Genomic DNA, 276697 nt, shown 5'->3' on the forward strand with positions numbered 1-276697 from the left:
TGTTTTTTATTGTCATTCGCTGATGTACAGTGTCCAATGCATTACTTTCCCATTTCTAATTCTGGGTCCATTGTCCTGATTGCTCTCTAGAGTAAGTGAGCAAAAGACGTGCCCCTCATTAGGAATTCAAAAGGTAAGTTGTAAATGACATGAAGAATACCTGAAGTCTACTAATGTTTGTTCTTTCTTGTTACCGGTCCTAACGTGTGGCAAACGAAGCCTTGCAAACGTGGAAGAAGGTATCTGCCGATGCAAGACGTCACTTGAATTCTGGTTACAGGAGGGGACCTGGTTCCAAGGATGAGCAGTACGACAGGCGTTGCCAGTCCAAACTCTGGAGGACAAGAAGGCCAAGCAGGGCTCTTCTCTGTATCGCCCCTCCTGTGCAGGAGAGAAGTTATGCAGACAACATACCAAAGGTTCAACTTCTTAGGTGTTGTCCGACTCGAAGCCCATCCTGAAGCTTGTCCCGGTGAGCCTGAGTATCACGGGCTGTTGTCAGTTTTGTATTGTGTATTTTCATTAACTGTTACAGACAATAAAGTGATGGGTTTTAGACTACTCTTCTTCTTAAGGATTTGGACTAGCATTACACTCTTTCTGGTGTTAATAATCGAGACAATCAATTTGCGGGTGCGTATCCACGGGAAACATCCTTTACAAAGTAACTGGTACAACGCGGTACCGTTACGACGCAGCTCGCTGGAGGGCGCTCTAGGATAGGGGATAGTTTAATTTACTATCCAACACCTTCCCTACTATCCACGGGGACTGGTGTTGGAATAGTAAACTAAACTATTCACTATCAGCGCCCCCCCCAAACGCAAGTCGTTGTAACGACTTGCATTGTTAAAACTGCGTTGTAAAGGGACGCGTTGTAATGGTACGCGTTGTACCGTCATACATCCCGTATCCACACATTGTGTCTTCAGTCTCAGCGAAATTTTGCCTGGCCAGGAAAGATGTTGGCCTCATCAGGGAATATTAAGCCATATGAGGAAAATGTGTTTCTCTAAATACTCCATCGTTGCTCCTTGAAGACCTCTTTTTTATTTAGTTCTGATTTGACATAGGAAATGTTTGCCATTCATCAATGTGACTCATTGTTTGTGAGATGCTGGAAGGGCCAAGTATCAATGGAGCTTCTAATAATTCTGGCATGATGAAAATATAAGATAGACCACGGTCAATTGCCATCTTGTTTTTTTAAATGGCACTTTATGGCTGTACTAAAAGTAAGGGCATATATACTGAAGATATTTTCTACAATTATTTTTATATACCTTAGAACTGTATCAATCAAGCTCCTTTACCTACATTGGTGCTGAGTAGATCACACAATCTCTTCTTTGAAAGTCACCCATAAATGAGCTGCTGCTCGGAAAAGAGGAAACTATCTTTGCCATGCAGGGACTTTACCAATGCGTCTTTACTACGAAGGTAAATGTATAAATATATTTTTAAATAACACATTTTTAATGTTATTTGTTACAATTAATAAAGGGTCAAGTTGCGGTAGAAGTAATGTAAGATAGTTTTGGGGTTTAAGGTTGGCTAGAGGTAAAGGGTGGGAAGAGTATTTTTAGGGTTAAGTGGTCGGTAGAGGTAAATGGAGTTGAGGGTAATGTTGTGGCTTAGGGGTGGATAGATGAAAAGAGAGGTAAGAGTATTTTGAGGGTTAGAGGGAGGCTGGAGTTATACAGACAAGGGTAGAAAAACTGGGCCTCCACCAAAAATAAAAATATATATTAAGGGGTAAACGGGGTTTATATCGATAAAATATATGCCTATGTGTGCATGTATACAAATACACAAACACAAACACAAATATCTATATAGGTAATACCGGGGAAATGTGTGGCGCACAATGTTGTGCAATGCGCAGTAAAGGTCAACATGTTTTATTAAATGCGTAGTAAAGGCATGTATGTGAAAGGCATGTGTAATAACATAACACAACTGCTTTGCTGTGATAGCCAATCTAAAGGTGGAGAGAGAGAAATTAATCCAGGAGGGGACACAGGCTGTACTCCACCCCCTCCTACAAACTTCACTAAAAAATATACTATTACGTGTCATTCTTCAGCCTCTACAGCGATGACTTGTGGCATTCCTCCGTTCCATCACAGCACAACTTTTATTCTGAGCCACGAAGCAGGTACACTGTCGGAGTTCATGAGTCTCCATATCCCAATATAGGGACAACAACCACATCTGCTTCAAAACCTTCTCCCTGATGATAGTCTAATTTATGCACATGTTTCTCCAAACTCCTGACCTTCAGAACTCGAGTGCTGAGGGATCCTTCTTCCTGTGGCTTATCCAACTTGTGAATATCCCAGGTGTCAGACTGTTTCCACAAAGTTCCAAAGCAGTAGCTTCCCAGTACTGCCAGGTGGCGCTGTGCTTAGCTAGACTCTATTAAAGTGATGGAGGCATTCATCATAATATAGGGCTTCCCTGCAATGCTTTGGTTCCTAACCTGCTTAGCACAGTTCTGTGCTTGTACTCTGTCTTTCAAGGAGTCGCCTCTACTTGTCCTATTTTTATTATTCCCATGCAATATATACTTGGAAGACGGGCTTCCGCAGTCACCATGGAAAGCTCCATTTAAGCTTGAAGCCTACCAGAAAGCACATCTTTCTCGTCACAACAGTCTTCTTGGGGACAATTTTAAAATCTTCTTCGGAATGCATTCCGCCCATTGGTCACCATTGGCTGTGTGATTTGTAACTCATATTGGCGTGCTTTCTGTTTGCTGGATTTATTTGTTTTAGGCCGTCCAGCATGTCTATCTCTCCGGTGGAACAGAGCCCTTTTACCACCTCTGAATTGTTCCTTGTATTCTTCCATGAATGCTCACTTTCTGAGTACTTTTTTTCTTTCCGGTGTTTTGAGCCCCAATGCACTTGGGACGCATTACACCTGGGGCGCGCCAGAAAGGTGCAGGCATTTTCCGTTTCCTCCCTTGGATGCTTGTTCAGGAAACAGTAAATGTGCCGTATTTCTTTAGAACTGTTTACTGCCTCCTATCTTTAAGCTGAGCCTACTTCTCTCTGCCAGTACACCCGTTTTGCATGCCTGTCAGAAACAATGTTCTGTCTACAAGCCTATTTATTTTCCTCAGTGCTCATCACTAGTAGCATAACAAACAATCCTCTTGCTCAATTTTGCGCCCATGCCATAGGCACTAGAAGTAGAGGAGTGGGAGAGACCTGGGGGAGTGGGGGTGCAGAAACACCCCCATAACAACCAAGCTGGAGTACAGAATTGAAAAAACAATAAACAGGCTTTTACATTTAGGTTTTATCTTGTCATGTATGCTGTGCATTTAAAGTCATGCTCTGTCTTCCGACACCCTACTCCACGATGATATACTCCACTCCATTGCACTCTATGCCCCTCCACTCTATGCCACTCTACACCACTCCACAAACCTACTCCACCCCATCACTCAGACCCACTACTCCTCTGTACTGCACCGCACTCCACTGTATGCCACTCCACTCAACACTATACTTCATGCCACTTCACTCTACAACTGTCTACACCACTGTGTGCCACTCCCAGACACTCTACTCCACAACATTCTACTCTACATCACTCTACTTCTCTACAATCTACTCTAGGACACTACTCCACTCCACACTACTCAATGCCACTGTATGCCTCTTCACTCTGACACTCTACACTTCTCTACGCCACTTCACTCTACTCCACTGTGCATTACTCCACTCTGACTCTACTCCGCTCTACGATGCTCCTCTCTATGCCACTTTACTCCACCCTATGCTACTCTACTACACTTAATGCTACCCCACTCCACGACTTAACTTAACTGAAAGCCCCTCCACACCACTCCACAACACTGTACTCTGATGCTGCACTCTACTTCATTCCACGCTACTCCAATCCATGACACTCTAATCCTCTCTATAATTCTTTACTCCACAACACTCCACTTTACAACACACCAATCCCCAACACTCTATGCTGCTCTATGCCCCTCCTCACTGACACTCTACACTACTCCAGTATACTCCACTCTGACATTACTCCAGGCTGTGCCCATTTCACTCTATGCCACTCCCTGTCTCTCCACTCTACACTACTCCACTCTACGCTACTCCACTCTACACCACTCCATTCTGCGACACTGTACACCAATCTATGGCACTCTACGCCACTCTACCCAATGCCACTCTACTACACAACACACTAAACCACTCTAAAAGAAAATCTACACCACTCTACGAAATTCCACTCTTCGCCTCTCTACTCTATACCCCTCCACAACACGCTACACCACTCTATGCCACATCAATTAACAGGATTCTGCTCTACTCCACTTTACACCACTCTACTGTATACCACTTCACTGTACACCTCTCCACTATACCAAATCCCACTCTTTCTACTCCACATCACTTCACGACAATCTATTCCACTGTACGCCACTCCACCCTACAACACTCTATGACATTCTATACTACTGCCCTCTATGACTGTCTACTCCACTCTGTCACGCTACTCCACTTGACAACAATCCACGCCACTCTACAACACTCTACTTTACACTGCTCTATGTTCCTCCACTCAGACATTACACCAACCCACTCTATTACACTTCACACCACACCACTCCACGGCATTACTCCACTCTATGCCACTCAGCTCTGTAACACCACTCTGCATTACTCCTCTCTAAGTCACTCCACTGCATTGAACACCACTCCGCTTTACACCACTCGATTCTGTGACACTGTACACTATGCCAATCTACGGCACTTAATCTACGGCACTCTCCTCCACTCTACACCACTACATGCTACAACACTCTACTCTACGGTACGCATCTCTATTCTACGGTACAACACTTCATTTGACTACACTCCTCCACTCTACAAACTTCTACTCCCCTCTACCATATTCGACTCCATTCTGCTCTATTCCCCTCCACCACACTCGACACCATTCTATGCCATGTCATTCTACAAGATTCCACAATAAACCACTCTACTCTGCCACTTCACTGTACACCTCTCTACTCCCCACGACTCTACCCCGTGTCACTCCACAACCATCTACTTCAATGTATGCCAAAACAGTCTATTCCTCTCTACGCTACTTCACTTACAACGCTCTACTCCACACTATGCCACTCCACTTTTTGACACTGTATTCCAGTCTATAGCTCTGCCCTCCACGACTGTCTACTCCACTGTACACCACTCCATGACACTCTCTTCTATACATTACAACACTCCACACCACAGCACTCTACTTTACACTGCCCTATGCCCCTCCACTCTGACACTACACCACTCCACTCTATCACACTTTACACCATTCCAGTCTACGACATTACTCCACTCTATGCCACTCCACTCTGCATTACTTCACTCTGTCACTCCACTTCATTGAACACCACTCCACTCCATTCTTCGACACTGTACACAACTCCAATCTACGGCATCCAATCTATGGCACTCTACTCTATGCCAATCCACGCTACAACAGTTTACTCCACTCTATGGCTTCTTCTCCACTCTACTACATTCTATAACACTCCATCCTACTACACTCTACACTACTTTACAAAATTCAACTCCACTCTATGACATTCTACTCCACCCTACGGTGTCCCTCCACAACACTCTGCACCACTCAACATCGCGTCGATCTACATCATTCCACTCTACTTCGTTACCCCACTTCACTGTACACCGCTCCACTCTACTACACTTTATGTCACTCCACACTACTCCAGTCTACTGTTGGACACTCTGTTGTACTCCACTCTAAAACACTCTATTCCAGCCTATGACACTCTACTGTACTCAGCGGCATTCCACTTTACAATATTTTATGCCATGAGTACTCACACAAATTTGCACTGGAGCCACAAAGTATGGTCTGTAGTGTGACTGAGAGCCACACTGATGCCAGCAGGATGGCGCTAGGGGGTCTGGGTAGGGTCAGGAATTGTGTAAGGAGGTCTGGAAACATTAAATACACGGGCAAACATTTATTTGCAGGTGAATAAATGCTTGCCCGGTAATTAAACATGTTTTACTAAATATTAGTGCTCTGCAACTAAACAGCAGCTCGTCCTGCTGTTCCCCGGAAGGCCCCATGTTAAGGTCAAGTGGACCGCACTTTGAGTATCACTGCTCTGTGCCAATCCACTCTCTGCCACTCCACGCTGCTCCACTTTATGCTACTCCACGATACACAATTTGACTCCACGCCACTCTCCTCTGCACCATTAACTTTTAGCCATGCTGAACAGCAGCCAAAGTGGAGTACAACATTTTCAAAAAACATTTTGGCAAAGCCATTAGCCTATTGCCACTAGGCTTTAGCAATGCTAGTTCTTTCCTTACTTCTGAAACTGGACCTCTGCCCAAAGTAGGGGGTATTGGGACCCATGAATTTTTATTCAAAGTTGTGCACAATAAAGTGTTTCTGTTTACCTGCACGGTTTGCTTGGTAAGATCAAAAATCACATTTTGGGAGGGGACAGCACTGTTAAAATCTTGACAAACCCCTGGATATTTACAAACATTTTATGGTTCTGTGGAAACCAACTGAGGGGCGAACCTCCGAAAAGACTATCAAGGCACCCAGCAAAGGGTGTCACTGGACTGACCTGAGTAAATGTCCTGGAGCCTGCCAAGCTAGTGGCAAGGTGTCTGCGAACAGGACTGCACTGCAATGAGTCTGTTGGTAGTGCATACCGTGTGTGCTGGCTTCCGCTGGTAGAACAGGCAGGCGGACATGTGTCCGCTCACATGTATGAACGTGGTTATTTCGAACTGTATATCCAAAGCATCATATGAAGAATGTAAGTAAACAGTGAAAGAAAGGCAGGACCTAAGGGTGCAGATCGTGGATAACACACATGCCAAGTCTGGTGCCTGGGAACACGAAATAATGCGCGGGAGCCTGAGATAGACATCTGTTAATTTATTATTTCTGAAAGTAATAAGGTGTCCCATTTAAGGACGTGTTGTAACTGCACATTAAAATACTGAACACAAAGCACAATATCATTGAAAAAAAAAAAAAATTCAAACCAGTTCTGAACTCGAGGCCAAAGGGAAACACGAGTTCTAAAGAAGACCCCTGAACTGCTGAGGGCGTGGGACGCTCCCGGGGTCCCACTGATGGCTTTTAGGCTTTCAGCTCTCGCCCAGGACTGCAGACCTCTGGGAAGGCAGGCGTAGGCAGCCCTGAGAAACCAAGGGACTGCCGCTGACTGCGTGACCCGCAGGGGAACATGAGCAAGGCAGCGCAATAGTGCCATTAGTCGCAGCACTAGCCAATGCAAGGGGGGGGGTGGGGGGGGGCAGAGAAAGGACGAAGCGGGCTTCCGGCCCTTCCCCGCGCCCATCGTACACCGGCCAAGGGGTTGGGCTCACCTGTTGGGAGGGGCGTACCCCTCCCCTATTTAACCACAGCTCGCCCTCGCCCCGGCCTCTTTGCAAGCTGTCAGCCCGCGGCCCAAGCGCTGTTCCCTCCCTGACCCTGACCCAGCAGCTCCTGCCGCAGGCGGTGGATAGAATGTTGTAATTTTCTTTTTTGTGTTGCAGGCGGAATACAGGGTGCTCTGGAGGCAGACGGGTACAGTAAGGGTACCTCTGCGGCAGAATGGTACTGTAAGGGTACCTCTGCATGGCACAGTAAGGGTGTCAGAGCCAAGGACCAGGAGCCGCAGGAGGTTCCGGGAAACCGCGACGGCGCCCCGTTAGTCCTTCGGGCGGTCGGAGGGCCTGAACCGACCGGGGGTGTGCCACACCGCTCCGCCCTGACAGGGGGGACGGGAGTTTAACAAAGATGGCAATGTGCTGCACCGTCAGAGCATCGACTCACCGTGCAAGACGGCTCTTTAGGCATGCGGGTCAGCGAGGGGCTGCCTGCTTTGGATCGCCTGTAAGATGACCCACCTAAACATCATACGTTGTTGTATGAAAATAAACCTGCAACAGTTCTTTCCATAACCATGTGTCCAGAGTATCATTTGGGTAGGGATTGTGTGGTGTGTGAACAGGCGGGAGCAGATGACGGTGTGGGCGCTATCATTTCTTCCAGTTGTAACAAGTACCAGGCGGGAACCGGTCTTAGGGAGCACCACGGGGAGCACAGGAATGGCTGCTCGGTGCACGAGCTCAAAATGGAACACGACTTTCAGAGCATGTTTTTTTTTTAGCGAGGGTCGGTTTCCTGCATAACGAAGGCAGGGGCAGGCGTAATGGCACAAAATGGAAGAAAAACCAAAAAAATGAAAGGAAAACTAAACAAATGGAAGGAAAACCACTCCAGGGCTGGTTATGTTAACGTGCAGTAAAAAACCATGGGCATAAGTTATGGATAGCCATATACAGCTTCTGTACTGGTTGCTAGAAAACAATTGTTTAAGGCCAGGATAAATGTTAATCAGCAGATGCTAATATGGTAAAATGCAGAGCAAGTCTGAGTAGGAAATGGGCAGATAATCAGTGGGTGCACGTGGGGGTGGACGCATTCTGCATGAGCGCATAATGGGTTGGAAGAATGCTGCGCGGGTGCGAGCTGGACAAGTACTTTACAGGTCCATGTTAGGATGGACCTTTACTCCCAGGGCTATTTGTGGGGGTTGCAGATGCTCAGCTGGCCTTTCACGAAGTCAAAACATCTCAGGATGGGCAGCTTCTAGGAAATTCTGAATAATACTGCTGCGTAGAGAAGAAAATAAAGGACAGTAGTTGATCGAGAACAGAGTCGCTTAACAAAAAAGGAGGAAATTACACTTAGTTTTAAGAGTAAGCACTTACAGTAACGAGTAATAACTAGGATTGTCTGTGGTATATATTTACAGAAATTTGGAATTTACCAAAAACAAGACTAACAATGAACCTTTTGCTAAAATAACTCCAGCAGGAAAGGTCTGTTCATAGCACAAAGATGTTGCAGTAATGTTCACTAAATTAGAATTAGGTGGTCCTAGAATAGAGAAGAGTGTGTGCTTGTACACAAGGGCAAATACAGGATTCCCTCTCAATTCTCGCAGATATTCGCCTTGATGGTAATCTCCTTCCTTGGTCGCTCCCCGGCACCTTGAGTGCAGCGATGGCATTTGCTGTTAGCGAGGAGGCAGTGGCTGCATCTGGAGGGCATCGTAGGTGTCCTTAGTGGCTGCGCTGAGTCCCTGTGGAGACAGAGATATTACTGAAGCGATTGGATCTGCACCGGAGAGACATATGGAAATTCAAACACCCTGAGCTTACTTCTCTTTGAATCTGTTCTATTGAAGTAGGACTCTTCAGAGGTAAGTAAAGCTTTTCTTAGTTACAATCTTTGATTACATGAAGGCCACTAAGTACAAATTCTTGTATTTCCCCCCAATGATCCGTTCCACTTGGCCGAGTTCCCAGTGGATCTTTATGGCTGGTGCAGGGGGTCTTACGCAAATCTTTACAACTAGTATCTTACCAGGTCAATACAATTTCTGCTTAGAACTAAACCCATTGCAAATATTTGCAAAACTTTATTTTTCCATACAGAGACCTGTACTTCATATGGCTAACATAGAACATGGTACCAATGCTTATGTCAAAAAATTGACTATCATACGACCACGTCCAATGCGAAATTGGTCAGACCCACCTTCAAGTCAAGAATAGTCCAAATCAACTTAACTCAGTCAACATACACCCAGCTGATTGGACTCACTGGATGCTGTGCTGGAAGAAAGTACCCATGATCTGTGACTCCCCAAAGGAACCCATATCTATCAATAGCTAATATCAGAACCATACAAAAATAGGGAATCAGTCTGAGTAAGCCCAATTCTACAAACACAACTTTAACCATTGATACTTCTCAATAGGGGGCGAAAGAAAGCACAGCGGCTGAAGATTTCCTGGGAACTTAGGTACTTAATGGAGTGGTAAAAGGTAGCAGCTACTACTGTCCCTTTTCATTGTTCCCATCACTTCAAGCTTTTTTAAAGAAAGGACTTTGCATTTAGATTATACTGGATGTATTTATAAATCCATGAACTTCCCCATAATGTCTTTGTTTGAATCTCTCCTTTTTTAATATATATATATAATTGTTATATATGAATGCAAAATTCATAATCTGGCCACATGCAAATACAATTAAAATAGACTATCTCTGGGGCCAATGATAAATTAGAACAAACCAGGGACCATGTTCAAGCAAAATCAATCTAGGATCAGTTTCAATCAAGGTAGATATGGTGACAAGGTTATAGAGGAGATTTACAGAAGTCTTTTTAAATGAGGGTAAATATGAAGATCGTGTTAATTTAGATCAACCCTCCTTTATAGATTTGTGAGCTTGTCTCAGCGTGTCAGAATGCTGGCAATAAACACTCTTGTTTACATGGATTCTAGGTAATTGAGATCAACGCCGCCACCTAGGAAACCCTCGCGCTGACCCGTCCAGCATGGCACAGCCTCATTCCCAAAGGCTGCCAAACCTCGGAGGCGAGGCGAGGCGAGGCGAGGCTCAAGGAAAGCCTGAGCTGCATGAGTCCAGAGATTTTTTTTATTTAGGAAGCCAATGGTGTGACCAGGCATTTTTTTTATACCTGTGTCACTGGAATCAGAGACCTGCTGCTCCACCTGTGCAAAGTTATGCTATTATATACATTAGCCAACACCTTTGTGCTGACATCCTGTGTGTGCCAGGTATGAATACATGAGTAGTGTATGAGACACATTCTAGGGTATACATTGTGTGTATGAGTGAGCCTGAGTATTGAAGGCCAGTGGATGGATTGTGGATGCTCCGGCCCTGGCACAGCTCAAGATGGAGGGTGAGTCTGTAGGACTTTGTTCTCAGACAGTGTCAGTGTATTGCTTGCATTCTTGAAGCTAAAGGGAGGAGATTCAGACACTGAAGTGAGGAAGATGGAGACATAGCTACCTTTGGAAATTGCACTAGGCCTTTTGTTATCAAGGAGCTGCTGGTTTGGCTCTCTGATCACTTGTTTGCTGTGGGACGGGTGGGATTGCAGAGTTTGTTATGGGAGGTGAAGACGTTTCCTAGATTAGACCTCCATGTTTGTCTGTTCCTGGTGGTTGGGCTGATGGCAGCCAGGTGCATACCTCTTTTGAGGGGGCTCCAGCTTGGAGGCAGTCCCACTGCTATCTGCGGTGAGAAATATTACTCTGCACAAAGGCTGAAGACACTTGAAAGAAGAACCGCTTTGAGACAGTGGATCCACATCCTCTGACTAGAGGTTGTGTATAAAAGTGTGACCCAAACCTCCCCACTTCATTTCACTTTCACATCCTTTTTGGCCACTCTGATGTCCGCAGAGTACTCAGACGACTGCTGTGAAACCAGGGCTGGTGTCGCTCTCTTATCCAGTCTCCTAGCAATGAAGGCATTTAATCTGAAGTCTGTACTTTCTACTGGAGTTACAGAGGTTCTGCCCTGAAGCCTCCCTGTCTACTGAGCGAAGGAAGGAGTCTGCCTAGCCTGACAGAAGGACAGACTGTCCTGCAGAAGAGCAGCCTAAGTGGCAAGTGAGAGGTGACTACGGAAGGGCAAACTTGGGGACCCTGCGTGTTTTGTCGGCCCCTGGTGTCTCATGCTATTCCTGGTGAGAACAACAACAGTGTGATCATTGTCAGCCCAGTCAAGGATTCAACTACTTGATTGCCATAGACTTAGACAAGGTGTCATATGGATACTTCGTTACATATATTGCGTTAAGTTAGCATGAGTCTATTACATGTTTAAACAGCCATTTTTCCTTCGGCTTCAGTTTTGCACACGACACCTACTTGTTGTTGTCGCTTTCAACCTAGAAGCGGTGATGTGATTTATTTGAGAATAATATGTTATTACTATGCTATCAGCTTTGCCTGGTACACTTGGTACAACTGTCTGCACACTGAGAGCTGCACACTCTAGGAATAACCTAACACAAGGTTGCTGGGAGGCCTGATCCTCGCACCACATTAGACATAACACAAATAATGTTGATGCCAACATTTTGGGCTCTACGCGGGTTTAAGATAGAGTTACAGGGAATGAACGTAGACACTTGGTGCTGCGCATGAAGAGAGCTGGTAGCTGTTGATGTGATCTACTCCTACTGACATTTAGAGGTATGGGTCCGCCCTGCTAAAGCCCGAATGAGACCTTCTTAGATATAAAATAATATGCTAAATAGGGTGCGCGAAATATAGGTGATATAGATTTCTATAGATTTTGCATTGTAACATGCTATCACCGTTTGCTTACTATGGATTAGTGACTATGCTGCTAACTCTGATTTTTATAATCTGCATTTTGGTATTATACAAGATACTGCGATTGAGAACCTTGCATTGAATAATAAATATTTCAAACTTGCACGTGTGTTCTTTGACTCTCAGTTTTGGTTTGAAATGATTATATAACGAAAGAGTGTTCATGTGTTCCACGATTCCTGAGGTATTCTAAAGTTCATGTTCTGGTTTGTCTAAGACATGGATCATTCCCTAATGAGCCATGAGACACTGTAGCTAGCTAGGTAAGGGGATTTCTGACACTGAGATGAGTTTTGGATCATCCTAACTCACTGACGTTCTAGATCTCTATGCACAGTTCTGTGGGAGAACGGAAACCCTGCTACATGGCGCCCGTACGTTGTTGGCCTTATATCATGACACTCGAGTAGTATATCATTCAAACCTTGACACCTTCATTCCCATTTCCGGTAAACGGTGGTGTCGGAAAAACCTACCTGTTTTTTAAAATAGGTCTTTTCAAGCTTGACTTCTTCTAAAAACGGTTTCTTTGAATTACTACCCAGTTGTGCTACAAAGTGTTCTTTGTCTTTTTTCTCTTCCTGTGCTACCATGGCCGTGGACATACCGCAGCATAGCCGCGTCGCGGTTCGCGACCACTTGCGGGCATATAATGTCCCTGTGGAAGGCTTGGCTGTGGTTCTAGTGGTGAGTGCGGAACATACGTACCCGTACGAATTGTTTTATTCCTGGGTGACATTTCCGGAGGTGGACGCTAATTCGGGTGTCTTCCATTCATACACTGCCTCGGCTGTACCGGCGGCTTATGCTCCGTACAGGGCACTGGAAGTACCTATCGATGCTTGGCAGCACGGAGTTTGGTTTGGTGGCGCCCTACCCCATTCTTTGACGGCTCCGAGGTTAGGTCCATTGTCCATTCCGGGCACAAATTGGCCCGCTTTGGGTGGATTTACTCCTCACCCTAATCGCGCTACTTGTAGTGTAGCTGACCTGCGGCGTCTTCATGAAGTCGCGGTTGGAGTGATTAGGGCGCTTGTTCATTACATTGGTCGTAATGTTCATGGCGCAGCATCCGCAGGTGCGCAGCTTCGAGCAGAACAGGCTGGTTTGAAAATCAGTCCTGTCTTGGTGAATTCCGTTATGGGCAAGAAGCCCCAGGATAAGGATGATTTTCCTTACTGGCTTGCCGAGAAATTCGACCAGCTGGAGGCTGTGTTTCCTAATACGACTCCGGATTCTTACGCTCAGTTTACCGAAAGATTTAGCCCCTGAACTTGCTGACTGTGAAACATGGGGTAAGACTTTTGCAGCGGTTTACTCGAGGTGCTATGGCACCCCGTCTGTGTCAAACCTTTCTGCGGTCCTTAAACGTGTTCAGGATGATCACGGACCGGAGTCGGCGGTTGAATTAGGTATGCGCCTGAGTGGCTCGTTTGAGACAGTTTGCGGTCTTATCCTTGCGAATGTCAAGGGGGATGCAGTGAACTTTCAGGTGGCCAATGCTCTGGCGTTAATTCCCGATGCCGAGAAACCCCGTCAGCTAGCAAGAATTATTGTGGCGGCTTATAAAATGGTTGGCCGCACTTCTAAGGGTGTAAAGGCTTTTTCAGAAAAGGAGAAGAAGCAGCCCCAGGGACAGTCTTCGGAGACGGGTGGACAACCCAAGTCCAAGAAACAAAATTGGCCAAAAAAGCAGAATCAGGGTAAGCAACAACAACAGCAGACACAGGTTTCTAGTCCGGCGCCTTCACAACCTGCGCAGTCAGATCGAGTTTATGATTTGCGCGATCGCACGACGATTAAATCGCCTGAAAGATTTCAGGCTTCTGACCAACGCTCTCCTCGTTCCTTTCAGGACTCATCGGCTCCGTCAACCGGTGGTGGAGGGGGCGGCAGGGGCCGGGGTGGCCAGCAAGGACGTGGTCAGCCCCGCACGCGAAGTGAAGGGGATCAGCGGGACGACTCTACGCCCAAGAGACCGCAGTTTGCCAAGAAGAAGGTCGCAGCCTTAACGGCGCATCGATATGCCCCAGATAGTGAGAACGCGGCTTCGGAATCTGACGTGGGCTCTGACCTTGCTGGACAGCACGGCGGAGATTACCATAGTGAGAGAGGCCCTCCGTCCACTGTTGAAGGTGACAGCGACTGACACTTATGTTGTGATTGAAACGGCTGATACACATGTTGCTCCCCCTGAACGACTTTTTGAAATTGTCCTGTTAATTGAAGGTGACATGCAGCGAACTGTAAAAGGGGTATTTTGGGAAAATCTTTCGTCTACGTATGACATTTTGCTTTCGGTGGCTGACTGGCCCCCACCTTTTGTTCTCGCAGCTCCGCGAGGGGAGGAGGTGATCCTCCCCAGTTTCGCGCACACTGTATCGAGAGTGGAAGCGCTGCATTTTGCAGAAGAGTGGGCTCTGGCGCTTGCGCCGGCTGTGTACCGAAATCAGTGTGGCTGGGATAAATTGTCCCCTAGCCATGAGATTCCTTTACGGTCACAGCCGCAGCCACAACCTCAGTATCCCATACGGCGTGAAGCTAAAGCTTCTGTCGCGGCTATCCTTGAACAATTGGAATATCAAGGTGTAATTGAAACGTGTGTGTCACCAATGAATAATCCCCTTTTTACTGTGAACAAGCCGGACGGCTCATATCGTCTGGTTTTGGATTACCGGCATTTGAACTCGCATTGCCGTAACTGTGCAGTACAGAATACTCACGGCTCTGCCCTAGTGAATAGTCTTGAGCGTAAACGGTTCAAAACCACGCTTGACATTTCCAATGGTTTTTATGCACACAGATTAGATGGTCAAAGTTCCCAATGGACCAGTTTTACGTGCGGCGGCGTACAAAAAATGTTTAAACGACTCCCAATGGGATATAAGAATAGTCCTGGAGTGTTTTCCGCCCGCATAGTCTCTCTTTTGGAGAGCTTCGATCCAGTTGCTTGTTCTTATGTGGATGACATTTATCTCACAGACGACGAACTTTGGGAGCATCTGTGTCGAGTAAACAGCATAATTTGTAACTTTGCAGACATGGGTTACAAGTTTAACTTTGCAAAATCACACATTGCGGAGTACACAGTGTTGTTTCTGGGGTATGAACTTAACCACGAAGGAAAGGGGTTGGCTCCTCACTTCCTGGAGAAGTGCGCGCAGTTGCGCTCTCCGACAACGCTGAAAAAATTACAGTCTTTACTGGGTTTTTTAAATTTCGGGAGAACATACATTCCGGAATATGCCCAGCGTATCAAGCCTTTGTATGCCTTGATACAACCATCTTTTTCCAAATCATGCTGGCTGCCTGAGCATTCAGCCATTCTGCAGTCTTTGCAGGCTGATTTGCTCGCTTCTGACTACTTACAGACTCGTGATAACCAGACCAACCTGGTGATAAGAATTATCCCTGGGACGGTGGGTTTCACGTACCTGACTTTTAATGAAGGGGATACTGTACCTATTGCTTACAAGTCACACTTGTACACTTCGGCTGAACTGCGTTTTTCCACTGTGGAGAAAGTTTTAACGGCTGTGCAGATGGCAATTCTTAAGGAACGTGCCCTGTCGCAGGGAAAGCGCATGTTGGTTGTTACCCCGTGTCCTGCCTTGGAGGCGGTCACGAAAGCCAGTGTACCGAATTCTAAAGCTTTGCACCCTCGGTGGATTCAGTGGGCTACATCCTTGACATCCCAGGATGTCACGTTTATTTTTGACGCCGCTTTGCGGTCGCAGGAGTATTTACAGTATGAGTTTGTTCATCCTGCTCCTTTAGCGATGCGGCCGTTGGAGGATTTCCATTGTATCATTTACACTGATGGTTCGGCGCAGGTTGCGCATGGCTCTAAACATGCCTACGTTTCCGCTAGCGCCATTGTGGTCGGTGCCATGGTGAACGATGAGTTCAAGTCCAGTGTCGTGCACACGCAAACACTAGGGGACTGCACCGCACAATTGGCAGAGCTTCGTGCTCTTATGCTCGCATTGGAGTACGCTGATCCTTGTGTGACGACTTTAATCGTAAGTGATTCTTACTACTGTGTCCAGTCTTACAATGAGAACTTGTTCTTTTGGATTCAGAATGATTTTCGTGATTCCAAAGGTAGCACAATAAAACATAAAATGATCTGGGTCCGAGTGGCGGAACTTAAAGAAAAGCTGCCGCTTGTGTTTGTGATTCATACTCTCGGCCATCAGCGCGTGGGGGTCCACGCTGTTGGTAATTCGCTTGCTGATGAGGCAGCGAAGTCTGCGGTATCGAAATACTTAGTTGCAGCAGTCACGAGGTCCAAAAGCAAAATAGATGATGACATCTTGGCGGCTGTTGCTGCCACGGAGAAGGGAGGTAAATATCCTGCGGGGTTCCCTTCGAAGTACACATACCACTTAAGTCCCGATAAGGTTCCTTATGTGAAAATTCCGGAAGTTGGCGAACGGCTCGTTCCCAACTCGGATCGCAGAGCTTCTCTGATTACAGCGGCTCATGAAGGTGTGGCGTCTGCGCATGCGGGCGTCTCTGCCACTGTAACTCAGCTACAACAAAGGTTCTGGTGGCGGGGACTGTACAAACAGACGCGCGATTATGTCCTTATGTGTGACATTTGTCAGCAGATTAAGCCTTCTACTGCTGCGCGTCCGCCTCAGACACAGTTGTACATCTCTAATAAACCGCTTGGTTGCGTTTATTTGGATCACTGCGGTCCTTTTTCCTCTGATACTGCGTATAAATACATCTTAGTAGCAGTTGACTCATGCACACGCTTTGTGTGGGTATGGCCGCATCGAAGCGCTGATTCGCGGACTGTCATTAAGGATTTGCGTGTCTTTGTGGGAATCTTTGCCTGTGGTACTTTCCATTCGGACCAGGGTCCGGCTTTCGCCTCTAAGGCGTATAAGGATGCTATGGTTTCGTTGGGAGTCCAAGTGAAGTTTTCAAGTCCCTACAGGCCTGAGGGCAATAGTGTAGTAGAACGAATGAACCGCGACTTAAAGCAATCTTTGACAGCCCGAGTTATAGGCACTGGTAGAAACTGGCTGACCCACCTCTATGGCGTGCAGCGTGCGCTTAATAATCTCCCTAGAAGGTCCCTGGGTGGGCGGACCCCATACGAAATGCTCTTTGGTATCAAGATGTACGTCCCTGACCTCGATGGTGCAGACTGCCAGGCCCAGGCCGCGGCCTTTGACGTAGATGAACATTGCAATGTTTTACAGGATCTACAAAAGACCAGAGACAGTCTTGCTAAGGAACACTTGCCCTCCACGTCGGATGATGCGTTGCAGATCCCGGTAGTTGGCTGGCTACCCCAAGTTGGAGAACTGGTTCGAGAGAAGATCGATAGCAAGAAAGAGTTTGGTCCCTCATATCGAGCGCCGGTTCGAGTTCTTGGAGTGAAGGGCACAAGAACAGTCATTTTACCACCACTTCCAGGTCGTAAAGAAAACAGATTTATTTCTATTGACAATGTCAAGACACACAGGGTGGCCGATTCTTCATAGCATGACACCAGCTGTATCCTGTCCTTCCATGGTGAGGCACTCTGTGCTGGCTATTACATCTGGTGCAGAACAGGAGGTGTCCCTCGAGATGCCTGCCATATCCAGTCCTTTATTAAATACTATTCCTGTTACTAACATTGATGAATTGACCTATGCAGATCCTGCTGATTTATCTATGTCCGATTTACAAGCTCGTTTGGCTAACCAGTCCAGATTCTCTTTTGACTCTGATTCGGAACTTTCAAAGAAACCATCGACTATTGCAAAATATGCCACGTTGTTTAAAAAACATTTTCTAATTCCACCTTGGACATACGTTTGGCTGAAACTATTTTCATTTTATCTTTTTATGTCAGTTGGTTTTGTGTTTTATTTTTTCCGCCTGATCGATGGCCATTATGTGAAAGAAAGAACAGGAATTCGGTACCTTAATGGAACATTGGCCCCTCTTTCCTCCTCACATTCAGCACACAGACTAAAAAGAGACTTAAATACAGTAGAGATTACTGCTTGGCCTGTCCTTGATGGGATTGTGTGGGATGCGGTTAGGTTTCAGATACATGGCCCCACCGAAGTTATTAATGTTCCTAATGTGCTTAGAGTAAACATGGGAGATGTGATTAAGCAAGATATTCGTTCTGATGATTGGGATCTTCAGGCCGTAGAAGAATTGTTCTCTGATTTGAAATATTATGCGGCCTTTGATGCTGAGGATTTGTACTTAGATTCTGTCAATTATGGTGATTTGTTTTGTTATCAACATTATGGGAATCATTTCTTACACAAAACAAGTTCCAGGAGGGTTCCTGTGAACTACACACAGTGGGAACATTGTCCTGCTCCTTTACAGGGGAGCTCAAGTACATTTCTGGGGAAATTCTCTTATTTTACAGATTTTAATCAATCAAATCCTGAGTCGTTTTATTTTAAAGTGAAACAGAAATTCATGTCCAAAGTTAGACTTACCGATACAAAATTGCTGTATTCGAAGTCCTTTCTAGACAGGTTAGCTATAGATGGCTATGAGTTATGGAAGGAGGCTATTGACCTTAAATCGGTTTGGGGTACCAAAGATTGGCAGGTACAAGGCACTGAGGCTTTGCATCGTGCATGTCTCATCCCGAATCACATGTTGTTTTTAAATTCTACTGTTTCCCAAACAACATGCTTTGGATTGGCTACATCTAAAAAATTAAATACACCTACTATCCCTGATTTGGAAGAATATTCAGGTTGGAGTAATTTCACTACATTGTCCATCAGTGGGGTACAAGCACGTTTGCACAATTCCTCCTTTAATATTTCCAGTTTTGATCCAGAGGGGTGGCTTTTGTGGCAAAGAAGCTCTGATTCTTGCCAACGTCGTTTTTTGGGTTTGTCTGAAGGTTTTACACACATCAGGCCAGATCCCAGGTTTGAAACAGATCGCACCGTTACTACTTATTCAGTAGGCAAATTGTGTCAGAACTGGTTACAGCATTCCACTTTGGCTGCAGTTAAACTGCATCTGTCCCAGTTGAATGAGAACATAGAGCTAAATGATTTTATAAAAGGCCCGGCTAGAGGTAGATCTAAACGCTGGCTTTATGCTGTGTACAATGAAATTTGGAAATTTTCACAGATTGAGGCAGCTAAACGCCTGAGAGCTATTGATCAAGCAAATTTGGAAAAAGTGCTTGCAGTGGTCGATAACAGTATTAACATGCTTTCTTCCAGGATTTACACGTTGGATAATATTGTTTCTTCTGTTGTTGATATTGTACATGATGAAGTGTCCACGTTATACCATGGTCAGAATCAATTACGTTCTGTAATGCAGTTTGCATGGACCCTACAGACACTTAAAGCTGGTCGAGTTCCCTGGAACTCATTGAACGTTTCGTCCCTTTTCGCCCTTTAATCTGACTGAAAAGCAACGCATGCTTTCAATGCGTGATGCGTCATTTTCTATGTTACATATTGAAAAACTAGAATCCTTACCCTTCTCTGTTGCTGAAACCACTACTGCCACGTGGCTTATTCATGGATTAATTACATTACCATTTCCCTTATACAAATGTACTAATTGTATGCGGTATATTGCTATAGGACGATATGAACCACTAGGCAATGCATTCCTCCATGAGGCATGGTCATTACCATACACATACAGATGTCTGAAGGATGGGAAAGAAGTGAATCTTAATGGTGAGGAATGCACACAGTCACCTGACCATTCATTAATATGCAGACACATTCAGTTACACGGTTCTTGTAATCAGGACCGGCCAAATTTAGCATGTGTTTTAAAAGGCACGCCAGTTCCAGCAGTAGTTCCCACATTTACATTATTGACTAATGGTAGTTATTTGCTTTTAAACAACGAAGTATGTTGTGGGTTATTAATTGGTGTGGCTTATGTGGTAACTGTATCAGAGCGTGTGGTGTGTTGCAAGAATGTTCTATACCCACCCACGCATGGGTCTTCAGATGTCTCCATCTGGCCACGGATTCCAACCTTGGAAGCGAAGTTCAATGGTTTAAGCAGAATAAGGGCCCTTTTGTCTCAAAAACAAGTGACCCTGAGTTCGGCCCGGGAAAATTATGTCCTTCACATAGCTAACACACGCACAGAGGTGCAGGCGCTTTTAAATACTGATTTGCCGTTTCATTTCTGTGAGCTGGTGCACCAGATCTTTAATGCATCTTCCACGACTGGGCTTGCACATTTTTTTAAATTGGTTAGCAGTGGCCTCGTGACTACATTTGAAAAAGTTTTTGGTATCATTCCCACGTTTTTCCACTCTATTTTTTCGAGTTTGTTTGGTGGACTACCTGTTTTACTGGCTGTAGCCGCGGGCATTTTGTTGGTGTTTTTCTTCATAAAACATGGATGCCCATCCTGCTCAAGAAGCCGTTCAACGCCTCCTGACACTGTGCCGTAATCGGATGCTCAATTACTATGGAACATTGCCGCTTGCAGCATTAAGCACGGCTTATAGATTGTCATTTCGGTTCACCGACTTTACGTGTGTCCAACCTGTGTTTCACTGCCTGAGCTGCGAGTTCGATTGGGCCATTGATTTGTGCCTATGCTTGAGGACTGCTCCTGACGTCGATTTTGATCAGCTAATGCGTCCCGTGGTGGCTCACGAGCTGATTTGTTCTGGCGAAAGAGTTATGGCCTTGGCAGCGATAAATGGAGTACTGGGCCAATGGGAGATCTCTGCAGCGGCGCATGCCTTTCTAACACACAGCGTTCTGGTGAACCCACCGAGTTGTCCTCTGACGTTACAGGAGGATCCGATGCTGGAGGAGCACGTATGTTCTTTCCCATTGCTGAATTGGATTGCTGAACTATTTTCGGATGATGGCAGTGATTTCATACTGGAGGCTGTTGCAACTTACTTTGCATATACTGTCCAATCGTGACATGCCTGGGAGGATTGCTTTGTTATGGAATATGACTTTCCCATTGCTGGATTGGAGGGATGAACTGTGCTCAAATGATGGAGAGTTCAATCATGTGATGTCGCTGAAAATAACGTCACTGTGGCACATGACTTTGGATATCGGATAAGTGCCTTGTTTTTCTCTTACAGACATTTAAACTAATGCGACCTGGTCCTACATTTCATATTTTTGGGACCTGACGAATAACTTTTGGTTCGAAAGTTTTGTTTTTATTTTTAGATTTGAGGCCACTGTAGGCATTCATACATATTCATTCATACATATTTTTTAGCTTATTTTAGCTCAAGATTATTGAACTTTGCTTTCATTTTTATGTGTCTGATTGAGTATTGCCTTTTCCCTTATGTTTGACGGTGCTCGGATCAATGGGGGGGTGTCATATGGATACTTCGTTACATATATTGCGTTAAGTTAGCATGAGTGTATTACATGTTTAAACAGCCATTTTTCCTTCGGCTTCAGTTTTGCACACGACACCTACTTGTTGTTGCCGCTTTCAACCTAGAAGCGGTGATGTGATTTATTTGAGAATAATATGTTATTACTATGCTATCAGCTTTGCCTGGTACACTTGGTACAACTGTCTGCACACTGAGAGCTGCACACTCTAGGAATAACCTAACACAAGGTTGCTGGGAGGCCTGATCCTCGCACCACATTAGACATAACACAAATAATGTTGATGCCAACATTTTGGGCTCTACGCGGGTTTAAGATAGAGTTACAGGGAATGAACGTAGACACTTGGTGCTGCGCATGAAGAGAGCTGGTAGCTGTTGATGTGATCTACTCCTACTGACATTTAGAGGTATGGGTCCGCCCTGCTAAAGCCCGAATGAGACCTTCTTAGATATAAAATAATATGCTAAATAGGGTGCGCGAAATATAGGTGATATAGATTTCTATAGATTTTGCATTGTAACATGCTATCACCGTTTGCTTACTATGGATTAGTGACTATGCTGCTAACTCTGATTTTTATAATCTGCATTTTGGTATTATACAAGATACTGCGTTTGAGAACTTTGCATTGAATAATAAATATTTCAAACTTGCACTTGTGTTCTTTGACTCTCAGTTTTGGTTTGAAATGATTATATAACGAAAGAGTGTTCATGTGTTCCACGATTCCTGAGGTATTCTAAAGTTCATGTTCTGGTTTGTCTAAGACATGGATCATTCCATAATGAGCCATGAGACACTGTAGCTAGCTAGGTAAGGGGATTTCTGACACTGAGATGAGTTTTGGATCATCCTAACTCACTGAGGTTCTAGATCTCTATGCACAGTTCTGTGGGAGAACGGAAACCCTGCAACTGAACGCCACCAGCCAAAATGGTGCTGCCTCTGGCCTGGGCCTAGGCGTGTCTGCGTCACTACAACATCTGAAGATTGTCCCTCACCTACACCTGCACTGCTTGCAGCAAGGCTGAGCAGCTGCAATGAAGGATGCGGCCTACACAGAGTCCCTAATGCACCCCAGCGGGCCTTTTAACGTGCCTCAGCCCCTGCAGGATACATGGGAGCCCCGCCGCCAATAACATGCCATGCCAGTCTGATGAGATTGAAAAGAGTGAGCCCATATTTGACTGCGGCATAATACTGCACCTGAGCTTAATTCACAGTAACTCCTGACTTTTATAAGGGTGGCCCAGTGCTGAGGTGGGACTGCCTGAGACTGGGAAGCAGAGGGAAGAGGGTGGGTTTAGCACCCGGAGAGAATTGAATTTAAAGTCACTGACTTGCATGATCATTGGACTTGTGTAGTATTCAGTGCAACTGTGTGATTAATGCACAACCTTTCTTGAGAAGATAAGCACTGGGAGCTGGACATTGATATGTTGTCTGTTGGTGGATTGTCGACCTTGAACACCCCTCCCCCACACTACCTGTCTGAGAAGCCTGGGACTGCTCTCCCGCGGTACCCTGAGTGTGAAATGTGGAAGGGGTTGTAGCTTTCCCAGTTTGGAGAGCCATAATAGGTCGGGCCCTGGAACATCAGTGGCAAATGACGTCAGTCCCTATGGTTGAGGCTCAGTAGCCCCTGTCTGCCCCGTGGGTCTGGCAAACAACGAGAAGTTATCGCCTATTACAAATTTTGCCTGCAAAATGGGGCATAACATGCAGATTTTGGGTCTGTCTATACCAAAATTCGCATGTTTCCAGAATTTCTCTCTCAGTAAATATCAGAATGTTTGACTTGCCTAAATGCATCTGGGAGATGCAGGTTTGATCAAATACACACAAAACATAATGAATGACCTGTGGCCAGTAATAGGAGTTAACACACACATCTGAATTATACAGGCTACTTGTAAGGACAGCCTATGGTCCTGAAGATCAGGCCTGCTTATAAACTGACACACTTTTAAACTGAGCAAGAGTAAGGTGGCAGGGCGGTCACCCCCCCAGAAGAACAAAGGTAACTGAGCCTTACCTGGTAAATGCCGTCATTTCCTTTTCCTCTCCTCCTCTGTTGCTGAAAAAGAAGGAGGAAAAAGTTGGTCATTTAGGGCTCGGTACAAGGACAGCAAGTAGCTGATTGGTCAGTTTAAGCACATTCGGTCTCAGCAAGGATTGCAGCCAGCCTGGCCTGCCACAGGGGCTAATTCAAGAACCAGCCCTGAGGCAGAGGCTGTGCTAAGTACAGGAGTCTGTGCTCTTTTGGAATACCCTCATATTGCTTCCAAAACGCATGCAATTATGGTTAAAACTGAAGTATCGATTTACTATTTTGGCCCTGATTGCTGAAAGTGAGTTAGGGTCAAACATGGTATGCCTCTCTTAGAACCTAAAGTACCTACCTTTATTTCTAATGATTTTTTTTTCTTAACATATTTAGGTGGCTGACAAAAAAACTGAATCAGAGTCCAACTTTCTATAAACTCACAAATATATTTTCTCAGTCATCTCAGAGAAAACTGAAATGCTGAGATAAACATGTACTTCCAATAGGAGCGGCAGTGTGTCCGTTGATTCACCGGTGTTCTAGCTTTACCACCGTGGTGTAATAAACAGCTAGAATGCTACCATTCTAAATTCAGAGTGACCCCGACCTGAACACCATGTTGCTGGTACAGGAGCTGTTGAATTAGAAGCATTTTCTCTGACGCTGGATATGAGCATACTAGCAGATTTAGGTGTATTGTTAAATGTTTATACATATTTGAAACAGTTTTTCTTAAGTGAAGGGAAGTATGGGCTTTTTGTTATTTATTGCCTAACATTGTTGTAAAGGACTAAAACAAAGCTTGAGGGAAACCTCCAGCTAGCTAAATCCTTGATTTTCAACATTTTGTTTCATATTCTCCCTCTTTTCTGTCACTTAACACCTCTTTAATGTTAAAATCTAAAAATAGAAACCTTTTGGTACACACAGTTTAATCCCTGGAACCCGAGCTGAAAACCTTCTACATTAGATCAATCCTAAAAAAAAAACCCTTGACCTAGCCAACTACAGGCTTATGTTAAATGGACCATTCTAATGAAAAATGTTTGAAATCGCTGTGTTTACTCAACTTTCAAAATTTACACAAGAAAATGACTTAGGGCCCCATGTAGGTCGCCAATTACCGGTCGGTAACGGCCGAATTCGGCCGTTACCGACCGGTATTTGGGAATTGACATGCAGGTGGCATTTAATTTACACAATCGGTATATTTACCGATTCGGTAAATTTACCGATTCTGTAAAATACCGAATCGGTAAATTTACCGAATCGGTAAATACAGATGTAGGTGGCACTGGAAACAGTGCCACAGGCCATTACCGGTTCGTTATTTACCATGTAATACTATTACATGGTAAATAACGAATTCCAGTGTACATGCACATCTGTGCATGTACACCTGTGCCATGTGGCACACAGACATGCCCTAAGGGCATGTACGTGTGTCACATGGCACACAAGCCAGTAACAGGGGTGCAACAGGGTGTCAAAGTGACACCCTGTCCCCCTTGTAAAATCTGTAACTTTACCGATTCGGTAATTACCGAATCGGTATTTGCTATTCAATCCTATGGGCTTCAAGGCCCATAGGAATCAATGGCAAATACCGATTCGGTAATTACCGAATGGCTAATTACCGAATCTTACCGATTCGGTACCTACATAGCAATTACCGAATAGTAAATACCGAATCGGTAAAATTCGGTATTTACCATTCGGTAATTTGCTATTACCTACATCTAGCCCTTAATGTCAAACCAATAGTCCAGCTTCAGACAAGGCTGAGCCACAAAGTCAACCATCATATCCATTTGGGCTGACCGCATAATCGTAATGGACAAGAACGGAGCGCCTTCACAATTGCTTCTGGATTTATCCAATGCATTTGACGCTATCCACCAACTCACTCCACTACAGAGGCTTCATTATCTCGTAATATATAAACATGCTCTAAAATGGCTTGCTGCGTACCTCAGAAACCAAGTTCAGTTTACCTACCACATTAGTCATCATGCACAACACTAGGGTGCCCCTCAGGGATCCATCATATCCCCTCTATTATTCAACAACTCCACAACACCCGAATTAAAGCTGAATAAATTGGTCAACCTCATGTTACAACTTTGCAGATGACCCATAAATCAGTCTGAAAATGAATGGCCCAGAAAACCTCTAGAGCTCAAACCTTGATGACTGCCTTCTTTCTAGAAAACATGGCTGATGAGTAACCACCTAAAGCGCAACCCTGCAAAGACAGAAATTATGTCCTGAGGGCAGTGTCAAAAATATAAACCTAACCCCATAATGGCCAAGGAACTAGAGGTCCCTCCAACAACAAGAGAAGTCATAATCCTAAGGGTAAGCATGGATCAGACCTATCCTTGATACCACATAAACAGCATCACAAAGAACGCGTCAACACAATAGAAATACTGTGTACCATCTTCCCAAACCTTTGTTACCAACAAAACCTATTCTTACTTTTGTAATCTCCGACCTTGACGATGCCAACAGCCGATACCTCTGCACATCCAGGTTCATCGCATGCAGAATACACCTCACCCTAAATGCTGGTACAAAACTCCTCCATCTTCACCCAAAGGAACACATTACTCAAGTCCTCCAATCACGCAATTGGATACCTATAGCACTACAGACTTGCACCACAGTTTATTATACCACCTTACCAAAAAGAAGTGTGTTGGCGATGCTGCTTTCTCAGAACAAGCCGCCAAGCTCTGGAACTTGCTACCAGACAATATTTAAAGTATCCCATAACATGTACACTAAGAAGACTATTGGAAACATGGTTATTTCCAGGATAACTACATCATCCCACAGTCCTGGGCTTTAAACCAGAAAGATAATCACACATTTAAGTTCAGTCTATAGGTAATAACCCACAGATATGGAATAACCCACCCACCGCATTACTGTAAAAATACAAAATTATATATATATATATATATATATATATATATATATATATATATATATATATATATATATATATATATGCTACGATGGGCTGACCTATGGTTAATCTAGGTAGTATATACAAATGTCAATTCATATATAACCCGTCTGCTCCACACTAATTCTAATACCATAGCACCCAGCAGTTTTTTTTAGTTTTATATAGTGCAAACTCGATCCAAAGGTATCTGATTGCTTTACATGAGCACCAGTTGTGTTACCGACTGACGCATGTTTTTTTTGTCAGGCACAGGGAGATTAAGTGGTTTGCCTAGAATCACAGGATGTTGTGTTCCTGCCAAAACTCGAACCCGGTTCCCCAGATTCGAGGTTGACCATTCTAGCCGTTAGGTCACATCCTTTCCCCTCTCCTTGGCAGCCACCTAAAGTGTAATCATTGCACACACTCATCTGCTACGGGTCTTGCCCATCACCCAGTACTGTAATATCCATCGCCAACTGGACAGGCATGGAATAACTAAAAAGGTTTGTCATATACTGCTGACCAACCGGAGGACTCTAAGGTGCTCCACCTCTGCAGGGCCGAGCTGCACACTAGGACCGGCTCTTTTCATCTCACGGTGAGATTGAAACATGGCATGAGAGTTACAAAGCTAATCCCAGCAGGTCTTACAGTGTCTCTCTCCAACCATGCCTGTTCAGGGCCAAAAGTCTGAATATAGGGTGGACAACCGTGTGCAGTAACCAGCTACGTAGACTATGATCATAAGAAATGCTGTAATTGTACCTGTAGAGCTGCTCTACATTGCCAGCTTCCTGCAAACCACATACTGTCTCTCTCTCTCTTACAGCTCTTCACCAAGTGGTCCGGGATTTCTTGTGTTCCGGTCCAGGGAGGACCTGGCCTGGCAGTTCAGGCTGGACTGTTCCCATTGGAGCAGGACCAATAATGATTTGCATAGAGCTGGGTCCAAACTGAGGTGGTATGGTGTGCATAATAAAAGTAATGGCTGAGATTAATTTAAGCATTACATTCCGTCACTTTTTTTTAATACTTTCACAAGATTGATGAGCGATGAAAGATATGAAACAACCCTTTATTATGGGAGCAAGTTGCATGCTTTTTCTGTGTGTTTTTTTTCTACTGAAGTACTATACAAGCATACATGTTCATGTTGTCAAATGCTAGGTGTCCAGTGCACCTAACTCCTGTTTGCAGACATAGATAAGAAATACCAGCCAACATGCAACTATACCACTATGAGAAGACAAGACATGCCATACTGATATGCCATAAACATGTGTACACAAGACTTTCGAGCCGTAAACGAGATGAAAGCTCTCTACTGCAGCCACAATTATGAAAGGAATGCATTGCATGTGTTTACTGTTTGTTTGTGTTCAACTGAAGTACCATCCATGCAGCTCTTTTTATGTTGTCAAACGCCAAGTGTCCAGGGTCCTGGACTTCCTTTTTGCAGATGCAATTAAGGAAACCAACCATAGCATGGGATTATACCTCTATGAGACAAACAGGGCTACATGAAGGGGTGCACAATGAGATCAAAAATACTGATCTAATAAGAATTGATGCACATTCATTACAAATGTTTCCAGTGTGTGACTACAGGGAGGTTCCCTCCTGCTGTTCGCGAAGCTGCTAGAACCATGAGTAGGCCACTACAAATTCATGATATCACTTGTTTTAAAATACTAGCTTCCTTCAGCCAGACACCTACTGATTCTACACCATGGACCTCTACACTGCTTTGTGTGAAATGTTCACCGATTAGGTGGTGCACTGATAATGATACTTCTTTGTATGCTATGAAAACATATGGAAGTAACTAACATGCATACTTCAAAACCATTTATTCCCAACCCAGGAATTCCTGCTGCATCATCCTGGTATGAAAGTGGTTGCTTCATCATAAAGACATGCCTCGTGTGCCCAACAGGAATGGCCCATTTATGCAGCATGCGGCTGTCCGCAGAAAAATGGGAAGAGCTGGAGCAAATGCTGGGATAATCACGAGCTAGACTAGGAGGAATAATTGTGATGCTGTGTGATACATGGACACGAAAGGGTTGAGATGGCTGCAGTTTATGTTTCTAAAAAAAAATGCAAATTTTAAACACAAAACATTCAAACATATTCAGGCATACCCCTAGACATACATTAGATAGCTAGGGATCTCAAATTAGCATTTACCCTGAAGAAGGCCAATGACCTTCTCAGGTACTGAAATAGGGCGAAACATATTGGTGCATGGATGTTTGAATCATTGTATTCAAGAGATATCTTATGAGATTTTATTTTCATCCCACCCACAGGTATGTGATAATAAAGAGAAAAAGTACTCTGGGTATACCTGTAAGATTTTTTTTAGCAACTGGATTCTGGCTCTTATCCACACAAAATATGATCTTGAACTCCGACCATTGGTTGAGTCACTCAAGGTGGTGTCAACCCACCTGTAGGGGAAGGGACACCTATGATGACACATGCCACAATAAAGTGGGTGAGGTGTCCCCATTACCTAAGGATACCTGGTTATACTAATACGACAGAAAAGGAAGGATTTTACTATCTAGGACATGCCTAGATTCTGTGTATTTGCTTATGGGATTTTCTCAATCACTCCCGTTATGTTCACTCTGTGTGTTAGACATGTGCGCCCTCTTTTTCTGCACATCTTGTCATTCTATATACCTTACATCTCATCTCTTTCCTCTTCAGCACCCTCGTTTCACTTTCTTCTGAATGCACTTACTCGTATCTTTCACTTCACCACCCCATAAACACACAACACACCCACTCACCTGTAAGCACTGTATTTTCTTTTAGATTTGCCTTGTCAATCTTTTGACAACTGATACCTCCTTCACACATATTTGTTCAGAATCACAACTGAGACTAAAATAGTAATTGTTCATGTAGGCACTCTGCAGAGGGGTCGGATGACTTGTTTTGTGGCAGGGGATGGTGGTAGTCGACAGACACGACTCGCACCGCCCCGAAAAACAGCGATTGTGCTTCCTTTGTACACAATACATAGACTCATTAAACTGCCCATCCCTGACAAACTGATCGATATTTGAGTATGACATACACTGTTAGATACACATTCAAAGCATGAAAATAAAATGAACATTTTTGCAAAGGGCCCAAATTGCATCACATTAAAAATCACCATATGTCTTGACAAATTCAAGCAATCTGTCCCCCTGAAAACGTGAGCAGTACGTGACGGCACTTCTCAAAATCATATATTCCTTTGAGACTTGTCTCTGTCTTTAGAGCAAAACTCCCCAGCAATATACTGGATGATGCTTTGCTTGACGTGCTGAGTTTCGATCTCTCATGTAGGGTGGCGGTTCGAGCGAGGGCTTCATCAGGACATTCATCCATACATACATACATTTTTTGTCCCAGTTTCTCAAAAGATGTCACAGCATTTAGAGCTTTTAATGGTGGTTCTCAACAGGTGAGACATTCCTGAAGCTCACTTCCGCACATGTATAGATACTGCTCGTCGTGTGCTTTCACATCCGGTACTAGGATAAAATTCATCGCTTTCCCGTATGACATCCACTTTGTATTTCCCCTACCACCTGGCGGGACAGCGGCTCAACTAGTGCCCTAAATGAACGAGAGAACAGTGGTTTCATTTGTGGTGCGTCTGTGGGCAGGCAATAGCCTCATGATGGTTTATAGCTCCTCCTCCAACTGGGAGGGTTTTTTTCCCCATGCATTTTAATGATACAATGGCTCTCTGAAGACTACAAAAACACCTTGTGATCAGCAAGACTGAAAGGTCCAAGGATTCCAAGGTTTAACACCTTCCGTGCGGCCACAATTTCCTCAGTGTGCTGGACATTTCATAACTGGGTGTGGTTGTGACGGAACCATTCCGTCATCAGCACAGCTCAACCGTGACTGATGACGGAATGTTTCCGTCACAAGCATCGAAGGGGTTAAACAACGCTTTGATAAGCTACTTTTGTAGGTATTGGAGACACACTCGAAGCTCTGGACCTCTTGAGCTTCATAAAGGAAGACAAGTTTAAAAGATGGAGAGTGTGTACTCCATGAGAGATCAATAGATACTTGTTTGGATTAATATCCGTTCTTAAAAGCCGTCATACAAAGGCCAGAACTACTTCAGATTGCAGTGAGACATCTTTATTATTTTATAGTGAAACATGGACAGCCGACACGTGTTTCGCCCCCTATTGGCGAGTTGCGCCGGGGCTTCCTCAAGGGTTTGAGCTGATAAATGCAGTACGGTCCCTGCTCGTAGCTATCAGGCTGCGGGTTAGTATGTGGGTTAAATCCCGGAATTCGGCAGGCATTATCATTTTGTAGAAAGAGAGTGTTGTTAATGGTATTACTAAAGCGAAGTTGCGCGATATGTTGGTTAAACAGGACTGATGATTGCACAGGATCTGGGGTACGAGTCTATCTCTTAGATTCCCAATACTAAGTCCTGTATTCCGTAAATGAATAAATATATTTAAATGCCATTATACCCACACCAAGGCAAACTCCTGAACCCAGGATGTTCTGCTGTGATGAAGACAGGAGGCTAATTGGTGCTTGGGGCACAACCAATATGGTCACTTATATTCTTATTGTCTTCCTAATAGTATTTGTATCAAGAAAGGGGAATAAAAGATGGACGATTTTGGGGGGGTCCAATGCACTCGTCCTAGAAAGTAGTAAACAAAAAATGTGCAAAGTTCCCAGAGGGGGCCAAAGAAGTGGCTCAGAATGACATTTCTCTCACTAGTTAAGAACACGCAAGTGCATGGTGTGAACCCTTGTCGGAAAGTTTAGGATACCTCACACAAGTAACCGGTTGGACAACAACTGTCATCCCATCCGGTGACCGTCCAGCGTCATCATTGGCATCCTGCTCCTACGGCAGGCTGGCGGTGCAATGCCCGTCGGGTAACCCAGGAGGGCTACACTTTAGTGGAGATCTTTTTTTCCTGCCAACAGGTGTGTGAATGTAAGGGGCCTAAATAAAGTGCAATTGTGAGCGTGAGTGTGAATTCTAAAAAAAGTCAGTCGAGTCCATTAAGCAATTTTAATAGTGTGGCTCACTGCTTTGTTAAAAGGGAATAAGGGGTATTAAGGAGTGATGGGTAATCTGATCAATCCTTATTCAACCCTTAGTGTGAAGTTGGTCAACATGTTTCTTGCCTAGACGGCAATTCATCAGGACCTATAAAGCTCATAAATTGCTAACGGTCCCTCTAATTTCAGAGAGATCGGAGATACGACCTGTACGTTGTCGCAGAATTAATGTATTCCTTGGGGACCTATCAGGAACTGGGAAGGAAACAAAACAAGTGGTTACTCACTTTGTTCACTCTAAGGCCTGTTGATAACACGTGGTCCCGAGAGTGAGGTGTCCTTGAGTGGTCTAAGGGTGTGGAAGATAGACAACCCCATTGATATATGGTGTGTCCGTAAGTGAGAGAAAGTAAAGTTAAAAGACAGAACGTCGGTTGCTGCGTCCTGTGAGTGGCATGCTTGCTAAATAGGTGGCATGCTTCATGGTGTCAACATATGCCATGTCCGATCTACAAATCAGGCTTAGATGTGTCAGTAACACTGTTAGAAGATCAGTGTTTATTTATTTCTTTCCCCAGCATTGCAGTGAAGTGGAGGGAATGTAGTCAAAGATGACAATTTAAGTAATTAGCTCGAGCACAGAAAACACCGTGACAGTTTGACACTCTGTGGATAACGTCAATGCTGACTAGCGACGTGGTGTGTTTACATGATTAGTGCCGACTGGTCATGCTTGCCGAGTGGAAGCTGGCACAAACAATACACTTACCCGCTAATCCCTTGGAATAGGCCACCTCGGCTGACCTGGTGGGGCCAGCAACCAGCGAGGAGAGCCTGTAAATAAATCAGAGGGAGCGCGGGAGACAAGTCAATTACAAAGCAGCGCTGCTAACTGCGGGCAGGAGCGCCGTGTCGGAGACCGGGCGCCGAGAGCACAGATCAGCGCTCGTCGTGGTCTAGGAACAGGGCGGGGAGGGAGGGAGGGAAGGGGGAACAGAAGGGAGAGAGCGTCGGAAGAGTATTTCTCCCCGTCTTACCTCGTTAGTTGCTAGAGGAAAGCCTCTAGGCACCTACCCCTCCCACGTCGCTGCCGATTGCAGGACAGCCGGTAACAGCATGGGTGTCCCGGCGAGGCAGATAAGCGTGGGTTGCGCGCGCGCCCAGAGGGGCGTTTCTTTCAAGTTGCTATGGCAACTTCAAACATGGGTCAAAAAAGTAGAAAGTGAAGAAGCCAGCGCTGTGCTCATGTGTCGAAAATGGGCGCCATCTTAGATAGGGACCTCTGGAGGTTGGAGGTACAATGATGAATGCTGGGTGAGTAGATTCCCAGTACCAATGTTAAAAAGCGAGGAGGTCTGTGTTAGGTCGGATTGATAAACATGGGCGCCATCTTGGAGAAGGGATCATGAACATTTAAAGATATAATGAACATAGCTGGAGGAAGGACAATGCAGTCCAAATCAAATACTATCTGGCTAAGCTCGTCCATGGCACCGCATCGTTAAGGCCCAGGTCATCTGTATGTAGACGGTGTATCCATCTTTGTTCGAGTCTGAAGAGAGTTTGTTGGTTGACTGATGGTAGGCTTTCAATGACAGTCCATCGGATACTCTCTATGGAATGGTTTTGCTCTTTACAATGTTCATAGAGTTTGGTGTGGGTTTTCAGGCAACGTATATTACTGTTATGCTCCATTATGCGCTGTTTAACAGGGCGCATTGTCATCCCAATATAAAGTTTCTCACATGGGCATATGAGAGCATAGATACATTTGGAACTGTTGCAGTTGGTGTGCTTGTTATATGTCCAAGTGAAATCTCTTTGTAGTATGATCGTTTTTCCTTGGATGGTCTGGGGGCACACCACACAGGAGCCACACCTGTAGTGCCCGGTTACCGGAGGAAGGTCCCAAAGGATATTTCCTGGTTGGGTACTGGTCTTCTTGGGGCGGGTATGGATCAAAGTATCCTTTAAGTTAGCTGTCCTTTTGAATGCAAAGCGTGGGCGTGGGAGCTCAAGCCCTGCAGAGTTGAGAATGCCCCAGTGAGAATTGATAGTCTTTTTTATAAATGTGGAGTGCCCTATTGGCGAGTTGCGCCGGGGCTTCCTCAAGGGTTTGAGCTGATAAATGCAGTAGCTATCAGGCTATCAGGCTGCGGGTTAGTATGTGGGTTAAATCCCGGAATTCCGCAGGCATTATCATTTTATAGAAAAAGAGTGGGAAACACCATTGTTAATGGTATTACTATAGCGAAGTCTCGCAATATGTTGGTTAAACAGGACTGATGATTGCACAGGATCTGGGGTACGAGTCTATCTCTTAGATTCCCAATACCAAGTCCTGTATTCCGTAACTGATTAAATATATTTAAATGCCCTTATACCCACACCAAAGCAAACTCCTGAACCCAGGATGTTCTGCTGTGATGAAGACAGGAGGCTAATTGGGGCTTGGGGCACATCCAATATGGTCAATTATATTCTTATTGTCTTCCTAATAGTAGCCAAGGTGTTTCGTCATTCAGCCCATGTGTGTCTGTTCTAAGTCTATATACCCATGGTTGTTCATATTTCAAAGGGCTGGTACCACATTTGTTTAAAGGTTTCTAATCTTTGTATATTGTACCATTCTAAGTTATCTTTAGATTGTTGTTTTTCAACATAATGCCTTGCTAGCTTGTGTTATCTTTTTTGCATCTTATTGTGCTCCTGTGTTCATTGATTCGTATTCTTATTTTTCTAGTTGTCATACTTGCGTATAATAGTCTGCATGGGCATTTTAGCACATATATGACATTCAAAGAATTTCAATTAGCGAGGTTCTTCGGTTCCCACGGTGTCTGGAGTCACAAATCCAATGATTTACATTTCTTGGTAAACTGGCACACCCTGCAATTGCCCCACAGTTGATGGCCCTATGGAGCTGGTAGGTTTCTGCAGAATAAAACTGCACCGTTGTCTGTTTCTTTGGGCGTCTATGGGTCAGGTTGTCTTGTAAATTCTGAGCCCTTTGAAAAGAGAACATCAGTCTTTCTATTTTAAGTGTACCTAAAGTCAGAATATGCCAATGTTTCCTGATCAGTTTCTTCAGTTTATTTGGACTGGGGCAGTATGTTCTTACACAAATAGGTCTTGTCATAGGTGGCTTTTCATTTGTCGTCAACAGCGCCTCCCTATTGTTATTACTAGCCTTCTTCTTTGCTGTCCTTATGATCTTTTCTGGGTAATATTTTTCTCTCCGTTCATCGCTCAATATTCCAGCATGTCTTTGAAATGTGTGTGTCAGTACAGTTACGTCTCAGTCTCAAACATTGCACAAAAGGAAGGCCCCCCCACAAGGAGCGAGGGTGGAAACTCTTCTAGCTGTTTCTATCTGTTGGTTTGTAAAAACAACTCTGTTTTTGGGGTCCCTCCTTCTGGGTAGATCTTCAGGTCCAAAAAGGATATCTCTGATTGACTTACGCTCATTGTGAATTTCAGAAATGGTTCAAGTTATTGACCCATAAGTTACAAAATGTTGCCTCCTCCCATCAACCTCTCTAGATTACTAAAATGTCATCTATGTATGTAAGCCTTGAGCGTAGCCCAGTATGGAGTCCAACCTTGTGCAGTGCCCATGCTGGTCCAACCATAGGCAGCACAATGCAAAAACCATTGTATGATGGATTTCAGTCTAAGACCACTGCCTAACTGCTAGCCCGGCCACCTTTCCGTGCCATCTCAGCTAAACCTAGGTTATATCCGAGTCCAAGCCTAGAGGAGAGACACAGACGAGCAGTGCCCGGAGCCCAGACCTGTCGAGCTCAATGCGAGGCCCAAGACCAGCCGAGACTCCAGCATATTTGAGTTGATAACTGGCACTCCACGCCGAGCAACCACTACTCACCCAGCCAGTCTCTTAAATCTGAGCCAGACCTAGACCGCACTGGTTGGTCCTTGGCAAAAAAACAACTTTAGGGTACTTTGTCTCACTTTCCATATTTATCAAAACTGGGGGTACCTGAAAACCAGCTACATGATGGTATAAGGTGCTCCATCAATACCTAGACTCTCCCAGTGTTCTAAACGGCGTCATTTTCATTGCTGCAAGTGCTAAGTAACAGGTCAATTCTTTAATGGTATATCATCCCATGCTGATCAGGAAATAGGGGCCCGAGGTAGGTAAATCTAATTTACCACTTCTAAAATACCGAATCATACCGATTCGGTATTTAAGAAGTGGTAAATTAGAGGGGGGAAAATGTAGGGAATTCTGATTCGGTAAATACCGAATCTGTAAGATTCGGTATTTACCGATTCTGTAAATACCGAATCGGTATCCCCCATTGATTCCTATGGGCCTTGAAGCCCAAAGGAATCAATGTGGAATACCGAATCGGTATTTACCGATTCAGTAATTACCTATTCTTGCAAGGGTGCAGGGGATGTCACTTTGACACCCTCTAGCACCCCAATTACAGGCTTGTGTGCCATGTGGCACACATACATGCCCTAAGGGCATGTCTGTGTGTCGCATGGTAAGAGAAAGGGTTCCCTTAAGGCACAAATCAATACAGGTTTAAAATAACGAACCTTATAACGTGACAAGTACATACAAAAAAAACATAGGGAAAGTTAAAAATTCATTTATTTTGAATACATTAAAAAAGACAAATAATAGGGATAACTGAACTAGATCCCTAAACTAAAACAAAAGTAAAATTGAAACAGTACATATAATTGCGACCCGCACAATTACAAGCAGACAGAACAGTTACAACATACAATTGTTGGATACAAATTTGTATATTCTTGCTCCGATCTAATAACACCAGAGTTGTATTGCTACCACCTCAGCGTATCTATTATGGTGTTGAATCCAGGTGTGCATGCACAGATGTGCATGCACACCTGGATTCGGTATTTTACCACCCAATTGGATTGGGTGGTAGAAATACCGACTCCTGAAGGCCTGTGGCACTCTTCAGAGTGCCACCTACATCTCTATTTACCGATTCTGTACATTTACCGATTCGGTATTTTACTGAATCGGTAAATGTACAGAATCAGTAAAATTACCGATTCTGTTCTTATGTAGCCCCCTACATAAGAAAACTGTAATACCGGTCGGAAATGGCCGAATTCAGCCGTTTCCGACCGGTATTAGGGCTCCTACATCGGGCCCTAGACATCTTGCCCCAACATTGGTGGTTGTGACATTAGGTGTGCACATTTGAAATGGATGTGCCGTACTTTACTGCCCGAAGTATTGTTTTTCCACCAACATTAGTTGGGGATTATTTCATATTTTTCCAATTTTTTTTTATTTGTATGGACAAAGATTAACCATTTGCTTCCCTCCATCACAGCCGCCTTAGAACAGGGCTATGGAGCATCTGTTCCTCCTTGAGAAGTTCACATGTTGTACAGGGGAGTTACGCAGGGCTCTGCCCCCCCTGCAGCACGGCGGGGGCAGCACCCGTTCAGGGTGGGGGCAAGCCTGGCTCCAGGGTCCCTTATTCAGCCCAAGGCCAATGAGTATCACACCCCAAACATCAATTTTTTACTCTGATCTCCAAAATAAAATGTTCTAGACTCTTCCTTCCTGTATCCCTCCTTTGACTCATCCCAAGCCTCATCCTTCTACTATTATCCCCCAAATAACACTTTCCTGTCTCTTCCCTCCTCTATCCCGTTCAATCCAACTAACAGACTCACATGTCCACCGCTCAGATTAATAATTTATGTTTCCCTCTATTAATCCACCACTAATCCTTTATGGGTTCCGGAGTTGCGTGCTAGTCGCCGAAAAGCGCTTCAACGCCTCGTCAGGGGTAGTAAGCGTTACAGAAATATAATTATAGTATCTGTGAGCTATAGGAGACGCAGGGGCCCCTCATCACACTCTGCGGGGGGCGGGGCATCATTTTGCCTTGCCCCACTGATGTCATGTACAACTTTAGAGGGTGCGAAGCACTAGATGTGTACAATGTGTAGGATATGTTTGCTTATAACTGCAGTAGTTGATGCCTGGGTTTTGTGGTCTGTCACTAATAGTGCTACAAGTATTATTGGTGCCACTGACCAATATGGCTCGCTGGAGTTTCAAGATAGTCCTTCGCTGGCCATGAATACAGTTCCATTTGCACAGAAGCAGCAGGTCTGCGCTATCTCCATCCGCGACATCCGTTCCTGCTCCTTGCAAGTGCAAATCAATGATGCATGTGCCCACAGGTTGGTCAGGCCCCTCTTCTGGCTTCCTGGACTGTTATGTTATGTTAATTTCGATTTATATATCGCCAAATCACCGACAGGTCTCTTAGCGCTTGCTTTGGGAACCCGTCCTGGCGTTCCCTGCGAGATAACCCCTACTGGACATCCCCAAGGTGAAGACCAGGCATCCCATCGCGGTGGGGCCGTAGTGGAGATTAAGTGAGCTATTGCCCACAGTTGCAGAGTGTGAACCCATGATTCGAGTAGGCACCGAGGTGAGAATTATCGAGTCCGTGGACATTTTTGAGCTCCAGTCCCTGCCGCGTCGGGAATTTAACCCTCGTCCCGGGTCTGACCTCTGCATCAGGGTCTGCCTCCTCTAACCAGTGAGCCACACTTCTCCACTGTGCAGTTAGAGTCCTGGGATGGGGAGCCTTTCACCTGGCAAGGTCTGGGCTCTCGACCTCAGATAACTGGTTGTGACTAACCAAGGGGAGGTGGTTAAGGACACAGTTGAGGGGACGGGCAGAACTCATGTGGCAGAAGACGCGCGATTGTACTGCAGATGCTAGTGAATATTCAGATACAGATTTGAATATATTTAACTAAATTCGAAATTCATTGCCATTCTAATGAATATTCATTGAATGGTATTTACATATGATTTGCTTAGCATTTGCATGCTTTTCTAGTTCCTAACCATGCTCTGCATTAATTGTTTATTAAGTTCATTCTTTTATTCATGATTGCATATTTATTTAAAATGTCTCGATGGTTATTATCTTTTCTGGGGAGTGGGCTGTGTTTTGCAGCTGGAAGCGATCAGTGCAAGGTGCAGTCAGAGGTTACGGGGATGTATCCGCTTTTTACCGGATTAGGTGCTGGATTTCTCACATCTGGAGACTTGAGCTCCTAAGGCCCAGGGCACCAAGATATTATGGAAGAGGGCTCAGGGAGAGATCCAGCGGCCTCTGAGTGTGAGGTGGAGTTTTTAATTTTCTAAGGGTTCCCACTTTGGATGTAGTCGCGAGATGCGCGCTGGTACCTTTATAAGGGTCAACATCTGTCTCATGGCCCAGGAGATAAAGGGGAATTCGCCACCGCTCTTGATGAATCTGGAAGCTAAGGGCAATGGTGGACGAAAGGACGCTGCGTGTGGGAGTGTTGGTGGTTCCCAAACCACAAAGGGCGCGCGGTGGAGTAGATGGACAGCGAGAAACGACAGCGAAGGTGATGACATTGCACTTCCTGGACCAAGAAAAGTCAAGGCTCGCGGGATGTCTGTCCCAGTCTCAGGGGCTTGTCCTCATAGGCCCAGGCATCAATCAGACATAGAGACTTGGTGGATTAAAACTGGAGGTCATCTATGGGGACTCCTGGAGACCCTGGGTAGGGGCCCCTCTCTCTAGGACTCCTAGGGGCTGCTGATACTGCAGGGTATAGGAGGGGGCAGGGCCTGTGTTCAGAGAAAGATACCCGTCTGCATTTCACCCTTCAGGGGGATGGATGTCTTAAAGTCAGCCAGAGTGATGCCTCCTTTATGGATCCCAGTGCAGTTTGTCATTATTATGGCTGCTAAAATGCGGAATAATGAAACCGGTGTGAAGAAACCCACGATGATGAACATAAGTTGGAAATCAACAATTTATATATCAGTAGTAATGAAGGAAGCCCTTGAAACCTTGGAAACGCGCATGAGTTTCCTATTAATGATGTTAGCCTTGTAGGGTAGGGGTAGAGCTTGGGGACAGTCGTGGGCTAAGGTTATGTTTCAGTTTAGGGTGAAACATAGGACTGTGCTTGGAATTATTTTAAAGTTAGAGTTATTTTTAGCATAAGGGCTTTGGTTGTTGTTATCATTAGAACTGTGTTTAGAGTTAGAGGTTGGGATGTGGTGACCGGTGGGGTTAGACTATCCCAGAACTACAGAAATGGAATTCGGGATTGCCCAGGGAGGAGTGGCTGAGGATTGTGCCTCCCTCTTTTGAAGTATGTCTGTCTGTCTTTGGCGGTTTCATCTCTGAATCTCTTCGATTGCCCCAGAGGGTCCCTTCAGAGAGCAGTGAACAGCCTTGCTTGGCTGTACCTTTAATTATTTAATACTGAGGCTTCAACTGGCAGCTTAATCTCATCTGACACAAAACATCAACTCAGCTAAAGCACAACAGAACTTGCAGAATGTGACAACGGTGTCACTGCTCTGTCCCCTCCAGGGACACTGGCAGTGGAGGTTAACATCTTGTACTATGAGCATTATTAATTGGAAAGCACATTCATTCCTTGAAACCTATCACCAATTAACAATTATATGACAATTACAGCAAGTGATGGATCTCATTTCACCTTTCTCGACAACGAGCACTGTCTGTCGTCTAAGTGAGATCACAAATGTAATAACCTCAACATTTCCAACAAGTGCAGCACTGAGGCTGGGAAAGCACACACCCTGGCGCACGCACATTCAAAACCCTTTCCAGGAGGTTGGCCCCTGTGTGCCTGTCTAGAGCACAGATGTTTAGACCGAGGCCACTGGGTGCCTGTCTACAGCACCCCTGTGTACCTGTCTACAGCACAGATACTTAGACTGAGGCCTGTGTGCCTGTCTACAGCACCTCTGTGTACCTGTCTACAGCACATATACTTAGACTGAGGCCTGTGTGCCTGTCTAGCGCATATATGCTTAGACTGAAGCACCTTTGTGCTTGTATAGAGCATAGATGCTTAGACCAAGGCCCCTTTGCGCCTGTCTAGAGCACTCACACACTTAGACCGAGGCCCATGTGTGCCTGTCTACAGCACCCAAGTGTGCCTGTCCAGTGAATAGATACTTAGACTGAGGCACCTGCCTGTCTGTCAAGAGCACAGACATTTAGACCAAGCCCCCTGTGTGCCGGTCTACAGCACAGACGCTTAGACTGAGGCCCCTGTGTGCCTGTGTATAGCACAGATGTGTAGACCGAGGCCCCTGTGCGCCCTTCTAGAGCACAGATGCGTAGACCGAAGCCCCTGTGTGCCTATCTAGAGAGGCCCCTGTGTGCCGGTCTACAGCACCCCTGTGTGCCTGTCTACAGCACAGATACTTAGACTGAGTACCCTGTGTGCCTGTCCAGATCATTGATACTTAGACTGAGCCCCCAGTGTGCCGGTCTACAGCACAGACGCTTAGACTGAGGCCCCTGTTTTACTGCAATTTCCAATGCGTAGACAAAAAAGAATCAGTGAAAACAGGGCTCAAACTGACATCAGCAGGTGCTGACATGGAAAATCACCTATGTGAGAATGGTGTCACCTGTACATGTTGAGCGTTCTGTAAGCGCCTGAAGCCTGTACAGCTCTGCCATGCTGGATCTGTGCTGAGGTAATGGAGGTTTGCATTGTTTGCCTTCTGGGAAGGACGGAAGCTTGCTTTGCTGGCCAGCTGGTCAGATTCTGCGAGGACCTAAAGCTTGCACTGCTGTTGCCTGATTTGTTCCTGCTTGTGCTGATGCTGCCCTAGCTGTACCTCCCCTCTGAAGGAGAGAAGCTTGCACTGTTTCTACCCAAGGCAGACTTTCAGGCCTCAGCACCAATTAGTCTACAACCTTTGCGTACTCTGCAGACCAATCCATGCAGGAGGGGCCTGGGGATGTTGACAGCCTGGGGTATCACCTGGAAACAAAGCACAGTTTAATGCCTGTAGGTGAAGGTATATCACAAAACTGAGCCTCTCATGGCTGGTAATTTGGGTGCACATCTAAGGAGTCTGAGGAACATTATGGACTTTTTGGAGTCTTTGAGACTATTTGTAATGGGCAGGGTGGTACTGATTAAGATGGTTTCACTCTTGACATTTCTTCATTGCTTTGCCAACCTCCTCATATGGGTTCAAGCAAGCTGGATTAGAGGCCCGAAAACGTTACTCTGGGACTCCATATGTGCTCATGAGATGGGCCTTGAGCGCATCACGTTCTACACTCCAACACGCAAACTCCGCTCCGCTCCACCAGCCTCGCCCTCCCCACTGTCCCACGGATCCGCAGAACCACCACCGGAGGAAGATCATTCTCCTACCTGGCGGCCAAAACGTGGAAAACTCCCTCCCGCCCACCTACGACTGACCCAGGACCACCTCACATTCAGGAAACACCTCAAGACCTGGCTCTTCGAGCAGTAGTGGCACTCCCCCCCACCCCCCAGCGCCTTGAGACCCCCACGGGTGAGTAGCGTGCTCTCCAAGTGTATTGATTGATTGATTTGGAGCTGCCGCCCACCAAGCGTGGTGTTGGTTTTACTCATTTTGTAATTGCATTGCTTGATGGCACAGATTCAGTGGCTGACCAGGTGGTTAGATGGTGGACTAACCCATGAACTGAGCCAAATGAGGTGGCAGTATCTACAGGGTGAAGTGTTTGCATGTAGTCTAGACCCTAAGGGAAAGTTGAGAACACTCAATGCCATGATCCCATGGCCATCAGGTGTTGAGAGATGTAGAACTTTGTCTGAACAGTTGTTTGTGCCTACTGATTTATTGGTAGGTTACCCAGAAGGCATATGTCATTACACGGCTGCCACACTGATGCACTGGAGAGAGAATAAATTATTGACAATTGATGCCCTATGTCACGATGGGCACCTAACCCCCCTTGGCAGACTGACAGAGGAGTTTGACCTTGTCCCTTCTCAGTTCCTGAACTATAGAACTTTTACATACAACAGTAACAGTGGATGGGGATCCATTGCTAAGGAACCAGACCCAACAAAGTTTTGCAATCAACGTTCATTGTAGGCAACAGTCACAAACGAATTACTTGGTTCTATAGATTCTTACTCGAAATGACTGAGTCTGGACTTTTAAAGACTAAAGCAAAATGGGAGATCAATCGGGGAGAGGAGTTGGCCTAACGGCTAGGGCGGTCAACCTCAAACCTGGGGAACCGGGTTCAAGTCTCGGCCATGACGCGCCACATCCTGTGATTCTGGGCAAATCACTTAATATCCCTGTGCCTAACAAAATGAATCTGTCCTCATGTAATGCAACAGGTGCTCGGATAAAGAGCTCTTATACCTGATACCTTCGAATCAAGTTTGCGCTATATAAAACTCAGTAAAAAAAATCAGGAGAGTCAGGGGATGGAGGACATTGGTTGCCCTAGATATTCTCACTGTAACACAGGTTTTTACCACATGATCTGGGACTGCCATGAAGTGCAGGTAGAGGAGTAACTGAGACTATCTGGTGTATGGAAGGACTATATGTACCAGAGTCATTGCCTCCAGAGCGTACATTTGAGGCTAAAACTAAAAAAGCGGCAAAAAGACTTCCGGGTCTGGCACAGGTTTTGACCAAATGGTGCACAGAAATGCACTGCAGTTGTGTCCCCTCCCCCAATTGGTATATGGCGCCACGATGTCAGGAAGTGGGTGGAATCTGAAAGGCTAGAGTTGCATGCAGAAGAGAAAAGAAATATCCATACCTAACCACTAGCCCATTTATGAGACCAAATCCTTCCAAACTTTAATTCCGCTGCTCATACAGAATAAGATGGGCCCCAACTGTGAACTGTGTGCACACAACGATTTTGTCTCACCCATCCCTCCTTTGGTAAGACACATTGGAGCGGAGCCCAGATACTGTGATCGAATGTATAAATGCTAACGAATCATAAGAAGTTGTATCCCAATGTTAGTTCGTTTATTGTTACATAATTGCACAAATAATCGATGACTATTTGCACACCGTCTCTCCTAACTGAGAATAGGCATACCATTTGTGGCGAATGCTATTGGATTCAACTAACTGTTTACCTATGTGATGGACTTTGTCAAACACCGACTGTTGAACTATGTAGACATTGTAATACTGGTGGGTATATTGACTCACTAGGAAAGAAAATGTAAAAAAACAAGTTTGCAATGATTGCAGATCATTGGCCAGAGGACTGGGCTTCAATACTTCAAAATACGGCACTTGAAGTTCCTAAAAGATGACACTTCGCAGTTGTCCAAACTCCATTTCCAGGGCCAAAGAACTGCACTTTAAAGTCCTGAAAACAATGCTTCAGGATGTGGAAGGACAGCAAATCAATATACAAATGGACAACATTTCAAGGCCTCAATAGTTGCACCTCAAGGACCTGAAGATCCCAAACAACTCCTTTCCAAGACCTAATGGACTGCATGTCAGGATTCTAAGTACTGCACTTCTATAGTTCAAGCTCCTGAGGATTGCACGTCAGTGCTTGAAAGACTATATTTCAGCATCTAAAGGACTGAACTCCTGTGTCCTGAAAACTGTACTTTATGTTCCTGAGGTCTGGCCTTTAAAGTCTTTAAAGAAGCATTGAAAGTGTGGATAACCGCACTTCAGGACTTAACATCAAGGACCTGGGGAGACTATTGCAGCTAAAAAGTGTTTTTAAGTTGAATCTTAAAAATCTAGAACACTGCTCTCCAAGGTCCCATGAACTAACTCTAAAATCTAAGAAAACTTTCATTCAGTGAATACCTCGAGGACATATTTTTTAGTACCTACTGACCAATATTCCACTTTTGAAGGCACACAAATACATTTATTTAGATCACTTTTCAGATTAAGGCAAATTTTAAGCAAGGGCTCATGTTGGAAATTGATTTTCTTTTAAATCAAAAGTGGAGCAGGCACAAGGATATGCATCTTTATGTGGATATTCTGTGGGCGAATATCTGTCTCTATTATGCCAATTTCAATATTTTACAATAAGACATAGTACTGAATTTAACGTTCAAACGTATTATGTTATGGATAAATGAGTTACCTCCCCTTTGATTCCGATTTCACTGTAAGCTGCGCCCATCTTGTCCTTCTGCAGAGCCTAGCATGGAAAACACAGAGAAGTTAGTTACACTACTGATTATCACTAGTAGCCCATGGCATCTAGGCAGAGGTACGTTCAATGACGCCAGTTTTGAGATTCACGCCTACTATAAATTCGACTGTAATCTGAAAAGTAAGTAACCCATCTAACATGAAAGCACTTGAAGTATGGAGTTATTCTAGCCCAAATATAAGGGTCCTAAAGGGACAAATGGTGAATGATATCTCAATATGTCTCAGAACCCCAAACTGACAACAAAGAAACCTTTTAGGACGCCTGTTATTGGTGACTGTTAGCAAGGCAAAACTGGGCAGAAAAAACTGTCCCTTTTGTTTGACATTGGATTTCTCCCATTGAGGGGCCGATTCCGATTCGGTAAAATCCCTTACAAATAGCCGTACGGAGCATATTTCCTGTACGAATCGAACCCTTAAACGTCCTCGTACGTATGATGAAGTACGATTCGGACCCAAAGCAGATCTCCGTACGAATCGTACAAAAGACCATAGGACTTAAAAATCCGTACGAATCGCATTCGGAACACGCAGTACGCGACGTCTGTACGAATCAAAGCAGCATTTTCCGACCCAGCAAGTAGGATTCGTCTCGTCAACACTCCGTACGACTCTTTTTCTACGGGAGGTCAAAACGTCCGGAAAAGCAGATTTCGACTCGAACCGCGTACGAAACGCCCCCCCCCAGCTACCGGGCATACACCCCATGATTGCAGGGGTACTACGGTGCGTAGGGGTACGGTGCGTACACCCCATGATTGCAGGGGTATGGTGCGTACACCCCATGATTACAGGGGTACGGTGCGTACACCCCATGATTGCAGGGGTACGGTGCATAGGGGTACGGTGCGTACACCTCATGATTGCAGGGGTACGGTGCGTATGTGATTGTGTGGCTCTCTGTGCGAATCGCTCATACGCGACGTTTTCCGTACGAATCACGCTCTCATTCCCCGGTCCGGATCATACTTGTCGGGTCGTACAGCATGTTTACGATTCGTACAGTTCACTGTGAGGGTCCGTGTCGTACAGATTTACCCTTGCTTTTCGTACGGTACGCAGCGATTCGGTCATATATTTTTCAAACGAATCGTACTACACGATTCAGACGGAATTGTATGATTCGTACGGAAAGGGCTACGGATTCGATGCCATCGTACGATTGGTTTACCGAATCAGAATTGGCCCCCAAGTGCCTTCTTTAAACTGGTTCTGCTAATATATAATTATTTGTTGTGATTCTTTATTCCAGAGATGACCCTCAGCCATGCAGAGTGTTCTTCCTCCCAGACTTGTAATGAATTTAATTTAAATGCTAAAATTCAGTGCACACATTTATTGAATTAATAGACACACATGGTACGAATAGATCAAAAAATTATACTGTATTCATAACAATATATTGCATATAATGTACAAACCAATGTCTTAATAATTACGCCAATGGGTTTTTATGTGTATTCATGAAATAATGTACTATATCAATAAATTAGTAGGGATTTCGGCTACGTTATATGAAAATGTGCTTTATCATATAGTTGAAATATAACCTATTTCTTTATAATGTATAAAGTATTTACAATCTATGTATTCAATTTAATTTGTATGTATTTATAATGCTTTACTATTATTGGTTAACAGTAAACATAGCATATGCATTATATAATGTATTATATTTAATTCAAATCAAGTTACATTTAAATATTATTAAGGATATGGAGATATTTAATGTACTTCGAGAAATGTAATACGTGTAATCTCCACAAGCCGAGGGTTAGGCTTAAACTGAGAACGTCCTTTCCTCCTCACGTCACATTTAATATTGTTCAAAATAAGCCATGATATGTCATCATCAAAAGAGACAGGGACAGTATATAGTGTAACTTCATGCAGCAAAAAATGGGATTCAAAAGGCCACCCGAGAAGATACATGGACAAAAAGGTTGCTGATCAGACTCTTTGGAATGCTTCGAATAGCAAAGACTATTGTAGTTTCAAAAGTTGTCTTGCACTTTCACTGAACCCATCCAAGGGTAATCATTACCTTACCCTATCTATCTGGTCATCATTGTTGCCTATATCACACAACTAATATGACAGGAATAATATTCCTGTACTCTGCGTTACAGGACAGTGGGCACAACAAAGCATAAAGATAATCGTTGGAAAGACCTTACCCACTCATTTGTGGCACGCTTCATCCTTGGCCAGTCCGACCCACAGTTTTAAGATGATACTAACATGGTGGTCTCAACCTCATTGGGGAGGAAGGCGGGTCTAGGGTCTTTGTCAGAGCAGTCCAGATCAGTCACTCATGCAACTGTCAAGGTTATGCTCATAAGCGTAAGTTTTATTTATCAGTCTTGGTACCCGCTGGTGCTCTTCATTGCTAGTGGCGGCTGCTGTAAGTCTTCAGTAGGGACCTGTACTCGGACGAATGTGTGACTACAGGATATCTACAGGTTCATCTAATTGGGTGACACCCAAATAATATAGGGTGAAGACTATGAGCTGACAGGTGAGACTTACTCTTAGCAGTCTGAACTTGAGAGGTGAATGAGTGACTGATGATAGGGGTAGCCAGACTTCCCTGGCAAAAGCTCCAGACACTCCTATGAATGATCCGACTGAGGCCGAAACATGTTGGCAATAACGTATTGATGTGTGCTTGTACATAAGCTCCCGTTAGCATCCTTAAGTTTTAATTGAAGGAGTTGGAGGTGACGAATCCCGGCCCTCCGTGATTGACATTCCAGACACAGACCTCTCCCGTAGCCCAATGCTGTTAAGGGATCCAGCTTGGGCCGTTCTCTGCCTGCCGGGCCTTGCTCCGTGGTCGGAGACGGCGCAAGGTCCCTGATCTGTTCCTAACTTCCCGATGATCTTTGTCATTAAGCATCCACTCACGAGGACGGGTCCTCCACGCTTCCCTATTCCCAGGCGTTTTAGTTTGGTTGTTAGCCCGGTGTACTGGGTGTTGTTGTTTATTGAGGGGACAACAGATGCTTCTGTTCCTGAAGTGTAGGGCGGGGGTGAGGGGTGGGTTTGGGACGGTTTTGTCCACTATGTTGTTCTATTATGCATTGTTTTTTGTTTCAGCCATCACGGAATGCCACAACTCACCGCTGGGAAGGGTGGGTATGTTCCCGTAGTATGTAATCACATGCTCCACCTTATGCGCACAGGTGTGGCTGTACACTCCAGGCCACGCACTCCGCCTAGACCAAGAGCAATCTACCATGACAGATAACACCTCCCCTATGGGATCCCTCCACGTCTTGTGGTGGAATGTCAACGGTCTGCTGGACCGCCACAAACGTACAGCGGTATTAACATACGCGCAGCGTCTCCACATAGACATCCTCATGTTCCAAGAAATGCACCTTTTGGGTAACTGCTGCCCCTTCCTGGCTCGCTATGGCTATGACAGGGTATGGCACTCTGACCTTTCCCGGGGCTCACGCCGGGTGGCAATCCTCCTAAGGCGTACACTGCCCTTTGTTCTTTCCCAAGTGGTGCATGACCCCCATGGCTTGTTTGTGGTGGTTTATGGGTCGTTGTTTGGTACACCCCTCACTCTCATGTCGATATATGCCCATCCCTCCTTGCTTGCGCCCACTTTGGCACACACAGTTTCTTTGCTACACGACATGCCTGCAGGCATCATGGTCATTGCGGGTGACTTCAATGCAGTCTTAGCCCCCGCCCTTGATACATCGGGTTCCCCTTCGGCTGCCCAGGAAGCGAACGTGAAACACTTGCAGAAATGGTCTGAGTCCCTGGTTCTTTGTGATGCGTGGCACACTTGGCACCCGCGCACCATCCAATTCACTCACACATTCGCGGCCCACCACACCCAAGCCTGCATAGACGTGATCTTTGTCCCAGCGCTTGACTGTGCACTGATTGTCGATGTCCGTATCCTCCATAGAGGCATTTACGACCATTCCCTGATACTTCTTAGTTTGGGGCCACCCCCCTGTGGCCCGCCAAACATGGAGGATGAGTGCCTGGTTTCTTCAAAATAAAGATTTTAAGAAAGAGATTGGGAAGGAGCTTACACGATACTTTGACACCATTGAGGGGTCGGTGGCATCCCCGGGTATCATTTATCCGTATCGGAGGATGCCTCCCAGACTCGACCACTGGTCCTTATTTGGGATGACATCAAGCAATTATCCCTGGAAGCTCCTCTGGCCGTCTTCAGTGGCAAGAGTATACGGCTGGGGAGACAAGAACAGGACGATACTACACAGGCTGACCATGTACCCCAGGGCTAATCGTATCATTCCGGAAGTGGTCGACAAAGCTGGAGTGGTGCACCGTACTCCCATGGCAATGGCAAATACCTTTGCCGCATACTATCGGAAGCTATACACGGCACAGGCCCCCGGGCTGACCGTCACTGCTCTCCTTGACCGGGGTGGGGTGCTCCTTCCTACGTTGGAACAGGCGGACCTAGATCGCCCCATCTCCTTGAAAGAAATTGAGGAAGCGAACACCCTGGTCTCCCCGGGTAAGACCCCAGGACCGGATGGCCTGCCGCAAGAATATTATGCAGGCTACGAGGCACTCTGGTCCCCCACCTAACAAACTTGTTTAAAGAAGCCGTGGACCAAGGATCGTTTCTCCCGATTGTGTGCAGAGTACCGCTCTCTATCCCTCCTTAACACCGAAATTAAACTCTATGCCACCATTCTGGCCCAGCTGTTGATACCCTATTTGGCCTCATTGGTGCACCTGTATCAATGCGGGTTCATGCCTCAGCGAGGGACCCGCCATTGCCTCCGAAGATTGCAGTTGGGTCTGGCACACCGGCACCTGATTACCCCTTACTTGGCACTCCTGTCCATAGACTTTGAAAAAGCTTTCGATTCAGTGGACTGGGAGTATCTACAGGGTTTCGATTCAGTGGTCCGAGTCCTCTATGCCCACCCGAGAGCGCAAGTCCTGGTTAATGGGGTACTGTCGGAGGCCTTTCCCATCGCCAGGGGCACTAGGCAGGGATGTCCCCTTTCTCCTTGGCTATTCGCCCTAGCGATGGAACCCTTGGCATCTCTGGTGCGGGCTGAGGACCGCCTCAGTGGATGGAAATGGCCGAATACGGGCACAGACAAGATTGCGTTGTACGTAGATGATGTGCTAGTCTTCCTGTCCGACCCCGCCTCTTCCGGACCACAGTGCCGCCGAATCTTGCATGATTTGGAGCGGGCCTCAGGGTTGCGGCTTAACCCCGGGACGTTTGTGTTGGTCCCCCTGCATCTCTCTAGAGAGTGCGTCGAATGGCAGTCCACCATACCACTCCGAAGGTAATCCTTTAATTATCTGGGGATCTGGATCACCCTTCTTCCCGAACTGGGCTGGTCCCACAATGTGGCCCCCTTGGTTAAGAAGGCTAAGGAGGCCCTCCTTAAATGGAGGGCGCTGCCTCTGAACCCCCTGGGGAGGGTAGCTCTGTTTAAAATGATGATCCTCTCCAGGTTCCTTTATGTCCTCCAGTACACCCCCTTCTGGTTTTCCAGGGTCTGGTTTAAGGAGCCGGACAGTCTAATCACTAAGTTTCTCTGGAGTGGTGGAGGGGCCCGGGTGGCTCTGTCTGTCTTTCAGATTCCCTCTTATGACGGCGGCATGGGAATGACACACCTATAGCTGTATTTTCTGGCAGTACGCCTATTAGTGGTACATGATTGGTTTAGTGGGGGATGGTCGGACCCTGCCTATAGGCTTGAATTGAGCGAACTGGGGATAATGAGCGTCCAAGCCATGCTATAGGGGGAGCCCGTTCCGGACCGTCTTCCTGAGGTGACGCGCTCAGTGCTGCTGGCATGGCGGGCCTCGCTCCGACACACGGGGTGATCGGGTAAACTGACCCAGTGTACTCCACTTTGGCAGGGGGCCTGGCTTCGGGAAGTCAGCGGGTTGGGGGATTTCAACCGTGGGACCTTATTGGTATCTCCCAATTAGGGGACGTGTGGGCAAGAGGTTAGATATTGTCCTTCCAGGAGCTCCAAACTCGTTACTCCCTACAATCCTCTCAACACTATAAATATCTGCATTGAGACATGCCCTCTTCACACATATCACAGGTGACACGAGGCTCCCTGAATACAGCCCCATTGAGGCTCAGACACTGATGGGCGACTTGGGTAGGAGGGGTCTCCCGAATTTACCGTACTCTAGTCAATAACACCCCCACATCGCTAGACAAGTTGAGGGACCAATGGGTGGGCCCCCTTGATGATGTGGATTGGCCCTTATGGCCCCCAGAATAGTTACTGTCTCTGCCAAACTCAAGCTGATTCAGTTATATTACTTACACGCTGCGTATCTCACCCCCTTGCGCCTGCAGCGAGCGGGTTGGCGCCCAGAAGCATTGTGCGCAAGATGCTAGCATGCCCCGGCTGACTTCCTCCACATGGTTTGTTCATGCCCCCGCTTGGGGCAGTTCTGGGGTTCCATTGAGGGAGAGTTAACGGAGGTACTAGGCTGGGATGTTCCTCACGATCCACGTCACTCCTCGCTGAGGATCACTGATGGGCTGGATGGGTCCAGGACTGATAAGTTGTTTTACAACACAGCTATGATGGTGGCCAAGCCGGACATTGCGGGGGCCTGGATCAGCCCTGATCCTCCTACCCTGGAGAAGTGGCGAAGAGGGGTGGACTGGTGTGCAACCCAAGAGAAAGCCATGTATGCAGCGAAGGGGCGTGCCAAGAAATATCGTAGAGTGTGGGGGAAGTGGCTGGGGGCTATGGAGGGTCCTGATTGACCAGATTCCGGATTTTGCCAGGTTTTTAAGTGGATCGAGATTGGGGGGTATAGTGACGATGTGAATGAACTTATATCTGTGATTTCCGTGCTTTGGCTTATCTGTTGTTCTATGTTTTTAAAATCAATAAAAATTAATTGAAGCAAGTATGCTCTAACATAGAGAAAACCCTAAGATTTACACTTAGGTTGCTTTAGGATTAACTGGACCCCACATATGACCTGAACTACCTCCCCAATGAGGTGGATACCACCACGTTGGTATCATCTTAACATGGTGAGTCGGACTGGCCAATGATGAAGCATGCCTCAAAGGAGTGTTTTGTGTTAAATGTAGAGGATGTATGGCTGGTAGACCTATAACTCCTCAGTGTGACTCCCATCATTATTACCGCACTTTACTTGTGCATGAATGTTAATTTTCTTATCTGTACAACATTCTTACTTTCGGTACCTGCTCATAAGCATTGCTTTCTATACCCAGGCATAAAGTATTTATGTATGTCAGTGGTACTTTTTGTGTCTGTGCATCAATGCTACCTTCTGCACACATTTGTCAAAGCCCCCTCCTTCAAAGCTACCTTGGGAACCAGAATGTGACAATGCTACTTCTATGCCACTGGGTATATCCTTCTCTGTACCTACTTATGAGTCAGTATCATCCGCTGCACATTATATCTCACGTCTATACCTATTGGTAAAGACAACTTATTTATGAATGTGCAATATGACCTTCTGCACTTATAAATGAATAGATGTACTACTGTCTTGCTGGTGCTGGTGCCCAATTACTGCCAATTTTAAGCAGGATTTTATCCTCATGGCTCTGAGTTAGTAATATGATTCGTCTCCACTTACCGAATACACCGCGTCCTGTGGGTTCTTTCGTCTCTGCTGCTGAGAACAAGAAGAGAAAACAATGTGAATATTCTCTTCCGTGGTCGCCCTCAACCTGTGGCCACCTACTTTGAGGTAGTAGTCACAGTGATATTTTCACTCCCACCATCATAGCTTCCTAGTACTTGAACCCTCCAGCTAGCAGCAACGCCTACAAATCTCTGTCACTTAGCTACTTCTGGACCATGCCCCATCACACCCACTCCCAGACTACTTTACAGCATTGAAGCACTGCCTCTCTACACCAACCCCTTCCTATAGAACCCTGACCACTATCCTCAAGCACAGGTCTACCGCTCACCTCCTTGTCCCTCGTTATCTCCCATTTGCAAGTTCAACCCTCAAGCGCAGGTCTGCCGCTCACCTCCTGGTCCCTCCTAAATTCCCATCTGCAAGTTCAACTCTCAAGCGCGGGTCTACCCCTCACCTCCTGGTCCCTCCTAAATTCCCATTTGCAAGTTCAACCCTCAAGCGCAGGTCTGCCGCTCACCAGCTCCTCATCCCTCCTCAATTCTCATTTGCAAGTTCGACCCTCAAGCACAGGTCTGCCGCTTACCTCCTGGTCCCTTTTAAATTCCCATTTGCTCCAGGGAATGTTAAAGCTTTAGTCCACAGGAGCCAGGTCATTTTTAATCTCACTCTTTCACTTACCTTAGACCCTTCCTCTCACAAACTACTACATCACACATAGTACTGAAGATCCGTGCTCCCGCATAGTCATAGGTCGTAGCACGCCCCGTCACGCAGCCGGACGGGAAGACCCCCATGATGAAGCATGACACCAAGGGCCCTTTTGGTGTGTGAGGGGTATTTAAGCAAACAGATTTCCATAAGTGCTGTTTACAGTAGGCTGTGGTTGCCATGTCATGTTGAACGCAAAGTGGGCGTTCCTGACATACACTACATGTCAAAACATCAATAGCGCGGCTTCGCGCTATCAGCAAGGATGCCCTAGCATTTAAGCAGACGTTAGTCTTTGGAGAAAACTGCTGTTTTCTCCAAAAACTAACATCTGCTAAATTCTTGACGTAGCCACCCCTAACATTGTGCTGTGGGTCGTATCAGCAAGGTTATCGCCCTTTTTCAGGAAACATCTTTAAAAAACCAGAGATGTTCCCTGCACAAGGGAGATAACCTCGCTATCTCTGGAATTGTTATCGCCCTGGAGTAGCGTGTTGTTAATTACGCGTTACCAGGGTGATAAAAAGCAGAGATAGCCTGCAATAATCTAATTATCGCTAAGCACGGCCAGCGATAATTATTGCTGGCGGTTGCTAATATGCCCCATAGTAGGGCAACGGCAAGTGAGGTACCCAATCCTGGAGTAAAATAAGCATCTGCAAAGCAATAGGCCTCGCCTATGCAAGGACGAGGGGAAGTTTATAGGGACACGGGCAAGCAATGACGACACGATACGGAGAGGTGCAGTTCTGGGTCAGATTGGGATAGCAGTTATGCCCGGCAATCTTAAAATAAGTGGCCCACATTTGCGATTTGTGGCCTTTCATGCAACATAATTTGGTTAGTCTCATTGGACTAATTTTTACAGAAATGTTTGATAACAAAAGCATTTTAAAGCCTATACAATCAGTAAAGATTGGTGAAAACGAGAAGCACTTTATTTTGGCCAGGTAGGGGAGGTGAAATAAAATGTCCCAAGGGCCACAATACTTGATCTGGCTAGCGTTGCCACCTGGCCATTTTTTTTACCAGCATGACCTGTATTTTAATATACTGGCTGGTGCGAAAATGAAGAAAATCACAGAAAGTCTGTAGTTTTTCCTATGGCTTCAGCATGTATTTTAAACATTCAACGTAAGGTGAAAGTACTTTAAAATGTGTTCTAAAACTGCTTTTCTCATCCACGACTAATAGCTAAAGTAAACAAAGACAGAATAGCCATGTTAATAAATAATATGGAAATTTGTATATTAAAAAGTGTACTTAATTATCATGCTCTGGCCCTTGCAGAATCTGAATTGTTTTTTTTATAGTTTTACATAGGGTGAACTCGGCGCTAGGGCATTGGAGCGATTTACATGAGCACCAGTTACCCTACACAAGATCAAATTCATTTTTACTTCAGGCGTTGGAGATTAAGTGATTTGCCCAGAATCCCAGGATCTTGAGCCAACACCGGGACTGGAACCTGGTTTCCCACTAACAAAATCAGCAGGTTTGGCTGTAAAGCCACCTCCACACTAGTTTAATAAAAGCTTAATAAAGGTTGCCTCAGCGAGGGCTATGCAAATGCACACACACCCTCCAGGAAGGCTTCTCTTACTTCACTCCCTCCCAGCCTCCAATAGCCTAAGGGTGATGGACTTGCAGCGAAGGAGTCAAGAAAAAGGACACAGCTGCTGATGCCCCAGTGGGGGCTGAGGTGTAGATGGCCCATAGCAAGAAAATCCCACCCGCTCCTTGCGAAGTCCCTGCATACTCCCACCATCCCGCACCCAATCAAGCTATCAATCAGAGACTTTTGAAGCACGCTATTCACCCGTAAGGGTCTCAAGGCGCTGAATGTGATGGCCTTGCAGGGGAGGGGTCAGGGGCAGGACCCTGCTTCTGGGCCAAGCCGGCCACACAGAGGGTGAGGTAAGAATGTCCCAACAAATGGAGCAACTCCTGGCCCAAAAGTAAGGCTGATGTCAGACTTACCAGTTACCACCCTCCCCCGCCCGCCACAGCTTGAAGTGCGAATGCCGGGCAGGGCAGGAATGAATCACAGGCCATTTAAAAACCTGCCCACATGTCACCCTTAGGAACTGGCCCAATGCCCGACTGCCCACCTTCCAATCCGAACCTGGTGCAGTGGATGGCGGCAGCAACACAGAGAAGGGGTGGGCGGGCGGAGATGCAACAACATTGACTGAACTACACTCCAATAACACAATGGAGAGACCAGAAAACGACACATCCACAAAAAACAGCTACACCTAAACATTTAGGGGCAGATTTACAAGGCCACTTTTGCGTCACTTTTCCCATGTTAAAAGTGACTCAAAATTGCTGCAAGGGGTTTGTAAATCTGCCTCCTAAGGTCGTATTTACAAGCCCCTTGCGCCACCGGAATGTCACTTTTTCCCATAATAAAAGGGATGCACCAGGGCAGCAAGCGGCTTGCTTTTAAGCCCACCAAAAAGGCCCTGAAAAAGGTGTACATTTCTCGCTGACACCAAGCAAGAGATGCAGCACTAGTTTGAGAGATCCCTCTATTGGAGTCAGATAAGTAAATAAAAGACGGACATGCAGATGCCGCGCGCTGAGCCTCGTGACCTCCAGAATGGCGGCCATGTCAAAAAGGCACTCTTTCTTTTCGGGTTGAAGCAAGGACAATAAATGATAGAAAAAGTAAAGGGTGATAAAAATTCAGTGAAAAAAATAACAGACTGCTCTGCCAAATAATAGAATACATTGTCAAGTAAACATTGATTAACTTTACATACCCCAAAGGGAAAAAAGCATGCCTTTTCTAACTCAGTGAATGTATAGATGTTTTAAAAAACGAATCCTAGTTTGGATGGTTTATGCAATTGAAAATGTTTCTGTTTGCCCTTGTACCGTTGTTTGCAGCATTACTTCAAAGATGGCTGCCACGTGGCGGCACATCATTCGGGTGGGCTGAAGGCAGTGCTTAATTTGTAAATAAATAAGTGCCGGGCCCTTGTCACCGCAGCTTGCACCACTCATTTCCCCTGCCAGCACTGCCAATGACAGTATCAACACTATACTAACCATCACACTCCTAGAAGTGTAACAATGTCAGACTGTTCCAGGCCCCAGAGCTATAAGAATTGATTGGGCGACATGTGTTAGACATTTTTAATGTATATTGATTTAATAAACAACTGTTGTGGTGCTGATCTCTAAATTATCTGAGCAGCACTAGCATGTGGCAGACAGTCATAAGAGCCGGTGTTAACAATTAAGTGCTGGTGTCAAGCACCGGAAAACACTGGCTCAAATTAAGCACTGGGGAGGGTAGCAATTAATCTCTTTTTGCTCTGCAAGCATCCGGATGGTCATCAACAAGTACAGCTCCTTGTCCTTTACAAACTGGTAGGGCCGGTTAATCACAACCTGGAACCTGCTAGTAGTATGGTATTGTAGTTGTGTTCATAGTGCTCTTCACACCATTGTCGAGGTATTGAAGTGGAGCATTACTGGCCACCGAAAATCATGAGTCACAAACTTTTTTTTATTTTACAAAGTTTATATAGCTCAAACTTGACCTGAAGGTATCAGGTATTAGAGCGCTTTACATAGCACCAGTTGCACACTCGTCTCCTAAACAGTGCGTAGCTTAGTCAAGAACATTTGGGGTTATGGGGGGCGGGGGTGAACCACAAAATCCCCAACTAAAAAAGCAGTAGGGTGATATGACCAAGGTTTATGATGGACTGTTTCCATATGGACCAAGGACAGTACTGATTTGCATTAAGTGGGCCTCGGTCAATTGTGGCATTGTGGGCAAAAAACAAACACTACTGATTGATTGCCTCTGGTTAGACTATTTGCAAGCATTCATCCCATCACCTCTGGGTGTTTGATTGCCAGTACTGTGCCTGGCAGTAAATTTGCACCCATTCAAAGAGCGCTTCTATGGGTGTAGATGTACTATTCTGTTTAGTATACCAGTCACTATACATATTTAAGTTTTTGCTCCACAAAATGGACAAGTTTGAAACTCTTAATGAAAGGAGAATGATGAAAAATCTGAATCACACTGACCCGACCCCGGGCCCACAGACCCAACTACCAAGCGAAAAATGCATTTGGGAGGTGTCACAACTAAAACACCTAAAGCTACAACCCTGCCCGCCCCTCTTCGGCCTGGCAATTCTCCCTGGGAACTTATGCCCACGGTCACGTACAACGCAACGGCCTGGAGTCCCTTCCCTAGAATGGCTTATTTTAAATGTAATTTCATTGTAGGCACTAGTCTTTGTCTTTGATACAGGAAGCCTTGATGGTTGTGATGTCGAATTGGTGCTTGTACGCAGGGCGCCATGTTTCCATTCCTGCCTTTTACAAATCATTTGATTAAGTGACTGACTGGCCCATGTACTAAGCCCGAGATGCAACCAGAGGTGGGGCAAGAATCTTGCTTGGCTCCAAGAATCCATGCACGACCCGAGCCGTGAAGACGTTTGGCGAGACCTGCATGGCGTAAACGTGCAATTATTCCATGGACCCAAACTGAGGATGGGCAGGAGCTCTACATTACATTTACAGGTAGGTGTTTTGTTGCTGATGCAGCTTGTTCCCGTTTAGTACTCTCTCTTTCTTTGTCTACTTCCTTTGCTCCCATCCCCTCTCCCCTGAATCTCTCCCCTTGCCTGCTACACCACCTGCCCCCCCTGCCCTTTTGTGCCCTTTGACTAAGCACTCCTTCTCCCCTTGTTGGGGAAAGATCCAATATTTATACTGTGGAGTCTCAGCGAACCCGCTGAGAGATTCCACTGCGCCAAGGGAGCCACTCACAGCTCAGGTATGGTACGGCGACCCGCGTAGCTAGGGGGGGTGAGGGGGGCGGTCCGCCCCAGGCGGCACTATTGTGCGGGCGGCGGCCGCGCGGCACTGGTGGCCCGTGGCGGCGGTCTTTATCATTTATTTGGAGACTCAGTCCTCAGGAGTAGTGTCCGTGTCCCCAAATAAATGATAACGGCCGCCGCCACAGGCCACCAGTGCCGCTCTGCCCCCGTGTTAACAGCAAGCCCTCGCACTGCTTGTTAAGCAGCGCTGCATCGACCTACCCAGTTTGTTGTTCAAGTCCCAGGGCCGTCAATCATGTAGCGTGCAAAAGCGCTACCAATGACAGCCCTGGGTTTGGCCAGCCCTCGCGCTGAAACGTAGCGCAGCACCACGGCAGGAGTGAAGCATCATACGTGACGCTCGCCTCTCCTGATCGGCCGCCAGCATGACCATCAGTAAGTAGGTGGTGTTATTTTAATGCATAAGGCATAACCTGTTCATTTTAATTGAATTCTCGTCGACGTCTCGATCACATTAAATTCTGCCTTTTTTATGACGTACAATTTCTGTGTATTCTTGACACTGAACTGCCAGTGGCTTTTCAGTATGTATGAAACTGAAGTTGCGCTGCCGTTTCCTCTGATGGGGCTCTTCTGGTTACGAATGTAGATATGACTGTGCCGCTGGCTATTCAGCTTTACTGTGTTGGAGTGAAGTTTACTCCGCTATTGCCTCTTTTGTGAATGAAGCTTGTGTTGCCTGTTCTGCGTGTGTTTTGTATGACATGCATATGTTGTGTGCACTGCCATCACAGAAGGCCTCTGTGCTCTTCGGGCAGGTCAGTCCACCTGTGCACAATGGCAGGCAAAGATCAGCACTGGAGCAGTCTCAGGGTGGGTGAGAATAGCTGCAGTTGCCGGGGCACAGTGAGGGAGGTACCACAGTGGCTTTATTTGCACAACTATAGGTCCTGAGGCTGTCACTCAGTGACACGTCAATAGTGCAGTATAAATGAGAGTATGGGTAACACGCCCATATTCTCATTTATACTACACTATTGATGTGTCACTGTGAAGCATTAACCATCACTGAAGCAAAGTTTAGGTTAAACCATGTTAATTAACCCTTTGTATGCTGATGAGGGAACTGCTCCGTCATCAGCTGCGGTGGCGCTGTGCTGATGACGGAGCGGTTCCATCATGGCCCAGCCGCCGTGCCTGCGCGGCGCTGATTTCGCGCCTGCGCGCCGCGTTCTATTGAGCGGGCGGGGCCATGACGGAACCGCTCCGTCATGAGCACAGCCCAACCACGGCTGACCAGCATGCGGCCACCGCGCGGCCGCCCCGCCCCCTTAGAACTGCGGCAGAATAGCCGCCGCAGTGAAGGGGTTAAGTAATCTATTAGTGACTGCAAGCGTTCTCGTCCGTCATGCCCTCAGTAGACCACTGTTCTCTACACGGATCTCTCACTGCAAAACATTAAACAAGCTGCACTGTAAACCATTCTTTTCGAATATGTACATCTTACAGGCCTGTGTGTGCTTATGTGAGACAGGTTTTTCCACAGATGCACCTTACGGGAAAGAGCCCAGCCAGCCTCTCACTCAAACCAACTGAGCTACTTCAGTTGCTGCGGCTGCCAAGTGGCTGTGTCACTTTTCATACTTTTAGCCAGTAGTATCAATAGTCCCAAAATGCAACATCATGTAGGTTAATGAGTAAGACCTATAATAAGGTGTTACACCGGATTAAGAGCAAGTAAACATTAAATAAGAGTCTTTCAGGCTAAAAGAGTCAGTACCACTAGATATGAACAGGAGTCATCAAGGAGAGTGGAGGAGAGAGATAGACAAGGGCAAAAGTGGTGCAACAGGAGGAAGTACTGTTAAAAAGGGTTCCAAAGACAACCGGTAACCAAAGACCCTTTTATGTTGCCCGGCGGTATCGCCTCTATGACCCACCAATATTAATCAATGAAGAAGCAGGCGCTGGAGACTGGAAGGCAGGAAACGAGGATTTTATTCTCTCCGGAGGAGAACACATCAATTCAGACAGCAAGTATCGTCACGAGGTGCTCTAACCACATCTCTGAGGCCTGGCCTCTTATACTAGGGTTTATGACCTTTATTGCACATAACACATTCTTGCAACACTTTAGTATTAGAAAGAACATCCTCGGAATCTCCCCTGCAGGCCCGTTCCCACACACATTTACAGTTGGATTCCCCACCCCGGTCACAACAGGTGATGGTTGTCGCACAGCAGGGCATTCCGCCGATTCACGGAATGCATGGGGTTTGATCGGATCTCATGGGGTGGGGGCTTTGATCGGTTCGGGGGTCTTTTGATGGAGAGGGGAAGCTTCCTACTGTACGGGGTAATAAACAGTATCCGCAGGGCCAGGTGGCGGCCTGGGAACAAGGAAGACAAACGGGGACACAGGAAAAGGGGGTTTGCATCAAAAGGGTTTGAGGCCATGAAAGGAATGAGGGGAGGTGTCGCGCTGGGAACAGGATGGGATTCCGTGGTGAAGCTGCGCTGAAGAGGGGTTTATGACCCAAGGCATGAGAGAGCGGGGGTTGTCAGCGTGCGGGGGAATGCTTGCGAGGTTAAGAGAGAGATAGAGAGACGCGCTGGCTATCAGCGAGGGGCAGGGAGGCCATGGTGCTCAAAATGGCTGCCGCTTACGCGCACGAATGGGCTTGGAAAGGGGCAAGATGGCGCCGATAATGTTCACCAAGTTTGTAGTTATTTTCCACAGTACGGACAAAAGGAAGAGGGTGAAATGCGGAGAGAGATAGGAGTAATACAAGGGACAAAGGGTGACGGGAGAGAGGTGGGTGGAGTGACGGTTTCCCTCGTCTTCATTGCTTGATTTTTGTCGTGATAAAATGTCACTCACAGTCGTTGAAATGTCACTCATAATTCCACTGAAATCATGGAAATGTCACACATAGCAATCTGAAACCTTGGCAGCTATGCAGCACTGACTGACTGGAGGCCGAAGCTCATTGCGGCCGCTGCGGGCTCTAGCACAGACAATTTCTTATTTCTAGGGATTGCATTTGCATTGCAATTTGCATGGCATACCAATAAAGTTATAAATAGTGTAACTGAAATCGGTTCGGCGTTCATTCGAAAATCAGTGTCAACTCGTCACCAATCTGTCTGTGTGACGACCGTTGTTGGGCCCCCCTCCCAACCTCGCTCACACTAGTCCACCACAGCCGTTAATCCAGTGGTAGCGCGCGCGAGCGCAACCAATGACGGCCCTGTAAGGACATTTTTGGCCAGCCCTCGCCGCACCGTAGCAGTGTGACGTGTTACGCGCTCACAGCCCCCTACGCTCGCCCCTCGTCGTGTCGAGCCGAACTGGAGTCGGAGTGCGTTGAGACCACCACCATTCTTCTTGCCCAGCCAGCCTGCTGCTTTCTTTTGTCTGTGTGGTGAGCGGCACGCACGCAACTTTAAAATAATTCAAGTGAAGGTGAGCTGTGACTGTGAATTGTGCATGGTGCAGCTTGTGCTCCACCATGCTAGAGCTACATTTCTAATGCTTGTGACAATTGTATCGCTCAACTTAGGCCCAAGCAGGCAAATGGAGCGGCTGGCGATGATTCCAGTGAACAATTCCATTCATCTTGGGATCCAAGCCGGCTGGCCGCTGCCTGTCGTTGGCAAGTACTTATGGGATACATTTTGAAACTCACCTCCTGTCTGGGAGTTTCATTTAAAACACTTAGTTGTACAGATAATAGTATTTAGGGAATATTCTCCATTTCCAGCTAATCTAGTCTCACTTGGACCCACTCTTCGTTCTGTAAACTCTGTTCCCCATTGCCAACTGATTGGAAATGGATGGAAATAGTAGATGATAGAAAACATTCCCTTTAGTAAATTACGCTGCTGCTGTTTTTCCGTGATGCAGTTGAATTGCTGAGCTGCATTCTCCTGGTATTTTCACTCCTGGAATTCAATAGAAACCCCACCACTTTTATATATTAGCAGCTTGCCAGTGGTTGCAATTAACATCCTGTGATTCTGGGCAAATGATTTGATTTCACAGTGCCTATAAAAAACAAAACAACCATTGGCGTACCCAATAGGTCACGTATTTCGCCAGAGCTATTGGCTTTGCCAATGACCGTGTCATGTATGCGCATGTAACTTGCATGATCGAGGTAACTGTTAGCAGCAATCCTATGTGTCTCTCGGAGACTCGGACATCTTTCAAGTGCTCACCGTCCTTTTTCCCCAGCAAAGGAGGGGGCGGCAATCTGAGGGGTAGCCTCGGGCGCCACAAGCTCTAGCTAAGCCCCTGGGTATGGCTCCCCTTGCCAAAGCACTCCCTCTCTCCTTTTTGAGGAAGGATCCAGTATGTAGGCCTTGGAGTCCCAGAGCCCCCTCTGAGAGAGTCCACTGTGTATAGGGAGCCTCCCGCAACTGAGATGGGGAAATGATGTCACTTCCCCTGGGGTCACCGTTTACTGGACTTTGGATGCAGCTTTAACTCGTCTTCCGGTTTGTGTCCCGTCACCCTTCCCTCCCCTGTCCCTCCTCTTCCCATGCTGTGTCTCTCACCCTCCCCTTCCCCTCCTCCATTCTCTGTCTACTTCCCCTGCTCCTACGCTCCTCCCCTTAATGCCTCCCCTTGCCTGCTTTTTCCCTTACGTATATGTCCTTCTTGTTTGTCTCGACCTTACAAGTAACTATGTTGCTATGCTCTAATAACTATGTAACCTTTGTAATGATGTAACCTGCAACTATGGTCTGATACTCGTGTAAAGCGCTCTGATACCTCCAGGTCTAGCCAGCGCTATGTAAAACCTTTAAAATAAAATAAATAAAATATTGATGGAACTCTACATCCAAAATAGCAGCAAGGTTAGGATAGCCGGAGGGTAGCCAAGATCATAGCGTCTGTGTTTTGAAGTTAAGTTTGAGTCATTAACAGCACATCCAGGGAGCAACAGCTGACACAGAGTGAGGAAAATGTGAGCTACGCTACCGGACAGTTTTTAATAGCGCAAACCCAAACCGAATGTATAGGAGCGCTTTACATGAGCACCAGTCATATTACATATTCCATTTTGTTTTTTAGATACGGGGAGGTTAAGAGATTTGTCTAGCATCACAGGTTGGTGGGCCTACGCTGAGACATGAACCTGGATTCCCAGTATCATATGCAGCAGCTCTGGATGTTATGCCACATCATCTCCTCTAACGTTAACAAATGAAAAACGATTGATTGCCTCAGAAGATAAAAAGTATGTATTTCTTTTATATTCCCAATCTGTCTGTCTTCTCAATCTCATTTAATTTAATTTATTTAATTCTTTCACACTGTTCACTCATTCGTTTCGTATCCTAAGATACCGTTTACTCAATCACGCTCATGACTACTACTCACCCGCTCCCTTAGTGCTTCGACTTATCAGTCTTGACTTTACCCTCCCTTTCCGCGACACTGCATGATCCTGCATTTATTCTGGGCTATGATATTTTTGTTTTATTGGTTTATTTTCTCGGAAAATGGTAGAGCGTACCCTCCCTTTTCTGGATACTTCCCAATATTATTGTTGCTCTGCTCTTTGTAAAATTGTACAGCGCTCCGATACCCACAAGGGTCATTTCCGCACTATAAAAAATTATCAAAATAAATACATGCTTTGTATTTCTTCTTTCTCTTTCCACCTCCCTATGTCTCTCTTTCCTGTGTTCTCTCCTCCACTCAATCTCTTCATTGTCTACTTTTATCTTTCCAATTTTCATCCTTTCACTTTTTTTCTGTCTCTGCGCTAAAGTGCGTCTTTGGCTCTCCAATCAAAGCAGCAGGGTTCGCCACTGGGCCTGGTGGGCAGGAAGGAGACATTTAGGGGCCCATTAGGATGGCGGTCGGATTGCATTATGGAATAGGCATGCAGTCTTCACTCTGGGGGCCCCCTGCTGGCCCCCAGAGTGAAGGAGAGGTGGGGGGTGCACACTGGGGGTACCTGTGGTACCCCCCAGCATTTGCAGGATGGAGCGGCAGGCACTGTGTGGTGCTTGCCGCTTGGTGTATGTAAATGTATACATGCATTTTTAGCATTGTGGCGGGCGGTGCTGAGAGCACCGCCCGCCACAATGTTAGAAATGAGGGATGCGCCCACCACTGTGGCGGACGCATCCTGATCCTCACCACAGGACCCCCGCCCTTATGGCGGGCGGTCCCAATCCCCGTGAGGATGGCGGGCGGGCGGGCAAAGTCCGCCCGCCATCCTAATGACCTCCTTAGTGTCATGACACCACCATCAGCCCTCCATACCTGCTTCCGTCCTCCTTTCTCTGCATCACCAGCACTCTTGTTCAAGACGTCATACTCCTCTCTTTGTCCAACTGCTAGTTTCTGAAAGAAGAAGACAGGTATGTGGATGTTTAAGCTCATGAGGTTTGCAGTGGTACACAGAATAACCAAGGTGTCAAAGAGCTACAAAGGCGAAATCATCACAACCAACACACTTAACACCAACCACACAGAAGAATAGGATAATGTGAGGAGAGCAGGCTTCATAAGGAAATGATAAGTGCATTGCCTGACAACAGCCATTATAAAATGTAATCATATTTCAGGAATAGGCACTTTCTAGTGACTGTATGTTTACAAGTATCCAGTGTGCGTTTGAACACTCCCAAATTATGCGGCATTTTCAGTGCTGCAACATATTAGAAGCAGCCCACTCTAGGCATGGGTGCTCGGTTACAGTTGGAAAGAATCTTCTAAGTTAAATTTGATACATTTGAGGAATTCTAATTTGTGCCACCAAAGGCACCTGAATTTTCAGGACCCAATGGAATAAGACGGATACTTACCTGTAAAGCACTATTCCGGATATTGCCCATCCATAGGTGCAAAAACCTCCATTACACCTGGGGTCAAGTAAACCGTGGCGGCTGGCATCTATGGGGATGAGGGAGGCAGGCGAGTGAGCGTGCAAGCACAAATACAAATTAATAAATTAAGTGAGACACCGAGACTCACTCAACGTCTTTCTCTTCTTTCTTCATCTACAGCCCGGCCACCAGGAAACTCCCTTGACCAATCCTGGCACAGTTCTTATACCATAAGAGCAGCATCCTGATTGGAGGGAGCAGCCTCACTTGGCACTCCACACCGCTCTGGAGGCCTCCACTTGCTCTAACCCAGCTATCTTAAGACAGCTGGGTTACAGATGTTTAAAGTGTGCATGTGTGGTTGGCCGTCGCAAGAAGGCAGGCCAATAAAAAATGTGCATAGGTAGCCCATCCTCCTTCCTGCCACTGTCACTCGGCAGTCGCCCTGCCCCCGTCCTGACGCTTTGTTTGGGACGGTGGATGAAAAATAGAATGGCGATGAATTACCATTTTATTTTTCATCTCTGGGGATTTGGGAGTAATTTAAGAGGGTCGACGCTCTTCCGCTCCAACAGAGGAGCCGCCCCTACAGGTAAATGCAAATGACCGCCTCCTATGTCTCCACCCCCAGAGATAATTATGATGCAGGTAATATGGTTGTCCAATGGTCTCACCTGCTTCTCTATAATTTGTCATTTTTATGCCCTTTTTATGCATTCTCGCCTTCGTGTTACCCCGTTTGGCTTGCGTCCTCTTTTTTCCCCATGCTCTAGGTATAGTGGGGCCTATTTATGAACTGTTTTGCGTGGCACCTGCATCACGCAAGTGATGCAAGAGCAACGCAAACCTTCCATGTGATCTATGAAGCCACGCACAGGCTACTTTGAGTGACCCCGAGAAGCACCATAGTTCTGGAGTAAGGCGACGCAACACAAATCACTATGCTGACTCACTATGTTCTAGGAAGGCATTCCACGGGCGTCCCATGGTTTTTGATTCATTCCCAGGTTTACAAAAACTGGTAGAGTTGGGAATGTGCCAAAAACGTGTGCCTTATTTTCTGTTCACATAATTTCCAACTTGTATTGATTTTAACTAAACAGACCCCATTGCTAAAAATTGCCGCTTCATCACGCTGTACTCCGCGCAGCAGAATACGTGCTGACGTGGGGAGAACAGGCTGAGCAGGCGCCATAGTGGAGGTAGGAAGGGTGGCGGTCCAGTAGCTGGACGCCTCCCGCCCTCCCTGACTCCATAAGCAACGCGATAACGCATGCGCGCTGACTAATAGCTAGTCTCATCACCCCTGAGGCGGAAGCCGGGGGCTCTGTATTGTGCTTTTAAAACGTGTGCCTTATTTTCTGTTCACATAATTTCCAACTTGTATTGATTTTAACTAAACAGACCCCATTGCTAAAAATTGCCGCTTCATCATGCTGTACTCCGCGCAGCAGAATACGTGCTGACGTGGGGAGAACAGGCTGAGCAGGCGCCATAGTGGAGGTAGGAAGGGTGGCGGTCCAGTAGCTGGACGCCTCCCACCCTCCTCAAAACTGGATAAAAACAGACGTCTACCCCGTCCCCGCAGCGGGCGGGCGCAGCGGGCGCGCCGGCGGCGCGCCGGAGGCGCGCCAGAGGCAAGCCCGTCTGCGCCCGTCCACGCCAGACCCGCGCTTAGCGCCATACCCCCTGTGCCATTTAATACCGAAAGGATTACCTACACCCCCGACGAAATACGTAAGTGGAATCCAGGACACCTGATGACTTGTACCCAGCACAACCCAGAGGATCTCTTTGATCAAATTGAAATTGGTTGTTGGGACTGCAAATCTCCCGTACCTCTAATTAATAATAAAGTCAACCATCTGACTGATGGCACTGCCAAACATACAATTATAACTATCTCCCTCATTAATGCTCGCTCCTTGGCTCGGCATAGGCAGGATATCGCCGATCTAATTGTTGGATGGATGATACATCCGAGCCCGACTTACAGGTAGCAGTACCATACGGCTTCAAGGTGTACAGGCTGGACAGGCAGGGGGGAAAAAGAGGAGGGGGCTTGGCAATTATTACCCGGGATATTTTCCCGGTCAGAATTTCCCCCGTACCATCGCCAGCATGTGAGGCGTACACTTCGCCATCAATCTGAACCCTTCACACAACCTTAAAGGAGTGCTCATCTATAGACCACCAGGTCCTCGTGTAGAGTTTCTTTCCTCTTTTACTTCCTGGATGGAACCTCTAGCCATTGAGGACTCCTTTATGGCATTGGGAGACTTAAATTTCCATTTAGACAAGACGGAGGAGGCAGAAACTCAATCTCTAATAGCAGAATGTCACACACTGGGTTTAAACCAGCACATAAAGGCACCAACTCATGATGCTGGACATACCTTGGATGCCATCTTTTCCAACATCAATGAGTTGGAGGTATCTAACATACTGCCGCTTACATGGACAGATCACCATGCCATTCTGTGTCATCTTCCGATTAAACGGACCAACCCCTCTAAACAGACCCCTTCTCAGGAAAAATTTAGAGTATGGAAGGACATCGATTACGATACCTTCAGGATGTCCTTGTCTAATACTCGCCCGGATATTCAGCTAGACCCTAATGTAGCAGTAGGTCAGTTTCTCAAGTGGGTAGGCAATGCGGTGGAAACGCATGCTCCACTAAAATCCATCTCGAAAAATAGGAAAGTGCCTTCAGCACCTTGGTACTCAGAGATCCTCAGAAAGCAAAAACAGATCTGTAGGAACCAGGAAAGAATCTGGCGCAAGACTTACGATAACATAAGTAAGGCCAAGTATAAAGACGAACTAACCATTTACAAAAAAATGATTCAGGAGGAAAAAAAGAATTATTTTGAGCAGCAAATTGAAAAATCAAAAAATTCAAGTCGACAATTGTTTGAGGTAGTCAAGACACTGGCAGGGAAAGCGGTAGACTTGAGCCCTCCCCATTCACAGGAATTCTGCAATAATCTAGCAGGTTTCTTCTTCTCAAAAGTAAACGACATATACTCCGAATTTTCTGTAACTTTATCTAATACTAACATGCAACCTAAACAACTAAGAAATAACCCGGACTGCTCATTTTCTAAATTCAGGGAGGTAACGAATGAGGAGATAATAGATCTCATGAGACAGGTAAAAACAGGCTCATCCTTAGATCCTTGCCCCCCTAAAATTCTCACTCCAGTAACCGACGTGGTTAGTGAAGTCATTACCCTAATTTGCAACGCCATGTTCCAATCCGGGATTTTCCCGGACAAGTTAACAAACACACTATTGAAACCCCTCCTGAAAAAGATCGGTCTAGATAAAACAATCCTCAAAAACTATAGACCTATCGCCAGCCTGCCTTTCCTAGCCAAAATAGTGGAGAAAGCTATGAACAGGCAACTAGCTGAATACATCGAACAGAACAACCTCCTGGACGAGTCTCAGTTCGGGTTTCGGAAATTACATGGAACAGAGACTGCTCTTATAAAGGCTGCTGATGACATCAGAACCATCAGGGACCAAGGAGGAACAGCGATACTGGTCCTGCTGGATCTCTCGGCGGCCTTCGACACGGTCAATCATTCCATCCTGATTGACCGTGTCGAAGAAATGGGCATACACTCAAGGGCCAAGGAGCTTCTGGCTTCGTTTCTGTCTAACAGAACACAAGCAGTGACCCTGGGCGCATTTCAATCTACTGAGCTCGCCCTCCCATGTGGCGTTCCGCAAGGCTCATCCCTAAGTCTGACACTTTTTAACATCTATGTGTCGGACTTAGCTAGGGTAATCAAGAACTACCGGATGAGCCTTACCTCATACGCCGACGACACCCAGCTGGTGATCGCAATTAAGAACGATGGCGAGGAAGTAGCCGCCAGGTTCGAGGAAGGCATGGTGGCCATTAAGGAATGGATGGCTGAGAACTGCTTACGTCTCAACTCAGATAAAACTGAGGTAATGATTTTTGGAAAATTATCGCCACAGTGGTCCACCACTTGGTGGCCGACTCCACTTGGAGCCCTCCCAGAACCTGTGCATAAGGTCAGGAATCTAGGAATTATTTTCGATGACAAACTCAATTTCTCTAGCCATGCTAATCAGGTAGCTTCGTCTGCCTTTTACAAGCTTAAGATCATCAGAAAAATCCTGCCCTATCTTCCTGAGAGTACAAGGAAAACAGTGGTGAGCTCCTTAGTACTCTCATCGCTTGATTATTGCAACGGATTATTTGTAAATGCACAGGCACGGGTGGTGGCCAAACTGCAGCTCATTCAAAATGCTGCCGCAAGGCTACTATCCGGCATTCCCAAATTTCAGTCCACCAAGCTAGCAATCAGGAACTACCACTGGTTAACGGTGAGAAATCGCATCAGATTCAAGACCTTGTGCCTCACCTTTAAAGCTCTCAATGGTCAGGGCCCAGCGTTTCTCAAACAGAAACTTTTCCACTATCTACCGAAAAGATCTCTACGATCTGAACAGAGGCATCTACTGGTGGTGCCGCGTACCAGGACGGTGACATGGGGCGACAGATGCTTCACCAACTCTGCAGCCAGACTTTGGAACACTCTTCCAAAGGAAATAAAATCTGCACCCTCGCTACTCCAATTTAGGAAATTGGTAAAAACCTGGTTATTTGACCAATAACTGCTCAGGACAACACTTCCTAAGGTAGACATATGCTCAATCAGAGATCGTTAGCTGAGTCATAGCGCCAAGACACCCACGGGTATATGCTGCGCTTTATAAATTTTTAAAATAAATAAATAAAAAGATACGCCTTCTCAGGTGAGAAGAAATACTTTTATTTCTCCTTCTTACTTCCTCTTTCCATGTGTGTTGCATTTTGTAGCACACATAGAAAGAGGAATATGTCTCAGGGGATTGTTTTTGCACAGGAAGGTGTCCCTTCCTGCCCACAAATAATCCTGCATGCAATGTAGGCACCCTTGCACCATGGTGTTCTCTAGTATCACCCTGAAGAATGCCCAGGACCTATACAGGCCAATAGAGCAGGGCAGAAACATGTTGGCGCTTTTAGATTAGGGTCATAGAGCCACAACATCCTGTTTGCCCCTTCCCATAGTTTCAGTCATTCACATTCACCCCACTAATAAAAGGATACCTTGGGGTGAACAAGGGATTTTTATTATATTTGAACCCCCCCCCAAAAATAAAGACTTCTCTAAAGAGCTCCCTGGAACAGGGTTGAGTCTACCCTGGCCTTTAGGAGTCAGGGTGAACCTGATGATAAAGCATGCCACTACTAGAGTAGGTGAGGGTTATACATAAAAAGAGGCTTTCTCCTCTTCCCACCTCAAAGTGTGGTCTAGTATAGATTTTTCTCTTTCCTCAATCATTGCTATTTTTAAAGGAGGATACTAAGTTAAGATTTTTTCAGCAGGAGTACGCATCCCCTTTCCTTTCAGTTTTGCAAGGATCTCTCTACCCTTTTGGGGTTCTGGAGTCCCCAGTGTGATTGTTAGGGAGAGGGGGCCAAAACACCACCTCCCCAAGCTGATTTTGGCCCTTGGGACCACATTCTCTGGAACCATTTATTTAAATAAAGGGTAGAGGGACTGTCTGTCCCCCTCTCCCAACCCATCCCCACGGCCACTCTTTTAAATAAAGGGACACATGTGCCCCCCCTCCCAGGGCCCAGCATGATTTTTAGGAGGAAGGGGCACACTCCCCGTGGACCCCATTTTTAGGGGAAGGGGTGCCCAGGCCGATTTTGGCCCTGGGGACCCCATCTCTCATAACCCATCACTGTAAAAGCTGGGTGCCCTGGTGCCCACCCAGGGCACCCACCACAGTCTTGTTAGGGTCTTGGGGGGAGCCCTAAGGCTCCATCCGGCTCCCAACATACAGCGTGAGCCAGCATTGCTCCCACCCCAGGAAGCAGCTCCTAATGCTGCTCCCTCCCGGTGGGAGCAATATTTAGGACCTTTTTCCCTGCCCACTTCATTGCAGGCAGGGAAACAGATCAAATGTCTGCTCTCAGTGGGTGGGAGCATTTTCAGCGCACTTTGCGTTTGCTCCTGCTTGCCAGAAAATTCAAAAATGCTCCTGCCAACCGGGAACAAACACAGGCTTCCCTGCCTGGGAAATAGCTATGTCCCAGGGGTGGGCTCCCCGGGACACAGCTTGCGAGCCAACCCCTGGGGTGGGCTTCCTTGGGCCTTATGAGGCTCAGGGAGAGGGGCTTTGTGGACCCCCTCCCCATTTTGTAAAATTTCGGTTCCAGGTGTGTGCTCCCTGGGGCTTTTTGTGGCTTGGGGAGGGAGCCAGGTGGCCCCCCTACCCATATAAAGTAATTTCAGCCCCGGGAAAGGTGGCTGGGCGGCCCTCCTCCCCATATAATCTAAAGTACACACACACACACACGTCTAAAACAAAGCTAGAAATTCTGGATAGTTTCTAGTTTTAGGTGGAGACCTGCTCCTAATTCTGGAACAAATCTCCATCTTCAGTGACACTCTTAATCTGCCCACCTCAAAAGTCTCTTTTTATAGCAGAGTTTTTAACCTAGGACCAGCGCAGTGCTATCCACGCTGTGCTAGAAAAGCAGCAAAGCCTTTTATCATATTTGCCACAAACTCTTTAAGCACAGGATTGGCTAGTGCTAAACATGCTGAGTTGAAAACAGACATAAGTCTTGAATCATTCGAGGCACAGTAGTACAGTTTGTGGGGTGTATTATTCGTTCATGCACAAAAAAATCATCTTGCCAGTAATGCAGGCACCTTTGCACCATGGAGCAAGGGTTCCTTCATTGGCGCTAGGCAGCATAAAGTGCACCAGCGCAGCGAGAGAGCTCAGGCGAGCCATATCTTAGCGGATATTGCACTTTTTCTCTCTCTCTCTCTCTCTCTCTCTCTCTCTCCCTCTCTCTCTCATTCATGCAGCGCAACAACTTGCCTTGCTGAACTGCGTTGTGTGAATTCCTAATAAATCTGCCTCCTGGTGTCTCACCTGGTGTTTCTGCTCACAAAATACAGTCAGAACTGGGCATAAATATAAAGGTAAGGGCCTGGTATCTCTGGGTCCTGCATGTTATTCCCCATTTATGTCACCCCAACTCTGATTTGCATGGTCTGGGGGTAATTCTAGCCCCAGGAGTCCTGTGAGCCTGTAGTGGCCGCTCAGAATCAGTACTTACAAACTCCAAAGAGGGTGTAATACGAGCGAATAAACAAGTTTTTCTCAACGTGGAGGAAAGGACAATTTGGACAATTTGGACAAACACTAACTCTAACTCGGAAAACCTCACTCAAAAGTCCATTGGCGGCTTTGGCGGCTTTGGCGGCTTTGGCGGTTTTGGCGGTTTTGGCGGCATATTCTGCAATAAAGGTCACTGCGGCAGAGAGAATAAAACTCAGGTAAAAAAGTCAGTAAACATTTGCTGGATGAGTAAAGAAATAAACAAAAGCCTCTGTCCCCTTGCTGCGGAAAAAAAAAGGAGGTTACATTTCCGCTGGTGCAGCTGAACATGCAGAATTAAAACCAGATAGTCAAGAAAACACGGATTTACCAATTAAAACCGTTGGAAATACCGCTGGAAATACCCATAAATATCACGCTGTCTTAACACGAGGAGAAAGTGAAAGCAAAAAAAGCAAAAAGGAGGAAACTCCTTCTAATACTAACTACTTCACAAGATCCAGAGCAAGAAAGGGAGCAGGAAAGCTCTCAGGAACCATCCCTCCTGTGCAAGAAGGTCTAGAAGAGGGAGTAAGGAAATCAGCATACTGTCTTAGGAATCAAAACTTAAGTAACCAGAGCCTACAATATACAATAAAGAGAAAGTGCATGACCCCCAAGAGCACTAAAAAATCTGTGAAAATCCCCTCACGATTAGAGGAACTAACGGAGACCATAAAAAGTAGAGGATCAAAGAAATCCAAAGATAAGATAATAAAGATTACTCCTTCATTGAGGTCATATTTTAAAATACAACAAGTGGTGCAAGTGAGAGGTGGAAACCACGCTCGGGACAGTAGTACGACCAACTCAATGAATATAACGAGTGCAAAAAATATAACTGACATATCTCCTGTACAGTTTTCAAGCACAACAATAGGCACTCAGAGCACTAATCACTCTCCTTTAAAAGAAATAGAAGAATCTGCAGAAGGAAATTTGCAGTTAGCAGCTCCTCCAGATCCTTTTACAAAGATGACCTCTTCAACGGAAGACACACTGTTACTAACTCAGTCTTCACAGCCAGTTTCATTAGGTCAACCAAGTACGAGCACTTTACCACATACTGAAATCGTACATGACATAGAACTCCAAGATTTTCAAGAGACCTATGAAGAGGAGCAAGAAACCGTAGACAAAGGCGAGACAGGAAATTTTTTAGAGCTATGTCTGGATAAAATGATGGAAAAAATAATGGGGGAAATGAGAGAAAAATTTGCAATTTCCGAGACAAATCAGAACAAAATACAAGAGGCGGTAGAAAGTCTAGATCAAAAAATAAATGACTTAGGGGTCAGAGTTGCAGCAGTTGAGAGTGAGTTGGGCTCCCTAAGCAAAAGAGTGGACAGCGCTCAAAGAGAGATAAGACTTTTAAAGGACAACGATAAAATAGTCAAGGAGAAACTTGAATCTTTGGAAAACCAGGGAAGAAGAAATAATATTTGCATTTTGAACGTCCCTGAAAGCTCAGAAGGAACGGATATCAAGGCTTATGTAATATCTCTACTAGAAGACTTTCTTCCATGGACAAAAGATTGTGATTTAGCGGAAGACATCCAAAGAGTCCATAGAGACCCTTTTAGGAAGAGCAAAGAGAAGAAAACTCCAAGGAAAATCCTGGTAAATTTCAGAACATATACCCTAAAAGAGAAAATATTGAGTGAAGGTCTGAAAACTGGGAGTTTCAAAAAAATGAACTGGTCATTCCGCATCAGATCATATATTTGTAAGATTACGCAGGACCGGCAATGGGAATTGGGGCAATATATGCAGGAGCTAAAATCACTTGGAGCAAACGTACAGCTAAAATTCCCCGCCTCCCTCAGAATAATGTGGCGAAACAAAATGCACAACCTAAGGGACCCGAAGGAGGTAGAAAATCTCATTCAGTTAATAAAAGACCAAATCGAAATTGACAAACTGAATAAGGAATAAACTTTCAAAAACAAGAATTATATGGAAAAACTTGTCACACTTGATATAGTATAAATAAGAATGAACTAAAAATAGAAAACAGACAATGGAACACATTTGGGGAAATGCAAATCTTTCTCAAACTCAAAAGAAGAAACTACCTGGAGAAAACGGAGCACGAAAACCGGGTGAAATACACCTGAAAAAAGAAAAAAGGAGGCTTCCCCTGGGAGGGAAACCAAAGGAATTCACAAAAATGCAACACTGTAAATACACATGGGTGGGGAGCAAAGTAGGGAAAAAACAAAAAAAAAATCCTCAAAATTGGAATATAAAAAGATTGGCAAGGGGGTTAAATGCTGCCTCAAAGGTAAAAACATCTTAAAATGGCAAAAGAGAAATCAATAAAAATCATAACATGGAATGTTAATGGGCTTAGAACTCCGTCACGAAGAAGAAGAATTATGGAATATCTCAAAGAAATAGGAAGTGAAATTATTATCGTACAAGAATCTCATTTAACAAATGCAGAATGGTCTCATTTAGCAAAAAACCTAAACTGGATTGGAGCAAGTATACACACAACGCAAGAGTGTAACACAAAGGGAGTAGCAATTATCATAAAGAAATCCCTCAACGCCAAAATAGAACTGGATAAAGCGGATAGCAAAGGTAGATGGATAATCGCCAAAGTCAGAATTGAAGAATGTATTCTTACTATTGTGGGATACTATGGCCCCAATAGGGACGACGCTGAGCCACTTAAAAAGCTTTATTCTGAACTCCTCACATACCCAGCTCCAATCATAATGGGAGGGGATTTCAATCTCATTGGAGACCCTAAAAATGATAGATCCCCACCAACAAAACAATGGAACCTACCGAAGATGAGGGAGTGGTTAGGAATCTATAAAAAAGATTTAATGCTAGAAGATATGTGGAAACTAAAAGGAGTAAAAAACTACCCATTTACCTTACACAACAAAAAATTAGGACACAAATCAAGAATAGATTTCTTTTTAATAAATAAAAATTTGCGGGATAAAGTTAAAAGCATCGAACACTTACCCGCACATCTATCGGACCATTCTGCCGTCCAGTTAAACATAACACTTCCACAACTACAAACGCCTAGTAGGTGGACCGTTGATCGTACAGTTCTCAGGGATGAGCGATGCGTGGAGGAACTCATAACAACCACCCGACAATATTTTGAGGATAATGCAACAGGTACAACAAAAAGTATGACATGGGACGCTTATAAAGCGGTAATAAGAGGAAAACTGCTTAACCTGGGTGCCTATAAACACAAAACAAAAAAACAGGACATCATGAAAATGGAAACAGAAATCAAAGAAGCTGAATTACACTTAGAATGTGATGTCCCGGATGAACAAAAGGGAAAATTGGAAGAAAAACTTCGTAACTCCAAAGAAGACCTGACAATTTATCTAGAGAACATAATCAAAGAGAAATGGGAGAGCAGTAAATTAGCAAACCATGAATATGGTGAAGGATGTGGAAAATTCCTAGCTTGGAAAACGAAAACAGATCAATCCAGAAACAATATTTTAAACATATATAATCAGGATCAATCAACCGTCTCTTCAGATGATGTCGCAATAAGAAAGGAATTCTTCAATTTCTTCACTTCAATATATAAGGAGGACACAAATCCAACAGAAGAAGAAATTGAAAATTACCTTGAAAAGATCCAACTCCCGCATTTGACGGAGGAAGAAGCGGAGTTTATGAATTCTGAAATAACAGTAGAAGAAGTAAGGAGCGCCATAAGTCAACTAAAGAAAGGAAAAGCGGCAGGTCCAGACGCATTGCCCAACTAATTTTATACCGCGCTGAAAGAAACACTAATCGAACCTCTAACTGAAACGATGAACAAGACATATTTGGAACATGAAATGATCCCAGACACATGGAACGATGCCACGATAAGCATACTGCTTAAACCAGGAAAAAATCCAAAGAACTGCGCATCATATAGACCAATATCGCTCCTAAATAGCGATTATAAGATCTTCATGAACATAATAGCGAAAAGAGTATCTAAGGTTATGCCTAAATTAATCGATAAGGACCAAAAGGGTTTTATAAAAGGCAGACAGATACAAGAAATTACGCATGAACTAATAGCAACAATCGACATAGCGGTACTGGAAAATCTTCCTCTTACACTTATTACATATGATGCCGCCAAAGCTTTCGATCGTGTTAATTGGGCTTTTCTAATCAAAAGCATAGAGAAAAGCAAGTTTGGTTTCAACTTCATCCACATGGTTAGCGAAATTTATTCGAACCCAAGAGCAAAGGTAGCTGTCAACGGCAACCTTACTGATAATATTGAGATCGAAAGAGGCACACGTCAGGGATGTCCTTTATCTCCATTACTTTTTAATTTATATATTGAACCCTTGGCATGCTCTATTAGAAATAACACCAATATCACACCTTTCAGATACCTACAATGGACAAGGAAAGTAGCGCTCTACGCAGATGACCTAATGGTGTTCACGGATAATTACAATTTCTCTAAAATGGCAATTGATGAAGAAATGAATAAATTCGGTAAAGTTTCAGGATATCTGATAAATACTGATAAAACGGAGATAATGAGCTGGAACTCACAATTAACTTCACCGCTTTTGAAGGATAAAATAAAATATTTAGGAATTACCATAACACAAGATCTTGGAAAATTAACGGAAATAAACCTCAACCTAATTATGAATGAAACGAGAAGGCTCTTCAAAATCTGGTCAGGTCCACCATTAACCTTTTATGGTAAATCAAATATAATTAAAATGTCAATTATTCCAAAATTCACCTATCTTTTCAATAACATTCCATTAGAATTCGAGAAGGAAGCCCTAAAAAAAATACAAGGAGAAATATCTAGCTTTATTTGGTCATTAAAGAGTGCAAGAATTTCATGGAATAAACTCAGGAGAAAGAAGGAACAAGGGGGCATAGCAAGTCCAGATTTATATGAATATTACAGATCCTTCTAATTCAAAAACGCTAGAGTCTTACTGAAAGCACATCAAGCATATCCAATATACTTGCAATACCTGACAAATGGCGAAGATTATTTCCTCTTCAAGTTTGGCCACCCGAAATTTTTCAAAAAAGTCAAACTAAAAGTTCTGAAGAATGCCGTCAAGATCTGGAATCAAATAAGATCCGTCACACAGATTCCATATTATAGTAATATGGCTCCAATATGGGACTCCCCAGGCACCCCTGACTGTTTAAAAGACTCTCTATCAAAACCACTTAGGCAGCATGGCATTGAAAAATGGGGACAACTTTTATCTGGAAACTCCCTGATATCATGGGATCATTTGCAAATAATTACAGACCGCAAAATTTCAAAATTTAAATATTATCAACTGAGCAGTTGGGTAAGCACCATTCCAAAGGGAGCCTCAGATCCGGAAAACCTAGAACCAGAAATGGTGGGTGAAACGGTATTAAAGAAGGAAGTATCAAAATGATATTGGGCATTAATTGAAACAGAAAAAGAAGAATTAACAACTGCTGAAAAAATATGGAAGAAAGACTTACAAAATGAAGTTTCAGACCTTTGTCAATTCTGGAAAAAATCAGTAGAAAAATGTTGGTTATGTGTAAAGGCCGCCCCACTAAAGAGGAATCACCTTTTCTCTATACACAGAGCGTACTGGACCCCGAAAAAGTTATCAAAGTTCAAAGGAACTTCAGTAAAATCATGCAGCAAATGCGGAGAGGAAAAAGCGGATGATATACATATGTTCTGTGGGTGCCCCTCGCTCACACAATATTGGCAAGAAATTGGTAAGACTCTAACCGCAATACTGGCAACTCCAATAACTGTGAGTATTATTTTAATTATTTTTGGGATATATTGCACTACTCAACTGAACCAGATAAAGTTAGACAATCACCAAGAAAACTTATTATTTGTCATGATCTTGTTAGCTCGCAGAGAGATTTGTATTAATTGGACAAAACCGGTTCCCCCAACACATGAAAGCTGGTTAAACACGGTAATAAGAATTAGTAGTCTAGATAGAAAAGGGAAACAAACCAAAAAAATGAAATACTGGGAGATCCTGGAAAATTATATTGAATCTAGACAATAATCAATAATCTCTCCTTGCCAGAGGCCCCTTTGCCGGTTTCCCTTTTTCTTTTCTTTTCTCTTTTTTCTTTTTTTTTTTTTTCTGATTCCAATGATTAAGCGGACAATAATTCCTGGCATGACTTGAAGTCTGTCAAACATCCAAAGGGTCACATAACTCCTGAAACGGTGGAATTATTGAGTAAGATGGAGGTGTGCAGAGGAGAAATGATCAGATCAAGAACGAGGCCTACCCCTTGTACCTCCCGATAGACGATCAGGGGCAGTTTTGTGAAACACCTTGTTCAGATGTGTATGTTCCCCCAAACGCCTTTCTTTTCTTTTTACTTAACCCGCAAAATGAGGATACGGAAAATTAAATAAAAAAAAAAATCATCTTGCCAGTAATGCAGGCACCTTTGCACCATGGAGCAAGGGTTCCTTCATTGGCGCTAGGCAGCATAAAGTGCACCAGCGCAGCAAGAGAGCTCAGGATATTGCACTTTTTCTCTCTCTCTCTCTCTCTCTCTCTCTCTCTCTCTCTCTCTCATTCATGCAGCGCAACAACTTGCCTTGCTGAACTGCGTTGTGTGAATTCCTAATAAATCTGCCTCCTGGTGTCTCACCTGGTGTTTCTGCTCACAAAATACAGTCAGAACTGGGCATAATTATAAAGGTAAGGGCCTGGTATCTCTGGGTCCTGCATGTTATTCCCCATTTATGTCACCCCAACTCTGATTTGCATGGTCTGGGGGTAATTCTAGCCCCAGGAGTCCTGTGAGCCTGTAGTGGCCGCTCAGAATCAGTACTTAGGTTTCCCTGTTCCCCTGCTTACCTCCGCACCTTAGACGGTACTTTGCCTACAGGTCTTTCTTTGCACTCATACTATGAGAACACTTGATATATAGATATTTCGACGTGGCGGCCCCCACAAAATTCCAATGGGGGGCAAGAGTAGGGGGGACGTGACAAGGGAAATAATTATCATGTTTTAAAAACATACCTGCTCCGGCGCTGCCAGCTACCTTGATGTTCCTCTTCTCTCCACCACACGCTCCCCACCCAATCCCGGCGCTTCTCTCAATAGCATGAGAGCAGCACCAGGATTGGTTTTAGCGGCTTGGTTTGCCGCTCAGACAGTGCCTGGGAACCTGTGCTGTTTCTCCAACCCAGCTGGGTTGGGGAAACCTAAGTGCGCATGACAGCCTGGCCGGGCCAAGACAGCTGATAAAATCGCCATGCGCACTTACAGCGTGCACTACTCCCCTGCGGGCTGTGACGAAAGCCCCGTGCCCGCCCAGATGTGCCAGGCTCCAGAGGGAAACGGGAAAAATAAAATGATAATAAAACCAATTTATTATCATTTTATTTTTCCCGTTATTCTCAGCTGGCTCTCAGCGACGTGCCTCGGCTGTATTTAGACACATGTCTAGAAGGGTACTGATACCACCACAGGCTCTGATTGAGAGCGCGCCGGAGTGGTATCGCCTTTTCCAGAGCGGTACCCCAGTGGATATATCACTCTGGCTCTTCTAAGTCGCCCAGTGTCTCCTGTTTTGGAATTACTGGTTCTGCAAACTCCAGACCTGTAAATAAATGTAAATCCGTATTTTAAAAGCGCAAACTACTCACCCTTACGGGTCTCAAGGCGCTGGGGGCAGTTGTGGAAATTAAGTGAGCTATTGCCCAGAGTCACATTGTGCTGAGCTGCTGCCGGGGATCGAAGCGTGAACCCTGTGCTCCGAAGGCAGCCGCCCTGGCCGCCGCACCACACCGCTCCTGATACTTCTGGCTCCCACTTTAGAGCGGAACTGCAGGTAGCTGCTGCACCTGGCCCCGCCCCCAGTCGACCCCAGCATTGGGCAGCAGCGAATGCTCACTCTTCACCTACAGTAGCATACCTCACCCCACACAACCTGCAGAAACAGCCTCCTGAAAGCCCCCCATGTTACAGATTATTGATAAAGTGACCCCAACCAATTTTCGCACACGTGCATTCCTCATCTTGCCACACTCACTACATCTTGCAACAATTAAACATCAACACACCAGTGCTTTACACTACAGCATAAAAAGCCCAACTTAATGGCTTTGTTAGTAAGAGAAGAGGCTGTCATAATACAGCGCCCCCTGTCGACAGAACATATTCTCCATCCTAATCTCTCTGCCCTGTACCAATGCACCCCTCTTGAATGGCATACTCTCTCAGCAGCACTCAGACCTGGGGGTTCATTTCTATAGATCTCCACAGAGGAAGCGATAAAATCATTTTACAGAAGAGTTACTTACGTTATAGATATCGTCAGTTTCCGGAGCACCTGGATCATCCTTAGCTTTCGTAAACTGAAAAGAAACAAGATGGAATCATTCCACTGATCAGATGATTCCCTCGTTTTCACCACCAAAGCGGTCCTCAGAGGGACGTCATTTCACCACCATCATAGTGGAAAAGACATAAGAAACTTTTAAAAGTAGGCGTACATCACGGGCAGTGGCAACAAACAGTCATTGATGGCCATTGAAACACGTAACTTACACAGAGTTGGTAGGAAATAAGGGGCATATTATCTAGGGTTGGCAATAATTATCGCCAAACGCGGTTAGCGTGCTTTACTTTATCGCCGGCTATCGCTGGAATATCTCGCCAAGCTAGTGCTGTACTACCAACGCTCAGTGCTATGGTGATAAATATTCCAGCGATAGCGGGCAAATGGCCAAACATCGCCTAAAAATCAGCGATGATCTTGGTGATAAGACCCTGTGGCCTTAACCCCATAATTCACCTCCGATGTTAGGTAAACCTACCACTGGAATTTAGCAGACGTTAAATTTCTGCATTAGGCCAGAGGTAGCGCAATTATTATCATCGCTACCCCTCCTTGCTAATATCACGAAACTGCCTTCCCGATATTTTCCCATGTTGTTTGTCAGCCACGCCTATTTTGCATCTCATTATCGATGCGTAGCGAGTGGTGACAGAAACGGGAGATAAATCAAGGATATACACGCTAGCGTGTCCTTGTTTAGAATGCAATAGAAAACGGCCGCTAAAGTGGCAATAATTCTCTTGATAATATGCCCCCACTTGCTTTATTCTCAATATATGCACCCACAACACTATATACGAAAGCTACGTCAGCAACTGACAAACAGGTCACTGTCGGAACCTTGAGAGCATCAGAACATTCCACTGTGCGAATATTCTACCTTACCTTCCACAGTCATGGATTTTTTTTTAAATACACACGGCCAAATTTATAAAAGAGTTGCGTTATTTTTGCGCTACACAACAGGACGCAAGAACGGCACAACTCTTAAGCTAGATTTATCAAGCCAAGCATGGAACTGAGTGATTTGATAAATCTAGAGTAGCGCAACGCAGCTCAAATTGCTGCGTTATGTTACTCTGCTGAGGGAGGCGTTCCACGGGTTGAGGATGGGTGTTCCCACGAACCCTTTTATGGATTTTGACGCGTTCTCAGATTTACCATAAGTTATAGACCTGGGAATGCGTCCAATAGAGAAAAAGGAAAATGCCCCAGGGGATTGTTTTTGTGCAGGAAGGAAACTTACTGCACAGAAACAATCCCCTGAGGCATGTTCCTCTTTCTTATTTTAACACATTCCCTGGTCTATCACTAATGGGAACGCGTCAAAATGTCCCTTCCTGCACAAAAACTATCCTGCTCACAATGCAGGCACCCGTGCACCATGGTGAGAGCGTGCCTGCTTTGGTGCCAGGCAGCACAATGGGCACCCGAACAGGGAAAAGACAGGAACGAGCCATATCATGTTAAATGCGGCCGATTCCTGCCTGTTCCCTATCACGCAGAGCAGCACAGTGAGGTGACTTGCTGCGCTGTACTGGGTGATTTGTCGATAAATATGCCCCACAATCTTGCGTGCTTGAGATTGCAGCAGCCCATAAAAGTGGCAAAAAACCAGAAAACAGCCTTCATTGAAAAGATCAGAAGTGTCATTGGTTAATTTATGAGTGACGTAAAGTATCCATGGGGTTGAAAGTTGTACTATCGGGGTAGTAATTGCTGCACTGTTGTTACTCCTAATTGATACTCCTGTGTCTCCCCCAAAGCCGTTTCTCTGCCATCCTGATTCGTGGTGCTTGTTCCTCTGCTCCACCCATCCTCAATTTTCTAGCCTCTAGCTAGCCCCTAGTCACCCTCCTAGCTGGCTCTCCCTCCTCAATTTTATGGGGCCCGATTCACAGAATGAACTTAAGACTCAATATTAAACGTACTACTATTTTGGTATTCACAGAATGAACTTACTACTTTTGGAATTCACAGAAGTTAGGATTTGTCTTAAGTTTGTGTTAAGCAAACTTAAGACAGATTTAAGACAGACTTAAGTTAGGATTTTGTCTTAAGTCTGTCTTAAGTCTGTCATAAGTTTGTCTTAAGTTTGTCTTAAGACAAACTCAAGACAAAATCCTAACTTATGTGAATCCCAAAAATAGTAAGTGCATTCTGTGAATACCAAAATAGTAGTAAGTTTAGGATTGAGTCTTAAGTTCATTCTGTGAATCAGTCCCATTGACTCTAGCTAGCCCCTAGTCACCCCGCTGGCTGTCTCTCCCGCCTCAGTTTTCTAGTCTTTAGCTAGCCCCTAGTCACCATGCTGGTTGTCTCTCTTTCCTCAGTTTTCTAGTCTCTGGTTAGCCTCCAGCACCATGCTGGTTGTCTCTCTCTCCTCAGTTTTCTAGTCTCTGGTTAGCCCCTAGTCACCATGCTGGTTGGCTCTCTCTCCTCAGTTTTCTAGTCTCTGGTTAGCCTCCAGCACCCTGCTGGCTGGCTCTCCCTCCTCAGTTTTCTAGTCTTTAGCTAGCCCCTTAGTAACCCTGCTGGCTGGCTCTCCCTCCTCATTTTTCTAGTCTCTGGTTAGCCTCCAGCACCCTGCTGGCTGGCTCTCCCTCCTCAGTTTTCTAGTCTCTGGTTAGCCTCCAGCACCCTGCTGGCTGGCTCTCCCTCCTCAGTTTTCTAGTCTCTGGTTAGCCTCCAGCACCATGCTGGTTGTCTCTCTTTCCTCAGTTTTCTAGTCTCTGGTTAGCCTCCAGCACCATGCTGGTTGTCTCTCTTTCCTCAGTTTTCTAGTCTCTGGTTAGCCTCCAGCACCATGCTGGCTGGCTCTCCCTCCTCAGTTTTCTAGTCCCTGGTTAGCCCCTAGTCACCATGCTGGTTGGCTCTCTCTCCTCAGTTTTCTAGTCTCTGGTTAGCCTCCAGCACCCTGCTGGCTGGCTCTCCCTCCTCAGTTTTCTAGTCTTTAGCTAGCCCCTTAGTAACCCTGCTGGCTGGCTCTCCCTCCTCAGTTTTCTAGTCTCTGGTTAGCCCCTAGTCACCCTGCTGGCTGGCTCTCCCTCCTCAGTTTTTTAGTCTCAAGTTAGACTCCCGCACCTTTCTAGCCGGCTCTCCCTCTTCAGTTTTCTAGTCTCTGGTCAAATCCCTGCATTGCCTCACTCTGCGCTAGGGAGGCGTTCCATGTACATTGCATGGGTGTTGGAACGCACGTACCATGGTTTTTAACACATTCCCAGACTTACCAGAACTGGTAAACTTGGAAGTACGCCAAACAAAATACGCCTTCTCAGCGGGGCGTCTGTGGTATTCTGTATCTAACCTGTGCTGCTGTTTGTTGGTATCCAGGTGATGATGCTGGGAACTTACAATGTGGGCGGCTGTCACGGGAGGTCGATTCTAGGAGTTGGTGCCAGTTGGACTGGACATTGGATGTGGATGGGGTCTCTGATATTCCATGACTACAATAAAGCCTCATCTAAACAAATAAGGAGCCCTGTCTCCTCACTAACAAAGAAACTTTGTGACAGCGCCCTCCATCAATGTGCGCTGCATTCTGCTGCACACATAGAAAGAAGAATTAGCCTCTCAAGATTGTCTTTGTACAGAAAGGTGACTCCTCCTGCACAAAAGAAATCCTGCCTGCAACACAGGCAGCTGTGCACAATGGCGCAAGAGTGCCTGCGTTGGCGCTAGGCAGCCATAGCGGCACCAGCTCAGAGGAAAAGGCAGGAATGTGCCCTTTTGCCATAAATATGGCACATTGCTGCCCATTCCCTGTCACGCCGTGCAGTGCAGCAAGGTGACGCTGCACTGCACTGCATGACCTTTCCATGAATCTGCCCCCGAGTGCCTGGGCCCGGCCTCAGTGGGAAGGCGTTAACTTTGCCATTGCGTCTGTCGGTTTGGGTTCAAAGACACAGCTGCAAAATATCAATGCACTTTGGGGCTTATTCACAAGCCCTTTGTGACGCTGGTATATCACGGAGGATGACGCACCGGCAGCGCAACCTGCTGCCCGATATTTACAAGGACACGTAAAGCCCCCCTGCGTGGCTGTAAGTGTGCTTGTAAATATTGCCCCTTCTCACGCAACACTTTGAGAGTAAGAGGCGTGACATAGGTGTTGCTGTGGGTCTTCCCATGCAACACCCATGTATTCTGATGCATTTCCAGATTTACAAGATATTGTAAGCCTGGAAGTGTGTCAGAATCCTTCGCCACCCCAAGGGTGGCATAGCAAGGCGCAACAAGGATATCATTTCTGCTCATTCTTTTCCTCTTTCAATGTGTGCTGCATTCTACAGCACGCATGGAAAGAGGAAATCATCTCAATTGATTGTTTTTGTGCAGGATGATGTCCCTTCCTGCACAAAAACAGTGTCCCCACGACGCATGCATCCTTGCACCATGGTGCCTGGGCGCCTGCACAGGCGCATGGCAGCTGATTGTGTGCCAGCGCAGTGGAGAGCACAGGAATGCGACACAGCATTGTAAATATGTCACAACCCTGTGCTTTGAAGTGACTGTGCCAAAAAAAAGGCTTGCGGCATGCGCTGAGTCACTTTCATTATATATATGGCCCATTCTTTTTCTATTTTTGTGGGGCAAAGTGCATCAGTAATTAGACTTAGGACTTTCAGTGTTCTGAGGCTTTGCATCTGACCTCAGGCTTCATTAGGTGCAAATAGCACAGCGTTCGGACTTACCTTTTCTCTGATGAAGAGTGCGGTGATGATGATGGCGTACAGGAAGAGGATGCCATCCAGCATGTAGCAAAGCTTCGGGTCTGTCAGACCAAGGACCTGCGCATCTGTGGAATAAACATCAGAAGGGTGAATTGTTACAGTGCGCCCCTGGTGGTGGGTGCAAGTAGTGACAGCATCACTCATTATGGCCTTCATCCTGCACCACTAGGACCTCGCCCCTTGCCAGGCTCACATTAGAATCCTGTAATTACTGGAGGAAGCCCAAAGTTGTGTGGGTGGTGATGAAAATCTACAGTATTGACCCCTTGCATGCTGATGACGGCCCCCAGCCGTCATGCACTACGGTGCTCGTGTGTTGATGACGGCTGGGGGCCGTCATAAACCCGCCCACTCGCGATTCTGCCACACAGGCGCAGAATTGCGGCCGCATGGAAGGGGTTAAATGATGTATGTATTTGCATTTGCATTGCATGTATGCATTGTGCAAACCTAATCCATGGACATCAATAATGGGTCTCCGGGGGTCACAACTGCCCCCAGGCTTAACCCTTGTGACCCCTGGCTTCAGAGCTGCAAAATCAAGGACAAATGCACATGGCCAGCTGGCTATTTAGAGCATCAGGGCTCCACTGTCTTTCCTTTACACACATTTTAATATTACACTCATAGTGAATAATACTCTACTATTCACTACGAGTGTAATAAAAAATGGAGCACCAGAGCTGGGCAGCTAAGGTAAGCAAACATGGTTTCAAATGTATTTTGTGTGCTTGAGTGTGGGTAAAAGTGTCTGTGTGAGTGTGTGTATGTGTAAGCATGTCTATTAGTGAAAGTGAGTGAGTGAGTGACACAAGTGGTCAGTGAGACTGAGTGAGTGAGCATTGTGCAGCCATGGAACATGCTGGCACCCTTCTACTGGGGGACATTCTTGGCATGGGGCACACAGGAAATGTGTCACACTGGCACATGGGGCATCATTATTGGCATAAGGGGCATCAACGTAGCATACATGAGGGGGCAACCATGACAACATGCTGACCCTGACACACTAGAAGTACGTTCTGGAATTAGGATCGCCCATGGCATATGGACGGCCTCAGGGGCACAAATCTGATACTGGTGCATTGTATGTGATTGTAATTTTGAGCATGAGGGAGCACCCGCGGCATGGGGGGTGGGGGGGGGGCGGCACCTTTTATGAAATGCTGGATCTGACTCAAAGGAGGTAATGGTGACATATGGGCTCTCTCATAAAACATTTTGGTAAAAAATAGAGCCTGTCCCTTAAAATACCAGATTTCATTATCTTTGCCCTTAAATATGGGTGCCCTTTCAGAATCTAGGACTTTGTTCACAAATTTATGTGAAAATTGTGCTTTCAAATGCACTATTAGACCCATTTTCTCAAAAATGTCTGCATGAAGAGCCAAGTGAATTCACCTGAAAGAGTAAGTATTACCACCCAGTTTCAGGGCTCACCAGCCACCACTGTAACAAGCATTGGAAATGCAATAGGTCTCGCACCATTAGAGTTAGTGCTTTTAGAATTGTTTATGGGTTTTTTTGTAAATGTTTAGCATTTTTGTTTCCTGTAGCCAATGGTAAAGTATTACAAATAAAAAAAGCCATAAACATTTCTAAAAGCTCAAACTGAAATGGTCTGAGAACTATTGCACTGTGTGAGGGAGGGTGAGGGTGAGTGAGGGAGGGTGAGGGTGAGTGAGTGAGGGTGAGTGAGGGTGAGTGAGGGTGAGTGAGGGTGAGTGAGGGTGAGTGAGGGTGAGTGAGGGTGAGTGAGGGTGAGTGAGGGTGAGTGAGGGTGATGGAGTGAGGGTGATGGAGTGAGGGTGATGGAGTGAGGGTGATGGAGTGAGGGTGATGGAGTGAGGGTGATGGAGTGAGGGTGAGTGAGGGTGATGGAGTGAGGGTGAGTGGGGGTGAGTGGGGGTGAGTGAGGGTGAGTGAGGGTGAGTGAGGGTGAGTGAGGGTGAGCGAGGGTGAGTGAGGGTGAGTGAGGGTGAGTGAGGGTGAGTGAGGGTGAGTGAGGGTGAGTGAGGGTGAGTGAGGGTGAGGGGTTGAGGGTGAGTGAGGGTGAGTGAGGGTGAGTGAGGTGTTGAGGGTGAGTGAGGGTGAGTGTGAGTGAGTGAGGGTGAGGGTGAGTGAGGGTGAGGGGTTTTGGGTGAGTGAGGGTGAGTAGTTGAGGCTGAGTGAGGGTGAGTGAGGGTGAGTGAGGGGTTGAGGGTGAGGGGTTGAGGGTGAGTGAGTGAGGGTGAGGGATTGAGGGTGAGTGAGGGTGAGGGTGAGGGGTTGAGGGTGAGTGAGGGGTTGAGGGTGAGGGGTTGAGGGTGAGTGAGGGGTTGAGGGTGAGGGAGGGTGAGTGAGGGTTAGGGTGAGGGGTTGAGGGGGAGGGGTCGAGGGGGAGGGGTTGAGGGTGAGTGAGGGTGAGTGAGTGAGGGTGAGGGGTTGAGGGTGAGTGAGGGTGAGGGGTTGAGGGTGGGTGAGTGAGGGTGAGGGTTTGAGGGTGAGTGAGTGAGGGTGAGGGGTTGAGGGTGGTTGAGTGAGGATGAGTGAGAGTGAGGGTGAGTGAGGGGTTGAGGGTGAGTGAGGGGTTGAGGGTGAGTGAGTGAGGGTGAGGGGTTGAGGGTGAGTGAGGGTGAGGGGTTGAGGGTGAGTGAGGATGTGTGAGAGTGAGGGGTTGAGGGTGAGTGATGGTCAGGGTGAGGGTGAGTGAGGGGTTGAGGGTGAGTGAGGGGTTGAGGGTGAGTGATGGTCAGGGTGAGTGTGGGTGAGGGGTTGAGGGTGAGTGAGGGTGAGTTTGAGGGGTTGAGGGTGAGGGTGGGTGAGGGTGAGGGGTTGAGGGTGAGTGAGTGAGGGTGAGGGGTTGAGGGTGAGTGAGGGTGAGGGGTTGAGGGTGAGTGAGGTTGAGGGTGGTTGAGTGAGGATGAGTGAGAGTGAGGGTGAGTGAGGGGTTGAGGGTGAGTGAGGGGTTGAGGGTGAGTGAGTGAGGGTGAGGGGTTGAGAGTGAGGGTGAGTGAGGGTGAGTGAGGGTGAGGGGTTGAGGGTGAGTGAGGATGAGTGAGAGTGAGGGTGAGTGAGGGGTTGAGGGTGAGGGGTTGAGGGTGAGTGAGGGTGAGGGGTTGAGGGTGAGTAAGGGTGAGGGTGAGTGAGGGTGAGGGTGAGTGAGGGTGAGTGAGGGGTTGAGGGTGAGGGGTTGAGGGTGAGTGAGGGTGAGTGAGGGTGAGGGGTTGAGGGTGAGTGAGGGTGAGTGAGGGTGAGTGAGGGTGAGGGGTTGAGGGTGAGTGAGGATGAGTGAGAGTGAGGGGTTGAGGGTGAGTGATGGTCAGGGTGAGGGTGAGTGAGGGGTTGAGGGTGAGTGAGGGGTTGAGGGTGAGTGATGGTCAGGGTGAGTGTGGGTGAGGGGTTGAGGGTGAGTGAGGGTGAGTGAGGGTGAGTTTGAGGGGTTGAGGGTGAGGGTGGGTGAGGGGTTGAGGGTGAGTGAGTGAGGGTGAGGGGTTGAGGGTGAGTGAGGGTGAGGGGTTGAGGGTGAGGGGTTGAGGGTGAGGGGTTGAGGGTGAGTGAGGGTGAGTGAGGGTGAGGGGTTGAGGGTGGGTGAGGGGTTGAGGGTGAGTGAGGATGAGTGAGAGTGAGGGTGAGTGAGGGGTTGAGGGTGAGTGATGGTCAGGGTGAGTGAGGGTGAGTGAGGGTGAGTGAGGGTGAGTTTGAGGGGTTGAGGGTGAGGGTGAGGGGTTCCTCTCGGAAAAGCTAGCAAATGCCCCCTGGCCGCATGAGAACGACACAACGCTGTGGCCTCCACAGAGGGTGTTCCATACACACAACCACTTGCTGTAGTGCTTTGTCCACTTGTAACGGAATCTGGAGAAGGCCGGGGGTGAAATGTCAACAGAGGAAAGAAAGCAAACTCAACCTGGGGGCCGGAGCTGGAAGCCATTTTATTATCATAACACCCCTCTTAGCGCTGTATAGACAGATAAGACAGAAACGGGGCTCCAGTTACGAGACGCATGTCTTCAAAATTGCACCCATGACATTTTGTTCTAGTGTTCCTGGTGTTCGGTTCGTCTTACTCGGTGCTGTGATTGGACCATGGAGGCGGATATCCGGTGGCTGCAGGCGGAAGTGTGTTTCTTGCGGAGCCGGTGCAGAGAGGGATAGTATTTGCCGCACAATAGAGTGATCGACTGCCTGCAGGAACCGCAGCAGCATGTCCTTCCCAGCACCGGTCAGCAAGCCTTCATGTCCAGACAACCCTCGGCTATTTTTCGACGTAGAGGTCGGCGGGGAGCCTGGTGAGGCAATGTTTAGCCACGGAGAGTGGGAGGTGGATGAAAGGAGTTTACAGCGCCCGCCAGTTGCACGCGGTCTATGTCTCGCTGACCCTTTTCTTCGGTATTCCATTTAAACTCATTAATTTTTTATATCAAGACTTTGTATTTGTTTGCCCATTCAGGTGATCGCTCTTTTATGGCAGACGTATGGCTCTGTGTTAGTTTATTCATTCAGGTGCTCATACTATAACTACAAAGGTTATGCAACCTCTACTTTGTCTATATTTATCTAATTTAATCGTTCGTTTTATTTCAATTAAACAAACCGCCGGTATTTAGAATTAATGCCCTTCTTAACGTTCATCTCTCAATCCGGCTTGGTTTATTAACTGTGTTGTATCGGCTTATGGCCCAACTTATGGCATGCATTCATCGCCTTTTTTATACTTTTGCCGTTCTAATGCCCAAGTTGCTCCGTCTGATTGTCGAATGGGTAGCGTTAAGTAAATTTTTGGTTTTTTCACGTACCTGTGTTATTGGTTTCTTAAACCTCAACCGAGTCCCAGTGGGTCAGGGAGACCATCTGTAATAACGATACAAAGTTTTTAAATGTGTAAAGGAACAAATAACATTATGGTTTCGTCGTGAACCTCCGAGAGCAGGTCTGTGCAGGGGAAGCTGCCTCGGGCTGGGGGTGCTAGGGGGAGGGGGCGCGGGGCAGATGGCTTTCATCTGTAGTCTGCACACGTGTTCCTTCAGAACCGAAAGCAGCGTCAGGAGGAAGAGCCCGCGTGGTTTCACTTTCAGGCTCCGCCGACCGGAGGGTGCAACGCCCGGGAGATGCCCCGGGTTCGGTGAGGCGCAACCAGGAAGCCGGGAAAAGGGAGCCAGGAAGTAGGAAACCGAGGATCCGGCGAGGGCAGAGACAAGAGGAAATCAGGGGACGATCGGGGGTGCAAGGGAAATCGGAACCCCGGCAGGAGAAGATCAGGAGCTAGGAAAAGATCGGGAGGCGGAGAGTTGAGGCAGGCAGGCATGGGAGGAGAGGAGGAGGGGGGAGGAGAGTAGGGGAGGCACGGCCTAGCGGCCGTGCAATCAAGTAGTGAGGGGGCGGAGTTGTGGGAAGGCTGAGAGAGAGAGTAGGCGGCTGGGTGCATGTGCACGCGCATTTAAGCTCAATGCGCATGCGCATTGAGCTTAAATTTATCGTGCACTGCAAGGAATCGCCACGATTCCTTGCAGTGTGGATAAAGAGCGGATAAGTGCCAATACTCTCGCCTTGCTCGATGCGCATGCGCATCGACAGGCGAGACCTAAAAACAGAAGGCAAGCAGTCTCCTGAGCACTCTTTACATTTTGCATATTCTGCTGAGACCAGAGCACCCTTCTTTAAGTTTTGAAAAAAAAAATACTTTCAGCAAAGCAATGTACACTTTTCTGATTAAATAAAAACATTAACTAAAAAAGAGACACATTTTAAACAAGTTATTCTCTTTTTTTATTATTGTGAACACATGAAAATGATGTATATACAACACCTTCGTGCCTAGAACTGTTTCTTACAAATGGTTATAAATCAAAATGTATTATCATTGAGAAATCATTTAAGTCCATTACATAGTTCATATTCAATATATGTTCTACATAACTTAGTACATGTGGGCATTAATTCTATTGTTTTTTCAGATCTCTTTTTTTTGCCTCGTGCAATCATTTAGCAATACATTTCTCATTGGAGTTCACGCCGGGGGAATCATTCAAATCATGATACTTTGTGGTATAAATAATTTAGGTTTCCATTGCCGTGTTTTGTCGCACTATATGAACTTCAGACAAACACATTGTTTTTTTATGCAATAGAAACACAAATGAGAAATGTTCTCCCTAAATACCCATTGGTATGAGTTGCAAGGTTATACAAACCATTTAGTTATGAGGGAACTGCAGCAGTGTCCATGACAGTGATGCCATCAGGGCTAAGGTTGTGTGATATCAATCCATGGCAAGAGTCATGTTCAAAGGTCACATGATGTCACCGCCTGTGACATCATTACAGACAAAATGTGGAAAGTGCGTGATGCTATTCCCTCTAATCCTGACATTTAGGAGAATCAACGTCCATGACCTTTCAAATGGCGCTGGAGGGATGGGACACTATTCAAAAGTGATACTTGTTTTCCAGATACACCATTTGTACAGGTAAGATGTTTTGTACCTCTAGTTATCTCAGGTCACCATCCCAGACTTGTCAGAGATTAGTTCAAGAAATTAGGGGTATATTTACTAAGATTTCGCACCATTTTTGCATCACAAAAGTGACCCAAATCGATGCAAAATATTTTCTTCCGGTTTACTTTGATAACTCACTTGCGAATAGCGCAAATCAGCACCTAACGCTGCTTTCCATTACTTAGTGCCAAGGGGGCGTTCCGGGGAAGTGCATGGGTGTTCCCATTCAAATCAACCATGGGTTTTGATTCAAAACCCTATCTACTAAAAGAAAATAGACAGTGAATGGCATAAAAAGTCCAAGGTTTGTAGCCAATCTTCATGTTTCATCCATGTATGTAAGGACCATTCTTTCACTGTTATCAGTAACCAGCGGCCCTCATGTGCCAGTAGGATATCTCCAGGGCCTTTATTGTAGGATGATGATGCTGTCTCCTGTGGTATCAAGACCTTATTCAGGTACTTTGGGCCCGATTCACAGAATGAACTTAAGACTCAATTCTAAACTTACTACTATTTTGGTATTTACAGAATGCACTTACTACTTTTGGCATTCACAGATGAACTTACTACTTTTGGTATTCACAGAAGTTAGGATTTTGTCTTAAGTTTGTCTTAAGACAAACTTAAGACAGACTTAAGACAGACTTAAGTTAGGATTTTGCCTTAAGTCTGTCTTAAGTTTGTCTTAAGTTTGTCTTAAGACAAAATCCTAACTTCTGTGAATACCAAAAGTAGTAAATTCATTCTGTGAATGCCAAAAGTAGTAAGTGCATTCTGTGAATACCAAAATAGTAGTAAGTTCAGGATTGAGTCTTCAGTTCATTCTGTGAATTGGGCCCTTTGACATGTTCTCAGGTAGGGCCTTGGCCTACCTGGTGCCTCATCCATAGTAAGTAAGAACTGAAATGAATGACCCAAAGCTGTGTCAACACATCCCCTGCCATACATGCTATTATACCAGATTTCTCAATCGTGTTATTCCTTTTCTTCATTAAAGACCTGGCTGGATGAACATTACGTCATTTGTATCATTCTTACCTGTACACCTCATCCACGTGCATAATCATAGAAATAATGACCACATCACCACCTTTATCTCAAGGTTTGATTAAAATAGAATCCTCTTTACTAAGATCATTATAAGCCTTATACACAGGAAAACATGGCGGCCGCCGGCTAGGGCAGGTCGCGTCTCTTCCGTGGAGCTCCAGCCAGCCCTTTGACTTTGCGGCTAAACGGCATGTAATCAATTAACACGATTCCCCCGTGAGAGAGCATGCAGTAAATCCTTTGTTACCTGAAGCTAACGCGGTTCTTCCAGTGCTTAGCGTGCCATCCTTGCTGCTTGCTGCTGCGTATTGGCGTTTGGTGTCCGACTGATTTCCCGAAGCACCGGAAGCACCTCCGGAGCCCGGAGCCAGGAGCCTACAGGGGCCGGGATCCGCTCAGAGCAGAGCGGAGCGTAGCAGAGCAGCGGAGTAGCGGAGCGCCGTGAGAGGCGCCCTGCTCTACCCTCCCACATCAGATCGTAATCGGGCTTCTGAGGCTTACCTGCAGGCTCATAGAAGCACCGTTGCCCACACGTTTGCTCACTCGTCTGCTGCCAGCGGTAGACGCTCGACACTCCGAGGCACTTCTGTAACAGAAGTCAGGCAGGCACGCTTCGAACGAGGCGGGCTTAGGTGCATAAGTGGCTTCTTCCCCCAAGTGTTGGCTTTCTGTTCCTACGGGGTTTTTTACGGAAGGAAATGTAAGAACATACAAAAATATATATAAAAAATATATATATATAAACGGAACTGAAATAGAATAGGAAAGCAACAGTTCTGGCCCTGGCATTACTTTAAACCCAAAATAAAAAACGTCTAGCTTGCTGGTGTATGGATGTGTGGTGCCAGGATCCCGCCCTTAGCTACACTTTCCCGGTGGGCAGAGGCAGCCGTGGAGCTGCGAAGGAGCCGCAGAGCGGCTGCTAGAGGTGACCTTAGCAGCCTTTACACACCATTAAAGTGCCCTAATACAAGCAAAGGAACCCAATCAGACACCCTCAACGTGGGCAAAACTCAGAAGACTCGTCGCCTTAAAGCAAAAACAAAGACAAAGACAAGGACCAGGACAGAACCAGAGGAGGAGGAAGCAGAAAAATCACTCGCCTGTGCACTACCAACAAGTAAGGTGTTTGGGAAGGGATGTGTGGCCTTTAAAGGTGGTAAGATTGTTGAAGGGGAACAGTCTTCAGACATAGGAATTGTTAAAGCTTACAGTCTTGTTGATACTTTTACCAAATTGGGTCTCAGTCCTGGTAGCGACAAGGAGGGAAATAGTGAGGGACCAAAAGGTGTTGTAGAAGAATCGGATCCCGGCTCTAAAGATACTATCTGGGGTCCTTCTATATTTGTGTTTTCCGGCGGTCACGTCGTAAAACCCGTCAACACAGCAACTACGGTTACGCCCCCCCCGGGGGTCTGGGCAAAAAGGTCCAAAAGACTCAAAATCTGGCTCCAAATTAAGACCCAAAACTACTAAAGGTAGTGCAGCGAGGCTTACCCCCTCACTTAGATCCTATTTTAGGGTTTTGCCTCAAGTTCTAGAAATTCCAAGCGGACCATTGGAGGACAATAATAATAAGATGGGCGATACAAATGAGATCCAAGGTTCCGTCCCAGTGGAAGTAGACTCAGGTGGTCCCAATACTTCGGAAGAAACTGGGCATCTGACCACTCATGACAAGGCTGGTGGGACCTCCGAGTCGAAGGAGAAGATCTCACTGGAGGATCTACTTCAGGAAATTAAATCTGGGTTCGCTGAATCAAAACGTAACCAGCAGGAGATAAAAGCGTCATTTGATGCCCTGGATAAGAGAGTTGATCTTCTCTCGGAGAGGACAGATAACCTTGAGAGTACAGTAAATGAATTAAAAGCTAAATTAGACTCTGCTAACGAAAAGATCTACTACTTAAGGCGTGAAGGGAACGCAACAAAAGAGAGAGTGGAATCTTTGGAGAACTTCTCAAGGAGAAATAACATTAGAATTCTGAAAGTTCCAGAGGGAAAAGAGGGTACTGAAATGAAAAAAATTGTAGCGTCCCTGCTTAAAGAGTCCTTAAATCTGGAGGAATCCGTGGAAGAGCTAGAAAGAGACATCCAGCGAGCTCACAGAGATCCTTTCCGTTTAAAACAGGGAAGGTCTAAACCTAGGAAAATTCTAGTTAATTTTCTGACTTACTCTGTAAAAGAGAAGATTTTAAATTTAGTCCTTAAGGCCACTGCCCTAAAAGCTCTAGACTTCTCTTATGTTATCAGATCTGATTTATCTAAATCTACTCTGGATAGACAATGGGAGTTAGGCCAGAAAATGGAGAAGTTCAGGGCTCTGGGAGCCACTGTCCAAATGAGGTTCCCTGCCTTTCTCAGGGTCATGTATAATAACAAAATGCACAACATCCATTCCCCATTGGAGGCAGACGAACTTCTGACGTCTATTAATGATCATCAACAGGGTAATGTTTAGGTTAAAAACGGACATGGTACACTGTGCCTTTGTGCCATTGAGATAAAATATAATGTAAAGAAAAGAGGTGGAGGGAATGGGGGATATTAGGAGGAAATGTAGGGGAAAGGTTTTTTCACAGAGGGTGTATATACAAATTATAAAGAGGGAAAAAAGGGAAAAAAAAAGATGAAAGGGGAGGAAGGAAAGGAATAAAATAATAAAATAAAGGAAAAAAAAAACTAATATGCAAAAAAATGTAATAAAAATAGGGAAGATAAAAAGTTTAAATATATATGTCTTTATGTATATATGTATGTTCGACATTGAAACATACATATAATATATAAATTGGGATTATGTATTAGTTTAATCATCCCATTATGTAGAAAGGTGTGTGACAAACACCTAAATTTATTTTTAATTAGCAAAATTACTTTATATAAACATGATTGTTTTCCCCTAGAAAGAATTAAGGCATGCCGGGTTACATCTTAATCATGTAACTGACCAGGGCATATGGAACTCCATGGAGAGGCAAATCTGGCAACAATAGCCAGAGTAATTAAGGGGGGGGTTTCCAGGGTGGGGTGGGAGGGGGGATGGGGTAAAATCACAAAATATCCTCACTGCACAGGCACCGTTTCAAATACACAAAGTTCATCAAGTATACTTTTATCTATATTTCAATCGATTCAAACTGGGAGATGCTACTCCTCATTGAGCTGGATTAGGGGGGAGGGGTTGGACACTGGCTGATGGGACTAACATTCTTGTCCTGGAATGTCAATGGCTTGCGTGTTAAGAGTAGGAGATATAGAATACTGCAATACCTGAAGGATTCTCCGGCGCAGGTCATAGTCATCCAGGAAACACACCTGCTCCAACACGAAGTGAAGGAAATGTTAAGTAAAATCAGATGGGTAGACTGTTTTATTTGCACTAACCACAATGCAAATATTCGAGGTATATTAATTATCTTTAAAAGGCAAATAAAAGCCCAGATTCTTGCATATGAGGAGGATTTTAATGGGAGATGGCTATACGCTAGAGTCAATCTAGATAATAGCCTATACAACTTGGTTGGTTATTATGGTCCCAATCAGGATGACCCCTCATTTCTGATCAAAATTCAGAATCAGTTATTATCAACACAAGGTCCGATAATTTGGATGGGAGATTTTAACTTGGTACTTAATCCAAAATTAGATAAATCCCCCAATTCAAGGGCACTAACCTTTAAAAAATCTAGGCAGGTATTGGGGGATGTTATGTCGACACTCGGATTGGCGGATCCATGGAGGGAGAGAGCAGGTAGGGTACTTGGCGTTTCATACCATAACCATAAATATAACCACAAATCAAGAATTGACTACGCCCTTTTTAGTTATTCTTTAAGAGACCACCTAAAGGACTTAACGTACTTGCCCTTACACTTATCGGACCATTCCGCTATAATTTTTTGTTTGCAAGTGGTCCAACAATCCTCTCAGGCTCTGTGGTCTTTTGACCGCACTATTCTCTTAGAGGCAGAGGAAACAGACCTCCTAATCCATGAAACAAAACTTTTCATGGACACAAACATTAACTCCACCCAGTTAAATATGGTATGGGAGGCCTACAAAGCTTATTTGAGAGGCTATATAACTAATAGGGCCTCTTATAGAGGGAAAATTTACAGAGCCAAGATCAATAATATCGAAAGGGACATCGCATTATTGGATCAACGTATTGGCTCTGGAACTGGGACCAATATGGAAAAAGAACAGCGTAAAGAACTAAAAGAGAAGTTAGAAAATATTCTTCAGGAAAGGGTCGCCCTAAAATGGGAAGTAAGTAAACTCTCCAATTTTGAATATGGTGAGTCCGCAGGTAAGGTCCTTGCCTGGAAAATTAAATCAGACCAGGCAAAAAAGCATATAAAATATATTTCGGTAGAGGGCGAGGCAATTGAAAGATCATCCGTTAAAGATATTGGGGAAGCATTTTTGGAGTTTTTCCAGAAAATATATAAGGATGAAATCTTGGAGGACCCCATCTCAAATCTTAGATGGTTGGAGAAGATTTCTCTTCCCACTCTTAGCCCTGAGCAAAGAGATCGTCTTGATAGGCCTATTTCAGAGGAAGAAGTGAGGGAGTGTATCAAAAAAGTGAAGAAGGGCAAAGCAACTGGCCCGGATGGCGTTCCTGGCGAATTACTACGGGTCGTAGCACCCGAAATAGTCTCGGTGCTGACAAGACTTTTTAATGATATCTTAATAAATGGTGTGGCCCCACCCAAATCCTGGGGCGAGGCGATCATTGTCCTGATTCCGAAACCCGGGAAAGACCCAGCTAAATGTGGCTCATATAGGCCAATTTCACTTCTAAATAGCGACTACAAGGTTTTTGCGGCAGTACTGGCAAACAGACTTGGACGTGAAGTTGGCTCGATTATACACTCTGATCAAAAGGGTTTCATAAAGGGTAGACAACTCTCAGACCTTACATATGATTTGATTGGGGCAGTGGATATTGCCTCTACTTTCTCCCTTCCTTTGGCCATTATGACCCTTGACGCTACTAAAGCGTTTGATCGAGTAAATTGGGCGTACTTAGCTGAAACCATGAAAAAATTTGCCTTCGGTCCAAACTTTTGAAGATCAATTGGACTCCTTTACCAAAACCCCAGTGCAAGCATCATGGTGAATGGTGTATGTACTCACCCATTTTTGATTACTAGGGGGACAAGACAGGGGTGTCCCTTGTCTCCCTTACTATTTAATATTTACATCGAGCCACTTGCACAATCTTTTAGGGATGACCCAAGAATTTCTCCATTTAAATTTGGTGGGTGGGAAAGGAAAGTCGGGCTATACGCCGATGACATTGTAATATACACTAGTGATCCAGCAAATGCTTTCCCCATAGTGGTCGATAAAGCTAAAGAATTTGGAGGTATCTCAGGCTATGATATTAACGCCGATAAGACCGAGTTGATGACATGGAATATTGCCAATCCGGGTGTGGGGATGACGCCCTCAATCCATTCAATACGTTATCTTGGAGTCAAAATTACACAAGATATTGATGCTTTAGTAAAAACGAACCTAGACTTGGTGGCCAAAGAGTGTAGGGCCCTTTTAAGATCCTGGGCAGGGCTTAGACTATCAATTTATGGGAGGGTCAACATCGTAAAGATGTCCATTCTTCCGAAATTGACTTTTATCTTCAACACAATCCCCATTGCATTTGACCCTAAACAACTTCTTAGGTGCCAACAAGAAATAAACTCTTTCATATGGGGATACAAGGCCACGAGGTTGGCTTGGAAAAAATTGAGGAGGAGGAGAGAGAAAGGTGGACTGGCCCTTCCAGATCTACAGTATTATTCCTGGGCGTTTCAGCTTTCCCATTCAAGAATGCTTTTGAGGTCACCAGACCTTACCCCAAATGGGAAGCTATTTAAAGCTATGTTGGTCGGGGCAAACCTTCCATTGGATGGGTTTCTTTTCAAGTTTGGAGAACAAAAGTTTTTCAAGAAAGTGAGGTTGAAGACTCTATTAACGCAACTGAAGACATGGGTACAAATTAAGCGTAAAGTGGGATTGGCGTATTACTCTATTCATGCACCAATCTGGGACTCTCCCGGGCTTCCACCATGCTTGCAGGACTCTTTGGCAACCCCCCTAAGAACAGCTGGGCTTTCTAGATGGGGCGACCTACTCTGCGGAGGTATCTTGACACCGTGGGAAGTCCTTAGGGATAAAGTGGGCCCGACTCTGTCAAGATTTAAATACATACAAATTAGTAGTTGGGTCAGAGAATTATTCAGGAAAGTCCCTAATTCTGGAAGTATTAACCCTCTAGAACAACAGCTAGTTGAAAAACAAATTGGAGGTAAAGAGGTGGCTTGTTGGTACTGGTCTATACTTGAGGAGGTCGATGGGGATTTTCTCCTCCCAAAACAGCTATGGGGTAGGGAAATTGAGGTTATGGATGAGGATAGTTGGTCAGAATCCTTCACCCTTTTGTATAAATTGGTAAAACCCGTTTGGCTCAGACGAAACCATCTATTTACTTTACACCGGGCATATCTCACTCCTTTGCTCTATCCAAATTTCAAGAGGGGAAATGCTGTAACAAATGCCAACTGCCTTCAGCATCTGACACTCATATGTTCTGGGATTGCCCCCATTTAGCTACCTACTGGACAGAGATCAAAGCTACTTTGGACTCAATTACCAAAATTGACATCTCAATATCTTTATCATTTGTCATTCTCGGTTTAGACCAGAACATAACTGGGGCAGCACGATCCTTTCTGTTTTATGCCATTTTGCTGGCAAGACGGCAGATTTGCATGCACTGGGTGGACAAAACCCCTCCCACTCACTCAGCATGGCTAAACTCATTATATGAAACCTCAAAGGTAGATTTGAGAAGATCATGCAGAGCCCAAAATCTCACTTTTTGGAAGCTTTTGACAGAATGGAAGTGAGTTCTCCTGGGGTTTTTTTTTTTTCCCAAGATCCAATGATTAAGCCCACCCACTCAACAGTTCAGTATTGTGGTCTGCCCAGAATTCGACATCTATATACTGAATATTTTGGCACGAAGTTGCCTTGAGACATCGTCACAAGATGTATGGTTGTTCCTATCACCTCACAAAATTCTCTGCTGAGTTGTGAAGCGGCTCAATTCTCAGGGCCTTGCTCCAAAAAAAAAAAGCAGTGAGATGGTTGGTTGGTTTCTTCCGCATCTAAGGGACGTGTGTCGGGCAGATGAGGATTTAAAAAAAAAAAGGAAAAAAAAGCCTTATACACACAAGTTTGCCTTGCTTGTTCCCCCTCTTCCTTTTCAGGTGGATGTTGAGACTCGATTTAATATTTTCTATTTTATGCATTGTTTCATGATTAAAGCTATTGTTATTTTCTATATGCGCAAATAAATGATTGGATTTATTTATCTCTGTCTTGTTCTTCTGTTTTTTTATATTTTTTATTATTTAACAATTTGGTGTAAGGTTTTATTGAAATTCCACAGAGTAAATACATGCAAGCACACATACATTCATACCCACACACAGACAGTCATAGATAAATGCAAATATACATACACACTCTGGCACGCATATATAAACACTTACCCAGATCACACAATCCGCATATGCTCACAATCACGTTCTGCCAACGCGATATGTACTATATCTCGAATGAATATATAAGGAAGTGTAAAATTAACATGTGCGAATCCAACAAGATCATACAGCCTCATGCCTCACTGTCCGAATTCTGAGATCATGTGGCACTAGTGCCTTTTGTGTATAAAACCTTCCTGCACAAAAAAAATCAATAAAAGAGAATTTAAAAGAATGGGCCCAATGTGTGGATTCCATCTTCACAAAGGAGCAAGTCGTGGAAATTGGACTGAATGAAACAGATCAATGAGTGAGTCGCGTGCACTACATGCAACTAAGTGATGGTTAAAATGCCTTAGGTGAAGGCAAAGGGCCAAAGGAGCTGATGGGTGGTTGGGGGGGTGAAGGAAGAGGGAGGTCGCTGTACTAACAACTTCAGGACTCTGCACCACACCTGGCAGCATTGCTTCCGTGTGTTATTATTGTAGCATCAAAGGGTCTCTGCCTGGCATCACCTGTGGTATGGCTCATAGTGGTGTGCAGAGCAGGGCACCTTGTGGTGATGCCTCTGCTGGTGGAACTCCTGGTGATGGGATTTTTGGGATGTCACAGGACAATCTGATGTCTCCGTGGAGATTGGAGGGAAGGTATGTTGTAGTATTCTCATAGACTGCGTGATGTAACTCTGACGTCAGATAGATATGAGCCTGACATGGATCCGCTCTTCTCATGTGCTTGAGGCGTATCCTTGAGTCGGCCACCGCCCTGCGTCTGACACATCCGGGGTGCGATGGGCTTCTGGAGAGGAAGGTGCTTTTGCAAGACTGCGAGGGGGTCGCGAGATACGACGGACTGCAATGGTGCCATCTTTATTCCGCTCGCATGCTCCATCTTGACCTCTTCCTGGTTCGGCGTGAGGGCTGTGCTGCAGCATTGTTGGGTTATCTACTGACCATAAGAAGCATTTACAGGTTTGTTCCCCTGGCATCGTGCCTCAATCAATCAATCAGGGATTTATAAAGTGTGGCAAATCACTTGTGAGGGTCTCAAGGAGGTGGGTGTAGGGTCTCAGGCAGGAATGAGATCTTCCTCCTGAGCGTTGCCATATTCTTCTGCATAGCTTGGTCCATGTGCACTCTGTTCCTCTGAGATTCAGTCCTTGAATTTCAGACAATTCTCCATCTTCCCAAACAAGGAGGCCATGCACTTCATCCGAGAGGCCATGGTCTAGATTCCTGCATGGACCACATGTGCCCCCCGCACACCCAGCATCAGAAGAGGCAACACCATGAGGTGACACGGACACATGCCGGTCACAGAACTGGACTCTGAATTTGGGGGTTTGGGAAGGTATTAGCTGCAGGTGTGGATGAGCCAGGTGTCCTGCAGGTGGGTAGAACAGCCAAAGCAGGCGGTGTGGATGAGGCTGCACCACAGCGCAACGCCCCATGTGCAGGACAGAGACATCTCTGAGTGACTCCTCCGTAGAGCTACCGAGGCCTGTTCATGGCCGGGTTTGCATCATGTTTGCACCACAGCAATGTGTTACTTCAGCCAGGCAAACCATACGTGAGATTTACAACGCCACCCATGGCCACCGTGCAACCCTGAGTGACTCCATAGATCTGGAGTAAAGCAACGCAGCTCAGATCACGGCGTTGCCTTACTCTGCCCCAGGACGGCACTCCATGGGCGTTGCGTGGGTGTTCCCGTGCTAGTCCCATGGTTTTTGACGCATTCCCAGATTTACCAGAACTGGTAAACCTAGGAATGCGCCAAACAGATAACAAGGAGAAATATCTTCATTTCTCCCAGTTACTTTCTTTTTCTATGTGTGCCGCAGCACATACAGAAAGAGGAATATGCGTCTAAGCTTGTTTTTGTGCAGGAAGGTGCCCCTTCCTACACAAAAACAACCCTGCATGCAACACAGGCCCCCTTGTGCATGGGAAACAGCGTTTACAATGCAACTTTTACCACGCAGTACCTTTACCAGGCAACTTTTACAACGCAAGTCGTTACAACGACTTGCACTGGGGGGCGCTGTAGGATAGGGAATAGTTTAATTTACTATCCAAAACCTTTCCTTCTATCCATGGGGACTGGAGTTGGAATATTAAATTAAAGTATTCACTATCCAGCGCCCCCCAACGCAAGTCGTTGTAACGACTTGCGTTGTAAAACCTGCGTGGTAAAGGCATGCGTTGTAAAAGCATGCGTAGTAACGACATACATCTTTGTGCATGGGTACCTGCGTTGGGGCTAGGCTGCTAAAAGAGTGCCAGCAGAGGGGAAAGGATGAAATGCGCTGCATTGACTTAAATACAGCGCTACCCCGCCCTTGCCCTGTCACACAGTGCAATGCAGCAAGGTGACTTGCTGTGCTGAGCTGCACTGCGTGACAAGTTCATAAATCCACCCCACAGTGTTTACAGGACTGGTTGTACTGATGGCTGATGGGACAGCACACAACATGAACACAGGCACAGGAAGTGAGGGCAGACAGAGCGACCAAGGGAGGACTGTGGGTTGTGGCTCAACACAAATGTTTCAAAGAGACCATATGCTGTGTGCAACCGTGAGGAGGTGACGACTCCTGCATGATCAACATATGGAGGCAGAGAACCGAGTAACTTGCGAGTGGGCGGATTTGGCGGAGTCTCTGCATGCCATAGAGCAGGAAATCACCAGAACATGCAAGGCGGAGAAGGAAATGACTCCAGTTGGAGAGGAAAGATGCGAGTGATGTGTGCAATACGCATGTCTAAGGAATTGCATCATGCAACAGTAGCTTGATGCGCCAAGGCCAAGTGTGTCCAGTACATTTGTCTTGATCATCACCCTCTGGACAGGCACAAGTACTGTACCAGTAGTGGGCAGTCTGGTGCTAGGGTGCCTGCGTTGCATGCAGGATTGTCAGTGGACCATGCAGAGGTGGTTGGTGGTCGTTTGGGGTTGGTTTCAGGACCTGCAGGCAAAACTTACTTAGACTCCTGGGCCCTTATTTATGAGCCCTTGCGTCAGTTTTGCGCCGCCGGTGCGTCGCTTTTTGTGACGCACCAGCGGCGTAAAATATGCGCCTTGTTGCGCCATATTTAAAAAGTGATGCATCTAGGTAGATGCGTCACTTTTTAAACCCCTGCGCCACATTATACCTGCGTCAGGTATAATGTATGCAGAGGGGGCGTTCCCCCGCAAAAAGCCTCGTAATAGTGACGCAGTGAAATCTGAGATTTAACTGCGTCACTTTTAGGATGCTGTTGCGTCAAAATCTTGCGCCTGCCTCACAGCAGGCGTAAGACTGACGCAAGCCCTTTCACATGGGGCTTTCCCCATGTGAAAGGACGCATTGCTGGAGTTGCGTCACTTTTGTGACACACTCCAGCAATGCGTCACTTTTGCGCTTACAAATACGTCAGAAATACTGACGTATCTGTAAGTCCTTGCGACATGATGTGTCATACAGTAAATATGACGCATCATTGGTGTCGCAAGGAGTGCGCAGTGAAAAGTGACGCATCGCTGTTTTCACGCAGCGATGCGTCACTTTTCATAAAGGAGGCCCCTGACATTTTGCTACTCCTGCTGCTTAATTTGCAAAAGAAATCAATAAAAAATAGTACTGTTGCCCAATTTGTTCTTGAGAGGTCACCTCACAGTTCTGGCACTCACCCTGCCTTGAAGCACTGACACCCCTCAAAGCTGTGTTGCGAGCAAGGCTACATTCCCCACAAGGGTGCAGCTTGGTCCTTGAGATTGGGGGCGAGCTTCAGATTTTCCAACAATCATGCTAGCATTTAATAATAAGGTGCATGAAGGGGCCTAAAGGGGAAATGGAAAGGCAGAGGGATACTGATTGGTTGGGTTAGTATGTAAGAAAAAACACAAGGTTTTGCAGAACAAATCCACAATTGTTTAAGAATTTCAAAACAGGGAGGGTGTGCGTGTGCATTTTTGCAAGTGTAAATGTAAAAATCTCTGGTGGGATCTGAGAGACACCTCATCATACCCGACTGAAAGCACTTGTACGCAACTATTTATCAGAAAGTATATTTATTAGGGGGGTGTAACACCGCAAACAGCCCCCCCTGATGCTACGCCCCTGCTCCCTCAAGTGGACTTAAGGGGTTCTATTTTGAAAAAGTGGGGTAAAATAGGAAAATGGACTACGTTGGGTATCAGAAGACCGGCACAATTAGAGAGAAGGAAGTGGGCCAATCATATCCCATGACAGCTTCACCACTGCACCTGTTGCGCTACTGATATCCAGGCCCCTTGCTCTGTGTGCTTGGGAACCTGACACTGCATTTTCCAGTGCCACAGCTGTTCACAGGCAGTGCTTGAGGAAAGCCTGCATTATCCTTAAAAAAGACACTTTGGCAAAGCCAAAAGGTTTGGCTTTTATGTGCCAAAGGTTGTATGCATGCGCCTTTACAATTGCTTTCATATGCATTGCATGCACACATGCTGTTTATCGCCTTACAGTCTGCCCTGTTGAGTTTGCTAATGCCGGGAAAAAACTAACAAAAAGGATTGCTTTCCTTAAAGAAGGCATATAGGAGATAAAGAAGTGATGCAACAAACAGTGTGATGGTTGAGTGCACTTTACAGATGAAAATAGTTCCTCATGTCTTCAATAGAAGCACTTTCTGTAAGGTCAAATGATGCACCACACAGCCAATAGCTTGAGGGGACAGAGTAATGCTCCTGTTGGTGAAACCAAATCCGATTTAACCTATTTTTTAAAGAATTGCTAACAAAACGTCTAACAGACAATTGTGCCACGAAGCCAATCCTAAGAAATAAAAATAAATGTAATGAATTCCTTGGCATTATTCAAAGATAGACTTGTCTGACTTCTTTTGTGGAGAAGCGTGGCTCAATGTGGAGATGCGTGGCTCAATGGTTAGAGCGGCAGACCCTGATACAGAGGTCTGGCCCGGAACCAGGGTTCAATTCCCGCCTCGGCGGCTCTTGGACTCAATCTCCCCGGACCTGATCATTCTCGCCTTGGTGCCTAGTCTAATCATGGGTCCCACTCTGTGACTCTGGGCAATAGCTTGCTTACAGCCAGATTCATCAACCATAATTGCGATCGCAATAGCTGTGAATTAGCTATTGCGATCGCAATCAAAAGAAAAGCAATTCATGATTAGAAAAAGTCCACAATTGCTAATTCGCAAAAAACTTTATGCGAAATCGCAAAATAATTAGCAGAATCTAGGCGGAACCCTTATAGCGAATCGGATTTAGCAAGAATTCATGGATTCTGCTAAATATTTTGCGAACTCGCTAAATAATCGCTAACGCAATTCATGAAAACTCGCAAATTGTGAAAAATCAGAAAATCGCTATTTGCGACGCGCAATTTAAGGAGAACCCAAACCAGGTGGTAACCATGAAGAAAATGTTTTTTTTTAAATAAACTAGCCACATGTGCAGGCCTGACCAAACACACTTAAGGAGAACACAGCAGGAGCATGAGGACTCTCACAATGCCAGGACTCTACATGGTGGTCAGGCGGCGAAGGCTGCAGGCTGCAGCAAGGAACAGACGCAGGATCCAGGAGCGAATATTCCGCCAGCGGATCACCCTTCTGGGCCAAACTGCGGAGCAAATCTACTCCAAGTACCGCCTGAATGAGGCAATGATCACTAAGCTGATCCGGGACCTAAACCCCCTGATGCAGCACCCAACAAGGAGGACCAATGCCGTGCCCACCCATGTCCAGGTCTTGTGCAGCCTGCACCTCCTGGCCTCCGGAAGCTTCCAGGGGGTAGTTGTCGTTGCAGGGGGGATCTCCCAGAGCACCATGTCCCACTGCCTAAGGAGTTTCCTGGAGGCAATGCTGACCCGGCTACACCACTACATCACATTCCCGACCACCCAACAGGACTTGAATCAAACCAAGCTTCATTTTTACAACATTGCGCAATTCCCACATGTAATAGGATGCATTGACTGTACCCACATCCACATCTGCCCACCTGCACAAACAGAATACATGTACCGGAACCGCAAGTCCTACCACTCCCTGAATATCCAGATGGTGTGCAACGCTAAGACAATCATCACAGACATAGTGGCACAATACCCGGGGAGCAAACATGACTCCTTCATATTCCGGCACAGCGCATGCACACACGACTGGCCAGGGGAGACTTTGGCGAAGGACACCTACTAGGTAAGTACACATGCCACCAAATAGTACATTGTGGCCATGTATCTGCGCATAACAGGCACTCAGCCTCTGCTCCTTTTCATTCAGGTGACAGCGCCTATGGTCTCCGTGAGTACCTCCTCACCCCATACCTCAACCCTGCAACACCACAGCAACGGCGTTACAATGCTGCACACATACGCACAAGAAATTGCATTGAGAGGACATTTGGCCTTTTGAAGAGCCGATTCCGCATACTGCATAAGACTGGTGGGGCCCTCAAATACGAACCTGAGGTCTGCTGCCGCATCGTGGCCGTGTGTGCAATTCTCCACAACATTCCTTCCAAGCGCAGGATACCTGTAGAGATCTCTGGCAGTGAGTCGGAAGGGGACAACCGCCAACCTGCACATGTGCGTCATGCACGCGGGGAGAATCCTGCTGAAGGACACAGGCACCGCAACCAAATCACAATTAACTGTTTCTAGTGCACCCACTCCCCTCAGCCAACACTTCACTCATGCATGACAATAGGAATAATGACATGAGTCAGATTAACTGGTACTGAATATATATTATTGTTTTTTTCACAATAATGTGGCATTTTTTCTTACAGTTACATGAGAGCTGTATTGAGTCATACGTCCCCATGTATGTGAGGAGTGCATAGTTTTTTCTCATCAGCATGGTCCTGCATGGTACGAAATAAATTGTCAATGGCGCCTCCGGGCGGACGCTCCCAGTAGCCTTTCCACCTCTTCCTCAGCATTTGCCCGTGAGGCAGTAGTGGGCCTGGTGCTGCGGTAGGGTACTGTCACCAGTGGCAACGATTGGCTGCTGTGGCTTGAATTGCCCTTACTTGCGTCATCCCCCCCACCTGCCTGGGCATGGCCAGTCGCCTGCAGACCCTGCACTGCAGTGGTACTTGCTCCAGTGCCCTAGCGACATCCTGGCAGCATTGCAGCATTTGAATTTGCATGGCCAACGAGCGTCGTGAGAGTTGGGAGGTGGCATTCCCTATAATGTGGTTCGAGCGTGTGTACGCAGAGAGGCGGGTCAGCAGCTGGCGTTGGCGGTGCCGATTGACGTCCCGCTGGGTCAACATGGCCTGGGTGTTTTCCTCCACTGCAGCGGTCATCCTCTCCATTCTGTCAGTGAGCTGTCCCACATTCCTTGCAGTCTTGTACAGCTGCAGGTGAATGGCTGCAAGATGAGGTGCCTGCTTCTGGTGTATGCAGAGCATACGGCGCTCAATTGACAGGTCAGGTACCCGCACATTCACCCCCCTGCCTGCGCGTGGTGTTGTGTTGCGCGGCTCCCTTACCAGTCCGCTGGACTGTGTTCTCACAGTGGCTGTGCGCCGTGTTTGTTTCCGTGCTGCAGCTGTTGTTGCCAGTGCCACTGGCATGGGTGTCACACAGTGCGGTTGTGGCGCGCCTGTTGTTGCTGAGGTGGCCCTGTCCACAGGGGCAGGTGGTGGTACTACTGCTGGTGCTGCTCCTTGCCCTGATGGTCCTGGTTGAGGGGAAGGATGGACGTCTCCCTCGGTGTTCTCAGGATTGTCGTCTATTTGCAGGGCCTCACTATCAGTGCTAGGTTCTTCAGCGCCACCTGTGATGTAAAGTGTACGTTGATTAATGACATGTATCTTGCACCTGTAAGGTTGCTACATGCATGCAGGCTAGCATTCCCTGACTGGCTGTGGCATTGACTCTCACTGGACAGGTCTGTCTGTATGGGGCTAAATGGAAATTGTGGTCAGACTATATGTCCCACAATGCAATAGGGCTTTCCTGATGTGCATGGGCTGCATGACTGGGGTTTCTAATGGGTAGCTCTGGGGTCATGGCCATTGTTAGGGGACAGGGTCGCAGTCGCATGGCACTTACCTTCGGATTCTTGGGTGAGTCGGGAGGAGTCCAGCCGGGTTACCCCCACGCATGCCTGGGGATTCAGGGTATCCTCCACAAGGTCCTCCAGTGGGGTGTAGGTTGGTACAGTGGGCTCTCCTCCTCCTGTTGCAGCACGCTCCCCCAGCCTCTCTGCAATCCTCTCCGTGGCACGCCCTCTGAGGTCGTACCACCTCTTCTTTAATTCATCTATGGAGCGCTGGGTCACTCCCACGGAATTTACTTTGGCGCGGATGCGCATCCAAATGCGGCCATTGTCCGCCTCAGGCACCCTCCTTGAGTCCTTCCCAAAGAGCCGGTCATGGTCTTTGCTCACTTCCTCAATTAGGTATTCCAATTCTTGCTCTGAGAATTAGATTTTTCTTTTCCTTCCTGAGGCACTGCTCCCTGCTGCTTCCTGGGACATTTTCTGCTGTGGGGTGTCTCCTGATTTTGAGCTGGAGGTGGTCTGGAGTGGAGCTCTGGACAGTGCTGCTTCCACTTCAGGCTCAGTATGCAGAATGAGGGAGGGAACTGCCTGCTTCCTGGTTGTGATGTCATCAATGTGCTCGAAATGCGACATCCCGTTTTTGCGATCTTGCAATTAGTGAGATCGCAATTTGCGATTTCGGTAATTGCGAGATCGCAATTTCAACATGGAAAACGGCCGAATCTGCGATTTTTATGCGATTTTGGCTAAATCGCAATCTGCAATTGCGGCCAATTGCGATTTGCTTTTTTTAATCACATTTGTTCATGAATCCCATTCTGCAAATTCTAAATTGCGAATCGGTATTTCTCGCAATTTAGAATTCGCAGAATTTGGGTTTGATGAATCTGGGGGTTAATCTCCACAACGGCCCCAGCAGCGCTTGGATGCCTGGTTTCACCTTGGGGGTGCCCAGGAGTGGACATCTCACAGGAAAGCCAGGAAGGGTTCCACAGCTGTATGAATACAGCGCTACGAGACCTCTGGGTTGAAGGCGCTATATAAATACAAACACATTTACATTTACATTTGCCAAAGCAACGTTTTTTTAAGCGCTATGATTCAGCATATAAAACATCCTTAATATAACAGATATTTTTCCCAATAGACAGCTCTTTATTTTCCCTCAGATTGACTACACATGTTTCACATGTATACTGCTTTATTAAGGCTCATAATGCAATTTCAGAACACAGAAAATATGTAGTTCTTGAGCTCTTTTTAAATTTTATTTTTCAATCGCCATCGGAAGTTCTCCATAAAGTTGCTGCTAACCTGGATGCCCGACATATCATGGGGATTTAAAAAAGAGAATTTAAACAGAAATGTCAACATCATGTTTTCAAATCTTGAAATTTGCATTTTGAGCCTTGATTAAATGGAATACCCTAAAAACCTATTGGATGACCAATTAGGAAAACAAAGGGCATTCTTTTGGGAGGCTAAAGGAGATGACGTGTTATTTGAGGAGTTTGCTTTTTGGGTATGACAATAAAAGTTGGAAACATATTCTACATGTATCACTTCCTGCCTCAAGGATAACATTTGAGCACAGCATAGGAGGGCACAGCTGTGGAGTAACTGGTGTTATAAGACTCTTGTGCCAGGCTGGTACTCCAAGACACAAAATACTGCAATACGATGCCACAGCATATTCATGACGAGGGGTTGATAACCGACACAGGCACCAGAGATGAGGCATTTGACTGATATACAAGTTCTGCAGGTAAGAAAAGATTGCACCAAATTTTGTACAGAAAAAGTGTAAAATTGTGCACTACTTTTAATCCTGATTCAGATGCAAATTAGGATTACTGAGGCTGTCATAACAAGGTCATATAGATTGAGTTTACACACAGCAGAGAAGCGAGGTTTAAATACAGCACCCAAACGAAAACCAGGTCTGCTAACCGAAATGATCCTGGTAAACATGTGATCGCCCATCCAGTCACTCCTTATCATGGTATTCCATGGGGTTGAAAACTTCCATTCAATAGGGAAGAGTGGCAGACAGTTACCATAGAAATGGGCAAGGCAGCAAATTAGTATGGAAAACCGAGTCTGTGTAGGTGAATCATGCAACAAGCGCCAAATGAATATAGGATAAAGACTCTTCAAAATAAAAAATAAAAATCATTTAACAGACTTCTCATATCACTTGAGTGGCATTTATTAGCACTGACAATGGCTATTTACAAGCTCCTATCGCCACCACAATGTCACATTGTAGTGGCGATAGGAGTTTTGCCATATTCACAAGGCAGCGTTAACGCTGCCTTTAAAGTAAGGCCCTCTTTCACACTATACTTAGCGTGAAAGGGACGGGCAATGGGTGTTGTGGTGGGCGTTCCACTACAACACCCACTGATTTTGATGCTGCCCGGTATTTACAAGGGCAGCGTAAATAGGAGGCAACACCAAAATTAAGACCAGGGAAAACCTGGTCTTAACCTGGCGAAACGAGGAGACATTTTTAATGTCTCCTTGTTTTTGTTGTTTCCATGTGTGCTGTGTTGTGAAGCACAAATGGAAACAGCAAAAGACCGGTGATTGTTTATATGCCGAAAGGTGACCCTTCCTGTACATAAACAATCCGTTTTTCTTTAATTGACGTTTTGAACCTTCTATGCGTGCTGTATGAAGCAGCACACATGGAAGTTACAAGACACCATTTAAAGATTGTTCATGTGCAGGAAGAGCCACCTTCCTGCACATAAACATTCTTCCCCTCAAACCATACACCCTTGTACAATGGTTCAAGAGGGCCTGTGTAGGCGCTAGGTAGCTAAATTTAGCGCCAGGGCGGGGGGAAACGCAGGGCTGCACCATATTGTTGTAAATGTGGTGCAGCCCTGTGTTTTAGAAGTGGTGGAGTGCGGCGTTAAGCCAGGAAGCCTAACGCTGCACTCCGTCACTTCTTAGTAAATATGCCCCATCATTTTTCAACTGAATTTACAAACATTCATGCCCTCGACTGCTCTACAAAGGATGCCCGTGATAAACCAAGAAGCAAGCCAGTTGCTATGTGCACCTATATGGGCCTAGGTTCTTGTTACAGCTAGAGCAACATTATAGTCTAATAAACCAGATGCAAAAGAGGTTTTTGTAGCGTGCGCCTCCTGAACTGATGTGGTCCACAGTGCTCTCAAATATGACGATGAAGCTAGAAGAGGGGCAGTGGAATAAAGGAATTGCCTGGGATCATGCAACTTGCTGATGTGGGAAGCCACAATGCATTCCTTGTTTCATGTTGTGCAATTCAGCCACTAGATGGGTACCTCCTTGTCCCTTCAAGGGTTCACACTATTGTTTAAATGTAGAAGGCACATTATAGCCCGGCTCGCTTCTGGCTCAAGGGCCCAAGAGAGTCTTGGCTTGACACCTCAGTGGCTCACCCACCTGTGAGTTACCAAATATATTGTCAACAATCACATGTCTACCCTTTGCCCCAACTGCTCAGCACTCTTCGGTGCTTGTTCAGGGAACTCAGGGGGTTTGAGCACCTAGTGATCTCAGAAGTTGAAAACATCTCATACACCAAGTTATCCAACTCCACCACACCCAAATGAAGAGTGAGTCTACTGCAAAATGAAAGACTGAAGAGAGAGCAATTAGGCATCAACGTTTTTAAGCGATGAGGCAATGAATGAGTGGTAGTAGTAGTTTCGACTTTATTTCATTTTCATATATTTTATATACAAGCAAACGACATTTCATCACAAGAAAAAAAAGAAACAAAATAGGATAAAAAGAACAAAACAATAAAAGATTTCCATTTAGGCCAGCATTGCTACAGACAGAAAGCCGTCAATTGAAAGATCTCTGGGTAAAGTACAATACAGAAGTCAGGGCCTCATACTAAAAACCCCAGACAAGAACCAAGAGACATTAAAGCAGATTGTGGGTGTGGCTAGGACCTGTAAATATAAAAAAGCAAGTCTGAAATGTCTTATAACCGTGTTAAAAAAAAGTGGTCTTAAAAACGTTCAGGCGAATGAGTGGTCAGAATTGCAAGGTGAGTATAAAGTATTCTCAGCAAGAGAGACAAGAAACCCCTAAAAGAGGCCCTCTTTGAAAAGGAGTATCAACAATCCCAGCAGTGAGTAGGTGTAACTGAGAATGAGGTGCAAAGAGTGAGTTGAATGGACATTGGTACTGATATTCATCCATCTGTGGGTCTGTGAGGGTAAACCATGTCGAAAGTGAAGCTGGGTCTCCCGCAGACAACTCGCGAGCTTCTATCTCACAAACGGCTCGCTGTGGTTACAACGCAGTTCCTAACTCTGTCGTTGAGCGTTCAACAGCTGTGTCTCATAGAGCCTGAGGTTTCCTGTTTAGTTTTTACCTACAGAGGGGCTTATCTCCCCTTGATCTACTCTGACACACAAACTAGAAGTGCCCACCGCTGACGCGAAGAAAGATCGCGAGCAGAGCATTGGAAGGACCTTCTGAAAGCCGTCTAACCACGAAGAGCTCCTTCGATGTCTGTGTCTTGCGGTGTTAGTGCTATGTTTCTCAAACTGGCCCTGTTCAAGCCAATCAACCAGCCCTGCTGGTGAGACTTTCCTCTGTTGCATTATACTTGTGATGCTGTAGACCTCAAATTTATAACACTTGTCAGTTGCATCACTACTAGACCCATCATGTCTCATTCTTATGACCATTGCGAGGTGTAAGTGAGCTCCATGTCTCCAACAGGTACTATAAACAACAAGAGGGACAGGTAGGGCTTTGTTAACGGGGTCCAGTGCACGTGCCTTTGCAGCACAGTGTAAAAACAAAAAGAAGGAGTGTGCAGTTCCCCGGGATAAAAAACCTATTCAGACAGTTGAAATTGGAAGTGAGTGAAGGCACACAGGAGGGGGATCCTCCTCTTCGGAACTAGAGACCTCACACACCCAGCAAGCTAGGTGTCATGCTTCATCATATGGGCTCGCCCCTCGTCGGGTCGGCGGTGCAATACCCGACGGGCACTCATAATTGGGCTTTTTGGCGGGGATCTTTTGTTCCTGCCATATGGTGCTGTGGGTGTGAGGGCCCTAGGGACTGATAGTGAAGGGTGTAGATGTGTGTAGGTGATTTTAAAAGAGGTTGGGTAGTCCACAGAGAATTTTTAATAAAGTGGTAACCCACCTCGCTAAAAACAAGGAGGGCGGTTGCTTATCAGGCTTGAAGGTCCGTGAAAGCAAAAACATACTCTAAATAATGATGGTTGACATGTTTCATGCTATTGTGTTCAATAGCATGTTACCTGAGGTAATTACATGGATGTTGGACATGGATGTCCTTGCATGAATTTAGTGCGACGCCTACAAGTTCATGTTAGACCTTTAAGGATTCTTAGTCCTAATGCAATCTTGAAAGATGTTTTTTTTCAGTCGATGGAGGGTATGCTTGCACCCGTGGTCACGGATCGGCAATTCAATAGGGTCGGTGACAGGATTACATTTTTAACTGATATCTTTTCAAGGGTCTTCCTCATGTTAAGGTTTGGGCATTCCTTGGTGAACTCTTGTGCCAAACTGCCTTTGCATTTAGTTGGGGGGCAGAGAGAGGGGCGTGAGCAGCTAGTCAGGTGTGAGCACTTTGCTCTTTTCCATGTCTGAACACTAGAACGTGTCCAGCAGGACACGTCCCCAAAGTTTATTATGGGGAGAGGAGTTATCCTAACGACTGGGGCGGTCGACCTCGAATCCGGGGAACTGGGTTTGAGTCTCGGCAATGACGCTGAACATCCTGTGATTCTGGGCAAATCACTTAATATCCCTGTGCCTGACCCAAAAAAAATGTGACCTCATGTAATGCAACTGGTGCTATGTTTATATAGTGTTCGTACTATATAAAACTCTGTAAAATAAAATAGATTGAAGCTTTAATGTTTGTGGAGGACAGATTCACGTGCAATCACTAACTCTACGTGCTTGGAGAAGGGCTTAGGACCTGATATTGGACCGGCTCCTCACACCGGGACCAGTTGTCTTGCTGGTCGGCCTTGGTGCTTAATCATCAGGACGGTGGAGTTGACATGGACAGGGTCAGACAAGAAGAGAGGCTCAGGCAGGTAATCTTACATGAAAGGGGTTTTGGCTTCTGAGAAGATGAGAAGGAGGCTGTTCTGCTACTGTGCTCCGATCTATAGGTCAACCAGGAGAAGGGATGCGTTGGGCAAAATCCAAAAACTCAAGACACTCCAATATGCTTTTAAATCCAATGTTTTTTAAATATAATCACTGTGTGCTACACCGTGGTGTCTGTCACACTAAAACTATCATGAAATTCAAACGTCAAGTAGCTACTTGAACCCAGTGTGAATAGTCACCAAATTATATATATATATATGTATAAAGTTGTTACTGTTTTTCTCAACATAGTACAAGCTATTATATGTCTCTTATATTCGTTTATTTCTTAACATTTAACAAACACTGCCTCTGTTGATATTCAAAAAACAAGTTTTAAGCAAATTGTTAACAGTTTACAGGATTAGTTGCAGTACTTTGCAAAAGTATAGAACAAAATTAAAAAAACAACATTGTTGAATCTGGCACTGTCGGCCGTTGGGGTTACGTCACATTCTACTAAGAGATATGTTTTACACGATCCTAAGGTCACTGTCGTGCACGGACTCCGTGCAGTAGGCGGTAGAATGATTCAAGAGGTTTACCGGGGAGATCAACATTCTAAGTAGAGCCGGACTGGCATGTGATTCATAATCAGCCCCTGAGGAAGGGACTTAGGGCCATATGTATGAACACATTTTCCCATAGACACAGAATGGGTAAAACCCTTTGCCACATCTGGCCCGAGGGCCTGAAATGCATTGGGCGAGAAGAACAAAACAGTGTTGCTTTTTAATTTTGTGGAGGGCGGAAATAAAATGTAAATGAGACTTAAACAGACCAATGGATGAAAAGAGCGGACCAAAAGCCCCTCGGTGTACATCATATGTACTTATACACTAAAGCTGTCCCTACAGCACAACCTAAACGTGGGTACCTGAAAGACCGAATATATTGTTTTTCCAGTCTACTTAAACCTGATTGGCGTTAATTTCCCCCGTACAGTCCAAGCGCCCCGAGTGTGCCATTGGCTGCATGCAGCACTAGATGAAAGGATAATGCTCTCCATGTAAATAAGTGTGGCTGGAGGCAACTTTTATATCCACATTTTTCCAGTCCTAACAGTGGTGTCTCCTCCACTAAGGCAGAGGAGTGTTGCCCGCAGCATTTTGAGTGATGGAGAAAAAAAAAAAAAAATAATACTACATTATTATCATTTTATTTTTCGGGTTTACGGGGCGGGGCTTGGCTGTGTCACAGCCAGCACGGGGAGTAGGGGTGGGCGCCTTAGTGCGCATGACTGTTTGGCCGGCCGTCTTGGGCAGCCAAACAGTCATGTGCACTTTGCATGTTCTCCACCAGCTGTAATACCCAGCCTGGTGAGGAACATGCACAAGCTCCCACGGGCCTGTCTGAGCACCGAACTGCGGCGCTCAGACCAATCACAACGCTGCATTGCAGAGTTGCGATTGGCTAGGGAAGGCAGTTTGTGCTTCTTGCTTCAAGCAGTAACAGAAGAGTACGATGTAAGGCCGTGGGTCAGCGGTTCGACAGCAAGGTAAGTCTTTTTTTAAATTTATTTTTCTATCTCTATCCCTACCCCACCCCACCTGTGCTTCTCGGTGGCAGCTGCCACCGAGTCCTAAATCAAGCCAGGGGATTTGCCTCTCTTCGGAGTGTTGCTTCCCAGGAACCACACCCACCCTTTCTATTTGCACCGGATGCTGACGGAGCCGGGCCTGTTGTTGGGATAGGACAGGGAGGTCCAGGACGCAATACAGGTAGAATCAAAGGGCATGGCGTGCCAGGTGATGAGAAGGTAGGAGACCCCCGGCCAGATAAACATGCCTCATGTTCTTTCTGACTGCAGCTGAGATTGTCTAGAGCAGTTCTTCCCAAACTTTTTAGAATCACAACCCAATTTTCACAGCAACAAACTTCGTGGCTCACCTAGCTTTGAAGACCATGAGACGGGTGATATTTAATGTAACTAAAGTATTGTGTAGTGGCGCACTGTTTTATAGACAGCACATTTTCTATTGGAGAGGCCAATACATTTGCAGAGACATGCAGGTTTACTGATAAAACTATGCAGCTCTCAAATAATATTGTGTGGAAATTGGCTTTCAGCGAATATTTATCATTTGTACATCACCAAGTGTTTTGATCCTAATACAATTTTTGTTTCCTTCACACTTCAGAATTACAAAATATTGTGCTTCGTTTTAGCTTTCCTAACTGCTGAAGGAATAAAGTTTATTTACAGGTAATTAAGTTTTGCTGTGTGTTACAAAAAATGACACACTACACCTTTCCCTTTCGCATAATTCACATTACTTTTCTTTCTCTGACTGCCAAGTGAGAGGAGTTTGTAAACACCAATCCCCATGTTAAAAATAAGCAGCACTTTATCAGAAGAGATAGCCTGACATTTGACCTTTGTCTTTGAAGAGAAGCATATGTGATAAGATAAGTACAGAATTTAAAGGCATCTAATATTTATTGCTTGGACCCTCAACGCACCAAATATTGGCGGGCGAACCAGCAGTGGGTCACGACCCACAGTTTGGGAAACAGAGAGAGGCTTCAAGTACAGCTATTACCACAAGGAACAATGTATATAGTATTTAATTATAAAATCTATTTTGTACAGCAACTTTCACCAACGCCTCACGGCTTGATGGTTTTTATGAACCAAACCCACTCTTACACGCACGCGCCCTCTACGTGAACATAAGCTACGATTGTACAATTTGGCTTATTGACCAGTTTGTTGTGGGAGAGTTCGAAGTAAAGGTCCGGGCACTGCAACTTGTATGCGGGGTACCACTGCCAGCCTCTTACCATGAGCCGTACACTTGGTAAGCTTTCAGCATCTTGTTCAGTTGCTACTAACCTCCCCTCACTCCAGGTTTCTAAATGTCACGGTCTTCCTTATAGTTTCGTCGTTATCATTGAATCCCATGTCCTCATTTACCCGCTGTTCGTGTCGAATCCCTTGGTAAGACCATAGCCTTATTCAATCACCAGTACCTATTTCGGCGATCACTGCTTTCACGTTTGTTTAGCATGCATGCACGCACTTCCATTACTTTACGAGGGTACCTATTCTCTTCTAAGGTGGTTTTGAGCATGATATTAACAGTTTCTTTTCAGCTTTTTTAACTTTTCTTTCACTCCACGATTATCTGTTAAAAATGCACTTTGCTTCTGACAAACCTACTCAGATGGCTGCATTCAGTTTAATATAGGCCAATGCACTTTATGTTATCATGTCTATTGCCTCTGCCAACAAGTTTATGATATGTGTATACTATTTCTTGTAGATTCCCCTGACGAAGTGCAAACTTTATTTGCCCGAAATGCATTGGGATGTATAATTGGAAACCCTTCACGAACTTATGTGGACTTTACTTTTGAATTTGAACTTTGAACTTTATGAATGAATATAAAGATACCTCACGCAAAGCGTCAAGGACCATACGTTGCTTCACTGCCTGATATGTTTCTTTCAGAAATTTGAAAATATGTTTGAAATGTTTTGAAATGCCATTGAAATCATTGTATAATGTAGTACACTCTGTTGAGTGACCTGTAGCAGTGCACCGGGGCTACCAGATCACCATCTGGTATTCTCTCGTTTTGAATTCTCATAGGCCCGCAGAGCCTATTTTCCAGCTGCACGCATTGTTTATTCTTGTATAAGTTTAGTTTAATTGATTATTCTTAAAAGTTTTGAATACTGAGTGCAAGACAGTTGCCACACCTCCCCTTTAGCCTCTTACCATGAGGCATCATAGACTTTCCATACATCTACCAGGTATAAGGTGCTTTGCATTAAAGTGGGAACTTTCAGTTAGGTCCCTTATCTGGCAACTTATGCAGTTCCTTCTCAACTAGTTTCAAGTGTTAAGAGTGCTTAATTTGTATATAAAAAATAGTACAGTTGCCACAAATGTGTTCTGGAACGATTGCCAGCGCTGCTGAATGCTGGGGTTGCCAGGGTTGCTTGTTCTACCTCATGCCTATTTCTTCTACCACCTCACACTTCCTATCTCCTTATCTCACTTTTCCTTATTCTTTTTCATCCTTATGGTCCCTCTTTGGCACTATTTTTCTTTTACTTCCTCCTCCTTTCTCCTTAGACCTATTCCCAAAGATGAGTATAGGTGTCCCCCACCAAAGACATCTATTCACCAAAATGCCAGAGGTAGTGGACATGACATCATGCACCCTTTGACTTTAACGGTAATAAACATCATACAAATTCTGACCCTGAATTTTGCCAGAAAGTGATGTTACATGATCTTAACCGTGATAACATCACAACAATTGACATCCCTGAAGTTCCATAGTAACTGCATGATTAATATAACATATAGTGGGACCATGTATAAATTATCACTATAATATGTTACGGCATTAATATTGGATGGCTCTTAGGATGCAAGGAGGGGTGAGGCTGTTGAAGGGTTTGATTCATGTTGATGTCCTGCGATTTTTTGTGGTCAAATCTGTTTATTGGCATTTTAAAGAAAGATAGCACATTGCATGAGACGGTTCAACAATGAGTACATAGTGAGCGGGCATGCATGTTGATGGCCTGTGATTATGCATAGTGTATGATGAACATATGAAACCAATAAAATATGTTTTCAAAAAAATGATTAATATAACAACACAACACAGACATTTCATAGAACCTACATGCATAATGTAACAGCACAACACAGACAAGTGTCTGCTTTACATACCACCTTCATTATGGTGGTAACATGAAATGCATGAGGAATATTACATTTCATTTGCAGTAGATGAAAGATTCTGTGTTCATCTGAAGAAGAGATAGTGCCACAAAACACAAACAGGACTGGGAACCTAATTTATACTGTCATGAATTATATTTCAACTTGTGTTAGTTGCAATGAGAAGTGTAGGAAGAGAAAACAAGCAATTGAAAGGACAATAGTAGTTAATTCCACATGTATTAATTGATGGAGAACATATATTGAATATGACCTATGTTATGTTATCTATTTCATTGGCTTAAATTATTCCTTATTGTTAACATATTTTGGTTTATGATCATTTGAACAGAGGTGTAGGCTTTATTCAAACACATGTTTCAGGTATTCACAATAACCAAACGTATAAAAAATCAATTATTTTTTATTTAATCAGAAGGGTGTGCATAGTCCTGCTGAATGCAGTTTATTTTACAAAACCTAGGTCTATGTGGAAGCTGCAGAAAGTACACAGTACTCATTAAGGTACAAATTACCTTTGGGTCTTGCAGTGGCGGCTGGCGATCTTTGAAAGTGGAGAGGAGTAATACCTGCCCTGAATTGTAGTGAGTGAGAGAAGCGAATAATCATGACCTCTTAAAGGAAGAACATTTTGGAAAATGTTGAAACCAAATAGTCCCTTCTAAAGCATCATTTCACATAAATTTGATGTAAATCCGTAGCCTCTGAATGAACACTCATTCAATATTCAAGTCCTTTCATGGTGTGCTGTGGGCTCCTACATATGTCAAGATTACCTCCAACACCAGCCTTTTTCCACTAGTACCCATTGTCAAGAATGACCTCCAGTATGCCAGTGCCAGCATTTTGGCATGGGTGCCTCTATAATCCAGTAATGATCTTTGGTACGCTACGGCTAAAAGCAGCCTCGCAAGCATAACATCACATTCTCAGTCACGCTCCCTTACATTCACTCACTCACATTCTCATTCTTTCCCAGTCATTCTTTCTCGCTCACGCCCTCGCACTCACTCTTACTATCACTGTCTCATTTTCACTCATTCACTCTCAATCACTCTGACTTGCTCATAGTTTCTCGCTCACTTAACTTGCACTGATCCTTACTCTTACCCACTTATTCTTACTAAGTCTCACACATTCTCATTCACTTTGACTCACTTATTCTCACTCATTCATTCACACTAACACTCTCTCGTTCACTCTACTCTCACTAACTCATACTTTCTCCCTCACACTCACCTGCCTTTACTCTTACTCTCACAAATTCTCATTTATGCTCACTCACTCTGACTCATTCTCACTCAGTTACACTAACACTCATGTTCACTCACACTCTCCTACACTCCCTCACACTCATTCTTTTTCATTTTTACTCACTCACTTGCTGTCACTTTCACTCATTCATTTTGACTTAATGGAGCCCTGACACCGACGAGAGTCAATGTTCCCGAGGGGCTTGTCACTGATTTTGCTATCTCTGAGGCTACGGGTCCCAGAGACAGGGTTGGGGCTCTCGTATATGCCCCCTGATGATCGCTAAATGACATCAATGCCTGCCACCAGGTCCGCAACGACCATTGGGCTTCAGTCCCCCCCTGTTGTGCGTGTCAGACCAGGCTGAGACAGCTTCCCGGGCGCACACAAAGACAGTTTTTGAGCTCATCGCAGCCGCACCTGAGTACTTCTCAGGTCTTTAAAAGAGCATTTACCTGTTAACAAGGCTTTGTTGTTTTTTCACCCCTTCATCTCCACTCTGCGTATTCCTGGAAGAATTATCCCCCCCAGAAGTTTGTAGTACTCCCCCCCCCCCCCCCCCCCCCCCCCGAAATTTGGCTCTAATTGCGCCTCTGCCTGCCACCAATAACCACCAGCTCAAATTAAGCACTGTGTGTCAATATTGTTCTCTTCTGTTTAACAGCCTTGCTGCAGTAGGCTGAAACAAGCTTGTCAGCTCTGGTGGGGCTCAAGTCCAAAACGTGCTTAGAAACCCTTTTTTGCCTGTATGTAGTAAAGGTCCGGGCACTGCAACTTGTATGCGGGGTACCACTGCCAGCCTCTTACCATGAGCCGTACACTTGGTAAGCTTTCAGCATCTTGTTCAGTTGCTACTAACCTCCCCTCACTCCAGGTTTCTAAATGTCACGGTCTTCCTTATAGTTTCGTCGTTATCATTGAATCCCATGTCCTCATTTACCCGCTGTTCGTGTCGAATCCCTTGGTAAGACCATAGCCTTATTCAATCACCAGTACCTATTTCGGCGATCACTGCTTTCACGTTTGTTTAGCATGCATGCACGCACTTCCATTACTTTACGAGGGTACCTATTCTCTTCTAAGGTGGTTTTGAGCATGATATTAACAGTTTCTTTTCAGCTTTTTTAACTTTTCTTTCACTCCACGATTATCTGTTAAAAATGCACTTTGCTTCTGACAAACCTACTCAGATGGCTGCATTCAGTTTAATATAGGCCAATGCACTTTATGTTATCATGTCTATTGCCTCTGCCAACAAGTTTATGATATGTGTATACTATTTCTTGTAGATTCCCCTGACGAAGTGCAAACTTTATTTGCCCGAAATGCATTGGGATGTATAATTGGAAACCCTTCACGAACTTATGTGGACTTTACTTTTGAATTTGAACTTTGAACTTTATGAATGAATATAAAGATACCTCACGCAAAGCGTCAAGGACCATACGTTGCTTCACTGCCTGATATGTTTCTTTCAGAAATTTGAAAATATGTTTGAAATGTTTTGAAATGCCATTGAAATCATTGTATAATGTAGTACACTCTGTTGAGTGACCTGTAGCAGTGCACCGGGGCTACCAGATCACCATCTGGTATTCTCTCGTTTTGAATTCTCATAGGCCCGCAGAGCCTATTTTCCAGCTGCACGCATTGTTTATTCTTGTATAAGTTTAGTTTAATTGATTATTCTTAAAAGTTTTGAATACTGAGTGCAAGACAGTTGCCACACCTCCCCTTTAGCCTCTTACCATGAGGCATCATAGACTTTCCATACATCTACCAGGTATAAGGTGCTTTGCATTAAAGTGGGAACTTTCAGTTAGGTCCCTTATCTGGCAACTTATGCAGTTCCTTCTCAACTAGTTTCAAGTGTTAAGAGTGCTTAATTTGTATATAAAAAATAGTACAGTTGCCACAAATGTGTTCTGGAACGATTGCCAGCGCTGCTGAATGCTGGGGTTGCCAGGGTTGCTTGTTCTACCTCATGCCTATTTCTTCTACCACCTCACACTTCCTATCTCCTTATCTCACTTTTCCTTATTCTTTTTCATCCTTATGGTCCCTCTTTGGCACTATTTTTCTTTTACTTCCTCCTCCTTTCTCCTTAGACCTATTCCCAAAGATGAGTATAGGTGTCCCCCACCAAAGACATCTATTCACCAAAATGCCAGAGGTAGTGGACATGACATCATGCACCCTTTGACTTTAACGGTAATAAACATCATACAAATTCTGACCCTGAATTTTGCCAGAAAGTGATGTTACATGATCTTAACCGTGATAACATCACAACAATTGACATCCCTGAAGTTCCATAGTAACTGCATGATTAATATAACATATAGTGGGACCATGTATAAATTATCACTATAATATGTTACGGCATTAATATTGGATGGCTCTTAGGATGCAAGGAGGGGTGAGGCTGTTGAAGGGTTTGATTCATGTTGATGTCCTGCGATTTTTTGTGGTCAAATCTGTTTATTGGCATTTTAAAGAAAGATAGCACATTGCATGAGACGGTTCAACAATGAGTACATAGTGAGCGGGCATGCATGTTGATGGCCTGTGATTATGCATAGTGTATGATGAACATATGAAACCAATAAAATATGTTTTCAAAAAAATGATTAATATAACAACACAACACAGACATTTCATAGAACCTACATGCATAATGTAACAGCACAACACAGACAAGTGTCTGCTTTACATACCACCTTCATTATGGTGGTAACATGAAATGCATGAGGAATATTACATTTCATTTGCAGTAGATGAAAGATTCTGTGTTCATCTGAAGAAGAGATAGTGCCACAAAACACAAACAGGACTGGGAACCTAATTTATACTGTCATGAATTATATTTCAACTTGTGTTAGTTGCAATGAGAAGTGTAGGAAGAGAAAACAAGCAATTGAAAGGACAATAGTAGTTAATTCCACATGTATTAATTGATGGAGAACATATATTGAATATGACCTATGTTATGTTATCTATTTCATTGGCTTAAATTATTCCTTATTGTTAACATATTTTGGTTTATGATCATTTGAACAGAGGTGTAGGCTTTATTCAAACACATGTTTCAGGTATTCACAATAACCAAACGTATAAAAAATCAATTATTTTTTATTTAATCAGAAGGGTGTGCATAGTCCTGCTGAATGCAGTTTATTTTACAAAACCTAGGTCTATGTGGAAGCTGCAGAAAGTACACAGTACTCATTAAGGTACAAATTACCTTTGGGTCTTGCAGTGGCGGCTGGCGATCTTTGAAAGTGGAGAGGAGTAATACCTGCCCTGAATTGTAGTGAGTGAGAGAAGCGAATAATCATGACCTCTTAAAGGAAGAACATTTTGGAAAATGTTGAAACCAAATAGTCCCTTCTAAAGCATCATTTCACATAAATTTGATGTAAATCCGTAGCCTCTGAATGAACACTCATTCAATATTCAAGTCCTTTCATGGTGTGCTGTGGGCTCCTACATATGTCAAGATTACCTCCAACACCAGCCTTTTTCCACTAGTACCCATTGTCAAGAATGACCTCCAGTATGCCAGTGCCAGCATTTTGGCATGGGTGCCTCTATAATCCAGTAATGATCTTTGGTACGCTACGGCTAAAAGCAGCCTCGCAAGCATAACATCACATTCTCAGTCACGCTCCCTTACATTCACTCACTCACATTCTCATTCTTTCCCAGTCATTCTTTCTCGCTCACGCCCTCGCACTCACTCTTACTATCACTGTCTCATTTTCACTCATTCACTCTCAATCACTCTGACTTGCTCATAGTTTCTCGCTCACTTAACTTGCACTGATCCTTACTCTTACCCACTTATTCTTACTAAGTCTCACACATTCTCATTCACTTTGACTCACTTATTCTCACTCATTCATTCACACTAACACTCTCTCGTTCACTCTACTCTCACTAACTCATACTTTCTCCCTCACACTCACCTGCCTTTACTCTTACTCTCACAAATTCTCATTTATGCTCACTCACTCTGACTCATTCTCACTCAGTTACACTAACACTCATGTTCACTCACACTCTCCTACACTCCCTCACACTCATTCTTTTTCATTTTTACTCACTCACTTGCTGTCACTTTCACTCATTCATTTTGACTTAATGGAGCCCTGACACCGACGAGAGTCAATGTTCCCGAGGGGCTTGTCACTGATTTTGCTATCTCTGAGGCTACGGGTCCCAGAGACAGGGTTGGGGCTCTCGTATATGCCCCCTGATGATCGCTAAATGACATCAATGCCTGCCACCAGGTCCGCAACGACCATTGGGCTTCAGTCCCCCCCTGTTGTGCGTGTCAGACCAGGCTGAGACAGCTTCCCGGGCGCACACAAAGACAGTTTTTGAGCTCATCGCAGCCGCACCTGAGTACTTCTCAGGTCTTTAAAAGAGCATTTACCTGTTAACAAGGCTTTGTTGTTTTTTCACCCCTTCATCTCCACTCTGCGTATTCCTGGAAGAATTATCCCCCCCAGAAGTTTGTAGTACTCCCCCCCCCCCCCCCCCCCCCCCGAAATTTGGCTCTAATTGCGCCTCTGCCTGCCACCAATAACCACCAGCTCAAATTAAGCACTGTGTGTCAATATTGTTCTCTTCTGTTTAACAGCCTTGCTGCAGTAGGCTGAAACAAGCTTGTCAGCTCTGGTGGGGCTCAAGTCCAAAACGTGCTTAGAAACCCTTTTTTGCCTGTATGGCGACACCTATAGGTGGCTAATGGTACCTGAATATATTGCAAGACCAGTCCAAGCCTGCTTCTGTGATATATAAAAAATAAAATAGTGGCCCTGCGGCCCACGAAAAGAGTGTGGCCTTGGGTAAGTAGCCTTGACTGCCCTCCACCCCGTCTGACAACCAGCATTAAGGCATCTGTGCCTGGCCAAAGAAGGTTTCGCCACCATTCTCATGGTTTACAGCAGATATGTTTAAAGACAGTCACATTGTAATAGGTGATCTCAATTAATATAAATGAGTTTTATTAATAGTTATAGTGGCTCTCCTGAATCAAGCCCTCCTGGAGCATAACAGTAGCACCTCTTTTCTGGTCTGAGACCTAAGGCGCTGCAGAGATGGGTGTGGCACAGTGACCAGAGCAGCTGACTCCGGAGCGCGCTGCTTACGGTTCGATCGCAGGTGGCAGCTCACCTCAGCATCATGTGACCCTGGGCAATAGCTCACTTAATTTCCTCGACGGCCCCAAGCGCCTTGAAGAGATGATATGTTTGCGCTTTACAAATATGGATTATTGTTATTACTATTTGCTAGCAACGGGTACCTCTTTTCTCAGTTTCAGTTTATAACTTTATTCGAATGTTTGAAAAAAACATCATAAAAGTATACAATTTAAAACATTACATATACATAATACAAAAAAAATGCAGAAACAAAGATAACATTGTCGCATGCTGCGGGGATTACTGCACATAAAATTACGGGAAAACCATGCTAAGTCTAGCTCTGATAGATTTCAGTATAAAAGTGGCAGTATAAAAACATATATCTGGGCTTGAAAGTGAGAAAAGAAGCCTCAGAGCGCTATCAGTGGTATACATAGAATATTTTAGGAACATAGGCTTGAGGAAACAAGTGCGTTGCGCTTTATACAGGGGACAGAGTAATAAAAAGTGCATTGTGCTTTGTTTGGAAGAACCGTCACATGGACATGGGGTAACTGGGTGAGATTTCATAATCGGAAAGGCAACCAAGTTATGTACTATACCTAATCTTAGCCTTGAAAGAACAAACTGATGGGATTGTCTGTAGATAACATTAAGGTACATGGGAATACCCCGGCTATCATCTTTCAAGGACAGGTGGAAAATATGGGTAGAATATTCTCTAGTAACATAACTTCGCACATCCGATTTCGCCCTAAAATAGACATTTTTTAGTTCCTGTTTGTCTAAAGTGTTCAGACAGGTAGGGTCATTTCCTAGGTCCATGTCAAACAGGTCTTTAACAGTCGAAGCTACATATTTTAACCATGGAATACTCGAAGCTTTGTCCAAGAGTAAGCAGTCTTTGATAATGTCTTTGGTAAATGCTGTTTCCGTCTTGGTAAAAATGGATTTCCATACCAACAGTGGTCTCAATCCGGTGAGGTCAGACAGGTAATCCAGGTCTAGTTCCGAATGGGTTAAAACGGTAGATGCAGAGGAGGGGAGACAAAGTAGCCGTTTAATAAACTTGTTTTCTTCGATTTGTAGGGCCTTGGCATTGCAATGTCCCCATACCCCTGAACCGTACAATGCTATCGAGGTACATCTGTGCTTGTATATGGTCAGCATATCCACAATACGGCGGCTTCCTACTTTGGAGGCAAAGCGGAAGACGCCTAAGGATGCTTTCCCCATTCTTGCTTTGACATTTGTTTCCTCAGGGGCCCATGATCCTCTGTCGTTAAATGTAACTCCCAAATAGCAGAAATTAGTGACAATTGTAATATGGTTTTCCTTAAAAGAAAAATGTTTAAAAAGTTTCAGCTTTTTCCCACACACCATGACAAATGTTTTAGTATTATTAATTTTGAGTTTCCTTTTCAATATAAATTCATAAAACCCATCCATCAATTTTTGTAGGCCTATAGGGGTCCTGGAAAGAAGAACTGTATCATCGGCATAAAGCAATACCGGTATAGGGGTGCCACCTACTTGGGGGGCATCGGCATGGATTTGCTTTAGTTCTTGTTCCACCGAGTTGATGAAGAGTGAGAAAAGCAACGGGGCTAAAACACAGCCCTGTCGGATGCCAGATCTTACTCTAATCTTCCGTGTACACTCACCCTCAGGACCATAACGAATTTGGGCGGATAAGTTAGAATAGAGTGTGGCTAAGAAATAGATGATATCAGGGGGGGCTCCCATACCCAGCAGAGTTGTCCATAACAGGGCATGGTCGACCAAATCAAATGCGCTTGAAAGATCTGCAAAGCACAAAAATAATGATCCCGGCTTGGCCTTGGTATACTTCCCTATTAAGAGGTTCAAGTTAATACATTGTTCAATCGTACCAAGGCCCTTTCTAAAGCCATATTGGGATGGGGCAAGAATGTTATTATCAAAAGCCCAATCTTCCAAGCGTGCTAACAGGACCCTACTCAAAATTTTCAGTGATGAATCCAGCAGGGAGATAGGGCGGTAGTTCTTAGCCTCTCCTCTATCCCCCTTTTTGTAGATTGGAATAATGATGGATTCGCCCCAGGTGGAAGGGGTCCTGTTGTCCATAGCAGCATTAAAGGCTATGGTCAGTAAAGGGCTCCAGAGTGCTGGATCATATTTGTATAGGTCGATTGGTACCCCGTCTGGGCCTGGGGCTTTCCCCCCTTTGCTATTCCTTATTGCCAAATCCACCTCGTGGATCGTAATTCTCGGGAATTCAACTGGGGTATTGCTAGTGGTGTTAAAATTTACAGAGGACACTCCAGTTGGATCGAAGATCCCTGAGAAGTGGGCCACCCATCCCTCTTCACTAACTTGGGCAGTGAGAACAGGGAATTCCTCTTTTTGCAGGAATGGGCTATTGATGGTACTCCAAAAAAGTTTACTATCCCGGAGGGCTGCAGCTTTGCTCAGGTCTTCCCAGGCTATTTCTCTAAGTTCTTGTTTCCTGGTTTTAAGCTCTTTTTTGTAATTAGCCCTCAGTAGTTTAACTGCTTCCCTGTCTCTCGGGGTGGTTGAGAGGGCAAGTTTAAGGGATTTTAGTGCCTTTGTACATGCTTGGCTAAACCAACCCTGTGTAGCCTGTCTGGTTTTAGCCTTCTTTGAGGTAAGAATTTGCTTAATTGTGACGCCCAACTTCTCAAAGTTATTTACAGATTGTTCTGGGGGGACTTCCGTATCAAGGCAGCTAAGTATCATATTTAGGCCAGCTTTCACCACCCTGCGATGTAAATTCTCTGCTTTTTCCCCACTCCACTTTATGCGGGTCCCATTTGGTCTACATGGGGTAATATCGTCGACAGCCCTACCGGAGAATACGTCCCTATGGAGCTCACAATATAGGACCATAGTAAGTGCGTTGTGGTCACTCAGGTCGTGATCTAGGATCTGGGGGACCGAACAATGAGGAGCTACCCGATTAGAAATAATCAGGAAATCTATTATAGAGGTGGTGTTTCTCCCCTTAAAGGTAGGTGCCAGATTACCCTCGTTATCAGGGGCATGTTGGTGGATTAATATATCAATTTTTATCATCAGATTGTTAAGGGAAGTGCCATATGGAGAGTGTAAAAAGTGGAGTAAATTTTCCCCATTTTCCCCATCATGACCACAGGTAGTTGAGTATGAGAGAGGGCAAGTTCTGATGTTAAAATCTCCTCCCCAAACAATATCGTAAGATACAGTTGTATTACAGAGAATAGAATCCAGGGCCGATTCAAGTTCATCTACTACAGTGGTGCTAGAGGGGTCAAAAGTGTTATTGTAATGGTTAATCAGTAATAAATTTCTATCCCTGCCTACCGATATTTCCAAAATTTGCGAATGGGACCCCACGATATGGCTTTTCCTAACACGTAAAGGAAGGTGTACAGAAAGTAAAATCAACAATCCCCCTTTGGCCCTCCCCATTGCAGATTCCACCGCATTACAGTTATAAGAAACAAAACCATCAAAAGCAATATCTTCCACTGACCACGTTTCCTGCAGACATAAAATATCAAAATCCACAATGTGTTCCCTCCAACCCAGTGCTGAAACCTTTTGCCGCCACCCAGCAATGTTCCAGCTCATCAATGAATAGCCCTTAGCCCTTTGATCCCTTGCTGTGTTAATGTGATTAATTGGGACAGAGGATATAGTGCGGGTCGTATCTAGGTAAACCAGATCCGGTACAGTAAGGGTAGCTGTGTCAGGGGGAATGGGAGTAATTTCGGGACATTGTATGGCGGGTATCGTGACGGGTGAGATCTGAACCGTATTAATGGGGATAACTACGGTAGGAGTAGGTAAGTGAACCATGTATGGGACATCAGGTTTGGCCGGAATGATGGTCGGCTTCAGAGGGCGAGAGACGGGGTGTAGTCAGTCCACTCCCTCTAGGCCGTCTAAGCAAGCAAAGCGGTTATGGTCCATAAAGGGGTGGAATTGAGGAGCGTGTAGAGGTAGTCTAGGTGGTCTGGCATCATATGCTCGATGTCTGCCCCTCCGTTCCACAACGGACCAATCCCCTCTTCTTTGTTGGTGGCGAATATTGGGTGGTGGGAAGAAATAGGAGACAGGAAGGGTTTGGATCGTAGAGTCAAAAGATCTATTGAAACCTGCGCATATATGGGATACTGTGCGGGGGTCTCTAAAGCTAACGGTTAGGCAGTCCCCATTGATGTTTTTAGGGGTCTTGCCTATCCAGGGGACCCTCCTTACCATAATAATTTCGTTGTGCAGGTGGCTCGGGAGCGGTCTATTCCAGTTGAGCCATTTTATAACTTTGTTCTTCAACGAACTAAAGGTTTCTGATTCCCCTGTTTCTAGAGGTGGTACCCCGGCTAAGATGACAGTAAACCGATTTGCCTCCGGGGGTAGATCGGGCCGTCTAGGTCTAGGGGTATTAAGTGCCTCACTTGGTGCTCCCTGGGCCGTATGATCTGTTGGGTTAATTTGGCTTGGTTGTTGGCTCGCCACATTGTTAGTTGTTGGATTATTGGACTGAGATTGGATAAGGGGTGGTATGCAAGTATTAGGTGGGGGGATATTCGGTTGGTTCAAAACCGGATTGGTAGGAGCAGGGATCGCAGGGGTTATGGTAGTCGTGGGGATGTGTTGGTTCTGAAGGTTACCAAGGGTGGCTAAAATGGAGGCAGATGTTTTCTCTACATTAGATATTCTGGAGCAGAGCCTATCCAGTTTAGCCTCTAATGGGGATATGATTGATTTAAGTAGAGCCACGGCCCATTCCATGGATATTTCTGTATTCGGAGGTTGAGCATCACAGGGGGTAAAGGTGGTCTGGGGTGGTGGTGCCTCCCGTACCTTAGCTGACTTTGCAGCCCTTCCCAATTTGACTTCTTTTTTGTTGTACACTCTTTTCCGTTTCCTCACCGCACCCTCTCTTTCCCCGCGGCTCTTGGACTCAGTAATACTCACATCAGGGTGGGATAAAGTGGAGACATTATTGCTTACAGGTACATAGTTAAGGTCAGCAGCAATGTTAGTTGATATAACCGGGGTAGCTAGGTGGCTAGGGTCTTCTGTGGGTGGGGATATTATATCCGCAATAGCAGACTGATCGCTGTCTCTAATGGGCGTTTTAGCATTGGCAAGGGGTCCTATAGAAGATCGTTTAAGAGAAATAAGTTCTGTGGACAAACGCTTTTCCAGTATAACAATCTCCTTGTCTATAATGTTATTAGCCCTTATGAGGAATTTCTCCATACCTCCAGCGGTTGACAGGCTGCCAGTTAGGGAAGATTTGATCCTATTGTCTCTGCCGGCCATAGTCCCTCGGGATGGGGGCGCACACAGGTTAGAGGGGTGGCCCGGTCCGGTCACTCCGGGTCACTAACGGTCACAAACGGTCCCGCCCTTGTCCCGGGCTTCTCCCGGTCGCTCCCGCTCGCTCCCGCGAAGCGGAGATACTGCACTCCAAGTGATACTACAGCTGTGATTTCATTCACTGATAGGCGGGGGGGCGTGGCCAGCGGGGAGGGCAGCCCAGGTGTTGCTGGTTGGGCGCGCAGGGGCTCCTGGTCACTGGAGTCCCCTGCCTTGCTCGCAGCCCCGCTGCTGGAACACTTGCCTGACCCCGCGCTCCTCCTTAGATCCTTGGTGCAGCCCTCTGATGGTCGACGCGCTGCGGGACCCGCGAAGCGGGTCCGGCGAGTCGTGGGTGGAGAAGAGGAGGGAAAGGTCCGCAGAGCGGCTGGTCCACCGTGCTCCACAAGGTAGGTAGCAAACAAACCTCTTTTCTCTTGAATGTGCAGTGCTTAGCTAAAATTCAGACTTTTCAGTGGCTTCTCTTCTGTTTTAAAATGTCTGTTTCCATGGCTTTGAAAATGTAGTAATCACCATTGTAATGCATCAGATGAAGTGATGTTTCGAAATGCTTCACTCCTTGGGGAAATAAGCATAGAATAATTGTGTGGCACCTCGGCTCAGCTAAAAACAAAAGCATCTCCTACTGTGATGAAAAAGAAATTTAAACAAGTTGGTTTTAATTAGCCAGAATGAAAAAAAAAGTTGAAGCCTGCCTCCAGAGCTCTGATAGGGGACCCGCTGAGCGGCACTTCACAGAAATCTAAGACACACAATGCAAGCAACCCTCAGAGGGGGTCTGCAATTTAAAAAAGACCAAACAGAAAAACAACACCAGAGAAATCCTATCGGGCTTTTAATGAATTTAATAAAGATGACTGAAATGGAAATGTTTCTTTCACAGAGGAAATGACAGAGAAACAGCGTTAGACTGACAAATAAATATAAATTACCAGTGAATTAAACGGAAATATTTCAAAAGTATAAATGAAGGTTTAGATTGCATTGAAGGCAATGTAAACACTATTTAATCATCCACATTTTATAAATCTAATTTCAAGCTACCATATTGTTGTTTTTTTATTTAATAAAATGTGATCTAATTAAATGCCGTTGTCTTTTTTTGCCTCAGTTTAAAAATGCATTATGGATGCAAACACTTTAAGAAAGTATTATTCTTGTAAGAGGCTATTTCTAAATGAATAATTTAGAAGTTCCAAATTCTCGGTGCTGCCCCAGAGAACGCTCGGTCATAAGTTCTTTTCTTCCAAAAACGAGCTGGTTTCAGTAGAAGATCAGCTTTGCTCCTGGAGAATCGGTGTCCCCCTGATACAGTACCCATCCCTTATCTCGCAATGACCAAGGGACCCTGATGTACAACGCAGCACAGCTCCCAAAGTTTCTGCGCTGCGTGTTATGCTATGTGAGTTTGTAGAGCGCTGCCGATCACTCGTGAAGGTGTCCAGGGGCTGCATAGGGCAGGCCTGGGAGGGGAGGGGTTTCGTCTGGAAGAGCCAAGCCTTGAGTTTCCTTTTGGAAGTCCATGAGGGCAGGGGGGGTTCTGCGGTGCTTCGGGATGTTGTTCCAGGGAGCGAGGAGATAACCACCATTTCTGCAGGGACTTGCCATTCTCCTCCCCTCTCCCCAGCGCGGGCACACAATCAGGCTGCCGAGCACCAAGCACACACCTCTACGTCATAGTGCAAAGGTGTCTGCGTGAATGTAGTATAGTTTAGCATGGGAAGGGTGCCCTTCCAGTACAAAATACTATGCCAAGACAAACTGTAAGGCTTTCTCTACTTTGTACGTGTGCTGCTGTGCCGAAGGAGAATTAAAAGCATTGTCCCTTTTAATGCTTGCTTCAAACTGGAGTTATTTTTGGGTGCAAAACCCTGTCTACTATTGTTAATAGATAGTGTTTTGTGTCAAAAAGCATAAGTGGTGGCATGGAAATGCCCATGTTACACACTTCTGACGCACAGTAACTCGAAGCAGCCCATTGTGTTGCTTTGCATTGCTTTAAGGCAACTTTCCAGCGCAAAACAAGTTTTGGGCTGGAAAGTAAAACCAACAATAAACATTTAGCACGTTTGCATCACTTTTACGATGCAAACCCAGGTCAAAAGGTTTGTAAATCTCTCTTTTCGAGGGGCGCCTATTGCCACAGCCCATTCACTCTAAAGTAGGATCGAGCCCCATGTTATGCTAAATATGTAACATTTGCGAAGATTACAGACACTGCCAACTTTGAGATAAATCTCACCGTGTGAGAGGAGGTGGGGGCTTAAAGGGGCGTTGTCTGGGTCGGGCAGGGCCTTGAGCCCATAACTTTTATGTTGATCGTTACCACCACTCAACAAAAATGCTTCTGAGGCTGCGGCTAATGTCCAGGGGAATCTGCAGCCAGGCCCAGACTGGCCGTTGCAGGCACCGGGCAATCCCCCGGTGTGCCGCAAGGGTGGGGGCCGATTTTGGGCCTGGGGGCTTTTTTGTTACAGGGACGTTTTTGCAGCTGCAAAATCGGCCCTGTAACAAAATCGGCCGAAAACCGGCCCCGGCAAAGAGCTCGGTCGCACCCCCAGGGCGCCGGCCGAGCACTTTGCCAAGGCCGGTTTTTGGTTCTCAGTCCGCACCTGTCTGCGGCACTCCCCCAATGGAAATCTGCTGTGCACAGGTCCCAAAAACTAGCGGGAAGCTCACACTGCACAGGGGTTTCCAGCTCATGTTATCTCCCACCGTGTGAGATCGGCTCCTCAGCGGGAGACGCAAAGCTGATATCGGGTAACACACGATGGCACCGTGTGTGTTGGCAGGCCTGGTGAAATCAGCTAAAATCCAATCAAAGAACAGGGAGTACTGCTGAAGTGAGAATGGCTGCTTAAAGATTGCCCCACATTTGGGGGGGGGGAGTTTTATGTAGCATGAACTCGACCTGAAGGTACTGGAGCGCTTTACATGAGCATCAGTTACATTTCACAAGGACACATCCATTTTTTGGTAGGCACGAGGAGATTAAGTGATTTGTCCAGAATCACAGGTTGTTGAGTCGACGCAAAGACTTGATCCTGGTACCCCCTACTCCAAAGTCGTTACCACAACTTTCGAGTTGGTGTAAGACGCTATGACAAAATGTCAGCTTTGCAAGGTCACTCGCTCCAATTAGAGAGTCAAATATTACTGCATATGGTCAAGTATTTTTACATCTATTTTTATTTTGTGAGGGAAACTCTCAGAAAAAGATTCTAACTGATTAAAGGGGCCATCCTAAATTAATTCTAATTCTTTTTATTTAAAAAAAAGTGTATTATATGTATTATATCTCAGACAGTGAAACCAACTTCGAATACACAAAATATTCAAATTCCTACTTTTGAAATACTTAGTAAAAATGTTTTTAGTCTTCCTTCACTTTCAGAGATGCCTACTTTAACGTGACAGCCTTAAATTCTCATCAGAAATAACTTATATTTGTGATAACTAAGTATACATTTTGACTGGTGGTGTACAAAAATTATAACTTTGCCCGCAGATATGTGTAAAGGCAATAAATTGCAATTTAATGAAAAACGTTTTTCTAAAGGTCGTTCCTTAAAAAATTATTTCTGTAAGAGAATTATTTCAAATAAAAGCGTTTTAATTCTGCAAAATACACTTTTGGCAGTAATTTTGACCTGCTTTTAGTACAGTGTGCAATTTAGCAACTTGGCAAAGTTTCAAAAAACTTCTCATAATCGGTTGAAGCAAGCCTTACAAATTCTGAAACTCCCCAATATTTCTTTTAAACTCTACATTGGCATCTCAAAGCAAGATTTCTTCCTGGACAAATTGGTTCTAAATGTTTGTACGAACCAAGGCAAATCCTCGCCCTTGTAAACCAGTGTTATGTAGGTGTCATCTCTCATTTTAGTGTCAGCCGCTTCATTCATTGGGGAAACAAGAAAGTCCTATCAACAGGGCCTCTCATGGCCATCCCTCCCCTGTCACATTGTGGCCCTGAAGCAGAAGAAATAACCCACATTCACGATAGTCAGTGTATGTTTTGATTAGTGGTGTGCAAAATTATCATTTTGCCTGCAACAATATGTAAAGTTGAGAACATTCGATTTCATGAAAAACATTTCTGGGTAGAGGATATTATGGGGAAAAAAGTAAGAGATCTTCCACCAAATAGTACGGGGCATTTTACGAGCCCCTTTGCGTCGCTCTTGCAGAACGCGGTGCAAGAACCACGCAAATGAAAAATTTGATTTGTGAAGCCACTACAAGGTCACCTTGCGTGGCTTCATACATCTAGAGTGATGTAACGCAGCGCAAATCGCTGGGTTGCATTACTCAGCGCCAGGAAGCTGTTTCCATTGATGTTGCAGATTCCGACGCCTCTACAGATTTAAGATAACTTGAAACCTGAGGATGCACCAAAAACCTATGCCTCCCCCAATGAGGCATAACGAGGAGAAATATGGGGCATATTCACAAGAATTGTGGCGCAGGGCAGTGCAGCGAGCTACCTAGCTGCGCTGCCCTGCATTACAGGGAAAGGGAAGGAATGCGCCTTATTTATCCAATACAGCGCACTCCTGTCCTTCCCTCTTGTGCTGACACTATTTTGGCAGCTGAGCGCCAACACAGGCGCCCTAGCACCACGGTGCAAGAGTGCCGGGGTTGCATTCAGGATTGTTTTTGTGCAGGAAGGGCCACCTTCCTGCACAAAAACAATCCATAGCGGCTTTTCCCCTTTCTATGTGTGCTACAGAATGCAACACACATGGAAAGAGGAAAAAGATATTTCTCTTCGTAATGTCTCCCACGGGGAGGAATATCTTTTTGGCACATTTCCTGGTGTACCAGGCTTGGTAAATCTTGAAATGCATCAAAAACCATGGGGTTTGTGCTGGAACACCCACCCCGATGCCCATGGAACATTTCCCTTATGCAGAGCATTGCAATGCAGCGATTTGCGCTACGGCGCATTAATCCATATTTTTAAAGCCATTAAAAGCCGTGCAAAGTGGCTTGGGGCCTTGTGTCTTGCATTTACCACATTGCATAGTGCAAAAATTATGCAAAGCTCCCGTAAATATGCCCCAATACTTATTTCTCCACATGTTTTCCTCTTTCTATGTGTGCTGCAGAAAAATCCCCCCAGGACTGTTTTTGTGCAGGAATGTACCTGTTACTCCTGCCTACAACACAGGCCCCCTTGCACCGCACCGTGGGGCCAGGGGGCCCGCGTTGGCAGCAATCTGACAAAACAGCAGCAGTGCAATGGGAGGGAACAGAAATACACCATATTGGATAAATAGGCGCGTTTCTGAAGTGGCGGCTGCTGCATACCTAAAGTAGTGAGGCGGCCGCTGGTGAAGAGGGCAGCGGGTTGGGGAGGAAAATATAAGACTAATAAGGAAAAACGGACCTACTGCTCCACTCTACTCCCCCTGAAGCCGGCATAGCCGCTCCTCTCAGTGGCCGACGGCTGGAAGGCGATGGGCCCGTAAGGCACTGGCTCCCCACCCAATCCAGGCGCGGCTCTCACACGAGAACAGCGCCAGGAGTGGTCTGAGCGGCTTTGTTTGCCGCTCAACGGTGCATTGGAGTCTGTGCTGTTTCTCCAGCCCGGCTGTGGAACACGGCCAGGTTGTAGAGACATAAGTGCACATGTGTGTTTGGTCGGCCTCGGATGGTCGGCCGGCCGGCCAAACACACATGCGCACTTTTGAGTGCACTTTACTCCCCCCTGACATGCTCAGCCCCGCCTCGCCCTATATTTTTGTATGGGTCAGACAGCATACATGAAATGATAATAACATTGTGCTTTAGCATTTTATTCATTGTCTGCTGGCATTGCCGCCATTATGGACAAGCCGCCCCTTTACTGCCCTTTCCCTGTGGTCAGCGCGGTGCAGCGCGGTGCAGCACGGTGCGCGCTGCATTCGTTTGTCGTACATATCCCCTTAGAGGTAGAAGCTTTATTCCTGCAAAATCTACTTTTTGCAGGAATGTTTTCTTGCTCATCTATACATTGTGCAGCGTGTAAGCCTCCGGGGCTCAGCAGGTCCACCCCGTGGAGGGAGGATACCGAGATAAGGGGGCGCAGGGTACCACAGGGTGGCACCTGTGACAGCTCTTGTGAAACTGGAGCCCTGGAGGAAGAGGTTCTCAGAAGGCCTCGTGCTTTCACGGGTGTGAGGTTTCCGTTTTGAATCAGGCAAGTTCGCGGCCCTCTGAGAGAAGCTGCGACAAGGGGTGACTCACTGGCCGGCCAGCGGCCGAGCGCGGCTCACAGAGATCCGCAGATAGCTCGGTGGGCTAACGCATGAGCTGCAGAGAGCTTTCTGCAGCCTGGAACTTCTCGTCTCGGGTGTGTTGGGCAGTTCAGCAGCGCAGGGGCCCTTCTTGGCAGTGAACTCTGCCCTTTACAAGTGCCCATAACAGGGGCGTGAATCCTGAAGCGCAAGGCTCGGCTCCCCCCTCCCTCCCACCATCTCATCTACATCGTGCGGTTCATGGCTATGAGTATGGAACAGGGTGCTAGCAACCATAGCGCTTGAGACGTTGGTTCTTAAGAACTATACATCATTCTAATACCCGTAGCAGGACGCCTGAGTCTGGCGTCATCTGAGGAAAGGGAGGAGGACGCGCGATGCGCGTATCCTGAGGTGGAGGACGGACAGCAGAGCGACCAGCATAGGGAGGGAGAAAAACACATTAAAATGCAACAAAACAACTGAAATGTAACTTTAAACGTCAAAAGAAACAGCAGCAAATACACTGTGTTCCATATCAATTAATATATGGAAAATCCATGCCTCTCATGAAAGTATTTTATGAAAGATGTGAATAATAGGATCCGAATTCTTAAAAAAAAGAGAAAAAGGAGGCGGCAATCAATCAATCCTATCATTTGTAAAGCGCACTACTTACCCGTGAGGGTCTCAAGGCGCTGAGGGGAGGGGGTGCTGCTACTGCTCGAAGAGCCAGGTCTTGAGGAGTCTTCTGAAGGCCAGTAGGTCTGGGGTCTGTCGTAGGTTGGTGGGGAGGGTGTTCCAGGTCTTGGCGGCGAGGTGAAAGAATGATCTGCCGCCGGCGGTCACTCTTCGGATGCGGGGGACGGTGGTGCGGGCGAGGTCTGCAGAGCGGAGCTGGCGGGTGGGAGTGTAGAAGCTGAGTCGTCTGTTGAGGTACGTTGGTCCGGTGTTGTGGAGTGCCTTGTGTGCGTGGGTGAGGAGCTTGAAGGTTGTTCTCTTGTTCACCGGGAGCCAGTGCAGGTCTTTCAGGTGGGGTGTGATGTGGCTGCGGCGAGGGATGTCGAGGATCAGGCATGCAGAGGCGTTCTGCACCTTTAGTTTTGCAAAAAAACAGGGCTTCTGTGCTTATCGGCTTCTTGAGACATTTATTATTGGCAGACAATACTGACATGACACAGACGAGGACTGCAAAAATGTTGGTTTCAATGTAAGCCATGGAAGCGAGCAGCCATGGCAGACGTTTAATGCAATCCGCCGATCTCTCATCCGTTCATGCATCTGAAGTGGATAAAATGAGTACCTTTGTGCTGGTTGTAATAGCACCCGCATGCCAAGCACCCAACGACAACTCAGTCTGGATGAGTGTGCTTTAGATATCACCCAAAACCTTCATGCAAGGAGAGGAGAGTGGATGGTGAAAGAGTGGCGCCCCCAATGCCATTAGACAGAAGTCGGTGATGTGTAGGTCGGCAAAGCCTCCGGGCTTAATTTGAGCCGGTGGTTTGTGGTGCTCGGCACCAGTACTTAATTGCCAACACTGGCACTTATGATACTCTGTCACATGATGATGATGTTTGTCTTATTTAGAGATAAGCAAAATAACAATTGTTTATGAATTCAATATATATTAAAATTTCTAATACATGCCACTCAAGCCATTTTTAGCTTTAGGGCCCGGAATAGTCTGAATTATCACACTTGTAGGAGTGCGATGGTTAGTAGCTGTGTTGGTACTGTCACTGGCAGCGCTGGCAGGGCAGTAGGTGGCGCAAGCAGTAGTGGCCTCCTGACAAGAGCCCTGGGGGCAGATTTATGAGGCCCTTGCGCCATGTTTACGCCGCTATTGCATCACGCAAGGCGGCGTAACCGTGGCGCATCCCTACGAGGCATTTACAACGTGACGCATCTATGGAGATGCGTCACGGTGTAAGGCCCTGCGCCACATGAAACCTGCGTCAGGTTTCATGTAGGCATTCCAGTGCAGGGGGGGGGGGGCGTTCCGTCGCAGGAACGCCCCTGGAAAGTGACTCAGTGAAATCTACAAGATTTCACTGAGTCACTTTCTACGTCAATTCCTTACGTCTGCTTGAAGCATGCGTAAGGGTGATGCACCATGCAATGTAGGGGTGGCTCCTGTGCATTGCAGGAGTCATGTCGCACTTGCGACATGATTCCAGCAATGCGCCGCCCGTACGCCAAAAGATGCGTCACGCATCTTCCCTGCCTTGCACCATGGTGCGCCGCATTGTAAATGCGGTGCACCATGGGTGGCGGAGCTGTGGCGCACTCTGGCGCACATTAACTGTCGCATCCCTGGGGATGCGCCAGTTAACGTAAATCTGCCTCCTGGTACTTATCTTTTTCTCAAATCAAGCAATGGTTAGGATAGGTTTGTAGTGGTCATTCTCAGCCTGAGCAGGAAAATGACCACCCTATTTCAGCTGCTGCCACGCGCAGTGGTGCACTTGGTGAAAGTCCAAAATGAAACAGGATAACATCCTCTTTATTAGGTGCCACACATGAGGCCCACCAGGAACATAGATCCATCTTTGCAATAACTCGAGTAACCCGTAGAATACTCTACACTATGGGCGTAATACACCTGATATTAAGATCAAAGACCTGAGATCAGCTGATGGCCTGGATGGAATCTATTCATTCAGCATGGCTGGGACTGGGAGAAGATGCTTCAAGGCCCAAGTCACCAAGATTGGCATAGAAGTATGTATGGGGAGAAGTGTGGCTCGGGGGTTAGAGGCGGCAGACCCGGAAGCTGAGATCGGTCCTGGACCAGGGTTCAATTCCCAGCCTCGGCGGGTCTTGGGCTAAAAATTCCATGGACTCGATAATTCTCGCCCCGGTGCCTTCTCGACTCACGGGTTCACACTCTGCGACTCTGGGCAATAGCTTGCTTAATCTCCACAACGGCCCCTCGCGGCGGGATGCCTGACTTTCACCTTGTGGATACTCTGCTATCTCACAGGGGAATACCAGGACGGGTTCCCTAAGCAAGCGCCGGGAAACCCACTGCGGGTAGCTGTGCGCTATATAAGCTCAACTACATCACTGTTGTACAACTCCTGGCTTACTCGAGCATTTCAGGAGTAAACCAGGAGTTCTACTGGCTTACTCCTGGAACTCAGGAGTACAAGAGTAAGGCACAGTAAAACTCTGTTAATCGGGCCTAAGTCTCTAAATGGCTTTTTTGTTAATGTCGATTCTGCTCTCTCAGATTATTACAACAACAATCAGACTTATGAATGTCAAACGCAGGTGAAGGGGGGCTCGATCCATGCTAGATTTCCAAGATATCTAAATGACATAATTTTAAATACATTTAATATCAATGAAACACATTTAGATGGGCTGTGAACATCTGGCATGGATTCAGCACTCCTGGGCCTACATTGGACACCCTGCACTCTAGAAATGTTATTTTCATTTAAATTTAGTTCACACTTGATCACCATGTTCCCCAAAAAAATCAAATAATTATTTTTCTAAGCAAAGAGCTTGTGTGTGAAACACAGGTTACCACCCACACTCCCTGCTTAGACTCTATGTTCCTATTATTACATAATTCAGATAAATCTAGGGTTCAGCCTGCCTGCCAAGATTAAGATGCATCGCTTTATCAGGCATCGTGGGTTCTAGAGACTCTCTCTGGATACTTTTCTGCATGTTTCACTGTGCATCTGTTCATGTTTGTAACTACCCCCTTGTTTACACCAGCATTAATATTTTGTACATGTCATGTCAAGGATAAGCAATGTGGGGTATAGAAATCTAACCACACCCGGGATAATTGTATATATGTTCATCTTAACTCGACAAGTTAGGTATTGATAGTATTTACCAGATACTGGCTGTCACCCAGATAGTTAATTTTGGGAATATGGGGGCATATTAGCAAGCGGCAGCGATAATTATCGCTGACCGCTGCTAGCGTGAGGAAATCTATCGCCCACTATCGCGGGCGATAATCTCCATGGTAGAATTGTATTTACAACGCTTAACGCCATGGAGATAAAAATCCCAGCGATAGCGGGGATTATCGCCGTTTTCAATGGAATATCGCTGGCGATAACCTTGCTGATAGGGCAGGACAATCTTAGCCATGTAGTCCACCTCCCATTAGATTACATGGCTAAGTACAGGTCACAAGCAGGCGTTAGGAAAGTAGCGTTAACTGTGGTTAGCGCTACTTTTCCTAACGCTCTGCTTATTAGCGAGCAGCTTGATGATAGGAGAAATGTCGCTTAGCAACACTTCTCCTATTATTTTGCCCCGGACCGCGCACTTTGCATCTCATTAGAGATGCAAAGCTGGGTGTTATTGACAAGGGCAAAAAATCAGCAAAATACGCAATAGCGTGTCTTTGCTGATAGGGCGAAGAAATTATCGCCGCTTTTCGGCCGAAAACGGCCACAAAAGCGGCGATAATTTCAAATCGCCTGCCTTGTTAATATGCCCCTCGATTTACAGCCTGGCTGCCGCTGACATACACTTCTAAATGTAAATGCATTTTATAATGCATATGGGAAAAGTCCTTCACTCCTGTACCGCATATCAGCACTTTGTGCAACTGTGCAGGACCTCTGCACATAGAAAGTTCATTTAAAGGGGGACATTTGTGTGTATGTATGTATACACGTATGTATGTATGTATGTGTGTGTATATATGTATGTATGTGACCAAGCTTCTTTCTGGAGCGAAACGCGTCATGGACAGACACTTGTCTTTTAATGCCAAATAAATTTATCACACTGCTTGCACCTTGATCCTGTGTGCTGGTCTGTAATTACAAGGAGCTTGAAAGAGGTCTGCAACTCTGCACCTGAATTTTCGCCCATCTTGTATTTGGTGGTCAGGAATCTGCTGCGTGTATGTATTTGAGTGTATGTATGTATGTATATATGTGTGTGTGTAGGTATGTATGTATGATGGTATGTATGTATGTATATATGTATGTGTGTGTGTGTAGGTATCTTTGTATGTATGTGTTTTTTGGATAGGACACACCTACCCCGAAGGCATTGGAGCACTGTAAAGGGTCACAGTGACAAGTATGGCACTTATAGAATGAAACCTGTTGTCCTTTAAACAGAGCACCAATGGCCGAGCTTCTTTAGCAAGGTGTGGCAACAGCAAGGGTCAAACACCCGGTGGCCAGAGGGAACAAAAATCAGGAAACAAAGCAAAACGATGGATTTCCTCAAAGTGGAAGTTGCCACCAATGCACCACTGAAAAGGTACCCATTGCCAGCCCCTGTATATGTAGGGTCTGTTACATTGTGCGTGGAGCGGTACTCTCAGGTCTATAATTCCACTATGCGCAGTCATAAAAGGATCATTATTTGCATCACCGGATAATAATGTTTGTTATTCTGCTTTAAGTGTGGACAAAGCAGGGTTAAACCATAGACCTAAACCAGAATTTTTCATCCCGAAGAAGGCAGATGCTGTGCCACTGCTCTGGCTGACACTACTAGGAACCAATTTAAGTACAACTCACTTCAATGCTTTATGACAGCTGATAAAATTACTGTGATGCAGAAAACAAATATCAACAAAGGAAAACACACATTAAAAACACAATACATAAATGTGGGATTGAAGAGCACCATCTAAAAACAGGTTAATTACTGCAAAAATGAAATCACAATAATAAAAATATGAATAAGAAAGGTCAATTGCAGAACCTTCACAACTTTTGCTGCAGTATTATTGCTAGGTCCTCCCCAAAACCACAGGAGGTACTTTGTAAATGTTATATACAGATTACAGATAAATAGTCCTCAAACCTACTAGAGCCGAACATATGCATTACAAAAGGGCTAAAGTTTCCTTGCCCAAATTGCAAACCTGCAACTAAAATCAATGAAACACGCAAAATTTCCATTTTCGAAAAAGTACTTCAGCATTTTGTTACCCAAATTACAGTACCTGTTGTCTCATTTTAGGATTCAAAAATCCCCAGAGATATTTGCCCACATTAGATCAACAAGCTTCCCAATATTCCTTAAAATAACTTTTCTGCCTTATCACATCAACATATAATATGTGCTTTACATTTAATAGGATGCAAAGAATAAACTTCCGAAGCTTCCTAGCAACGAGTAGTCCAGATCTTGTGCAATGGTCCCTTCTTTCACATTTGAGATTTCATTCTAGAGAAGAGATCAAAGCGATAAACTCCATAATACAATCCTCACATGTGGCCTCGGGAATGTATTTAGGGAGGACCGTCGAAAAGCTGGTCGTTGAGTGCGACTTCCCGACATTAGAAAGTTGCATAATTAATGACTTTAAATATGCTGCCAGTTCATCTGGCACGACTCTCCATCAACCATGGTGCAGTGAGACACAACCGAGTTACTTAAAAACATTCGGACAGATACACAAGAAACGGACATTAATTCTACAGATCCCATCTCCACTGCTAAGACATTTACATTTCAATGACCTTATCTGGGCTTCTCAGATCAAAATAGATTTAGATATAATTCTTAAATAGTATTTTCTCTAACCATTTTGATTTTCGAATCAAATCAAAACTTCCAGATTCCCCTTCTAAACAGCAAATTTTTTGTTTTATTTACGTTTGTAGTAACACAAATAAACAGGATGAGAGGCAACATATAACAACAGAAAAACGCGTAAGCACTCAATGAGACGACATATTCAGATGCTGTTATTCGTCTTTTATTTTCAGCCGTGCAAAGTGTGCAGATGATGAAACCAGCCAACGGGTTTCACCCAAAAATGGGCTTCTTCAGGGAAGAATTTGTTAACGGTAGATACGATCCTTCAATGACCGTCTATATAACGGTGACAATTATAAGTTTCTGATAGAGAAAGCTCGTTATTTATGGGAAGGATTCTCGCAGAGTATAGCCGGAATCCCGTGTCCAGAGCAGGTCTTGCAAGCAGTGTAGTTGTGACAGCTACACTGCTTGCAAGACACGCTCCGGACACGGCTCCATAGACACGTCGCGAGAGACAGGGATTCCGGCTATACTCTGCGAGAATCCTTCTCCGACTGGAGAACCTTCCCATAAATAACAAACTTTCTCTGTCAGAAACTTATAATTGTAAAAAAAGTGAGGGAGGCCTCCTTAATAATACATTTGGGGACAAGGAGCATAAGGTGAAAAGACTAGGGAAGGTCCCAAAATCACTCAACTTATAAGAACCCTATGGTGTATTTCCAATATATCTCAGAAAGCCAAATCAATTCAAAAATATGTACCGTGTTAAACAAATAAAACCATGTGATAAACAAATCAAGAACCCTAAACAGTGTGTATGTTATAAAAATATACAATTTATTACAAGTCAATTAAAACAATCGTTATACAGCGTGATGATAGTACTACAACTACAACAACTGTGATTCCTTGACTAACTTTTAAATTAATTGTGTATTTTTATTGACTTTATTTTTATATTGAAATTGTACGTGATTTTGGGTACTATCATCACGCTGTATAACGATTGTTTTAATTGACTTGTAATAAATTGTATATTTTTATAACATACACACTGTTTAGGGTTCTTGATTTGTTTATCACATGGTTTTATTTGTTTAACACGGTACACATTTTTGAATTGATTTGGCTTTCTGAGATATATTGGAAATACACCATAGGGTTCTTATAAGTTGAGTGATTTTGGGACCTTCCCTAGTTTTTTCACCAGAAACTTATAATTGTCACCGTTAAATAGACGGTCATTGAAGGATCGTATCTACCGTTAACAAATTCTGTCCTGAAGAAGCCCATGTTTGGGTGAAATGTGTTGGCTGGTTTCATCATCTGCACACTCTGCACAGCTGAAAATAAAAGACGAATAACACCATCTGAATATGTCGTCTCATTAAGTGCTCAAGCGTTTTTCTGTTGTTATATGTTGCCTCTCATGCTGTTTATTTGCGATTCTTTTTCGTGGTCTATAAGCAGCAGGCCACTTGATGTGGGCAATATACTGATCTAATTTTGTGACTAGCCCTGGCACTGCAGTCCTTAAAGACCCGGCTGCCTAGTGCTGCACTAATCCATTATGTTCATAGTAAAACAATTCAGTTAATTGTATTTGGAAAGTTTAGTCAATAGCATTTAAAGCACAATGGGAGTTTGTCTGCTAGTGCTGAATCGTCAGAATAACCATATGAGCAAATGCATTGCCCCTATTTTAGGGGGAGAACCATTGACTGTTTTCAAACAGGCATCGGTAAAGTCTTTTCAATGGTAATTACTATCTTTAGTTACTAATTTTTGGGCTCTGCCAATACTTTTGCCAATGATTGTTGCCAATGTGGAATAGCATTGGAAATAAAGCACGATAATGAATATGCACACATGCACGCATATGCATGAACACATGACAGCCATTTTGTTTTTGTCTTTCCAAGATCACAGACGGCCATCTGCAAATGGTAATTTAAACAAAATATAAAAAGTGAGCCAACACTCATTTTATTTAGGAAGAAGTGGCCTGGCAGCAAGCTGCAGCTGCTGGGCCCTCCACAAAAAAGAAAAGTGATGTTTAAAAAAACAAAACAATGAAGAAGCAAAAACAATGACGTGGAGAGGGAGCGACAACACGGAGAGCGCAGGTGGGTGGGGATGTGAGGGGTTAAGTAGAACATAAGGAAGAGAGCAACAAAGCACATGCACTCCTATGGAGTGCTGGAAGCAAAGACAAATAGTGTTTCCTGATGTGGAACTGTTAAAAGATGTCACCCAGCTCCAGGCGAGGGGCAAACACATTGGGGCCGATTCACAGAACTAACTTAAGACAAAATCCTAAACGTACTACTTTTGATATTCACAGAAGTTAGGATTTTGTCTTAAATTTGTTTTAAGACAAACTTAAGACAGACTTAAGACAACATCCTAACTTAAGTCTGTCTTAAGTTTGTCTTAAGACAAGCTTAAGACAAAATCCTAACTTCTGTGAATACCAAAAGTAGTAAGTTTAGGATTGTGTCTTAAGTTAGTTCTGTGAATCAGGCCTATGAAGAGGAAGCAAAGCCACTGCATCAAATGAAAACAAATTAGATTGGCAAGAGAGCCACCCAATAGAAAGCATTGAGCTGACACTAAGCCCACTCTGGGTTTGATTATTGTCCATAATAGGTCTTCGACAACAAGCAGCTAAACGTTGTCTGTAGACGAGACCTAACAATCAGTCGACTTCTTTAAAATGCAATAGTGCTGTAGGCAGCCCATCACAAGTTGTGCCATGTGCAGAAGTGTCAGTCACAATGGAGTGGGCTTTGTTTTCCCTTTGCTTGTCAAATAATTGCACATAGAAACATTTTAAATCTATTTTCTGTGCGCTTCACCGAATGTTTCCTTATAGACAGATATCTACCTCAACCCATTTAGGGTATGGGCGTCCCCGTAGCTGGTCTGCACTTTTGATTGGTCTTCCCGTTTCAGAGAAACACAGTTCCAAAGTTTGTAAAATGACCTTCTTTCCCGTTGTATTTTACCACATTGTGAATGTTTACATGAATGTGTTGCTATTTATAAGGCGCACACCTATGATCATCGAGGCGGTGGCAGATGATTCGAGATTGTGTACATCAAGTGTGAGTTGGGAGTGTAAAGGAGTCTTTTCAGTGTTGTGCCAGTAGGGGGTGAGAAACTAGAGGCATAAGTGTAGGCTCTTCCAAGTATGTGTGGGCTCCTGGAGTCAGACCCACTCCATTGCCTCAGTGTCCAATCAAGAGATTGGCTTCTGAGAATCCCTACAAACTCGTCTGCAGGAAAAAATCATTCCTGTGCCGGAGGCAGAAGCGACTCTGTGAGGTTACTCTGTTATCTTTCTAATCCCCAATGTATGAGCTGGTTTCAGGATGGTGATAGACTTAAAACACCTGAATTGTTGGGTTACTTCAACTGGCTTTTAAAATTAAAGCTCCATTTAGAATAATCCCTTTAATCTTTTAGGAGATTACATGGTTACCAAAGATCTACAGTGCACTTACTTTCATATACCCATTGTGAAAGAACCTCAAAGTTGTGTCAGATTTGGTGTCAAGAACAGACACTTCCAGTTTCAAGTCCTGCCTTTTGCCTCAAGACTGGCTCTCAAGTGGGCAGCAAGATGGTGGCACCATTCGTGGTCGTGATTAATCTGCAGGAAAGGGCATTCTATCCATGTCTGGACGATTGGCTCCTTCATGCTCCATCAATACAAACTATCGGAAGATCAGAAGGAGGTTCAATGCTCTTTGTCTCATTATGGTTCTCTTCTCAAATGAGGGAAACTAAATTGACCCCATCTCAGAGCAGAATCTTCTCAGGAACACCTTTCAAGACAGAATTGCTCATGATTTGTTTTATCCAGAAGAGAAGAGCGAGCAATGGGGATATGAGAATTGATGACCTCTAGTGGAAATGGAGCTGGCTCCAGGATAAACATTGCTGAAACTGCAAGCTCACATGGTTTCCTGCGGTTTCATCGATCTGCGTGCTCATCTGCATCTTTCTGCATTGATAAACAATTCACAAGAGCATCTCAAAACTTTAATACCATGATTTGAACCACACAAGAAGTAAAGAATTTCCTAGCATGGTGGATGAGTCCTGTATCTTTAGCACATGGTTTTTCTCTATCGTCGGATGCCCTGACAACCGTCGCTACTGATGCCAGCTCTACTGGTAGGGGGCCCACCTTGGAAAACCAGTCAATCAAAGCTTGTTGGCCCTTCATGGAAAGCAAGAAATAATCTAACTGGAGAGAACTGAGGACAGTGTACAGGGCTCTTTGTTATGTTATGTTATAACAATTTATATCGCGTGCTACTACCCGTAGGTGTCAAGGCGCATTGTTTCACCTCTCACACATTTAGGGGAATCATATAGTAGTGAGAACCGACAACATGGTGTTGTATCCTACATCATGAGGTGAATGTAAGCGAAGCCTACATGCAGGATGCACTGTTCCTAGAGAATATGAATTCTCATCTCGAACTTCTACAGACGACCGGGAAAACGCTACCGAGCGGTTTATCCTTCGAAACAGGTATCTCCCTGTTACATCGGCACTGACCATAAGCCCTCATATAGGACTACCACACGACTCCATGACAGTGTGCCCGTCTGGGTTCACTGTAAGTTGTTTCTAGTATTACTTTATCACGCATGGGTTGTAATAAAAGACACCACGAGATGTCCCTCACTGTCTAGTCCTGACGAGACCTTCATCTAATAGGTCGAAACGCCGTCGACGCCATAGGGAATGAACCCTTAAAACACAGTGCTTTATGATTGTAGATAGTCACTGATGACAAATTGATTTATTGTTGCGTTTGGTCATTTCCCTCTTGTAAATATTCATAGTCGAAAAATTGTACAGCTCACCTATTGTCTATGTGGTTGTTGTTTTCGCTCACAATATCACTGGGGACACATTGCACTTCTTTGTTTGTATATATGTCGTTGTTATAACTGCCTTATGTAAATTACAAAAGCATTTTTCAGAATCTGGTATGAGTGTGCCTTTTTCTTTGCCAAGCCCCTTTTTCTATGATAATTAAAAAACGCCATTGAGCTGTTGTACTAAATATAAATTGTACAAGTTGTTATGCCACAGGAACCATTGTTCGTTGGATATGAACAATAAATAGAGGCATGATACATGCGTGTGCATTCGCCTGTGTCTAAATGAGCGCACACCGTCACAGCAGTGGCAAAGCCAGTGTGTCATGGGTCCCAGTGCAAGGAAGGAAATGGGTCCTCTGGATGCTGTTTGAACTGTGAAACACAGCAGTAATCATGGTTTTGTGGGCCCCTCAGGCCACCGGGCACCGGTATCACTGCACCCGCTGCACCAGTGGAAGCTACACCCCTGCACCACAGAGGTCTGTGTTGGCTTGTCCAAAGACAGGGGGACACAGCAGGGGTAGGGTTAATGAAGCCGCCTGCTCAGGCGCCTGTGGTTGGCCTACATACGTCTCGGTGTAACAGAAAGGCCCTCGTTGGCTGCTTCCTGTGGTCCCCCGTTCCACCACCCCCACCACCATACATGCGAAGACACGCACTCTTCAACAAAGAGCACCATCCCCCACACACGGGCGGACACGCAGAGCCTCCCACACTCTCAAAACCCTACTATTTACATACATGCACCACAGGCAGGCCCCCCCTACAAACATACACTGATCCCTCATAGCCCTTCTGCCCCCCAACTACAGAGAAATTACACAACCGTTCACCCACCGACCCCACTGCCTTGTAAGTAATATTTCACCCCGCCTTCATTTCCCCTCCCACGCCCGCTAGCCCTTCAGTCCTGCACCCTTACTGACTCAGAGGATTGAAAGAGACAACCCACTTACTACTTTTCGTAGTATTTTTATAATTATGATTTTAATTATGGAAAACGTTTTATTTAATTGTTTTACAATTTTCCCAATTAGCATGCTTGTTTCTGTTGTCTTTCTAAATCTTTATATAATCATAAAAATCAGCCTAAAGCCAATTGTTGCCTGCCCAAGACTGTAGTAAAGTACAAGAGGAATACATTATTCTCAGTACCTAATTTGAGTACCCTCTCCGCCAATAAATACATTAGGCCCTCTGGCCAAGAGCAAGAGAGAGAAAAGCACAAAAGGGAGAAAGAAGAGGAAGAAAAAGACAGAAAAGGACCTGCAAGAGTGGGATAAATGGGCAAGATGGGTCTGGTTGTAGATTAAAGAAGCACGAGGTGGAATCGAGGTTACGCAGCACTAGGATTGACACCCTTGATAGTTGATAGTTGATAGTGCCAACCAACACCTGCTGGGTAAAACTTTGAGCCCAGCACTTATTCTTTTACAACCTAAGCACTGAGGGCCCGATTCACAGAATGAACTTAAGACTCAATTCTAAACTTACTACTATTTTGGTATTCACAGAATGCACTTACTACTTTTGGCATTCACAGAATGCACTTACTACTTTTGGTATTCACAGAAGTTAGGATTTTGTCTTAAGTTTGTCTTAAGACAAACTTAAGACAGACTTAAGACAAAATCCTAACTTAAGTCTGTCTTAAGTCTGTCCTAAGTTTGTCTTAAGACAAACCTAAGACAAAATCCTAACTTCTGTGAATACCAAAAGTAGTAAATTCATTCTGTGAATACCAAAATAGTAGTACATTTAGGATTGAGTCTTAAGTTCATTCTGTGAATCGGGCTCTGAGTATTCTGTACATATAGTCAGATATATTAATGTTACCGCTCTTAATCCAGTAGAAATAACATTCCTACTATATTTTAAAATATTTTAGTTTCTTTGCATATTTTGCTAAGGAGAAGTTAGTGATTACAAGTTACAATTAAGCAAAACTCTTTTCTACGTGTCATTTTGCGCAAATGTTCATGTCATCTCTTCTGATTTCTCAGCCTCTACTTGGCTGACAAGTGTAGAAGACCAACATAGTGTGGATGAAGTGAACTGCACAGCCCAAAATCTGTAGAATGCCTGCATTCAGACATATAGGACCTTATTCCCAAAGGTAAACTTACACTTTTGTGTACATTTACAAATCTATTTTGGGAAATTTACAAACTACGAATTAAATTTTACTAATAGTGATTTTACGACTGCAGGCACTGCAGTGGGGCGGAGAACTACACATACAAAAATAGGACAGACGTGTATTTTTATGTGCAGAGTTTCGCCACAAATGTGTAGTACTTGCAGTCGTAAAATGACTATGAGTTAATTTAAGCTTGTACGTTGTAAATAGCAAAAAATAGTAAATTTACACAATGTGTAAGTTTACCTTCTGAATCAGTCCTTTAGACTGCCCTTCTCTAGGAGTGTGGAGGAGGCAGGGATTGAAAAAAGATGGGGTTTCAAGGGACATATGGATTTCTCAATTTTTAGAAGCAGAAATACAAAAGTAAAATGCGCACATGCGCACTGGCGTCAGTGTAAAGCTTTTTCACGTCGTGCATACGCCTCATGCATAGAATATACACATTTGAGTACTCAAGGCGCTATAGGACTGTCGTAGATTTTATTGATTACTTTTGGGCTCTTTTGTGGATATAGTGAACGTCAAAAATGCGTTCCAAATCCTTCTGCGCAACAACGCCAACCGTCGAAGCCAGCGGTAATGACCCGGCCATGGGCTCTCTTCGAACGCGACGCGAAATGCAAAAAGCTGTTCTATCAGATTTCCTGAAGTCCTTGTGGTCCTGACTCTAATCAGGAACAAGCTCAGATAGGGCTGAGGTTATGATAGGAAATAAGATAATTCACCACAAATTGTGTGCTTTTGTAACGGTTCTAAAGCAAGCCGTGGAAAGAAAGGTGGTCACAGATCTTGTAGAGCGCCTTTGCTGCAAGGCCTCATGTGGAAAAGTTTTTTTTGCTATTTCTCGTCTATTTTATAGTACTTTTTAAATAGGGTGCTCAAAACCATTTGATCTATAATAACCAGAAAAAATGTGTGCACCTAAACCGCCTCGAATAAACTCTAAGGTAATGTTAGCCTCAAACAGAGTTACCCTAACTCCAAAGCGCTGGTGTTGCCCACTCGTCGGATACCAGCAGGTGAGTGAAGTCCTCTGTCGGAGAGAGTGGCGAGGGGGGAGCCCTAGCAGAGATCTGTCTGTAACCTGCAGCTCACAGGCACGGATCCTAGAAGTGTCCAGCAAGTTTGCACCTTAGCAGATAGTTACATTTGATACATTCTGCATAGTTTAATTAAAAACTGAGTTTCGTTGAAAAACATCTTCCCAAGTTCAGTTTTTTTGCATTGTTTGTGACCGAAAGACCAGCTTTTATGCAAGCCCCCAGATAAATCAAGTAGGATAGCTGACCGGGCTAAGGCATTTGCTGCGGAGAACTGTGTCATAGGTCAGAATTCTCACGAATCCAACTCACTTTTTCCTTCCCAGGTCAGGTCGATAAAAGAGACGCTATTAAATGAGGGCACAGTAACAACAACATAGCATAGGAAAAGCGATGTTATGTAGGGAGCAGCGTGTGTAAACTAGGGGCGATGTTATTGCCTGTCAGTAATTGAGTAACGGCTTAATTATTCCTTTTGTATAGTCCATCCCACTGGAAACTATACTCAACGAGCTGCACAACAGAAATGAGAAAATACAAAACCGTCTTTACAAAAATGCACACAATTAGTGTACATCGCAGTGTCCAGGCAAGGCACTGTTACTACGCCTGGCTGGGTGGTAGAAATGACAGTTTAGCATCTGTTGTAGGGTGGGCACATTTTATAGTGAGCTCTTTGAAAATTAGGGATTTGACTTTTGAGTTTATCTGCCGTGCCAAGGTTTGAATGGGCAGCCAGAATTATCCTTTGCGTAAAGCGACTATTGAGGCTGCCTGGGGAAGGTGCAGGTGAGAAGGGAGCAAAGCCCTGCACATCCACAGCTGGTACCAACAGCAGGCTTCCTCTTGAGGAGAGGTTTGATTTATATGGATAATTTCAAAGGTGTGAATTATTTTCATCTACCCCTACCGTTCCTATTTGATTCTGTTATTCACTCACTTCGGGCAAGTTTCCTTAACTTTTTTGAAGTTGTCTCATCACAAGTTCATGTAGCGATTCAATGTTTGTATTGTGTTTTGAGGAGCAAGTTCCTATTTATTGACATTCATTAAGAACCTCATTTAACACCAGTTTGAAAAAAGTGAACCTCGACAAACTAGAAGGAGGCTGCTTGATGTATTTTATTTATTTTTAGTATTCATATTAGCCAAAGGGCCATACCCAGCAAATTCACTGTGCAAATATTTATAAAGGAGGAGGGCAGCTGGGAAACTTCAATAAGAAGGGGAATGTTCTACACACCCAGCAGTCTACGAGTAGTAGTAGACATCACTTCGGCCTGCTCCACATTACTAAGAAGTGGTCACAAGTGCCTGAGCCATGCCAGGCTCTCAGGGTAGCCACTTTCTTTTCATCCGCAGGTATAACATCTTTCCCATGTTAGTTGTGAAGACATCTAACCTGGGCTTCGATTGGAATTCCATAGAGCATTTATCAAGCCCATTATCGCCGCTTCATCAGCAGTTTTTTGCCGATAAAGCGGCGATAATTTTATCGCCCAGGCTTGATAATATGCCCCAGAGTTTGAGAAGAATGCCCACAAGCATTTGGGTTCCCAAACTTCCAAGGCTAACTACACGTCGAAATGTCCACTTCCCAACACTTGAATGGGATTCACTACTGCAGATGCAGAGAAATCTGCGCGTGTAAATGCGTACACGCCTACCAGATATCCCTATGAGGATTCCTAGCAGGTGTAAAGAAAAAATGGTAAATTTGGTGGTAAACCGTTATGGATTACCAAATGTATCTTTGTGAATCAGGCACAATTTATTTAAATTCAAAATATAAAACCAGCTTTTACATATGCAGTCTTGTCAACGTTTCTAATTTAATATTTCATGTGATAAATTGTCACAGTAATTCATTCAAAGTATGGGTAATTATTCCATTCTCAGGTGTTCAGCAAAGCCATTACGCTTCTTTTCACTCTGCATTATTTTCAAATGGCGCCTTAAATAAAGGAACTCTGAATTAAATAGATTCAATGTATTATTTCTATTTCAATTGCTTGTTATTTTCTCCAGAAAGAGTAACACCCATTATTACTACTAATAGATACACTGAGCCTTTTGAACAAAGTACATTAACTAAATTTGCATTGACAGCGTGTGAATACTGAATATTTTGATAATCATGTGCCAGTTCATTTTTATTAAACATCAATCATTTTTATATTTGGTTTCCTTACCTCTGATATACTTTGTAGGAGGCACCAAAAAGGGCTATTTCAAACTTAATTAGTGTTAGATAATTCAAGAAACAATCAGTTTGAATGAGCAAATTAAAATTTTCATGATCACCCACATACGATGTATCAATTAATATCTACCAAGTACACTAGAGAATGCTGTTAAAAGACAGCTAATTTGCGTATTGAATACATTTTCATTGAATTAATTTAATTTAAAATTATATGGAAAACTCAAAAGACTCTATAAGAGCCATGAAAACAACTTAACTCTTTTGAGTAATCCAGTCCACTACACAATTTCCTTCTTTATAAAGTTAGACTATCAGGTGGTGTTGCTGGTAGAAACGTTTTTAGAAATTTTAAGTTTATGTGTCAAGAACGGCTGAATTATTTTAAAATTTTAGAAAAGGTCTATTCAAAGAAGAAATTTGAATCTTTCTGTTAGGGAACGTTTTGAATCACATTTACACATGCAGAAAACAATGACTTGATGCAATAAATGCCGGTAAAACCCTCTCGGCATCTCACCTCATACTTAGCAATGACACAATATTGTATGTATTCTAAAAACGGGTAAACAACAGCTCTCATTTAATGCAAAAATGAAAGAAGTAGTTAAAGATACGTCTTAGAATAACTTGAATTCATCTTTCAGAACATCTTTAAATTAAAGTTTCGATTTAATGAAATGTACTTTGAACTAATTTATCAATACTTAGCTCACTGATGTGAAACTGTGAAAACACAATAAATAAATCATTGGTGAATTTGTCAAACACAGTCTGAAACTACTTTTGCTTCCTAGATGGAGATTATTTTGTATTACTTGTTTATTTGCATGTTTCATTTTCTGAAACATCTTGCATAATGAAATCATATTTTTAGATTATATATATCTACCAAGTATGTGTGTGTGCAATGACAGTGTAACAAAACAGTAATTTATATATTTTTCTGTGTGTGAAAGGTTGGAAAAAATGTAAACCTATTTGATAGCAATTTTCAAAAAATCTGCGCAACGCAGCACAGCCTCCTGCGAGGCTGAGCTGCGTTGCGTGAAAGGGAGGGAGCAGGACACAGCCATCTCTGCAGAGATATGGCACTCTCCTGCCCGCACTGATTTCAGCTGCCGTGCACCAGGCACACACCTTAGCGCCATAGCGCTAGGGTGTGTGCATGAGTCTAGCATAGGTTTTGTACAGGAAGGTATCCTTCCTGTGCAAACTACTATGCCTAGACCCGACGCAAACTTCTCCCCACTTTGTATGAGTGCTGCACAGAGCAGCAGACATTCCAAACTCAGAAAAACACAGAGAAATTAAAGCATTTCTCCTGTTTGTGCCTCCTTTAAAGGGGCGCTAACTTTTGGCAAAAAAACCATGCTACAAATCTTTGTAAATATGGTTTTGCATCAAAAGGCATGGAAACGCCCATGTCCCACCCATGTAATGCCCTCTCTGTGCTAAGTAACGCAAAGCAGTGCTTTGCGCTGCTTTGTGCTTCTTTAAGGGTGCTCTCCAGTGCAAAACAAGTTGTGTGCTGGAAAGTAAATAGCAAAAAACCCTATTTGCGCTGGTTAGTGTCACTTTTGCTGTGCACTAAACTTTTTTATTTTTTATTTAAAACACAAAAATATAGAATAGGTATTTTCTTTTTGAAAAAAAATCAAAATGCTCCCCTCTCCATGGGACTCCCCTCCCATGATAAGGGGAGTGTTTAGCAATTTTCACTGCCTCTTACCGCTTGGGTTTCCTGGTGGTGACGGGCAGACAAAACTGACCTCTAATTCTGGCCATCTAAATTCAATGGATGGAATTTGCGGTCTGCCTGCGGCGGCCCTTACTCTGCAGGGCCAGCAGAAGGGTTTAATCATTGAAGAGACAGGGTAGTCGCTGACGTGGTTAAACCTAAGGTCTGCCCGCTTCTAAATTTGGCAGGGGGGCCATTATCTTCGATGTATGTATACTCTGTTGAGACAGCGTGCACACACCTCCATGATACAAATTAGGCCCAAAGTCAGAAATCAAAGAACTGAGTTGAATTCATAGTTAATGTGCAGGTGAGCCTCTCAAGCGAAGAGGAAGAACCACTGAAAAATAAAATCCTGTTTTCAAATACCAGATATCAAATGAAAGCTATTATTAGTAGACTAGTGCAGGTTATCTTAGGAAATCCTGCTTGAATTAATAGAATTAAGAACTGACGACAACATTTTTAAGCATTCAGCATTTTAACCAAATAAATGTTCTTTTTGTAAATGATGGTAGATTTTGTATTTTTTTTTGTGTCTTTAAATTCCACTTTTGAAACATAAATTTAATGATGGAAGACACAATTGGAAAAGGATGCTCCCCTCCCATGTTTCCTCAATGTCTGTGCAAACATTAGAGACAATATCTAGCACTAATGTATGCTAAAATCCCATCACTCAATGAGTTAATGTAAAATAGACAAGGAGGCGGAGAACTAACTATTAGAAATTCATATCTGTAGGCCTGTGTTTATTGTATTTATTAAAGTTGTGAATGCATTTGTCAATATCGTCTATCACTTTATTTCTGTGTGCAGTAGTTTATGGAAAACAAATCTTATGTGAGTCTGTGTGAATTTCCATTTTTGCAGGTCTGTCAGATAAAAATGTAAGACTCACAGAAAGGAATGGAAGTATGCACAATTGATAACATTATAAGAACTTGTTTTTTCTTCAATGTTTCCAACCGCAGTTTTTAAATGGTGAAAATGAAAATGTTAATATTACCAGTTTGAATGCTAGTAAGTTCATTGACACTGGTACAATAACAATCCAATTATGTTTTACAAGATTCCTTCTCCTGTCTTGCATGTCACTCTAGATGTCAGAAACAAGAACGTAACAAGTATCTTTTTTGTTTACAATTCAAGAAAATTTCCACATACCACTAATTAAAAGAAATCATTAACAGCCATTTTTTTACTTACTGTAACAGTCCCAATTCCTAAAAAGGTTTGTGTTTCGTCTTTCGTGTGTGGAAGCATCTAAAATTATTTGAACATTACATATAGTATAGTCCGTGGTACAAACAACTTTGCCCCAAAGATTTAAATCTATAATGCCGCGTGGTAATTTTGAGTTCATATCCTATATATGCTCAACATTTATATTTAGCTAGTTATATCTATCGATATTGATGATAGTGGTATTTCCTAAGCCGTATAATTTCTCAGACTGCAAACTATTACACAATTATCAAACTGGTCCTGTGCAATATTTTCATCTTAAAACTTATTTGACTGCTATTTTTACACCGTACTTAGGGTCCGATTAGAATGACTTTGTCCGTCCGCCATCCCGTCGTAGGAAGGGCCCGTCCGCCACAGGGGCGGAGGTCCCGTGTGACAAATTAGGATGCACCCGCCACAGTGGCGGGTGCATCCCGCATCTTTAACACTGCGGCGGGCGGTGCTGAAAGCACCGTCCGCCGCAATGCTAAAAATGCATGTTGTGCGTTTCAAAGCACAACATGACAGTACTTTGAAACGCCGGGGGGTACCATAGGTACCCCCCATGTGCACCCCCCACCCCTCCTTCACCCTGGGGGCCCACAACGGGCCTCCAAAGCAAAGACCGTATGCCTTTCCACGGCGGCAATGCCGTCGTGGAAATGCATAGGACCGCTGGCATCTTAATATCATTGGCGGTGTCTCGCAGACACCGCCAACCATATGTAAGCATTTTTTTCCGCCAGTCGGAAGGCGACTGGCGGAAAAGCGTCGGACGGTCTTGCCGTCCACCGCAGACTCCCCCGCCATCCTCACGTGGCGGGGGGTCATTTCTGTCAGGATGGCGGACGGATTGCCCCTGCCGGTCCGGCGGTGGCTACCGCCTGCCCGGCGGGGGCAATCCGTCCGCCATCCTTATCGGCCCCTAAGTACTACCCCTAACATATGAAAAGTGTGACAAAATCTATTTACAAAATTCCTTATTTAGCAAATAACCTAAGTATAAGTAAAAATACTGTCTTCAATTTTCACAGATTGCAAAATATTCACAGAATGAACCCCAACTTTTTCGAATGAATAGTGTTTCTATCTTGAAAGAGGATATATTATGAACACAAACAAAATATACTTTGTGTGTGTTTTAAGTAATGGGTAGAGCGCAAGATTGATGGAAAAACAATTCTCCAAATGAGGTGGGAAGAAGGGGCAATCTGACAAAGGTAGCTTTGTTTGTCAGTAATATCAAAATATATGATGACAAACATTTGGGATCCAAACGATCTGTCCAGATACGGGCTGATATGGAGCACTCTGGCCATTATGGTAGCAAAACGAGACATAGCGCAAAAATGGGGAGCCCCAGAGCTGCCCACGTTAGCACAATAGAGCAGGAATATGGATCTATTAATGATTACAGAACGGGCAGTGTATGTCAATAGAGCCTGCCCGTGTAAGTGGAATAAGGTCTGGTCCTTATGGAATGCATATAGAGGGGACCTGTGTGATCCGTTGCCAGAAGACGATGGTGCCAGCTCTGATGAGGAGGCAGAGTGGGAATGGGACTGAAACAGGTACATCTTTGATCGAACTGGAGGGCGTAGTGGGACATCACATTAGATGTAATTTTTGTGAACTCTAATCCAAGGACAAAATGTACTTTCATATTTCGTAGACCTACTGTCGTATTGGTTGTCAACGTGCTTGTTTGTTATAAATTTGAAGAAAACATGTATACTACACCATGAAACAAAACAGAAAATGGTAGACCTGTGGATTCTCCGTTGTACAAATTGCTTGAATTATATGCACATGCACGTATTATGCCGTCGGACCCCCGGGTTGTCGGCTGAAAGGCTGTGTAAACTAGGAAACGCTGAACGGAAATGATGAACATCGCGGCCGGCCTGCGGGGTTGTAGGCAATGTGCTGTGTCATTACTGAACTGTGCAATAAAGGTCTTTAAAAAAAATATATATATATATGATGACACAGACCAAGCCAGATTCAATCAAAAAAATTGTGTAATATTATGTGTGAGGAAATATGTGCACATCAGTGGGGAGTGGGCGCCAAGATAAGGATTTTGTCACGGAAAGCCAAAGAGTTTATTTCAAGAAGTGAGAATTTGAAGTTCTTTGTTATGTGGAGTGCAACATTGCATATGGTTTGCACAAACTATGTTAGTCTTTAGGAATAGTATTCATAAAATGCAGCTCCTGTGTTTTCTTGCAAGATACCATATTTAATAATTGCCAAATAGCATGTTAAACAGTTTTTTTGAATATGTGTACATTTCATTGTAAAGAAAATAAATTCTATATTTTCTAAATCATTCAACTGTATTTAATATGATAATCTGTGCATGTTAAATGAAAAAATACCTGCCATATACTTTGGTGCACAATCTGCTTTTAAAAGCATATCTTGCCACATATTTGTTGTACGATTCACTCAACTGTGCTATATAATGTGGTCCGGCATCGCCAAGATCAATCAAACAATCAATCAATCAGGATTTAAAAAGCGCAGCAATTCACCTGTGAGGGTCACAAGTAGTGGGGTTACTAACTGCCTCATGGTGATTTGGTCATTCAGTCCAAATGAGAGAAAAACAAGAAGAAAGTAGTGAAAACAAGGGAAAAGCAAGGGGAAGGCACTCAAAAATCAGGGGAAACGCAGGAGAAAGGAGTGAAAAACGAGAGATAAGAAAGGAGAAGACACTCAAAAAACAGGGGAAAAAGTGAGGAGAAAGCAGTGAAAATAAGGGAAAAGCAAGGAGAAGGCTCTCAAAAAACGGGGGAGAAAGCAGTGAAAACCAAGGGAAAAGCAAGGAGAGGGCACTCAAAAATGAGAGAAAAGCAGGAGAAAGCTGTGAAAAACAAGAGAAAAGCAAGGAGAAGGCACTAAAAAACAGGGGGGAAATGCGAGTAGAAAGCAGTACAAATTTGGGAAAAGGAGAAGAAGGCACTCAAAAAACGGGAAAATGCAAGGAGAAAGCAGTGAATACAAGGTAAAAGCAAACAGAAGGCTCTCATACTGTTGTGCAGCGTAACGCAGCAAGCCTCCTTGCTGCGCTGCGTGGAAGGGCAGGAATGTGCCGTATTTACCATCATATGAATCATCCCTGTCCTTTACTTGCACTGGTGCACATCAGGCAGCCTAGTGCCAATGCAGGCACCCTCGCATCAAAGTACAAGGGTGTGCGATTGCAGATTGCAGCACACAAAGAAAGAGGAAATAACAAGGAGAAAGAATTTTTTTTCTCAACTTTACGCCATCCTCTGAGAGGTGTAGCGATTTCATGCAATCCCAGGTTTACAAACTTTTGTAAATCTGGTGTTGCTGGAGGGATGCAAGGGAAAGCCCATCTTCCACCCATGGAAAGCCTTCCAGAATAACCTGTAACGCAATGCAGCGCAAGATGCTGAATTGCGTTACATTTTTTTTTTACAATGCCTCGCAAGGGGGTGCAAATCGCCCCTTGCATGGCTTTATAAACATCTACTATTATTTTGAAGCATGGATGCGCCACAAAAGTGGTGCAACCACGACGCAAAATGTTAGTAAACCGGGCCCTTACCCTGAGAGTAAAGACAGAGATGGATAAAGTCAATAACATTACAACAGACAGGGACATGTGTTGAGTAAGAGGGTCTGTACCCCCTAATGCCACCAATGTATATACAGCTCCATGCCTGCATATAAAATGTAGTAATTATGTAAACACAAACAGCTGGTTGAGAACTCGTAGGTTTCAGATATATGGACAAGCCTGGGGCTGCATCATGTAAATGGTGCATTAGATCTGTTTGCACCACAGCACACCTTTAACTAGGTGTGTAGCTCTATCACAGATTAATGTGCTGCACCAGGGCATCGGCGGACTGGCGCCTGCTCTGTGGGCAGTGTATTAGTAAAAGGTGGAGCGACTCTCTGAAGCAGCAGCCTTGTCTTTCACAGCGGAGGAGGCCCCCAGCAGAGATCCCCCTGCAAGCGGGTGCAGTAAATGTGGTGGAAGCCCCCTTCCAAGAGGTGCCTTCAAGGGGATGCCACCTCAATGTGGCACAAGTCACTACACGTTCTGATGGCCTCTTTGCCTCTGCACTCGCGTCTCCAATACGGCATGGGCGCAGCGCCAACAAGGCCGGACTGGGAACCAAAATCGGCGCTGGCAAAGTACTCAGCTGGCCCCCCGGGGAGTTGGGGTGCGGCCGAGCTGTTTGCCAAGGCCGGTTTCGGCTGATTTTGTTACAGTGGCCAATATTGCAGCTATGCTGCAAAAATGGTCCTGTAACAAAACCGGCCCCCCAGGTGTTGAAAACGGACCCCACCATGGCGGCCCACCGGGAAAATGCCCGGTGCCCGCTACAGCCAGTCCGGCCCTGAGCGCCAAAGTGTATCCCCCATTAGCATAAGACCACATTCCCATGCTAATGCAGGAATGACCCTTTAGGACAGCCCTAGAGATAGGTTTGCTGGGTCTAGTTGTATTCCAGGCAAGACTGCACAGTCATCTGCAGCCCCTTCTATATTACCAGGGTGTTTCCAGAGTTAAATTGGTTTTAGTCAATTTCAGGGTCATTTAATAGGCTGCTCAGACTTCATTTAAGGATTAAAAATGAGGGGTGTCCTTGGAGCCTTGGGGTACTTTGTCCGGAGTCGGGTATTTGGGGGAGAGTTTATTTTCCATGTGAATTTTAATATTTTTCCTGCAAAGATAAGAGGAATTGTTTTTAGCCCTGAGTCTTCAATGTCCGCCTATCTCTGTAGTGTGTTGAGGATTTTGCAATGGTCTGTGGTGCCAAACACTGGGTAGAGAGGAAAAGAAGGGCCAGGAGACAAACTCTGCCTTTGTCTAACATGTTGAGGGCTTCATTGACAACACGTGGAGTAGCACGTTCGGGGATGAGACCGGGCTGGAGCTCTCCCAGCAGGTCCTGGTCTGAGACATCATCTTACAGTTCAGCTGCTGCGCTGTTTCCAGATGTTTAACTAGAAAAGGAAAGCCTGGGATGGACCTGCAGTTAGAAGCTACTGGATCATGCAGGCTTCTTGGGTGGACGTTTTACATGGCTATTTCTATGGAGTCAGGTGCATATCGATGGATAAGAGAGGCTTTTATAATGCAGATAAGGGAGGTGTGTACAATGTGGATAAGGGAGGCTTTTATTATGTAGATATGGGCGGTGTGTACAATGTCGATATGGGAGGTGTGTACAATGTGGATAAGGGAGGTGTGTACAATATGGATAAGGGAGTGTAGTGTAGTTCCTATGGGCCTGATTCACAAAACTAACTTAAGACAAAGTCCTACACTTACTACTTATGGTATTCACAGAAGTTAGGATTGTGTCTTAAGTTTGTCTTAAGACAAATTTAAGACAGACATAAGACAGACTTAAGTTAGGATTTTGTCTTAAGTCTGTCTTAAGTCTGTCTTAAGACAAACTTAAGACAAAATCCTAACTTCTGTGAATACCAAAAGTAGTAAGTTTAGGATTTTGTCTTAAGTTAGTTCTGTGAATCGGGCCCATTATTCCCAATAGGCTCTGTGCATTGGAATAATATGTCCTATAGTTTAGACGTAAGACTGAGGTCGACTAGGTCTCTATTGAATATATTAAACTTAATAGTGAGTGCCAGCTAACTCATAGGTCACTAGAAACTTTCTCAAATTCACAAGAAAGGATTAGTTTCTAACAACCACATAAACATGACAACTTTGTTTCCCAAGAAATGTATCTCTAGAGTCACGGAAAGAATAGATAGGAATTTCACTCAGTCAATCGTTCATGCTTCGTTTCTACAGAGGTGCAGAGAAATAGAGAGACGGGTGTTTTCAAAAAAAGGATTTATGAACAGTCTTCTTTCTCATGCAAAAGAAATGAACTGCTACTATCGTAATGCAGGCTGCAAAGTATAATGCGTACAGTGAGAACAATATTATAAAATAATACTGTAAGAGCATTATATGGTTCGTAAGCCATAAAAATACATACATAAATAACAATGACTAAAAATACTCCACTGGTGCTTCTAAAATGCGCCTACCCCAATGTACCTAACATAAGTCTAGTATGCGGGATGAAGTAAGTATTGTGTAGCCTAGGGTTATTTTTCTTTGCCAAGAATCTATCCAAGATTTCTCTTAAGTTCTAATCAGCTCCTTACCTGACTTTAGAATGAAGGAGGTCTGTTATCTCTGTCTCGGGACTCGAGTTCCCAACACCCCGTGAGGGGAGATTGGAAACACTGGAGCTGGATTCTCAGCAAGAGAAAGGCAGCCTCTCGATCAGTGCGTCAGCTGGAGAGTCGGCTTCCTTCGCCACTTGCTGAAGCGAGCTGCGTCGGGCAAGTCGATAGTCAAACTCTCCGAACCACCTTGTCTTGCTAGAGTAAGTGAAGGCATATTTATACCTTGAAGGTGTCTAGTTTGGCGAAAATTGGGCATGATAACTTCAGGAAAGTACCCCTAGGGAATAGTAGTCCTTTGCAAAGTACATGAGTTCTTGGACAAATCAATATTCAGGCAAGGGAAGGTCCCCGACTGCTTAAGCCGATTTTCCAAGAAATCGTTGTGACGTTTGGTACGGGTTGAAGTAGCTATGCCTATATTTGGTCTGCATGGGCTATGTCTAAATAAGGGAATGATTTCTATGCCTATATTAGGCAATGTGAATTGTACCTATATAAGGGCATGATTCAGGAAATTTCACTCAGAGTCTAAAACGCCACACAACAAGAGGTGTGTACAATGTGGATAAGGAAGGTGTGTACAATGTGGATAAGGGAGGCTTTTATTATGTAGATATGGGAGGCGTGTACAATGTGGATAAGGGAGGCTTTTATTATGTAGATATGGGAGGCGTGTACAATGTGGATAACGGAGGCTTTTATTATGTAGATATGGGAGGTGTTTAAAATGTGGATAAGGGAGGTGTGTACAATGTGGATAAGGGAGGTGTGTACAATGTGGATAAGGGAGGTGTGTACAGCGTGGATAAGGTAGGCTTTTACTATGTGGATAAGGGAGTCTTTTATTATGTGGATAAGGGATGCTTTTTATGATGTGGATAAGGGAGTTTTATATCATGTTGCTAAGGGAGTCTTATTATGTGGATGAGGGAGTGTGTTATTATGAGGTTAAGAGATGCTTCTATGATGTGGATAAGAGAGTTTTATATCCTGTGGGTAAGGAAGTGTTTTGTTATGTGAATGAGGGAGTCTTTTGTTAAGGGAAGCTTTTATGATGTGGATAAGGTAGTCTTTTATTATGTGGTTGAGGGTGGCTTTTATGATGTGGATTAGGGAGTCTTATTGTGTGGATAAGGGAGTCTTTTATTGTGTGGATAAGGCAGGCTTTTATGATGCGGATAAGGGAGTTTTATATCATGTGGATAAGGAACTCCTTTATTATGTGGATAAGGGAGGCTTTTATGATGTGGATAAGGGAGTCGTTTATGATGTGGATAAGGGAATTCTTTTATTATGTGGCTAAGAAAGGCTTGTAGAATGTGGATAAGGGAGGATTTTACGATGTGGATAATGGATTCCTTTACAATAATAAATCATTTTTTCTACTAGCCAGGACATTTTTAATTTTGCATTTTTATTACATTTATACACGTAAGTCCCTACACACCCCCTATCACTTACACAACTTTGACATCACACATAGCCTATTCTCAAAAATATAAAGTGCTCCCGCGTAGTCCGTAGGTCGTAGCACGCCACACCCTGTAGAGGGACGGGAAGACCCCAATGATGAAGCATGACACTATGGGAATCATAGTGATAGTGTGTGAGGGGTATTTTAAAAACACATAGTGCTTGCCTTTGTCATCTGCAAAGATTAGCCCTTTACACTTCTTATTTTTGAAAATAACAATATATAACATTTTTCTTTCTTTTACCCATTGATAGAATCCCATTGTTTGAGTATCTAGTCAAGGAGGGTGATTCTGTCACTTCTACCTCTACACTTCCCCTTTTGTTTATTTAAATATTTTCTGATGCTAAGCCAGGACTCTTCCAGAAAAGAACTAATTACTTTATCTAATGAAGCAAACTCCTAATCTGTTAACCAGTATTACAATTAATCGTCTTGTTTTTTCTTTTCGTTTAATTTTAGAGATCTTTGTTATAATTCTGAACTGCAGAGAGTCACTATCAAGTCTTAGTTTAGATATGTTTTCTGTTAGAAAAGCTAGCTATATTTTTTTGCAACCCTAGACGAAACAGAAAGTGTCACATAGCAGTGGGGCATGACATTTCCTATTCATTCATTTATATAGGATTAGTTCATATATTCTGTTTTCAGGTACAGGTGGTTGCATCATGCTGCATTGAAATAAATGTTTTATGCATGGCACTGTGGGGTAAGGACAGGCTGCTCTCTGTTTGTGCCTGCAGAGATGTGGCTTGTATAGGCTCAACGCATTTATAGGGGATATTGTTTGATGTGCGGCGTGCCCTGGTCCCTGATACCCCTGCAGAGCCGAGCTGAAACCAGCATGTCCTGGTACTACAATGCAACCAAAGCCTTGCATGTTAAATAAGAAGGCAAAGCATAGTACGTGCAGGTATGTTTAGATTTGTGTAGCAGTAATAATGTTTTATATAATGCTTCATATTGTGCTACTACTTTACAAAGTGTTATAAATAACGAGTAATGCTAGAACTTAAATTAACGACTTCAGAAGGATGTTACACTGAGTCGGCCTTGCTGGGATTTGAACTCATGTCCTGCAGATTACCTTCTTTCTGACTCAAACTGACCAACCCGCTCTGATGGAGCGAGGTGGCAAACACAACATTTTGTGTACCCCTCATGAAGTCAATGTCCCATAACAATAATGTTTACTAATTGCATGTTTTGTGAAAATAATAAACCATAGAGTAAGATGCACACGTTATTTTAATTTTAATTTTTAAATTACACACGGGGAATACTAATTCTGCTTATATGTTGCAATAATACTAGCTAATATGTACTGTTGTTGGGTTGTGGACTAATGCATAGCTTCAATATAAACAAAATGCTATTTAAATGTGCTTTTGTATATGTTTTGTGAAAAGAGAGGATCGAACATGTAAGTATAAAACGCATTTGTGTGGCATATTGCTAGGTAACGACTAATGGGAAACATTAGCATCGGGAAGGTAAACAGAATGGGTTTCATTACTATAATTAACATGGATTTTTGTTTGTTTCTATGATAGTTCCGAATGTGGCCTGTGAGGCCTAGTGAGAAAATGGCCGCTCTGAGCTACTGCGAGTGGGTATTGGTCTGCGCAGGTGCGTCAAAGATTTCTGCCAGCGCAAGTGCGCTGACTGTGCTTGAGGGAGAAGTTCAAGGTTGCCTCACCCGGATCCTAGGATGGGTGCCAAGCATGAATGATCGAATAACCAAGCCATGGGAAAGAAGGGCAATGTTGCTAAAATGCAATGTACCTAGGCCACGGACTGCTTAAACAATAGACTTTTATAATATTAGCTGAGTCATGTGAATAACAAATGCTGTAATGGTGAGGAAGTGCACATCCACCCGAATTTGTCCAATCAGAACACAAGATGGTGATGTTAGTTACTTTTCTAGATAGAGTAAGTTGAGAAATAAGGTATAAAAACTCCTGGACTTGTAAGGTTGGGGTTGCTTTTTCCATTTCTATCGGAGATGCTGCCCGTTTGCTGACCGATTCCTGGATGTAAGAACTCTTAGTTTTTTCTTATTTGTTTGCTTTGCCGGACTGTTAGGATAAGATGAAGGTGATAGTCAGGGATGTTAGGAGAGATTGAATTTGGAACTATCTGTTCTTTGCTAAACTTTACTGAATTCTATAATAGAGCGATTTTTCTGAGCTCTTAATAAAATGATCATGTTTTTAAAATAAAATTTAAGAATTTTTGAATAAAGAATAAATAAATGCATAATGTCAGACATACTAAATGTTTGCTCTGAATAAAAATTAGATAAATGAAGAATTAAAAGCTGGTCTTTGTTTCTTCCTACGCCTAATTATCGTTCTAGCAGATCCATTGCCTTATGGTGGTGTGTCTGAATATAAATGTTTAATATGAAACCATGGTAAACTGTTTTTGAACTTTTAGTGTAAATATTAAAGAGGTTTAAGGCGCTCCACCAAATGTTACAGCATTTCTCCATTGCGATTCACCAGAAGCCTTGAAGCCAAGTGTAAGTGAACAGGGTAAATGTGCAGTGTTATGGGCCCACTGGTGCATGTTTTGAGTGTTTAAAGGTTTCAGGGAAATGGTGAGTGATGATTAGAAATAATTTCTGGAGCCGCGCTGTAGCAGTAATAACTTGGTAGCAGAGTAGTGGTTGCTAAAGAAATTAGCTAGGGTTATGTATAAAGTGCTATATACAATTTGATGTACAGAATTATGATTAACATCTGTTGAGTTTGTACTATGTTAAATGTGGTCTTGGAAAGGCTTCATAGAGTAGGGTGAAGCCAGTGCCTCCGACTGCAGGTGGAGGAAGTGTGGCAAGGTTAAGTCACACTGTGCATTAGTCTGTTTCAAAGAAGTAGTATTGTCATGTACTGCGGTGGTATCGGCGTATATCACTGTTTAGGGACCTTAGGTGTGAAATGATAAATGTATAGTGAGGACAGTCTTTGAAATTTCAGCCTTCAAGTATAGGGATCATTCCGGGATTCCCGACTAAAACTTACTACTGGGAGAGTAATCGGTCTTAACCCGAGCTTGATTGAAGGGTAAAGGGAGTGGCGTCTCTCTTTTTCTAACAATAGAGGAATTCTGTGGTGGGTTAGTGGACGCGCTGCCTACTGGTAACACAGAGTTTATGTATACATGAATAGGGTTTTCTGTGCCGCTCCACAACCTTTCAGGTCACCCTAAGTGGTTACCAGTGCTTCTTGTTATGTACACAGACAGAGTATGAGTTTGCGCTCCAGTTTCATACACTGAATGCCCGTCTTCCTCCTCGCACACACAGCCAGTCACTCGGTGCAGTGAGAGTAGAGTGTGGGTACTTCCTGTTTTTCATTTTTTTTAAAGCACACAGTATGACCCCCTGCATTTCAGCATAAGCCTTTCATTGTTCTAAGGATGAGACCCCCCCAACAGGAAACATGTGAGACCCACCAGGGCTCTGTCAGCAGAAGTCACTTTAGCTTGGTAACAGCCCTGCTCTTCCATGTGATTTTGCAAACAAATGTCTCCCTCTCCCCCAATCATCTCCACTGTAACGTTAGATTGCCACCCCTTCTATTGCAGAGTACAGTAAGACTGCTTTCTGGAAGGGATGTCAGTCTAGTGGTTAGTGGTTACCAGTTTCACTGTATGTGCTCTAGAAGGGATGTGTCGTCTCAGCATTTATTCTGGTCTAACCTTCAGTTATAAGGGTTGTTGCTACTGTATTGTAGTTATGTTGCCATTACACAATAGAATGAGGCCAAAATCCAAGCTAGGGGGTTGTATGTCACAATATTGCGCCCACTAATATCGCTCCACCAAAATATGAAATACACTTTATCAACTACCACTGTATCATCAATATGTTATGTTATGTTATGTTATACGGACTTTTATAGCGCACAGCTGCCCCAGCAAAGGGGCGTCCCGGTGCTTAAGAGCCGTCCCGGCGTATATAAAGGGAAGTATAGATTGAGTATTCTCAGAACTTCACAGCTCAACAATGTAGTAGTAGTCAGTTGTGTGGGCTCAGAGGTTTTGTAGGTCCATATTACAGTCACTATAAAGTGACCTTCCTCCATCTTAGGTCGGGTGGAACTTTAAAACGTCACAAAAGGGATCAGAGAGGTCATCTCTGAGAATTTCATAGATTAAAGGTCCCTCCTTACAGTGGCAATGACTGATCAGGCCCCCCCCGTTAGCTGGCAGGGCTATACATGGAATAGAGTAAGTGGGTTAACTGATGGTGACAGTAAACACCCCTCACAACGAAGTCTTCACCCCGCATGCAATTACAAAGCGGTCATTCCAACGACCGCGTTGTAACAATGCAAACCATTACCCTGCAAGTCGAAACAATGACTTGCGGAGGGGGAAGAAGGTGTTGGATATAAAATCCAACACCTTCCCTGCTGTCCACACAGACTGGAGTTGGAATAGTAAATTATACTGTTCCAACATCCAGCATTCAACATCCAGCACCCCCATCCTCAAGTTGTTGTTCCGGCCGGGTAATGGTTTGCGTGAAAAGGAGGCATATGCCTAACAACATCCCTGAGTGGGGCTGATTACCAATGTTCTAGATAGATCTGAGATAGGCGGCCCTGGTAATGTAACCCAAATCATAGTTATATGTGCCCTGCATTTCTTCTCAAAGAAGGGGCACCTTCCTGCACAAAAACAATCTCTTGAGGCATTTTCCTTTATCTATATGTGCAGCAGAATGCAGCACACAGAGAAAGAGAATAATGAGGAGAAATAAAGGTGTTTCTTCTCCTTACGCCTCCCCTGGGAAGGCATAACATTTTGGCGCATGCTCTGGTCTACCACTAATGGTAAATCTAGGAATGAGTCAAAATCCATGAGTGTTGCGTGGGAACACACAAGCAATGCCCATGGAACGCCTCCCTGGAGTAACTCAATGCAGCGATTTGTACTGCGTTGCATTACTCTGGATGTATCAAGCCACTCAGGGTCATGCAAAGTGGCCTTGCATGGTTTGAAAAATTGCATTTTATAGTTGCCTCCTGTGAGAAGCTGGCCTGGTATAGGCTGTCCATTATTCTAGTGGGCACCTTGCACCAGTCCAAACAACCCTTATTGATGGTAGGTTGTAAAGTCAACCTTATAGAAAGCTATCCTAGGGGTAGCAGTGGCGAGCAGCCTTCAGGCTAAGACTTCAGAGAGCGAAGCAGTTTGTTTTACCAATTGTAATCTCTTGAATGATCAAATGAAAGCACACCACCCAAGATATATATCAAATATATATGTATTTAATCTAAACACAACCCCTCTCCATATACTAAAATAGTGGTATAAGAACCACGTCTGGAATAGAAAGCAAGCCTAGGGCCTGTGGAATCACTGGGGCTACTCAGAACAACCACAGGTTAGGATGTAGGAGGCCCACGGGAGACGTGTGCAGTGTCTAAACACAGCCGCGAGTTACCATTGACTTTCTATGGGAAACGAACAAGTTACAAATTTACAATTTAAGGACACTTCTGGGTGAACTACGATGGAACCCTTTTAGACTAGAACACTCTGAGAGTCAAGACCCACAGGAGCACCAGAGTCCTCCATGGCTCCCCTCGCATCGCCAAATGACACGACCTCAACATAATCTCCTACACTGACGACACCCAACTGATCCTCTCCCTCACCAAGGACCCCCTCACCGCCAAATCCAACCTGCACCAGGGCATGAAGGCCTTCGCCGACTGGATGGAGGCAAGCCGGCTTAAGCTGAACACAGACAAGGCGGAGATCCTCATCCTTGGGCCCAACCCATCAGCCTGGGACGACTCCTGGTGGCCTGCATCACTGGGAACCCCCCCGGCACCTACCAACCACGCACACAACCTAGGGGTCATCCTTGACTCCAAGCTCAGCATGACCAACCAAGTCAACGCAGTCTCCTCCTCCTGCTTCCACACCCTCTGTATGCTCCGCAAGATCTACAGATGGATCCCTGCGGACACAGGGAAAACTGTCACCCACGCTCTTGTCAGCAGCCGGCTCGACTACGGAAACGCCCTCTACGCCGGAGCCCCGTCCAAACTTATCAACAGACTCCACAGAATCCAGAACGCCTCCGCACGCCTGATCCTAGACGTCACATGCCGAGACCACATCACCCCACACCTGAGAGACCTGCACTGGCTCCCCGTCGACAAAAGAATCACATTCAAACTCATGATCCAAGCACACAAAGCACTCCACATGAGCGACCTAGCCTACCTCAACAACGGACTCTCCTTCTACGTGCCCAACAGGAAACTCCGCTCCGCCGACCTGTCCCTGGCCTCCGTCCCATGCATCCACAGAACCACCGCCGGGGGCCGATCATTCTCCTATCGCGCCGCCAAGACCTGGAACGCCCTCCCCCTCCACCGATGACGGACCGCAGACCTCCTGGCCTTCAGAAGACTGTTCAAGACCTGGCTCTTCGACCACTAGCAGCAGCTTTCCCCCCCAGTGCCTTGAGACCCTAACGGGTAAGTAGTGTGCTTTATAAAAGTACTCGTGTTACCTCACCCACGGAAGCAGGGTGCATAGGTGTCTTTTGGTGTTGGGTTTCGTCGTTGATTGAAATGGAGAGCTGCGAAGAAGTGCTGCAGGCGACCAGAGGAAAAGTGTCCGGGTGGATCCAAGGGTGGATTGGAGATCTGAAGAACCTGAAAACAGAAGGGACAGAGTCTGGGTCACTGGCCAGTGACCAGGATGGCGATGGGAAGCTGTCAGCCAATGTCGGGTGATTTCAGGTGAAAGATGTGAAGCTTGTTTCTTCAGCCACGTAGCCCAGTAGGTGAGGAAAATTAAATTTTGGCCATGTTGTGTTCCCTAGCGCGTACCCCACCGACTCCATGTACCAGCTTAAAGTGCATGTAACTTCCCTCCTGTGCCAGCTATGAAGACGCAAATACATTTGCGTCCATCGTCAACTTGTCCTCTTTCAGATGCACCATGAATGGATTATATAGTCCGTTCCTAAGTATGCTATGCCAACGTCTTTTTATAGTACACTTTTCACTTTTTCCTGCTCTAGCCAGAGTAGGCCCTGAATTCCTGCCATCTGAACCTCTTTTGTGGCTCCTGGCTCTGCCCAGGCTACCTCTGTACTCGTGAACTCTGTCCTACATTCAGCGTGGCCCCTCGCGCTCAGCTCAAGCCTGCTTTCTGCCAAGACTGACTATAACCTTCGAGTTATCTGTTTCGCTCCCCGAGAATACATTCCTGCCTACTAGATCCTGTAAACATCCTCTCCAGCTGCAGAGCCAAAAGGGCCGACCTGTCTCAATGCAAGTAATTCATAGCCTCCGTTGCCATGCTTCCATGGAAGGCCCCGTGCCCCCACGCTTCACATGTAGACATTCAGGCGCTCATACACGCATCCACAGTTAGCATAGAATAGCCTCTACCCTAGAGACCTTTCCGCCCAGATAGTATAGTTACTAAACATCAGATATCAGATATGATAGAAGTACAAGTTGATCTGACATGCCAGACTTCTGTCTCTTTCCGTCAGTACAAATGTCAAGACCCCTGCACCCCGTCATTCACACGTCATGCAGCTGCGCGCGCATCCAAGCTTCCGATTTCTGCTGACATTGCAACATTCTGTTAGCACCACCCCTTGGTGCCACCCACTTGCGTCACCTATCAGTGACGTTTCTAGCACACACCTCTAGTTCACGCCTAGTTTACGCCTCTTGATGATGTATTGGTACCACGTGTATACTGTTATCTTGTCTTCTCTCAGCTGTTACGCCTCTTACATTGAACCTTATGATGTAAATCAAGTATATAAGCTATGTACTGTCAATAAACGCGAGCGCGCTCATCTATCCCTTCTGACACCCCTGTGGTGGTCAGAACATGATATCCTGATTCCTTTATGAGGAATAAAACCCTTAGAAACTCTAACACCACGGACTCTGTTTTCTTTCCTTCTGATTGAGTTATTATTGATTAAGTACTTACCTGCATAGAAATTAAGAGAGTAAATTAATTATTTACGTCATTTTGGCGCCCGAATAGGGACCCCTCCCCCACCTCACGCGCCGGAAGGTGCGTTGCAATCCGTGTCCCCTGCCATCAGTTAGACGGACTACACGTGTACTGGCAGGATTTCCTGCATCCCCCTCTGACCCACGGAGGTGACGAAGACTGCGATCAGTGCCCAGACGAGGCGGTGAGGAGTGCGGAGGATCCCGACCAGAGCCCAGCCGAAAGAAGCAAGGTCCGAGGTGTGAAGAGGCCCACCAGTTTTCCGAAGTTTTCCGAAGTTTTCCGAAAGTTCTCCGAAGTTTTCCGAAGTTCCGAGTCGAGTCCAGTCGAGTTTTCCGAGGCCTTCTGTTTCCGTGCTTCCCGGTGAGTACCATTGCTGGGTCGTATCTAGACGGGTTTGGGTACGCAAGTCCGGTCTGCACTGTTTTTAGGCAGTGTATCTGTACTGTTTAGCAGTATATCGAGTCTTCCGAATTTCTGCACTGTTACAGCAGTGTATCCGTACTGTTGAGCAGTACACTTAGTTAGCTATGTCTTCAATGTTTTCATGTGATTAATGTTGTGGTATGAATGTGACTGTTTTACTGGGTATTATTGTATTTCTTGTATCAACTAGCAACTCGTATCTAGGAATAAAAGACCTAGCGTTCAGCAATAAGTAAGCAGGATGCCGTTCCTCAGCAAGTTAAAACAGATCGGAACTAGGAAAGGGTTACTAGAGGAAGAAATTCCTATCCCCCCTAGGGACACTCCAGGCAATTTTATGTATCAGAAACACGGCATAGATGCCATATTATATCTAGATTTATGGGCCGATTACACCAAGCACCTAGACGAAAGACACAGATGGCCTGTTACCGGAACGTGGGATGCCGAGTGCATCATGAGGGTAGAAGAAGCATTATGGAAAAAGAAAGCTAGACAATCTCAGAAGGACGCCATAGAGTTTTGGCGTAAGGAATCACGTAAGCGTGCTGACAAAGCACTCCGTAGAGAAGACAGACTTAAAGAATCAGATAAAGAACGAGAAAACGAATTAGTTACTGAAGGGATCCGAGTAAAAACAGAACAAATAGACCGTGCCCGAAATAATCTTGTAAACGGTATGTATCTCGTAGCAGATGGCCCATCCGAAACTGAATCAGAGATACCGAAAAACTTACCGACACCATTAGTTCCAACTAAAGTAATGCATAAAACTACTAAAGATATATTCCTGAATTCGTATCTAGAGGATGTAGCACCAGCTTATACCAACATGCCTGTTCGTGCCCTGCCTACTGACAGGGATGGGGGTGGCACTACGCCCCCAGATCCGGTTCCGCCGGTACCGCGACAGACCTCCCCTGTTCCGCCACCTCCGCCACTTCCTCCACTCAAGACGGATTTACCGAAACCAGTACTACCCGATCTTACTAAAAGACAGATTCAAGTCCAGATACAGACTCCGCGGAGAGATAATGCCCAAGCATCCGCCTCAGGAGGTGCGACAGCGGGTCTACAGACCCCGCCACCGACACACAGATTACATTTAAAGGACACACAGAATCCTTTCCAGTCTCCCTATTCAGCCCGGCTTGACGCATTCAAAGATAGGATGTCATTCTGCAGATATGATCCAGTACCCGGAAACGACGATCTAATGGTATTAGCATCACTGCGCTTAAGATCTGCCACCGATAACTTGCTATGCTGTGTAGGAATGCAGGAAGCTCTCGACAGACTATACAAATTCATACAGACAGGGAAAGACCCCGACAGTGTCAAAGCTGCCATGTATAAACAGAAAGTTGATATTCAAAAACAGATATTACGATTCTTCATTAATTGTGTGATAAGAGAACGAGACAGGCCCGGGACAGATCAAAGTGAGTTAGACGCATTAAACAAGTGGGGCCAAAATATAGCAGACGCGAAACATGACAAGGGGACTTGCATAGCCACTATGTCCCAGAAAATTAGAAAGGCAGTATTAACTGCACATCAGGAAGGAAATGATAAAACTTCCTCCGAGGAGGAAGATGAAGATGAAACATCAGAAAAGTCTACAGATATAATAGCGTATGTAGGTAAGGGAAATTACCTTAGGAAAGGCATCCGTCCGGAGAGCAAGAGAGTTCTTTTCTCCGCTTTAACAAATCCGAATTCTTCAGAACATCAGTTCCAGGAAACTGATAAAAGGCTTCGAGATCGAGTAGGGTACCATATACTCAATTCTATGGATGAACAGGAACTAGCCCGGTCAGCCGTGTTGTGGGCCGAAAACCCAGACATATATAATGATGACACGTTAGTGCAGACATTCTTGAACCTTTCCCCGGAAGAGCAGAAAATAGCAGGTGTATACATGATTCAGCACCTCCTCATCAAGTTCAGAAACCATCATTCTGATCCAGGTCCCTTACACGAAACATTAGAAGCACTAATCATGGATAGATGGAGAGGTTTTAGTACCAAATTAATACAAATAATTCTAGAACAACGACGCAAGTATAACACCTTCCTGAGCTCTGAATATGTTCCCGCCCCGCCTCCAGAAAGAAAAATGTACCACATGCAATGCGGTGGTGGCATTGAAAGCCAGAATCCCTTACGAGAAGTACATCCAGTTATGGGTGCCGATAATAACCTGAAACGTGTGTATGTTCACACACCACTGACTAAGTTAGAACTATTAGAAATGAAGAAATTAGTTCCGTGCCATGATAAAGACCCTGCGGGTTTTCACAGAGAGCTTAAAGACATGTTACTGATGGGAGATTACACGTATGATGATATTATGAAAATGTTAAAGGTACTGTTGCCCACGGGCATTTACGAGAAATTAAAGGAGAAGGATTGGGAAGTGGGAGAGTCAAAGATAGCATGGGCGGGGATAGAAGACGAAGAAAAGAAACGAGTCCCAGGGTTAGGCCTTGGGGATCTGACTAAAGCATTACCAGGTTTAATAGTACAGGTTCTGCCAAGATTATTGACAACTAGAAAGGAAGATTGGGACGCAATCTCGTCCTGCAAACAGAAACAAGATGAAGATACTAGTGACTTTTATTCAAGATTCGAGAAATGTTTCATTATCAATAGTGGCCTAAAAACTAGTAGCGAGTCATATCCACACCTTTTTGTAACAAAATTAGTAGAGAACGCCCTACCACTAGTTAAAAATAGAGTATACAAGGTTGAAAGTACTTGGCAGGCAAATACGCCATCACAGATGTTACAAATGTTACAATATCACCAGAATAGAATTAGGGAAGAACAGGACCAGGAACAGAAACGTATGAAAGACACGAAAATGAAAATGTTAGTAGCCCAGACAATTCCAGCCGAGGGTCATAGAAAGGGTGGGGCCCAGACCAATCATTCTGCCGCTCCCGTTAAAGGGACATGTAATTATTGCAAGCAGCCAGGTCACTACGTACATGAATGTCCAGTCCTGAAACATAACATCGAGACAGGTAAAACTAAAGAAAGACCGCGTCCGCCTAGACATGAACAGGGTCATCAACAGACCTCACAGAACGAACAGCCATTGCAGAATACACAGCCTATGCATGATCAGTCCCATACAGTACAGACAGTAGCAGTACCGCAGCCACAGCATGCTCAGACACAGCCCGCTGCCGCAACTAGAGAAGTCTCACAACAAATGTACCAGTATGCCCAGTCGGCATACCCAGATTATCAGCGTTATACATGAAACAGCCTAGGGAGGGAAAGTGATTTGCCTCTTATTGAAATTCCTGTAGATCAAGAAGGTCCTTATGTACATAGTCACGTATTAGGAAAAGATAGAAAGTTTTTAATTGACACAGGGGCAAGTCGCACTACTATAAGTCATAATGAAGTTCCAGGGGCACCCCTCTCAGGCTCACAGAATGTTTCCCTTGGTTTTTCAGGACAGCCTATTGTAAATGAAGTATCAGAACCAGTACCACTAGCTGTGGGTCCATTATCTCGAGTTACAGATTTGTTACTTACGAAATCATGTCCCGAAAATCTGTTAGGAATTAAAACACTGAAGGCTCTAGGAGCTATAATTTGCTGTTCCCCGGAGGGAGTCAGACTCTTTCTACGGGATTTCAAGGGTCATTATGTTCTACGTGACTTTGATGTTAGACTGAAAAATGTACCAGATCACTTATGGGCAAAAGGCCCAGCTGATGTAGGTTGTATGCATATCACACCATACCGTGTTACACTCAAGACAGGAGTTGTTCTACCCAGAATCAGACAATACAAGTTACCACCCGATGCTGTAGTGGCTTTACTGAAAATCATTGAAGAGCTTATTGCCCAAGGAGTGGTCGTAGAGACCGACTCCAATATCTGTAATTCGCCTATCATTCCAATTCTTAAACGTACAGACCGCAATGCACCGCCAGTATATCGGCTGGTGATTGATCTTCGAGAACTGAACAAATGCATTGTACCACAGTATCCTGTGGTCCCCGATATCTCCTCCCTGTTAACTGCCATTGATTCAGAAGCAACGTTCTTTACTGTAATCGATCTCAAGAACGCTTTCTTCAGTGTACCTATTGACCCGGAGAGCCAATATCTCTTCGGATTCAGTTTAAATGGACGAAGTTTCAAATTTTCCCGCGCACCTCAAGGATTTACAGAAAGCCCCAGCATCTATAGTCAAGCACTGAAAAGACAACTAGATTGTATCCAAATGCCAGTTAATACCGCTTTATTACAGTACGTCGATGATCTACTGATCACCGCACGAAGTGAGCCCGAATGTGAACAAGCATCTCTGATAGTTTTGCATTTCCTAGCCGACAAGGGACACAAGGTGTCCCCTTCGAAGCTACAATTCTGTGTTCAGCAAGTTGTGTACTTGGGTCACTTGCTGTCCAAAGTGGGGAGACAGCTCACTCCCGATCGCATTCAGTTAATTGTAAATATGCCACGACCCCAGACACAAAAGGAAGTGCGGGCCTTCATAGGCCTCACCTCGTACTGCAGACAATGGATTCCTCAATATGCATTTCTAGCTAAACCACTCATCCAGTTAACGACACAGGAGGCAGCAACTTCGACTGTCCTCCCTTGGACTCAGGAACACACACAAGCCTTTGAGGAATTAAAGAAAGCTTTATGCCAAGCACCAGTTTTAGCAACACCATGTTACAGCAAACCGTTTACACTTTTTGTTACAGAACGTGACGGTACAGCATTGTCTGTCCTCACTCAAGATCAAGCAGGTTCACATAAGCCTTGCGCTTATTTTTCAAGCACATTGGATTCAGTAGCACAGGCACTCCCTGCATGCTTAAAGTCAGTAGCAGCAACAGCGTTAGCAATCAGACAAAGCGACTCAATTGTTTTAGGTCATCAGTTAACAGTACAAGTTCCACATTCTGTAGAGGTTCTGTTAAACAGAACCCAGACTCAACACTTGACCATAGCACGACTGACAGGTTACGAATTGACATTATTCCAGCCACACATAGAAATCAGACGCTGCAGTATCTTGAATCCAGCAACATTGTTACCTACAGTTATGACAGATCCAGCTCCACATGATTGTATAGAAATTATTAATGCAGTAACAAAGCCCAGACGAGATTTAACAGATGTTCCATTGACAAATCCAGACCTGACACTTTATGTGGATGGTTCATGCATGAGAACAAGTACAGGAGAGTTAGTGGCCGCATATGCCGTGACCACTGAAACTGAAGTTAAAGAAACACATCGTATTGATACACTGTCTGCTCAAGCAGCAGAGCTCATCGCTCTGACCCAAGCCTGTATTCTAGCAAAGAACAGAAATGTTAACATATACACAGATTCCCGTTATGCGTTCGGAGTCGTACACGACTTTGGTATGCTCTGGCAAGAACGAGGTTTTCTGACCTCTCATGGTACAAAGATACAGCATGGTCCCCTCATTCAAGCACTGCTAGAAGCAATACATCTGCCTTCAGCTATTTCAGTCATGAAGTGTAAGGCACATACTAAAGCCACAGATTCTGTTTCCCAGGGTAATGACCTGGCAGATCAGACAGCAAAACATACAGCACTAACTCACACTCAGACAACTGACACGACAAAGACAACAGATCCGACAAACTGCATGACAGTCAGAGATCCCACACTAGATGTTATTGACATTCAGACACATGCTACTGCAGACGAAATAAAGAAATGGACCGAACAAGGAGGGATCCAGACAGATCAAGGTTGGATGACGGGAAAATCTACATGGTTTCTCCCTGACTCTATGGTTCAAGTCATGATAAATACAGCACATAGTCCTGCCCACCTGGGAGAGAAAGCCATGCTAGACAGTTTGCAAAATCTTTGGTACAATAAACACTTACGAGCAGCCGCAAAACAGAAAGTGCGTACTTGCATGATCTGTTGTCAGTTCAATCCAGGTAAAAGCGTCCCTGTAGAGCAAGGTGGATTTCATCCACCCGATCACCCTTTTGAAGTCCTCCAGATGGATTATATCCAGATGGACCGTTGTCGAGGATTTAAATATGTTCTCGTAGTTGTCTGTGCTCTGTCCCGCTGGACCGAAGCATACCCCGTCCCAGATTACACTGCTCCGACCACTGCCAAACAGTTGGTTCGTGAATTTTTCCCACGATACGGCTTGCCTCGTGTCGTGTACTCAGATAACGGTCAGCCATTCTCGTCTGCCCTAATGAAAGAAGTCTCCTTGTTATTAGGATACCAGTGGAAGTTCCATTGTGTCCGACATCCAGAAGCCGCAGGCCTTGTTGAAAGGCATAATCAGACATTAAAGATTCGCCTTGCCAAAATATGTCAGGAAAAAGGGGTCGACTGGATAGTCGCCCTGCCGGTGGCACTATTCTATATGAGAATGGTCGCCCATTCGAGATCAGGGCTATCTCCGTACGAAGTGGTCTTTGGCAGACCACCGAATATGTGGGGGACGCCCATTCCTAAAAAGATAACCGATGTTGATTCTAATATGTTGACAGATTACCTTGCCTCCTTGATGTCTGCACTCCAATCATGTCGTTCACAGGTTGCCGCAGCCTTCCCTGACAACACCGATGTGAAGGAGCATGACGTCCGCCCCGGAGATGTTGTTTTAGTCCGAAACTTCGACAGGAAAAGTCCGTTGGAGCCCCGCTGGAAGTCTCCGAAGACCGTTCTACTTACGACAAGGACCGCAGTCAAGTTGGAAGGAAGAAAGGGGTGGGTCCACCTAAGCCATATCAAAACATTCCCAGGACTGAAACCGGAACAAGACACACCCACCCCCACCAGAGACTGTGATCCCAAAGACTTTACCGAAGTTAAAAGAGAAAAGACTCCTCAAGAACAATATCGTATGAAATTGCGATCTAGCAAGTCAGACAGTTTAATTGTTTAAGTCCTCCCCTAGGTGAATCGGTTAAATAGTTTCTGACATGTATCCCCTAGATCGAGTTAGAGAGAGAGAGAAAAAGAAAAGAACATACTGCAAATCACTTCGTAGTCACTGCATAGTGACACTAATAATTATGTTTATTCTAAGTATATTAATAATTGTTGCTAGCATCTTGTTACCTATATACTATCCTATTTTCAAGCGTGAACCATCTGCTTACAATGTCTCTGCTGAACACACTTTTAGTGAGTTACCTCCTCATGAGCTTTCCTACAGACTTGCGCTGCGCAACAATACATTCATTAGTATGTTACATCATTCTCATCAAACTAACAATGCTACAAATTGCTGGATATGTGGCCGACTCCCTCCCTACCAGAATTACAAGGGAGCGCTGCCTCTCTTTCCGTACCCGTTCACTCACAATGGCTCCTGCGGAGCATGGTTTAAGATAATTAATTCTTTAGATCCCGACATTGCTGTTTTCGATGGGGGTTGGGTTTGGGGAAACCTGAACTTGGTCCTACTAGACGTCTGTTACCCGGATAAGGAGGGACTGCCCATTAGAATAGGAACTGATCTAGAAAATGAAGTATATGGATTAGGTAATTATACAATTAGCCTTATGATTCTTACTGTCGAATCCGAAGCCGCTCCAGTTCTACCTATTATGTCAGTACTGCCAGTCACTGGTGAATTATGTATCAAGAAGAAAGGTTCAGTACACTTAGGTCATAGTAAATGTACTACTGTGGTCGAATTCAGTGATGATGGAAAGTCATCTTTCAAAGCTATCAGTCATTCTTACTTTGTGTGTGGTCATACCGCATACATTCGTCTACCTCCAGATTGGGATGGTACCTGTTACATTGCATTCCTTCTGCCACCCGTTTTTCTAGCTCCTTCTGATTACCATAGAAATAGCAATCTAGTAAAGAATAGACCCAGAAGAGATGCCCCCCTTGTCGACTACACAGAAACGGCATGGGAACAGTACACTGATTTTAATAAAGGATTCTTTTTCTTTTTAGGTCCTGTCCAGAATAGTAAATTAATACGCAGATTAACTAGAACACTTGAAGCCGTAGTAAATGAAACTACCTCCGCCTTAGGTAACTTAACAGAAGAGCAGTCCGCTATGCGGGTTGTTGTCCTTCAGAATCGTCTTGTAATTGACGTCATCTTGGCAGATAGAGGTGGAGCCTGTAAGGTCATCGGGTCAAGCTGCTGTGTTTTCATTCCACAGAATGCACCATCTGTATATCAAGCTATCACCCGTCTTCATAAAATTGCAAATCAGATACATCAGAATCCAGGCACCTGGACTTGGTCCGGTTGGTTCTGGACAACGTTAACAGCTTGGGGATGGAAGATCCTATCCTTCCTAGGCATTGGCCTAGTCCTAGTATTCAGTTGCTGCCTGTGCCTACAGTGTGGGCCAGCGATCTGTGGACTGTGTGCCACTTCTTGTATTGAACATTCCAGTTTTCACTCAAAACGTAATAGAAAGAAAGAAGAACAAATGATGTTACAAGAACAGACTGATCGATTCATGAGGATCGATATTTCATGAAGGGTCCGTAGGGAACAAGGAGGGAATGAGGAAAATTAAATTTTGGCCATGTTGTGTTCCCTAGCGCGTACCCCACCGACTCCATGTACCAGCTTAAAGTGCATGTAACTTCCCTCCTGTGCCAGCTATGAAGACGCAAATACATTTGCGTCCATCGTCAACTTGTCCTCTTTCAGATGCACCATGAATGGATTATATAGTCCGTTCCTAAGTATGCTATGCCAACGTCTTTTTATAGTACACTTTTCACTTTTTCCTGCTCTAGCCAGAGTAGGCCCTGAATTCCTCCCATCTGAACCTCTTTTGTGGCTCCTGGCTCTGCCCAGGCTACCTCTGTACTCGTGAACTCTGTCCTACATTCAGCGTGGCCCCTCGCGCTCAGCTCAAGCCTGCTTTCTGCCAAGACTGACTATAACCTTCGAGTTATCTGTTTCGCTCCCCGAGAATACATTCCTGCCTACTAGATCCTGTAAACATCCTCTCCAGCTGCAGAGCCAAAAGGGCCGACCTGTCTCAATGCAAGTAATTCATAGCCTCCGTTGCCATGCTTCCATGGAAGGCCCCGTGCCCCCACGCTTCACATGTAGACATTCAGGCGCTCATACACGCATCCACAGTTAGCATAGAATAGCCTCTACCCTAGAGACCTTTCCGCCCAGATAGTATAGTTACTAAACATCAGATATCAGATATGATAGAAGTACAAGTTGATCTGACATGCCAGACTTCTGTCTCTTTCCGTCAGTACAAATGTCAAGACCCCTGCACCCCGTCAATCACACGTCATGCAGCTGCGCGCGCATCCAAGCTTCCGATTTCTGCTGACATTGCAACATTCTGTTAGCACCACCCCTTGGTGCCACCCACTTGCGTCACCTATCAGTGACGTTTCTAGCACACACCTCTAGTTCACGCCTAGTTTACGCCTCTTGATGATGTATTGGTACCACGTGTATACTGTTATCTTGTCTTCTCTCAGCTGTTACGCCTCTTACATTGAACCTTATGATGTAAATCAAGTATATAAGCTATGTACTGTCAATAAACGCGAGCGCGCTCATCTATCCCTTCTGACACCCCTGTGGTGGTCAGAACATGATATCCTGATTCCTTTATGAGGAATAAAACCCTTAGAAACTCTAACACCACGGACTCTGTTTTCTTTCCTTCTGATTGAGTTATTATTGATTAAGTACTTACCTGCATAGAAATTAAGAGAGTAAATTAATTATTTACGTCATAGGTGTCAAGGATAACCAGGAGCTGGATTTGAGCTGTCCTACAAAAGATCTAATTCACTGCGGTGTCAGTATCCTGATTGGACCCAACAAGCCTTGGCAAATGCAATCCATGCAGGATGTCGAGATTGACTTATGTTCAGACCAGCAAGATCTGAGGAACTTCTCCTTTGCAGGAAAACTGGAGCAAGGCTGGAGAAACCAGAAAAGCTGAAATGCACAAAGCAGGCCCACGGGACACTCGTGGAGTGTTGCCTCTGAGCTTTGGTGCAAATGGTGATCGGGGCTGGGGTTTCAAACACCCCAATGCACAGCTTCGGGATACCTTGGGAAGTAGGTGCAGTTTGCAATATGCAGGATGTCCAGGAGTTCTGGTCCCACGTCTCTCGTGTCAGCTATGGGTCTCATCTTTGCTGGGAGCTCGGGTCAGCTTCAGAGATGTCTGAAAGTCTAAGTCCTTTGTCACAGATTCTTCGGGAGCCTCGAAAATACAGACCAGCAAAGATGCAGTTGGTGTCTGTTTGAACAGGGTGGTCACTCCTTGACCACAAGGGAGATTTGTTCCGTCTTCTAGTCATTATGGAATGTTGAAGGTCTAAGATATATGTTGCAGAGTTTTGTCCAGGGTAATCTAAAGTCCTAGGGACTGGGGTTCTATACTTATAGTAACTTTAGGGGTTGGACTAACTCTAAGGTCCCTCTCATGAGTGGACCTGGGGAGGGGGTGGTTACACCCCTTCCACTTTGTCCAGTTTCACGCCAGTGCTGGGGCTGAGTGCCCCAGCAACCGGTTTGAACTGGGAAATGCATGGAGCACCTTGTGTGCCCCAGGCAGTGTCTGAAAAGCATTCACTGAATGCAACTCAGCCTGCCTCAATACACAAAGCCTGTCTGGGGAGGTGCCAGCACCTCCCTGGACAGGAAACCTATTGTCCAGGCCTCCCCTGCCGGAGTTTCATCCAGTAAGGGGAGGGCAGATTCGTGTCTGTGGCAGCAGCATCCATTTTGTGATGCTGGGGCTCTGTTTAACTTTAACCAGGTTTAACAGTGACTACATGTCTTCTCCCTCTAGAAGGGTGGAATGCTACCCCCGCCGCCAGGACTGGTGGGGGGGGGGGGTAGTATTCCAAAGTGTTTGACACCTCACACAACATGTTTTGATAAAGACCAAAGTTAGCATTAACCGTGAGGATTATAATGCACTGAAGAGTATATGGTATGGCTATATCATAGAACAGCTATAAGGAGATGGTTCTGAAAGCTGCAGAGGGGCTCAGCTCATGCTAGAGCACCCTCTCACACAAAACCAAGCACTCTGCCTCCAGGATTGTCAAGGCCTGCTATAGGAGTGACTTATAGGTTAATATGTGTCTACATATATAGATATAGGCATGCTATATCTAAGTAAGGGGTGATTACACCACCTTACCCAGGCTGCAAGTGCAGACCTGTGGTGTCAGTTTGGAAGGCTAACCAGGGGTGGCATAATACATGCTGCAGCCTCTGGCAGGCCTTGGGTGCACCTATGCCCTGGGTATCTAAGGTATCATATACAGGGTCTCACAAGGGTGACCCAGTAACCAATGTGGTATGTACCTAAAGTACATGGAGTCCATTTTATAGAGAAAGCAGATAGCCTGTGGCCCTGAATAGCAGGGTTTCAGTCCAACTAAGTCGCAAACCAGCAAAACACCAGTCAAAAAGTGGGGGTAACCATATAGTCAGATTACATCTTCCTACACCTCCCACATGCACCATGTTGCATGGTGCAAAATCGACGCAACTTTTCATAAATATGACCTTTAGTGTATTACATACAGAAAAGTATTCCAGTTGCCACAGTATACAGGACTGGAATTCGGCCTATCAAATCAAAATCTAGTATGCAAAGCCCAATTCCACAGATACTACTATGAGATAGTCCATGCGAAGGAGAGGACTCTAAAAAGAGCGCTACAGGAAATCAGTAAAGGACCAGAAAATGAATGGGCCAGATATTTACACACTGCTAGTACCGAACTAGAACTGATTCTGGTCATCATAAGATCTAAGAGTCTAACTTATCCATCTCTGAAAGACATACTTAAAAACACGTCACAGCAAACACAAGAGAATCCGACTCTGAAACGCTGCAACGCTTGTTGACCAGAACCCCACTATCTGCCACAGCGCCGTTGACTTCTGCATATCGAGCTATTACGCTCCCGATCCAGACGACTCTCCTCGCTGGACAACGCAGTACCGATTCCTCCATTGTTCGCGGTATCCGCTGATCCGATGCATTGCCTGTTGTAATACACAACTGCGTTAAAAGGCAATGTAATATTTAAAGACAACAATGACTATAATCTTGTCCTGATGATGATGCCCCTCATTTAACTCAATTTTTTTTTTTTAACTCAAGGCATCGAAACGTCGTCGACCAAAAAAACCCCTTATGCAATATGACATTTAAAATATTGGGAAATGCAATGGTGTGGTTATAACAATCTCTGTCTGTAACACTGACTACAAGTACACAGACATATTTTTGCTTTGCTCCTTTTAACATTCTGTTCGTTGTTTTGTCTGAATGTTGCGGGTTACGGCTGTGCCCACTTGTTATTAATGTACTCATTCTGTTTTATTAAGAGAATTGTTAAATAAATTCCTTGTCCGGATGGACAAAAGACATAACACTTATCAGGTGTGTGATTATCAGTTTAGTATACCATTGTGTCCACGAGTAGGGACCAATGTTTTTTGAAACATGATACTGCCCAAGGTCCCTATGGCATACCTTCCGGGTTCCCTTGTCTTTCTTAAACATACTAAAAACACGTCACAGCAAACACAAGAGAATCCGACTCTGAAACGCTGCAACTGCTCGAACAGTTTATACCAATTATGTCATCCTGAAAGAAGCACTAAGTCTGGTATGTGGTAGAATAATATGCTTGCAAGATATTTAATTCTACCTATTAATGATTCTCAAATGCAATGGAGAAGTAGGAGTAAAGGCACTCCAAAATGTAGGTTCTGCAAATACATGAAAGAATCATCTATCCACTTACTCTGTTGTTGCCCGGGATTCAGATTGGCTCGATGTGCACTGCAAGAGTGCACTAGCACTTTGATTCAACGCACCAGAAATAACAGTTTTAGAAAATATTTGCTATTATGGTGCACAGATTCAAAACTTGGGCCAACGGATAACATTTTCAGCCTTATACTGGCAACTGGTGAGCCCTGGATGCAGTGAAGTAGTGTGGCTCACTGGTTAGAGGCGGCAGACCCGAGAGCAGAGGACGGCCCGGGACCAGGGTTCGAATCCCGGCGCGGCAGGTTTCTGGACCAGGGTCAGCGGACTCGATAATTCTCTCGCCTCGGTGCCCACTCTGATCAGCGATCACACTCGGCAACTCTGGGCATTAGCTTGCCTCATCTTCACTAACGGCCCCACCAGACCGCCGGGGATGCCTGGTCTCACCCTGGAGATACCCATTAAGGGACCATCTCTCAGGGAAACCAGGAAGGGTTTTGCAGCGGTCGAAGCGCCTTGGGACCCTCCGGGTAAGTAGTGCGCTATATAAATGCCTATACATTTACATTTACGTCTCTGCCTGTTTGACCACTTTAAAATTGACATAAAGCTCTTTTTGCCGCTTGCGTGTCAGTGTGCCTGACTTTAAAATGTCCGCTCGCACTTCCTTGATGATGATTGACTCCACACAAGATGGGTACAGATGTCTTGCAAAATCTCATTAGTTACTGAGATCAACACGGGAGACTCGGGCTGCTGTGCTGAGCGCATTGGGATGGTCAGAGGGCTGCATAGGCCACAGCGGTGAACACCACTTGCTCATGGCTCGTTGGCATAATATGAGAGGGTCACAATTTAAAGCAGATTACAGCGGGGCAGTGCTAGAGGCTCATCATAGTTGACTGGCACTTGTTCTTTGTTGTTCTTCAAGGGGCGCGACCGTGGTGGGATCCCAACTTCGCTTTGAGCACCGCAGATGGTACTTGAACTCGATCAGCTGTGGATGTACCAGGGTGGGCTCCTGGCGCCGTTCCATCTGCTGCAGGGACACGTTGCACACGTTGTGGTGTATCGGTCCAGTTCACCACCTTCTGTTGCCAGATGTAGTGTCTCCTGTGATGATGATGTTGATGATCACAGATTTATAGGGCGCACATATGCTCCTAAGAGCCCTAGCCCCAAAGGACAACACGTGGAGGCTGGTCAGTGTATGCAAGGCTCTTTATTATCTCAGGCAGCGCAGTAGACTTAGGCACCTCTTTCATCCTCGTGGGTGTAGGTATAGGGGCATATGTAGGTAATTTCCATTTTGCGATTCTTAAATAGCGATTTTTAAGGAATCGCTATTTGAGAATAGCAAAATGGAATGTAGGTAATAATTCGCAAATTTTTTGCGAATCTCTAACATTCCCTATTTGCGATTAGCAAATTGCGAATCGCAATTAAGGAATGAGTGTCCCATTCATTCCTATGGGCCAAAAGGCCCATAGGAATGAATGGGGATACATTCTCAAATTGCGATTTTCTGTGAGAAAATCGCAATTTGAGAATCGCAATTCCAAGGGTGCCAGGGTGTCCAATGGACACCTGTTACACCCCTGGAATGGGCCTGTAAGTACATGTGGCGGACATACATGCCCTAAGGGCATGTCTGTGCGCCACATGGCACTTTGAATACAAAATTAAAAAATCATTTTGAAAGGAATTCACAAAATACCATCTACTTGGAGTAGGTGGTATTTTGCGATTCCTTAAGACATATTCGCACTCCTACATAGCATTTAAGGAATCGCAAAATTGCGATTCCTTAAATGCTTGAGCAAAATAAGGAATCACAAATTATGCGATTCCTCTTTTTGATATGTGGCACCTACATACCAAAAGGCCGTTTGCGAATTGCAAATGCCTACCTACAAATGACCCCTACATACCAAAGGGGCGTTTGCGATTCGCAAACGTGGAAATTTGGAGTGATGTCTGGTGTCCAGTTACCTCCCCATCTGCTCTGTGCAGGGTCCTAATGCCCGCCTGCACATGTCGTTCCGACAAAGGTCATTACTAGTGAATCTGTAGAAGACCTATTTCAAATCCTGAACTTAACTGTGTATTTTTTATCTGGTGTTTTAAATAGTTTTATATGATATTGTGACAATTGTAAAGATGTTAAGCAATTATACACAATAAACGTATTAATTCATTCATACATTTGTGTAAAAGGTTACACTTTGTGTGACTTTAGTTCAGTTCTGTGCAGAATAGAGCAGAGCAGAATAGGAGTTTTTTTGGGGTTCTCTCAGAGACAGCCCTATCTTTCCTTTACTCTTTCCTTTTGTGGCCACTCCACGTTGACTCATCCACTGCTTCTTAGATTGGGTCTACTTTTAGAGCCTAATGTAAAATCAGATGCATTTGGATTATAGATTTAACTTACTGCTATCTAGGTCATTTTCGCCTTCTGTAAACCATTAACGTTTAATGAGCCTCATGGTTTGATACACAAATATTCTCTGTCCTTTTTGTGGAGCCGAATGTGCCTCACATATTATTGAAAGTATTAATTCGTTGACCAGGCTCAGGAGGGAGCACCAAATGCCTTAAGGGATTAACACCTCTGCTGATCAATTGAGAGGCACTTTATGGTCCACGGATTTGCACAAAGAAAAGAGCTGATGCCTCTGAGCACTGCTTCTTTTGTCTGGCTGCCACCCCGGGTCCTCCAAGGAAGTGTCTGTAGTGCAGGCTCAGAGAGCCAGACCGTAGAGTGTTGTGTCTGTGCTGGGAAGGAGATGTAAGACCCCAGCAGCCACAACCCACCTCCTTACTCTAGTGTGTCCCAGTCAGAACTGCTGCGCCCAGTCCAAACGCTATTACTGCTAGTTCCTCAGGGTGTGTGTATATGTATATATATATATATATATATATATATATATATATATATATATATATATATATATATATATATATATATATATATATATATATATATCTCTATCTCTCTCTCTCTCTCTCTCTCTCTCTCTCTCTCCCTCTCTCCCTCCCTCTCTCTCTCCCTCTCCTCTCCCCTTCCCCCTCTCCTCTCTCCTTCCCCCACTCCTCTAGCCTTCTCCCTCTCCCTCTCCCACTCTCTCTTTGTTCAGCAAGCTTCCATATTGTCCTAAGGATCCTATGCTTGACCCATGGAAAGCAAAGGAGTGTGTTGTCAAATTTCTGCGATGCTGCTGAAGATGAACTATCATTAAGTATCGCTTCAGAGAGAGGCTGTGAACTTAACTGGCATATGTACAAGGAAATAGAGCAGTGTGTTTCATGGAGCAAATTTTGAAGTGCTGCGCCATTTCCAAAACACAGGGTTGCGCTGTATTTAAAAAAATAGAACGCACCCCTGTGTTTTACCTAACGCTGGTGCTAAAGGTAGCTGCCTAGCGCCAAAACAGACACCCTTGTGCCATAGTACAAGAGTGCAGGCATTGCAGGGATAATTGTTTATGTGCAGGAAGGTGTCAATCAATCAATAATGTCAATTTGCTACTTCTAAATAAATCCCCATTATTTAATGATTGTTTTTGTGCATAAGAACCATCATTAATGGCGTTTTGCTCTTTGTACGTGTGTTGCAGAATACAGCACAATTAGAAAAAGCAAAAACGAGGAGAAATAAAAGTTTTTCTCCCTGGTGCGCCAATCTAACACCTGCTCTTGCACGCTGTTAGTTTTTGGGGCTGCCGCAGATTTACACATCCTTGTAAATCTGGAGCTGCATCAAAAAGCAATGGGTGTTGCAGTGGAACGCCCCCAGCAACAGCGATTGCACTCTTACAAAGTGGCCGTAAGCCACAAAAAGTGACTTAACGCCACTATGTAAATATGGTGCAGGGCACCGCGCCACCGGAACGTTGGTAAAAGGGACGTTCCGGTGGCGCAATCCCTTTGTACATGTGCCCCTCAATGTCTTGTAACTAATTGAGCACATTCTCTGCTGAGAGGCGAGGCTTGTTCCAAAGTACTTTGAGGTGTAAAATGATGGTAATGTGTCAGTGATAGACAAAACTCTACCATAATATGCGTGTCATCCACAAAAAGATGATTGACCATGAATGCCAATAAGGTCACCCCGTGAGTGCCAAGCAACTACCTTCTCTTCGAGTGATTAATGCATGAAACGTCAATAAAGTTAGTTTCAGATCCTACGACTGTTCTTCAAAACTGTGAAAACTGCTAACATAGTTGTTCCACTGCCCACATGCTGCTCCTACATCTGATTGGCTGGTGCACCCACGTAATTTACTTAATGACATCAATATAGACCCAAGGAGGTGTGATAACCAACGGCTCGTCTGACCCGGTGGCTTCCGCCACTGGCAAAACAACACATTTCTGTCGGATCATGAGTTATGTTAATTTTGTTTTACATCAGTTTCCATCTTTGTTGGATAAGGTATAAACCTTCTCATTAGAGATGTGATAAGAGGTACAATTAAATGCTAATGTAAGTCCTGGAGGGCACGCGAGTTGGATGCACTCTCTTTTACAAGTCTACAATACGCATGCAAACAATATAGATGGGCCCAGGTTTTCCTAAAAGTCACATAGTTCAAGGCAGGAAGTAAAGTTGCTTTGCTGTGTTGTGTGAACACAAGAGAGCAGAACTGCACCATGGCTACTACAATATGGTGCTGTTCTGCTCTGTCCCTGAGCTGGCACACTTTTGGCTGTCATGTGCCAACGCAGACACCCTTGCGCCATAGTGTAATGGTGTCTGTGTTGTTTGAAACCCTAATTTGGATGGGTATGTCCAGATGTGGGTCCCTTGCTTTCTGTGCCACTGGATTCAAGCTAGCCTGGCTGATGAGTGGTGATACCCCAAAACCGATCCTAGCACGCTTGATTCTGGTCCAGGGAGGACCTGACTTGGCAATTCGGGCTGGACTGTTCCCATGAGGCACAGGGTCAAGATTGATTTGCATATGGAGTTTGGACTGGGGTGGCAAAGTGAGCGAAAGAACAAGGGTTTTAACCCAGATCTCATGACTGGGGTGAATGTTTGATTCATTCAGCATTCCATCCATCATTTGTTTGTGTAGCATGTAGTTGTAAAGTAGGCAAACTAGTAACAACCTGAGCAGAGGGCAATAACGCTTAATTACTGCTAAGGATTTTAGTTTTCCCTTTTAACTGCTTTTTACACACATATGAACAGACAGAAATACAGTAATTATTTTAACAACAGAAAATTCTGAAATTAAATCTTCTTTGGAGTGTCTGTTATTGCTTTCAGGCACGATTGCGAGGCCAGTGGTTGTGCACCCTGGCACCAGCAGGGGGATAACAATGGAGAGCATTTCATAGCGAACCTGAAATAGAAGCAGACGTGCACACCCCCTAGCACTAGAGTGCTGCTGCATTCTGGCAAACCTATTATTTTGTTATATGTAACTAAAAAAAAAGAACTATGAGACGATTTTTAGCAGTTAAATGCAGAAGTATTATAATTACAGGTTTGTTTTTATCACTAACTATAACAAAAAAGATTGATAAGTACTGATAGGAATACAAACAATAACTAGGGATAAAGACAGAGGGAAATGACAAACAAAATTAAAGCAGAGTCTTAATTACTGTTCAATTAAAGTCGAATCCCTTTACATTAAGCTGAAGGAAAAGGAAGGCTGAAGCCTCAACTGTTACTCAGTTGCCCTGGTGTCATCTGCGTGAAGGAGTTCAGCTTTTTCACTTATACAACCTCAGCTCTATTGCAGAAGGATAAGTGTCGGTGCCCAAAGCTCTGCTCAGAAGTCCGTGGATGGCACCAGGGTTAACTTCAGGGGGGGTGTTTGGGGTTCAACACTCTCCTGAAAATGTATTCTGTAGTAAAAATGTATTCTCTAGTAAATAGTTGGGTATGTGTGCTTTCAGTCGGGCATGAAGTGTTTGTCGAATTCCACCTGGGATTTTAACATACCCACGCTGACAAAAAGCCCACACACACATGTGCACACATGCTGTCGTGTCTCTGTTTTGAAGGCCTTAACCCCTTAGCTGCGGTGGCTATTCTGCCGAGGTGCTAAGGGAGAGGGGGGACGCACGGCGCTCCCGTGCTCGTGACGGAACCGCTCAGGCACGAGCCTCGGGTGGACTGTGCTTGTGACGGAACGGGTCCGTCACGGCCCCGCCCGCTCCATAGAACGCTCAGCGCAGGCATGGAATTTGCGCCGCGTAGGCGCGGCGAGCGGGCCGTGACGGAACCGTTCCATCACCAGCACAGCCCACCCAAGGCTCGTGACGGAACGGTTCCGTCACGAGCACGCAAGGGGTTAAAACACTTTTTTCAAACTAATCAACAATCCTCCTTTTACCTCTGCTCCTTAACCCTCATGTCCTGCTTCTCCGATAATGTGTTTTAACGAGATGGCTCAGCATGATTGTTGAGAAATCTAAAGCTGAAACCTCCACCCCTCCAATCATATTGACCAACCTACGTCCCTGGGCCGGCACAGGCACACTGAATACCAAGGCTGTGTGGTCTGAAATCCATCTCAGGGCTCTTTAATCCACTACCAGACACTCTCTCCCCCTTTATCTCACTCCTGCAGGTTCCTGCTTTCTTCCTTTTTGAATGGTCTTCCGTCTTTCTCTTTCTCCTTCTTTCCACTTTGTGCGTTTTTCTCTCTCTTGTTCTCAGGAAATGTATAATGAAGAAAAATAGGTGTCAGTCTCCAAAAAAGTGTGCAACTGGGCCCCACCAGCTCAAATTAGGCCCTTATCCTTATGGATGGAGACTGCAGTCATGGACATGAGTTCACCATAGTGCCAGAGGAAGTGGAAATGACATCATACACCCTTCCACCCAATGATATCACAAGCTCCACTCTGTGTTCCACCTATAACCTCTTCAACCGACTCCCATCAGCTGCTGGAGGGGGGAAGGGCATGGAATGAAAACTGCAACCAGTAAACATGACTTCTGAGAGCAGAGCATTGCTTAATTTATAAAAACTAAATACAAGTGCCGGGGCTCTTGTGAGGAGGCCACTGCAGCTTGCACCACACACTGCCATGCTGCCAATGACAGTAACAACACAACTACTAACCATTAAACTCCTACAGGTTTGACACTTCTTACTACTCAAAAGCTATAAGAATTGGCTTGGGCGTCAACTAATAGTCATTTTTCATGTATATTGAATTAATAATTACCTGTTGTTGTGGTCATCTCAAATTAGCTAGACAGCGCCACCTTGAGGAAGATTGTCACAAGCACCGGTGCTGACAATTAAGTGCCGGTGCCGAGCACTGAAAATCACAGGCTCAAATTAAGCACTGAACCAGAGGAGTGCCATAGGTACCATGGACCAAGCATGGGTAGTAGATGCTAACCTTTGTACCCTTAATTCACATCTATAAGTGAGGTGTAGGGACCCCTGCGAATCACTATGTTTCAAAGGATTCAATGGATAAACAATGGCGGAAATTAGGCGAACGGATCCTTGCTTGTTGCTAGGCTTTATTTTGGCACCAACAGATCATATTTCCTGACAAGGCAGCCAATCACCTCTTCCAGAAAAGCCATCCACACTATGGTTCTTAGAAGTCACATCTTTCACGCCTCTGAGTGGGTTTTTGTTTACATTGAGCCTGGTCCCTACAGACGGAAACTCCACACCAAGCGCCTGTGTAGTGCTAAGGTGGCACGGGTAGCAGGACGCCTCCGCAGTGGCCGATGACTGAGCACAAGCACTGACTACTTGGTTTTCAGTTTGGAAATTCTTCCCCTCTTCAGTGTCAGCAGCTTTTAGAAGAAAAATATGGGTCACAACCTTTATCAAATTCTTAGTCACCATCTGCTCACCAAAAACAAGTAAGTGTTCCATTACAGGGGTCCACCGGCTACGTCATGACTTTTTTCAGTCATTCCGGCAGGATGACTCAGTGAATGGCTGTCTCTATAGGAGGGGATCTCCAGCTCAGTTTGAATAACCTCAAGACTGACTCTGGCTTGCATGCTTTTGAGGTCAATAAAATGAGTACCACTAAAGAGTATAATAGTGACACTTCCTATTTACAGCATCTGGGGTCACATACACTAAAAGATCAATTGCAAAAACTGGTTGCAAATTGTGCAAAGGATTTTTGCGACCTCTCTATAATTTTGTGGACATATTAGTTCAAAGGTTGACCTGCAAATTGTTCAGTAGCAGAGGGCCACAGAAATAACTCCCTTATGAATATTAATTAGGTTGGTAGGCTGCTGTTTGCAACCCATTGCGATGAACTACAGACACAGGGATGGCGGGGGTGACCACCATCCCTGCGTTTATTCATATATGACAAATGTAAAAAAATAAAAAAAATAAATGTAAAAAGCAGCTTGCGTGTCTTAAAAAACACTTCTGTTACTTTAAAAAATATATACGTTTCATGTTTGGAAACACATTGGAGGAGGACCGGCCCCTGAGGTTGTCGGACATGATTCCCAAGGGGAAGCTGTCTAATAGGGACGACTCCCCTTTGCGAATCAGTTACCGCCCTCTTTGAGGAGTCAACAAGTTCACAGTTACGGTCACAAACCACTGATACATACATACCAAAATGAAACTAGAAGGGAACGCCCCTTTGATGCCTCTTCCTAATTGCGATTCCGAATGGGTTTCATAGACACCAGAAAGTCCTTTTGGGGTTGCAAACCCTGTGGTTTAGCGAATCACATGGTTTTCAATCACACAAAAGGGCTTTGTACATCAGGCCAAAAGTAACGGCAGAAGCATAGACCCGCTGACCTAAGAATGGTGATATATGATGGGAGTGGAGAAGAGAGTGACGTCAGGGCGTGACCATAGAGGGGACGGGGGTTGGAGCAATGGCAGTGCCTTGGTAGCTGAGTAGCCCCACCTCAGTGGCGTGATAAAGGCCTCCGCAGCGCGGGACAAGCTCCGGGGGCCCACTCAGCACTGTACCCTAGCCCAAGAGCTCCTGAGTGAGTCCTCAGTCCGCAGGGGGGATCCTCCATGTACTTTGCAGGGGGGGCTCCCTCAAGTTTCATTATGCCACTGCCACAACTACCCTCCACAACAAAGTCACCTGTGGCCGTCTCTCACGTCCTGGGAAGGGGCAAAAGACAGAATGGACTTCCACACTGCAGATTCTCTACAAACGCAATGGAAACCAAAATATTTGTAAGAGTTTCCAGTGCATCATAGTATTTACCATGTGAATAAATATTGCCTCTGCAGTGGGCAGCCGTGTGAAGCGTGCCGTAACCATTTCATTTACAGCTGCGCCACATGAGCATAATATCAAGTTATTATTCTAAAGTGATGTGTTATTTACATTTTGTAAAGCCTGTATGGGTGTTTCACAAAGTTGGCATAGAACATTTTTATGGCAGACGTTTAAAACCAAGGAGTGTTGGTAGTAGTTTAAGTGGCCAGAAGGTTGTTCGAACGAGAGCAAGCTGCCACTCACCTGAGAGACGCCGCCACCGCCAGGAGTCATACAGGGGCTGCCAGTCACTCGGGAGCACGCCCCCACCGCCAGGAGTCATTCTACTGCTGACTACACGCGCCGCCGCTCCGGGACTACAATTCCCGGCAGCCTACACGGTGGCGCGCTCTGTGACACCGCGAGAGCGCCAGGAGGCGCACATAAGCAGCGCTGCACCCAGCTTCGCGGGACGCGAGCGGGATGCCCGGGGCTAAGCCCGGGCAAAGGGCGGGCCCTCTACGGCCCTCATCGGCAGGAAGAGACAGGGACAGGGTCCTGACCCCTGACTAAATCGTTCAAGTAAGTCGTCTAATCCCTATTATATTTGTAAGTGGCTGTGATACCTCCCAGCGTTGTACATTACACGGATCTATATAGACGCTGCTCGATAAAGCTGTCCTCCAACATGTCTAAATCAAAATTGACTGTCCCCCTTAATACCATAGACAATTACATGGTCCAGAAAGTTGCCAAGATTAATAACGACAGGAGATCATCTTTGGGGTTGAGCCTTTCTCCTGAATTGCCTTCTGACAATACACCCTTACCTACTCCTGCTCTTGATATTAGTAATGAGGTGTTTCAGATCCCGGAGAACAATCCACTGACCCAGCTTCTAATAGCCATTGCCGATCCAGCCCCCGAGAGCATACCTGACGAAGAAATAATCCTCCTAGAAGAGGAGGCCCCTGCACCGGTCCCAGCACCAAGAGCAGTGAAGGGAGGGGAGAAGAGTATATCTAAACGGGGCGGTCTCCGATCAAGTAAAAAGCGTCCTGATGCATCCCCCCTGGGAAATGGTGGAGATGATACAAGGGGAATCACTGGAGGGAAGGTACATCTGGATGAAGATCAATTCAAGAAGTTGTTAAATGCCTTAGATAATAAGATTAAAATTATAACCAAGCCGCTCCTAAGCAAAATAGACCAGCTCACGGAAGAGGTGAATAGGCTGGGGGGTCTCCTGCAAAAATCAATAGAAGAGAAAGTGAATATTTCAATGCCGAAAACACTCATAGTTGAAACAAAAAATACCCAAACTGCCCCCAGGTTAGAACTACTTGAAAACACTCCCCTGATCTCCATGGAGAATACTGATCTGGGGAGGGGGAGCCCCAGGGATCTAGATACCAACAAGGGTGATTTTGAAGGGCTGAGTCTAAGGGACAGTAGGGTAGATTTTAACCCAGAGAAGGGCCCTGTAGAACTAATAGTAGAGGCATCTCCTTTAATACTGGTACTGGCAAATGTCCCCCATTTGGAACCAGGGCAAGTGGAGAACATCCCATCCCTGATAAATAAATCACTCCATTGGTTATCAAGGAACATGGCCTTCACCCCGGGAGGCAGGGACCAGTTGGCGCAAGAAGTAGTTAAAGCTAGAAGAGTTGAATGGATCGGGGGTGGCACTAAAAAATTCAAGGGGGATTGTGTGGTGCTACACCTCTCAGATCCAGAAGTGCTGCCAAACATTCTAGCGAATATATACCCCCCCCAGCGTAGATCAACTGAAATAGTGCCACTAACACTGGATTTCTTTTATACGAAAAGAGGAGGGAACACTTTAAACCCAACAATGTTGAAAACTAAATGGATCCCTGTACTAAAAAAAGCCAAAATCCTTGATACAAGGAATAACGGGAATCCCGATGGAAAATAGGTTCTCAGCTCTTTCTGGTCTTAATGAGTGTGATTGACTGGAAGTACGGATGAGCATAGAAAAGAATAATGTTGCAGAGCCCCAAGAAAGTGGAAACGATGTCTCTATAAAGCTCTTAGAAATAAATCATAGTGATGGCAAGACATCTGGTCTCAGGACAGATTCCCCTAATATATTAGAGTATTTCCCACCAAATCCCTGCACCATTACAAACAATGGGGAAAGTAGTCCCACACTCCCCTTGTTCCACCTTAAGCAGGGTGCTTCTTTACAAGAGCAGACTACTCAGACGAAAGCCAGTCTCAAACTTATTTCCTGGAACTTGGCGGGAATTCACCATAAACTTGAAACCCCCAAATGGTGTGAATTCATTGATTACCATGATGTTATTATGTTACAGGAAACTTGGGCAGTGGCACCTGTTTTTCGGCAGGGCTTCTTAAATTTGTTTGTTCCCGCAAAAAAGAATACTAAAGGGCGGCCCTCAGGGGGTCTAATTATTTGGGTACGACAATCCCTACAATGTACCATCAAGCAGAGGCTTGTCTCCAATTGTGACCTTCTCTCAATTGTGATCACCTGGGTCGATGGCCATAATATGGTCTTATATAATATCTATGCCTGGGGAACTCAAGGGGGCAAAGCCTCAGAAGTGTTAGGTGCATTGGATAATGATTTAGAGACCCTTCCTACACATTATACTATCCTAGTGGGGGGAGACCTGAACACAACATTTGAACCACTAGGAGTCGAGGATAACGAACTGGCCCTAGAGAAAGATACCAAATGGGGAGTTCCCCAATTGGATCTACCGATGGTAAAGAAATGGACAGAAGTGGCAATACAGGCGAAGAGCTTGTGCTTGGCCAGGGGGTTGAGGGCAGTAAATGGCCGCACCCCCTCAGACCCACAGGGCACGCATACCTTTGATAATTTGAGGTCAAGTAGTCGGATAGACTACATCCTCATAGATGTTAGAGATTGGTACAAAGTAGAAGACATGAAAGTGACATCGAGATTGGAGAGTGATCACAATCCGTTGTGCTTGCTCTTTCATCAGGATCAAGGTAAAACTTCATCTAAAAAGGAAAGGGGTGCCACAACACTAGAAATTATCCCAACTAATAATCTCCGACACATTAAATGGGCAACTTTGGTAGATAAACCCGGGGATATGCAGGACTTAATGGAGGTAGTTAGCAAAGAGGTTAGCAGACTACAGATCCACTGTAACAAATGAAATTTTAATCAACTTATTGAAGAATCACAGCCAATGTTTTTTACTAATTTACAGAGGTTTTTCCTAAAAAAAACACAGCTGGGGAAGGATACTGGTCCCCCCAGAAAAAGAGGGTGGTATGACCACTCTTGCAGATTGGCGCGACAGAACCTCAGTTCAGCATTGAGGACTAAAGTAGGAGTATTAAAGGCCAGGGATGATTACAGGAAAGCCCAAACCAGGGCAAAAAGACTGTGGGATGAGAATTTATGGTTAGACCTTAAGAAGGCATGTGTAGCCAAACAACAGAAAGAGTTTTGGGCCATCTTAAAGTGGGGTAGTGGGGGAATAGCAGATTGCCCGAAAAACCATGTAGCAAAGGAAGCATGGGTGGACTTTTTTAAACCACAATATGCTGACAATCTGTCCCCACCAACCGAATTGCCGCCAGAAAGGGTATTCTATAGTCATGGAATATTCTCACTGAAAGATGTAAACGAGGCAATGGATGGGGTAACTAGAGGTAGGGCACCAGGAATTGATGGAATACCGGCGGATGTATTTTTATCTGACAGGGCCAACTGGTGTAAATATTTTGCATGGCTTGCGAATTCTATCGCGCAAGGAGCAATGATCCCAGCAACATGGAAGGGGGCAGAGATTATACCAGTCTTCAAAAAAGGGGATAAGGCTTTACCAAGTAACTACAGGCCCATTAGCCTTATCGACTTGGCACAAAAACTGATGGGCAGGATGATTCAAAATAAAATTCAAGCCTGGATAGACGATAAGGATATCCTGTCCCCGTATCAAGCTGGCTTCCGCCCATTAACTAGCTCTGTTGACCAGGTATTCCATTTTTTTTTTTTTTTGAAGACCTTTATTTATACCATTAGTACACAGAATCCAACCAAAAGCCCGAAGGATTGGCAATACAGTACAAAACAATACGTCAGTGCACTCAGGATTAATTACAGGTTGACTGCGGTCAAGTTTTAGCTTTTGTTCGTACGGATAAGGTATAACAGGATAGTTCAAAGCAGAACGTCGATTCCAGCATCAGAGGATCAGGAAAAATAGGCATACGGTTCGTTTGTAGCACTCACCACTAAACTATCCTCATAGAAGGAAGCATCTAAGCAAACAGCAGTATACATCGCTAAAACTTCAATAAACAAAGAGTCTATCCACTATATAACTCAGAGGAAAAAAGATAAAAGAACAGCAGGCCCATAGAACAAAAAGAAAAAGAACGTAATCCCCTCCAACCCCCCACCCTGCACCCCTGCAGCTGGCTACGGCCTACCCCCCCCCTAGCAGTGTGTCTGTCGCCCCAAAAAAGAGTCCCGAAGTGTAGAAGAGAAGAAAAAGATCCTAATCTATAACTACAATGGAAGTAGTAGAAAGCGGAGGGGAGCCCCCACCAGTCCCTCGGTCTCACCCTCCCGCAGTTCCAGTACCAGCACGAGGTGTAAAGGGCAATGATAAAATACAATACCAGCAAACAAGTTATAAAGTACAAGTTTGGTACACTGCCCAATCAAGAAAAGCCGCACGTCTCACATCCCTCCCGGTCAGCAACAAAGAAACCATCAGCCGGTAGTAAATAGCGTTCATCCCTGTCCCGTCCTGTTGTGGCTACCCCTGTTCAACAAAGCGCCCCATGCGGGCAAAACCATCAGTCCAAAAGCAGCAATGTGGTTCAGCCGGGCATCAGTCATATCCTTTTCACGTCGGTCCGGTGACTCTGGCCAGGACCAAAAGTACATCTTCTGAGTGGCATACAACGGAGTTGGGCGAGGGAAATGAGTCTCAAAGTCCAACGACAGCAACCGGGGCGACCCCCGAAAGGAGGGGAGCAGAGCCCGGAACGAGCACCCCAGGCGCGATTCCAGTCCAGGGACCACACTTCGTCCCGGGCATGCAGTTTCCCTAGCAGGGGACGCCACGGGGCAACGGGTCTCAAGCCCATCGATGTCACACGGGGTCGCCATCTTATAGTGGACGGGCAGAGGATGAGGTATGCAGCTATGTTCCTCCTGCCCAGCCATTCTCGATCGCCCCAGCGCAAACACGATCGCATCCAACTTGCTGGTAAGGGTTTGAGCGGATTGTTCCATGGAGCTCCGGAGGGCGACAATAGCTGACATAAGGCCGCCATACCGCCGGTGTCTGCCGTGTCCCTCCCCGACCATGTCCCTCCGTTCCAGCCGTCCAGAAAGCCCTCGCGGCTCATCCTCCTCGCTGCTGGCAACAGTCATACCCGTTACGTTCACTGGCACGGTCCCGCTGATTCAGGCAAGGGTACACACGTAGGGGCTGCAGTAGTGGCAAACGATATAAGGACAGTGCGAATAGCAGCCCCCGTGAAGAAGCAGCACTGCTGGATATGGAGGTAAACAAAAATTCGGGAGTCGCCCGCCGATCGCGGGACAAAGAGCAGGCAGATCCACCAACACAAACAACCGGCTTTCCAGCGATCACGCGATGCGCACCAAATTGCCAGTTCGTCTTAAGCTTGCACCCCCAGTCCAGCATAGGGTGTGGGTCAGAAAGCGGCCATTTCCCGGCTGAGGTGATCCGACCGGCCCACAGTAGTCGCGGTCATCCGTTGTTGTTCGCTCTGCGGCCGGCCTGGACATCCACTAGGGGCCCCGGTCTCGGGACTGCAGCGGGCCGCAAGACATTTCCGGCCGGTTAGGTATTCCATTTTTTAACTTTGTTTTGGAAAAATGTAACCTTGACAAATGGACCATTATATGCTGTCTTCGTTGACTTGAAGTCAGCGTTTGATTTAGTACCCCGACAAAAACTTTGGATTGTTTTGCGCGATCTCGGAATAAGCCCCGAACTGCTGACTTTGCTTGTGCGTATGCACGAAAACAACTATGCCAAGATTAGGTGGGGAGCACAGGGAGAAGTTACTGAACCTTTCCCTGTGGAACGTGGGGTTAGGCAGGGTTGCGTCCTGGCCCCCACCCTATTCTCCCTTTATATCAACGGCATAGTAGATTTTCTAAAGCAATTTCCGACAGATGCCCCAATACTAGACGGGGAGCGGGTCCCAGTATTAATGTTTGCTGATGACACTTTACTGGTCTCGCAAACCCCTTGTGGTTTACAAAAGTCAATCAACGCTTTTGGAGATTTCTGTCGGTTTCAGGGCTTGGAACTAAATACGTCAAAGACTAAGTTTATGAACCTGAGTCCTGCTAAGCAATTTAAGGTAAAAATGCATTTTAATGGGTCTATTTTGGAGGAAGTGAACGCTTTCACCTATCTAGGTATCTCTTTACAGGCCAACATGAACTGGAAATCTCATATGGACTCTGTGGTGCTAAAGTTCAATCAACTGGCCGGGGCTATAGCACAAAAACATAAATCTTCATTTACAAAACCTATTCAGCCAATAATGGAGATTTACAGTATGAAAGTGCTGGGCGCTTGCCTTTACGGATCAGAGCTATGGGGCTTCACCAACTTGAGCACTTTGGTTACTGCAGAAAACAAATTTATCCGCCGAATGGTTGGTGTCCCACAGACCACTCCCTCGATCCCGCTTCAATACGATCTTGGGAGGAAAAAGATCGAGGATATGGCTAGATTGCGTCCTCTTTTATATTGGAGGCGCATAAAGACTACTCCAGAATTGAGCCATTATGCATCAGCTGTCATGGACATCATTAGCTCTGATCGGTTTCATAAAATACCCTGGCTTAAAGAAATTAAGAACTTGCTTCAAAAACTGCACCTAGATCACCTGGGGACTGCAGTAGACCCCCAGGTCTTTCCATCTAAGGAATCATTGAAAAAAATGTACTGGGACATGATATACAATGCAGTTTTGACTTCCAATCAACCTTCCATGTTGGCATCCCAGTTCTTGGATTCTAAAATAACCCCTAAATGCGAACAGTACTGGGACTTGATTACCAAACCCCTAGATAGAAAGCTGTGTTTCCAGTTTAGAATTGGTTCCCTACCCCTTAATGCTTTTACTGTTAAATGGCCCCCAGGCAATGTAAACACATGTTGTCATTGTAAAGAACACGTCAAGGACATCCCACATTTCCTGTTTGCTTGCCCATTATATGCTGCCCCGAGAAGTAGATGGCTAAAACCGTTTTTTAGGAATTTGGGGATAAGGAAATATTTAGAGGCACTAAGAATATTAAGATCAAATTGTGCCCCCAATCTTGCTATCGCCATAGCCAAATTCTTGGGTTGGGCCTGGATAATACGCATGCACACTTTAAACTGTAACTAATTATGTAAAAAGGAATGTGTAATTTTAAGGATAATCCCAATAGTTAAGGATTCTGTACTGTGACTCGGATTTTATAACGTATGAATTTTTACAAATTGAAGTATTCGCCAGCACATTGTAATTTGATGGTATTTAATATGTATTTTATGCTGATCTTAAAATTCTAGGGTAGTATTTATTCTGTTTAGCTTAGGGAAACATGCTTTTATGACAATGCTGTCGAATAAAGTATTTAAACTTGAAAACTTGGTTGTTCTTATCTTTAATTTGAAGATTTTTTTTATCTTGTGCAACTGATTTTTTTTAAAACTTGGTCATAATGAAATGGACAACAATAATCTTGTTATTTCATATTATTAATTTCATATCAGACCGGGGAACAAACCTGAACCTGAAAGCAAGATCTTACTTTGCATTTAACATCTCTTTTAAGGTCGTGATTTAGCTAAGAAGTTTAGATTTTTAAAAAGATAACAAAAAATGAGTACATATACATACATACAAGGGGTTTCATCCATTAGCCTGTTGTGGTATCATTCACATTGTGCTTCCCACTACCACTGAGGGCCATCTTAGAATTTTTTTTGCAAAACTTTATGACAAAAACCATTCAGAGATCGCTTCATGTGCATGCACGTGCATTCATATTCAAATGTATGTATTAGGATGCCCGTGTGGATATCTTGGAATAGTTTTCGTAAAACATTAGTACAAAAACTTGCCAAGATTTCCGCCAGTGCATGGCCATGTGTATGCTTGTATTTGCACACACGAGTGGCCATCTTTGAACTGTGCATCTTGGAATTAATGATATGGGTATGCCATAAATATACTTTCTTGAAAAGGCCACCTTGGCGTCTGCACCACAAAAACTGGTTAAAAAAAACCTTTCTGGTGCTACTGAGGAGCATTGACTCAAACCAAATGTTTTGTTGCAGGCTACAAACTGTTACATTAGTGGCATAGCTAGAGCTTCTGACGCCCGGGGCTATCCCTCAAATTGTCGCCCATGGCCGGGGGGGGGGGGGGGGGGGGGGGGGGCGGCGGGGGGCTGGGGAAAAAGGACGGCGAGCAGCGGGGGTGGATTGGCAGGGTTTAAGTTACAACGCCACTCTCTACTCCACTGCAGGTGAAAACAAAGGTCGGAGCGGAGGTGCTGCGTGGGTCCACCCACTATTTTCACAGGGTGAATGCCGCCCACCCTGCCAAGAAGTTGGGTCACACAGAAATATGCTGAACTTGTCCCGGTGTCATTTTCAGACTCCTGGACACGTTCAGCAGCAGCTCCACATTGTCTGCTTTTCATTCCCATCCGCAACGTGAGGGCAGAGAGGGGGGCTTTTTTATCTTCACCTCCAGATGGGCTAAAGACAAAGGCCAAGTTAAGGGGTCATTAGGCCTCCTTTTGATGGAGTGGCCTGGAACCTCACACTTAAATGTAAATGCAACGTAGGGAAACAAAAGCACACAGCTTGGTATCTCTTCACAGGTACTTAACAGAGGCCTGCTTTTGACTTTGTTAAGTCCCTTTATGTAAGTGCATGAACTGTAAGAATGTCATGTGTTAGTCTGTCCCAGTATTTACACACAATTTAAATAGCACTATTTTTATGCAAGTGTGTAAATCAGTGTACAAGATGTGTTGCATGAGTCAGTGAGGGCTAAAAGGTGTAGCAGTCACATATCCTACATAGCTCACTGTGCTATATTGAAAGGCTTACTATTTATGAACTGCAGGTAACGAAAGGATCTGTGTTCAAAGCAATAACCCACTTACCTAGCTACATTAAAAAAAAACATTCTATCATCTGCATTTTACATGATGTGCTTTGCAAGCACTTTCATCTGCTATACTACTTCGAGTCAGTTCTGGGACTACACAAAACAGAAAGCTCTCCAAGAAATACTTTAACCACCCGGGTTATCTATTCAATTATTAGTCCATGATATATACTGTCGGCCTGTACCAAATAACGTGTGCGCTGGGCCTAAAAACAAACTTAAGGGCCAACCGTTTATGTAGTCCATCATGGCACTTGTCTGGGACAATCCTTACCCATTAATACAGCATATACCATCAGATTCCAAATCCGGTACACTCTAAAATGTTTATGAGCAGTAGACCCCTCTATGTGTGCTCTTAGAAATGTAACTCCAGAGTTTCCAGCGTCTGCTTGAAAGCAGTGCCTAATTTGAGCAGGGGGTTTCAGGTGCTGGGCACCGACACCTAACTGTCAACACCGGTGCTTGTGACAGCCTGCCACAAGTTGGTGCTGTCTGGCTAATTTAGAGATGACCATAACAGTTAATTATTAAATCAATATACATTAAAAAGACTTGTACCTGATGCCCAAGCCATTTTTATGGCTTTGGGGCCTGAATTAGTCCGAATTGTCACACTTGTAGGAGTGTCATGGTCACTATCACTGGCAGCACATAAGGGGCAATGTGTGGTGCAAGCTGCAGTGGCCTCCTGATGAGAGCCCTGCCACTTATTTTGCTTACAAATTAAGCACTGCTTCAAAGCAAACATCACGCTGGTGATAGCTCACCATTTGCCGCCTGGTGCAGCAATAGTTTTTGGCTCCCCTACATCGTATGACCACCTCCTCAGATTCTCACTCCCACTGGGCAAAAGTGCCCCTCTTCTCTGTAATGATAAGTGTTGCAAAACATAGCGCCTCCCTGAGGTCAGGGCCCCCCTACACAGTTCAGTGCCCAGTGTGGCTGCACCAGTCGCACTGCCTTAAAGCAGGCCTGGTCATACCAATGGCTCGTTTTTGGTATTCTGCATAGCCTTGTGGTACAGTCAGATGCTTTTTAAATAGAGCCAACGTTCTTTATCTTGATAATATTTGCTATTCGGCTTCCAGGCCTTCTTCCTACCTCTTGAATGCTTTTAGTTCAAGGTTATATCAGTGGTTGTGCATTTATATTTATACACCATCATATTGCGCACTGAAGATTACATGACTTACCTTAAGTTGCTGTAAAAAGTGATCACAATTGCTCCACAGGGATATTTTGTTTACCCTCATTCTAGGTTAGATTAAATAACTGCCCTTATGCCTCGACTTATTTCTGCGTTTTTGGCCCTAAATAGAATTTTAGAGAATAACGGTCTAGCCAGATTAATGGAAATAGGCTAGTGTTGAAAATGCTTAAGTTCCTCTTAAATAAGATATCTGCTTATTGTAAGTCGGAAACCCAATTATTCAGGTAACAACCGGACACAAACGGCATTCTGAGAGGTGTGTTAAATATTATATTATTAATCCTGCTCATTGAAAATGTCTAAAAAGGCCTCGAGTCTGTGCGTGCTTATAAATAAACAGCGTCCTGCCATCGCAAATACAAGTCTGAAGTGTCCTAATGAAAAAATATAGTGCATGCTCAACACGGAAGGTATGACAATTTTAACGCGGTAAAGGCCTTTCTGGTTTCAGTTCGCACATGTGCCTGCCGCCCCCATAATAGAGCCGCCTGGGGCGGATGGCCCCCACCGCCCCACCCCCCCACCCCCCCAGCTACCCTAGTGTGTTACATCTGTAGAAGGCGCCTGTGTAGTTAATGAGGAGCTATTACGTATTTTTACTCAATTTATTGGTAAAATATTATGGATCATACAATACAGCATATAGAACTATTTATTTCTAGGTGATCTTGACCTTGTAAAAGGGCTACAAACTGGTTCAAATGGTATTTGTGCTCGTATTAACCCATGCTGCATGAGGACTCTCTTCTGTGTGTGGGACTACTCACCACTATTATGTAACTAGTTTTGTTTGCCAATGTAAAACACACTACAAGTTTTATTTGTGCGTGCAAAACAGGCACAAACACTCTTTTTGCCAAACATTTTGTTAAATAAAATTGTAGCCCGGTTAACACCTGTAGGTAAATAAGCACACTATATTTACTTGGGGGTAAGATATATTTCTCATAAAAGGTCAATTGATTTATCAACTCTTGAGCAAAATTTGTGCAGCAGACCTCACTATTTGTAATATTGATCTCAAACGGCTCTTTTAAGTGCCAAAACATCATGAACACGGTTAGTGTAAAGCTGTGCTGAGGTACCGAAAGTATATGCAAAGATGTGGATTTTACTTCTAAATTTCTTGGGCAAGAAACTTTCAACATGTTACCTTCACAGTTTGGTTTCAACTTGTTTCAGAAAAATATACGACTGGCATACGTGCAGGTCCTGTGATCCATAAAAATAGATAGTAAGAGTTAAAACAAATGTGGGGAATCATAATTATCAATATTTTCTTGTTTAGCCTCGAGTTTCAAATTAGTTTTTAAAGGAGTACTCTTGTGGTATTGGGGGTAAGAAGCTAAAAATACACTAAGATCACATGAATATTCCCACTTTTTTAGTGTTGTTTCATGATTTATCTACTGGTGGGTTCCATGTTTCCCTATTTGCTGATATTCTATGTGCAGATGACAATTTACTATGGGATGTACTATGTGCCCCCAGTACTTAATTTGTAAAATAATAAGTTCTGAGGCCCCAACTTTTGTTCCAAAGCCTATCGGCGTCACTAGAGAAAGTCAAAGTATCAAATACAATGGTTGTGTGGCCTTAATTCCAACTCACACCACGTTCATTCATGACTAGTCACTCCCTACCTCTTTATCTCACTTTTGCAGGTTTTTATCCCTACTTTATCCCTTTGTCACTGCTTTACCGATATTCTCTTCATCCTTATTGCTCTAAATTAAAGCCTGTTTTGTGACTACAAAAATAAAAACTAAGAAGTGTAGGCGGAAAAAACTCAAAACATTGCCTGCAAAACATTTATTCAACAGTATAGACTGCATAAATAAAGTCTTCAAAATGTAGACTGTAAAAAATAATAAAAATAAAATAAATGCAGTTTGCAAAAATAAAATTAATTAAGTCAAAAATAAGATTGACTGGTAAAATAAGGAACTCAAAAATTGTGACTGGAGAAATAAATGCCATACAAAATATCTACCTATACACATGTCATCCTGTTTAACAATCCAGGGCCTCATCTACAAGAAAATGATACAGCGTGGCACCGCAAGCCATTTTGGTGCACAGGGCTGCATCATTTTCAAAGCATAGGGATGGGTCATATTAACAACAATACAAAGCACCCCTGTGCTTTCCCCTGCGCTGGCGCACAATTGGCTGCCATGTGCCAGCGCAGGAACCCAAAAGTCAATTTGCAAGGGTCGCTGCGCTGTGGGGATTATTGTTTTTGTGTAGGAAGGGATACCTTCCTGCGTAAAAACAATCATTAAAGGTATTTCTCACTCTCTATGCGTGCTGCAAAATACAGCACACATAGAAAGAGTAAAAAACTGAGGAAAATTAAAGTATTTCTTCTTATTGCTCCTCCTTATGCCTCTCCTGGGTAGGCGTAGGATTCTGATGCATTCCCAGTTTTATAAAATTTTGCAAATCTAGGAATGTGTCACGTTTCATAGGTGTTGAATGTTGCATGGGAACACCCACAGCAACACCCATGGAATGCTCCTTTCACACAGAGTAATGCATGAAAGTGGCCTATATTTACAAGGCCATGAAAGGTTACAGAGGGTGACTTTATGTGGCCTTGTAAATATGGGCAAGTCCATTGCACCGACGGTGCAATGGTCAAAAAAAGTGACGTACCAGCAGCGGAACTGCCTTGTAAATAAGCCACCTAGTTACTCCATATACAGTAGTAGAAATCAATGTGCATTCGTGTACGCAGGTTCACAGTGAAATATTTGTCCCATGTCTGCTTCCTGTGCGTCAGTCACACAGCAAGCCCTGGCAGGGTAGATTCAGAGCACTTTTTCCACATGGATAATATACGTCTGAATCTGGCTCCTGTAAATAATGCCTTAAAGGGGTTCAAACTCTAACGAGACAGAATACGCAGACCTGCTCGTTTGGCTTTTGACCAGATGGTTCCCTTAGTGACAGGAGGTTATCAGACAGGAGCCAGGGTTTGGGTAGGTACTTTGGGCTTCGCTTTGTCGTGGGCATCATGGAGCGAGATGTTTGCGTACTGGTAATGTCATCTCTGTCCCCAGGAGAGAAATAGTTTGTGTTAAGCAAATACAATGAAGCAATCAGAAGAACTCAAACCTATATGCACTTTCTTCTTAATAATAAAAGGTGTACCTCTTTTATTCTGCACTAGCCAGGAATCTTTGTAAATTGGCTTTTTTTCCCCATCTTTAGTTTATTTATGCATTTTGCGTCCAACAAAGGCGGAATGTAGTACGCAAGGCAGGGTCATCAACTGTATCTACAGTGGGCATTTCTTAATATAACACTACTAGTCTGCCACAATATTGAGGATATATCAGGCATGCTCATCATTTTCATCCTTTGAGTCCCAGGCTCAATGTCCAGCTCCCCCATCCATCTGTCCAACATTTCAGACCAGTCAGGCAGGTCCTTCTCACCCACCTCTTCGTCTCTGCGGACCACTCTCCTACGCATTGCTGCCGCCGTGGACCACTCTTGAACATCCTTCAGGGGCTGTGAGCGCGTCCAGCAGATTGTAATATAACGTTTCGCCAACACCAATCCTAGAGAGGCGAATTTACGCCTCAATCCTGACTCCCGGGCCGGGGGAACAGGTTCAATAAACAATGTTGGATGCTTCGTTCTAGACCAAGCCTGACCATGTGTTGAAGCCTATCAACTACTCCCTGCCAATACAGAGGTAGAGCGGCACAGTTCCACATCATATGAATCACGTCCCGCTCCCCACACCTAGAGCACACCGTAGACGGAGCTGGGAATATTCTGTGCAGGCGGCATCGAGCCAGGTATCATCGATGCACTGAGGGAAAATGCACTAACTTGAACATGGAATTGCTAGTGATGGACTGGACCTGGCTACATGTTGATTCTGCTCTGTGTCCCGAGCGATGCATCTAAATCAGTATCCCCTCCGCATCGAGCCCCAAAGGGCCATTTAATGCATCTTTTTTTCAGTGCACTACAAAGGTACGATACTGCATGGGTGGAATGTCCCAGTTGTAGTAGAGACTTCCGCGTTTGAGTTGAACTAGGGAAGTCTGTCCATATTTCCCTAGCAGTATTTGTTATTTTAGCATATTGTAGAAAATGCCCTGGCCCTACCCCAAACTAGACTGCGCATCTGTGAATGTCAGGGAAGCCTCTCGAGAATAGAGATCACCCAGTGTGGTACATTTGAGATAGTCTGAAATAGCTGCAGCCACCACATAGCTAGAGACCAAGAGAAGAGGTGGGGGTCGTTTCTGTACTCTCTCGATTGTGGCATCCAATCCCAGTGCACGCTCTTCATTATCAGCGAACAATGCACCGGTACAATTCTACCCCTCATCAGTGTGATGTGTAGTGGTTCTGCTTCCCAACAGCTCCTCAGCAATTTCTGTTTGAAACGGCTCCCTTGAGCCACTGAGCTGGCGAGCTTGTGGAGATGCACCTGCGCGCCTGTGAGAGGTCCTGAGACCTGAGAGGATTGTGGCAGTCTGCTCAGCAACCTCAGATTAATCTCTTCTGATGATGGATGGTATCCAGAAACACATGTCTAGAGATGTACAGAACTAACCTGCACCAACTTTGGTGGAATAGTCCAGCAAATATTAAAGTAAGCATGTACCATGAACTGCATTTACCATAATGCTAAGGGGCGAACTGTGCTGGGAGGTGAAGCAGTGTGTTCCCACCCCTTCAGCTCCTCAGCAATTGCAGTTCGCAGTTGTCATTCACATCGCATCACTGCGCAGCGCCCTGCAGTTGTGGCGCTGAGTAGTACAACTCTAGTTCTGGAAGTCCTAGGCCCTTCATCCTCAGGGTCAAGCTTGAGTACATCCAGTTTCATTTTAGCTCTTTTTCCCGCCTAAACCAGTGTGGTCAGTAGTGTGCACACTATCTGAAACGTATTTCTGGGAACTGTACATAATGCAATCTGAAAATGATAAAGAAATCTAGGCAGAAAAATCATCTTCACGACAGTTATGCCGCCAGCGAAGGAAAGTGGAAGTGTAGTACAAAAACTAATAGAACTACTGAAGTCCTGCATTACCCTACCCAGCTTCAGATCATATTTCTGTTATGGTGAATGTGTGACTTGTACCCCCAGATAACGGAAGTGGTCCAGCGTCCACTGCTGGTCAATTTGTGGTAGGCTTGTGGGGGTGGTCTTAGACAGCGAATGCAACGGAAACACCACCCCATTGTCCCTAGTCACTCGCAGCGCTATGCTAATTCCAAAGATCTCCATAACGACAAACAGTACTGGCAAAGAGTTCGGAGTGTCCTTGACACATATCAAAGTATCCTCTGCATATAGTGACACTATATGAACACATCTCTGAGTCATATCCCAAAGGACTACAGAACCACGTGCAGTTATTGCCAAGGGTTCCATTATGAGTGCAAAAAGGAGGGGAGACAAAGGGCATCCCTGACAGGTGCCCCTTTCGATGGGCCAAATAGGTGATGTTACCCAGGCTCACCCGGGGCAGTGGGTGTAGTATATGAGATGCCCCCAATCCATAAATTCGGGTCCAAATCTCATCCGCTGCAATACTCCGAACATCTGCTTATCAACAATCGGCCATGTCAAAGGTTTTTTCTATATCTAGCGCCACAATTGCGTCTGCCATAAAACTGGCTTCTTAGCTCTAAGTTGGATGTAATTTGTGTTCACACTGGACGCTTTCTGTAAACATCCCTTTCAAATAATAAACCTCCCTGCAGAACAGTTTGCATTTTAAATGTTAAATATGCAGGCGTCGCTCTTAAGGTACCTTATAGTCCAACACATCAGACAATAAGACAGATGAGAAATGTTTTTGGTTCTTTGAGATAATGACTGATCTCTAGAAATGACTCTGTTTTCTGACATCTGAACATGAAGTGACAGCAGCAGTAAAAAAAAGATAATTTCCCTGCAAAGAATGGATTAAAATGACTTCTTTTACATGCAGCATTCTACTGGTACTCCATGCACTGACCGTGTAAGAATAAAGGGCTGAGTTGGCCCTGTCACGATTAAAACGTATGACCTGCAGGCCACAATCAGAGGTCAGCAGTGAGAGCTTAACTCCTGGAGTATTGTTACTGGATTCCTTCTTTTCACCCTGCCTGGAATATATTCATGAACGAATCTTACGTTCTAAATACCTGAATACTGCAATCAACAGGTAGAAGTGACCAGTGATCCTATACAATGCACTCAACATACAGTTTGTAGTACATCTTAATCCCTCTGAGATGGCCACAGTGTTTTTTCATTGAATTCTGCACCTTATATTTGATTAATCATGTGACAAATGTGGAAAAAACATAATAATGCAGACTGTGCAGTGCACGCACAACCCATTCTATGGAATATAAAAGTTTTAGTAGATAGGAACGGTGTTAGAATAAACTCTGAGGGTCACATCCACTAAAGTATCGCGCAACGCAACAATGGAACTTGCTGCGCTGCATTGTATAAAATGGAGAGAGCATACATTTGCCATATTTACTCAAATATGACACACTTCTGGCCTCTTCCTTGCACTAGCACACCGTGTGCTGCTAAGGGATGTATGTTGTTACAACGCATGCTTTTACCACGCATGCCTTTAGAACGCAGGTTTTTCAACGCAAGTCGTTACAGCGACTTGCGTTGGGGGGCGCTGGATAGTGAATAGTTTAATTTACTATTCCAACTCCACTCCCCGTGGATAGTAGGGAAGGTGTTGGATAGTAAATTAAACTATTACCTATCCTACAGCGCCCCCCAGCGCAATTCGTTGTAATGACTCGCGTTGAAAAACCTGCGTTGTAAAGGCACTGCGTGGTAAAAGTTGCGTCGTAAAGGATGTTTCCAGCTGCTAAGTGACAAAACAGGAACGCGTCCACCATGGTGCAAGGGCGCCTGCATTACAGGCAGGATTATTTTTGTACAGCAAGGGACAGCTTCCTGCACAAAAGCAATCCTAAGAGACAATGTCCTCTTTCTAGGTTCTACTTCACGAATAGAAAGGGGAAGTAATGAGCAGAAAATCAAATATTTCTCCTCGTTTCTCCATACTTGGAAGGCGCACCATTCTGGCGCAATCCCTGGTCTGAAATTGTGTCAAATTCTATGAGCGGATGCACGGGGACGCCCAAACTCCATCTACGGAATGTCTACCACTGCGTAGTGTAACTCAACGCAGTGCAAACTGCTGCGTTACATTACATTTCTCACCAAAGTCACACAAGGCGGCAAAGATCGCTCCTTGGTTGGCTTTATAAATATCACTTAAGGACTTGCATCGTCTTGCGTCAATGTACGTGATACAAGGAAAACGTAAGTCCTTAGTAAATCTGGGACAGAATAGTTACGCGGTTGACTACATTTCAAACACATATTGTAAGCAGGGACCAATGACATGTTGGGAGAGGGGTTTCTCGGACAAACACCAGTTTCGCTTAAAATTTCAACTTAAGATATGATGTTAAATAAATGTTCACGTAAAAATGCTCATAAAACAATGTTTTCTGATTTCTACTTTTTGAGTTCTATAAATATTGGCAGTACAGCAATTGATATGTCAATTAAAAAGAATATGATATTATTGGGTCAAATACAAGTGTATCAAAGTTTGATGTTTAATTTAACTGACATAAGATTGAGAGAATATAATATTTTTGTGTATCACAGCCAAACAATTAAGTGAAATCAATAATATAATTTTAATACTATTTTGAGTTTGGGACTCGAGTTCTGGGTATACAGTATTTTGGAGGGAAATACAAAAATACAATAAAGAAAAACATGGAATTCAAAATACCATTTAATTTGGTCTAAAAATGTTTGTGAATATAGTAGGTTCATGTTCATTAAGTGAACAACATAATTTGCAGGAAAAGTTCACAGAATAAATCAAATTAATCGGCATTCAGGGGTCAAAGACTATTGAGATTTCTAACTGAAAATGATAAAAGAGAGCCATATTTGTCTCCAACATAGCAAACATGGGACCCGCTTGTTCACGTCATGTTGCTCATGTTGAAGTTTCGATCTCTCAAAATGTTTAGACTTTTTGGCAGGAATACTCATGAAAATGGAAATATCTGGGCAGTGGGGCTGCGGTGCGTATTTCTATACAGGTAAACCCCAGGCGGTCACTGTGTATCAACGCTGCCCATGATTCTAGCAATCCATCCCAACATACATCTAACCGAGAACATATTGGAAATCAGGCAAAACACCCTATAAACTTCTGTTCCAGAACTCCAGTCACTACACCCTCCCAACTACACACCTGCATAAATCACCAGTCACACTCACTAGTATCCGCAATCATTCCTGGCCCTCTCCATCCTCCGCCCACTGCTCAGTTCAGCCAGAAGGAGCACAGCACCAGTACCAAACGTATAAAAAAAGGAGAAAGAGAGTAAATTATTATTATTTAAAAAAAAAAAAAATTTAAAACCTTTATTGTATCAAAGCACACAGCTATTCAGCCTAACATCCCGGAGGCAAGGCAGCATAGTATCAGGAGAAGTAAAGTGCAAAACGAATCACATCAGGACATTGCAGGTTGTTTTTTATTTTTATAGATTAACCAAAACCAAGAAAGAAACGCCAAAGGGCGCATTAGAAAGGCAATGGAGGAAAAAGAAATGCGTATGAGTCAGTTGGAGGCATCGGAGGTCAGGTAAGAATCTAGAAAAGAACGGAAAGTAGGATGTAGGAAGGGGGGGGGGGGAGGAAAGCAGGAGAATTACAGTAGGTGTAAAAAAGCTGGTGTCATTGGTTACGGTGACAGGTGTTCCTCGCGGGGAATAGGCTCCGGTGGTAAGCACAAATCACCCCTGTAAGCATTCCACGCCCCCCACACCTTGTTCCACGTCTGAGGCCTCCCCCTGGCAGCGTACACCGTCTTCTCCCGTAGCATACACCAATCCATATTGGCCTTCAATTGCACCACCAGGGGGGCCGTGTTAGAACCCCATTTCTGCGCTATATCTCGCTTAGCAATCATGTTGCCTAGTGTAGCCCAACAAATCTGCGCCGTGTTATAGTCATTCGGCTCCCAAATGTTGAGGAGGCACCTCCGCGCCTCTGCTGCCAACTCAACTCCAGTCACGTCCCTCATTACACGGTGTACTCTCTCCCAGTAGGGGGCAATGACAGGGCACTCCCACAAGATATGCATGAAGGTAGCAAGGGCTCCACAGCCGCGACGACAAAAGCCATCAGGCGAGAAGCCCATTTGCACAAGCCGGGGGCCGGTGACATACACCCGGTGGAGGATCTTGAATTGCACTAGGCGCAGACGCGAGGAAATGGCGACCTCCTTAGGGGAAGACACAGCACTCTGCCAGTCCGCGTCGTCCAATTCAAGGCCGTCAGCAACCCACTGTTCTCGCAGGCGCTGGAGGAGGTCAACTCTAACATTGATCAGTTTCTTGTAGGACAAAGAAATGGCACTATCAGGCATATGGCCGTCCAGAATCCTGTCCTCCAAGGGGGAGCTTTCAGGGATTTCGCCCTCCTCTGGCCTAGCGGCGTTTAGCGCGTGCTTCAGTTGGGCGTAACGGAAAAACTCCGATCCACCCAAGTGATATTCAGCCTGTAATTGGGGGAAAGTCTTGACCACTCCCTTAGCAACCATGTCTTCCACCCTTGAGATACCTATAAGGTCCCATTTATCAAACCCCTTGGTGTGCCAGAGCTTGCCCAGGATATCAGAATCATACAGAGGGGTGAATCCCGTCAGTCTGCCCTGCCAGCCCTGTATCTTAGTAATCGTCCGCCACGAGTGAACCGCTGCCTTAGTCGGGCCCGTGAGGCGCCGATCAAAGGACCTGGAATACAGGGCGCAGTAGTAATTGCCTCCATGCAAGAGCCATCTGTCCATAGCGTAACCCGGACTGTCCGCGGGGCCATAAAGGCCATGGTTGATGGCAGTGAGCTGAGAGGACCAGTAGTACCGCCGCACGTCTGGTAGAGCGATGCCCCCGTCGTACCACGGTAATGTAAGCTTCTGGATGGCGACACGAGGACGACCCTCCCAGAGCAGGGCACGTTGCAGGCTCTCAACCTCTCTGAAGTAGCGAGCCGGAACAAGGTCCTGGGTATTTTGCAAGGCATATAGAAACCTGGGCAGGGACATCATTTTGAACAATGCCGCCCGGCCCAGGAGAGAAAGCGGAAGCTTGCGCCAACTATCCACATCCCTCCGTAGTCGTTGGAGAGGAGGGAGGAGGTTGTAGTCATATCGCGCCTTAGGACTACCCGATATGTAGATTCCCAGGTACTTGAAACCTTGCCCAGCCAGTTGTATATTGCAGCCCCTAGGGAGGCGCGGCGTGTCTCCTTTGAGAATGTAAAGGGAGGACTTGGCCCAGTTGATGATCAGGCCCGAGTAGCGCCCAAACAGCCGGAGTACGTCGCACGCCACAATAAGCGACTTACAGGGAGAGGTAAGGTAAAGCAGGATGTCGTCCGCATATAGGGAGACCCTGTCTTCAAAACCCGGGGCCCAGGTGATTCCATGCAGGTCAGGGTGCGAGCGTAACATGGCCGCAAGTGGCTCCAGGGCCAGCGCAAACAGGAGTGGTAACAGGGGGCAGCCCTGTCTAGTGCCACGATGAAGCGCAAAGGAAGCTGACATGCAACCGTTAACTGTGACGGCAGCCAGTGGGCACGCATAAAGAAGTTGCACCCAGCCCAGGAAGCCCGGTCCAAACCCAAGCTTTGCTAACACCGCCCAAAGGTAACTCCACTCCAGGGAGTCAAAGGCCATCGTGGCATCAAGGGATGCAAGTACCGCCGGTTCCTCCAGGGCGTGAGCTCTGGCCATGACACCATGCAGCCGTCGCAGGTTGAGGGCAGTGTTGCGGCGGGGAATAAAACCTGATTGGTCCGGGTGTACCAAGTCGCTGATGACTCCGATCCGCCGATTTGCAAGCAGTTTAGCTAGGATCTTGGGTTCCGCATTGAGGAGAGAGATAGGACGGTAGGACCTACAAACGTCCCTTGGCTTGCCTTCCTTGTGAATGACCACTATGGTGGCCAGTCGTTGATCCAAAGGGAGGGCACCCTCCTCCCGAGCCCGCAGGAACATAGCTCTCAGATGAGGAGAGACCACGTCCGGCCTAATCTTATATAACTCGACCGGTATACCATTGGGGCCGGTAGCTTTGCCCGACCGCAGGGCGCGGATCGCCAAGGCAATCTCGTCCGCGGTTATATCCCGATCCATATCAGCACGTTCCTCGTCAGAAAGACAGGGGAGGTCAATCGTCGAGAGAAACTCGGCTGAATCAGCCTCGGAGCGGTCTGAACCAGAAGTATAGACACCCCGGAAGTAGTCTGCAAAAGACTCGGCAATAGCACTTGGGTCAGTGACCGCCACTCCGTCCTCGCCCAGGATCTCCGGCACCACCCGGCTTGCCATCTCGCGCCTGTCCAACCAGGCCAGCAACTTACCGGCCTTATCCCCAACGTCATAAATACGGCCCTGCTGTTCCTTGGCCAAGACTAGGGCGGCATTCGTAGCGAGATCATGGTCCTCCGACTGTTTAAGGGAGAGGTCGTGTAAGAGAGAAGGGTCTGGCTCAGGCCCCAAACGGGACTCGAGGTCCAGGACCTCTTCTTCAATATGCGCAAGGTCAGCATCACGAACTCGTTTAGCCTCCGCGATGAGAGCTAGGGCCTCACCCCGCAGCACAGTCTTGAATGCCTCCCACAGTGTGACCGCCGAGCCAACCGAGCCAGCATTTTCGGAGAAGTACAAGGCGATGGCCTTGGCTAGGAGTGCGCGCGTCTTGTGGTTGCGAAAATACCAAGGGTTCACCGCCACCGGACGGCTGGACAGAACGACGCCAAAGTCGAACGAGACCCACAACGGGGAGTGATCAGAAACACCCCGTGCCAGAAAACGGGCCTCAGACACGGCAGGTGAATGTGCCGCCAGGGTAAGGACATAATCTATACGGGACAGACTCCCATGGGCACTAGAGAGGAAGAAAAATTGGCGGAGCGCGGGATGCAGCAGTCGCCAGCTATCCACCAAACCCATGGAGTCGAGGAAGGCCGGTAGCCACATTTGGGAACTCCGGAGGTCCCTCGGCGGTTGGCGATCAAGGGTGCCAGAGCAGACTGAGTTGAGATCACCCCCCAATATCAAAAAGCCCGCAGGCAGGGACAAGATGGCGCCACCAAGGTCTTGAAAGGTGCTGGATTGGAGGCCAGGGGGAACATAAACCGAAAGTAGCGCTAGGGAACGCCCCTCCCATCTTCCCGCCACAGCGGCGTAGCGTCCCCTGTCATCAAGCACTGTGACGTCTATTTCAAGGGGAAGGGACGCACGCACAAGGATGCCCGCCCCCCGGGAACCCGAGGAGAACCCAGAGTGGGCAACCATTTTGTAGCCTTTACGGCTTAGGGCCTTGCAGGAGTTCCCTACCAAATGCGTCTCTTGCAGAAGCAAAACATCGGGCATATGTCTCTTTATCGATTGGATTACCACCCCTCTCTTAACTCGGTCACCCAACCCATTAACATTCCAGCTAAGCACTTTTAAATTCCTACCCCCCATCGTCCAACAACCCGCCCCACCCGACCCCAGCCAACTCAATCATCAAGTATACGGTAAAAAACACAATCCATTGCCTCAAGAAAAAGGAAGAAAAAGAACAAACGAACAAATAAACTTGCATAGTTGCACCCCCCACCCTGCACCCCTGCATATGACTGAAAAGCCCCCCCAACCAGCAGTGTGCCTGTCGCCCCATAACTACTCTACAAGAAGAGACCCAGAGGAGTAAGGAATCTCCGCGAACACCCCCCGTCACCCTCCATGTACAGACAGGAAAGTCAACAGGGTAAAATAAGGCAATACCCGATAGTCATATGAGGCAGAAATAACAAGCGATGGATCACCCACTATAGAGCCAAGTCTCATAGGTCCGGGCCACCAGCAGCACCACCTTCATGTTCATCCTGAGCGTCTCGGCGCGGCGACAAAGTGTCCAGCCAGCCACTCACATTATCAGCAAAGTCAAAGAAGAGGGCACGGCCCTCGTGTTCGATCCGGAGCTTGGCAGGGAACATCATGGAATATTTGTATCCCAAGTCCCGTAGTCTCCGCTTCACCCCGGCGTAGCTCTGGCGCTGTCGCTGTACCGTCCTGGTAAAGTCCGGATAGAAATGGATGTCGGCGTTCTGAAATTTAAGCGGTCCATGCCGTCTGGAAGCCTGCAGGACCGCGTCTCTGTCTCGGAAATTGAGCAACCGAGCCACGATGGGTCTAGGCGCCGCGCCCGACTTCGGCGGGCCCCCCGGTACTCGGTGAGCTCGCTCCACCGAGAAAAAGTTGCTAAGGCCAGGCGGTGCCAGATGGGTCTTGATCAGGTCTTCAACGAGGAGGTCCGTCGCCGCCTCCTCTGAACCCTCCGGGACACCGACAATGCGGACGTTCTGCCGCCTGGCACGGCTCTCAAAGTCCTCCAGCCGCCTTGAGAATTGGTCCGTGGTCCTCTGCAGGTGCCGGACCTCTGTTTGTAGGTCCGAGACGTCGACCGTCAGGCTGGATGTCTTAATGTCCAGATTCTTGACTCGATCGTTAGTCTTGCCCAAATCGGCTCTAATGAGAGTCAGGTCGACAGCCATAGTGTCCACTTTATGTGTAAGGACTTCATGCTGTTGCTGCATGTCCGCCCGGAAACTAGTGATGGCTCCCATGATGTCGCTCAGGGTATTCTCTGAGCCGTCCGGCGAGCCCGAGGGCGGAAGGTTCTTGGCAGAGGGTCCGGTAACAGGTGGCGTCTTCGGCTGGGTATAGCGCTCAATCCTGTTCTGCTGCGACTGTGCTTTGCCGCGGACGCCTTTGCCCGATGTCTTGTCGGGGTCCCCTCTGCCCGCCATGTTAGGTCCGATGAGAACAAAGGGCTATGCCAGGCAAGCCCGAGCCCAGTGAGCCGGAGATCTTGTCCGGGCCGGACAGTAAGAGGCCGTCTCAGGAACGCACTGCGAGCAATAACACCCCACCGGTGAAGACGACAGGCAGGCACTCCGCAGGTCGGTCGTGCGTAGTGATGGAGTCCGGAGAGACAATGGCACTACACTGGCACGGAGTCCCACTCGACGTAGCTCAGCGTAGGAAACACCGATTCGTGATCTGAAAACGGTTCTCGCCTCAGTAGACCATCAGCAACTAGAATCCACCCTCGTGGATCAGGATTTCAGGCAGGATAGCTGCGGAGGATCGGCAGGTCCGCGGAGCTCCGAGCTTACGCGGCCATCTTGGTTGCCCGCGAAGCTCCTCCCCCCGAGAGTAAATTATTAAGTGCAGGGGTCCATTGTTTTGCATGAGCCTGCTGCCAAATGCTGGATTTGCCGAATGCTGGGGATGCCGAATGCTGGGGATGCCGAATGCTGGGGATGCCGAATGCTGCAGCTGCTGAATGCTGGGGCTGCCAAATGCTAGGGCTGCCGAATGCTGGGGCTGCCGAATGCTGGAGCTGCCGAATGCTGGAGCTGCCGAATGCTGCAGCTGCCGAATGCTGCAGCTGCCGAATGCTGGGGATGCCGAATGCTGGGGATGCCGAATGCTGGGGATGCCGAATGCTGGGGCTGCCGAATGCTGGAGCTGCCGAATGCTGCAGCTGCCGAATGCTGGGGCTGCCGAATGCTGGGGCTGCCGAATGCTGGGGCTGCCGAATGCTGGGGATGCCGAATGCTGGGGCTGCCGAATGCTGGGGATGCCGAATGCTGGGGCTGCCGAATGCTGGGGCTGCCGAATGCTGGGGCTGCCGAATGCTGGGGCTGCCGAATGCTGGGGCTGCCGAATGCTGGGGATGTCGAATGCTGGGGATGCCGAATGCTGGGGATGCCGGGTGCTGGGGATGCCGGATGCTGGGGATGCCGAATGCTAGGGCTGCCGAATGCTGGGGATGCCGAATGCTGGGGATGCCGAATGCTGGGGCTGCCGAATGCTGGGGCTGCCGAATGCTGGGGCTGCCGAATGCTGGGGCTGCCGAATGCTGCAGCTGCTGAATGCTGGGGCTGCCGAATGCTGGGAATGCCGAATGCTGGGGATGCTGAATGCTGGGGCTGCCAAATGCTAGGACTGCTGAATGCTGGGGCTGCCGAATGCTGAGGATGCCAAATGCTGGGGCTGTCAAATGCTGGGGCTGCTGAATGCTGGGGATGCCAAATGCTGGGGCTGCCGAATGCTGGGGATGCCGAATGTTGGGGAATGCCGAATGCTGGGGTCAGCCGAATGCTGGGACTGCAGAATGCTGGGGATGTGGAATGCTGGGGATGCAGAATGCTGGGGCTGCCGAATGCTGGGGATGCCAAATGCTAGGGCTGTCGAATGCTGGGGCTGCTGAATGCTGGGGATGCCAAATGCTGGGGCTGTCGAATGCTGGGGATGCCGAATGCTGGGGATGCCAAATGCTGGGGTAGCCGAATGCTGGGACTGCTGAATGCTGGGGATGCGGAATGCAGCGGCTGCTGAATGCTGGGCATGTGGAATGCTGGGGATGCCGAATGCTGGGGCTGCAGAATTCTGGGACTGCTGAATGCTGGTGCTGCCGAATGCTGGTGCTGCCGAATGCTGGGGCTGCTGAATGCTGGGGCTGCCGAATACTATGGTTTCCTAGCCTTGAGTCTGCCTCTTGACTCCTTCATCGGCCCTACACTTCTTCTCACTTTATCTTACCCTTGCAGGTTCTTTTTATCCTTACTTTTTCCCTATTTTCCTCTTGTTCTGGGTCAAAGTCAGATGATAAAATATTATTCCAGGGCCTCAAGTTTGCATAGTTAAGTTCCAAATTACGCCTCTCTAAATACTGTTTTCAGTCCCCACTCTTACCATCACAAACTGCTGTCTAACTAGTGACCGAGAGCATTGTAAGTATATGTATTGCGGTTTATGGGCACTTGTAACAGCACAAACTGCTGAAAACTGAAGTATTCTTGCTGTGACATGGAACCACTGCTTTTAAAGGATGGAATAATAACTTCTAAAGCAGACAAAGAAAGTTAATCACGCAAAGTGAGGGATCTGTTAACATTTTTAGTTATAAAAGTATTAAACTATATCCAAGCATCTTTTTACTGGAGGTGTATCCTTCCAGTACAAAACCTATGCTAGACATCAAGCACAAACCCTTGCATGGGCGTGCGCGTCGGTGCAAGGAAGACAGAAGGGAACCAACACAGAGGGAAAAAGAAATAACACATATCTTAGTAGATTTGGCGCTACATTTTCTCGTATGCAGTGCAACAAGTTTGGTGCCTGCGCTGCAGACTTTCGCTTTTTAGTGCCCCTTTACCAGCATCTATCTATTCCTTCCACATTTTCTAACGCTGGCCGCGTCTCACAAGCACCATATTATTGAAGTTCACCTGAAGGTGCATCTAGGATCTGTACGTGGGTCACCAGTTTTGTAATCTTACTTTCTTTATGCTCTTTTCTATAGAGACATCCTGATGTTTTAAAGTTTAACGCATCTTGCAATTAATTATAACTAAGGCTTCTGGCTTTCCTTTTTTACTGATTTTAAAAGAAAAAACAGACAGAAAGCAATGTGTTTACCCTGTCTCTATTTAATTTTAAAGGCGGAAAAATACTGAAAATGGTGCATCTTGTGAGAAACTCTCCATGCTGTCTTTCATGAATTCTTGGCACCAGCTGAGAAGGCAGACAGCATGGAGGGTTAACATATAGGATGAGATTTCCTTAAATATAGGCATTTGTTAACATATATTTGTAGTATGGTGCTAATATGTACCTGTGAGTGTAGTCTTTTGTTATACGTGGCTGCTTAGTTTGCTAAAGCGTGCCAGGCATCCATGTTTGAATGCACGTCGAAGAGTTATGCAAACACAGAAATATACCATTTTATAGCTACATTTAATCTTGAAACACAAAATAAATATGGATAAATACCAATAAGATGGCCCAAAAATAAATATGGATGAATACAGACGGAAATGTAAAAAGTAAAATACTATAAAACCATGAGCCCTAATTGTAACAGTGATAACATCACCGTTGTGCGTCGTTGATTGATTTAAGAGACAATAAGGTACGGATGCAAGAATGAATGGGGAAAGGGATAAATTGCCCTGAGTGGATGAGACCTTTACAAACGATGGGATAATCGGGGTGGGAGGTTCAGCATAAAAATCAGTTGCAGATCTTGAAGTTAGAATAACTCTTTACGGGGAGGTGGGAATGCAAGAGAGGCAGGAACTCAACTTTATTCGCCACATAATTAAGGCTCCCTGCTTTCCGTTTTTATAGATTTTTCCACACAAATAAAGGCAGGAAACCATTTATTTTCTGTAATTATTTTTAACAGTGGATAAAAACAGAAACTGGGTTGCATTTTGAGTGATTCTAAATACTCTCATCCATGCCATGCGTGGATTGATAGGTAAGGGGGTTAAAAAAGAAAGACATTTTAGTAAAGAGCAGTAGATATGCACATGGTTGATACTGAAATTTGCATACATTTTCATATAAGTGCATTGATTTATCTTCTGCGGGTCTTCAAATCAGTGAAACCTGGCAGGCATTCAAATTCAAGCATGAGTGCATATTCAGCGAATAAATAAATGTGGAAATATACCAGTTTCTCCTTAATTTTTTCAGAAAACCCAAAATAAATATGGATAAATGCAGATGAAATTAGCAAAATATATATATGGGTAAATACAGATGGAAATGTCAAAAAAATAAGTATCATAAAACCGGGAGCCCTCAAAATAATGTATACCCTAAATCCATCACCAACCTCAGCAAGTAAAACTAGGCTCTTTCATTTCCAAAGCCAGCATCATCAACTGTGATGTGTCCACAGGACCAGGCTCTCTCATTAGTGCTCTTCCACAGCTACAGTGCCCCGCTGACCTGCATCGACGAAGCTCGAAACTCCATCTTTCATAAGTATGTCAATGGCACCAAGCTCTATGTCTACCTACTGGAGGGATCTGGGAGCCATCACCAAGTGCAGGTCTCCCAGAAGCATGCTCAACAACAGATGCACCCAAACTGGCTCTGCCCCTAAAATACAAAGACAGATATTCTGCTAATGGGACCATATGACCCAACACCCCTTCCCTTTGCCTGGCTGACCACAAAGGAATCACCTCCCATTAATTTGAATAAGGTTTCCTACTATGGGGTATTGTTCAATGGCAACAAGAAATTTGTTCTGTCATCCTTGCCAGCTACAAGGACTTCTCTCACACTTTTGTGGTAATGTCCTGCTTGGGTTATTTTAAGGCCATTTATATGACCCTCCAAGCAAACATAGTCACCAAAGCCGAGATGGTTCTTCGCCATATGAATCAGCTCATATCTGGGCTTCACCACTCTACGCCAACACCAAGGTCCTCCTACTGTCCTCCCCTAAAATAAATACCAAACGACTCCAGTGGTGTTTCATAATCCTTGTTCCGTAACTCTCCCGGATACCTCTGTCAGGGACTGCAGCCTTCTAGGCTGGTACATCACAAAGTCCACCTCCTTCATCCTTAAATCCGCACACTCAGATGTGTACGCTTTGGGGGAAGGGCCTACATGATCTAGGGCTCGCCCCGCTCCTGCCCAGAACACCCAGAGCTGGAGAAAATATGATCCCCCATTCAGAAACGCCCTTCCCTGAACTCCCGCCAATTCTGAGGGTGTTCCTTCCCACCCTGAAAATGGGTTTATGTCTGCGCTTGACAGAAGTAAATTGTGTCTGTTTTTGGGATTTAAGATTACCCTCGAAAGGTTGGTGAACACACATGAACAAGCCATTTTGTAGGGTTTCATTACCTCAGTACCTCCACAAAGCACCTCGTAGACTTAAACTGCAACGCTATGTGGTGCCAGCAACCTTTGCAGTCTGCTTACCTCTGCCTGCTCCAGTGTTACATGCAGGCTGATAGTAAGAATTAGAATGCTGGCTTTTACTATCATTATGCACCTACAATCTAAATTCAGTGACAGTCAGAAGCAGGGGGATAGCAAGACAAAAGAATACACACCCATGCAACATTCGGACAACTCAATCAATCAGTCAGGATTTATAAATCGCGGCTTAATACCCAATAGGGTATCCAGGCGCTTGTGGGCACTGATTGTGCTACCCTCCTCAAACCCTAATCCGACACATAAGCATGTTTCACAAAATCCAACACCGATCCATAGTTCCACACTAGTAAATGCTCATACATACCACATTTTCACTCTTGTACCCATGAAACACTAAATTAAAATGAGCAAGATGTACATTCGGACTGGTCAATCCTAAACTGCGCATTACACGACTCTGCTCGATGTTACCGTCATCCGCGTTAAACGACACAAAAAGAGAAAGCAATTGAAAAAAAGATAAATAGAAAAATAGCATTAGGATTACAGCCAACATAGTTAAGATACTAATATCAAGCTTCAAACATTGATGTTAAACACAAAAAATAATTAGAAAAAAATGATACCTCATGCCTTTTCCTCACTGTGGTCATGACCCATCTAGCTAAATATAACAGACCGAAAGATGCGTTGGCCAAAATAAGTAAAACCTTAAAGACTCCCCTAGAACTTGAACGCGACAACCCTTCTCAAGTCGTGCCTCCTGAGCCGGGCTTCGTAGCCCTGCCTTCCCAGACGCCTATTACTGATGCATCTTTTTCACCATTGTCTTTGAGGACTCTTTTCATTGAAGGCTTTGCCTTTTTTTGGGACATATTCTATGGTGGGCGTCCCCAGTATGCCCCATCCATACTAGATGAACTATCTGTTCCTTCATTACCAGGGTCCACAAAACGCGATCTCACTGCAGCCATATCTCTGAATGCACGGATGCCCCGAAGGGTTCTGAGGCCACTTGTAAGTGGTGACTAGCACTTAACAAAAATTCTCAATCAAATAAAAAATGAAATAAAATAAAAGCACAAACGATTTAGAAGCAAGCAACTCAAAATAAAACAAGCATAACAAAAATGTTTTGATGAAAACAACTGCAGAACACTGACAAAAATAATCACTAAAACAATAGACATCTGCACAAAGCAACCACAAAGAGCATACAAACCAATACAAAATTTAAAAGACAACATTTAAAAAGTCGCTGCACACACTACCATAAGTAATGTATTGCATACAAATCACAAATACAACTTAAAAGTCAAAATATTCTATCATTCTAGTATAAAAGTATATAATGAAGAAGTGTAAGCGATTGCATGCTATTGAAAGGTACCATAAAATGCTGCATAACCATTAAAAAACAAAGACATATATACATATAACCATCTTTGAATTTGGCTAGCTTTCAAATGTATGTTCTATGTTTAAACAGATCAGTTCAATCAAATCAATATCCATTCAATCAAATCAAATTAGTTGAAAGGTTAAGGGGCATATTATCAACACTGTGCGATAACTATTGCAAATCGTGCATAGCACATATTTTCTTATTGCCATCTATCGCTGGATTATATCGTTGTGTTAGCGGCGTATTAGCAACGCTTTGCTCAGAGGCGATGTAAAATCCAGCGATAGCGGTGACAACCAGCAATATAGTGAGAAATCCAGCAATAAATTTACTGAGCTATTGAAAGGCTTGATAATAGGCAAGTGTGAACTTAACCTAACAACCCAACTCCCATTGACAAGATGATTAAGTCAAGTTTTTATCAGGTGTTACATTCCAACAATAACCGCGGTTAGCTCAAATTTGTTTATCGCTGCGAGGGTCCGGCCCGCATTGATAATAGAGGGAAGTTGTGTTTGCAACTGTTTCCATGTAGTTTTAGTGAGGAATGCCTACTTTGCATGTCATTAGCGATAAATATCGCTGACATGCAAAGCGGTGAAAAATCGGCTGCTATCTCAAGAAAACAAACGCTAAAGCATGTTAGCGAGTCCTTTTAAATAGTGCGATAAAAAATTTCTGCTTCATCGCAGAAAAGCGCAGCTAAACTGGCGAACATTTGCTTGATAACATGCCCCTGAGTTTCCATCAACAATTTTTCCGCTGGCAAATATTTATTGAAAGAAGTAAGTTGAACACTGGCTATATTATTTGATTTTTGTCAGTTAAAAAAACACAAGCTGGTGTGCATGTTAAACATATTCACATAAAAATGACAGAGGAATTTACAATAATAATTTATTAAATATTAATAAAGTGATGAATTATCATGATCAGATTACTATCTGGAGCACCATCTCAAGATTAGTGTCAGAAGAATACTAGATAGGCATGTTTGTATCCAGTAAGACTCTAACAACCCTGCATATCGCTGACTAACTGGTTTTCTAGCCTCTATCTAATGATCTTGAACACTAAAGTGACTGCAAACTTCTTATTTAGCATAAACTGACGTGCATTGAGTATATTAAACAGGGAAAATAGAAAAAAAAGTACCCATCATGAATGCATCTGTAATGTCACTAACTATGTATGATTAGGTAGTAGTTATTTAAACTTGCTCATATTGTAAAACAATATTAAACATATATACTTTAGTGAGTAAAGGTTTATTTACGCAGAGGCTCATATAAACATATAAAAAATGCAACTGAACACATATAGAGAATTAATTATAAACACCGTCAAACATTAGAATTCATTCCTGAATTTCCATACACATTAGTGGAAAATACAACTTGCGATGACTAATTTACAACCTATTGTATGTGTAAGTGATCAAATCAGCATCCCTTTTTATGAAACCAGCACAAGGAAATGGGGCGTGAACATATAGTAACTCATTATGTTTCTGGATTACAATTAGCATTTTAATTGTTATGAAGTACAGAAAGTGTATTATTGCAAAGGAAGTCAAAACATTTCATGTGCCAATGCAGAAGTCTTATAAACTAAATATTTATTATAAAGTTGAGCAGTGGAATAATTTAAATAATGATTAACACCTTTGCCCAAAAAAATGTAAAGTAAGTGAAATCAAAGAGTGTAGAGTGTCAGCGTCAAATATGTTCTCATATCTTTGCTGCATGTACTTTAACCAGAGTCCATAATAATAATTACAACTAGATTTATAAAGCGCATGGTTAGGCCGAAAGCATGTCCCCGCGCAACAGACAGATAGCCCGAAAGTCTACCACACCAACAGTCCTACCTGCTAACAAAACACGAGAGCGGCAGACATTCTACGGCCTTCCTACCCAACATGACCCTGTTCCAGAACAAATTGGTAAGCCAGGTTTTTAGCCTCTTATGGAACACTATTTCTGAGGGTTCCATTCTCAGTTGAAGAGGCAGAGAATTCCAGACCTTCCTAGCTGGAAAACCAAAGGAGCAGCCGCCCATCCTGGCCTTCCTCACCCTAGTAACCACTGCCATGTTCGTCCCTGAAGACCGTAGGCTACGTCTTGAGTGGTGGCCCTTCACCATTGATGCTAAATATTGTGGGCCCCTGCCATTAAGCATTCTATGGCAGAAGCCCATAACTTTAAAGAGAATTCTCTCGCTGAGTGGCAGCCAGTGCATGGTAGCAGGGGCTGGACCTGCGGGACCATGTCTAGGTAAATGTAGCCGCATTTTGGACCCTCTCCAGCCCAGTTGCCCCAAGTAGAGGACTTTGAAATAATCTAACTGTGCAGACACCAGTGCCTGCACAATGGTTTCCTGGCACTAACGTGGAGGAGGTCCATGATTTTTCTTAGCATTTAAAGAATATTGAAACATTTCCCTGCAACACAAGCTATCTGGTGTTCAAAAGAGAGCTTTGGATCGAGCCTCACTCCTAGGTTCTTAACCTTTTCTTTAGGGGCTGGGGCCGGGCCCATTACATCAGGCCGATGTCCAGATGGAGGGAGACTTACCAACAATGAAAACCTCGTTTTGTTGGCAGTAAGCCTGAGGCAGCTGCTGGTCATCCAATCAGCCACCACTGCCATACACAGCTTCAACTGGGCAGCTGCACCTCCTGCCCCCTAGGATCAGGTAACGATCAGTTGAGTATCATCGGCATAGGACACAATGGTCACATTGTGTCGCTCGAAGATCTCTGCCAGGGGCGCATATACAGGTTGAAGAGCATAGGGCTCAAAGGTAAGCCCTAAGGTACCTCCCTGTGGCAGAGGCAGCGGATCCGAGGAGAATGGCCACTGGGCAACTTGGGAAGAGCGGTCCTGGAGAAAGTAGCCAACCACCTCAGAGCACAACCCGACACCACAGTCCCCAATCCGATCTAATAGGAGGCCATGAGACACGGTGTCAAAGACGGTGCTCAAGTCCAGCATTATTAGTGCAGCCGTCTGCCCTTCATCGGCACAGTGCCGGAGTGATCCATAAGCACCAATTAGGTACAAACATACTTGGTGAATATGCACTGAAATGTATCCAGAATTAATCCAAAACCAGTGTTTTCTCTATTCCTCTAGAGTAGAAACACTAGTTGTTTGCAGAATAAACAGTTTTTTTTGCATAGGATGAGGAAGCAGTCATTTAGCTATATACTTTTGATGTAACATACACAAAAGAGAGAGACATTTATGACACACATTTCTGTGGTTATGTTGGGGAAAAGCTTTGGCAAACAAGTTAATTAGTTATAATGATTATAGTAATATGTATCTGTAGAAATCAGAAAAAATGTAAAACTGGTTGACAGAAAACCATGTATTTTCCTGTCTGTATTGGTTTTTAAATATTACTAAAACAGAACATCGTTTTTTGAGTGAATCTAAATGCTGTCATTATGACTGCCAATGGCTATGTGGATTAACAGGAAAGGGAATTAAAAAATAATGTTTTCTATTAAATGTTAAACATGCATAGGTTTGTACAAGGTTGATACTAAAATGTGCATGTTTTCATAAAAGTGTAATGGTATCCACATATACATATCACGGAAACCTACCACACATTCAAGTATGGGTGTACATTTAACAGTTAAATATATGTGAATATATACTAGTTTCAGCTCAATTTTTTCCACAAAACACACAATAAATGTGGATTAACACATATATAAATTTGCAAAAAATAAATATAGATAATTACAGACGTAAATGTCAAAAAATAAACACCATAGCTCTTCAGAAGGTAACCCTTACGTATCTTCTAAATGATCAGAACAGGGAAGAACAAGACCGCGCCATATGTAATTTAAAGAGAGGATACTAGACATTGGCCATTTATTCTTACTTCATGTTTTATGTCAAATAAGGGATTATAGCTTTTTGTCAGCGTAGTTGTTTGATTTAAAGCAAACTTTGTTTGCATCTGAGCCTGCATTTTGCAGAGTTCAGCTAGCAGGGGGCTGCGCATTCTGTAGAGTATTTAGGGTCTGCTTAAATTTCCTGGCAAGAATGCTGATTGTAAAAAGGCTGATCTATAAAGATGGCCATACTTAGACACTAAGCAACTGTTTCAAGGTGTGCATTCCCGTCAACTATGAACATCATAGACATGAGCTCATTTCTGTGAACTCTGGGGTTTAACGCATTCCTGTAATTGCAATGTTTACAAGGTGATGCAGTTAGACTTATGATTGAAAGAGAGGCAAAGCAAAGAGAGGAAATATGTTAGCTACTTCGACTAGTGTTCGCTCTGTCAATCCAACAAACCATTGGTACTTTTAGAGTTTGAACATGTATTTACTAAAGCTAACAAGGATCTGTCTAGGCCCAGTTACTTTTGTTATAATTTCCTATAAGTGGAATTTACTTGTTTCAAACAAAGGTCACAAACTTTGGGACTTTAACTACACAATGGAGAGGTATGTCTAATACTAAAAGGAGATACTCATTGTTATATTACAAATACAGATGAGAACCCAGACATGTAACTTGTTTGTGTGGCATGTGTTTATTCTAGGGCAACGGGTAGCAAGGTAAGCTGTCAGCCTTATACCATATCCTTCATCCAAAAAGTCAATGTTGTGATTTGTCTTCCTCTATCCAAGCCTGAAACCAGGACAGGACAAGGGGTGCTGACATAAGATTTCTAAGATGGAATCAAATGTGCCTAAGAAAGCAGTGAGCGTGTCTATAGATATGAAGATCTTAAAACTTGTGAGGGGTGACAGAGGGTTTCTTAATTAAAAAGAATGTTCATTTACGTGTGCATAAGCTAGCATAATCAGACTTCAAAAATCATTAACTGGTCTGTTGCCTCTTTGCACTGACAGCTGTAGAAAATGCGGCTTTTAAAAGTTGCAAAAATAAGTTTCCTGCGTGCACGTTTCTTTTCTTCTGTGTGTTCCTTTTCGTAAAATAATCGGAATGGGATTTATTTCATGGTGCTGCTTCACTCACTGTAACAAACTGCAGGCTTTGTGGGAAGCCATGTTGAAGGTGTTCTGGTAATGTTACAACAATCAAGGCTTCTACTGTCTGCAGCCACAACAGGATTTCTATTTGTTTTAAATGGATTATTATTCAATCGTGAAATGTAAATTCTCTTGTTTGTAGTGAAAAGGGGATCATTATTTATTAATAACTTGGGTGGTTCCTAGAGCAGCCGGTTTTAGGTAACGGTTCTGCAATGCTGATTGGTTTGTGTCATTTAACCCAAGGGTACCATCTCCTGTTATGTTGACGGTGTTATTTCCTTATGCTCTGAAACTATAAAATGTGCCTTTTTCTGGGATATGTGCCAGACCTTTTTTGCTTGGTACCATTAAAACAGACTCCATGGCAGTCTGTTCATTGATTCAGAGTTTTCCTTTATTCCAGAGCGAGCAGTCTTCGTATCAGTCTGCCTTCTGACTTTATAATTGGACTTGAGATTTAGACCTGATAGTCTCCATAGTAGGCTCTTTGCTGATTTACCTCTTTTCCTTGAATTACAAAAATGAGTAAGTTTATGTTTGTTTCTTGCTGAACTTTATTATAATTATGGCTCATTCCCTTAGGTAATGACATCTCACATTTGTTTTTATTTTTATGTATTATTGATGCTGATTTGAATCGGACTGACTCCCTTTTGCCTTCTGTAGTGATTCTTACATTTTGAATAAACCTTCCTAGTTTTTACTTTGAATATTCTCCTGCATTGTTTTTCTTTAATAGCACTACGGCCGCCTCCTTGGGGACTCTACAGCTAGGATCCTGCGTATCAGCCGTTTGAATGTATTAGTGTAAAGAGCCGACAGGGGTAATGTCTGTGTTGGTATCTAGGCAGGCTAAACTGAGATGGGGAGCAATGGAGCCCTCGACATTTTTAGGGGTGTTAGGAGATAATACAACATTGTGTACATAAAGTGGGGATTTACATTTTTGAATTACATTCTTACATTACATTTCCAACATCTACAATTGCATTTCCATCTTTGCATTTTTAGTCCAAGGAAGGGCCTTATTTAGGGGCTGGTGGGTGTTCCCCTGGCCTGGTCGTGAGTTCCACCACCCTGGGGAAGTGTCCACCACATTTAAAGGTCTGAGGTGTCTGCCGGGGATCTGTCTGCTGTGAATGGAGACGCGGCCATGGCGGCCCCTTCACAGCAGCGATGTTTGTCGGACTGGTGCCATGTCTACATCATTCACCCAGCAAACTCTCAAAGGAGCAAATGACCTCAATTACTTCGGGCCTGACTCCCAAAGGCATTTGTGCGCCCGGATCCAGATTTACTAAGGATTTGCAGCGACACTCGCGTCACGCTAAGCTTCGCAAAGAGCTGCAAATGTATTTAGCGCTGAAAGGTGACCCTTGAGCTCCACCAAACCCACTTTGCTCCAGCCCCTGAAAATGTGTGCAATGTGGGGGGGGCATGTGTGGGGGAGGCTAATGTAGAATATTCAATTTAGATGCAGAGCCAGATTTATTAAAAAGTTATGGCACTGCTGGCCCCAAATCCTAAAACCAAAGAAAAGCAAGGGATCATGCAATCTATCACCATATATACCTACATGTAGTATGTATGTTTTAACATAAAGCACACATCTTCCATGCCTCCCCCCGGAGTAGTTGTCTAGATGTAGGAATACGTACTGGAGCGCGTACTTCCAGTCCAGTGCCTGTGCAGGACAGCTCAGATTCAGCCTGAGCCACAGCGAGAGGCACAACAGCCATATTTAGAGCATCGTCCACCAATGGCGTAACCACCAGGCGACTATGAACTGAATCTGGAGCTGCGCGCTCTTCTGCCATCAGCGCAATCCAGTGCTGCAATTTTTCAAGGAGCACGCTCCTGCGTGAAGGATAGTAAATTGGGGTGCTGATTTGCAGTTCGGTGCAAAAATCACATTATTTCAAAGTGCAATTTGCACTCCTAAGTGGGAATACACAGACGATTCCACCGGTGTGGCGATATTTTCTCTATGTGCAAATTTGCTGAAAGGGGCAAGTTGTGAGAGTTGTGGCATGGAGACACCTATTGTGGTAGGTGACCCCTTGGGTATTCACAAACTGTGATACGCCCATTCCAACTCTGGGAGCGGTTAGAGATGTTCATCTGAGAAGGGCAGGAGTAAGTCTATCTTCAAAGTGAGAATGTGGAAGGGTTATTGAGATATGGCATTAGCTGTGGTGTTGCACATTGTGTCTTGTCATTCTTGAAAAGCAGCGCTACAGAATTCTGTGCGCCTTTGGGTGATTCTTGGTAAATCTGAATCTATCAGTATATCCCACACATGTTGGCTCTGAAAACCATATGTAAGAAGAGCAGATGTGGCCTAACGGCAGGAGCTGCCGACTTTGGAGCTGGGGAGCCAGGTTCGCGCCTTGACGTCGGCTCAACAGCCTGTGATTCTGGGCAAATCACTTAATCTCCCTGTGCCTACTAAAAATGAATCTGTCCTTGTGTAATGTAACTGGTGCTCATGTAAAGCGCTCCAATACCTACCTTCAGCTTGAGTTTTCCCTATATAAATCCGCAAAAAAACAAACGTTTGCATTGTTAGTAGCAGCACTGGTGCAACTCCAGGACCTTATACCTTTTTGTAGTCTTCAAAAGAACTGAAAATCAGAATTCCATCCTGGTTGATACACAGCGACTACTCATGGTCGTAAATACCCAAATATCACTGATGCATGCACCCCTGCCTCCTGCTCCTCTGTACGCCCAAGGGCGCCTTTTTTACGGTGAATCTTCAAGTGCTATGCAACATGCTTTTTTGCCTGCATGGGAACCCTACAACCAGTCCTCCTTTAGTTCACATCTTTTCTTGCCACCAGGTAACAATATGTACAGATGGCCTCATGCAGATCACCCCAAGTCCAGAACACTCCTTTCTTTCCCTGTAGCCTTCTGTCTTTACACCGAACCCTTGAAGTTTCAATAAAATTATCAAGACCCCACCCCCACACCAGTGAACCCACAGCACATGCCATTAGCTGCTGAGATACTGCACCTAAAACCCAGCCAGGGCATCATACAATCACAGATGTCCACGGTCAGCCTCAAAGGGACCATCCAGTGAATGATGTCACAACATTTCGCAAAATCCAAGCAGACGTCATCAAATAAAGATACTTTCTAGAATACTGGTTGTTGTTGATTGTTAGTGATATGGGACTGGGTGAACAGAACTTTATTGTCTTGACTGGAAGGTCCTTTTAAACTACATCTGAGCAGCGCTAGGCTCAGGCGCCTCAACGGTGGCCGACACCAGATTGGAGATCAGCTCAACAAAGTGCACCATGACGTCTAGTCTACCATGCTCTCTAGCTGTACTAAGTTCCTGGACTTTTAAACTGATCGCTGCCTCCTCTTTAAAGAAAATGCAAAAAAAAAAAACTGTTTGCATCCTGGTGCTGAGAAGTCTACCTCGCGGGGACCTTCCTCTCAACCTACACTTTCTGCTCCATGGTACAAGGACTCTTCCTTTTTTTAAAAATATTTTTATTTGCATTAAGGGGAACAAAAAGAAAAAACATAAAAAGCAATAACTGTCTACATACAATTTAGCAAGATGAGTAAATTAACATATCCAATGCAAAAGAATACATAAATCATAAGCACAGTAGAGGCCAACCAAAAAAAAAATACTACAAAAACAAAAAAAAAAAAGAAGAGAAATATACTGTTATTAAGACTTTATTAATCCCCACATTCTGTCGACTTTCCGCTTCGTCTGCAAGCCCCTTGTAGCGGCAAGAGCAAGCTCCATGTTATATATTTCCTTAACAAGACTCCACCACTCCATAACCATTGGTGTTTTTTTTTTTTATCCAAGCTCTAGCAATAATCAGCCTTGCACATGTAACTAAAATGTTCAACAAGTCACAAACTACCTTATTACCCCCAGATATACCCACCAACACATCCATTGATGACAATGTAATAGGACGAGCAAGTCTATCAGAAACAGTTTTAGTTATTCCATCCCATAATTCAATAAGATGCAGGCAGGAAAAGAACATGTGAATAATATCAGCACCACTTAGATCACATTTTGGGCATTTCGTACGGTCACTGAAGTTATTATTTGTTGCCCATTTAAGAATTCTCTCGGGAGTATGATAAAGTTGACATACGGTTTTGAACAACTGTAATTTAAGACTGGAAGATTGTACTGACACATTTAAGCTATTAAGAGATGAAGTAATCAAATCTGATGGTACATTCATTGCCAGCTTTCTACTCCATTTCTCAGCTAATTTTGTAATGTCATTAATATTGTAGCCAGAAAAAATCTTATACCCTATACTAATCAGGGCTTTATCTGCTTCTCTATAGATACAATTCCAAACCTCGGAATCTAATATAGTAGTAAACTCTAATTTCCTCACTAGGTAATCCTTAATCTGATAGCATTTAAACCGAGCCACTTCCGGCAAATTGTAACACATCTTCAGTCGTTCATATACCATAAATCTCTTGTGGTCATATAGATCACCCAATAGTTTAAGCCAGAGTCTGATAGTAAGCGACAAGCTGAGTCATGAAAAATTGCAGGTAGACCCGGATTACACCACAAGGGTGTTCTATAATGAAAAATAGAAACCTTACTCTTAACGAGAATGGAGCGCCAAATATTAACTGTATCTCGTACCGTCTTGAACTTTACCCGTTTAAAGTAATTGGGGTCGTTTAGCCTATAAAGAAACATATTAACATCCCGTCCTAACAAAAATCTATGAAAATATAAGCATTTATCGGGGATCAGCAGGCTACGAAAACGAATCAGAAAAGACGACCAATAATAAAGTTTAAAATCCGGGAGGGCCAGTCCTCCTTGATTAAAAGGAAGTTTAAGTTAGGACCCAGCACGCCGGGCTTTCTTATATCCCCATATAAAACTGCTAATAATACCCTCTAACCTGAGAAAATAAGAATTGTTTACCCGTAAGGGAATCGAACGAAAAAGATATAAGTATTTTGGTAATATTTTCATCTTGACCAGGTTTATTCGGCCAATAATGCTAAGCGGTAACTTATGCCACTTCTTAAATAGCATAGCAGTCTTTTTTAATAATGGTTCATAATTCAATGCCACAGTTAGATCAATATACGAGGAAATTTTAACCCCCAGGTAAGTTGCTACAGAACAAATTCCTAAAACCGGGGCTGGCGGTTGATGGTTCATAATAATCTGAGTTTTGCTGGTATTGAGTCGATAGCCTGAAACTAAGCCATATTTCCCTGCTTCTACTATAATACCCTTCATAGCTTGAGGCACATTGGAAGAAAAAACTGCAACGTCATCTGCATACACAGTAATATCAAGGGCGTTTGAACCGTTTAAAAAAGGGCAGATTAAAGCTTGGCAAATAACAGGGGTGACAAAGGACACCCCTGCCGTGTCCCTCTCCTGATTGAAAAAGTAGAGGAGCAAATTCCCATGTAACATACCTTGCCCATAGGACTATCATACAGCGATTGGATCCATCTCAAGAATTGGCCTTTGATACCAAACGTCTGCAATGCAGCCCATAAAAAGCCCCACCCCACTCGGTCGAATGCCTTCTCTGCATCTAATAAAATCATACCGAGTGGGGTAGACTGGGTCCGAGCGGCATCAAAAGCAGAGATAGCCATATTAATATGTGCTGTAGTATCTCGTTTTGGGATAAACCCATGCTGCTGTAAGGAAACAAGCTGAGACATTACTGGTGCCAACCTAGTTGCCAATATTTTTGTAAAAAGTTTAGCATCACTATTAATGAGCGAGATTGGTCTATAAGAGCCTCTCTCCTGAGGTGGTTTGCCCTTTTTTAAAAAGAAAAAAATTTGGGTTAGGTTCCAAGACTTTGGTGCCTGCTCCCCATTGCAATAGCATAAATCACATTGATTAATAGCGGTATCAGTTCCTCCATACAATATTTAAATAATTCCAAGGGAATAGAATCCTCACCTACAGCTTTGCCAGCTGCTAAGGAGTTGATAGCATTTTTAATTTCTGCCGTTGTAATGTCTGCCGCAAGTTGATCAGATTGTTCAGGCTCCAAAGTTTTGACTCTATTTACCGCTATATAATTTTTAATATTATCCTCCGAAACTACGGTTTCTGGTGTATAAAGATTTTGATAAAACAATGCAAATTGTTGCAATATTGACTTGGGGTCTAAAAATAATTGGTTATATCCCCTTTAATTTCTTTAATAATATTCTGAGATCGATATACAGCCACTTTGTAAGCTAATACTTTGCCAATCTTATCGCCATTTTCATATTGGTTAAGTTGATATTTCTTTAGTTTACTAATACTCTTAGCCCTAAAAAGATTTTTTAAAGCTGCTTTAAGTTCAACTAATTGGAAGCTTAATGTATCCAAATTCGTTACCCCAGTTACTAAAGCTTCAGATATTTGATGTTCAATATCGAGTATGTCCGCAAGCATTTTCTCATTTTGGCATCGGCGTTCTTTATTTTGCCGCCATATAAACTGTTGTGTGAATCCACGTATGCTTGCTTTACAAGCGTTCCATACTGTCGGAGGTCGAGCAGAGTGTATATTTATGTCAATAAATTCCTTTATATGCTCTTTAAGTTGATTCACAAAATTAAGATCCGTGAATAAATATCTAGGAAATGAGAAGAGACGAGGAGAAGATTTCACAGTTGTGACCTCAAATGTTAAAGAGATCGGATTGTGGTCCGAAGTCACCCTTGGACAAATTGCCATAGAGCTAGTTCCGAGAATAGAATCTGAGACCCAAACCATATCTATGCGTGAGCCTAGTTTATGTGCTGCGGAATAGTACGTATAGCCGTCCAAATTGGGGTATAAATATCTCCAAGCATCTTTAAGAAGATGAATTGCTGCCAGATCTATAATTGCAGCCCTAGTTTTCCTCATTCTCTGAAACGAGCTTTTTCTGATAGTATCTAAATTATAATTCATAATACAGTTAAAATCCCCAAGCACAATGTATTCCCCATCCCATGCGAGCAATTCCATATTAATCTGGTCAATAATTTTTGGCTCATCCTGATTTGACGCAGAGACCCCACATATTGTATATTTACAGCCTTCCAATATTATCTGTACAATTGTCCATCTGCCCGCCTTATCAGTTAATGTTACATTTCAACCTTCAGATTTTTATGTTTTAGTATTGCCACCCCCCCCCCCCCCCGGATTGAAGCATTGAATTCAGTACAAACCATAATGTCATATCCCAGTTGTTTAAGCAATTTTTTATCCTTATATGCTACGTGGGTCTCAGTGATAACCGCAATTTGAGGATTATACATCTTAAGTTCCTCATACACAAGATTCCTCTTAATTAGGACTCTTCCTTTTCCATATCAAAAGCACCACATTTGTATTCACCAGCCCGCCTGACTCCATCCTCAACTTCTGGAAGCCATCTTTCATACAACTCAGGGGTGATCTACCCACACACGTACAACCACACCACACCCACCCTTAAAAACTCACTGGGTTCTCCTTCCAACATGGATCAAGTTCAACCCAGCCTGCATCATCTAGAAGAGTGGATCTTAACCTTTGGTCTAAGGACCCCTGGGGGCCCAGGAGGCATTCTCAGAGAGTAATAAATGCTGTGATTGATTGATTGAGAGAGTATGTGACTTTTTTACAAAACTAAATAATATTGAAATGTAATAACATACAATTAATAAAGAATAAGAATGCAGAAGCAAAATAGAAAATCTGAAAACTTTTTCTATATTTGATTGTAAATTAAACAACATGGTTAAATGTTTTAGCATTTGTTTTGGGGTATACTTGTTTTTATATTTGTGTGTACTGATTAGACTTTCAAATCAGACATTGCTTAGGCCATGAGCCCCTGGCTTCCTAAAATGATTCAGTGGGGGTCCACAGAAGTCTAAAGGTTAAGAACCCCTGCACTTTCATGCCATCTCACCAATAAACTGGACGTAACTCAAAAACAAACCCTCACTCGAAGCACCTACATCACAAACCTTAGGAAGCTGGAGCTAAGAAGCCGAGGAAAGAGAAAACAAAAGACAAGACCTCTCCTTCGAAGCCCCCACCTCTGAACCTCATCCTTCAGCTGAGCTTCAGCACACATCTTAAGACCCCCCCTTGCAAGCCCACTCTGTTACCTCAGCATAACCCACTGAGCTTGCTTTACTCCTCCTTAGTTTATGTACATGTCCGTCTGTGCTTCTGCACCTGCTGGTCTCGGCATTTAGAGCCATATTATCAAGAGAAGGCTTCTATGGGAATTCAGAAGGGCATATTATCAAGACCATTATCGCCGCTTTAGCAGCAGTTTCTTGTCGATAAAAGCGACGATAATGTATCGCCCTTTCTTGATAATATGGCCCTTAGTTCTTGTCCTATGTAAACTCTTCTTCTAGTCTCTGGGGCTGGGAGCAAACTTTTTAAATTCCCACGATCAAATCAACATGAAACAGTACCTGCCTCCTCCGAGCCTGATTACGACATGCGTACTTTACGCAAGTGTACGTCCTGCGTAAACGATGCCACTATGAGCAGGCGTAAAGTACAGATCTCGTAATTCATCGTTTTTATGTTTCATCCCTATGTGCTAAACAACGCCGTCGGGTCAATTCACAAAAGCATTTATCAGTGCGGGACGTAATGCTACAGGAGAGCTCTTTTACGCAGTCTCGCGCGGCTTTGTAAAAAGAACTGCAACTTCGAACTCCCTCTTAGTAAAAGTCCTAGAGTTCCTTTCTGTTTACACTAATTGTACAGGGATATTCCCGGAGTATTTCCATTTTAGATGTTCTGGGGCCAGTACATAAAGTTATGTGAAAGTGCGTAAACGAGTATCACATCAGTACTAATTTATACACTCCAAAGCGCCTTTGTGAATAGGCCCCTAAGTGCACAAGACAGGAAGCAAGAAACTGTTTTATTTTCCAAAAAGAGGGTGACTTACAAAGCACAGGTGGGACAAATGTGACACCTACCTGGGGCCTAAAGTCTTGTCTGATATCACTTTTTATATATCCTGTAAAAATGGACTGTTCCCAAGAAGTCCAGAACAGACGTCCTTAGGTCAAGCCCTTGTGCACCTCACTAGTGCACGATGCTCGCACCTCCTGCAACAAATATCCATCGTTTCTGGCAATCCCCATTATATGTTTGCTCTGAAGGGCATAGCTGGGTCTCGCGGCTTGACCTTAGTCACACGTTAGAATCCTGGAGGGACTGCCTGGCCTTTCCTACTTCCAAGGTCGATCAAATGTGTACCATTCAGCATTTAAAAAACAAAAAACAACGTTTTTCAGCACCAAGGTGACCTGAGGTGAACGTTTGCTTAAAGAGGTACACGTTTTTATCATGGAGCGAACATTAATACAGAAGGTGTCAATGGCACCAGAGGTGTGAGGTGCCACAGCACCCCAAATGCTGCGGGTCTTTCGGAACCTGCCAAGGGGTCCATTTCCCTTGATTCCATCAGGCTCCACGGCACCGTTACTACATCATTAATTTGTGCCTCCCTGTGTATTAACAGTGTCTCGGGGTGTTATGAAGCACTGCTAAGGTAGGTGTTGGCGCTATATAAACCACCTAAAGAAACATACACACGGAGGACAATATGTACGAGCGCAATTTCCCATAGAGACAGAAAGAGTAAACCACGTTGACACATCTGGCCCAGAATACACAGAGGCATGGCCGTTCCCACGTGGATTTCGGCTCCACATTTTCAGTGTTATTCAATAACAAACAGCAAGATGTATATATTTCTTCTAAGAGGGCACGATGACTGGGTGAGTTTCAAGGGGACCGGGCTGTGACTACATAACTGGCTTCAGGGGTCAGCAAAGTGCAGACACTGCGGCCTCGGGCCCGTGTGCTGTGCGCAGAGTGCGTCCGGCACCTACAACGACTCCCAGAACAAGGCCTCGTGGTGACCCCCACTGGCTGCAGGACCCTAGAAATACTATACAACGCCCTGTCAAGGAGAGTGAGTTTGAGTGGGGTTGGAAGAGAGGCTTTTTTTTACGTTGTGGAAGGGTTTCAGGTGGGTGGGTGCATTGAAGTGCACGAGAGACAATTTTAATATGTTGGGGGGCGAAGCTCGGTCCAAGGGGGGTGACTCCCCCAAAACAAGTGCAGTTGATGGGCTTCACTGCAAACAAAAGAAAAGTCGGCAAGATGGCTGAGCTCGGTAAACAGATCTCCTGGGTGCCGCGAGTAACATGCTTTGGGAGGCTCGCGACTTGCTGCTGGGTACATTCTTTACTTCTTTAAGTGAAACATCCCGTGTTTGCTGCATATTTTCTCCAAGGGGTACAACTCCCCCCACCCACAGCGCAGAGAGGTGAGTGGCAGCGATGAAAGCGCGCAGCGCGGCGCCTTCCTCCGCGCCCTGCCTGCGCCCTGTAATAAAGACATGGTCTGTACCTGCGGATACAAAGGTCGCCTGCAGGAAGGCCACCCGGGCGACCCTCTGGAGCTCCATCGCCGGCCCGGGTCGAGGTGCTGCTGGGGCAGGGGCTCAGCCCGTCTCGAGTGCGCCGAGGAGAGTGGAGGCCGCACCGGGCGCGCTGTCTCCTGTCAGCCTCCACAGGAAGTGGAAACCCCAGAGCATCTCTCCAGGCCTCTGCGCCCTCACTCGCCGAGGCCCTGCCAGGAAACGCTGCCGCTGCTGCGGTGATCTCACTGCAATGACACTCCCCCCCAGCCCCCTGCCAGACACCTGCCCTGTACCTGCCAGTCACCTGCCCTGTACCTGCTAAACACCTGCCCTGTACCTGCCAGTCACCTGCCCTGTACCGGTCAGTCACCTGCCCTGTACCGGTCAGTCACCTGCCCTGTACCTGCCAGACACCTGCCCTGTACCTGTCAGACACCTGCCCTGTACCTGCCAGACACCTGCCCTGTAGCTGCCAGTCACCTGCCCTGTACCTGCCAGTCACCTGCCCGACACCTGCCCTGTACCTGCCAGACACCTGCCCTGTACCTGCCGATCACCTGCCCTGTACCTGCCAGACACCTGCCCTGTACCTGCCAGACACCTGCCCTGTACCTGCCAGACACCTGCCCTGTGCCTGCTAGACACCTGCCCTGTACCGGTCAGACACCTGCCCTGTACCGGTCAGACACCTGCCCTGTACCGGTCAGTCACCTGCCCTGTACCTTCCAGACACCTGCCCTGTACCTGCCAGTCACCTGCCCTGTACCGGTCAGTCACCTGCCCTGTACCTACCAGACACCTGCCCTGTACTTACCAGACACCTGCCCTGTACCGGTCAGTCACCTGCCCTGTACCTTCCAGACACCTGACCTGTACCTGCCAGTCACCTGCCCTGTACCGGTCAGTCACCTGCCCTGTACCGGTCAGTCACCTGCCCTGTACCTGCCAGACAGCTGCCCTGTACCTGTCAGTCACCTGCCCTGTACCCGCCAGACACCTGCCCTGTACCCGCCAGACACCTGCCCTGTACCTACCTTACAAGGGATGCAAGGGTTCTCTCACTGCACATGTTGGACAGGCCACATGAAGGGCTTGCTCCTTCCCCGCACGACAGGGCCCGGGCACCGGCTCTCCAGGTGCTACCCACCGATGCGACTCGCAACCCGTCCCCTACGGGACCCCTGCTCCCGGACATCTCCATTGCCCGGCCCGGCCGCCATCTTAGACACTGCACCACGAGGCCGCATGGCCTCAGCTCGACCCCAACCCTGGGCCTGGCCAGGCCCCGACAGCCCGGCACCACCATCCACCCAGGAGGTGAACGGACCACTTGGCAGGTCAATGGGACAAAGAAGTGTCGATGGCTCTCCCCCGCCAGGTGCCGATCGCCCCAGCTCCCCCGGGCGCTGGCTCCACCCCCCTGCTGGGTGTCTGGACTCCCTCATCCCGGACCTCCCGACCTCCAAGTGCGAGGGTCCGGACATCAAAGGGCGCCAGACCTATAACTGGGGCAGCTCCAGAGCAGGAAGGCAGTTGTATCATGGAGTCGAGAGACCCGAGAAGAACTCATCCTTGACGGACTGCTGGCGCTGCCGCAGCCCTGCCTTGTGAAACTGTCGTCCTGCCGCTGGCGCGGCCTTCTGCAATCTACAATCTTCGTTGGGACCTGCTGGCGCTGCCGCGACCCGTTGTAACTACCATCTTCGTGGGGACCTGCTGGCGCTGCCGCGACCCGTTGTGACTACCATCTTCGTCGGGACCTGCTGGCGCTGCCGCAGACCGTTGCCACCTCCGACCACCCCGGGATCTGCTGGCGCTGCCGCAACCCGTCCTCCAAGAACGCGAGCTCGAGGATTGTGAGCTACCCATCATCTCATCGTGACTACCCGATTGGTAGTAAGACTGTCCCGTTACCCCTTTCCCATCCAAGAGACTAGAATCGAGGGGACCCCTGAGTCCAGACCTCCTTGTACCATTCTACCGTACTTCGAGATTACTTATAAAGAACGTTAAATCTTATCCTTGTGTGGTGCCTATTCTGTGGGGGGGAAGTTACTTGTCTGTACGATCGCTGGAGACGGCTCTCCCCGGAGACCTCTCCCCTTGTCCTCGGCCGACCCTCCAGGTCCCGTCTAACATTGGTGGCCAGCGGCGCGATCCGAACCAACGCGTAATCGTACAGAAAGCAACTCACCCCACGACTAAACCACAATGCCGGCCCAAGAGAGGGGGTCTACAGAGAAATTCCAAATGGACAAGCTGGAGGAGTACAACCATCGAGAATTACAATTTTTTGTATAGAACTGGGCATTGCTACCACCGGTCTGAGCACCAAAGATGACTTTAAACACGCCCTAGAAGCATGGGCGGAGGTAAACCCCGCTGGTCCCCGGGACCAACACAGCGAAGCCCCGGAAACTGACCCCGCTCCTCCCGAGGAAAGGAGGGCAGGTCTCTCCCGGGAAGAGATCAAAGAGCGAGAGAAAACCAGACTACATGAGTTAGAGTTGGCACGGCTCAAAATGGATGGAGAACTAAAACTAGCGGAACAAAAACTGAACCTGGAACACTTACGGCTCAGAGAAGAGCGAGAGGAAAAACAAAGACAAAGAGAGCTTGAAGAAAAAAGACTGGCATATGAACACGAGCGCAAACTAGCCGAAATAGAACTACGTAAGCAGGGCAAGGACCTGGGGGTGCCCGAGCGACCACGCACCCCAGGGACTTCAGAGGCAAAGGTCCACATTCCCAAAGACGTCGTCCGAGAGTTCTACCGAAACGACGACATACAGCAGTGGTTCAAGGCCTATGAGATCGCCATGTCCTCCCACCGGATCGATCGAAGTGACTGGGGAGCCGGTCTATGGGGGAGGTTCGTCAACGAAGGCCGTGATGCCCTGTTACAGCTCCCGGATCACCAAATGACGTCCTATGATCACATGAAGGCCGCCCTCCTCACTCGATATGGGCCGACACCCGAAATGTACCGCCAGAGGTTCCGCGAATGCACCCGAATCCCGGGTACCACTTGGGTGGAATATGTTAACTATTTCAGCCGAGCCCTCGAGGGGTGGATCAAGGGGAGCAACGTAACGACCTACAAGCAGCTTTTTAACCTTGTTGTGTGGGAGCACCTCTCCAATAACTGCTTTGTCGAGCTCAGGCAGCACCTCCTCGACAGTAAAATGACTGATCCACGGCAGCTCGCCGCCGAGGCTGACCGATGGGAGAGCACCCGAGTGGGCCGGGGTGGCCCGAACGAGCAGAACCGGAACAACCAAGGCCATCACCGTCCCCGAGGAGGAGGAGGAGGCCAGGGCCGGGGGAAAGACACCGTCCCGGCCACTCCTGCCACCAGCACCCCGCCCCCGGCCAACAGGGGCAACCCCCCGATGCGCCCGGGGTTCAGAGCCAATGTCACGTGTCACCGATGCCAGTGAGTCGGTCACTACGCCAATGACCCGAACTGTCCACAGAACCAGACTCCGAGGCCCCGCCAGGTAGCAGCCGCCGCCCTCGGAGAAGAGCAGGTCTCCGAGGACCAGGAAGAGTACGAACACGAGCAACAAGAGTGGGAGCTGGCCGCCATGGTCCTGGCGTGCCTGGGGGGGAGAGACATAGTCCCGCGGGCTCCCCTATTCGCCAACACCAGAAAGTATAGTCAGTGGGTGAGCATCAATGGGCGCAAGGCCGAAGCCCTACGTGACACCGGGGCCAGTGTGACGGCCGTCCGCTGTTACCTGGTGACCCCGGAACAAATAATACCGAACATTCTCTGCCCCGTCCGGTCAGCCGACAATTCAGAGAGCATGTGTCGGATGGCCTGCATCCCCTTCGAGTGGGGAGGAGTATCCGGCATGCTGAAAGTGACGGTCCGCGATGATGCCCCCGTGGACTGTCTCCTGGGGAACGATCTTGAGAGTTCCCCTTGGGCCGCCGTAGAAAGAAGAGAACACCTGGGGATGTTGGGCCTTCCGGACTGGGCGTGCGTAACCACCCGATCCATGGCGGCCCGCACCATCCCCCGACCAGAAGAACCAGAATGGCCAGCACCTCCTCCCCTGATCGCTCCCGTGGGGGACGCCGACACCGTCGACCCCCCAGAACCAACCCCAGAAGAACTTGTTCAGCCCCAGGATCTCCCAGATCTGGCCCAGTGGCGTCAGGAAGGGGGACCCACACAGGAGCAATTCCGTCAGGAACAGAAGACATGTCCCTCCCTCGAGGGACTACGACAGCAAGCCCTCGCCCAGAGCGCGGGAGATAACGCCGGGGCCCACTGGATCTATTGGGACAATGATCTATTGTACAGTGAACAGAGAATCGCCGAGTTGGGGGCCAGTCGAGTGTTAGTGGTGCCCCTCCGTTTTAGAGACTTCCTGCTGAACTTGGCCCACGATGTCCCCCTGGCCGGACACTTGGGTCAGGACAAAACCTACCACCGCCTGGTGACCCACTTTTACTGGCCCAAAATGAGAAACGACGTGCTCAACCACTGCCGGTCTTGTCCCACTTGTCAGGCCAGCGGGAAGAGTGGCCGCAAACTCAAAGCACCCCTGCAGCCCTTTCCCGTGGTTATCACCCCGTTCGAAAAAGTGGGAATAGACATTGTGGGGCCCCTAGACCCCCGAACAGCACAAGGACATCGTTTTATCCTGGTACTGGTGGACCATGCCACCCGCTATCCCGAGGCCATCCCCCTTCGAACTGTAACCGCACCGGTGGTCGGCCGAGCCTTAATGGGGATTTTCTCCCGAGTGGGCTTCCCCCGGGAAGTCGTCAGTGACAGAGGCACGAACTTCATTTCGAAATACATGAAATCCCTCTGGCAGCAGTGCGGGGTCACCTACCGATTCACAACCCCCTATCACCCCCAGGGGAACGGACTGGTTGAGCGGTTCAACCGTACACTCAAGGGAATGATTATGGGGTTAGAAGAGCCCCTCCGCCGCCAGTGGGATGTGCTTCTCCCGTGCCTCCTCTTCGCCTACCGAGAAGTCCCTCAGAAGTCCCTCGGCTTCAGCCCCTTCGAACTCTTGTACGGGCACCCTGTCCGAGGGCCCCTCACCCTAGTCAAGGAAGGTTGGGAGATGGCCCCCCTGAAGACCCCTCCAGACGTCTACAAGTACCTCCTGACCCTCCGCAATCAGACCAGGCGGTTCCGAGAAATCGCCAAAGCCAATCTTGAAGCCAGTCAGGAAGACATGAAGAAATTGTACGATCAGAACGCCTCCTCCATAGAGTTCGTACCTGGCCAGCAAGTGTGGGTGATGTCCCCCACCGAACCTTGTGCCCTGCAAGATAAGTGGACGGGGCCCTTCAAGGTGGTCGAGTGCAAGAGCCCCGTCACCTATCTCATCGACATGGAATCTTCCCGGAACCCCCTCCGGGTCCTCCACGCTAACAGACTCAAGCCTCACTTTGTGCGCTCGGAGCCCAGCCTGTTGATGGCTACTGACAGTGGGACAGAAGAAGACTCCGAGCCCCTCCCTGACCTACTGAAGACACGTGAAAAGGATGGTTCGGTAGACGGGGTCCGGCTGTCAGATGCCCTGACCTCAGAGCAGCGCCAAGACTGCCGGGGGTTCCTGCTGCAGTTCGCAGCTCTCTTTTCCCTCACCCCAGGGGTCACCCCCTGGTGCCTACACGACGTGGACACGGGGGACAGTCCCCCCCATCAGACATCGGGCGTACCGCGTGCCAGATCGGGTACGTGCCTGCATCCAAGCCGAAGTCTCCAAGATGCTCACCCTCGGAGTCATCAAACCCTCGGATAGCCCTTGGGCCAGCCCAGTCGTACTGGTCCCCAAAGCTGCTACCCCCAGCACCACCCCTGAGCTCCGATTCTGTGTTGACTACCGGGGTCTGAACGCTGTCACCCGAACCGACGCTCACCCCATTCCCCGAGCAGATGAGCTGATCGACCGCATTGGGCTGCCCGCTACCTCAGCATCTTCGACCTGACAGCGGGGTACTGGCAGATCGGCCTCACCCCCAGGGCCCAAGAACGATCCGCTTTCTCCACCCCGGATGGCCACTACCAATTCAAAGTGATGCCATTCGGCATGAAAAATGCTCCCGCCACTTTCCAGCGACTGGTGAACCAGGTATTGGCGGGCCTCGAAGACTTCAGCGCCGCCTACCTGGACGATATCGCAGTATACAGCCGCCACTGGTCAGACCACCTCAACCACCTCCGAGAGGTCCTGCAGGCCCTCCAACAGGCCGGCCTCACAATCAAGGCCAGCAAATGCCAGATTGGCCAGGGGTCCGTGACCTACCTCGGACACCAAGTGGGGAGCGGTCTGGTGGCCCCCCTCCAGCTCAAGATCGCTGCCATACAGTCCTGGCAACCACCCATCACCCAAACCGAGGTCCGAGCCTTCTTGGGGCTCACCGGATACTACCGGCGGTTTGTGAAGGACTATGGCAGCATTGTGGGGCCCCTCACGACACTTACATCCAAGAACCAACCAAAAAGAGTCAACTGGACTCCTGACTGTCAAGCGGCCTTCGAGAAGCTGAAGGCCGCCATGTGCACCGCCCCTGTGCTCCAAGCTCCCGACTACAGCCGAGAGTTCATTGTCCAGACTGATGCCTCCGACCATGGCATTGGGGCCGTCCTCTCCCAACTGAATCCCGAGGGAGTCGACCAACCAGTAGCCTTCATCAGCAGACGCCTACTGGACCGGGAACAGCGCTGGAGCACCATCGAGAGGGAGGCCTTCGTAGTAGTGTGGGCCCTCAAGAAGCTCCGGCCCTACCTCTTCGGTACCCACTTTCGGGTGCAAACAGATCATCGCCCCCTGCAATGGTTAATGCAGATGCGGGGGGAGAATCCCAAGCTGTTGCGATGGTCCATCTCCCTGCAGGGGATGGACTTCACTGTGGAGCACCGCCCTGGCCAGGATCACGCCAACGCGGATGGCCTGTCACGCTTTTTCCGCCTCGACGAGGAAAGTCCCCAAGAAGATGGGTGACTCTCCCCGCCTTCAGCTGGGGGGGGGACGCATGTTGGACAGGCCACATGAAGGGCTCGCTCCCTCCCCGCACGACAGGGCCCGGGCACCGGCTCTCCAGGTGCTACCCACCGATGCGACTCGCAACCCGTCCCCTACGGGACCCCTGCTCCCGGACATCTCCATTGCCCGGCCCGGCCGCCATCTTAGACACTGCACCACGAGGCCGCATGGCCTCAGCTCGACACCAACCCTGGGCCTGGCCAGGCCCCAACAGCCCGGCACCACCATCCACCCAGGAGGTGAACGGACCACTTGGCAGGTCAATGGGAGAAAGAAGTGTCGATGGCTCTCCCTCGCCAGGTGCCAATCGCCCCAGCTCCCCCGGGCGCTGGCTCCACCCCCCTGCTGGGTGTCTGGACTCCCTCATCCCGGACCTCCCGACCTCCAAGTGCGAGGGTCCGGACATCAAAGGGCGCCAGACCTATAACTGGGGCAGCTCCAGAGCAGGAAGGCAGTTGTATCCTGGAGTCGAGAGACCCGAGAAGAACTCATCCTTGACGGACTGCTGGCGCTGCCGCAGCCCTGCCTTGTGAAACTGTCGTCCTGCCGCTGGCGCTGCCGCGGCCTTCTGCAATCTACCATCTTTGTTGGGACCTGCTGGCGCTGCCGCGACCCGTTGTAACTACCATCTTCGTGGGGACCTGCTGGCACTGCCGCAACCCGTTGTGACTACCATCTTCGTCGGGACCTGCTGGCGCTGCCGCGGACCGTTGCCACCTCCGACCACCCCGGGATCTGCTGGCGCTGCCGCAACCCGTCCTCCAAGAACGCCGAGCTCAAGGATTGTGAGCTACCCATCATCTCATCGTGACTACCCGATTGGTAGTAAGACTGTCCCGCTACCCCTTTCCCATCCAAGAGACTAGAATCGAGGGGACCCCTGAGTCCAGACCTCCTTGTACCATTCTACCGTACTTCGAGATTACTTATAAAGAACGTTAAATCTTATCCTTGTGTGGTGCCTATTCTGTGGGGGGGAAGTTACTTGTCTGTACGATCGCTGGAGACGGCTCTCCCCGGAGACCTCTCCCCTTGTCCTCGGCCGACCCTCCAGGTCCCGTCTAACAGCACCGCCACTCCTTCCAGCCCCTGCCAGCCACTTGACCTGTACCTGCCAGGGATGGAAGGACTCTCTTACTGCACCGCAACTCCCCTCCAACCCCCCACCAGACACTTGTACCTGCGCATGCCAGGCATCTGCTCTGTACCTATCATCAATAGGAGTAAAGGGAGAAAGAGGTAAGGCCGCCCCCACTCAAACAACTGTAAACAAAGTATGCCTTACCTACTGGAACTACATCAAAGATTCATTGACCACCTGGGACAGTCTGATGCATCGTCCAGATCCTCCAAGTGTGATAACTAACACTAAATGGGTCAGAGATGTAGATTTAAAGCAAAAACATAGACAGGTCACAACGCTTCAGAAACAAGCAGTTGCAATGCAATGGTCTCGGCATCATTAAAGGTAGAGTTATTGGCATTGCTCATGACATTTCTTTTTTTTTCTTTAAATCATAAATAAATGGCATTGTCATTTATATTGCCAATACACAACACTCTGCACTCAACAGCACACACCACTCTGCACCTGCACTCACTGCTCTGCACACTCACTCTGCACTCACTACTCTGCACTCACTACTCTGCACTCACTACTCTGCATTTTGCACACTCACTCTGCACTCACTACTCTGCACTCACTACTCTGCACTCACTACTCTGCATTCTGCACACTCACTCTGCACTCACTACTCTGCACTCTGCACTCACTACTCTGCACTCTGCACTCACTACTCTGCACTCACTACCCACTACTCTGCACTCACTACTCACTACTCTGCACTCACTACTCACTACTCTGCACTCACTACTCACTACTCTGCACTCACTACTCACTACTCTGCACTCACTACTCACTACTCTGCACTCACTACTCACTACTCACTACTTTGCACTCACTACCCACTACTCTGCACTCACTACTCACTACTCTGCACTCTGCACTCACTACTCACTACTCTGCACTCACTACTCACTACTCTGCACTCACTACTCACTACTCTGCACTCACTACTCTGCACTCACTACTCTGCACTCACTACTCACTACTCTGCACTCACTACTCTGCACTCACTACTCTGCACTCACTACTCTGCACTCACTACTCACTACTCTGCACTCACTACTCACTACTCTGCACTCACTACTCTGCACTCACTACTCTGCACTCACTACTTACTACTCTGCACTCACTACTCTGCACTCACTACTCTGCACTCACTACTCACTACTCTGCACTCACTACTCTGCACTCACTACTCTGCACTCACTACTCACTACTCTGCACTCACTACTCTGCACTCACTACTCTGCACTCACTACTCTGCACTCACTACTCTGCACTCACTACTCACTACTCTGCACTCACTACTCACTACTCTGCACTCACTACTCTGCACTCACTACTCACTACTCTGCACTCACTACTCACTACTCTACACTCTGCACTCACTACTCTGCACTCAATACTCACTACTCTGCACTCACTACTCACTACTCTGCCCTCTGCACTCACTACTCTGCACTCACTACTCACTACTCTGCACTCACTATTCTGCACTCACTACTCACTACTCTGCACTCACTACTCACTACTCTGCCCTCACTACTCTGCACTCACTACTCTGCACTCACTACTCACTACTCTGCACTCACTACTCTGCACTCACTACTCTGCACTCACTACTCACTACTCTACACTCTGCACTCACTACTCTGCACCCTGCACTCACTACTCTGCACTCACTACTCACTACTCTGCACTCACTACTCTGCCCTCTGCACTCACTACTCTCACTCACTACTCTGCACTCACTACTCACTACTCTGCACTCACTACTCTGCACTCACTACTCTGCACTCACTACTCTGCACTCTGCACTCACTACTCTGCACTCTGCACTCACTACTCTGCACTCACTACTCACTACTCTGCACTCACTACTCTGCACTCACTACTCTGCACTCATTACTCACTACTCTGCACTCACTACTCTGCACTCTGCACTCACTACTTTGCACTCACTACCCACTACTCTGCACTCACTACTCACTACTCACTACTCACTACTCACTACTCTGCACTCACTACTCTGCACTCACTACTTTGCACTCACTACCCACTACTCTGCACTCACTACTCACTACTCACTACTCTGCACTCACTACTCACTACTCTGCACTCACTACTCACTACTCTGCACTCACTACTCACTACTCTGCACTCACTACTCTGCACTCACTACTCTGCACTCACTACTCACTACTTTGCACTCACTACCCACTACTCTGCACTCACTACTCTGCACTCACTACTCTGCACTCATTACTCACTACTCTGCACTCACTACTCTGCACTCTGCACTCACTACTTTGCACTCACTACCCACTACTCTGCACTCACTACTCACTACTCTGCACTCACTACTCACTACTCTGCACTCACTACTCTGCACTCTGCACTCACTACTTTGCACTCACTACCCACTACTCTGCACTCACTACTCACTACTCACTACTCTGCACTCACTACTCACTACTCTGCACTCACTACTCACTACTCTGCACTCACTACTCACTACTCTGCACTCACTACTCTGCACTCACTACTCTGCACTCACTACTCTGCACTCACTACCCACTACTCTGCACTCACCACTCACTACTCTGCACTCTGCACTCACTACTCACTACTCTGCACTCACTACTCACTACTCTGCACTCACTACTCTGCACTCACTACTCTGCACTCACTACTCTGCACTCACTACTCTGCACTCACTACTCTGCACTCACTACTCTGAACTCACTACTCACTACTCTGCACTCTGCACTCACTACTCTGCACTCACTACTCTGCACTCACTACTCACTACTCTGCACTCACTACTCACTACTCTGCACTCTGCACTCACTACTCACTACTCTGCACTCACTACTCACTACTCTGCACTCACTACTCTGCACTCACTACTCACTACTCTGCACTCACTACTCACTACTCTGCACTCACTACTCACTACTCTGCACTCTGCACTCACTACTCTGCACTCACTACTCACTACTCTGAACTCACTACTCACTACTCTGCACTCACTACTCTGCACTCACTACTCACTACTCTGCACTCACTACTCTGCACTCACTACTCTGCACTCACTACTCACTACTATACACTCTGCACTCACTACTCTGCACTCTGCACTCACTACTCTGCACTCACTACTCACTACTCTGCACTCACTACTCACTACTCTGCCCTCTGCACTCACTACTCTGCACTCACTACTCTGCACTCACTACTCACTACTCTGCACTCACTACTCTGCACTCACTACTCTTCACTCACTACTCACTACTCTGCACTCTGCACTCACTACTCTGCACTCTGCACTCACTACTCTGCACTCACTACTCACTACTCTGCACTCACTACTCTGCACTCACTACTCTGCACTCACTACTCACTACTCTGCACTCACTACTCTGCACTCACTACTCTGCACTCACTACTCTGCACTCACTACTCACTACCCTGCACTCACTACTCACTACTCTGCACTCACTACTCTGCACTCACTACTCTGCACTCACTACTCTGCACTCACTACTCACTACTCTGCACTCACTACTCTGCACTCACTACTCACTACTCTGCACTCACTACTCTGCACTCACTACTCACTACTCTGCACTCACTACTCACTACTCTGCACTCACTACTCTGCACTCACTACTCACTACTCTGCACTCACTACTCTGCACTCACTACTCACTACTCTACACTCACTACTCTGCACTCACTACTCACTACTCTGCACTCACTACTCTGCACTCACTATTCACTACTCTGCACTCACTACTCACTACTCTGCACTCTGCACTCACTACTCTGCACTCACTACTCACTACTCTGCACTCACTACTCACTACTCTGCACTCACTACTCTACACTCTGCACTCACTACTCTGCACTCACTACTCAATACTTTGCACTCACTACCCACTACTCTGCACTCACTACTCACTACTCTGCACTCACTACTCACTACTCACTACTCTGCACTCACTACTCTGCACTCACTACTCACTACTCTGCACTCACTACTCACTACTCTGCACTCTACTCTGCACTCACTACTCACTACTCTGCACTCACTCCTCACTACTCTTCACTCACTACTCACTACTCTGCACTCACTACTCACTACTCTGCACTCACTACTCTTCACTCACTACTCACTACTCACCACTCACTAATCTGCACTCACTACTCACTACTCTGCACCCACAACTCTGCACTCACTACTCTGCACTCACTACTCTGCACTCACTACTCTGCACTCAGTACTCACTACTCTGCACTCACTACTCACTACTCTGCACTCACTACTCTGCACTCACTACTCACTACTCTGCACTCACTACTCTGCACTCACTACTCACTACTCTGCACTCACTACTCTGCACTCACTACTCACTACTCTGCACTCACTACTCTGCACTCTGCACTCACTACTCTGCACTCACTACTCTGCACTCACTACTCTGCACTCACTACTCACTACTCTGCACTCACTACTCTGCACTCACTACTCACTACTCTGCACTCACTACTCACTACTCTGCACTCTACTCTGCACTCACTACTCTGCACTCACTACTCACTACTCTGCACTCACTACTCACTCCTCACTACTCTGCACTCACTACTCACTACTCTGCACTCACTACTCACCACTCTGCACTCACTACTCACTACTCTGCACTCACTACTCTGCACTCACTACTCTGCACTCACTACTCACTACTCTGCACTCACTACTCTGCACTCACTACTCACTACTCTGCACTCACTACTCATTACTCTGCACTCACTACTCTGCACTCACTACTCTGCACTCACTACTCACTACTCTGCACTCTGCACTCACTACTCTGCACTTACTACTCACTACTCTGCACTCACCACTCTGCACTCACTACTCTGCACTCACTACTCACTACTCTGCACTCACTACTCTGCACTCACTACTCACACTCACTACTCTGCACTCACTACTCACTACTCTGCACTCACTACTCACTACTCTGCACTCACTACTCACTACTCTGCACTCTGCACTCACTACTCTGCACTCACTACTCACTACTCTGCACTCACTACTCTGCACTCTGCACTCACTACTCTGCACTCACTACTCTGCACTCACTACTCTGCACTCACTACTCACTACTCTGCACTCACTACTCACTACTCTGCACTCTGCACTCACTACTCTGCACTCACTACTCACTACTCTGCACTCACTACTCTGCACTCTGCACTCACTACTCTGCACTCACTACTCTGCACTCACTACTCTGCACTCACTACTCACTACTCTGCACTCACTACTCACTACTCTGCACTCTACTCTGCACTCACTACTCTGCACTCACTACTCACTACTCTGCACTCACTACTCACTCCTCACTACTCTGCACTCACTACTCACTACTCTGCACTCACTACTCACTACTCTGCACTCACTACTCACTACTCTGCACTCACTACTCTGCACTCACTACTCTGCACTCACTACTCACTACTCTGCACTCACTACTCTGCACTCACTACTCACTACTCTGCACTCACTACTCATTACTCTGCACTCACTACTCTGCACTCACTACTCTGCACTCACTACTCACTACTCTGCACTCTGCACTCACTACTCTGCACTTACTACTCACTACTCTGCACTCACCACTCTGCACTCACTACTCTGCACTCACTACTCACTACTCTGCACTCACTACTCTGCACTCACTACTCACACTCACTACTCTGCACTCACTACTCACTACTCTGCACTCACTACTCACTACTCTGCACTCACTACTCACTACTCTGCACTCTGCACTCACTACTCTGCACTCACTACTCACTACTCTGCACTCACTACTCTGCACTCTGCACTCACTACTCTGCACTCACTACTCTGCACTCACTACTCTGCACTCACTACTCACTACTCTGCACTCACTACTCACTACTCTGCACTCTACTCTGCACTCACTACTCTGCACTCACTACTCACTACTCTGCACTCACTACTCACTCCTCACTACTCTGCACTCACTACTCACTACTCTGCACTCACTACTCACTACTCTGCACTCACTACTCACTACTCTGCACTCACTACTCTGCACTCACTACTCTGCACTCACTACTCACTACTCTGCACTCACTACTCTGCACTCACTACTCACTACTCTGCACTCACTACTCATTACTCTGCACTCACTACTCTGCACTCACTACTCTGCACTCACTACTCACTACTCTGCACTCTGCACTCACTACTCTGCACTTACTACTCACTACTCTGCACTCACCACTCTGCACTCACTACTCTGCACTCACTACTCACTACTCTGCACTCACTACTCTGCACTCACTACTCACACTCACTACTCTGCACTCACTACTCACTACTCTGCACTCACTACTCACTACTCTGCACTCACTACTCACTACTCTGCACTCTGCACTCACTACTCTGCACTCACTACTCACTACTCTGCACTCACTACTCTGCACTCTGCACTCACTACTCTGCACACTCACTCTGCACTCACAACTCTGCACTCACACTCTGCAAAGCGCGTCCACATACCCTAAGCGGCTCGTGCAAAGGAGCAAGCCTGTAATAACCATAAACTCACCCTGCGTGCTCCATTCGTGTTGCCCGTTCTATCCTGTGCAAGGGAAAATAAAGTTTGAAAATACAACAACTTGCTAACAATCACGCCCCCACCATCACGAGAAAACACAGTAGAAAAATATAAAATAACTCTTACTGCCCCCGGAATTCCGCCGCGGCCGCACCCGAAGTCAGGCAAGGTCGCCTGTGACGGGGGCGGAGCCGCGTCCGGACAGGAAGAGGAGGCTGGCGGAGGAAATGTGTCGAGCGGCCCGGGGCTCCTGCGAGCGGTGGAGAGCCCCGGGGCCGACAACAGGACGTTGCACACGTGTTGCGGGGCTCCCTTGACCAATAGGGAGTCCTGGGAAAGGAGCTACCAAGAGCCGCAGCGTCAACTCTCCCTGCCCCTGCGGAGAGCGGAGTCCCCCAGATTGCCACAGTAAGTTAAAGGGGAGGGAGGGAAGGGGAGGGGGGGGGGCGGTGCACTTGTGTGTGTGTGTGCACGTGTGTGTATGAGTGGGGGGGGGTTCTGTATGTATGTGCGTGCGTGTGCGCTACAGTGTGTGTTTCTATGTATGCGCATGCTTGTGTTGTGTGGGAGCTTCGCGCAGCGCTCGTACTTGTGCACGTGCCACTTTAGAATCGCCTGCGAGCGGCCAGGAGTGTCTCCTGGGAAGCACACTCGCCGACAAAAGGTTCTCGGCGGAGACGCGCTTCCGCGCAGCTAGCCGAGACCTAAAAATGTGTGAGCACAGAGAGAGCGCCTCACGGACGTAACTCCCGAGGGGGTTCCTGGTTAACAATGTCCAGTGTACCCACTTCTCATCATCGGTCACTCTCTGTGTAAAGTGTGAGAAGAAAACAAGAAAACAAATAGTGGTATGTAAAGACAATAACCAATACCACAGTGCACCTTTACAAATAGTGTGTCTGTGCACATGTGACCCCAAAACCAAAAAGGAATAAATAAAATGGTGTAAAGTGCAACCAAAATATTAAAAAGAATTAATGGTAAGGGTTGCTAGCTTTCTATCTTTATTCTGGTGCTGCAAGCCTCCCAGATTAAAAATGGATTTTCATATACCATACAAGTTTAAAGTGCCACTTTGAACTTGTATGGTATATGAAAATCCATTTTTTCCATTAATTCTATTTAATATTTTGGTTGCACTTTACACCATTTTATTTATTAGTTTTTGGTCATATACTTTACACAGAGAGAGTGACCGATGATAAGAAGTGGGTACACTGGACATTGTTTACCAGGAATCCCCTCGGGAGTTACGTCCGTGAGGCGCTCTCTCTGTGCTCACACATTTTTTCTGAAGCGTTGGGACCTGTCTTTGTTTTTGCTTTAAATCTACATCTCTGACCCATGGGTTTAGTGTTAGTTAACACACTTGGAGGATCTGGACGATGCATCAGACTGTCCCGGGTGGTCAATGAAACTTTGATGTAGTTCCAGTAGGTAAGGCATACTTTGTTTACATCTGCTCTGCACCTGCCAGGGATGCAAGGGTTCTCTCCCTGCACCACCACTCCCCTCCAGTCCTCTGTCAGACACCTGCCCTGTACCTGCCAGGGATGGAAGGATGCTCCCGCTGCACCGACCACTTGTCTATAGTCCCCTGCCGACGCGTGTCCCTGCCTGGGGTGGGATAATTCTCTCACTGCACTGACCACTCATATCTAGTGCCCTGCCAGACACCTGTACCTCCAATTGCCAGACACCTGTACCTGCATCTCACAACAATCCTCCCATCCCTGCCAGGGGCGGGAGGATTATCTCACCGCACCGACCGCTCGTCTCTAGCGCCTCACTAGACACCTGCCCTATACCTGCCAGGGCTTGGAGGATCCTCACCGCACCGACTGCTCCTCTAGAGTCCCTGCCAGACACCTGCCCCTGCACCTGCCCCTGCCAGAGGAGGGAGGATTTGCTACAAAGACCGTGAGAGTTGGAACTGTTGTTTATCCTGAGTTCACGTGTTCAGACAGCTACTGCTGCATTCCAAAAAACTTCACTCCCCAAAAAGGCAATGGTTTAGTGGTATCAAAAACTCCTCCCATGTGGAGAGGAGGTGGCAAACCTCTTGCTGGTGTATTCGCCACTGGTGGAGGCACTCCTGCCCGCGCACGCGTCCCTGCCACCAACCCTCCAATGGAGCCGGCGCCACTGCCTCAACAACTTGGTGGGGTTCTCTCGAACCAGCTAACTCGAATGGAATTCTTGATGTATTTTCTGACAAAAAAAGGTAATTACATTATTTGAGGTGTACAGTTCTAATGCAAGGAGGATTGCAGAGCAGTTGGCATTAAACCCCTCCTCGTTGAAAGCAGAGGTTGAAATCCTTTTGAACACACCTGCGTTGTGCCTCGGGCCCTGTGCCACGCCTACGGTTAGTTTTTTTTTTTTACATCCCCTATTTGCCCAAATGTGGGGGTGGCATGCAAGAGTGTTCCCAGCCCCACCCAAAGAAAAGGGGGTAAATGTATTACCCACCATCCCCACTGGGTAATTTTTCTTTATCCTTCCTTAATCTCAGATGTGGGGTACTTCGTGTCCTTAGTCACTTCTCCCTTGGCCAAGAAGGGGTGTAGACATTTTTATTCACCCCTCCTCTTGCCCGAGGGTGATGCGTATTTGCCAATGCCGCCGTGCTTAAATGGGGTGTGGGCTTCTATTTTGTTATTATCCCCCTTCCGCCTTGGCAAAGGCCAAGCGGAGAGTGTAATACAATTGTTAAATTTTTTTATTAAACCACCAAAATTCCATAAGCAAAAAACCTATAACAGATCCTTCTCTGGGATGGCACATAGAATTTGGAATGCCTTACCCCCTGAAATCAGACTTAACCCTTCCACTACTGCTTTTAAAAAGGAAGTTAAATCCATCCTCATGGCTAAACAAACATGAGCATGGTCTGCTGAATCAATGTGGTGAAAGCCAGCTATGCTCCCAACCACAAGACACTTAACGATGCCAAATATAACTATACTGTTTTCCTCTATTATTTTCTCTGTACTTCTGTGTGAATCTACTCCTATTGCCTGTATATGTAACGTTCTACTGTTTGTATAGCGCTCTGATATCCGCTACGATCTTGTTCACGCTCTATAAAACTTTCAAAATAAAAAAATAAAAATAAACCCTTGATCCAAGGAAAGCCCCCCCACCCCTGACAAAGGGAAAGGGGGTATATAATGCCCTTTCCCCTCCTGGAGTGTGTTGGTTTTACCCTCCAATCTGCATAATGTTGATGGGGGGCATTTGGTGGGATCCCCCCATACCTTGCCAAGGATGGGGCTGGTCAAATTTCCAATTGTTTTCTGAAAGCCATGTGATAGCGTGGGAGTGACGCAGAGCTGGGGGTCAGCAGAGGACTGACATTGAAGGAACTAAGGCTGATGGAAACATCAGGTGGGAGGTCAGAGGTTGACCAATGGTACCCAGGACCTTACTGGGCTTAGAAACCAAGAAGAGATCAAGAAGGGAAACTGGTCAAAGTGAGAGAGGTGTGGCTGCAGAATCCATAGTAAGGATCAAACAGGGAGGAGAGGGACTGAAACCGTCATAATCCGCTGAACTTGAAAGAAGGCACATCTCAATTTCTCGAAACGAAAAGGGAACAGCGGAACATGTCTACCACTTACCTGATCCTGACAAATACAGCCAGTTTGGGCTGTTACCCTGTAATGATAAAGCGATGACAATTGTATGTATAAAATACTTTAAAATAAAATAAAAACATCTGAGAGCTTTCTATGGAGCTGAAGAGAAGCGCTGACATTAGACCTGGTAGACCTTAGGCATGTGTCGGACGATTCATCAACGCACCATGGGCAAGACTTCCTCTGTAGGAACAGTGAACTTCGCAATGCAGGGTTGGTAGCACAATGCGAGGGCCTCACACATTGTAGGTTTAGTGCGTTTATCTGTCTGCTGAACCCCTTCCCCCTGGATCTCAGTGTATTCTTGAGCGCAGAGATACTCCTTCGGGAGTCGAGTCTAGCGCTATATAAGCCTATAAATAAGTAAATAAATAATGTTATTGTTTCTCCCCCCACCCCACCCCCCCTCCCTGGGATCAAGGGAGTGAGGGGTGGAGTCCAGGGTCTTTTTGTGTTGCATCTGTTTGTGTTGCATCTGTTTGTGTTGCATCTGTTTGTGTTGCATCTGTTTGTGTTGCATGGAGTTCAGGATACCCCAACTGGCAGGAAGAGGGGCAACCTATCTAGATCGCTAACCACAGTACAATAATTATAACTCCCCACTATAACATGCACTGCTTATACCCTTTCAAATGACCTCGCGTATACCATCTGAAATCACAGCATTTATAACAACCCTTACAACATCTCAAATCCCATCATTTTTTAGAACACAGTGAATGGTAGAGCGGTGAGGTATTGTTAAGTGGTTAGCGAGCTGATCTATATTTTTGTGTACTAAGTTTGGTTCGTTTAGAAAGAAGGAATAAAGTTAAAGTAATTTAAATGTGGTGCAAACATTCGAAATTTAAGGTATGACTTAAGAATTCCTAACGTTTGTGTCATTTAAGTTTGGTTAGTATAGAAAGAGTGAGTAAATAAAGCTTTCCTAACTATAACTATGGGCTTGATTTAGATCTTGGCACACGGTTACTCTGCCGAAATATAAAACTCATTGGATATAATGGAATTTATATTCCGGCGGACGGGACAGCCTTCACCGTTGTGCTGGAGTAACCCATCTGCCAAGATCTAAATCAGGCCCTAAGTTTTAACCTTTGGAGTTTATTTTCAATTTCAATGTTTTTTTAAATATTTTTTTTTAAATTCAATCAGAGTTCAGTGTTGTCGAGTGGAGTGCTGTCATATGGAGGGTCGTACAATACAGTAGAGTTGAATGGTAAACAAGGAGTGGTAACGGCTATTAGGAGCGCACAGCTACTTTCAAGGTCTATGTAACAGATCAGATTGTCAAATAGGTGCTCAGGAAGAGGTGGGGGGCTGGTTACCACAGTCCCCAAGGCAAACCTAGGTCCAGACAATAATTTTGGTCCTCCGAGCACTCAATATTATCAAAAAGAGAGTCTTAATGTAGTTTTCATCCGTTTAATGTTCAATCTGTATTCACATCAAATCCAATTCTCCATCAAACGATTGCTTGCAGCCAACGCGCGTTTCGTCAAGTCCGTGTAGGACAATTTGACTTCCTCAGGGCTGCAACCCAAAGGATCACAATCAGTCTCATTATTCCAAAAATTATAAAACAATATAAACAAAGCAATTCATACATTGCTTGCATGTTGATATAAATCTTACAAAACCAATACCATTCTGACCTAAGTTCAGGTCCAATATACATTCATTGTTTACACATATTATTCTCACCAGAAGGACTATAATTACCAAAAACATCAACTCAATGTTAACAAAGGACCAAAAGTGTTTTCAAAACCATCAAGTTATATACTAGTCATGTATACAGTGTCATAGGTTAAAGGCTGTGGTTACTGAAAACACCAATAGTTAACAGGACATATGTAAATAACTCACCTAGCTAGTGGTGATTGTCTACCCACGAGCCATCAAACGAGTTTCTTAGAAGTTAGGGTCAATTCCATTCTCTACACGGTCATAATCTGTAATAGAGATTATTGCACGTGCAGTCTTATTGACAGTACTAGATAGGTAAAAGTTGACCGATGCGTCCACCTATTAAGTTATTGTCTATTCCATATATGTACTCACCATATAGTGGTGGAGATATTGTATATGTCAGTAGTGCGTAAAGTTTTGTTCAAATCCTCAATTGTGATCAAAGTTATTGTCCAAATCCACACTTATGATCAATGCTCCAATGTATTATTCCATCAATTCCTAAAGTGAATTTATAACTGTATCAATAATAATCTCCATGAGTTATTTAGCCCAATGTATGTATATATAATATATCTGCCTCACCTTAGCTCCAGTATTTGTACACATACGTTTTATTCTTTATGTATCTTCAAATTCCTCCGTGTTATAAAGGTTCAATGACACGAGTCCGTGTCTGGCAAAAGAAAGGTACAATAATCAACCTCTTATTTTCCCCAACCGTTAACTACAAAGTCATGGCAATATCTCTGCATTTCGTTAGTCTTACTCACCACTGGGACAGTATCAGTATCGGTATCGCGTTTCTAACTCTGGCGTTCTGCGTGGGCGCCATCTTACAGTAGCAATTTATAGTGAAAGACGTGGGCGACATCTTGGAGTGTCAAATTTGCCCGTAATTCCGCCTAATTTTTCAAATAATGCTTAACTCACTAAAAGTTATACATTTTCTCAAAACGATGAAGACAGTATCCTATTTTCTGTTTATATGTACATCGTCTCTCGTTTTAATAAGGTTCTCGTACCGGCGTTTTCCGCGCGGCGCCATCTTTTAACAGCAAATTGAAGCGAGGTGCACAGCAGACATCTTGTAATGTCTCCGTTTACCTGAATATATATTTACATAATCCCATACTCGCTATAGCTTTAGATATTGCCAAAAAGTATTCTGAGTTTCGAGTCTTACATATATTATAAGCTTCCTAGCAAGGCATTTAGTATACGTGCCTTGAGATTAGATCTGCCATAGTAAGTGCCAACTTGTATGGTCTATATACACTCTTAGACATATATAATTTTAGGCTAAATAAATTCACGTGAGAATTATTACGTAAAAGAATATTACCCTTTATGGCCAGATGAGTCTTAATTTTATTTTGTTATCTCTCTAGTCATGTGAACCACTGTGGTCCTCAGGTAAACCACAATCCTTTCCCTTTTTTATTTTATCAAAATCCTAGCATTGCTTAGCATGTCTACTCATTCCAAGCATAAGGCAAAACGTAGAAGCAGTGGGTTCAACAGTATTATTCTCAGTCAAAATACTTTTTTCTTTTTACTTATCAATCACTTTCTTTTTCAATAGAGCATGCAATGTTAGAGAGAGAGTAGTGCATACTAAACATAAAACAGACATATAGACACCAACATTGCTGATTGCAGTTTTCATCTCTTATATTCAACAATTCTCCCTTTAGTTACCAAGGTAGAACTCATACTCATGATCTACATTGAGTCCGCATTCAACCGCCCTCAGTCTAATCAACCAGAGTACTTCTCGTTTCCTAAGTGCCAATACTCTGTTACCTCCTCGTGGGTCAGGTTTTATATGGTCAATTCCATGGTAGGAAAAATTATGTTGATCCTTAGTCTCAAAATTCTGGATCAAATGCGATGCAATCGGATACCTTGTGTCACCATTCTTCAATGCTCTATAGTGTTCAGCTATTCTGTCTCTGAGCCTTCTCTTGGTACTCCCTACGTAGATTTTACCACATGTACAAGCAATCACATAAATCACGTATGTCGTATCGCAATTAATGAACATGCCAATCGTGTATTTGCCAGAATTGTTGTATTCAAAAGTTAGTACCTTTTTCATTGCCCATCTACAAGATATACATCTACCGCATTTGTAGAATCCCTTAAAACTGTTCAACCAGTCAGTTTTGTTCTGTTTAGTTGGATAACTGGGACTTAGCATGTTCTTAAGAGTCGTTCCTCTCCTAAATGTCACACTAGGTCTGTCATGAATATATGGTTTTAAATCATCATCAACACAAAGCAGGTGCCAATGTCTGTTTAAAATAGAAAATAATTTTGAGCAGTCAGTTCCATAGTTAGTTCTGTCTCTTATTAATGTAGTTTCCCTTCTCACCTTCTTCACTCTCGATACAGCTTTCGAAATCACATTCTGTCTATATCCTCGATTAAGGAATCTGAATGTCATATCTGTTATATTATGTTCAAACTCTTTATCCGTTGAGCAGTTTCGTCGAGCTCTAATTAATTCACCATATGGTATAGCTCTTTTTTGATAGTTGGGATGACAGCTCTCTGCATGTAGGATCGAGTTACAACTCGTCGGTTTACGGTACATTCGACTATGGATCTTTGTTCCCTCCACATGTAACTCTACATCCAAAAAAGTGATTTTCTGCTTATCATAAGTGGTCGTGAATTTCAAATTATACGTGTTATCATTAAGGTAGTCAAAGAAACCTTTAAGCTTCTCTACTGTCCCCGTCCATATCATCAAACAATCGTCAATAAAACGACCCCAGTAATGTATATATGGTGTCCATTCAGTTCCCTCAGGGCCCCAGATTCGCTCCGCCTCAAACCAACCCATAAACAGGTTGGCAAAAGACGGAGCAAACCTGGAACCCATCGCAGTCCCAAGTCGTTGTCTATACCAGTGGCCGTCAAACAGAAACACATTATTTTCCAATACCAACTTGGTCATATGTAGTAGCATTTGGGTGTGATCAAACATTTCAGCTGGTCTTACACTGAGAAAGTGATCCAAGGCACGTATGCCCAAATCGTGATCAATGATGGTATAAAGGGATACCACATCCAGTGTTACTAATAGCATACCATCTTCCCAAGTGATATCTTCAAGTAAATTCACTATGTGCTTAGTATCTTCTATGAAAGATGGTATTTGTGGACTCTCCCCAAAGTCCACAAATGCCGAGACAAGCCGCCAGGACGGCCTATAGTCTCAGGCATTGGTGGCCCGACGGAGAGATTGTCTGAATTTGTTGACTGTTTTTTGAGACAATATGTCTATAACTTACCATCTTTCATAGAAGATACTAAGCACATATTGAATTTACTTGAAGATATCACTTGGGAAGATGGTATGCTATTAGTAACACTGGATGTGGTATCCCTTTATACCATCATTGATCACGATTTGGGCATACGTGCCTTGGATCACTTTCTCAGTGTAAGACCAGCTGAAATGTTTGATCACACCCAAATGCTACTACATATGACCAAGTTGGTATTGGAAAATAATGTGTTTCTGTTTGACGGCCACTGGTATAGACAACGACTTGGGACTGCGATGGGTTCCAGGTTTGCTCCGTCTTTTGCCAACCTGTTTATGGGTTGGTTTGAGGCGGAGCGAATCTGGGGCCCTGAGGGAACTGAATGGACACCATATATACATTACTGGGGTCGTTTTATTGACGATTGTTTGATGATATGGACGGGGACAGTAGAGAAGCTTAAAGGTTTCTTTGACTACCTTAATGATAACACGTATAATTTGAAATTCACGACCACTTATGATAAGCAGAAAATCACTTTTTTGGATGTAGAGTTACATGTGGAGGGAACAAAGATCCATAGTCGAATGTACCGTAAACCGACGAGTTGTAACTCGATCCTACATGCAGAGAGCTGTCATCCCAACTATCAAAAAAGAGCTATACCATATGGTGAATTAATTAGAGCTCGACGAAACTGCTCAACGGATAAAGAGTTTGAACATAATATAACAGATATGACATTCAGATTCCTTAATCGAGGATATAGACAGAATGTGATTTCGAAAGCTGTATCGAGAGTGAAGAAGGTGAGAAGGGAAACTACATTAATAAGAGACAGAACTAACTATGGAACTGACTGCTCAAAATTATTTTCTATTTTAAACAGACATTGGCACCTGCTTTGTGTTGATGATGATTTAAAACCATATATTCATGACAGACCTAGTGTGACATTTAGGAGAGGAACGACTCTTAAGAACATGCTAAGTCCCAGTTATCCAACTAAACAGAACAAAACTGACTGGTTGAACAGTTTTAAGGGATTCTACAAATGCGGTAGATGTATATCTTGTAGATGGGCAATGAAAAAGGTACTAACTTTTGAATACAACAATTCTGGCAAATACACGATTGGCATGTTCATTAATTGCGATACGACATACGTGATTTATGTGATTGCTTGTACATGTGGTAAAATCTACGTAGGGAGTACCAAGAGAAGGCTCAGAGACAGAATAGCTGAACACTATAGAGCATTGAAGAATGGTGACACAAGGTATCCGATTGCATCGCATTTGATCCAGAATTTTGAGACTAAGGATCAACATAATTTTTCCTACCATGGAATTGACCATATAAAACCTGACCCACGAGGAGGTAACAGAGTATTGGCACTTAGGAAACGAGAAGTACTCTGGTTGATTAGACTGAGGGCGGTTGAATGCGGACTCAATGTAGATCATGAGTATGAGTTCTACCTTGGTAACTAAAGGGAGAATTGTTGAATATAAGAGATGAAAACTGCAATCAGCAATGTTGGTGTCTATATGTCTGTTTTATGTTTAGTATGCACTACTCTCTCTCTAACATTGCATGCTCTATTGAAAAAGAAAGTGATTGATAAGTAAAAAGAAAAAAGTATTTTGACTGAGAATAATACTGTTGAACCCACTGCTTCTACGTTTTGCCTTATGCTTGGAATGAGTAGACATGCTAAGCAATGCTAGGATTTTGATAAAATAAAAAAGGGAAAGGATTGTGGTTTACCTGAGGACCACAGTGGTTCACATGACTAGAGAGATAACAAAATAAAATTAAGACTCATCTGGCCATAAAGGGTAATATTCTTTTACGTAATAATTCTCACGTGAATTTATTTAGCCTAAAATTATATATGTCTAAGAGTGTATATAGACCATACAAGTTGGCACTTACTATGGCAGATCTAATCTCAAGGCACGTATACTAAATGCCTTGCTAGGAAGCTTATAATATATGTAAGACTCGAAACCCAGAATACTTTTTGGCAATATCTAAAGCTATAGCGAGTATGGGATTATGTAAATATATATTCAGGTAAACGGAGACACTACAAGATGTCTGCTGTGCACCTCGCTTCAATTTGCTGTTAAAAGATGGCGCCCGCGCGGAAAACGCCGGTACGAGAACCTTATTAAAACGAGAGACGATGTACATATAAACAGAAAATAGGATACTGTCTTCATCGTTTTGAGAAAATGTATAACTTTTAGTGAGTTAAGCATTATTTGAAAAATTAGGCGGAATTACGGGCAAATTTGACACTCCAAGATGTCGCCCACGTCTTTCACTATAAATTGCTACTGTAAGATGGCGCCCACGCAGAACGCCAGAGTTAGAAACGCGATACCGATACTGATACTGTCCCAGTGGTGAGTAAGACTAACGAAATGCAGAGATATTGCCATGACTTTGTAGTTAACGGTTGGGGAAAATAAGAGGTTGATTATTGTACCTTTCTTTTGCCAGACACGGACTCGTGTCATTGAACCTTTATAACACGGAGGAATTTGAAGATACATAAAGAATAAAACGTATGTGTACAAATACTGGAGCTAAGGTGAGGCAGATATATTATATATACATACATTGGGCTAAATAACTCATGGAGATTATTATTGATACAGTTATAAATTCACTTTAGGAATTGATGGAATAATACATTGGAGCATTGATCATAAGTGTGGATTTGGACAATAACTTTGATCACAATTGAGGATTTGAACAAAACTTTACGCACTACTGACATATACAATATCTCCACCACTATATGGTGAGTACATATATGGAATAGACAATAACTTAATAGGTGGACGCATCGGTCAACTTTTACCTATCTAGTACTGTCAATAAGACTGCACGTGCAATAATCTCTATTACAGATTATGACCGTGTAGAGAATGGAATTGACCCTAACTTCTAAGAAACTCGTTTGATGGCTCGTGGGTAGACAATCACCACTAGCTAGGTGAGTTATTTACATATGTCCTGTTAACTATTGGTGTTTTCAGTAACCACAGCCTTTAACCTATGACACTGTATACATGACTAGTATATAACTTGATGGTTTTGAAAACACTTTTGGTCCTTTGTTAACATTGAGTTGATGTTTTTGGTAATTATAGTCCTTCTGGTGAGAATAATATGTGTAAACAATGAATGTATATTGGACCTGAACTTAGGTCAGAATGGTATTGGTTTTGTAAGATTTATATCAACATGCAAGCAATGTATGAATTGCTTTGTTTATATTGTTTTATAATTTTTGGAATAATGAGACTGATTGTGATCCTTTGGGTTGCAGCCCTGAGGAAGTCAAATTGTCCTACACGGACTTGACGAAACGCGCGTTGGCTGCAAGCAATCGTTTGATGGAGAATTGGATTTGATGTGAATACAGATTGAACATTAAACGGATGAAAACTACATTAAGAGTTGAATGGTGTAGTATATTTTGGAGTAAAGTGTCAAACAGTGGAGTGGTGTTTCCGGAGTATAGTAGCATGGAATGCAGTAGAGTGGAGTGGTAGAGTGGCGTAGCATAGTGTAGAGTTAAGTAAAGTGTCAAACTGAAGTAGGATCTTGTAGAGTACAGTGATGTGCTGAGTTGTAATGTGTTGAAAAGTCTCAGAGTACAGAGTTGTACAGTGGGTGTGCGAGTGCTTGTATGGATATGAATGGGTATGTAAGGGTTTGTGTGAGTGTGTGAATGCTTTTAAGGGTGACTGAGTGGCTTTGTTGAGAGGCTGTATGGGCGTGTGCGTGACTGTAGGTAAATAAGTGGGTGTGTGAGTAGCTGTATGGGTGAGTGTGTGGTTATGTGAGCGGCTGTAGGGGTGACTGGTTATACGAGTGGCTTTAGGGGTGAGTGAATAGTTGTTCGAGTGTCTATACGAGTGAGTGGTTGTGGGTGTGTGAGTGTCACTATGGAGGAGTGAGTGGGTATGTGAATACTCATAGGAGTCTGAATGGGTATGAGTGGCTGTGTGAGTGGGCTTATGAGAGGTTGTATGGAGTGGTTCTGTGGATGATGTCGTAAGTGATATCACTGACCATGTCCTGAGTGATGTAATATGTGAGGTCATAAGCAGTGCATTGGGGGGCGTATGTTTGTTAGCTCAAGTAACTATAAATGCTGAATTTCACTGGTTTTGAACAAGTAAAATCTTAGCCTAACGATAAAGTCCCTGTAACCTCTGGATTTTTCATTGAATTTCTAAAGTTTTTTAAATTCTATTTCTCAACTATAATGTCCTCTGACCAGCTCTCAAGAATCCCGCTGTTTGGGACTTACTGGAGGTAAATGGAGGGCTTCTTGGCCCCAAGGTCCCTCAGCATCCAAGAGGACTTCATCCCCCAACCAGTTGTGTGCCAGGAGACGTGTTTGCAGAGTGACAGAGAAAAGGGACAGGCCTCTGATCTCTCAGCAATCCCTGTGTCGGACTTACTAGAGGTAACCGGAGGGATTGATGGCCCCCAAAGAACCCTCTGCAGCCAAGGGCACTTCATACCCCAACCAGTTGTGTGCCAGGAAGCGCGTATAGAGTGGTGGTGAAAGGGGGAAGGCCTCTGGCAACTTGCTAGCCTGGCTCCCCCCCTTTTATTTACTAGGGGAGGGGGGCTGCGTGACCACCATTCCCTGGGCCGATTCGGGTCCCGGGACCAAATCCCCCAGGGCCCAACTTTTGATTTTTGATTTTACAAAAAAAATGAAAGGGTGGGGAGCGGGGACCCACGAATAGCACATGCGCTCCTTCCTTTATTATTAAAATACCCGGGCCATGGCCTGACCAGGGGAAGATTACTACCAAAACATGGGAGCCCGTGCTTTTTTTTCTTTTTGGTGCCGCAAATAAAAAAAATTAAAAAAGATTCAGCCCTACAAGGTCCCTGTGGACCCCCCCCCAAGAGGCCTAAGAGGTCAGAGTATTTCTTCCCTGCCCCCCTTCCTTTTTTTGTAATAGTTTTTCTGGGACTTGGTTTAAGACAAGTCTCAAGATGGCTGCCAACATTTCTTGGTTTAAAGTGTTGGCAGCCAATCAGATCTCAGCACGAGATTGAGAGGGGGTTGTGCATCCTCCGCAACCCTACATAGACAGTTGGAAATTTCTTTAAATAACTCTGCAACTTCTCAACGCATTTACACCAAATCACAAAAAGGTACTTTCCTGAACCAATATTTACTTTCTGCCAAATATGGTGTAATTCTGTTCAGCAGTTCGGGCTGAACCTGTGTCTAAAGGTACTATTGGAATTAACATTGGAAACACACTTTTTTGACCCCACCCCCTTTTCTCGGTCCCAGTTTGACAGATCAACCCAAAACTTTCCATACGCAACAAGAATCCCTGGGGCACTTAAAAAAATTGTGAAGTCGTCAAATGAAGCCTTAGATACAGGCAAGTCAAAAAAAGGTTTTCCTATGGTAACTACATCCTAACTATAAGTACCTACTAGCAATATATATATGTATGTATGTATGTATATATATATATATTCATATCACTGATGACAACACTGTGCATGGCATGGGCACGAGTTATAGTTACTTTAGCGCACAAATTATAGTTACTTCAGAGCATGAGGTATAGTTACTTGAGATAACCATAATTGGTGAATATAAGTAGTATTAGTTTAAAACTGTGTTTTAACTGAAATTTTCACTTAACTATAACATCCCTTTAACCTTTGTTTTTTCAGTGAATATAGGGGTGGGTAATGGTGAAGTGTGGTAGGGGAAATTGTAGGATTTAAGGGTGGGTAGTGGTAAAGGGTGGTAAGGATAATTTTAAGGTTTGGGGTGGGTAGTGGTGAAGAGTGGTAAGGATAATTTTAGGATTTATGGCTAGTAAGGGTATTTTTAGTGTTTAGGCCGGGAAGTATTAAAGAGTTGCAAGGGTAATTTTGGATTTATGGGGTGGGTAGTGGTTAAGTGTGGTAAGGGTAATTTTAGGGTTTGGGGCAGGTAGTGTTAAAAGGTGGCAAGGGTAATATTTGGGTTATAGGGTTGTAAGGGTTTTGTAGGTTTTAGGGTGGGTAGTGGTAAAGGGTGGTAAGGGTAATTTTAAGGTTTAGGAGTGGGTTGAGGTAAAGGGTGGTAAGGGTAATTTTAGGGTTTAGGGGTGGGCAGTGGTAAAAGGTGGTATGGGAAATGTTTGGATTTAGTGGTGGTAAGGATAATTTTAGGGTTCAGTAGTGGATAGCTGTAAAGGTGTTTAGGGGTATATAAAAAAAAGGGGGGGCTTGCCCGGCTCCCCCAAAAATAATTGAAAATATGTATTAAAAAAACATAGAGAGGGGTTTCACTTACCTTATGATGCATGAGTGGTGAAGGCATCTGTGTGGTAAAGACTGCATGGAAAATGCATGTGTGGTACAGTCATGAGTTGTGTTGACATACATCCCTGTTAAGCTAAAGGGAAAAAACAAGCTGCTAGAAGCCCCTTTCCTGAAGAGCCCAGCTGATCAGTTCCAACTGGACCTGCCCTGGACCCTGCACGTGGCAACTGCTGGACTGAGCCTTCACCCCCAATTGTTGTTCCTAAGGTCCAGGGGCCCTTGGCTGTGTCAAAGTGTACTCCTCCTAACGTACGAGTTACTTACCTTCGGTAACAATGTATCTGATAGAGACGATTTTAGTCGCAGATTCCTTGACGTAGAATTACCCCCAGGCGTGAGACTGGATCCGGAAAACTTTTTGCCACAGCATCCCTGCGTGCCGGGGCGATGGCACCACATGACTCCGCCCTGACGTTGTCCACGAGGATACATAAGTCCCACCCCGGCGCGCCTACATCAGTTTTCTTCGGAGAACTTTTCCATGCCACAACGCGGAGCCATCACAAACAAAACTTTGAGAATACTGGAATAGTGTGCAAAAAACCCCGCTAAACAGAAGGGAAAGAAACAAATAGTGAGGAACAGCACCATCCAGACTAGAGCCAAGTACTAAGGCACCAAGATCTGGAATGAAAGAACAGGACAATGCTACTGGAAAGCAATCCTGCAAACGAAGACAAAAGCCTCCCCGGGGAAGGAGCATGTGAAAAACACACAGCAGACCAAGAAGTCTGCAGCCACCGCCAGGACCAGAAAGGGGCACCAAGGTCAGAACAGAGAGCAATGACCATTCAACCTTAGACAATACCAGCAGGGAGAAAGTCTCCTGAAAGCCAAGGTCGAAACCAGCCAAGGCACCTCAACCCCAAGGATTGCCAAAGACAGAAGTGCAAGCAACAAGGAAGAAGAAGCACGAGCGAACCCCACACTGGAGACCAGGGTGCAGGGGCACAGAAGGCTTAGTAATCACCAAAAGGTACAATCTTACCCAAAAAAAGGGGCTGAACCAGCAGCCAACAAAAGAGAGGGGCAAACCAAAGGACCCCGAGGGCACAGTATCCCTCACAGAAAGTAAAACAGCCACTTCCAAAAACCAAATACCAAGAACAAGTGGGATAACGCCTCCCACCAAGATCCAGGGGATCAGCAAATCAACTTACTGAGGAGGAGGAGGATGAGGGGGATGGAGCCCCGCAAGAAGACGCTGAATGGCGGAATCTGCATGAGTATTAAATAGCAGGATCCTGTCAAAAGGCAAGTCAACCAGACGCTCTCTGATATTTTCTTGAGAAGCAGCTTCACGTAGCCAAGCATGGCGAGGGAGAGCCACAGAAGTGGCAATAGCAAGGCCGAGAGCATCCGCGACATCCAAGGCCGCACAAAGAATAAACAACGCCAACTCCCTACCATCCAACACATGGCTCCGCAGGTCAGCACGGGGACCCTCATGAGAGACATGAGAAAGAAGGGACTCCACAGAATCCCACAGGCCAGAAGTAGCCCTGGTCAGTACACACAAGGTATTAAGCTCCCTCAAGGCAGCACTGGAAGAGGCGAAGACATTACGTCCCCATGAATCTAACCATCAGGCCTCCCGGGACGGAGGGAACAACACCACAGGCAAACACGGAAAGGCATTTCGTAGTAGAGCACTTTGAGTAGAAGGGTGGAAAGAAAGACAGACCGGGTCGTGCGGAGAAGGACGATGTCGATGCAGTAGGGCCTGGAGCACCGGATCGCCCATGGCAGGGTGCCCCCAAGACCCCATAAGAGAATTATGGAGTGAAGTTTCAAAAGGAAGGAACAACTCCCGTCCACCAGAGCCCCGGTGGAGAATCTCCAAGAGGTTGTCTGTAGGAAATGGAGTGACAGGTTCACCCATCCTCAGAATACCAGCAGCTGTGGAGATGCCTGAACAAAGGCAACACTGGCCTCAGTAGGGCGCTGCGGAGGTGAAAGCAATTTCTTCATGGGTGACGGTTGCAGACTGAACCGCCCATCCCCAAGTCCAGGGGGAAGTGGGCAGCCCCAGCATAGAGGAGGTTCCACATAGGGATGAGGGACCTCAGGTGAAAGTGGAGAGAGCCGTGGAGAAGCCAGCCGCGAGCCACTGAAAGAAGGGTTCGATGATTTTGGCCATGGGGACGGCGAAGAGCCTTCCCTGGAAGATGCCGGTGAAAAGGCAACAACACAGTGGCCTGTGTCCGGGGAGGAACACACCAACAGATGACGGACTTCAGGAGATGAAGGGACATCAGGAGACTAATCCAGAACCCGGCGCGGGCGCGGCTCCGTTGAGTCCGCCATCGGCACCTGATCAGCGTTGACCGGCGACGGAATGGGCCTCGGTGGCGCCGGGCTGACTCCAGCCCCCATGTGCTCTCCAGGAGAATGAGGCAAGGCTGATGCCGTACCAGCGAAGGTGCAGCGCCGAAAAGGCGCCGGCTCGTTCTCGAATGGCTCAGCCGCCAGCGCCGAGGACCAAGAGGGACTCAGAAAGGTGCCCCCAGCAGAGCTGGGGAGGAAGGCTCCTGGCGCCGAAGCGGTGCCGGCCCGACCTGTGGTGAGGCAGCTGCCTGCTCAGAGGACTGAGAGGGGCTCAGAGGTAAGTCATGGAGATCCCCTGCGCCACAGGGAGCCTCGTAGGGACTTGCAGAAAGGCAGGGACGCTAGGCGCCGAAGAGGGGAGCCCCGAAGGACCAAACCCCGACAACAGAAATCTCCTACGACCTGGAGCTGAAACCTTTGGTGCCGGAACAGCCGGCGACTCCACATGAGTCCCAGCGCGGGGCAAGGGATCTGCAGATGTCTCAGGAGGTGGCGAAAGGGCCAAAGAAGCCTACAGAGCCTGTAGGCTGTAGGCTGTCATTTGGGCTCTTGTCGCCTCCGAGCCGGGAAACGGCAGGTAGGGAGGAGAGGGGCGGGGGCGTACGTTCCGGGGGGAGACGGCGCCCACCGCGGAAGGAGGACAGGTCCTCTGAGACACACTGAAGGACCTACCAGCCGGTGAGCCACGCCCAAAGAGCCGTGGCAAAATAAGATTCCGCAGACGAAACCGGCGGCTCCTCGCCTCCGAGGTAGGGGACGGATGCTGGGACGACACCGACCTGGACAAGCACGCCGACAGCAACTTCATCCGACGCTCCCGCCGTGACTTAGGCTTAAAGTGCTGGCAGGCGTCGCAACTCTCCGAGTCGTCGTGCTACCCCCAGGCACTACATGCAAATTTGGTGAGGGTCAGTCGCCGACATGGGACGTGCACAAGATGTACACGTCTTGAAGCCCGAAGGCATTCGCACACTGTTCCACTAAAACGACACGCGTGAAAAGGGATGGAAGGCCTAAAAACAGGCCAGGACACAATTCGGATCCGCGTTGCAAGCGGAAAAGAGAAATAACCGACAAAGGGTGCCAGAGTGGGATTTCTGTATCCTCGCTGATGTCACAGACGGGGTCGTCAGGGCGAAGTCACGTGGTGTCGTCCCCCCGGCGCGCAGGGATGCTGTAGCAAAACGTTTTCCGGATCCAGTCTCACGCCTGGGGGTAATTCTACGTTAAGGAATCTGCGTCTAGCAGTCTCTATCAGAGATCCAGAAAAACCTAGGACTTTGAAGGTCTTTGGAGCAAAAACATTTCTGAGGACTGGGACCAACTTGCCAAGCCAATACGATGACAGAACCTGGCTGAAAATTCAGGTTGCTCCTGCTCAGAGATTTTAAGCAGCAGCAAATCTATTTCAGCTGCAGATCGGGGAGAGGCTACCTAACCGTTTGGAAACCTGTTCAGCTCCAGCTTTCAGTCTTGCCCCGCTGGAGGAATCTGAGCTTGAAATACGTCAGAAGGTGGAAACAGTCACTTGGTGAATGCAACAAAAGTATACAGATGCCGTAGGACTTTCTTTGGGTATGAATTTAGAACTTCAGCTCTGAGCTTTCAGGCTAAAAGTGAATCGCTTCACTAGGACCTCATCTGACGGCTATCCGGCCTTGAGGAGCCTTTCTTAGCCACAGCCTGCTGCCTTGCCCCGCTGAGTATTTTTTGGCGACTATTTCAGAGACGAAGTCAGAAATTAAAATCTTCAATAGCAACAAAGCTGGTTTCTGTATCTGATCCGCGATCTATCGCAGTCAGCCTTAAATCGTGCCTAAGTCCTGGTCAAGTGTACCTAAAAGACCGTGGATGGCGTGATTTTCCTTTTAAAAAATTACAAATTCATATCTCCGGTTTCCCTTCAGTGCGCTTGACGGCCTCCGGCCGTCATGCCTCACGGTGGGCGTGTGCGGAGGACGGCCGGGGGCCGTCCAAAACCTACCCACGATTTAAGCCTCCAGCATAGGGCGAAAATGTGTGCAGCGCCAAAGGGGTTAATGGGTTTTTGTCATTTGGTGTAATCTTGGTCATTATTCTCTTTTTTTATGAATTGGAGGATTTTTTTGTGTATTGTGTTTTCAACCTCATACTTGCTTTGGTACATCTAAATGTTTTACACATTTTCTTAAGTTAAGCCTGTCTGTACTGTGCAATAGCTGGTAAACGTGGATGTCAGGTCTAAATTACATTTACAACCTTTACTGGACCTGGGCGAGATAGTGAAATTTTTACTTGTGGTGGTCTCCTAGTCACCACAACTAATAATCAACTTTTTGACAGACCTAATTCGCAGAGACCCCTTTGCAAACTCTACTCTAGAAGTTTCCTTCTGTGTTTGGAGTAACTACGAATTTTGGGGATCCCCCAAAATTTCAGGACTACTCTTGAAAAGGTACGAGATTTGTAGGTTTCCAGGAGTACTCCTGCTTCCCAAGTGTACTCTTGTAGATTTATGAGTAATTAATGCAGAAATGTGCATCTCCACATTTTTTTAACAACTTTATTTTGCAATTTGCAATAAAGAAACATGAAAAACATTACAAAGTCATCCTGGGTATTAAGGAACACAAGGATATGGGGGAATTCGGTGAATGTCCACTCCCCAGATGGGTACAAAAAGGTTTAACAGGCGAAATGTGAAACCATAGCATGACCCAATGCAGCTGTCTCGTTTCCCCACCTGCTTGGTCCTCAGTTGGTAGTGGCAGCCCTTATAAATATATAGCCCACTTGGGGTCACTCTCTGTGTCTGATGGGGACATCACCCACAACTGCAAAGCCCCTCACGTCTTGAACATCGTTGAATGCAATCCCCAGTTCTGTGCTGTCTCCGTATATTGGTGATAAACGGATGCCACACTGTGTCAAATTTGCCAACTCTGTCCCTGATAATTGCTGTAAGCTTTTCCATGGAATATAGATTCCATACCTTCTCCCACCACATGTTTAGCGAGGTTGCTTGTGGTTTCTTCCAGATCTGGGCTATACTCAACGCGCTGCCAAAAGGAAGTGGAAGAAAAAGCTGCCTCTGTGGAGTCATCGTGGGAAAAAGTCCATCCGCCCCTGGGGCACCCAAGAGTACTAAGAGTGGGTCGTGCGGTTACAAGATGCTAGAAATGGAGTGCACAGTGTTGAGGACCTTATCCAAAACTATTAGTACCGTCAGGCATGACCACAATGCCCCTTTTCCCACACCCTTTCCAACATAGCTCTGAACCCCAAAGTGCCACATTTAACTTTTTGATTTCTTTTCTTTACTGAAAAGTAACTGGTTTCCGACAAGGTCATGGAATATATGTGGGTGACCTCTTTTCTTTCTTTTTCCTCTTCCTTTAACTGGATAAGTGTAGCTTGCCTTATTCGAGGTAAGTGTTGTTTTGATTCCGCCTGATCTCTATTACTCCAGCATCATTGCTTTAACCGTTTCATCTCATAACCAATTCAAACAAGCATTTACAATGCAATGGTCTCGGCATTATTAAAGGTAGAGCTATTGGCAATGCTCATAACTTTTTTTTTCAATCATAAATAAATGGCATTGTC

General features: G+C 45.4%; 1 protein-coding gene across 3 annotated transcripts; it reads right to left on the bottom strand.

The window, feature by feature from the left end:
* Nucleotides 1–6954: 6954 nt before the first annotated feature.
* CD247 (CD247 molecule) lies at nucleotides 6955–241156 on the bottom strand. Of its 3 annotated transcripts, XR_015299389.1 has the most exons (9): nucleotides 240973–241153; nucleotides 85017–85120; nucleotides 80285–80338; nucleotides 64184–64264; nucleotides 52364–52402; nucleotides 44664–44720; nucleotides 23667–23708; nucleotides 7605–9190; nucleotides 6955–7513 (listed from the first exon to the last, which is right to left on the bottom strand). XR_015299389.1 is itself a non-coding variant. In XM_086935549.1 (8 exons), the coding sequence occupies exons 1-8, from the start codon at nucleotides 241028–241030 to the stop codon at nucleotides 9125–9127; spliced, it is 501 nt and encodes a 166-aa protein (XP_086791675.1). In that variant the 5' UTR covers nucleotides 241031–241153; the 3' UTR covers nucleotides 6955–9124. The 3 variants fall into 3 exon arrangements, 2 of the variants coding, with proteins under 2 accessions (XP_086791675.1, XP_086791677.1); XM_086935549.1 differs by having other exon boundaries at nucleotides 6955–9190; XM_086935551.1 differs by lacking the exon at nucleotides 6955–7513 and having other exon boundaries at nucleotides 8217–9190; nucleotides 52364–52399; nucleotides 240973–241156.
* Between the last annotated feature and the right edge of the window lie 35541 nt (nucleotides 241157–276697).

This window comes from Lissotriton vulgaris, chromosome 8 (genome assembly GCF_964263255.1).
Source record: "Lissotriton vulgaris chromosome 8, aLisVul1.2, whole genome shotgun sequence".
NCBI lineage: Eukaryota > Metazoa > Chordata > Amphibia > Caudata > Salamandridae > Lissotriton > Lissotriton vulgaris.

What these genes read in the sequence shown, in the direction of transcription:
- CD247 (XM_086935549.1), bottom strand. Translation starts at nt 241,030, where the DNA reads ATGGAGCTCCAGAGGGTCGCCCGGGTGGCCTTCCTGCAGGCGACCTTT. An exon ending in AGAAAGGAGGACGGAAGCAG is followed by an intron (nt 52,403 to 64,183) that starts GTATGGAGGGCT and finishes TCTTGTTCTCAG; the next exon opens with CAGCAGAGACGAAAGAACCC. An exon ending in CACAGGACGCGGTGTATTCG is followed by an intron (nt 44,721 to 52,363) that starts GTAAGTGGAGAC and finishes TTTCCATGCTAG; the next exon opens with GCTCTGCAGAAGGACAAGAT.